Here is a 249,855-nt window from a genome sequence, read left to right on the forward strand (position 1 = left end):
AAATGACTCCCAGTCTAATGGCCAAGCTCCCCCAGGACACTGAAAGACTGCACCTCAATCAACACAGTCTTTGAAGTGAAAAAGGAGGAGTTAGAGTATTTGATTTTCGATAATTTTTTTCTTTTTCCAAACTATGGGAGAACACCTAGACAGCTGAAAACTACCTTAAAGACCTGATTTTGGGAGTGCTATCATAGCTCATATATTCAACAAATGACTGGACGCAATGCCATGGAGACGATAGGAGGCAAAGTGAGATGAAAGTCATTCAATGTGGATCTGGTACCCCTTTTGTGAAGCAGCAGCTGAAGAGACTCCAACACGTGCCACCACTGACAAAAAGGCCAAGGAGGAAGTCAAGACTGGGAATGATGATGATATCAATTTGAAGGTGGTGGGGCAGGCTGTTATTGTGGTGCAGTTTAAGAGTAAGAGGCAATTTTATACCACATAGTAAACTAACGGAAGCCTGTTATGACAGGGTTTGTCAGTGAGGCAGATAAGATTCTGATTTGATTGGCAGTCAATCAATGAAACAGACACCTGCACAGGTGGAAACAGAGGATGATGATACAATTGTTGTGTTCCAGCACTGTCTACTAAAAGGGGAATGTGCTATTTTAGAACTCTTAGATACTAAGTGTACATTCTCAATTAGAAAACCACATTTTATATCCAATACATCCTGACTCTTATAGTTTCTCTATTCTTTCATTCTCCCCTTTCCTTTGTTGTACATAAATAACTGATGTGTGTGCACGAACATGGTGCATTTTTAAAAAACTAAATAACCAATGGTATATTTAGATTGACTTCAAGTGGAGAGGGGTTATTGGCTCTGTGAAATACTCTTTCTCCGCTAGTGGCATGCTCATTTGGCTCTTACTTTTTATATTCCAGAAGTTATTTTGCTCTATTTAACAAAAGAAAAACATAAAAAATCCTTGCATACCTTGTTTGATTGGAATTATAGTGTTTTTCATTTATCATGTAAAACCAGGGACAATTTCATAATGTTTTTGTATGTAGCTGTTACATGTAGAACTTTAAATAGGAATAAATTACTTGAAAAGAAATGAATGCTAGATAGTTTTCTATTCGAGTCAAACGTCTTATTTAACTAAACTTGTTTATTTTTAAAATTAAGTTTATTGGGGTAACATTGGTTAATAGAATTATATAATTTTTAGATGTACATTATAACATCTGTATATTCTATTGTGTGTTTACTACCCAAATTCCAGTTTCCTTCAGCTACCATATGTTTGATTCCCTTTACCCACTTCACCCTCCCCCTACCTCCCTATATTTGACCCCCCTTTACCTCCTACCTACCTCTCCTCCCCCACCCTGCCTCTGGTAACCATTAGTCTGTAGTCTGTGTCCATGAGTCTCTGTCCTGTTCTTTTGCTTTTAGGTTTATATCCCATATAAAGTAATATCATGTAATTTTCAATTTTCCTGTCTGGCTAAATAAACTTGTTTAAAATGGAAAAAAAAAAAGAAGATGAAACCAGAATAAAACTCCCAGGTGTCTAGATGTCTCAACAATTAAAGAATTAAAGAACCAAACCTACCTGAAATGTTAGAGGAAGAGGGCAGGGCCGGAACGCAGGCATCCCTCCCACTTTCACCCAAACATCAAATGCTTTCCGCTCAACGCAAGGCCTTGAGACCTAAGTGTGATGCATTAGTCACAGCCTTGGGTTTTGGAGTCAGTTGGACCTGGGTTCAAATCCTGAATCTAATAATTATCAGCTCTGTGGCTCTGGGCAGATATTTTATGCTCTCTGTGCCTTTTTAAAAAACTAAATAGCTGTCCTGTTTACAGAGTGAGGATGCTGGTACTTACTTTCCTCACAGGTGGTTGTGAGACTAAATAAGATAGTACACATAAGTGCTTAGTGAGCAATGAGAACTCAGTAAGCCTACATTAACATATTTTGTGGTGTTCTAGGTCTGTGAAAGCTGAGAGCCATTTGTTCTCTTCAAGAGTCAGCGACACAAGGATTTTTTTCTCCCCAACATTATAAAAAATTCCAAGCATACAGAAAAGTTGAAAATTGGACAGTGAACACCCATGTACCTATTACCTAGATTCTACGATTAGCATTTTGCTATATGTTGTATCACATATCTATTTATCTCTTATACACCCATCAATCTGTTTTTTAAAATTCATTTAAAGTAAATCACAGATATTAGGACACTGAATATCATTAGTTTTTTTAAAGGTAAAATTTACCTTTGACGAATTACACAAACCTTAAGTATACCATGAATGCATCCATCTTGGCTCCTTAGCTCTGTGTCTTGCCACCCCTATTGCCACAGAGACTGCTTTGCGATAGGTTAGGCTCTTCCAGGAAAAGGGTAGGAGGTGGCGGGTGGTATGGGAACACACAGGAGGGGAGGGGCCATCCATTCATTCTTTGAGGCCCAGCACAGCTCCTGCTCCTCTGGGAGGTCCAGACTGAGTTTATGCTTCGGTCACTGTGCCGCTATTTCATAGGTCCACTCCAGTCGCTATTTCATAGCTCTAAGACAGTCTTAGAGATCATTTCATTTATTCAATGTAGGAAATCCTTTTGCAGCATCCCTAACAGATGATTATCCAATCTTCATTTGCATGCCTCGAGCAACCTCACTAGGTTGGCTTTCCCAACTTAGAAGTCCTTTTTATTGTAGATCTGAAATTCTTCTTCCTTTAACTTCCAAGTTTTTCCTTCTGGATACCAATTCAATATGCCTGTAAAAATAGGAAGGCTGGTCTCTCACACACCCTTCTTCTCTCGACTTCTCCACGTCTTTCCATCCTTTCTTGTTTGGCACTTTATCACATCCTGCCTTGAACTGTCCATCAACATTTCACACGGTGTCTCCTTAGTGAAGTTTCCAGAGGGCACAGACCACATCTAAGGCTTCCACATGCCAGCCTGAAACACTGCCCTCCTTAGAGGTGCACAATGCATGTGTGCAATTGACTTTGGTGGTGAAAAATAAGGATATTACACGTGTGAGATACGAATGTATCTGATCTTTGAGTCCAAACAGCTTAATGAGCTTTAATCTTTTAAATATATTTTGGACCATGTATCATGAGTGGGAAAGTATGTGCATCATTCAAGTTATATTCTCTAGAGAAAGTAGCCTTAGAATATAACACCATAATGAGAGCCTTGATTAATGAAGCTATAAATAAAAACACTTCTACTAATCGTATGTTGTTAAGGTAGGGCTGCCTGAGCCACCATGGCTGTATGCTTTGGTTTATTAGCTTTGGTTTATTAGCATAATTTTAGAGAAGAAAACTTTGCTATTTCCAAGAACCTGCTCTTAAATATCAGCCCAGTCTTCACGTCACCTCCAAGACTGAAGTTAAGGGTAACTGTACTTCAATTCAGGGCACAGCAAAGGGCTTTGTGGTGTGAGGTTTCTTCCAATCCCCCAGACTCATCTACCAAACCAAACTTTCCTGCTTTCCATAAAGGGCCCTGGTTTCTAGCAGACACTATAATTGGAGGAAGTCCAGTTTCAACCAGTTCTTATCCATTCACGTTCTTCCCAATTCATACACAGGAAACCCAAGTCGAAATGTCGCTAAGGAAACTTGCTTTGATATCATAAACGCCTCCATTTGGGGCAGGCGAAGACTGCCAGCTCAGCTGGGGTACATTTTTTCAGGTTGTGTTTACAGAAAGGAAAAACTCATTTTTATCAAGGCTTCTCTTCTCTGCCTCCCATGAGACCAAGAGTTAACCAGAAGCCAAATAATCACTCTGACAACATAACTGTGTCCTTACTCTTCCTGTTTTTCTTTTATCCCCAAATTAAGAAAAAAACAAAACTCCAAATCTACAGTCATGTATGGTCTTCATGAAAGGATGGAGCTGTTGACATCCAGATGGGGCCCAGGACATACTGTTTCTGCCCTGGGGCTGGGAAGGGGCTTCCAGCAAGAGGAGAGAATTGGAGTAGGAGCTTCTGATAGATTTGTGATGACTCGTGTCCATTGGGAGCTTAGAAAATGTAAAATGAGCCTATGTAAGTTTTTACTGTAAAAGTCAAGCACAAAGGGACATCTCCAGCAGCACCGCAGCACACAGAAGGGCTTCTTTGGGGAGACATCATCTTAAAAAAAGAGCAACTTTGGATCTCAGTGATTTTGGAGAAATGTGTTTTGTTCACTCCCTGCCACATCCCTCCTATGGTCCGCCTAGGAGTTAGAGACTATTAATTACTGGTTGTTCTCCAGAGAGGCTGGGCCTCATCTGGAGAGCGGAAGTGCTAAGAACTGTTTCCTGCAATAGCCAAGAGCAAGGAGGCCAGAGGAAGTGCATCCATCATGCCTGGGGAAGCTCAATTCGGTGTCCAGTGCACTTAACATGGAGCCTGGAACAAGTGCAAAGGACCCTCTGCGTTGGCTGCCGATGGATGGAAAACGAAAGGATGGATAGGAGATGAGGCCAGGATCATTTCCTGGACTAATTGTCCTGGGTAATCGGGACTGTTTTCCTGAGAAGAAATAGTGTCCCAGTTTGTATTTTATTGCTTGCCCAGTGCATGGTGAGTCTGTTTGGTTTATGTTAAAGCACAATACCCAGAAGAACAGCTGCCTTCAAAACAAAGTAATTTTGCTTGGTGGAGCTGCCTTATCAGCATTAGCAGTTTCACCTTCACTCTGGGGTCAAAAAGATCCGCCTCTTAAATGTACACCTCAAACCTAAACTCTGTCGAATTCTTTAAACCTATGACCTTTAAGCACATTGTCGCTTCATAATGCCAAAAGCCATGATATTCTTCTGGACTAGAAAGTTTAAAGGTACTTAGCACAAAGTCGGATCCTGGATCCACATTTGAAAGAAGGACCTTTCCATCTTAGCTAGAAGAGCTTCATCTTGAAAGACTGCATAAGCTAAGACCATCAAATATGAACCTTTTAAACACACTTGAATGTATAACCCAAGCAAATGTTGGTCTTGAAAGCAATATTTTAGTCACATACCATTATTGCTCAGAGCATTTTCAAAATTCCTCTCAGAGTAGCCATCAAAGTAGACTTGCACACAAACAGAAAGATGTCACCTGACTTGATAGTCATCGGTTTGCTTCCTTGATCCAGTGCAATTTTCTGCCTTTCACACTTTTGCGACGTTAGCCCTGCCCGCTTTTCCCTCTTTCACATCACGAACTAATCAGCAAGGGATTCTAAGAGATGTGTTGTAATGGTGCTACTTGAGAACAGAAAGGTCCTGCAGAAAGACAATGGGGCCAGTCACTGCTGGAACTGGAGAGACCTACGGAGCTTGGCCACCGCCCTGATTTCTTTGGATACTGAGTGACTATAAAAAAATGTAAGTGGATAACTGGCCAAGTGTCATCAACCCAAATCATCTCAAGGTGAACCCAAGAGGTGTCACCACGCATCTAACACAGATCTGGATTTGGTCAACGTCCTTTGTTGTGACAGGCCAGAACGTGAACACTGGCCAGCCATGCTGGAGCTGGTTGCCACTGCATGGCAAGGAAGCTTGAGGCACAGCAATAAGGTAAAAAAGAGCCCATCAATGGTAACAGCTGTAAAAGGGAACCATAAGAATTGGCTTGGGCCAATGTATGGGAAAAATTAATTTGCAAGAGTTCTATATAGAGCTACAGGAAGGGAAAGCACCAGCCCAGATTAGCCAAGAGTAATAGAGAACCTGGGTTGTGTACCCAGGTTTGGAATCAAAGATCTGTTAGGCTTGGTTTTGAGAATTAAATATTTATGCAAATATTTTGAAACTATAAAATGCTTTTGTTGTTACTCACCACCCATATTATCCATCAGGAAAGCAAACAAATGCCAACATTTTTGTCCTCCAGTTATCACTTATCTACATCACCTCCGCCTCCTTTGCTCTCTGCTCTCTCAGTGACTGTTCCTGTTTTTATTCAAAGCTAATTCCTACACCTGTGCAACACCTGTGCTCTTCTAGATCCATCCCTTCCCGCTTCCTGAGTTCTTGTTCCATTTAGTTATGCCTTATTCATTCATTCCTTCAACCTTCCCGTCCCGCTTCCCTACATTATTCAAATATACTCTAAGATCTGACATAAAAAAAGAGAGAAACCCTTTTTCATGACATTATGTCCCCGTAGGGATTCCTTGTTTCTTACACTATTGCCTTTTCCATAGTCAGCCTTCTGGAAAGGGCAAGCTCTACTCCCTACCTCCAGTTGCTCACATCCCATTCATGCCCAAGTGCACTGCAGTCTGGGGCCTGGGTCCATCACTGCGCTGGAACTGGTTTTGTCAATATGACCAGTGACCACCCCTCCACCACCATCACTCAATCCAATGGGCATATTTTGTTTTTCCATTAACCAACTTTCTAAACTTTCTTCCCTCAGTTCCTATGGGGATGCACTCTGTTGTTTCTCCCCCTTTTCTAACTGCTCTGTCCATTTTTCCTCTTCTTTCCATTCCTTGAACATTGGGAAGCTCTCTTGGCCTCCAGAGACATTGATGGTTCTTCAACTCTTAGAAATTTCATGGCATGTAGTTCACAGTCAAAGGGTTTGGAGTTGGTGCTTTCTTCCCCTTGGACCCTCCTGTGGAGTCATCTTCCCAGATGTTTGGTGAGTCGGCCTGTGACCATTTGTGGCTGGGAAAGCACATGTCCTACAGGTGTGGTTTCCATCAGATATGCTCCGTGCATCACAGGCCCTTGTATCCTTACCCTTTTTTACCACGCCTTTTCTAGGGTTCACTCTGCCTCTCCTTAAAAGGGATAAGATGGAGTGGAAACTTGCATCTGGGCTTATGAAGACAGGTGCCACTCAATCTGTTGGATTTAAGTCTTAGATCTGTCTACCACAGGCTAGAAAGTCTGTGGGGCTCCATTAATGAAACCCTGTACACTAAAGCTAGGGCTCTCCCTGAGGGCAGGGGCTAAAGCTCTAAGACATCCGGTCCTTGGGGGTTTCCTCTGCCTGGCTACATTCCTTATGAACTTATCTGCCCCAGGGTCCTAGAATAGGATTTAGGTGTTGAGGTACTGGAAACAGGCACTCTCAAATGCATTCTGATCTGACCAACTTGAATCCACAGCCTCTGTCTTTTCTGTATGCACTTGTCCCGAGAGGTCTGATCCACCTACGCGGCTTTAAAGGCTGCGCGTGGGTGATGGTGACAAATTACCATCTCAAGCACACAGACAGGGCTCCTGCCTGTGGGCCTGTATCTACTTCATGGGATCAATATCTCTAAAAGTCAATTCATCAGCACTTTCCAATTCCTTCCTTTCTTTGCCCCCTCTCCCTTCTGTCTTTACCCTACTTCCCACCTCCCTTTTTGTCTGCTCAGTTTACTTTTCCATAAAAATGTAGCCAAGATGTCACCTCATTGGAAGCCTTCCCTGGCCCCCAAGATCAGGTTGGTGGCCCTCCTTTCCGTTCATATAGAGCCCGGTGCTTTCCCAACATGACACAGTATTTTAATCACTTGCTCCTTTTCCAGTTTTCTCTCCAGAGTGCTTATTCTTCCAGAGCAGGAGCTCTGTCTTAGGGGTGAAACTCCAAGAGTATGTGTACATGTGAATTGGAAAACTTTCCCGTTGCAAATTGGAATATCATTCTTCCTCAAACACATGTCACCAGTTTATTGAGCAAGCTTAACTTGGTAGAATTCAATTTAGCTTTTTTCTCCTACCATTGTCTTCAAAGGAGTTCTGGCTGACTCCTTTCTTGATCTTTGGTGATTTCTTCAGACAGATCTTAAGACCTTGATCACTTCCAGATACCAGAACAGTACCGTTTGGGGATAATAAAAGCTCAAATTTAAACCCAGGCTTGAATCTCACAGCCGCTTTAAAGTTTCTTCCCTCTATCCAGCTCAGGTCCAACATGGGGCTGAGACAGTGGGGACGGGGCATGGTTTGTTCTTTCGTTCTTCTTGACTTGCCTTCTCCACTTCCCGACCTCTCCAGCCTTCTTCAGGATCCTCTAGGGCTGAGCAGATGAGGAAAAGAAGAGCAAAGGGGCAGAGGCCATTCTGTTCAACACGTGCAGTTTGTGGCTTTTGCCTGAGGGTCTGGAGTCCTCTGTATCCTAGGTCCGGCTCTTCTGTAGGGCTTGTTAATGGGACTTTTGAGATCCCCTTCCTGACTCCCACTGCAGGGACTTCCGGCACTGCACCAGAGTGATGCACTCTCCAGCTGACCTGGTCTCTCTCGGCTGAGACCCCCTGCCCCAGAAGGTAGCTCTCTCTGGCTATCACTTGGCCCATGGGAATCTACTAACCTCCCTGCCTTTCAAATGGCAGAAACTCATCTTGCTATCTTAGTTGCCCTCTCCCCACTCACCCTGCTTCAGCTGATCTCCTGCTTTCAGAACTCCCCTGAGAGCCAGGTGCCAGTCTTTACGCCCCTAAACTCCAGGAGACACATAGCAAGCTCTTCCAAGACCCACGGCATTCTGCTGCATTTTGCAGGCCGAAAGGTGTTCACCACCCAGCAAGTTTCTATCTACAAAATGAGGGGCTAGTTTGTTGAGAGGCCAGTTTGTCTCCCCTTCTTGCAAGACAACCCTAACCCTGAGGTTCTCTTGGCCCCTCTTTACTTTGAATGACTGGATCCCCTTTTCCAAGAGAGTAAAGGAAAAAGCAAAACTCGCTTTTCTTACAAATTCTCTTCAAAGAACTCTCTCAGAATCCTCTCTAGCAAGTCCTGTGAGATTTCTCCAGCACTTTTCTTTAGAATGTGAGGGTCCTTATCACACACTGACTTCAGCCAACACCTGAGACAACAGGAAAAGTTCCATCACGCATCCCGTTAGCTGTTGCTTCTACTTAAAATATTTCTCCTTTCTTAAACCTGCCTTCAGCCTCATTTCACTGCCCCCACCAACCTTATCTAAAATGTCACGGTAAATAGTGAGGAAAAAAGGGGTTGATTGGAACTTTACCTTCAATCAAAACTAAAAATCATAACATATATTTTACCTATTTTATAAAATGGATGGATGTTATATGATTGGGCACTAATTCTTAAACTAACAATGATTTTTTTTTTTTTTTTTTTTTTTTTTTTTGCGTTAGATACTTGACACAATTATATGACAGCACAGAATGTCTTGCTGCATTTTACATCAAGGACAGGAAGATAAAGAGGAATATTTTTGCAAAAATATTCAAGAGGCTCATCAGCTTCCTGAGGGCCTCTCTTCCACCTTTGATATTCAAATCACCTTCCTTTGAAAAGCCTGTTGTGTCAGTGCCCTTGTCAATTTCCTCTCCTTCTATCTTCACTGCTCTGGTCCTGCCAGATCCTTCTTTGTTAGAGGGTTTACCCATGAAGGAATAGTTCTCCAACTTCACTGCCCACTTAATGAAAGTGCATTCTATTTGCATCTTATTTCTGCACATGTTCAACTTTGAAGAATCAGCTGGAGTGTGGCCGACAAGGAGGATGAGGTGGCTGACTAGGAAAGAGGCTGGCCGAATGAGACTGAGTGGTGGGTAAGTTCATCAGTAACCATTGTGTTACACCAACGTTTGCACCCCCCATGCACCTTATAACTTTGGGACTTAGACACTGAAACCTCGGATAAGCAGGGGCCTCGGCTGGCCGGGAGGAAGGAGTTGTACCTTAAGTGCTTCTCAGATAAGATGGAGGCAAGGACTGGCTGGAGCCCGCAGAGTTCACAGGAGACAAGGATGACCTGGGGCTGAGGGTGCTTATGCTGAGTTGCAGGGCTGGGAAGGGACCGGGAGGGTCTTGTAGGGGCTCAGAACAAGTCACCCCCAAGATATGCCTCTGTGGTATGTGGACTGTTTTGAGGTGAAGGCAACCAAGACCCTGTGGGCTCAAGAGAAATGTCTAACCCCCACCCTGCCAACTACCTAGAAGAATTTGAATTAGGGGCCTTGTCCATAATAAGAGATTATCAGAGAGAACTTTTTACGACCTATCTACAGGGCAGGGCAAACTTCTAATTACTGAACATCTGCTGCTCTTATCCTCCTGCAATGACCTTCCTCCCCTCTGAAGCCCCAAGGTGATCTTTAGCTCAGAATGTACTTGAACCTCTCATGTATTTGGTGTCTCTGATTCTCACATATGCAGAGTTCCCATATATATATGTAAACAATTTGGTCATTTTCTCTTGCTAATCTGCTTCATGTTTGATTATTAGACCAGCCTAAGGAATCTCGAGGGTAAAGGAAAATTTCTTCCTTCCCCACAGTCCAAAAGGGAAGGTGGGGGAGGTACCAAGATCATTTTGGACTCTGTAACCATATAGGCAGGCTAATCCCTAAGATGGCACAGAAACTGTCCTCTTCTGCAAGACAGCTATTTGGCTCTGCACTTCAGCGGGACAATAAGCATCTTTATAAGATGATAGACTGTGTAGCATCAAGGGGTAGACCAGGGTTCAAGTCATATTTTACAAAATGGATCTCCTCTAGGCACACACTTCCAGAAATGACCTTTCTACACCTACCACCTCTGACCCAGGACTTGGTCTCTTTAGATGGAGGCCATGCCAGCATCACCAAGTCCTTCTGGTCCCATACCTCTATGAGAAGAACATCCAACCAAATGTCCTGTTACGACTTAAGGCCATTCCCCACTCTCAGTGACACAGAGGAAAGAAGGAAGAAACCACCAGTCCTTTTCATAAGCACATCCTGAACTGGGAAGGAAGAAATGAGATGGGGAAGAAAATGGCACCAAGTAGAGCGGACAGTGGGCAGCCTCTAAGGTGGCCCCCAGCAATCCTTTGAGTGATCCCTTTCCTTTGAGTATGGGTGGATTTAGTAACTGGCTTTGAACAAATAGAATATTTGTAATGAATGTCATTTCAGAGAGATTAGGTTATAAATAACTGCAGCTTCCATCATGGGTGATCATGCTCTCTTAAGCCCTTCCCATCCCCCACCAAGTCAAGCTTCAGTTGAGATGGCCACCCACGATGGCCCCTAGCCAGAGCCACCTAGCTAAGCTGCACCATCAGATTGATGACCGTAAGAAACTGAGGGAGATAAATACTTTGTGTCTAGATGTAATTTTGCAGGTAATTTGTTACGAAGCAACTAAATAATGCACAGGGCAGGGGGTATTGTTTGTGGCTTGTTTCCTTGATTTTTGAGTTCATCTGAGAGAAAAATATCACCATCTTCCATGACCATGAAAGCCATCTGTGATCTTGGGCCCCAGATGTTTAAGGTGTGTGTGTGTGTGTGTGTGTGTTTTAATGGCTTTCTAGGTCTCATTGCAACAGTCAGCACGAGCAGTGCCCAGATCAGGGGACAACTATGCAACTCAAATGATTATGTTCTCCCTGTCTCTGACTCCCACCCTCCCACCTGTACATGGCACTCACCATTCCTTACTGTCATTGTCCTAACAGACTGTGAGCTCCTTGAGGGTAAGGACCACAAATATAAATATGTGGTCTTAAACATGTTTGTGCCTTACGCTTTTCACCAAGATTCATGCTATCCTAGTCTGCGCCTATATGATTAAGTTTGTATCTCTAGTCACCCCAACCCTTGCTTTAAAAACTTTTCCAATTCCACTTTCCTTAAAGAAAGCACTAGTTCATCTCCATTGTATCTCGCCAGAAAAACTACAAACGCACACTTCCATTCTGTGGAGGGAGAAAAGCCTCAGTAAAATATGGATCCATAACTAAAGAGCAAGCATCAAGAAACATGTCACCTGCCCTTTGCAGCTTGTCCTTGGCATTTGCAAGACATATGTCAGCACTAGAAGTAAGCCACGAAGCCGGTTTTCTGCAGGGGAAGTGGCACATGGAAAACCATTTGTAACAAAGCTTGAACAAATGAAGGGTGGGAGAATCTCAGGGAAGGACTGGAAAATGAAAGGGTTTTGAAAAAATCTGCATCTGTCCAAATCTGAGACCATAGAGAGTGTTTGAAGCCATCAGCGGTATCTTGGAGGAGATCCCAGGGTAAACAGAACCTGCCTGAGGAGTCTGGAGAGTGTAATGTTCACCCTGATTTGACAGAGGTGCTGAAATTTTTCGAGCTGATACAGATGAAGCCCTTTGAAGATAGCCAATGCTCCAGACACACGTTTCCCCAGATCTGGGTGGAGCTGCCATGGAGGCTGAGTCAATCTGCTCTGCAGGTAGGATGGAAGGGTTGGAAACGAGGGCCCGACTTTGAAATCAGGGACTCAAAAGGCATCTTGAAATCAGAGAGTGATTGGGTTCTTTGAATTCAACAAATCGAATGTTCACCCAATAAGTATAGTTTAAGTGCCAAGCCCTGCTCCATGAGACAAAGATATCCATTAAACAAATCAGAAATGAGACTTGCACCTGGTGGGAGATGGACATTTGCACATGAACAATAACACAGTGGGATATCCACTCTCACAGGAGTTGTGCAAGTCAGGACCCGCATTCCAATTCAGCAGGTGAGGAAAGCTTTCCCAGGGGAAGGGACCTTTCAGGTTAGACCTGAAGGATGAGCTAGTCATGCAAAGAAGAAAGAGAAGAAGAAATTATGCAAAGGGACTAGCCTGTGTTAACGCTTAGAATCCCGAGCGCGTTGGCAGATTGGCTGAAAGGAGTGTGCAGGATGTCAGACGAAAGGCATTGGGATTATTCACACGGGAAAAGGAAAAGCTCAAAGTTAAGTAAAAGTTTTTAGTTATAATAAGTTGTTTATACAGAAGGCAATGACCTCCTTACTTAAGGCGGCTTGAGAAGAAAGAGGCGGCAGGGGTCTGTAGAGGCCAGCCAGTGTATAAGGACCCAAAGCATAAAAGCACTGTCACCAGGAAGAGGCAGCTGTGGCCATCATAACTGCTTTCCTGTGTAAGGATGGGTCCTTCAGGATGAGATCACCCCAAGCGCTCTGCTTGGTAAGAAATAAGTGGTTGTTAAACTGCTTCTAAGAAGGGTGAGTCACTTACCTGCAGGGCTTTTGTTTTGCCAAGTGGGGTGTGCCCCAGTGCCAGCTGGGACCAGACTTGCTGAGTTTGGGATCACAGGGGAATGACTGGGAGGCTGCCTTCTCTTTCCAGCTGTCTCCTACCCCTCCCCCAGTACTCTCAGATTAATATTCCAATATGAAAAAAAACCATCGCTTTGAAGGAGCACCAAATTATGAGCCTACCCAGAGGGCTCACATGTCTCAGTTTGGCCCTGTCCGTAAGAAAGGGGAAGGACCTTGCCTATTCCTTCTCCGCCTCTTTACTTTTCCCTGCCTCCTGCCACAGTTCCAAAGGCTGAATTAAAGCAGAGGCAATTAACCCCTCAAAAAGCCCCACCTGGAAGAGGGCCTGGCAGCCCCAGCTGAGATGATGGTTCAGGTCCAAACAAAGGCTGGGCTTCTTCCTGCACTACTCTCTCAGCTGGGGCTCCTGTCCTCCCCCGTCCCATGCTCTCTAGATTGCAGAGGGAGGATAGGGCTGATCGGGCCACTCAAAAAAGAGCCATGGGGACAATAAATATAGGGAAAATCCAATCTCCAGGCACGGAAATACAAAACAATGTAGCATTTTAAAGCCTGTCAAACCAGCACAATTTTAAAAGTTGTATAATTTAAGTACTGATAAAAAGTAAGGTCAAGTTCTATTCACGGATGGTATTATGTGTAAAACCTTAGTGAAAGCACAGCGGAGGCACCAACTAACGGCACCAATTTCTCACTTCTCCATTCTGCCATCCCGGTCCCCAAGACCAGCTCTCTCCCTGCTGGGGATGGATTAGCTAGGCCTTGGCTTCGCTCTGCTTGGCAACCAGGTGGGTTTGCACAAGGATAATCACTGGCATGACCGAGTCTGAAAACCGCAGCAGCACAGCCCTCCTGTAGCACCAGCCTGGATCTGGCCTTAGGGAGCAGACCCCCACCGCACCGCAACCCCCCAGGCTGTTTTGAAAGAAGCAGAGAATTCTCTCACTGACATTTTCCCTTGCCAATCAGAAAGATGAGTTGTAGGCATAATTCCTATGGCTCAGCCACTTAACTTTATATTTAAGGCAACTAAGTTTAACCAACTATAGAAATCAAAGCATCTCTCTAACCAGGTCCTGCTGACCAATACAAAGCTCTACAATTTACATAACATTTTAAATGAAAACGTACTATCTGAACCTATACATAGTCATTTTTTGTTCCGCTTTTCAAGGAGAGACCCTCACAAAGCAACATTCCTTATAAAGTCCACAGATACAGGCTAATTTCTGCATTATCTTATTTCATCCTAATCTTCAGAGATAAATCATTACAAATAGAACTTTAAGAGATAGTCTATGGATCTGAAGCGTTTGTTACTCTTCATCTCAGAGCCTTAAACACAGAAGATGAATGATGTTCTACTGATTTTGTATAAAAAAGTGTAGTCAGGGTGGCTGGTAGGAACCACCACCTCCTCCAGAATTTAGCAAGATGGTAACTGATTGTAACTAACGATTAAAGACTAGTTGATGCCAACTGCTTATTCAAGAACACAACAATAAATTTTGAAGCCAGCACCATCATCAAAAGCTGCAGTGAGCTTTAAGAACCCACCTGAAAATCTTGCCTCTCCTTCATATCAGTTATTGTGCTGTCGGTTTTGTGTCTGCATTCACTGGGACAAAGGTATAGATGGCCACTAGCCTCCGAGACCTGTGTGTGGAAAGGCGATCTTAATAAAGTCTCTTCCGGGCTGAGTAATTCCAACTCCTTTCAAATTATTTTAAAATTTATAAGCCTCCCATTAGCTTTTTATCCTCCTACTTGCATACCTCTTTAGTTGGCATTTCTTGTTGGCTAAACTGTTGCACTCGCCTCCTCACTGGCTTCCCCGGCCCCCACTCAGCCCAGGCCCTCTGCCAGGTTGATGTTCACTCCGGAGGCTCCCTGGGTCCTATTTGTAAAAACTGGACTTCCAACAAACTATCCTCTGCCCTTAAAGGCACAGGACAAAAGGAAGGAAGCCCAGGACTGCACGTCGCAGAAGAGAACAGTAGAGAGCGGGGCTTTTTAAGAGCAATCTGGATTCCATTTCCAACTCTCCTGGCTGTGACTTCATGCAAGATAATTTTTAAAATGGTAAAACCATTTATCCAATGATTAAATATTACTGTGAGTTTAGCAGCCGTTGTAAAAGTCAAATGGTGTTTGGCGTACAGTATGTCCTCAGTGAAGGTTAATTCCTTGCCTTGCCCCTATAATTAGCAAGATACGGCATACCTGATGAGCTAAATTACAATATCCAAAGAGGTTGTGGTGGATTTGGGCCAGATGAGGTCCACGTGGGCACCTAGGGGGAATGAGCTGGCTGGTGAGGCAAAAGAGTAGGAGCAGTTTCTAAGCACTGGTGACACTGAGTCTCTGGGAGGGCGGCTTTACGATCTCTGAGACCATAGATTATAATCCTGGAATTTAAGGCTCAGGGAATTTCTTAACCCAAGAAACGCCCATGTTGTCTCTTTTTTCCTCCTCTCAGTGTTTATTTCTTCCAAACAGTTTTTCTCTGTGTGTTGCATCTCCACCAACTTGTTTATTGACTTTCCTGGCTTCTTCCTTTGGTTGAATCCTCTGTGATTTTTCTACTGTATTGCAGAGGATGTGTATATTGGTTTCTTCTTATGTTTACACATTTAACTCATTTTGAATGTGTCTCTAGCCTCAGGGTCCGCAGGCACACGAGCAAAACAAACTGTTAGGAAAAGAGCAGCTGTGATTCGGGCAATGGAGGGGACAAAAGCTCATCATCTAGATCACCTAGTAAAGTCACCAGTCACCATGGAGTGCCACCTGGCACTGTCACGGTGGGGCCTGGGCACACATTGAAGATGGGTGTGCCTGCCCTGAAGGAGTTTCCTTATCTTCACATCGGGGTGTCCCGGAGTCACAGCCCTGGCACTGGTGATAACGAATCATTTAGTGAAAAAGTTATTCATTCTTTTTTTTTTCTTTCCTCCCAGCTCAAGAACAGTTCCTAGCTCAAGTTTAAGAGCAATTTTAAATTCGTTGTGGGTATTTTCATGATTACCAATGATACTAGTTTCCCCTTTGCCATGATGATAAAACATCATTCCTTAAAATTACTTATTTTAGTAAAGAATGTAAATTTAAGGAAAAGCACCATGTTAAGACTTCCAGTAGCGAAAGGGCCTACGTGAGCCACAGAGGTCTGGGTTGGGCCCTGCGGAGCTATGGGATGCTGGGGTATCCTCCTGGCCCCTGCTGCCTGGGGAGCTCGACCCACTTTTTTGGGGGGTAAGTGGGGATCTGTGGACCTCAGTGACAGAACACATGCAGGCCCCACTAAGAGGGGCCCTTCTCCTTGGCTTGGCGTCTTGGATGCGGGACACACACACTTCCATTACCTTCAAGCCTTAAACTCAAGACACTCGCATTCAAGCACTGGCTGCTGTGAAGCCACAAGTTAACGTTTTCATACCAAACAGCTGCTTCCCTAACAGGATCCTCTAATCAAAGGTTTTAACTTTAAAAATAGCTTATACGGAAAGAACTCACTGGTTTCATGGTATACCAAAGTAAAAAGCAAAACTTAATGTAAATGAATTCCTTTGCAGGGCACGAGGCTCCATTTCCTCTGACTCAGGAGCCCCTTCACCTCCCCTCTGCCCTGTCTCGGGACCTCCTGTCTGCTGGGCTCCCTGACGTGAGCTCATAAGAGCGAGGCCTGATCCGATGTACCCATGTACCCTCACTTGCTGCTGTCAGCTGCCTCGTCCTTGCCCCCAGTGCATAGTGTGAACTTGAATGATCCTGGCTACAAAACACTGGCATAGAGGGCAAATCCCGGCTTTGATTCACTTTATTGCAAATAAAAGCACAATAAGTCCCGTTTACCTGAGGAGGGGAGGAGCGTGTGTTTATCTCCTTTACTCTGCAAGACTCTGCTGTGGACAAGAGGCAAGTGCCTACTTACTGGTGTGATTGCTTGCAAGCTGGCTCCTCAGTGCCCATGCCCCTCTTAAGGCCCATGGAGAAGGAGTAAGAGGGGGTGGGAAGAGGAAGAGGAAGAGGAAGAGGAAGAGAAAGAGAGAGAAACCATGCCCCTCCCTTTGAAGTAAAAATCCTGCAAACATCTATACTTCATTAATGGGATTAAAATGAAAATTTCCAGAAAAGGTGCCATTTTATTTATCTACCATCCTCAGTCTCCAATGAGGGCTCGACTGGGCAAAATGGGATTTGAAAACCAATTTGGGAAGTGGGCCACTTAATTATTCTCTTTAACGGGTATGAAAGGAGGTTAATGGTGGCTATCCCTGGGTGGGTGGTTTATGAATTGTTTAATTTTCTTTTATAGTTTTCTGTATTTTCTAAAATTGTTACAGAGACATCTCTATTATCAGAAAAATAAAAAAATTATTAAATACATTAAAAGCTCAGTGATTGATTACTTGGGCAAATCAGTTTGAGAATGAAACTCCCTCTCCCGTTTCCCGATGGTCCCAAAATTCTGAACCAAGCCACCACTCGCCTCTGCTTTGTGCCCTCTGGGGGTGGCTTCCATGGCAACGGAGCAAAGGTCAAAGAGGTGTGGTGGGTACCTCCATGCCATTTAAACATACCTGCTCTCAGCAACTGGTAAGAGTGATCGCCAGGTGAGCAGGTGAGCAGGGGAGCAGGCTGGCCTGAAAATGAACCAGTCTACATAAGCAATGGTTATTCTCTTGTACAAAAAGTAGAATCAGTGGTGACTAGGAAACATAATAAAAATGGGACAACACATTTTTTAAATTGTGGTAAAAACTACATAACTTAAAATTTCTCATTTTAACCATTTTAAAGTGTACAGTTCAGAGGCATTAAGTTCATTCATATTATTGTGCAATCATCACCACAATCTAGTTCCAGAAATTTTTCATCACCCAAATGGAAACCCCACACTGAGGACACATTCTGAAAGATAAATTTAATTTTTTTTGTCCCTTAAATGTAAAACAATTGTCAAGTAACAAAGAAAAAACAATAAACAAAGACCTTCTTTAACGGTACATTTAGAAAGAAATAACATTAATATCTCTCATAACAACATATGAATCTGTTCGCATTCTGGTACAGAAAAAAGAAAATCTAATGAGATACATTCTATTGTGAATAAAATAAAATTTCAAAAGTTTTATAAAAATTAGTCTTTAAAATTCCTTTAAAAGCTATTGAATGCCGAATATCTACACTGTACACAGCAATCAAGGAATTAGAATTGGGGACAGCTACCGTGAGTACAGCAGGGATTGCAAAGAGGTGTCACATAGTGACGGCCCCTAATCTGACAGTATTAATAGCTACCTACAGTCCTGGGATTAAAAAGATCCAGAAGAAACATCTGTTCTCAGTAAGTTCATAATATCTACCACAGGCTTGGGAGTGAGAGGTAATAGCATTTTGGCCAGGTGTTTGCCAACCCAAGAGCGGGGTACAGGTTGGTAACCGGTGTCATTAGTTCTAGCACCATTTCCTTCCAAACATCATTTTTTAATACACTATATGTTAGTAGTGACCAGATAATACTGATAATGAATTGAAGGATGGCTATGCCAGGACCTATATCATATTATTTGGTGGTCTTATGAAAAATAGAACTGAGGATTATTGTCAAAGTGTGCCTATAGCAGGCATATCCGCACCAGAGGACATTACACTTTACTACGGCATGTGCTATGACCACCCGGATAAGCAGACGATGCTTCTCCCTTAGGAGGGCAGCTTGAGGGGAAAAAAGCAATGGTTGGAAGAGATTTATATTACCCTGCATATTCAGCTAATTGGACTAGCACTTTTCATGGTGCGAAATTTTCTCATTTGCTTATTTGTCCCTTTATTCATTTTTTTTTTTTTAAGTTTACTGAGTGCTTTCTATGTACCAGGCACTGATCCAGGCATTGGTGATAAGCAGTGAATGAAACAGTGAAGCTAATGCAAAAAAAAAGTGTATAGTTTTTGCATACATTACTCTTTGGAGCCAATCTGGGCTGATCTACGTTAGTAGGACATAAGTGGGACTGAGAAAGGGCGGGCACACGACAAACTGTGCTAGGTCCTCTGTGCCCTGCCCCAGAACCTCAAACAAGCAGGAAAACTGAGAGAATAAGAGAAATGTAGATGTGCCCGCCTGGCTTCCCCGAGGCCCAGTGTCCCAGATGCTGGCCATTTCCTTTTTCAAGTTCCCCACTTTCATCGTCTCAGAACAGATTTATTCGTTTCTGGGGATGTTTCCTCACTGCTGGGGTAGAGCAGTGCAACTCCTAATGTAATACGAGACAAAGCCACACTCATTATGATACACTCCCTGCAATTAGAAAAATCCTCACCAAACAGATGACACAGACCCTCACCTCACTCGTCCAGGCTTTGGCCACTGTCTCTGGGCAGGGCTCTTGCTCCAGTATAGGGGCAAGAGGCAGGCGGGGCTCAGCAGTGTTTCCAAACCAGTGGTGCTCAGAGGGGAGAAGCAAAGCAGCCTTCGCAAGCGCAGGATGCCTGAGGTAAAAGGAAGAGCAGGAAGAGAACCCCGAGGAGCTGGGAATAGCAGGAACTCTAGACAATGAACGATGGCGGAGGGGGAAACTTGGGGATAAAAACACAGTTCTTTATTGTAAAAATCAGAACCATGGAGTAGGCATATCGCCAATACTGGCCTTAACAATGAAATGCTGCATGATGGGGGAGTGACGAGGTGAGTGAGCGAGGGGTGAACCAAGGCAGGTTATTCACACAGAATGCCTGAACACTATGTCTCACAGACAGGGAGAACCCCTGGCCAGCAGAACCATTAACAATTGTCTGCTCCCTTCATTTGTTACAAGAAATGTGAGTCACTCTAATAAAACCGGCTATTGGCAGAGGGAAATCTAACATCTGACTTGTGAGGCAAAAGGAGCCAGCTGCTCCAGCCTCCAGGACTCAATAACTTCCTATTCCAGATCAAGTTCCCAGCTGTCCCACAGCTCAGGAAAAACGGGATGGACCCAGCTACTCTCTCCTTTAGTCACACACCCCAGCCAACAACCGGAGTGTTCTAGATTTTATCAGCTCTTAAATACACGAGGGATTGAAATTAGACACTTCAGTGTGGTTTAGTGGCCTGGTGAACCCGGTGAACCCAGGTTGAGAGAACGGATGAGACAAGAGTCACACTAGTAAAGGCCTAAAGTCCAACTTGCAACAGAAAGGTCTTCTAGCCCCCGCCCCCACCGCAGGCTGCCTGAAATCCTACATCCAAGGGCCCCAAGCCCCAGTGCTCTTGGGATCACAGCGGGGGTCCTGCGCTGGGAAGTACACGGGCACTGAGTGTTTGTGGTAGAACTGAAGCCGGGAGAGGAGCTGCTTGACGATGTGGGGATATTCTCTTGACAGGTCATGTCGTTCTTCTGGGTCCTTATCAATATCAAAGAGCCAGAGGGTCTTGTTCGGTGGGTCCGATGAGGGTATCACAGAAACATTGTATTGAGATGGTGGAGGGAACCAGGAACCACAGCCTGGCAACGAAATACAACGGTTTATTGGGAGAGGCATGGTAGGCAGGTTCTAATTTTGAGGAGGGAGTTTGGGAGACAAAGCTGAGCTGGGTTGTGGGCATGAGCACACAAGGAAGACGGGGTCCCTGATGCTGTGCCTAGATCTGTCTCATACTCTGACTTCTGGTACTTCAACTAGACATGTCCCGTGCTTCACAACCAGGGGCGCCCAGGAATGTGTGTGTGTGCATGTGTGTGTGTGTGTGTGTGTGTGTGTGTGTGTGTGTGTGTGTGTGTGTGGAGGTGGGAGTTTAGTTATCACAATAACTGCCGGAGGGGTGCCACTGGCATTTAGCAGTCAGGGATGCTAAAATGTCTTGCAATACATGGGGCAGTCCCAAACAATGAAGAATTGTCTTGCTGCAAATGCCAAGAACATCCTCATTATAAACAGTGCTTAATTGCATCACAGCATTAACCACCGGGCCACATATTTAAAAAGTATTTAACAGATGTCACTTTTAGAGAATGTACTCAGGGGAAGCAGCCTCCTCCCATCCCACCAGCTACACCATCGGTTTAGGATGTAGCTTTCAGAGTCTCTTGGGAGCCACACATATTCGAAATCCTTATTTTCCATGATACATTAGAGTAACATCTCTTCCTTTTACTCCTCCTACAGTTAATTCTTCTTTTTTATTTTGGTGAGGGGGAAAAGGTCAGGATTAGTAGCTCACTCTACTCCCCCCTCCTCCTTGTTCAGTGCCTTGTTCAGCAGCCCCCGAGTTACGCTGCCACGTTTTGGGAAATGTTGAGCATTCTACCTGGGAAGCCTGTGAGGAGTTTCCAGCTCCCGTGTCTAATTGCAGCATGGACAGACGTGTTGAACGTTGAATATTCTAGAAGAGAAGAATCATCCTTTGCTGGGGCCGTGCTGTTCCCAGGACCTGGGAAGAAATAGTTTGGGAGAATTAGATCACCGTTATTGGAATGTGTCATTGTAAATCAACATTTTATGTCCATCTTATAGAATAGTAGCTTTTATTCAACAGTAGAGTGTAAATGCGTACCCTGCCACAGACATGAATTTTCTATTAAATATAAACAGAGCTGTAGTTCCATTAAACATCAGTCGTAAACCACCACAAATATAAAAGAAATCCCAAAGAGATTAGAATACTAATTCATCCTTAAAATCACTATGTTCTGCCAAGGTACAGCTGGCCATATGTAGAAAAGTATTCTGTTATAGCATGGTGGGTTGTTTTTGTGCATGTGTGTTTTTACTGTTAAATGACAAAGTTTAACAAATACATTTGCTGCATATACTTATACCTATGTAGACAATATAATACACTATAAAATGTTCACTTTAACGGAGTCTATCTCAAGCTATGAGAGTTCAAGCATGCCATGATAAATTGCACATATAATTTTTTAACCACAGGTATGAAATCTAAGCAGCACTCTCAGCCAACTATTTAGACAGGATGATTATGGTTGCAAGAATGAATCTGGTCCATAAATTATTGGCTGGTATTACGGATCACATTCACTAATCCTCTTGAGGTCTTATATTAATTGATCAAACAGGTTTTTGAGGGGAACAATTAATATTATCTCCCTTCCCCTGCTGAGTTTGGAACTAACTGAGAGGTAGAGGCCAAACAAAAGCCAAACTCGTTGCTTTTGTTACAGATAAAGTTGGGTGGAGAGGGCATAGTTTCAGATCTGTGGCAGAGGCCTTGCTAATAACTGACCCTTGACTTCGAAAGACTAAAACATCCATCCCTCATCTTGCTGGACGCCCATCGGGCTCCCTCAGAGTGCACGGCTCAGAGCAAACCAGAGTGCTTCCACCTACCCTGGGGACACGCTGGTTCCAAAACGAGAGACAAAAGGGTCTGAATTGAGCATGTTAGATGCTTCTCTGGGGTAACTCCCTCTGTCCCCCGCTTGTGGGGAGGAGTGAGTAACGTGCATTCTACTCTAGTTGAAGATCCTTGTGGATCCCTGAGGGCAAGTAAGGAGGTCCCCCACCTCACTCCTACCTGTCTATATTTAAAAGCCTCATCTTAGGGCCTAACTGTATAATTTTTAGTCTGTTTTAAGTCTACATTTATCTGTTGAGTTTTCAAATATGGTCACGGCAATCACTTTGGGTGTAATTCCAAAGGCAGCGAGACCACCCACCCAAGGACTACTAGCCGTGGTGTGTGTGATATGTCTGTAAAAGTGCACTCCCCATCATAGTGGTCAGTCCAGCTGTCCACCATCCTGTTATAATAGATTTTGAAAGCACGCTCCTTCCTGCCAGAGTTGGGCTTCTGTGCTGCTCGGGGTTTAATGCAGGAAGCACCGTCAGTGGTGGAAAAGGCAGGGTCCCCGTCTTTTGTCAGTTTTGTGGAAATGACCTTGGAAGAGACATACTGGAGACTGAGCCAATAAACACTGGTGGTTTCAGATCTTCAGTCTTAACAATCATATACCAACAAATCATTAGCACCAAAGAGGAAATCTTTTTGACTTCTTGTTTCTCTATTTGCTTGTGGCTATTTTGGCTCCAATAAAAACGGATGCTTCCAGTGATCAAGACTTATGAGCAGTCTGTCACAGGAAGTACATTCTTAATATACAGACTGTGGTAGAAATGGGAGCCCTCATGATTTACTCCTTACAAATTTGTATAAAGGCCACATTTTGATACCAAAGAATGTTAAATAAAACAACCCTGCTTTGTGCACATAAACAAACAAAAAAAGGAAATTCAGCTATCTCGGCCATATTTATATTTATATACATTTTTCTTAAACGGGAACATAAAATAACTAAATAATAAGTAAGACTAAATGATGAAAGATGCTGTTATCTCAACGATATGTTTTCATTTTCAGAAATTCAACAAAAGTGAAAATTACAAGGAGCAACATAACTAACACCCTGTGAGCTGTCACCCAGAATGAACAGATGTTATCATTTTGTCACATTTGCTTAAAAAAAAAACAAGATAATGAAGATGAAGCGACAGCCTCCTTTGTCCCCATCCTCAATCCTCGTCCCTTTATCCCCTCCCCCAGAGGTTGCTGCTGTCACAACTAAAGTGTAGTGTTCCCTTCCGCCATTTAAAAATACAGTAACATATATGTGTCAAAGAATAATACATATAGTACTGTTGTATATTTTAAAAAATGTATGCATGTGTTATGTTATAAATATTCTGTACTTGTTTTTCATCCACTATTATATTTTTAGAACTCTGTATTTATAAATGTATATATTTAACTGTTTAAGATTTTGCTATATAAAAAACCCACATTTTTTTATATAGCACATCCTGTTGATGGGCATTTAGGTTGCTTTAATTTTTTTTCCTACTGTAAGCTGTCCTGCAAGGAACATAGTTGCCCGCATCTCCTTGCACACAAGTGCAAAAGTTTCCCTAAGTATGTTTCTGGAAGTGGAACTGTCCATTTGTTAGGAGCACACGTTTCCAACTTAACAACACGTACTAATTGGCCCTCCTTCCGGTGATAGCCCCATTTCTCGCATCCTATACCTGATACTTTTGGAATTAAGATTTTTTGCCTATCTAAAATTTTGGAGAGAATCTTCACCTTTTTAAAAATCACTCGATCAGCAAGAACGTCTTTCTTCTTTTGTGTCGATCCAAACATACGTTAATAATACTTGTAGAGAAAAGTGCGCAAATCATGCTTGATGAAGAGTGCACTGTCCCCTGTAAACACCAGCCCACGCGAGAAAGAGAACATTCCTGACACTCCAGAAACCCATGCTGGCACGGCTATTATCCTCCTCTCCCCACGGTAGCTGCTATCCGAACTTCAATTGGTGTTTTCATTATTAAATCAACAGTATATTGGATAGATTATCGAGAAGAGAGACAGAAGGAAGAGATTTCTTAGAATGTTAACAAACTTTTGGAATTTCTCTGACAGAGCTGGAGTAGATCCAGATTTGAGAAGTATTTATTGATTAACAAGTATGTGGTAAGAAGGCATTGTTTTGCATGAAGTAATAAGCAAAGACACACGAAGAGGAGTTCTGAATGTAAAATCTAACATATTTAGGGACTAAAGGTTATAAAAAATAAAATTCCAAGTTTTCAAGTTTGGCCATTGGGAAAATAGTGTTGCCAATAGCAGAACAGAGATGCTGGAGCAGGAATTAGTGGTGATAATGTGATTCTGGAGCTAAGCATACTGAATGAGGTCAAGGTAGAAATAGCCACACACATTGGAGCTAAAGCACCGGGCCCTGTATGAGAGACCGAAGCACACGCCAATTCAAGTACCATCTACAGTGCAGTGATCATTGAACCCTGGAAATGGATTAGTTGTCTGGAGAATGAAACAAGAGAAAAGCAGTAGCTCAGAGAAAGAGCACTGAATGCCAAAGGAAACTGTCAGCAAACAAGGCAGAGAAGAAGAAAACGATATGAGGGGGAAAACCAGTTGACCAGGACATGACAGAAGTCAAGAGAGGAGAGAGTTTCAGACCGTAAATCGGAACTACCAAATATTCCACTCATCAACTTGACGGATGACAGAAGGGCACTGGATTTGTTAACCTCTGGGCAGAAACTAGGGAGTTTAGAGAGAAGCATCAACAAACAAATCTTTCTCTTTTCTGAGCTGAAAGCCTCCTCTAAGATAATAAGGATTTCTGGCCAGACATAACTATTCAGTTATAAGTTGGATTAGTCATGTGTATTGATTTTGGATGTGAAAAAGGAGATCAGAAGAAAATTTTAGGGCAAATGAAGGAAATCATTATGTTACATAACACGTAGTAAACTTATAGAGCTCCTTATCTGAGCAACCTCGGGAAATATGAAGTCCAAATGTGTAGAGTCAAGTGGACCAATGGTTCCAGTGGAGAACTGTTCTCTAGAGCCAGAAGCGGTTCCAGAAGCTCCTTGAGAGTTGTCTTTTGATGGGCTGGTGAGTTAGTTGACAGGGCCCAGGTTCCCCATCTCCATCTCAACTGGTTTAACCCTTAAGGGAGAATCTGTAGTATTTGCTAAATATATCGTACTTCTCTTTTTTGTTGGAAGAAAGGATGTGTAGCTAAAATATAATTTGAAAGACAGTAATTAGTGATAGGTGATAGATTTACCAAACGGGGAAGGAACTGGAGGATGCCTGAGGATACATCTGACCTTCTGGTGTTCAGGTGAAGGCAACCATGTTCTCTTGGCTGTACGATGCATCCTCCTGACTCGCTGGAAACTGCTGTCTAACATAGTCTATAATTGTATTTTATGAAATATATTATTTTTTATGACTATATATTTTATATGTTTATTTTATATACATATTGGAAAACACAAAAAGGTATGAACAAAAAAATTAAAATTACCAGTAAATTTATTAGCTGCTGTTAATAAATTTTGGTGTATAATCCTTGAGAATTTTAACTACACAAAGCTTAGACAAAATAAACACATTAGTTGACTTGTAAATAAGAAGAGGTAAGTTCATAGAAAACAAACTTCTCATGCCAAGAGAAAATTGGGCAGAGTAGTGAGGCGTCCCAAGCATCAGTGCAGGGGTGAACAAACCGTCTGGGTCTCTTCCTCTCTGGAATGTTGTTCAAGCAGAATGAGTTGGGCATGGCTGGAGAATGGGGCTTAGGAAGAGTTAATGTTGTGACCAGGGAGGAAAGCACTGCTAGGGAGGATGACGAGGACATGGCTGTGGCACTGAAGTGAGGCCTCCTCTCCCCCCACCCCCAGAAGGCCACGGTGCACAGCAGTATACAGAACATGCACTTTGGGAGCCAGGCTGCTGGGGTTGGAATCTCAGCTCTGTCACTCACAGGCTGTGTGGCCTTAGGCATTAGCTGATCTCCCTAGGCCTGGGTTTTCTCATCTGTAAAATGAGGATATTATCTACATCACAGGATTATTTTCTGGCCTAAATGTGATGACACATTGAAAATGTTTATTAATACTATGTCCAGCATATAGTAAGTGTGCAATAAATGCTATTATTAACAGTTGTGCAATCTTGGCAACTTTCTTAAATTCCCATACCTCAGTTTACTATCTATAAAATTAGTATAACAATAGCAAGTGAGATAAGGCACATACAGTACTTAGCATAGTATCTGGTATATTTTAAGACTACTGTCAACATTAAAGATAATAACAGCTAATACTTATAAGCATTTACTATATGCTTACAAAGATAAAACACTGTGTTAAGTGTTTTAAGTATATTAACTCATTTAATTCTTTCAACAGCTCTATGAAAGAGGTAATAATGTCTGGCAATAACTGTTACTGAATGTTAGCTACTACCAGTAAAATATGTTTTTTTCTTTTATATCCTCTTTTACTCAAGACCTTACAAAGAGAAGAAAAGTAGGTAGAAGTCATTATCATACCAGGAAAAAAAATCGCTTCTGTGGTCTGGGTTTGGAGAGGACCTACATTTGCTCCCGCATTCATGTTCTAGGGTTAGAGAGGAAAAGTGTCAATGGTGAAAGTTTTAATTTGCCACTTTTAGAGCTTAGTCTCTTATCTGCCCTGCTGAGTGGCCTGCCGTTCATTTCCACTGAGCTCTTTTTATTTCTGATTACTTCTATAATTTACAAAGATTAAAGTTTTATTCTACCTCTAATGATCCATTTATTGCTCCTGCTAGTGTGATTCCATCTTTATACTTTAATGGCACATGCATATTTATTTATAGCAAAATTTACCCACTTGGGCTAAGTGGGGAAAATCTCCCCGCTTTTCCAGGTATTTGATTGTCAAGGTGTTTCCTAACATGGAATAATACTGTCAGGGATTTTTTTTAACAAACAAGTAAGACTTAGGTTTAATTAGCACAACTACCTTCAATTTTTGTGCTTAAAAGTTCTTGAAAGCAGCTTGTTTGTTAGTTTATCATGTGATTCAATATATCTCTTAGAGTTTATTTACATTAAACATTTGATTGGCTGATCATTTCTTATGGCTCAATCCAAGAAAAGTTCAAAGAATTCCATGTTCAAAGTGACGTTCAAGTTGCTAGGCTCCTTATTGTGCCAGTTAGTCTGAGCCTTACTTTCCACAGCCTGTTTGTCCCCCCAGAACATAGTGCATTTGGGCTCTGACTGGACAGATGTGCTTGGTGCACATGTGGATCAAATCTCTAATGGGCTCAGGCCATGGCCGTTTCTCATCTCTCTGTGTGGTAAAGACTTACATACCCAGATGTGAATGTGTTCATTGCTGTCTTGATTCTTGCTTTGAAAAATCATTCTGGATCTAAACATAGAAGTTTTTCTCTAAAAATAGTACCCCCCGCTGCAAACACTGGCTAGAACCCCCGCACTCTGAGCTGATGCTTCACTGACCCTCTTTGCTTAATTTTAGAGATGGAAAAAAAAAAAAAGCCCCCAACAGCCATAGCCCTCCCAGCTTAAAAGCTGGATTTACAGAACTGTTAGGAATTAGCAACAGAATTCACTATATTAGGACACAAGTTCTGCAAAAGAACTGAGAGAAACCACTGTGCATTTTAGTAGCTTTTAGAATAATCTCTTTCTATTATCTTATTAAGTGATTTAACCACTCCGAATTCCTGTTTCCTTATATAAAAAACGAGAATAAAAATAATGCCTACCTCACAGGATGACTGTAAGGATGACATGACAGCTATGTGTGGTGAATGCGCTGTGCACTGGAAGTATAAAAATCCCAGTTACAGGTCTCTTAAATTCCCACAGAAGTTGCCAGAGGACAGGGTACAGTGACAAAACAGACTGACCAACTGAAAGAAATCATTTCAATTTTAGGTGAACCTATGGCCTTTGATTGATAGCCATCAAAATCAAGGTGTGATCGACTGCCCAACTCTGAAACGACTGTGAGATCCGAACCAGCGGCCAAGGGAACAAGGTATTATAAGAAAATCATGGTTGAGAGGGGATGGGGAAACGAGGAAGTATTAGTCAAAGGGCACAAAATTTCGGTTATACAAGATGAGTAAGTCCTAGAGATCACCTGTATGGCACAGTGCTCATAGTGAACACTGTATTGTGTACTTAAAAATTGGTTAAGTGTTCTTATCACACATACACACACAAAATAATAATAAAGGGGGCAGAGGAAACTTTTGAAGATGGATGTTTATGGCATAGATTGTGGTGATGGTTTCATACATGTATATTTATCTCAAAAATCATCAATTTGTATGCATTAAATATATATAGCTTTGTATGACAATCATACCTCAATAAAGTGGTTTGAAAACGAATGAAAAAAAAAAGTAACGTGAAAAAATGTGACAATACTACCTAAATTCTACATACTACACCAAAGAGCTGGCCAAACTTGTTAAAAACAAGTTTGAAATAGAACAGAGTGAAATAGAACAGGAATTCCCAGTTAAGGTTGTACTCTGGGATCGCCTGATCTGCACAGTCACCCAGTATTTAACTCTGTGCCCAGCACAGCTCAGCTCTGGCCTCTTGCCTGGCCCAGCCTGGCCATCATGGGCTGCCTGGCCTTCTGTCATCTTTAGCAGCATCCTCTATTATGCTTGCAATGGTCTTGACATAGTTCCTCCCTCCAAACTCTATGCAGCTGTCCATCATACAAAACAGCTAAAGGCAGAGTCGTCCAATTTCCACAATGGTTCACTAGCGGCAGTCTCCAGTGGACTCCTCAAGCTCCATGGGCCCCAGAGTGACAGCCAGTGGCCAGAGAACTCTGCTGCATGCACCCATGTGGGCACAGGTGTGGAGCGGGAGGAGGCCTGTGGGCCTGGGGAGCATGTTGGCTTTGGGGGATGGTGGTACTGGTTTGTGGGTCTGGGTAACAGTGGGCCACATGCCCTTTGCCCTTCAGGGCCACCTCCGCCCCTCAGAACCTGTGCAACTCTGCTGGAGGAGAAAATAGGGAGGCCTGAACACCATTAAAAATTTCCCCCAAACTCATCCTGCCCCTTGGTTCTAGTCTTAAACCTGATTGCTCCAAGTTTTCTGTTATACCCACACTACTTATTTAGAATCCTGTCTCTCCTTGGTGAAATCCTTACAACATGAAACAGGAGTGTCGGGGAAAATATGCCAGACATAAGGCTAATCAGAAAAAGGTGAGGAGGAATATTACAGATGTTATTTATTACCTACAAGGGAAAAATCAAAATGCTCATAATTTTTATATATGCACTCCACATGACATATTTCAAATGAATCTAGGTTTATGATTTTCAGTTTACAAAGTCAGTCTCTCTGACACCTACTCATTCAGTCCATATTTGATACTTTAAAAGTCCTAGTGAAAAAGGAGCTTTGATGTGGCTTGCTCAGCCTAGACAGAGTTCAAATGTTAGTCATTATTGAATCGTGCATAATAAGTATTCAGAGAATGTTCCTGTATTACAGGGAACTTCAACAGTTGGTTAGAGTCTGACATTAGCCAGGAGTGTCACTTGAGTAGCATAAACCAAAACAACAGAGAAAACAACCATTCGGTGAATCCTAAACTCAGGACTATCCTTGTGAATTAGTGCATTTTTATCTCCTAAAACTTTAGTTCAAATTGAGTCTTGAATAAATATTCTATTTTATATTACTCATTCATTTGCCTATTAAACAAATATTTATTTTGTTGATCATTTTATGAGCTAGATATTAAATCTTCGAAGTGAATAAACTGGAATACGGCAGGTGATAATAAAATAATTTCATTAAAACACCATAAATTCTAAAATAGTGAAATGCCCATCTGTTGGCTGAGTGAATACAATGCACAAAGTACTAGGAGATTCCCAAGGAAAGAGCAACTGCCTGGGAGAGGATCCCGGAAGGTAATGCTCACTGGTCTGGGCCCTAAAGGACTAGATGAACGTGACAGGTAAAGAAAGCGTGACAAAGATGATCCAGGGAGGAGGAGTGTCTCTCTTTTGGAATATGTCGTCTCCTTATGGAACTTTCCTACCCCTCACAGTTTATGGACTTTCTCTGGCTTCACCACCTTTCTGCTGCCCCCGTGAGCCAGCCTGTCTTCCTTCAGCCCCGTGCCCGGAGTGAAGAGTAGGGGGCAGCGGCAGAGCAATCCTGTCTACCTGACGGCCCACCGGACAGCTTCGGCAGCTCCTTTCTGATGTACCACACGCACTCCCGAGCCCTGCGCCCCAAGCCGGGAGCCTCATCTCCACAGCTTCCTGTTGTGGTTAAAGTGGTAGAAACACACAGACCGAGAAGAGAAAGGGGCAGAGGATGGAACCCTGGAGAAAACCAACATCTGAAAGGCAAAGCAGAGGGGAAGGAGCCTCCAGCAGATTGAGGAGGAGCTAGACTAGAAGAATGTTTCAGAAACCATGGGAAGTATTCCATGGAGAAAATGGTAACTGTTGAAGAGAGGGAAAGTATGAGAAAGCAGGGAGGGGAGCACTGGATTTGGCAAATAGGATGTCATTGATGACTGTGGAAACAGCAATTTCACTGGGCTGGAAACATAATGCCCATAACAAAGAGCTTGCAATAACAAAGACAGATAGAGGACTGGGTATTTTTTCTAATCATCTTCCAATTAAAGTGAAAACAGATGATCGTGTCCAGTTATGACATCATTGTTCGTGTGCCAACCACCATCTCCATTCTGATCCTGCCCACAACAGGCTAATCTAATGCAGAACTACAGCTATCCTTTGAATTCACATTTTTAGTTTGTCTCTCTCTAAATACAAGTTTTTCAAGTAATTGGTAGAGTCCGTCAGCAAATGGCTATAAATAGATACTGTGTATATAAAAAAAAAAGGGAAACTAACCAAAAATATTCATCTTCAGCCTGTGATTAAGATGATGAGCATGAACCAGGCTGAGTCGTCTGTTCTCTGGCTAGAGATAAAAGAAGAAAGACTCCCCCGTCCCACAACATGGCATTTAGTGAAATCCCAAATTCTACAAAGGCCCACGGTCCAAAACGTCCTGCTGAAGGCCACATTCTTCTGTGTTGTATTCCGTTCATATTCCGGTACACAGGAAAGACATGTCTAGGCTCCGAGCACATTTTTGGATAAAGATGACATAGTGCTAATTTAATGCGTAATTTGGAAAGGGGGCCCTGCCCATGGAATCAGCCCACGATGGCTGACAGGTGGGCCTGGCCTCTCTTGGCAGCTTGGTGGTGCCGCTCTTCCCGACCCTGGGAGCTCACACTGGCGCAGCAGTGGCAACAATTACAGTGCAGAAAACTGAAGCTGGCTGGCACTCTTCCAAGGACAGCCTTCCACAGCATCGCTATTCCACGGCCCACACCCCGGCATGTTATACAAACCCTATAATCACTGAAATGAGGACCACTAGGTGCTGCTTGCCAAAGGTAAAAAAGCAAAAATTTCAGACAACTCCTTCTAGCCTACCCTAGTTTTTGGCAGCAGCCCAATTGAAATTATGGTTGTTTTATATTTTGAGCCTATCAGGGTCTCACATAACCCAGGACTGAGAACACAAGCTCTTTCCAAGGAAAACTGGAAACACATCTGAGACAGTAAGCAAAGATGGTGTCTTTGCCCTAAAATGATTTAGAGAATGCAGAGTTAAAGAAGTGCCAGCAACTCTTCAGATCGACTTGAAAAGTTCGATTCCAGAAGGTACCTGCGTTAAGTGTTCATGAGTTTATAGACGCTGATCTGAATTTCGCAGTTTGATTATCGAGTCCAATAGGCAGACAATCTGAGGTTCCTGAAGGCTTAGTCCTCTCTCTAAAAACCCTGTGTTAAGTGTCACGTCCATAATCCCCGATGTGCCTCCTGAGGAATGCTAGCTGCTAGGCACTTCATACACATTCATGAAATGGCTCACAGAAGGGACAGAATCTGGATCTGTGCTGGCCAGCCCACTCTGGAGAGACACTCTCCCTGACAGTCATGTTGCCATGTTTTTGAAGCCCAAAGCAGGTGGAGGGACTCAACTCTACTCAGCTCTACATATCTACCCACTACTCTTTCCCCTGACAGTAGTATTATCTTTCATATTAGGGGATGATGTGACAGATAAACACCACTTCCGAGACCTGCATATGGAAAACCAATTAAGATGAAAAAGAAAAAAAAAAAAAGGAACTGAATTTTCCATCTGACTCAAACAAGAATGTTGAGAATCTTTAGGCAGATTAGAAAACGAAATGGAGAGGCCTACTATCATATCAGGGGTTCATTTACTAGAGGGTGGTAATCTACAAAGGTTTAAGTAATCAAATTCCCACAGAGCCAGGGTAAATTTTGAAAATACAGTCATTTGCTTTGATGCTCTTTCCTGGCTCTAGTACAGTTTGTCACATGAAAAATCTTGACAACATGGAAAATTTAAAAGAAGACCACCCCAGAGCAACCCCCCTACCCTTTGTAACATCTTTCTTGGGGAAAAGAGCATTGTAAATAGGAAAGTGGTACTAAACACTCCATGGCAAACCCAAAGTTGGCCTCCTGAATGAGCAGAAGCAAAGTAGGACGCTGCCTACAGAGGACTAGAGAGTAAAGGGCAATCTCTACTCCCCACCGAGTATTTTGCCCAAAGGTCTTCCTTTGGGGCTTGAATTCCCAGCCAAAGCATTCCCCCTTAACTAAGGCTTTAATTTTAGAAGGAATCATATATTAAAACAGCAGTAATATGTCAAAAAGAATGTTTTGAACATCTGCTTTGTTGAAGGAACTGTGCAAGGTATCACAGGAATTATAGAAAAGCATAACTAATTAATTAAATTTTTTTTTTTGTAGATGTGCCAGGTTTTAGATGTGGGAAAAGTATCCCTACTCAAGAACTTTAGAATAAATTGGAAGGATAAATGTCAATAAAAGGCAACACAAGACAAATGCCAAAGGAATCGTAAGACATAATTCAAATAATTTAAGCATTAATTGAGCACCTAGATTTGTAAGCCACTGTGCAAAAACACTTGGGGGAGTAAGTATTACAAAACTCCAGAGACAGAAAGCTTATTTCTGATTGGTGGAGTAAGGGCAGGATTTCCAGAGAAGGCAAGACTTGGGGATGACACGAAAGGACTGGCATTGAAGGATCTGTAGGATCCAGAGGGGTGATGAGTAGAAATAGCATGTCCTAGGCAGAGGGGAATAGTTTAAGGTGAGGACTGACCAAGTCTGTTTTTAACTCTGGAGGATACCTGAGCATCCTGGCTGGCTGGAGGGAGACAGAGTACGGGCGGTGTAGAAAGTACTGGTTGAATAGGTTTCTCCAAACTACAGGAGTCAGACCTTTTTTCAGTAGGTCATTAAAATCCGGTAACTTTGGGAGGGGGGGCCAGGGATGAGAGCCTTGTTTTAGAAAGATTTATCTCCATGCTCACTGCGCTGTGATTATTAAGCTTACCAGATGACATGATACTGTGAAAACATCACAGCCAGAGATAACTGTCACTGGGAAAGAATATTCTACATTGCAAATGTGTAAATTAGCATTCTGTATCAGAGCAGAAAGAAACCAATCAAAGACCATCGTTGGGCGAGTATTCCTAAGGTATGTAGAAGGAGAATCTAGATGACCAATAGAGCAGAAAAAAAAATGACTGTGAGGTCTGGAGTGACATCACTGAAAGAAAACACTGAGCGGAGATGCTGCTTTTTGAGGGGGTTGATGAATTAGTTTAGACATGTTGTGTGACATGAGCAATCGATCACGTAGGGTTAGATGTGGTGATGGATTGACCGCAGGTGCATTCCCGCTTCACTTTCCTCAGTGCATTGGGAATAAAGCCTAAACTCTGCAGCATGGCCCACAGGGCCTGCATCATCTGCTCCATCTCCTTCCTGTGATCACAGTCCTACCACGTTTCGTGGTCACCCTTATAGTTAAGTACGAGCCCACGGAAAGTGAATAAAGTGGAAGCACAACTCCCAGACAGATCTGGGCCTGGAAAAACCTCTCACGTGCAACCTTCCATGCAGACAAACATGCCGGCCTTGGCAGCTCATTAAAAATGGCAGAGCCGCAAGATGGAAGAAGCTGTAATCCCCAAAACGTGGCTTGGACAAGAGCTGTTCATTGCTCAGGAATACCCATTTTGTATATTCTATGAATAAAAAATGTCTGTGGTTCGGATGGTTACACAGTTTTGGTTTGTTCCAGCAGCCAGTGTTATTTTCACAGATGCGTCCCTCCTCCATCTCATCTCATGACGCTCCCCTCACCTCGCATGTCCGATCACACAGTTTACTTTCAGCCCTCAGACACTCTAAGCTCTGCTTGTTGCTATGGCCTTTCCCTGCTGCAGGGCTCTTGGTATTTGCTTTTCCCTCTACTGAGAGCACTTTTGGCAGCTCCTCGCCTAACTCATTTTCCAGGTCTCAGAGTTTCCTCAGAGCAGCCTTTTTTTGTCCTCCCAAATGAAATTAGGCCAACCCCTGCTAATCTTTTGTCACCCATATTACAATCTGCACTTGTATATTTCTTTGTTTATTTAATTTTTCCCTATAAAGGTATAAGATCCCCAAAAGGCAGGATCGTGACTATTTCGTTCACCGGTATATAGTATACTCAGTGCTTAGCACTGTGTAGATGTCTGATCAATATTGCTGAATAAGTCAACGAACTGAGGCTCCAAGACGATCGGTAGATTTTAGAGTGACCTAAATAAGGACAAACGGAGAGAGATGAGCAGCGGTCTGAGACACAACCGTGAGAAATACACACTTCTTAATGTCACCCCCCAAACAGGATCACCATAGAAGGTTTAGAGAAAAGACAACAGAAAAATTAAAGAGATAATTATTATAGAATGAAGAATGTGAGAGCTCCCCAGGAGCCCTAGACATCATGTAACCTGACCCTTTGTAGGGAAGTTAAGTTCCCTGACCCAGCCGGAAGGGGTCCAAGGTGGGAGGTGCTGGTCAGGTATCCAGCCCTATATTAGGCCATACTAAAAAAAAGTTTGGATTCTTTTGTTTGCATTGATAGCTAAAAGGAAATATAATTTTAAATTTGTGGCCAGGATAAATCTGTGGTCCCACAACTAGTTCTAAGGGGCATCTCTGATGTTCATGTGGATTTAAATGAACTGATACCTCCTAAAATCTTAACTCCAGATCTTAACTTCTCTGAACAGTCAGAGAGAAGTGGGACTATTTGCAAGCATGAGTAAGGGATATCTAGGTCCTTATTTGGTTGTGTTTGCTCTCCCAAGAGAGTGACACACTTATCTGCAGGAGATAAAGAACTTTCCTCAGAGGAATGAAGAGCAGGCATCCTGGCACCTGGAGAGAAGCATTTTTCCTCCCCTTGTGTGACTCATCTGCCCTCATAGAGAACGTTTTCACTCACGCATTGGAGATGGAGCTTCAGCCCTGAAACTGACAATTCACCATGATACACGTCCCTCTGTACTGGGGAAACTTCTTGTATTAACACAATTAAACTAGCCTGTCAGTCCTCTGGTATCTTTTGAACACTTGAGAGAAAGTCGGCAGCTTACTGAGGCTTTTCCAATAGAACTATTTGCTACTGAAAAGTGACTTCTATACACATCCCTGCCTCCCTTGATCAGCAGATAATTACTGGGCTGTTAAAGTCCCTGAAGCTGGGGCCTGGCACACAAACTGTGTGCTGCTGTAAGATTGCCAAAGTGAGCAGAGAAAGCCCTGGATTTGGACTATCCCACTTGACTCTTGCAAGCTTTCATGAGGTCAGAGCATCCATGTTCCCACAGAAACGTGCTGGTCTCCTCAGCTGGAGGGCTTGGATCAGCCATCTGCCTCCCTGCTTATGGCTGCTTTCCTATTTTATCCAGCCTAAACGCCTTCCAGAGGTTCAAGTGAAACAAGCTCTATGAAGACTGGAATTCTTCCCCATGGAATACAGTAATTTATTTTTTATTTCAACAAATATTTATTGAGCATTTACTCTGTACCTTGTGCCATACCAGGAACTGGTTGTGTTCCATTCGATGAGTATTTATTGAGTACTTACTAAGTACTGGGAACTGTGCTCAGTGTTTTCCTCTGCAGTCAAGGAGGTCTCGGTCTAGTGAAGGTCCTGTTCATTATTTCGGTGCCCTTATTCCCCCACCTGAGGACACCAGGCAGAACTAGACAGGGTCACTGGCAGTCCTGGTGAGTCAAGGATATAAGCAGCGTGTCTGAATGGCTCTAAGTCTTTTGCCATTAATGTTTTGAGAGGAAAAAAAAGTCTTTTAGTTTCAAGGACCTCACATAAGATGCATGTAGATTTAGACTCCTGCAACAAGAAAGAGAAATATTAGGGGAGAGATTATCTCTTAGGATTAATAATTACTCATATAGATGTAACTGAAATGTGGAATGAAAAGAAAAAGAGTGTTTTACTCCAGGTCAGAGTGAATATTTTAACAAAATTAGTTCATTCCTCTCCTTACATTGCCACCCTGTTTAAATCCACCTATCACCGAGGTAGAGGACTTGGTCAATGTAATCACATAAACCTTTCTTAAGGAAGAAGGTAGATGGTAAGTTAGAGAGAAGAGGAAGGTTGAGAACTGCCTAATTTTCATGGGATACAGAAGAACCGTGGAACTATTCTCACTTATGGAACTATTCTGACTTATCAAGCAAGGATCAAACAACCAATGGGAGGAAAAGGGTGAGACCTCGGAGGGATCAGAGGAAATCTCTCGACACAGCAGATAATTAATACACTAAAACTAACAACCAAAGGCCAAAATGGAAGCTGTAATTACCCAAATGCTTTCAAAGAGTGAATCCTGGAAAAGAGACAAAAGTAGGCTGTTCCTACGTTTACGGATGCTGATGGCCCGCTAGAGACTGGCCCTTCCCTTCCCCAGGGGGGTAGGCTGGAGCTATCTGTCTGTCTCCCACCTTCCAGCTTGTTCACAAGTCCCCCTGTTTTTTAGACAGCAGCCCTGACGCCTGTGTACTCTTCAGGAATTGGGACAATAGTGCTTATGTGTCCTCACAGGTCTGTGTCAAGTATTCCATAAAATCAAGGCCATTTGAAGGCAAGAACTATACCTTTCAGTTCCTTTTAAATTACTTAGTACTTAGGTCAGTAGGAACCCCATAAATATTTGTTAAGTGACTGATTTTTCTCTGCAACATTTTCTCTGCTGACCAGACACCATTGGTGGAGTCTCAGCACTGGCTTCCATGATTTTGTGAGAACGACACAGTTTCTTAGAAACAGGAAGTTCCTCACAGGTTTACTCAAAGGAATGCACACTGGAGAGTGAGAGACCCCGAAGAAATTATAAATCACATTGCAGAGAGGCAGTTAAAAATACCAAAGCCTTTCTTTAATAATTGCTGAATCACATAACAAGCATCAAGTTTAATCCTATAATCGTATCAAGTTTAGCTGTCTAAGTGACTTTCTGCATTTGCCACTTATATGCAGCATTAATCTGACATATTAGTGACATGTCAGAGCAGAATCAAGCCAGCAAAGCCCATAGGCAACTAGTATTACACTATTAGAACTTACATTTTCATCAGTGATTTTATACAGGTATGTGATGAAGACTTAATAAGATTAGAAAAAGGACAAAGTGAGGTTATTAGGAAGAAAAATATCTTTTTGTTTCTATTCATTAATTTTATTTCCATCTCCCACCATGGAAGTGAAGAGGCTAATGCAAATATTTCCTCTGCTTTCCATGGCAGTAAGAACTACTTCTGAGAAAGCAAAACTCACTCTTTTTAGCAGATTTTTCTGGTTCTCTCTGACCTTGACTAGAAAAGCAAGCAGAAAAGAGAAGGAATGGCAATACATAAGGAAAAATATATGGTTTGTACCTCCGATTTGGAAAATGGCTGGCTGATCTGGAATGTCCATTGGAAGCAAATTAAAAATTTTTGGTTATTACTGATGGTGCACTGACCAGCTCTGTGAGCTCTGATGCACGTTCATGGCCAGACTTGATGTCTGGGTACTTGCCACAGCACCGAACCCCACATGGAGCACTTCGAGAGAACAGTTCTTTACTGCTGTGAAAAGGACAGCACTGGGTAGGCATTAAGAGCCTGATCCTGGACATAAAGGAAGCTGGAACCCCAGCTCTGCTACTTTCTAGCTGTGCAGCCTTGGGCAGTTTACTTAAGACTTACTTTATTTCTCTGTAAAACAGGAATAATACTACCACCTATCTTTCTGGGGTTTCTGTGAGGATTAAATGGGCCAATGCAAAATGCTGAGCCAGTGTCTGGCACAAAATAGAGGGCGAATATAGTGGTCTTTATTGTAATTGTTATTATGATGATAAAATCTCCTCTGGCTTTATTCTCCTCTCTCCCACCCTACTGTGCAACTTAGGAACTGAAAGGATACAACAACAACAAAAGTAACTGGTACCCAAAAGAAATAAAAAACAAGAGTCACAGTGTCCCCTTGACATGCAGAACAATTTCACATCTGGAGCATGTCATGAGGCTCTTAATAAGCGAGATCTTTACCGATCGTCTTCTGCATGCAACACACAGGATTAGGCACCTTCAGAGAGGTAAGAATACCTTTCCTAATAGCAGCTAACATTTATTGAGATGACCTCCTTCACAGGCTTGCAGGAAACCAAACGTGGTTTCTGGCTATGTTACAGTACTGAAGCTTTCAACTTCTTTTATCTATGCAACTGGATTTTCAAAAATTTGTTCGTAGGTCCGTGCAGCCACATCTTACCTTTGCCTCATATTAAGTTCCCAGTCAGCCATTCTTCCTTACCCTGCTCTTTGCGATGGCCCCAAGCACAGCACTCTACATTTACCCTAACCGCATTCCAACCTGTTAGATTTGCCTCATTATTCTCTGACTGTCAGCAGCCCCGGGATCCTGACTTAGTCATCCACTGTATTCACTCTTACCCACAGCTCTTATGGCATCTGGAATGTGGTAACTATGGCTTTGGTAGCTTCCTCTAAGTCACACTACTAGAAAATGGAACATGCACAGGAAGCTCGACAAGATGTTAACTTGTAGGAAAACTCTTAAAGTCTTAAATTGTTCCATTTAAGACTTCACCAGTTGGCACGTACTTGCCATGCTTACTCCTCCACTCCCTGTCACCCCCAATTAGCTATTCTTTCTCAACTCTCTTGCAACCCTGTCTGTGGTCTGCACAGCCAGAAAGATGGGCCATGAAGATGAAAAGTGCCGAGGACAATAAAGAGAGCACAGAGCATTCCATGGCGAGGTACGGTGCGGGTGAGGGTGCTTTGGAAACAAGAGGGTGGTGGAAATGAGGCCAATGAATATCTACTCTGGAAAATGTTCAGCTAACAGACTTCACAGCATCCAGTCTGTGTGGTAGATTAAACAGAAACATTTGAGAGATGAGATAATTCAGAGTGGAGCCTAACCTCGACAGTGTGTGTGCCTAACTGGCTCGCAGTCCCCAGGCGCTATCATAACACATCTTCATCAGTCGCCTTCCAGGAAGAGTTAACCGCATGAAAGTGTCCTTCCTTTTAAAATGTGCCCATGGCAGCTTACCTGGGATATAGGCACAGTGAAAATGGCACATTTGTCTTCTATAATCTGTTATCAAGGAGGCAGTGACTCCTCACTGGAAGAGGCGAGTGCTTTGTCCCAGAAGGAACCTAAGCCAGAGTTTGGAGTGCAGCTCTGCTTTGCCAGGACTTCAGGCTGTCCCCACCCTACCTGAATCAATAAGAGGAGGCACATCTTATTTCAAAGCCCTTTAAACATATTTGAGGAACCTGAAGAGATGGTCTTTTAAGAAGTTGCTGAAGGGGTGCTAATAATTTGGACATTCTTCCCTAAGTAGGAGATCCTTAGAGGTGACCTTGTGTGAGGCAAAGAGACAATAAAGTGAATTCAAGAATAAAGAGGATGAGAATAAAATAACCTTATTTCCACCTTCTTTCCCACATACTTAAAAATCATCTTGTTATGAAAAATTTTAAGTACGCACAAAAGTAGACTGACTGAATAGCATAATAAACACAAAGGTACTCAACACTCAACTTTAACAATTATCCACTTGTGGCTAATCTTTTTGTATCTTTCCTTGCCTTTCCCTCCTCCTCACTTTGTTTCAAAGTAAATCCCAGCCATCTAACATTTCATCTGTAAATATTTAAGTACATATCTCTAAAAGACAAGGATTCCTCAAAGAAAAACCATAATCACCATACCATTATCACATTAATAGTGATTTAATGAGCAAAAATAAGCAATGTTTCCCAGAACATTAGCAGTAATTCCCTAATAGTGTCACAGCATCACATATCCAGCACTATGGTCTAAATATTTAAGTCCACCCACCCCAGCTCATATGTTGAAATCCTAACCCACAAAGACGATGGTGCTAGGAGGCCTCTGGGTGGTGCTTCGATCGTGAGGGTAGAGCCTTCATGAATGGGATTAGTGCCTTTATAAAAGAGGCTCCAGGCGAGGCCTTGGCTATGAATTAGGAAGTGGGCCCTTACCAGGCTGTGACCATGTTAGTACCTTGAACTTGGACTTCCATCCTCCAGAACTGTGAGAAATAAATTTCTTTTGTTTATAAGCTACACAGACTGGTATTTTGTCCGGCAGCCTGAATGGACTAAGACATCCAGTTAGCGTTCAAATGTCTGCCTGCATATGGTTTTTAAGACACGATTCTGATTACTCTGTGAGTGGCTGAGAGGACATGATCCTAGGGCACATAGCTGGCTCAGGGCAGCCCAGCATGCTAGCAGAACACATCCTGGACTGGGTGGAGTGAGATTCATTTCATGTTGCATTTACGCTTCCCAGCACAGAGAAGTATTCCTATTAAAGCATTTCCCTGATTTCCGGAGCCACAGGCAGCTTCAAAAGCCAAATACCTGCGAAAGCCGCAAGGGACAAATCATACACCCGCATTCAGGATGGCTCAGTACTCAGCATCAGCTGATGCTTCTGCCCTATTTGTAGTGTCACAAGAGGGAACCAGGATGGCCCCCTCAAGCCCTCCTGCTTTCTATATCCTGGCTAACCTCCAACTATATCCTGGCTAACATTCTGTAGGATGTGGAGTGAGGTGGGATAGCACACAAAGAGGCATCCATAGATGTTAGATATTCCCCTTGCCCTGCTTTTTGACTTTCTCAACTAGTCAGAGCTAACCTGTTATTGAGTGCTAAAGGCTTCCATTTAAGGTGCCAGATTTGCAGTACAGACATATATAAATTAAAGACTATGTTCCAGGCACTTGCTGGGAAGAGATACAAAGATGAATAGATATATACCCAAGTCCCTGCGTTTTAGAGGTTTGGAATCTAACAATAAGCCTGCCATAAAATGCTGAGTGGTCACTGAGGGAGAAGCAGTGATTACAAATTAAATTCTGCCTACAAAGGTGGGAAGGCCTTATATTTGAACTGGATCTCAGAGGATTAGCCAGGGTTTACCAAGCAGAGGAAGGCAAGAAAGGCAAAAAAGAATAGCATGAGGAAAAGCACAGAGGCAAGAAAGCATGTGGCATATTTAGGGGATAAGAAGAAAATGGCATTGCTGAGCATGAGAGCCAGCTCAGGGGTGAAGCGGGGAGGGTCAGGAAGTGGGGATGGACCACTTGGCTAGGCCTGGCCTGGGCAGGGCCTCTACAGGGCCTCCAGTTCTATCCTGAGCAGGCACTGGGCACTCATTTAGGCAGTCTAAGCAGGCAGTGACGCTTATGGAGAGGATTTCAGGCCCACTTCTAGCAAGTGGGAAAAGCATCTCATGACAGACCCTTCGGCACATATCATGAGTGACTTCTCCTATGTCTACACCAAAAGCTAGTCCCATGGAGGAGCTGGGAGGAGTGAGGAACAAACGAGAAGAAAGATTATTCTGGAGCATGTTCAGGGAAGAAGGTAGGGACTGTCAGGTCTGGCTCAGCTCCCAGAGTAGGCAGCACTTCTTGCCATTCAGCTGGAGCTGGGAGATCCATGTTATAGTCAGGCTGAAATCCAGATCCCCAGGACCAGGCCTGACACCAGGCAGGAGCAACTCTGCAGCTGTCTGGTACATGACATCTGGCCACATTTGCTGCCTGTGCTCCTGCTCTGATAACCACATCCTGGCAACCTGGCCATTAGACCTGGGCCAGGCCTGCTTGTTCTTCCCACAGCAGGCCTACAGGCCTGGCCCTGAACCTTATCCCACTGACGTACTGCTTAAGCTACATGCCTGCTTGCCTGGCCCTGATTCTGGCTGACCCTGGGACCCCAAGTCTCCGAGTGGAATCAGTGGCAGCTGAATGTTGGCAGGAAGTATAGACTGTATAAGCAGGGCCCATCTCTGGGCCCTGTCAAACCTTGGTCTGGTGGCTCAATGTGGTGAGCCCTTCACTGGACCCCTTGATCTAGGAGCGTGGCCCATCTGTTGTCCCAGAAGAAAAAGCACTGCTCCCCAGCTTATTCTTAGCAAACTTAGCTTTCCTAATCTCTACTTACTTCTCAAACTTCCTGTCACCCCTCAGATCTCCCTACCAAGGCAGAATGTTAATCTGTCTTTTCTTCAGGTGTTTAGAATAAGACAGTCATTTCTCTTTGGGGACAGACACAGACAGAGAGAGCCTGTAATGTAAGGAGTCAGAAAAAGAGGGGAAATATAATGGAAGTGATTAAATTTATATTCAAAATCAGCATTCAGATCCCATGAATTTCCACTACTATTGGTACAAGTATTACAGGAAGAAATCAGTAGCAAAAAGACAGGGAGAAGCAACATGGTGAAAATGTTTTGCTTTGAATGGAAAAATGAAGTTGGTGCCTATGAGTTATTTGTTTCTCATTTGCTTTGGAAAGAGGCTATGGAGAGAATTTGGAAACCCACATTCCATTTCAGAAAGTAGACCAGATTTCTGCTGACATCAGCTTGGCAGTGGGATAGATTTTGTCTATTTTTGCCACGTGAACTCATTTCTGGGGGACACACTACAGTTCTAATTCTAGACACCAACAGAGCTACACCTTCAGTCACAACCTGTAATTAATATCGACTGACTTCTGAGTTTTTATTTAGGACCCGTTTTCAGAAAATACAAGGCCTTCCTTCTGCAAATCGTGAGTGTCACTGGGGACCACGTTAGTTAAACATCTTCAACCAGGAACTGTACTTGGCCTTCCTACGCTTTGAGCGTTTCAGGAACTTCCAACCACTGACTCTCAAGTTCAGCTGTCTCAGAAAATAATGACATTGTGGTTAGATTTCTCTCGACTCAAAGGCCTAGAAACTTTGGCCTAGCGTTGTTAATATAGTTAAACTTCTTTATTATACAGAAGGCTTTCTATAACATAACCTAGAAATATAAGGTAGGTAAATTTCTGTGGAAGATTCAGCTCCTAAAGCATTGGATTAAATGCAAAATTTGAAAAAAAGTACCTGGAGCTGTGGGTGTGATAAACTGAGGGCTCTCCCTACTTGTAGGGCAGCAAGAGCATAGTGCAGAGCACGGTTTGACACTTAACACACTGCCATCCTATTGTTATTTTAGGTCCCATCTGTCCAATTGGACTGCCCATTTTTTGAGGTTAGCATCCATATATTATCCTTGCCTTGCCCACATTTCTTAGCAGGGTGAAACAATGAGTGCCCACTAACATCGGCTGATTAAATAGTTGAGGGCACACACTGGTAGGCTAGAACTTTTGGGCGGGTTCTGTTCTTTTGGTTAGTGGGCTTCTGCTCTGGGTAGTGAAACTGCTTCCCTCATTCCCTCTCTGAGAACCAAAGTTCTATCAAGAAGACACAATCAAATTAGCAATATAAACTACAGGACCCAGAAATTCCTCCTAGGAGCCCACTAAAGAGTTAAGTCAGTTCTGATATGAGAATTATGAGGCAAGGCTATAAGAATTACACACAATGGATTTATAACACAATAATTTTTTTTTATAAAAGAAAAATGGACAAAAGTAGTGACCAGGGACATTTCAGATGAAGAAATAACCGTGTTAACCTCACTGCTTTTTAAACATTTGCATCTGTGAACTGCAGAGGTTCAACATAAAGCAGATTGCCTATATCCACTGAAAGCCATTCTGGCATGAGAAGTTTCTCTTATATAAAGCAAAACAGATGTGTGAGAGAAAAAAGCAAACTCTCTTTTGGGTGTATCAACATTTGGAATTATATAGTAATTTTAGGAACTATATATTGTGTGAAGCAGTAAATATAGAATCTTGACTACACTATGTCCCTAAAAACTTGATATAAAAAGCAGAGACTTAATATCTGGAAAATACTAATTATTAATGCATATGGAAAACAATAGTATATTCACATTTTACTCGTATTTTTTTTTTAAGCTGAAAGGCTATCTGCCAACTGAACTAACCCTGCACCAGAGATTAAATATCGAGAATTTTTGGCTAAGTGCCACATGGAAGATATGAATTCAGATCCACTTGACTGTTCAAGCTGTTAGAAGAAGTGTCACATCCTTGTAATCAGGAAAGGGTACACCAGGGTCATATGTACATGTGTCTGCATATTGGGAACCACCAGCAAATCAGTTTAGAAATAGAAAAGTGCACAAAGCTGCCCCTCTGGAGGTGTGGCTCAGTATTTACAGAGCAGTGGGCAAGTGCTCAGCTGTCTGCTAGGTCCTGGGAACCGCATGAGAGAAGCACAAACAAGAACACAGGCACTGAGTCAGGAAGGAAGGCGCAGCGTCCTGGAGGCACCCACCTCGCCCAAGAGAAGAGCATTTACAGTAGGGAGGAGAGGAGAGGGTGCAGCCGAACTCCTCTATGAGCAACCAGTCTAAATCCAGGCTGGGAAAGTTGTTCAAGGAACCTTCAGATTTGATCCACATGTAAAATATGTATGTAATAGATTGGGAATGGCAACGACAGTCAAGATCAATTCAGTAGAAATGAATGCTGGTATGATTAAAATAACCTCAAATATTGGATATGGTCACATTATGGAAACAAAGTCACAAGAACTTTCTGTTCAAATACACACACACACACACACACACACACACACACACACACACACACACAATGTAGCCTTAGATGAAGCTTAGAGGACTCAGAATTGTCCTGGGCACACATGAGCATAATAATAATTGACGATGATTAAAAACTTATAAATTATGAGTGTAGATAGAGGAATAGGTAAATATATTTTCACTGACAGTTTTTCCACTATGCACTTATACAAATTAAATTTACAGTCTCTCCCTGAAGTCACACAGCATTTATTTATCGCTTAAAAAAACCCCACAGCAGTGGTTTGTACTCTATAAATCAGTAGTCCCCAAACTTTTTGGCACCAGGGACTGGTGCTCCTATGAGAATCTAATGCCTGGTGATCTGAGGTGGAGCTGAGGCCGTGATGCTAGCGCTGGGGAGCGGCTGCAAATACAAAAGAAGCTTTGCTCACTCCCTCTCCACTTACCTCCTGCTGTGCGGCCCGGTTCCTAACAGGCCATGGGGTCTGTGGCTTGGGGGTTGGGGACCCCTGTTCTAAATCATAGAATCACGCAGTACTATACAAATTGGTACTTTTATCATTTTGTATTTATTATGAGTATCAGTAAAAGGGAGCAATGTCCTCATTTTCTACTGATTTTACTAAATATGTTTTCTGAAACTGTATTCTGATATTCGAAATTGCTTGAGTGAGAAAAAGAATTATAAAAGAGAAGTATCAAACATTCTCCAATAAAAACACATAGGTAGCAACCCATTTAAAAAGAACAAGCTCCAAATACGGGTTATATGAATAAACAATGGCTCTACATTGCAAAAGGTGGCTAGAGTGTTTTCACAATTAATTTCATGACCACTTCTTCTATTTCACTGATTGGCAGTATAGATCGAGATGTCTGTAGGCTTCTCACTTCAGAAGGAAAATATATAGAGCAAGAATGTTTATTGTTCATGAAAGGCTCTGGCATCTGAATTTAATAATCAGATGCCTCTAGGAGTCTATACAGTTTTCAACAGTATAGCTGCTTAAACAAATCAGGCTGAAATTATATATAACTCTGCATGTAATTTGACCGTGATTAATCTCTCTTTACATGTACGTGTGCAATCTCTTATGAAATAGTCTTAAAAGCAACCTAAAAAGGAAGAAGGAGGTTGTGGTTCAAGAGGGATCATCAATGAAGCAACGAGGAGATACAATTCAGTGTCCCCCTAGGTGGCTTTGAGCTGTGTGCCACCACATAAGACCACAATGCCTTTATTAATATATATTCCCCACCTGAAGTGTCTTCTTCCTTTTTTAAAGTCCCAGTTAAAATCCAATCTCTCTTCTGAAATCTTCTCAGAACTCTATTTAGGCATATTCTTCCTCTCTCTATTTAATATCTCACCTATTTTTCTGTTACTCATTTAGCTCTTCACCATCCACTGTCGTATATTAGTTATTTTGAAATATGTCTACATTTTATTTCACTGACTCATTTATATGCTCTTCGAGGACAAGGAATGCTGGGTTATACTCTTTCCATCTCTATAACGACCTTCCTCAAAGTGTAGTCCTTGTATCTTAAGAACTGCCTGGGTATTTGATGGAAAGAGCATTTCAGAGATCCTGAAGCTATACGGAGGAAGAGCCTAGGGAGCTGCATTTTTAAGATGCTGCCCAGGTGATTTTTATGAGATTGAGGTCCACCATATACAAAGAACTAGGGGACTATTGTGAACAAAAGTACCAAGAAGTATTTATGGAATATATAAAAGAACACAAAAATCCCTAAACCAAACAAAAATAATAAGAACAAAAACAAATCAACCAGACAAAAACCTGTGTATAAAATTAAACATGTTAGGTTTAATCTTAGATCTGTAAATTGAATCACTACCAAATAATCTTCTCATGAAATTGACTATATACAAAGTGTTATTTTAAAGAGAATGCTTATTCTTTAGTCTCATGGTTGCTGAATAGGGCAGGCCATCTCCCTAAAACTCCTAATCAGGAGGTCATTTGGCTACCTCCTTTCCAAAAGAACGCTTCCCTTGGCCCTTCCTCCCTGTCACTATTACTCCTTCCCTGCCTTTTATCTAAGAGATTGATTGCTTTTCATATATCTCACTATGACTCACAGGGTCAAGATAAGAAGAGAGTAGGCCATAAAGAGCAGGGCCCCACAAGTTTGCAGAGTGCCTTATTCAAATTAGAACAAGACACCCTTTCTGTGCCAAGAAGCATGACTTGGTAAATAAAGAACAGGCTGTGCCCTGCACAGTTGGCAACCTGTGAAACTATGCATGGCAGCCTGTCCAAAAAGGTGGAAGAAAGCATCTGAGCCTATTATTCTTGCTCCCACATTTTTCTGAAGATGGCTTTTCCAGATCTCTGTTTTTTCAGATTTTACTCTTTTTTTCCCTCAGGTCCAGATGCTATTAGGTAATAAGGGAAGATCCAAACATTAGTCATTTGAAAGCTTATGAGAAAGCTTCATGTGACTTCTTATTGTGAGATGATTGTGAAGGACTTGTTCTCCACAAAAGAATGAACAAAAAAAATAATTTACATTTTGGGAAAAGGTAAAATTAAGAAATATGGGCTATGAGGGAGGCCGAGGGAATTTCATTTCTGGAGAGGTTCTGAAATACAATGAGGAATGATCCATCTGGTAGTTTATGGTTGATCTGAGCAAGGTGGCCTCCTGGAGGCCCCTTCTTTCTCCGTGAAGGCACTTTTCCTACAATGCTGGACTCCTGGTACCTGCCTTTGCTGACATTTCTGCTGGAGACCTCTGAGGCCTTGAGACCCCCTTTCAGAACCACGACCTTGGCTCTAAAGTCCTTGCTTCTATAGCCTGAGTTATCTTCTTTAGTAGAAAGTTGATGGCAGTTACAATAGCAGGAGGCACTCAGGCCAGTCTACAAAATACGTAAAATGATTTTTCTGAAGATATGTAGATTTCACAGGGTACTAATTTGATCAGGACAGCATTACCAGTCTAGGAGGTATCTTATTATCTCACTAGACTGTGAACTCCTAAAGAGCAGGCACTCCATGTTTTCCATTATTCTAACGCTCATGAGGTTGAGCAAAGAAGCTTCTCAACAAAATGCTTTTTGAAAAAAAAAGCTTCATTCCTCAGCTCAGTCACCTGACTCTGCCCCCCCCAAAGTCCTTCTCTGTTTGGCTCCTGAAGAACTTTGCCTTTCCTTGTGTCAACTTTCTATCTCCACCCCCCTCCACCCCGCCCCCCGCAAATGCCCCCCACCCCCACCTCACTCACAGTTTTCTTTGCAGAGACCCCTGCATCTCCAGGTGTCATTTAAAGGTCAGATGGAACCATACCTTGGGCAGCTGTTGTTTACTGAACTCTAAGCCCCATGGCATTCACCCCTGGTCTGCTCCCATGACTATGTGACTTACTGCAAAAGGAACTGTGCAGATGTGATGCAGATCTAATCAGTGACCTCAAGACAGGGAAATTATCTGGGTGGCCAAACTTAATCATGAGCATTTCAAAAACAGAGAGTTTTCTTTGGCTCATAACAAAGTCAGAGAGATTCTGGATGTGATAGGAACTGGGCAAGAGAAGATTCTTGCTGATTCCAAGATGAAGGAGATCATGGGGCAAAGACCTGGGAACAGCTTCTAGAAGCTGGGAGCAGTCCCTGCGGAGAAAACAGGGATCTCAGTCCTATAACCACAAGCAACTGAATTCTGCCAACAACCTGGAAGAACCTGGAAGCAGATGCTTCCCCAGAGCCTCCAGGTGAGAGCCCAGCATAACTGACTCCGTGACTGCAGCCTTGTGGGACCCTAAGCAGAGCACCCAGTAGAGCCTGCTGAGAATTTCAACCTCAAGAACAGTGAGATAATAAATGAGTGTTGTTTTAAGCTGCAAAGTTTGTGGCAATTTGTTATATAGCAGCAGGAAATGAATATAGCCCTCTGGGAATGCCGGTAGCAATACTCTACCTGCCTCCCAACTCAAGTTCAACCAGTTCTCTACTTGAGAAGACAAAAAATAAGCATTAGTAGACTAAAAATAAGTAATAGCTACAGTTATTATTGTTGTCCCTGCTCACTGACCCATTCAACCAACTGCTTCATTTTCTCCGCTATTTGCACTGCCTTCTTCCATCCCACACATTTGTCAAATCTTCCTTTCTGTTCTCTATCGGGGCTTGTAGTTTATGGGAAAAGCCTCTACGCTTGAGCTAGATCCTTTATGCTCCCAGGTCCTCAGCCAGCTTTAACATAGGCAATTAAAAATATATAGACCCTGCGGAACATCTATACACAGATCTGGGGCAATCAGTGGGTGTGCCTTTAAGAATTAGATAACTGTCTTGCGTAAAATGGACTTGAACAGAAATGAGTCAAACTAAGATCCTTGACACAAAACCAAGGGCTGCTCAGACTTGAGCAGTTGGGACTGAGACAGCCATACTCCTGGATGCCTTTATTGAGACCCAAGATCAATATCCAAGATAAAAACTCCTGTCTAAGGTCCAGGGCCTTACTTTAGAACTGTGCTCTAGAATCCAGCTCTTTTGATACTTCATTCTTCCTTTCAGAAATCCTCCCTTCTTTGTGTTTAAATCAAAAGAATCCATCAAACATAGCTGCTCTTACTTCCCAGAGGGTAAATGATTTCCAAGTGCCTTGCTTGATCCCCTATCATAGCTATTCCCCCCCTTCTCCTAAAGCAACTTTGTTCAGTTTTCTTTATAGGGCTAGGTTTATTCTGTTTTATAATCTACGTGGCTATTTACATGAGTCCCCACTCCGCAGCTCCATCCAGCTTCTTGGGGGCAGGGCCATGTCCCATTTATCTTTGTATCTCCCCAGGACCTGCCTGGTGAGCATGCAGTACATGTTTAAGGAGTTGGATTTACAGTTGAGACTTTCTTCACTGTCTGGTTTCAGGTAGGGCTTAAGGTCCCTTGATCTTAAGGGAAACAAGGGCCAGGCAGCAGCTGCAGCTGAGTCCACTCCTGGGATCCCCCATGGAGGTGATGGTCCCACAATCCCAAGAGGTTGAGAAGAAGAGGGAGGGGAAGGAAGTTCCAGATGGAGAGGAGGAAGTGCCAACCTCGCTTCCCACCTCTCCACCAGCAGCAAGTAGGGCTGCTTCTCTAATCTGATCTTTTCTCTGCCTTGGCCAAGGCTGAGTGCATTCCCTATAGAGCAAAAGTAAAACAATGCTGTTGCTGTTTCAAAGCAGAAAAAAAGAAGGTGGTGGGAAAACGTGAGGAAAGCATTCTTCTTGATTTATGTTTTTAAATGTATGTTGTGAGAGAAGTAGTCAAGAAGATAAAATATGCAGTAAATTCTGAGCCATGAAGGAAAAACATTTCCTATTGTCCTTTAAAATCCTTGATACTATATCTAATCATTTATTCAATCACTCAGCAAACCACATGCACTCAGCTTGAGGCATACTTCACTTTGCGCAACTCATGAATGTGCTTGTCTTCTAAACCAGAGGGTCTCCAGGGCAAGAACCTTCCCACAGTTCATCTTCATGTCCCCAGCACAGTGCCTGGAAGACAGCAAAAGCTCAGGATATGGTGGTTGGCCAGTCACAGGGACTGAAATGGGACTGATATTGTAGGTGGATAATTCTTTGTCTTGGGCCATCCTGTGCACTGTGGGGTGTTTGGCCTCTACCTACAAAATGCAGCAGCACTACAACTCAGAGTGTGACCACCAAAATGTCTCCAGAAATTGCCAAAAGACAAATTATTAGCAGTGGTCATCTTTGGAAACAGGACTAGGGCTGGGAGTCATAGTGAATTTTGGCTTTACTTATACTGTTCGTTTTTTAAAAAATAAAAGTGAAAATATACTTGGTGTTAAAGCCTGTAAATGAGTGGAAGTTGAAGAGATGGACAAAGCACATGTAAAATATTCCCTGACAAAGTTTGGAGATGAAGAAAGGTGGCCAGAATGAGGCAGAATTAAAGAAAGGAATTTTTAGAATGTGGGAAAATTGTGTTAAATTCAGTCAAGTTACAATTTTGTATAAAGCATTATGAGGAAAGGGGTGAAGAACTTCTAGAATGCTTCCACTTATTAGCTCAAGATTTCAGTAATGCTCTGCCAGCAATGACTTTCCCATTACAGTTAAATATGCATAAAATGATAGAATTTCTCGTTCTGTTTTTCCACTGCATGCTTCTTTAATTTGTATTTCTTTGGAGTGTGTACAGTTTTCTGTAACTAAAGTGCTGATGCCATTATGGAAACTGTCACTCTTAGAGTTAGAAAGACCTGAGAATAAAAGCTCACTCTGCCTTGTGTTTGGTCTGGCATGGTTGGGTATCCTGCAAGAGTGTATTTGTTTTTCATTAATTTGTTTGTCATTTTTCTCCATGATCTATGGAACGTTTATTTCCCCTGAAGTAAAAGGATCTGAAATGTCAGAGGTTTCTCTTGGTTCAGCTGGGGTAATGAATTGTTGAGAAAAAGAAAATTTTCTTATATGCTGTTTGACTGTGAAAGGAGACATTTTGTGAGCTTTTGCTATTTTGCAGTGATAATGAATTTCCTGACAAATGTGGAAACTTTAGCCTTCTTTATTAAAATAATAAGGTTTGAGAAATAACTTTGACCTGGACCTTTGTAGAATTAATCAAATACAGATTTTGGAAAAATTGATGAGTTTGGTCTTTACCAAGACACTCTAATTTATTTCTGTCGCTGAGGCAGTACACAGATCTACACCACATGAAAACATCAAACAATTAACTACAGACCCAATTCCCTGAGCAGAGATTTAGACACATTTGGTGGAAGAAGGTAAAGACTCAGGGACTTTTAGTCTGATCACAGTGTTGCTTTGTTTCCTTTTTGGTTTTTGTTCTATTTTTTTTTTTTTTAATGTAAAAGTAATATAGCCTAGTAGAAAATTTGGCCTATACTGAACAGAATGAAAAAGATAATATAAAGCACCCATAGCCTCATTCTTCGAAGCTAATGAACCATCATAACATTTTGGTTTATTCTTTTTAATCCTATTTTGATGTCTATATCATTTATGCAATTGAGATGATACTGAATATAAAATTTTATATGGTGGTTTTTTTTCCATTTAAATATTACATATAATATTTTGTTTCTTATATTTAAAGGATACCTGTACTGAGTCCTCTTAGGATGTTCTGAATACAGGCACTAATTCATGGGGAAAAAAGAAGGAATAGGTTTTCTTCACAATATTATAGGAAAATCAAATTCTACCATTTTCCCTCTGAATGTGGTGATTAGATCAATTTTTCATATTCTCTGAAATTGTAGCTATGTTTATGTCTTCATTTTTGAAAGGGGACTGAGTGCACGATACAAGATGAGCTCACATAATGACACTGGGTCAGGATGCTTGGTGTCCCTCAAAGACAGAGTGACTGACAACAGGTGTCCCAGCTACTGTTTTGACCAGCCAAATGGATGCATGGAAGTCAACCCACACCAGAATAACCTCTCAGCCATTTCAGAGGCATGAGCATGGGGAATTTCCTCTTTTCTACCATGAAGTAATGCTCTTAGTTCCCTAGATTCTCCACTTATTCTCTCTGGGGGCTTGTTGGAGTTTGGAGATACCCAATACTCTGCACGAAAGAAGTCAGAACTCACAACCCAGGTAGGGTCTCAGAGAATTTGCATAGAAGGAGAAGTGGGCTCCCGCATTCTTGACTGGGATGGTAGATGTTCAGTTCATGACCCTTTTTTGGAAGCGTGGGTTTTCTTTTTGAATGTTGACAGAAAGAGAACATCAGAAACAAAAAGAAAAAGAAGCCAAGCTTCTGAGGCAAGCTCTAACATCCTCATGCCTTGCTGACTTGAATACATGCTGATTTTTTTTTCATCAAACACCAGATTACCTTAGGATCAGAAAATACTTTGGCATTTGGATAATGAGAAAGATAATGTAAATTACCATCCAAGTAGCCTAAGTGGGAACTTGAGGTGGGGCTGGTGAGGTTATAAACACTTATAAAACAGTTCTGAAATTAAAGGTCTTGTACCTCTTTCTTTAATTGCATATCTCGCAAAAATAATTAGTCTTAAATATTCAAATAAGTGTACTGAATAATTTAATTTGTAATCTAAAAGATGGGATCTGCATTTAAAATTTTAAATCTTGAACTTCAAATTGGGTGAAAGTCTTTTCTAGACTAGCGACTGACTGCTCGAAGTGTGCAGAGAACCAGAAGCACTGGCACCGTCTGGGAGCTTGTGAGAAATGCTGAATTCAAGTCCCAGCCAGGCCTACTGAATTAGGTTGTCCATATGCTCATTCAAGTTTGAGAAGCACTGGTTTACAGTAGGGTGACAGACTAGACCTTTAAAATGCAAGGGTTTCACCTGGTGGCCACTGGTGACTTCCTGGGAGATGCAGGAAAGTTGTTAGTACTGTTCACAGACTGTTTTTTTCTTCCATTAATAGCCTAACTTCTAGTATTATCTTTTCGTCGTCACCTCACTGGTGATCAGAATCTGCCTCTGACTGCTGAGAGAGTCTACAGTTCAGGTAACTGACTGAGATTTTCTGTAGTAGTAAAACAATGCCAAGATGATCATCCTCTTGATTTGGGGTCAGGTCAAGGTAGAGAAAAGGGGATGATTGAGCTGAGAGTATCTGAACAGCTGGAATACTGCACTGATAATACAGTGCATTTTGACACATGTGAGTAGCAACTCTAAAGAGCGCTTTTTTTTTTTTTTAAATCTTATTTGTTTTCTCATTTGCTCACCTCTGTTTCTAGAAATAAAGCAGCCTATGGACAATATAAATTTCAGGAGTGCTCGAAAGCATGCCTAAGGTCAAGAATGTGTTTGGTTTAGCAGTTAGGAAAGTTTACACTAAAACCCAGTTGGTTTTTAATGCAATTCGATCACCAAAACTTGATGAAGCACCGTCAAGTTATCTAAAAGAAAGCAGATACTGCACAATGGAAGGGTTGATGTCATCTTTGGAGCTGCCAAACCATCAACAATTTGGAAAGTGATTTCTTAAAAGGGAAAATGTAAAATTATGAAAAACATGCCGTTCTTAGATTTGCTTACATGCTCTTCCAAGTGTCTGGTGATTTATGGTACATCTCTCTCCATTCTTTTCTAACTTGGTTTCCACTGTCGATATTTTCTTTTTAAAAGGATGTATATTCATTTGAGCTCAGTGTAGGATAAATGCTGCTCTTTATAATTCATGGAAAGATTAAGAAAAAATAAACTCATATAAATTTGAAAATATGGTTGAAATTAGAAAAAGGGAAAGGTTTAGATTTTTTCAGACTCTAACATTAAAAATTTTAAACATTAGTTGCTAAGAGTTAGAAATCAGGTACTATATTCTAACTTTTTCAAGAAATAATCTAAATCCAACCCTCAACGTTGTTGGAATGAAATATATCTATTACAAATAATTCTTATATCTCAGGCAAAAGATTATAAGGGAGGGTGGAACTTGAGGTGAACTTCTCCTTCTTTTATTCTTATTTTCTCTTTAGAGAAAGGAGCTGAGAGAGATTTAGCAAATTATTTTCTAGATGGAGTTTTTAATCTAGTGATATAAAAAAGGCTCTGAAATGAACTTTTGTAAGTAGTCAAAATAACCGTGACTTCCTTTTTAAGTCACTCTAAGTTATATTAGTGTCAAACTTAAGTCTCAAACTTGCCAAATCTGTTTTCTGCCTTCCTTTATGAACAAACATTAGCCATCGCAAATCAAGTACCTATGAGATCTATTGAATCTCTTTTTTAAACATCTGTTAAAGAGGGACTCGAGGGTGCACATGGTGTGAGCACTTAGTTTTCATGTCCCTGCTGCCCCCGTTCCTCCCAGACCCACACTTATTTCTTTTCTTTCACTTTGGTGTGACCATGTTTGTTCCCTATGGAGAGTCGGTCCCGACCTCGCAAGTGTCACCCTCCTGATGCCAGCAGTATTCGTTGGAAATGTTGGCCAGCTTGCAATAGATCTGATTATTTCTACACTGACTATGTGTAAGATTGGTTACTTCTATACTGATTGTCCTGTGCCGATGGTTGGAAACAATCCATGTGCAACGTCAGGAGAAAATTCAGCAGAACTCAGTGTAAATGCTGAAGTGTATTCATTACCTTCAAAGAAGCTAGTGGCTCCATTTTTATTAAGTATAAATCAAAGCCATTCTGTGAAAAACTGATTTTCTGGGTAAAAAGTAGTAACTGTGTCAAAGTTATTGTTCTTTCAAGCAATCATTCCATAGCTTCGCAGTACTCCTTGCAGGTACCTTCTTATACCTTCCATGCAAAAAAAGTCTCCAAAATAAAATAAAGAGCCTTCACTGGGAAGAGATGGAAAAAAGCCAATGCCTTCCTGAAACCCTGAAACACACAGTTCTGAGTTTTGTATGCGTATTCCTGGAGGAGGTATCACAAAAACACTCTATGATGAAGGCTGTTCTAAAGAAATCCCAATGGCGGTTCTGCTGAAATTTGTTTGGGAAGGAGACACTATCCCAGAAGCATTAGGCCTTGTTGAGTATCTTAATGAATGGCTTCAGATAATCAAACCACAGTTACAGTGTGACGACCCCATGGCATCTGCCTTGCCGTGGAAAATACCAAGTTCTTGGAGATGACTCTTTGGCAGTGGTCTTTCCCCTGTGCTTCTTTGATGTGTTTTCAGTTTTATACCCAATGTCCCAAGACACTTATTGCCAACACAGCTGTTAAACAACTACATAAAAAGTTGTATTATCTAATATACTAGAACTTAAATCTTTAGTTTCATAGAATATCTCAAGGAAAAATGGATTAGCAAGAGGTTGTTTCTGCCATGTTTCATTATAGGCAACAAATGTAAATTTTGTACAATAAAATATTTCCTAAATAAAAAAAAATCTGTTTAAGTCTTTCTCCAGTGTTTCCTTTTTTTTCCTGTTTTTCTTTAAATAAAGAAGGACATTTGTTCTACAACTGCTTTTTGCTGTGCCACTGTTTTAGATGCTTGGGTATAGCAACAAATACAAAAGACAAAAGTCTGCCTTCATGAAGTTTATATTTTAATGGGAGAGGAAGATAATAAACAACTAAATATTTAAAATATAATCATGCCAGATGATTATATTTTTAAAAAAAGTAATGCTGGTATAAGGGGCAGGGCAGTGGTCAAACTGTGCCTAGAACACAGTGCATTGTCAGCATTTCTTTTCTTGATTTCTCTCCATGTGATTTCTCTCAACTCCCTTATTTAATCTTGTGTGTATGCTGTTCAAAACTGCTTATGCAGAAACATTTCAGAAAGAGGGCAACTAGCACAGGTACCTAACATAACTCATATGTTAAAAGGAGGAGCTAAAGCTGAGTGAAAGCTCCTTTCCTGAGGAAATCAGTATGGTGCCCTAGGAGATAAGTAAGAAACACACTAGCAGACTTTCACAAACATCCCTAATTTGGAAATCATGGCAGGTCACAGGACAGAAAGGAGTCTCTATGTGAGAACCTCTGATTACTCTGGGTCAATAATATTAGGAATCACCTATGCCAGGAAGCCTGAGAGCATCTCCAGCACACTAGACAGAAAGACTGCATGCAGGGGGTCCATTTTAACATGAGGGTACAGTAGCACCAGGAAAGGAACTGGGCACAGTCACTTGCAAGTCTAGAACAGAGTCCAGGCTGATGAGAGGGGACCATCAAACTGGTTCCATGTCAATAGCTCCATCAAATACAGAGAGACCATCTAGAGATTATTTTCCCTTATTAGGATGGCCCTCTGCACCAGACATTTCTGCTCATCCACAGGCTACTCACCACTGAACTAGTTCTATATATCTTATGTAAACTAGCCTTCCTGCTTTTATATTTGAGATTATTCTCACAGCATGCAAAGATGGGACCTACAGATAATCTATCTATGATATTTTTAGCAAAAACCAGCTAATTTACTAAGTAACAAAATAATGCCAGTATGGAAATACTAAAATATACAGAAATATAAAAATATTTCACAACATAAAAGAAGGAGGTAAGCATATAACTGTAGAGGTAGATAGAGGTGTAGCATACCTGAGCACTATTTCCTGAAGAAAAAAAACTGTCAAGATCAACTTTGTGTATTTAATACAATCAAGCAAAAAGAGGCAAACAAAAGAGGTAAAAGATACAATAATAAAATTAATATTAAAAAAAATAAAAACAACTGGAAAGGTACCCATACTAGAAAAGTAGTGAGAAAAGGGATCTGCCACACTACATTTTGAAATGGCACTGGAAGCACTAAACAGAAACAAAATAAGATCTGTAGAAAAAATAAAATCAACAAAGTGGAAAAGGGCAAAGAGATAAAAAATGAGAAGTGAAGGAACAGATATATGAAGGACAAAGGATACCCAACATACATGTAAGTGGTGTTACTATCCAAAAGACCAGAGCACATTTAACAGAGATAAAATCCAAAGATATATCCGATTAAAATTTTCCTTGGAAGAAAAACTTTGAATTGTGCAGTGCTCACTGTGCACCAGGAAAAATGATGAAATAAATTCAAAATACACTGAATGTATGTATATATATACATATACACTATTAGTACCAAAGACAGAATACTACAATTATCTAGGCAGGAAGAAAAAACTGGATACCGCCAAAGCAAGGATATCAGGCTATACTGAGTTTACTTTTCTGCAACAATAGATGCCAGAGACCATGAGCAATATCTACAGAATTTTGTAGGAAAAAAAATGTGACCTTGGGATTATTTACCCAACAAAAGTTGTCGTTACGTGTATAACAGAAAGACATACAGTAATCTCAAATATACAAGGCCTCCGAAGGCACACTGTAGAGGTAGAGGCGTAGCATACCTGAGGAAATTTTCATGGAAAGAAGATAATTCAAAGATATACCCAAACAAACAAACAAACAAACAAACAAACAAAAAAATCAAAAGAATATTTCTATCTCCAGATAAAATTACAATGAAAGAACCTAAGCACAGAAATCTATAAGTAATTTGTATAAAATTAAATCTGTTCTTTACTCCGGCACTCAAGTAAACTGACTATGTGCAAGTCTTTGTTTCATGTTCTACTTTTTGTGAACTAAGACAAAGGCAGTGAACAATAATAAATAGATCAGTACAAGACACTGAAAGTATTCGCTAAACAAAAAACTTTAATTCTTTAACCGATACTACATATTAAACTGAACTCACAGTAACGGGGAGTAGACTGATGACTGCCAGGAGCTGAAGGATAGGGAAAATGGGAGATGGTAATCAAAAGGTACTAACTTTCAATTACAAGATGAAAAAGTACAGCATGATGAATATAGTGGGATTAGAGCGATTTTTATCTTTGTCTCTAAGCTTTTCTGTGTTTTTCAAAATTTCTACACAAAAACCCTCCTGTGTATTACTTATATGTGTAAAAAACAAACAGGGAGCTCCCCATTGCATACAAGTTCAAGTCTAATCTCCTTAGTCTGACATACTATCCTTATTTATCTTTCCCATTTATCTTTTCCATCTTTCTCATTTATCTTTCCTGCCTTCCCTTTGCCCATGAAACAGGCTTACACACAGGCCCTTTTACTGACACTCTTCTATGCCCCAAGATGGCCTTCTCCATCTCAGGAACTCTTACTTACAGGTTCAGAGCAACCTTCATGAACTAGCCGGTGTGATTCAGCCCTCCTTCATCCTCACACCAGCTCCCTGTCAGACTCTATGAAAATGATCTGGCAACTAATCAAGTATAACTTGTAATGTCTCTACCACCAATGTCTTGAACTGTTATTTGATTTTCTTTCAACTATTTGTGTGTTTTTGTTCTTCCCTCCAAATATGCTATTCTTGGTGTTTTTCATAAAGTCTAGTGCAACAGAGTAGATATCTGAGGTAAACAGAAAAATGGCCCCCAATAATGTCCATGTTCTGATCCCAAGAACCTGTGCATATGTTAGGCTACAATTAAGTTTGCAGATGGGATTAATGTTGCTGAACAGCTGACCTTAAAATAGGGGGATTATCCTGGGTTACCCATGTGGGCCCAATATAATCACAACAGTCCTGAAAATGCGGAGGGCGTCAGAGGAGATGTGATGATGGAAGCAACGTTGGAATGTGCTGTGAAAAAGACTCAGCCCCTCATTGCTGGCTTTGAGGATAGAAGGAAGCCACGGGCCAAGCAGGGTGGGCAGCTTCTCCAGGTGGGAAAAGGCAATGAAATGAATTCTCCTCTAGAGCCTCCAGAAGAGAATGCGGCCCTGCTGACAGCCTGGATTTTTGTCCCGTGAGACCCATATCCGACTGTTAACCTACAGAATTGTAAGATAAATCTGTATTGTTTTAAGACATTAAGCTTATGGTAATTTGTTCCAGCAATGGTAGAAAATTAATAGTGTTAAATATTATTTTCTTTCATTCACATTAAAATCAAGAAAAGATAAAACCGATGTAGAGATAATAGACAAATGTAAAACTATACTTTTTGAGGAAGTCTATCCTAACCCCCAAATACCTCTCATTATTTCTGCATTTCTCCTTAGTGCTTATGTATTCAATTATCATTTGTTGCTATTTTATTTTCTAACTATGTTATTACAACTGTGTATTTTATAACTGTGTTAATATCATTTCCTGGGCATATATTTTTTTTCCTCACTGATTCAGAAGGCTCTTAAGAGGCAGGGGGCACGTATTTGCTGCCAGAGGTAACAGACTTCAGTCTACAAATGCCTGTTCCTAACATCTTACCTTATGGGTTACTTAAGGCAGTCCATGCACTTAGAATTGTTTTTAGTTTTATTTCTGCTTTACACATAAGCACTCTAAAGCTCCTAAGAAATCTGATCAGATTAATAAATATTTAGAAAGTAAACTTGCTATACTTTAATTCTATTAGATATGTCCCATAAAATTTAGTGAGGTTTTTATGTGTTTCCAGAATTTTATAGTTGACTATTTCAAGAAAGGTGTATATATTTATCCTTATGGATTATCGGATTGGGGAACTGCAGTAGGATGATGACTAGTCTAGACTGGGAGAGAAAGGGAGGAGTCTGGACATCCCCGAATCTTGAACAGACCTGGGTATGAAGTAGCTCCAGTGTGGAGGGAGGAGGGGCACAGCTGCTGGGTCTGAAAGGGACAATTTGGAGGAAAATCAACTTTTGCATTGCGTGTCAGGTCAGCATAGGCCTTAACCAACTAGAATTACCAGGCTACTCTTGGAAGCCATGGCTAAAATTTCTAGGCTCTACCGGAATTAATGAAAAGGAAATAAATAAGTAGTGAGTTGGAAATGGCAGAACTTGGAATTATCGTAACATTGGGGGAAAAATATAAAAGCTGATGTGTAAATGGGGTTCCGGGCAAGTAACCGCATTGTACTGTGCAGAAAAGAATTTAGCGAGGCAGCTGGCCCTGGCCAGATGCCCTTCTCCCAGGCAGGTCCAGCCTAAGCCCTTCAAGTTAGCATCTGTTATCTGGCCCTGAGAAGCCTTAAAAAAGTTGCTTACCCTGATTTCTCCAAACATAAAGTTGGGGCAGTGGGATTTGTCATTTCTGTGTAGCCTAGGCCTGTGGTGAGGATTAATTAGTGTTTTTAAAGTGCTGTGGGTTTGGTTTGGTTTATTTATTTTCTCAGGATGAAAGCCAGTATGCCAGCACCAAGTGTTAACAGCGAAGGTTTGATGTATGTTACTTGAGATGCACTGCGTGAAGTGGGGTGGATGGGCTATGAGGCTTGTGGGACTGCCTTTGGCATCAAAAAAGCCATAGTCCAAAACACACTTTAGTACTCCCCAAAGTGAAGGAGGCAGAATAAAAGCCTTTGTAAATTAAAAAGGAGCAGAGTTATCTGTGTGCAGGCTCTGAAAATGAGGACATGCACCAACCCACACCAAGGAAAACTTGACGAGCCACTAAAGACAAATATTGGCAGCTAGAGAAGACACAAAATTCTGCTCACTTTGTGACAAGCTGTAAAATGAGCCACCGATAAAGAGAAAGAATTGCAATGCAGACAGTCAGGGTTTCGGGGCTGACAGCTGAGGAGAAATGCTGTCACACACGAGCTTCTCTGACCCAGGACAGGTGGGCACAGGGAGCAGGAACTTCAGTATGGCCCCAACTTTCACTTGCTAAGAACCCAGCATCTTAACAGATATTGCAATCTCACAAGAACCCCCTGAGATAGTTGTTCAAAATAAATAATTTTGGCTGTACTCTTGATTATGGAAGTTATATGTGCTCATTACTAAAAATTAAAACTGCAGAAATACAAAAAGTAAAGAGTACAGATACCCCTTCCAATCCTGACAGCCAGAATATAATTGCTGTTAACTGTTGTTTGGATTTATTTATAGGAGATAGCTATAACTGTCCTCAGTTTATAGGTGATGAAACAGGTAATTCATAGAACTCATCCACATGTTCACAGGAAATATATTAAAGCTAGGATTCAAACCCAGGTCTTTCTGAAATCCCAGCATTCTAAATGTTCCATTAGGTACACTGTTCTGTTCCTATACCTGCTTCCTCATCCCATCATCCTCGAATGTAATTACTACAAAGCACCGACAGGGTTTCCACAACTAGCTTTACAAAGAGAAGCTGCTAGGTCACGGGGATGTTATAAACAGCACAGGGAATACACTCAATAACATCGACATAATTATGTACAGTGACAGATGGTTACTAAACTTATCATGGCGATCGTTTTGTAAGGTATATAAATGTTGAATCACTAATGTTGTACACCTGAAATTAACATAATGCTGTATGTCACTTATAATTAAAAATAAATTATTTTTTTTAAAAAGCTTTAAAAAACCCCAGAAGCTGCTGTCATCCATATAGTCAGATTACATGTGAAACTGCAAGGCTAGTCTGTCACTACTAGACCCCTTTTCCCACCTCATTTAAGTGTATAATGCTCCATCAACACACTGTTATCTGAGTGAGACGATTGTAATAAGATCTGGGTGCCCTTTCCCCACAAAACCAGTGTAGAACAGAAAGCAAAGAGACCACTGAAATCAGCAGGGTGTGACTTCTATGTGAGGCCTGGACCTGGAGAGCCCTGAGTTCTCACTGTTATTTATTAGCTGTGTGTGACCAATGCCTCAGTTTCTTTTTCAGGATTATAAAGGTGATGGACGAACTGAATGCAAGGTGCCTTCTACCCTCTGGTATCTTATGCAATCTTACCATTGAGAGTTGGGCCTCATGCATCTCACCTAACTTTTTGAATTCTGCTCAATATCTAATATCAGGCTGAAAGGTAGAAAGTTGCCTCTGTATTGCTACTTTTCAAATATGCCCAGAAAAAAATGAAAGTGCTTTGAAAATAATGTATATTATTATTACTCTGGCTAGATTTACTCGAATTCAATGAGTTGATGATAACCAACTTAAATGACTGTTTTATTAGCATACATTCTTTCAGTATGTATAAATCTCTGATATATAAGGCATCGAGAGAGCTATAAGGGTGAAATCTTGCCCTCCTTGGAACATATGGCTCTGGATGGGAAAAACAAATGAATATAAATAACTGCAATATGAGGTAGCAAGAGCTCAGTGTCCCAGGATGCTTCAGAGAAAACTCAAGAGACTCAAGTTTGGAGGGATCAAGGAGAGCTTCATGGAGGAGGAGGGATGTGAACTGAGCCCTAAACCAGGATCAGAGAAGCAAAGGAAGATGACAGTGCCTGAAGGAGGGCATTGCGACGGTGCTGAGGGGGTGTTTCAGCTGAATGACAGAGGTTGTAGGAAGCAGGCTAAGGAGTCTGTACGTGACTATGAGCAGTTGGGACCCTCCAACAGCTGTCGAACAGGGATATGAGAGGTTATGTCCATGCCCTTTTCCAGACCAGTTTCTAACAAAAAACCTAACTGATCTCCAGTATTTACAAGAGTACCTAGCATGTCGTGGGGAGTCAGTATCTACTGAATAAATAATCTTGGAAATGGCAACCTCGTGTCAGGAAACAGATTTGAACGTTGCTCTAAAGAGGAAACAAGGAGTCGCTCCAAGCACGCAAACCTGCAGACTCTTGGATCTTGAGTATAGATTTGGCAATTTTACCACGGAAAATGCATGTGTGAGAGAGGAGGGAGAGGGAAGATCGTTCTTTCACCCTGTAATCATGAGCAGAAATAACGTCTCATTATAACCTTTAAAGAGAGGAGGCCCTTTAAATGAAATAGTAACAAAGCTGTGCAGAATCACTTTGAAGACTTGGCCTTCGGTGGTATGGAAAATGCTAACATCTGTCAATGCCCTTCATCTTTAATCAAGCTCTATCAGCAGAATCTGAGTGCTTTATATGTGTGCATGTGTATCGGGTATATATGTGTATGTTACGCAATTGGATGTAGGTGAGAATTCTAATGCTGCACAGAATGCCATATCTGACTGCCAAGGTGAGTTGTGCTCGAGGACAGAGTAGGCCCATTGCCGCAAAATGCCCCAGATCTGGCCTGCGGCCTGCAGGTTGGTCTAATGCCTTTGAAATTATTTTTCCTCCTAGTCTGAGGCATGCTGGCTAGAACCTAGGGGAGGCATGGAATTTGGAGCTGGAGCTCTTTAGAACCACATAGGGCTTAACTCGCACCTGCAAGATTTCAGGGCCTCACTTGGGATCATGGCTACTCTCCACCACTGTGGATGTTTCCAGGCTTCCCCATAAATCAGCTTAAATGGTATCATCCCATTTCCTTGGGCTCCCTCACAGGATTCCTCCACAGCCCAACTTGTGCTGTTGGAGAAAGACACCGAGTCTAGATCAGCCTGCTAGAAAGAAACAGAGGAGTTACTGATTCTCAGGCTCTCTTCTTAGGAAGGAGGAAAGAGAAAAGAGTACTATCTGAACAGAGCCCAAAATATGTCTATCCAAGGTTACCTCAAAACAAAGCCTCTGAAGATGAGTAAAAGTTTCCTCAAAGTACCCAGGAAAGCAGTTGCAGCCCACAGGTGTGACACTAGCCATGGAAGCTGGGGGTAGAGGAGATGAAAGTAGAGTCGGATTTGAGGCACTGAGAAGACTAATGACCAATGAAACAATGGAAGGGAACTTGCCAGGAAGGCAGGAGCTCAGAGAGAACGGCACGAAGAGGGGCGGCGCCCAGCACTCAGCGGCTGGGCTGAACCCACAGGCCGGGCCTTTATAAATATATATTTTTCTATCAAGCAGGTCTAGGGAGACCCAATTATTGCTTACATTACTTGGGGTTTGTTTTGTTCGTGGTTTTTAGCCAGTTGGTCTATGTGACCATTAACATAAAATATGAACAAATTGGCTATAGATATATTAAAATAAGATAGAACAATATTCTGAAAGATCAAGATATAGTCTACAAAAAATGTAATTTTAATGTCCCTTAAATGCCTTAATACTATATTCTTTTCTTTTTAGTGAATATGTACATTTTATTGCTTTCGCTGGAGGAGAAAAAGGACAGATGGTACTCTAGCCACAACCTACCGAGGGTATGTGGCCATGAAAAAACCCTAACTCCACCAGTAAGAAGAGCCTCTGGGTGCCTTATAGTCTTAGAATAAGAGCGAGGTGGTGTAGCTGCTAAAGCCCAAGAGGCAAGCCCTTGAGAAGACCTGGGCCTCTCTAGGAAACCTCTAATGTCTATTACTATAATTCATGATAGGAGGAGACACTAGACCACCAAACCGAAGAAGACCCACGAAAGGAGAGAGAGAAGATGGGAAAGTTGACTGATTCAGTGATGTTTTAGAACAGGGATCAGAAAGGTGGGCAGGATATAATAATAACAAAATCACACATTAATTCAAATTACTCTAGCACTTTCGATGTTTCTAACATTTTCACCTGTATTCATCTATTTACGACCATGCCTCTGGCTACATCACTGCTTATTAACGAGTGCACCCTTTCCAGCAGGGTGAAAAAGGAGAGAAACTGAGTAAACAGCTTTGCTCCTTTCAGGACCTATTTATATAGAGACCCACAGAATGTTAAAGCTGGAAGGAACTTTATAGATCATTTAACTCATTCTTTATTTCACAGATGAGGAAACTGATGAAGTGGCTTTAGGGAAGGTGGAGATGGAACACCATCCTCTTCTGCTATAAACAGGTACCTATAACCTGGAAAGTGCTGGAGTTAGAAAGCAAAGAAATGTTTCAGAGATAACACAAACTCAATTGTCAATCCTTAATTTACACTCTAGATTGGCTGCTTTCTCATTTTATTCCACGAAAGCCTCTGGAACATATTCATAAAACAGATTCTATGAATATGATTTGCAGACTTGCCTGTCCTATAAATACATATATTCCTACAGCTGAATTTATTTTTTTCCCTATGAATTAATTGCACAGGAAGAAAAAGGGTTTGTTTCATCATCCTATAAAAAAGCAGGTCCCCAAAGATAGTTCTCCTTTTTTCAAATGCAGCACAGTAGATTGAAATGAATATAAAAACCAGGAGAAAAGGCCCACAGTGTTGCCTGTATATGAGAAAGAGGTGGCCCTTTGCTACCTGCAGGCACAGACAGTAGAGGATGCTATTTTTATGGACCAACAGTGAAAGTGGGTCTATGTTAATGTCAAGACCTCACATTGTCCCTCATTACACTCAGGAGTCACATCAAAAGTCCCAAGCTAGCAGGGAAGGCCAGTAGGAAGGCCTGGAGTGAGCTTCAAGGAGGAGGAAGGTAGAGCAGAAGGCCAAAAGTGTCCCTGAATTTGTGACTGCAATAAACGGTCTTAGTGAGCCCATCATTGAATATGAGGAAACTGACACCAAGAAAAGTGAAGGCACTTGCTCAAGACCTTACGGTTTAAAATGGCAAAAGTAAGATGATTCTCTATTCTTATTTTCATGCTAAGGACATCTTAGGAGAAACAGCAAAAATCGCCGTAGGTTATACCAAGAACCCCGCATCAAGTAGCATTATGGCCAGCTTAAGTAGGAGTAGAATTCATAAGCTCCCATTTGTGATGCCAAAATAAAATGCATCTTAGTGAGTAAGGGGAGCTTAAGGCTTTTCATTTGTAGATAGAACTTAACAGGTTAGGAGAGTTTATAACCAGGATATCGTGGGAGCATATTCAGCGCATCCGTGGATGTTATTACTGGGTTTATGCAGTACATTAAATTATTCGGAAGTTTTAAAAACCATCCCTGCCTTCCCTCTATTCCCTTCTGGCCACCCTGAGAGATTCTGGTATGGCTGGCCCTTGGTTAAGAATCACCGCTCTAGTGGCCAGTTACGAACTGGAACATTTCATATCACTTAGGTGTGCTGGGGTAGAGAAAAATTTAGAACCACTGATGTAGTAGCCTCACAGTAACTATCATGGTCTATGATCCTCTTACATAGCTGATCAAATCATTTCCTGGCATCTTCTAGAATAATCCTTCTATACCAATAGAAATACACAGGTAATTAAAAATTTTCTATTAGCCATATTAAAAAAGGAAAACAGGAGAAAGTAATATTAATATTACATTTAACTCAATTTATCCACAATATGCTATTTCAACAAGTAGTAAATATATATTATGATATATTTTACTTTTTTATACTAAGTCTCCAAAATCTGATATGTATTTTACACTTCCAGCACATCTCAATCCACAATTAGCCACATTTCAAGTGTTCAATAACCACATATGGCTGGCTGGTGGCTACCATATTGAACATTAAACTACCCTTGCCTCTCTCACTGACATGTTTACTCCAATAGAAATAGAAACTTCTCCAAACTATAGCCATTCCTGCCTGTCCAAGGGCTCTTTCCTTTTCAAGTCTAATACTTCCACTTTGGTCTTTATTCCATCTCAACTCTCCTTCATTCAGTCGTCAAATAGTCATTACTGAGTGCCTACCAAGTACTGGGTATTTGTGTTAACTTATGAGAATGAAAAGATAAATAAGACATAGACCTTGACTTCCAGGAGCTCTCTGCTTAGTGGAAAATGAAGGCACATACAAGAGAATTTGATGAATGGTATACAAAGATACATACAAAGGAGTGCACAAGGAAGGAATGACTGCTTCTTCTGGGGCTTCTGGAAAGCATTCACAGAGATAGGACATTTGGGCTGGGTTTTAAGGGATGAGGAAAAATGGTACAGAGGCAGGGGAAGGTGTTTCAGGCACAGGGAAAAGCATATTCAAGATATAAGTATGCTGATCTGCATCCTTAGACATGGGAAACGTCTAGTAGGGCGAGATGGCAAGAGGTGCCTGGAGTGAGACTGGAGAGGTGAACTGGGCCTCAAATGCCTGATGATACATTCAGAATTACCATGAAGTCATTCTCTGAATAGGAAAATCTTGTGGTAGGTTATAGCACAGAGGAGAAGACAAAATAGAGCCTGAACAAAGGGTGGTAGCACTGTTTAGAAAGGAGGGGATGTGAGCACCCAAGTGAATGAAGGGAATGTAAGAGCACTATTTTCTGAAGACAGTCTTAAGATAAGGCATTATGATGGAACCTGAGCAAAGGCAGTAATAGGTAATGCTTTCCAGGCCCAAGCTCACTACGCTAGGAGCCTTAGGGCCACTAGCTTGGTATTTATATAGGACCATTAAAACCTGCTGTGATCTGACAGCACTAAATGGCCTCTTTCCCTGAAGAATTAATAGGGCTCCTGATGGGTTGATTTAGGCAGTAGAGAGAATCAAACTAAATTACTTCCAGGATGTCTGGGTAAGTCCCACCTATGAGACGCAGTAGGTACTCGGCAGCACCTGGCAGCTCAATTAGATAATGTAGCTTATTCATTCCAGAAAACCTTGAGTGTTCTAGAAGCCTGGAGCTCTCAAATAACAGAACAACAACAGGACATTTACAGTGAGAAGGAGCTTCTGAGATCTCATGGGTTCTTCTTTTAAAGATGGGAAAGCCGAAGCATGGAGAGTGAAAAGGCTTAAAGGTCTCACAGCTAGTAAGCAGCAGAGTCAAGACTAAAATTCACCCTCCGTGGCACCAAAGCCACAGTGAGATTAGGACCACAGTTGCCATGGAGAACTGTTTACCTCTATAGCAAAGTCAAGTGAAAAAAGAGAAAGCTTGGCTAGAGACACATTAGGTGAGAAAACTACCTTTGGGAGCCAAGCAGATCCAGTTTAACAGCAGTGAACAAGGTACTCACATGGAGAAGCGTCCACAAAGTTTGGGTCAATGTTGTGTAGCAGCTCCGTTCTGGGGGATGGGCTTCCTTCACTAGAAAAGAATTTTTCAAGGAAGCATTAATTTCCTCTCTCAAATGGGTATGAATGATTTTAATACTTCCTATCTTGTACTTGTAGGCAATAACAAACCTGCTAGTTAACACGAATTCAGGTCTCCAGAATCTGGTTGGCACATATATCTTCAAGCAGTCATCATCTGTCTACATTATAGCAATGACTGAACATTTACATAAGAACTTCAGTGTCAAGAAAATAACAATTTAAAAAAATGAGTCTTATGACTTTTTGTAATAAACAATGTGGCTATATTTAAACATGACCACTCTTCACAGCAGTAAAATGGGAACTCAAGTCATCTTGTGTAAACTGCATACTGAATCCTCGCAGAGAAATGAAGAGCATCTGCCAAGATGGCAGCATCCATATTACAGATGCAACATGCCTTTTAAATACTAGACTAAATGAGAAAAATTAATGTCTTCCATATCCAGATCTATAACATGGAACTTATATTTAATACAAAGACATGTTAATTAGCTATATCTCTTCAGCATTAAAAAAAAATGTACATGCAAATACAATCACAACTTATATTAGTGCTGAAAAAATATTTAGAGATCACTTAGTTCAAACCCCTCATGTTACAGATAACATAGTAAGGTATTGGCCAAATAATGGGTTGTGTGACTCTCAAAATAGTGTTCTTAAAAAATTGGGAGCACAAACAGCATCAGATGTACGTGGGGTATGCATGAAGTACCCAGTTCATTTTGCTAGTATACACTCAGCCTTATAGAACATCTTAGATACAATCTCAATCATTGGGAGAGTACTGTGGCCAACTTGACAGTCCAGGAGAAGGTTGCCAAGTACTGCTAATACCCTGAGATTTGTACACATCTGAATAACCAGTTAAGGCCCCTGATATAACCAAGAGGCCATGTTTTCAGGTGGCCAGGTGGCCAAATACCCACACCACAAACTCTACAGCAGTAGGTTTGGAATTTTAAGGACCATAAAATTTCAAAAAATCTGGGTTGTGACTAGCAACATTGTATTTGCCAAGTAAGGACATGTTAAAATAAAATTAATTAAAAACAAAACAAAAAAAACTCCAACTGCCATTACTATTATTTTATATATTCTGGATGCAAGTCCCTTATCACATGCATTTGTTAATATTTTCTCCAATTCTGTGGGTTGTCTTTATGCCTTCTTGAGAGCATCATTTGCAAAACAAAAGTGTTAGCATATAATACAATTTTCGTCCTCAAAGGTATGTGTATCTACGTGGGTTGGAGGAAAAAAATGTGTTTTGTATGTTCAAAAAATAGTTTTCAGCAATATCAACGGTGTGATCACTTGTAGAATAAATTGTGACCTTATCAACCTCATAAAATGATTATGTGATTGATTATTGCTATATTTCAACATGTATTAGTGTCTATATTTTATATCTATGTATTTTAGATAATGACACAAATATTGCAGTATTTCATTATTCTTTTGTACATTATACTGTTCCTAAGTTTCATTTCCGTACAACAAAAGAGGACAATGCCAATTGCTTCAATAGTCTACGGTCTTACTTCTGACCAGTTCCAAAGGCCTCACTCTCTCATGTTCAGAACAGCATCGTCTTGAAGGGCATAGCCTTTTGGGGTTTATATCTCAACTGCACAGATTACTGGCCATATAAACTTGAGACTTATTTTTCTCACTACCGAATTATAGATTAAAGTACCCACTTACAGAGTTGTTATGAGAATTAAATGAGACAACATACGTAAAGCACTTGACACAGTGCCTAGGATAAGTTAAATGAGGAATAGCTGGTCTCTTAAAAATAACAACTTCCACTGCAAAATGTGGATCCTGACTCAGCAGACATGGAAAAAATATAACCACAGATACAAGACTAAAACCCAAGACACAGATACAAGAATAATAATGTAAACACAATGGAACATTAATAATTCTATCCATTCTTCTTGCTGGCAAGAGTTCCCCTTACGAAATACACTGATATAGCTATAACTTTAATTTCTAAAACATATTATTATACTTTCTCCCATGTAAGAGTCTCTTTTTAGAAAAGTATCAGTGTCAAATATAGCTAAGTCACACAATCTACTATGAGCTGCATATAAAAACGGTACATTACAATCTGTTATGTAGGAATTTTTCTTATTTTTTGGATTAGGCAGATGGCATTGTTTAGCTGTACATGCAACACTATCTTCACTAGACTGTTGATTCTATTTGTGAAATGAAAATCTCTGAATAACGACTGATGATAATCACACGAGTTCTTTGTTTTAAGGTGAATCAAGGTAAGGAGTGTTTTTATTATGGCAAATGTTTGGGCTGCAGGCTGATAGAAACAAAGGAAAGCTCTCTAATTAGTTCCTTTAAGGTGGGCACATATGAGACTGTTCGAGGATCCTTACTACAGTGTTCACCGCCTGCCCCAGCATACATTAATGGCTACGAGTAGTCAGTAGACAAAGAATTAAGTAAAGAGAAAGAACTGAACAATGACCACTTAACAGAGACCTACTTCTAAACCAGTGAAATGGGCATGTTTCATGCATGTCTATGACAACCAAACTGGAGATATTTGGGGGCTTGGCTAGGCTAGTTAGAATAATAGTGGCTAGCATTTACAGAGCATTTATTATGTGCCACATTTTAAATGTTTTACGTGTATTATCTCATTTAACTCTTGACATTATGATATAGACACAACTTTGGCATGCTGCAGTTAAGTAAGTTACAAGATTATAAGTGATTAAGCAGGTGATAGAATTGAGTTTGAAACTCAGGCAGAATGACTCCCAAATTCCCTACTCCTAACCACTATGCTAAACTGTCTCCTTAGTGAAATGTAGACATGGCCTGTCTTCTTGAATGTGTTATATTTCCACTCATTTAGCTTATTTTTAAGGTGGCATTAACAAATAGCTCTATTCACTTCAAATACCTCTATTAATAAGAGTTAATCATTTTTCTCCATCTTCTTAATGACTGATATGAAATAGTACACAGTTAATTTCTCTGATGATACTTAAGTATTAAATTTTAATTTACCTCAAATTTCCTATTTTCTGCATTAGTTTTTTTAAAAAAATAGGGAAAGGAGAAACTGATCAGTGACTAGTTTCCAATATGCTATGAATATTTTCTAAAAGTCTATAGTTTCAGACACTGAGATCACAGCACTGTCCATTTATAAATAGAGTTTCCAGTTTTTGACTTTAATTTTCCAACTAGTTGAAGGGTGGGGCAGTAAAACATTTCCCATAAATAAATGAAATGCTATTACATTCCATACTTCTTTTACCACTAGCTGCTGACCATCTGTCATAAGACACACCCTGGAAGGCAGTATCAAATTTTTAGAAATAGAAATAGTCATGGTAATATTTTCTGAGATAAAATTTTAACAAAAAAGTCACTAATTAAAAAATTCAAGAAATACCCACAGAGTAACATGCATCCTGTTAACTCTTTGTAAGCATCTTCATCGTCATTTTCATCTTCACTTCAAGCTACAGAGCTGTTATTATGTTCTGGACACTGTGCTAAGTGTTTTACACATATTCTTTCACTAAATCCTCACATAAGTGCCTATGAGGCAGGTACCACTAATAGTGCATTTTTACATACGAGGAAATTGATGCTTAGAGATGTTAAGCAACTTTCCCAAGATCACACAAATAATAAATGAAAGAGACGGGATTTGAACCAGATCTAACCACAGAGTTCACATTTTTAACTGTTATATTAGTGAAATTAATCCCTTAGAGTACTTATTTTCTTTGTTACTTGGGTGTGGGTGATATGGGGTTTGCATAAATCCCATGCCCCTTGAAAAACGATTTTAACATGAAAACATTTACCACAAATAAGGAGTTTAGGAATAGAAATGACAAAATGTTGATGAAATTTGATGAGGAAATATGTAACTTAAATTCATTTTATATAGTTATACATGAGGAGATAATTTTTCATGTACATTTTTATTAAGGAATCAGTAAAAATTTAAATTAGGCTACTTAAGAAATCAGGAATATAAAAAATAATGGAATCATACCCTTCATATGATCTTTTCCTACTCATTACTGTAAAATAACTGCTAAGACTGCTGGGTTAGTATCTGGGTGGACCAGCAGGGCCTAATATGCTTTTCTTCTAATTTCCATTATAAAACCCATAAAGAATTACAAAGAGATGAAAATTGGCAACAGTGTTGGAAACTAAAGAGAAGACCAGATGCCAAAGTCCCAAGGGGATTCTCACTAATGCCAATGCTGAATAGATTAACAACACATTCTTGGATTCTACTATAAGCATCAAAACCTGATCTCAAAGAAAATAGGAAAAGATGTCTCACTGTATCTACCTTTAGCTAGAGGACTCAGAGGCCGCACGAAACAAAAAATGGGCAATGATCTCTCATTAACTGTCTTCAGAGCTAGCCCATCATGCCTTTCCTTCCTCACCCCCAGCAGCATCTCTCCCTATGTCCACCCAAGCAGCAAACACCAGACATTATGGAAGGAAACAGAAGAGACTAGCATGATATGTAGTTTTTTAGAATGTAGCACCTAACTACGAAACTATCTGAAACAACCTGCAGAACGCTACATACTACGGACATAGGGTAGAAGCTCTTCTGTCAAAAAAGGTAAAGTAGGGAATCAAAAAATAACACATCATTCCTTAAATATTTTGCTTTAACATATGTATGTATTCACTTGGCAGTCTCCGAATGCAGAGCCACTAGTTAGAGTTCCCTATCATCTTTATTTCATAAACCATATTTATAATGTTTCATCTACAGTTTCCAGTGCTGTTTTTCTTAAACTGGAGCAAGAGCCTAAGAACATGTGAGTTTGAAATTCCCATGGAATACTGGTGGCCATCTAAATTTGAACCTCTTCAAACATTCTTTTGAAAAACATATTAAAAAGGAAAGAAAGTAAATCCACCCAATACCCGAGCCTACGACATAAGCAGGGGACAGAACATATTTAAACCCTGGATGGATGTGAGAAAATAACCACTTGAGACCTGAAGGACGGGTGCTAGTGCTCATTCAGGACAGAGTCAGGCTGAGATTATGCAAAAGACAGGAGGGGATCATGTTTGGTAAAATAAACCCCAGAAAGCTGAATAACAAAATGCTGGAGGGTCAGAGGGCTGGCTACTGGGAAGTCAAAAGGAAGTGGCTTGGAAAGTGTGCAGGATCAGCATGGCAAAATCGGGCAGGCACCAATTCCGACAGGAGTAGTCAGAGTGTCTTTTGGAAGGTTGATGGTAAAGGGAAAGGAGGAAGAGGCAACAGATCAGGGTCCTGATCAACATAGAATCATAAGAAGACAGACCAGAAAGGAATAGCACTTGTTAAAGAAACTACTTCATCGCAGTCATAGAAGAAGGTGCTCTTGAACTAAAAATTAAACTTCCAAATTCTACCCATAAAGACCACCTGCTATTGTGGGTCTAGGAAAAGCTAACATACATGAATATAAACAACAACAACAGAAAACACAAGGATCTAAACAAAGCTGTCATATGAGTTTAAAAAAATTGCAAATGAGAATTCAAAACTTTTGACAAATGAAAATGTTCCCTTGCTATGGGGGGTGGAAAAAGCCACAAAGCAGAAGAAAACTGTTACATATTATTTTGCAATGAATTAAATATAATTGAACCAGTTACTGCTAATATAAAAAAAAATATGGTGAATCAAAAATTTAAAAGCTCTGACACCAAACTAAGGGAAGCGACTCAAAGACAAACTTTCAGAAACGAAGGGATATTATATATTACTGAAAGTATATGAAAGCATGTGAATAAAAATGAAAAGAGATATAATAATCAAAATAACAAAATAAAGTAAAAAGGATCAGAGAGAAACTGATAGAAACAAAAGATATATAAATAAGATTCAATATTATCTGTAATTAGAGTCCCTGAAGAAGAAACACAAAACAATGGAACATAATATTTAAAACTACAATTAAAAAATCTCTGAATAAAAGACCTGAATGTACAGATTGAAAGATCTTACTGTGTATCTGGGAATAGTGACCCCGCATAGTCGACTACCTTTGAGATATATCTGGTAAAAGTCTTAGGCTTTAAATAATAATAATAGTGATAATAAAAATCTGGGCCATCAGGCAAAAAGACCAATTCACTTGCAAAGGAAATAAAATCAGGTTGACATTAAACTTATTAACAGCAACATACAAAACAAGTAGAGTGGGGTGACATTTTCAAGAAATTCAAGGAAAGACAGTATGACACAAGGACTTTATATCAGTTAAACTGTTTTTCAATTCTCAAGGTTGTAGAAAATGTTTTAATAGACATAAAAGAATTCCAAGAATCCTGAGAAACCTAATAAAGAATGAATTCCTCCAACTAAGAGATAATTTAGAACACTTTAGAAATGGACAAGAGGTTAGCATGTAATATTTTATAGATCTAAGACAAAAACAAAACTGTGGATAAGGATAGAAGAACAGTATTATAATATATTATATGCTCTGACAAAGTAGAAATAATACAACTAAAAATAAAACTGGAAGAGAAAAGCAAGAAAGAGTAAAGTGGAATAAGCTAGTTGATTTTCTTATAGGTTAAATGGTAGTCAAAGATGCCATTTAAAGCTGACAAACCACATAGTAGAACCTAAATTAAAAAAATAAACTAAGAAAATTATGTAGATATTAGTATAATAGTGAACACTAGAATATAAATCATTCTAAATATAAAAGAACTAACAAACAAAAGATAAAAGTAAATATAACATAAAACAATAAGACAAAGCTAAAAATAAAAATACCAGTCATAGCAATATATAGAAACTCGTCTCCTAAAATAAAATATTTTCTGACTGGATCACAAAAAGAAATCTAACACTATACCTAACAGCTACAGAGTACACATTCTTTTCAAGTCCACATAGCATAGATACCAAGAAAGACTGTATGTGGGGCCAAGTGTCAAATTTAAAAGGACTGAAAAAATAAAAAGTATGCTCTCTGGCCAAAACAGAATTAAATTAGAAATCAATATAAGCAGAGAAAACCTGTAATATTTGGAAATTAAACAATATCATTCTAAATACATGGGTCAAAAAATAAATCACCATTTGTACCATTCCTACCATTATACTCTCCAATAATTTTGACATGAACTCTACCTTGTCAGATGCCAAGATTGCAATCTCGGCTTTCTTTTTTTACGGCTTTAAATTTTTTTCTGGTTTTACTCAGAAATAACTGACATATATCACTGTACAAGTTTAAGGCATACAGCATGATGATTTGATTTATATATTGTAAAATTACTACACAATAGGTTCAGCTAACATCTGTCTTCTAATATAGATAAAATAAAAAGAAAGAAATACATAAAGAAAAAAATTATCCTTTTTATTTTTGGGTAAAACTGGTATACTTTGCTGTAATAGTATTTACCAGAAGACAATACAGCAATGTCTATAGAACGTTGAGGAGAAAAGATTTGACAAGAATTCTTTGTCAAATTATCATTTATGTTTTAAGGTAATAGATATTTTTTCACATACAAAGATTAAAAAAAACCCTTACGATTTACATACCTCTACTGAAAATTACTTTAAAGTAGTAACCACCCAATTAAAAGATTAAAATTAGGAACTGAAGAATAGGAAAGATATGTAATAAAAAGTGTTGGTAATATTAAAGGTAATAAAACATAGATCTATACCTTTCTTCCTCTCTCTCTCTCTCTCTCTCTCTCTCTCTCTCTCTCTCTCTATCTTGAGTCTTATCATTGCCCTAGCTTGATACAGTTGCTAAGCCCTGGTACAGAAAGGAGAACTGAGGAACTGAGGCATAGCCCAGTGGACTCCCTGAGTTGAAGACAGAGCTGAGAGTCCAGTGAGACCAGGGCAGTTAAAGTTCATACAACAGAGTAACAAAGTACCAGAGAGGAGAAGGCTACACAGAAAGAGATTTGCAAAGGGTCCCCTTAGAATACTCAGCTGAGCACTGATCAGCTGTATGTGAAGCTAAATTTTGTAAAGGAAATATAATGGAGAGAGGTGGATAGCTACTTCTACCAGGTATTTAAATATACTCTAAAAAGACAATGATTACCAACCATCGGAGAGGTGCTAGCTAGCATGAGAATGGCTAAGTCAGTAGACTAAAACAATGGCACCAAGGCAGATCACAGTACTAGTAAGAACTGAAAACATAATTAAAGTGATACCACAAAATTTTCACTAAATAGGAAATATTATTCGATAATAACAAAATTATTATTCAGTAATAATTATTCAATAATCAGTCTGCATCATTTTGGTAATATTTGGAATAAAGTATCCTTTTAGTTCAGAGGTTCTTAACTTTTGACTCATTGACTATTATGCTTCATTGGGCTTCATGATTCTATGAAAGTGGGGTGAATAGTGAGTACTTTTCCTTCAACTTTCTTCTTGGAACTTAATCCATGGGGGGAAAGTTTTTATAATGTCATATTGTTTTTAAGATATTTTACATCATCAGATAATATTTCATATTGTAACATATAGAAGAGTTCCCCATTGATGAGAAAGAAAAAAAAAAACATTCCATCATTATGATCAGGGGCTCTGCTTTTGTTTATATTAAGTTTAAAGATAAAATAAGTTTAAAAAACATTATAAAGTCTGAATCCCTTGAAATTTCTTCAAATAACCTTTACGCTGCTTATTGAGATGAAAAGCAGAAAAAACATACAGAATTGGAAAGAGCTTGGAGGAGTTATGTCTCCTAGAAATTACAAACATGGTCTTTGGCTTGAAACAGGAAAAACTTAAGGAGCTGAAGGAGTTTCTGTTGAAAATAATGTCATCACTCCAGAATTGTTATTTCTTCTAGCATTTTAAAATTCTGAAGCAGGTCTAGGAAGATTGATAACTATGCAACTAGTGAAACCTCTGATGCCCTCAGCACGGCCAATTCTTTTTCATCCATCACTGGTATTCCTATTTCATGAGGCCCTCTTGAAATTTTCAAAAACTACCATCACCCTGAAAATGGAATTTCCAAGTAAATATCTGACTGAAAACAGTTATGGAACTCTGGGTACAGATCAAGTGTCTCTGGCATTTGGCTATCCATTTGTTTTTACTGCTTTGGAAAAAAGCTCCAGATGTCAATCTGACTGATCGCTTTCTATGTCAGCGGGCATGGGCACCAAATGTTCTGCCACTGATTCTGAATGAAGATTGCCTAATCCTGTGAGAAGCATCAACTTCATCAGGGCCAGAGGGATGAATCATTTTTCAGGATCTTTTAACAAGAAATGGGTTCAAAATGAGAGCGGTTCTTCGCTTACTGAAGATTTGCTAGATTCCCACAAGAAAGTCTTAAGTACTTGATTAAACTTTGGGCAGAATTTTTATTTTTTAAAAAATAGAAAGGGAACATCTACTCTTTCATGGTTTAGCATATTTGGACAATATTTTTGGCCATATCTTTTGGTTAAAGCCCTGCAGTCAACATTATGTATGCGGCTTAAGAGAGAGGCCCTGTTCTGTAAGAGATCGGTCACTAGGAGCTCAGCGTTCTTCTAACACTGAGAAAAGACCTTCTGCAATCTGGAGTTAAGGGGACCAAACCGTTTGCAATTTTTCTGCAGGCAGAAGCAAACATGTGCCAAACTCTTAAAGGTTACTTCTGATCAAGATAATCTTAGATTGAAAAATGGACTTATAACCCATCATTCGGTGATATGGATGAACATCAATCACTTGGACTTTGCCAAAGGTAATAACCTCACTGAACTGGGGGCGGAGGAAATGATTTAAAATGAATTTAACTGTTTCTCAGCTCAAGCCTACCTTCGTTTGGCAAATGGTACTACAGAGCTTTGATTCCTTTTGCTTGTATGCCTTTCCAAGCTAGGGTTTACAACACATTTGCCACCAAAACACAACAAAACACAAATAAAAACTGATTGCACGATACATATGTTGTCATATCAAATCCACTTAAAACTTTTTCCTACTTCTTTAAGTCAAATTTCAAGAGCTTTCACATTGAAAGCTGGTGATTAGCTGAACTGAAGTTCAAGTTTTGCATTGCTTGGAAATTTTTGTTTTATTTCCTTTTTATCATAAAGTAGGTATTACTTTTTAGATTAAAAATGAGTGAGAGGCATAGGTTTGTAAAGACTGTTTGTTTTTTTTTTTCATATTTTTCTATGTGAAATCAAGAGAAGGCTGAGACTCACAAGGGCAGCAATGGAAGGATTAGGAAAGAGCATCAAGAGCAGAGATGTGTCATTAGAGACCAAAGCTAAGAAATCGACACTGTTGTAGTCCCAGTTACTACATACGGATGTGAAAGCTGGACAGTGAAGAAAGCTGACAGGAAAAAAAATTGATTCGTTTGAAACATGGTGTTGAAAGAGAGCTCTACAGATACCCTGGACCTCCAGAAAGACGAACAAGTGGGTCCTAGAGCAAATTAAGCCTGAGATGTTGCTGGAGGCAAAGATGGCAAAACCGAAGCTGTCCTACTTTGGGCACATCAAGAGAAGGCAGAGGTCTCTGGAAAAGACAATAATGCTGGGGTAAATAGGAGGCAGCAGGAAAAGAGGAAGATTAAATAGGGAATGGATTGACTCCATAAAAGAAGCCATAGGCTGTTGAGGACAGGACATTTTGGACATTACTCATAGGGTCACCAGGAGTCAGAGCTGACTCAACAGTACGTTACATACACGATCACATAGAAAAGAAAGTGTAATCAAGGTCTAATATCATAAAAATAAATTCTACCTAAATTTTTTTGCATATGTTCAGGTACTTTTTTTTCCTTTAAATTCACATCTTTCAGTCTCAAAGAAGTCTAAATTCAAAGACCTGAAAAAGAAGCCTACTCCTCTGATTTAGATATCCACCTTGCATAACACAATCATCTCGCAACAAACAATTCAAGAATTACATGGAAGAAAATCAAACTATGACACTTAGAAGAAATCCAGATAAACAACATTTCAGGCTGAGATAAAGCTTTCTGAACAAAAAAGCAAGAGAAAATTAAAAAAATAAAATAAAACGGTCCTTTTCTAGCTTCATAGCTTAATTTCAAAATCATTTATATCTAAGGGAAAAATCCAAAATGTAGACAGATTTTATGAAGAAATTGTTCATTACAGTGTTATTGATTTAAAAAATAAAAATCAATCTAAGTTAAAGGAACATTTAAGTATATCAAGGTACATACATATGGTAGAATTTGCATAAATGAGTGACGTGAGCTTGCACTGGGAGTTGAGAGCAATAGGGCCTGGTGATTTGAAGGGTGAATGCTTCATCTAAGGAAGATGGTAACTGATTGATTCTTGTCAGTTGTTGGCTTTGTGGTCATGTAGGCCCTGTGCTGCCAGACTTTCCTATTTTCAAAAACATTTTAATTGGAAATAATTTCTAATTTATGGAAAGTTGCGAAAAGAAAAAATAGTAAAAGAACACTGAAGCCCTTTACTGAGATTATTTTATTGTTAATATTTGACTCCATTTGTATTATTTCTGTGCACACACACTTATGGTGTGTTTGTATTAAAAATGTATATATACAAATGTAAATATGAATATATGCACATACACACATAACTTTTTTCTGAGCCATTTGAAGGTATGTTGCATATACCTTTACACCTAAATACATCATTGTGTATTTCCTAAGAACAGAAACTCCTATCTTTGAGGTGAGGCATCTGGAGCGGAATGAAGAAGGGAAAACCTGAGGAGGTCGTCTCCCTTGGCCACTAAGAGACCAGTCGGTCAGCCATTACCCCTTGCTGTAACACCAAACAGTGGTTGAAAACGATTGGACTAGACAATTGTCATTCCATCAGTAAAAGCAATATCTCCAATATATGTACATTCATTTATAAATTGGACATATGTACTAATCTACTAATATATTATATACCTTATAAAAAACATATACTTTAAAAAAGATGACATAAAATTAAATATAAACACAAGTTTTAAAGTTTTCTTCCTGCACCCTCTAAGGTGTGTTCCTCCCCACTTTGGGGTCATTGTTCGATACTGCGGTGGCTAAAGAGGAAAAGGTTCCCACTATTTTCAAACCTGAGTCTGGGTTCTGCTCCCCAGACTGCATGTCCTTTGCATCTACCAGCTCTATCACCACACACTGTTTTATTGCCTTCATAGTGCTTATCGCTACCAGAAGTTATTTTGCTTATTCATGTGTTTACTTATATATTCTTCCCCACCCCTAACTAGAGTATAAGCTCCATGAGAACCAGGATCTTGCCTGTCTTATTCATCCCTAATTCTTCCACATCTAGAACAGTGCTTGGCACATAGTAGGTGCTCACTAGATACTTATTGGGCACAGCTACTCCCTGGCTCACATTCCAGCTCTTGCTCCACTGCATGGTCCTCCATTCTCCCAGCAGGCAATGGGGCAGATCCGCTGACTCCCTGCAGGAAGAAAACAATACACTACCCTACTTCTTAGAGAAACATCTCTGCTTAAAGACCTCCTGTAGAGGGTGAGCTGCTGAAGACAGTCTTCCCCTTCATGTAAAACACAGGCCCATGATCTCAAATCTAGATATTTGAAATATATATATAATTATAATATTTCTAAAGGCATTTCTATTTTTTAAAAATCACTTATTTGTAAGCTATCATTTCCACACAGAGAAGCTATCATTCTCAACTCAATTGAGTCAAACTGTTCTAGGATTACTGTTCTGGGAGGAAAAAGAGAAAGATGAGCAGTACCTGATGGTTTTCCACACGTCGAAACCATCCAGAGGCTTGGTACCATTCGTGCTTCCTCCAGCCAGGTTCACGAGAGTGGGCAGCCAGTCAGAAATGTGGATGAGCTCCCGGTTCTTCACCCCCTTCTGTTTCAGCAAGGGGCTTGTCACAAAGCCCACCCCTCGAATGCCTCCTTCCCACAGGCTCCATTTTCTTCCTCGAAGGGGCCAGTTATTGCCCCCCGCCAAAGTCTGCCCTCCATTATCTGAAACACAATTAGGTGTTGGCATGAAGACATCGTTAACTCTTAGATAAATTTTAGAACAGAAGGCTTCTACGTATGTTGTTACAAAATGGTACTTAAAAACTAAAAAAAGATCCTTACCCTCTCCTGGACCAACTACCCTTCTCTCACTCGAAACTACCCTCCATCACAAAAACATAACCAGAGCACAGTGTGGCATAAATCTGACATGAGATCATTAAATCCTCAGTGGACAGGTCCACTGAAAAACAAGGAAGTCTCCTGAGGGTAACTGCTTGGGATGGAGCCCTGTGCTAATCAACGCACTAGGTTTCAAATGCATGTGTGCAGCTTGGCGTAACATAGGAGAATGAATCCAGGTAGGCCGAATGTACCCTCCTGGTACACGAAAACCTTTGAGTAAGTTTCACTTAGTGACTTAAAGTTCCTGATAGGTGGGACAGTAGACCATTTTATTTTACTCATGGAAAAATTTTCTAACATTTAAACTGGTAACTAAACCAACATTCTACTCTCTGGTGATGTGAATTCTTTCTTAAGTGTGAAAGTTGAAGGTTTCTCCAGTGGGTTAAAAGTCTCTGTAAACAGAGCAGTCGGGTGGAAAAGAATAATTGCAAGAAAAATTACTCCCTTCTTAACAGGATGGCAAGACAAAGCTTCATCGTGTGCTATGCCAGGGAAGAGAAGGGATTTTTGTTTTTGTTTTTGTTTTTGTTTTTCCCCAAGAAAACTGAAGGAATGGAGGACACTGGTGAAGCCAGAGGAGAAGTTACAAGAGTGACTGAAACTAAGTATCTTACCAGCTGGTTAGGGCTCAGATGTAGGAATTCAGCTGGATCATAGAAAGTAAAAAGTAGTATTTCTTGTATAGTGAGGTTGTAGAATTATATATCTCCAAAAGTATCCATACACTTAGGAGACTAGATATACATTTTAAATAATGCTTATTTGCATGTATATTATAGTTCGCTTACACATTTTTTAGAAACCATTGTTTTCCAAATGAACCACATGAGGGCAGTATGACAAACCTGCTCTATAGAATGTTACATCTAAAAATCTAACACAGAAACCAAGATCTGTCAAAGCCACAAGATACACATGGAAGGAAAGAGAACTAACATGTGGTAAGCACCTACTATGCAAGAGGCACCACTTTAATTTCACTTTCCTTCTCACAGAATCTGGAGTCTGACAGACCTGGAATAAAAGCCTGACGCCACTTATTAGCTCTGAGACGTGGAGCAATAGGCTGCCTCAGTTTCTTTATCTTTAACGTGGAGATAACTACTACCTCATATATTATGGTGAGAATTAAATGACACCATTTATAATAATTGCTTGGCTGGGCACCTGTTACAACCTGACCACTCAATAAATGCTAATATTTAGCATAATGAAATAGCTAATATTTAACCCAAAGAGTCTAGTATTATAACCATTTTGTTGCTTAAGAAAAATGAGGTGTGAAAAAGCCAAATCGATAAGTGGCAAGGGGAGGATTCAAACAAGGTCCGTATAACTCCCCAGGTGCCTTCTGCTCCCAGAGTGCCATGCTCCTGATGTCCTTGATATATTGGGTTTTATATCTATAGGTCACATAAAGCTTCACTTCCCTATGAAAATCATAAGCATAGTCAATCTCAGCAAACAGTGTACACTCTTCCTATAATACAGCAGAAGGAGAGCTGTTTCAAAGTGATGATAATTCCCTTTATAGGAGAACCACCTTTGTTGCTGGAGGATAAGAAATTTAAGGCTCTACTGCCACAGAGGCTTTTCATTAAGCTCTCAACACACCCAGGTTCTCTGTTCTACTCTGTGAAGGGGAGAAAAATCTTGAACTAGACTAGATAAAGGTAACAATCCTTTAACACAATTAGGTATTGACATGGGTGGGTGGGTGACAATCCTCACTTACTGTCACAGACTTACGAGAACCTCTCCTTAAACCCCACATCATTTCTTGACAAAAATCTAAGGCCCAGTCACCCAAACCAGTGTATTAAATACACATCTATTTCACATGAGCAGGTCTGTATATTCAAAACAAGGGGCATCATCTTTAAACAGAGGGGATTCCTTCACACTCCTTGTACTTCACAGAGTATCAGTTACCCATAGCCAACATGTCGAAATTTAAAAGAAGATGCTAATCATGTAATACAAAAATACACTGGAAAGAAATGTTTACACTCTACCCGTGAGAACAAGAATGGCTGAGACAGCACTATTATTTCATTCTGTTGTCTGGATTGTTATAAATGATACTGGCTTAATGCTTTCAGAATATGCCTGTTGTCTCCATTTTAAATAGATACACTTCTGCAATATTATATAATGTCTCTTTCAGTTCCACATTTTTGTTAGTACTCAATCCAAAAATGTTGAATAATGATGGTGGTGGAAATTAGAGTGGAGATGATGGGGCTAGCGTGGCTGGGTCTGGGATCTGATTCTAGGAGCAGCCCTTTGGGTATGACTTAGAAAGGAAAATACTCTGGGCTATAAAGAGAATTTGGCCACTCTTACTACTGTAGGAACTGGAAGGTGTTTCCACATATCATTAGGGGAGGGCGCTGGTGCAGTCAGTGTGACTGCTTTTGCCATTAGCTCACTGTGATGCTTTTGCCATTCGCAATGATAAGCCATTCTGTCATCTGTTATCAATGTTACCTCCTCCTTCCATTTTTCAAGAGTACTCCAGAGAGAAATCACTGATAATTGACATACCTGCAGCTTGTTCTCTTGGGTTCCCCAGTCACAGAGCCAGCTTTAGACTTGGCTGCATGAAGAGGGCAATTCAGCATGTGGGGGCTGGGAGGGGGATGTGTTTGAAGCGGGGGTTGTATCTTCACAGGCAGCACCAGGCTGATGGTTGCCGCATATAAGCAAAGGGGCAGAATCCACTATGGACTTAGGCCTTTGAGAAATAGGGTACCATCCATCAGTTCTAGCACAGTCTCCCCAGTATTTCAAAGAGCTGGACATAAAATTGATCAAAGTAACAGCAAGAATCAAACAAGTTCATTTGAAGTGAGGTAGAAAGGGGGTTTCCTATATTGCTCATTTAACTCTAACAAATTAAAAGGGGTCAATTGTATGGTGAAAGACAGTAACTAGTTTTTGGTGCTGATTATTTTGTAGTACATACAGATGTTGAACTATAATGAAATATAATGTTATATACCAATTTTATACTATATATGTATACATCAACATATATTATTATATACTAATTTTACCTCAATAAAAAATTTTTAAAAATGGTGGAACCACCACCATTTCAAACATATTTCTTTTCATTTCCCTCCTAATTTTCTTGGGGCAAAAGTTAATTTTCGTTCTTGTTAAGAATTAATTTTCAAGAGAAATTTTTCTTGTTTCATTTCCTGACTGACTTACGAAAAAATTTCCAAATCGAAATAAGATGACGCCAACTAGTAAAGGGAGCTATGAAACATTTTTTTTTTTCAGGGAAATCATTTTCCAGCAATGTTTTTGGCAGAGGGAAAAGCTAATTATAAAACCTTTGCTGTCCAGAAAAGAAATGTCAAAATAAAACAAATGCTGTCATATACAGATGGTAAATCTCAATTTATTATTCATTACTGAGCAAAAATAACTCAAAAAAGTCATGGAAAAACATCAGTTAGCCAAATATCTGAGTAAAAGCATTAAGTAAATGACAATGAAGCCTCATCCATACCCAGCTGATAAAAATTAAGAGGGACCAGTGACAGCAACATTAGTTTTTAGGACCACTCCCCAGACAACGTAATGTAGTAGGTTGGCTGCGGCAGGCTGCCCTGCACCACCAGCGTACACCTCTATCTCACTGCCCTCTGGATCTATTGACCCGTGCTTCCCAAGACACCCTTCTCACGCTGACCTGGGAGTAATGAAAGGAAAAGCAGGGAAGGCTCCCGCAGCCTTGCACTGGGACCTGGGCTCCCCTCAGAACAGGGCCACCACAGTGAGTGTGACAGATGAGGAGACAACATGATTTCAAATACCAAGAAGTCTCTTTGTCCAAAAAATTGAACTGCTTGCTGATGGTTGCTGCTTCTTTAGACTAATTTTTTAAAAATTATTAAAATGTAAATTGGAGAGTTAACATGTGTCTTGGTAGTCATCTAAAGGATTAGGTAAATTTAATCTTCTACTAAAAGATTTCAGAGAAAATATCTACCCGGATACTCAGTTTAAAACCTGATGTTCTTCTCTCTCCCTCTTGCTCCATATTTGACCATTCCTGATTGAATGTGCATTCATTTCCAGAAAGTGCATCTCTCCAATGGGTTTCCAGTCCAGCCCTACTGCCTTGGGTCTGACACTCCTCTCACCTGGTCTCCTGAGATAACTTACAGACTATTTCACGTTGCTGTCACAGGCACCTTTGTGAAGCCCCTAACCCATCAGGACACATCCGAGTTTAAATACCTCCAATGGTTTTCCAACAAAGAAAAAGTTCAAACTTCTGCCCCACAAATAGAATCCTTCACATCTGGACCAACCTACTTTTAGAGCATCAACTCCTGCTTTCCCCGTAAAAAGTACTCTGTGCTTCAGTCACATGGAACTAACTTCCCCCTGTTGTCAGAACAGATTCATGCCAACTTCGCCCTTGCACATGTTGGTTTCTTTGCCTAAAATACTCTTCCCCTTCTTTCTGGCCTGACTTAAATTTTTAAGACCCAGGTTAAATGTCACATCTTCTATGGACTTTGAACTGACTCCTCCAGATAGTCTTTATTTCTCCTCTGTACTTCCGCTGCATTTTATAGACATCTTTCTATCATGCTTATCTCAGTATCTTATATACATTTATTGTACTTATCTCTGTATATTAATCAGTTGTTCGTGGGTTTGTCTTCCCCTCTAACTCTACCTCTCAAGAGCAAGAACAATGTCTCATTTATCTTTGCATTCCCAGGACCTGGCACAAAATGCCAAAGAGAGAGCTCAAGATCTGAGAGTGGTGGGAGAATAAATAATCATGGAGAAAAGGCCTCCAAAAACAGAGATTGAAGACACTAAAAATGAACTGTGATTACTGCACAGGTTTTTCTGAGCCTTCATCCTGCCACTCTATGACCTTGATTTTTAGCAAGCTGTTCTGTACATAGACACTCCTTCTTTTATGGGATATTGGCAAGGGGAGCTCTGGGAACCCTGTGAGGATATAAGCAAATGTCAAAATTGTTTGTCCAATCTGGCATCTGGTCATCTGCACTGAAGTCAAAGGGGTTGTTTGAGAGCATTTGAGGAAGCACTGGTCCTGGCCTGGAAGAGAATTCTCACTTGCCCCTTTGACGGATCTTTCTAGAATGACCACCGTGTACCAGGGACCACTCTAGTTTAGGGGAAATGGTAGCAATCAAGACAGACAAGGTCTTCTTTTTCATGAAGTGAGTAGAATAAAGAGATCTCTCCATTCCTGGTAGGTGATAACAGGGCCTCTCTGAGGAGCTGAACCCAGAATGACACAACAGAGCCAACCACCATCAGAGTCAGGAGCCCAGTCACAGGAAGGGGGCAGCTCTAATTATACATTAGATAGTGGGGTGTTCTGCATCAAGGTTTTTGTTTTGTTTTGTTTTGAGCCACATAAGAGATATAATTTATTTAGGAGCATGAAAGAGAGAGCAGCAGGGAGGGAAGTTCAAGAAAGGCTCCAGGTAAGAGGTAACATTTAAGTGGGCCTTAGACGCTGAGTTGGATTTCCCCAGAAGAAAATTTTGGAAAGAGGGACGAAGACTTAGTAAGTATATGAATTGAATTGTGCCTCTATCAAAAAAAAAAAAAAAAAAAAAAGTATGTGAAGCCTAAAGAACCTCAGAATGTGACCTAATTTGGAAATAGGGTCATTGCAGATGTAATTAGTTAAGATGAGGGCATACTGGAGTAGGGTGGGCCCTGACCCAATATGACTCATGCCCTTATAAGAAGACAACTGTGCGAAGACAGAGACACACAGGGAGAACGCCATGCGACAACAGTCAGAGATTGAAGGGCGGCAGCTATAAACCACGGAACACCAAGAAGTGCTGACAACCACCAGAGGCTGGGAAGAGGTGGAAAGAGTCTCGCCTAGCGGTTGTGGAGAGAGCATGGCCCTGTCCACACCTCCAGAACTGAGATGATCAATTTGTTTTTTTTAAGCCACCCAGTGCATGGTACTTTGTAATGGCAGCCCTAAAAAATTAATATAGTAAGGGAAGGTTTCTTCTCAATTAAAGACTAAATTAACTATGCCCTCAAGAACATTGCTTCCAAAACTTAAGGAAAATCTGAGCTGAATGATGACTACATATAAACAAAATGTCTTGCTATTTCATGACTGTCGTCATTTTTCTCTATCATCCCTACTACTATATTTCAAATTTCACTGAAATGTATTCAAGGGATAGGAGTTAAATGCTGTGGTTTTGGGAAAGTCATCTATGAACCTAAGTTTCTTCATTTGAAAAACTGGGATAACGACAATATCCACCCTAATATAGTGTCTGGTACAGAAGTAGTGCTCAACAAATATTAGCTATTTATTAATGAAAATTACTACCAGCAGTAGCAACAAAGTATGTGGGGCAGAACACACTCATATCTGAGTATTTATCAAACATATACTAGATGTAGGTATTACAGACACACTCTAAAATGCTACATTTCATAAGAAGAAAGTATTCTACGCATAGAGCCCTTGTAGGTTGCATTCTCTTCTCTGTAGGTAATTTGAGAGCCAAAAAGCGAATTGTGAGGGGCTTTGTTGTTATTACTGAGGCAGAGCCAGAGTGACTCCTTTCTGTTTCCATGAGTAGATCAGTTATCAAAGAAAGAGGTGCAATAGCCATAGCCTGCGATTCAAATTAAAAGTTAGGAACTTTTATTCAGAAACTCATATGAATATTTGAAGGGGTTTTAAATGATGTGCAACATTCAGAGTAGGTAAATGTTCTGACCCCTACTCCCAGTTAGACCCTAATCAGACTTTACACCTCGATTAAAGGCACTAGCACAGGGAGCATTCTTGCTGCACTGGCATTAGAAAGATGCTGGTGGAATGGAATTGGCAGTCAGGCCCAAAATAACTGACATAGCCACCAAAAGAGCTGAAGAAAAAGGAAGATCAATGCAAGGAAAGGGCAAAATCAGGAATGAATGGGGATTAAAAAGAAAAAGATTACACAAAGTTATAGTAAAAGGTTCCCTCATTTTAATGAGACTAAAGTCATTCCTTACAATGATGAAATACCAGTGGGATTTTATCTCTCTTTTACATTTATTAAGGATGAAAAGACTCAAAAGTCTTGAGAGATAGAAAACATTTGGTCTCCAAAAGTTAAAATGGAACTAGGAACTAGAAAAGTGTCTTGATTTATTACATATTGGTAGGCAAACAACTGAACTTCTTTTTACAATTTAAAGCATACCCACTCTTGAAAGTTATAAGCACAAAATGTTGTGTCACTCTCACTTAGGAAGCATGGGTAAATGCTAGATATGATCTGCACATTCTAGATCCCCTAACAAGTAGCACAGAAGCCCTGTGTTTGGAGTATTTAGAGCCAGCAAAAGTACCACCTGTTTATCTTTTCATTTTTTACAACTAAAACTCTCCTTGTTTTCCCTGAAGTTTGGTCTTAAAAGAATGCTTTTTTTTTTTTTAACTAATGAAGTTATGAATTTCATGGTAAACTAAAATTATTTGGCACCTTGAGAGAGTTTCATAATTTACTCACAAAATATTTGGCTCCCCTTCCAGACCCGAAACATCTTTAAGGTGGCCAGTTAATTTTTTACCAGACAGCTGTTTATCTGTCAGGAATGACAATCAAGAAGTAATAGATCAAAAAAGTATCAGAGAAGTGCTTTAGAGTCTGGCAGGTTCAAGGATAGCAATAAAGAGGGGAAAATACCATCAAGAGATAGAAGAAAGTAGAATTGTAGATTCGAAATAACAAATGTACTAACTACTTGCGTGGTGAGAAAGACGGGAATTGAGGTCAATGATTTTTCAGAGAATTCAATTAGAGAATGCTCACATATTCTATTTGGGTAAGCATCAAGTACTTTGTCTTCATGTCCAAATATATAAGTTAAATGTTCCAAACTTACCTTTGAAGCAGAAACATTTTATTGAATTCCTACTTTAAGGGTGGCAAGATAACCTTTTAGGGTTACTCGGAAAAATCAATAAACCAAAATGAGTGGATAGGCAGTTTTGTTTCCTCAGGGCCCTTCTCAAAGTTTGCTAAATGCTAAAGGGTCTCACTGGTGTATGTGTGTCTAATTATGGTGGGAGAGACCAAAAAAAAAAAAAAATCATGAAAACACTGATCAGCACAACTCTCTTTGAAGAACAACAGAAGAGGGAAACATTTAATGGCAGAAACAAAAAGAACTCAATGCAACTAAATATTAAGAAGTTTGTTAAAAGAATTGTAAACACTGAATGCATGCTTAATAAAGATATAAGAAAAAGATTCACTTTGGCTCTGCAGATGACATTCACTCCAAAGTCAAGTATTTGTAATCTCTGCTAGAAGAGTCCTTGAGCTCTGGGTCCTCCTGACCACATGGGGCAGCAGTCCCCCTTCTGATCAAGGTTTGTACCGTGAGAGTGAGAAGAAACCATGTGACACTAGGCATCCCAACAGGAAAAGAGAGTGTCAACTGAAGGACAGGTGAACATGTGAGAAGCAACTTGGGTCTGTGCACCTAATGAAAGGCTAGAAGGTAAACAGGCATTTTAGCAGGAAACAAAGGGATGTTGAGAGAAAGATCCAGTATCTGGGAAAATCTGTATCTCCTGAACGGCCAGGAAACAAGAAAAAAAAAACAAGACCAAACAACCAAACAAATCCAAACAAATGCCCCGAGTAAGCACAATAGGCATCAGTAAGCACAACATGCATCACTAACTCCCTGCAATTAGATGCTAATGCAGGGCCCATTTAGTCACAGACAAGGTCTAATGATATGTATGGTGGCTGGCTTCCTAGTTTCATAGCTGGAATCTGCATATTAGGAAGGCAGACTGCTGGATATGGTCTCTATAGAGATCATCCTAAGAGTAAAGGAAGAAGAATATGAATTTAAAAAGTAGACCACAAACTAAAAATGTATTTATCTTTTTTTCCAATGTTAAGAATCCACATTGATGTATATTAAAGACACCACTGTATGAAGCATAATACAACTAAAAAATTTAAATGATGACCCTACATTATCAAGACAGTTAAGAAGCTCATGGTATAGTTAAGGATAACTTAGACCTAGGAAAATGTTTATATTCCATATTCATGACACTGATCCTATCTACATCAATATAATGTGACCACCTTCGCCTGTCATCTTCTAGCAGAGGTTACAAATACAAGCACACAAAAACTATCCTGACATAAAGTTAATTCTATACAGGATATAAGGGAGAAAATGATTACAGGTCAAACGGGGTGCCTCATATGCCTTATAACTCTACTAATTATAGAAAATGCTAATAACCATCATGTAATAATGTTTTCAAATAGTAAGTCAGGGCTTCCCTCATTCCTAGTAATTGCTGTATGTTACTTTCTCACCACCCAAAAAATAGGGCGATGGCTGTATGGCCTCAGGGAAGGGACAGTCAGCAGACCAATGAGCTAATAGGTTTGGCTTAAACAAACATTCAGAGCCAGTTAAGGGGAGAGAGAGGGCTGGAAGCAGAGGGAGAGGGCATGGCCCTAAGGCACCTAGGCCCTGTCCTCAGGACTGCATTCCAGGCTAGAGAGAATGATAGATATGGGGACCCAAGAGTGGAAATAAACTGCTTTATCCCCCAGTGGAGCCTGGGGACAAAGGGAGAGGATAGCAAGGCTCCCTGCATTTCCCTGTGCCCAGCGTGGTATGGCAGCAAGAGACGGCGATGGTTGCAGGCTCAGAGGCCATCATACCACAGTGTGGAAGAGGTTGCCGTCCCACAGATGAATGGTTTTTGTTTACCGTTGAGAAGAGGTCAGATGTGGCAAGAGGTGGTTTAAATCTCTGCAGGCAAAGTTGCAGCAAGACCTAGATGGATGACATCAAGAGGTCAGACAGAAACAGGAACATTTGTGCAGAATGAGTAGGAATGGTAACTACCTACTTATGTGCTTCCCTTAGCTCCGATGCTTTGGGATGATAATCTGAATTGGCTGAAACCAGGTTTCTTTCACCCAGAAGAACTGGGACCCCAGCAGAACCAAGTTCAGTTACAAACAGGGAAAGCATCAAGAAAAAGAAGCAAGTTACACTTCTTGCACATCTAAGTTTGTGGACTAAAGTCTGTGATTGCTATGCATCTGTGAGAGTATTATGGTTGGATGCCCTATGTTTGATGGATATAACTGTGCTACTTTTTTTGCAGGTGAAACATAAGGTGAATCTGTTTTTATTGTTGTGATTGTTTTGTTTTTATTGTTCATGTGGTAATATGTGATCCACTTGTGGATACATGCACAGACTTTACTCTTTTATATAATAGCAGCTACAGGCATATCTCATTGCATGTTCAGTTCTAAACCACCGCAATAAAGCAAATATTGCAAATAAATCAAGTCACTAGAATTTTTTAGATCCTCAGTACACATAAAAGTTATGTTTACACTACATTGTAGTCTGTTAAGTGTGCAATAACATTGTCTAAAAAATCAATGTATATATTTTAATTTAAAATACTTTGTTGCTAAAAAAGAAAATGCTAATAACCATCATGAAGTAGTAATCCTTTTGCTGGTGGAGGGTCCTGCAGTGATGTTGATGGCTGCTGACTGATCAGGGTGGTGGTTGCTGAAGGCTGGGGTAGCTGTGGCAATTTCTTAAAATAGACAATAATGAAGTTCACTGCATCAACTGACTGTTCCTTTCATGAATGATTTCTCAGTACCACATGATGCGGTTTCATAGCACTTTACCCACAGTAGAACTTCCAAACTGGAGTCAGTCCTCTCAAACCCTGCCACTGCTTTATCAACTACGTTTTTATAATACTCTAAATCCTCTGTATTCATTTCGGCAGTCTTCACAGCATCTTTGCCAGGAGTAGATTCCATTTCAAGAAATCACTTTCTTTGCTCACCCATAAGAAGCAATTCCGCATTTGTTAAAGTTTTATCATGAGATTGCAGCAATTCAGTCACTTCTCCAGGCTCCACTTCTAGTTCTCTTGTTTTTCTACCACATCTGCAGTTATTTCCTCCACTGAAGTCTTGAACCTCTCAGTCATCCATGAGGGTTGAAATCAGCTTCTTCCAAACTCCTGTTAATGTTGATATTTTGATCTCTTCCCATGAATCACAAATGTTCTTAATGGCACCTACAATGGTGAATCCTTTCCAGAGGTTTTCAATTCTCTTTGCCCAGATCCATCGGAGGAATCAACATCTATGGCAGCGATGGCTTTGTAAAATGTATTTCTTAAATAATGACTTAAAAACTGAAATTACTCCTTGATCCATGGGCTGCATAAGGGATGTTGTGTTAACGGGCATGAAAACAACATTCATCTCATTGTACATCTCCATCAGAGCTCTTGGGTGACCAGGTGTATGTATTGTTAATGAACAGTAATATTTTGAAAGGAATCTTTTTTTTCTGAGCAGTAGGTCTCAACAGTGAGCTTAAAATATTCAGTAAACAAATATGCTGTCATCCAGGCTTTGTTGTTCCATTTACAGAGCACAGGCAGAGTAAATTCAGCATAATTCTTAAGGGCTGCAGGTTTTTCAAAATGATATATGAGTGCTGACTTCAACTTGAAGTCACCAGCTGCATTAGCTTCTAACAAGAGGGTCAGCCTGTCCTTTGAAACTCTGAAGCCAGGCATTGGGTTCTCCTCCTTATTTATGAAAAGTCCTAAATGGCATCTGCTTCCAATAGATGGTTGTTTCATCTACACTGAAAACTATTTCCTGCAGCCATTCATTATCTTAGGCAAATCTTCTGGATAGCTCGCTGCAGCTTCCACATCCGCACTTGCTGCTTCGTCTTGCGCTTTTATGTTAAGGAGATGGCTTCTTTCCTCAAACATGAACCGATCTCTGCTAGCTGCAAACTTTTCTTCTGCAGCTTCCTCACCTCTTTCAATCTTCATAGAATTGAAGAGAGTTAGGGCCTTGCTCTGGATTAGGCTTTGGCTTAAGCAAATGTTCTGGCTGGTTCAATCTTCTATCCAGACCACTAAAACTTTCTCCATATCAGCAATAAGGCTGTTTAGCTCTTATCATTCGTGCATTCAGTGGAAGAGCACTTTTAATTTCCTTCAAGAATCTTTCCTTTGCATTCGCAATTCGGCTAATTGTTTGGTGCAACAGGCCTAGCTTTAGGCCTGTCTCAGCTTTCGACATGCCTTCCTCACTAAACTTAATCATTTCTAGCTTTTCATTTAAAGTGAGAGATGTACAACTCTTTCTTTCCCTTGAACACTTAGAGGCCATTTTAGGGTTATTAACTGGCCTAATTTCAATAGTGTCGTGTCTCAGGGAATAGGGAGGCCAAGAAGAGGGAGAGAGAAGGGGGAACAGCTAGTTGGTAGAGCAGTCAGAACACACACAACATTGATTTATCAAGGTCACTATCTCATATGTATGCTGCCCCAGAACAATTACAACAACAACATCAAAGATTACGGATCATTGTAGCAAAATAGATAACAAATATTCACAAGTCAGGGCTTTAGGATATGAATAGCTTTGGGGGAAGAGAGGGAACATTACTCTGCCTACTACAATCATGATGATCAAGTGAAGTTTATCCTAGAATTGCAAGCAATTTCTTAATAGAACAACAAAGTTGAAAGAACTATATTACCCAACTAAAGCTCTACTATAAAGCTATAGCAATGAAGACAACATGGTGCTGGAATAGGGAGCCTCGCAAGAAAATCCTTAAATGATCATTTGATATTCAGCAAAGAAGAAAAAAGTCTGCAACAAATGATTCTAGAGTAGTTGCATAGCTAAAGGGGAAGGGAAAGAACCTTGAGCAACCCCTACTTAACAGCATACATAAAAAATTAATTGATGATGGATCACATTACAACACAATAGTAGAAAGAAAAAACTATTAAAATATAGGCAAAGGATTTGAATAGATATTTTTCTGAAGAAGATACACAAATGGCCAATAAGTACATGAAAAAGTATTCAATATCATTAGTTATCAAGGGAATGCAAATCAGAACCACAAGGAGGTACCACTTTATACTCAGGAAGGCTATAATAAAAAAGACAGACGATGACAAGTATTGGAGAAGATACGGAGAAACTGGAACCCTCAAACACTGCTGATGGGAATGTGACATGGTGTAGCTGCTTTGGAAACAATCTGGCAGTTCTTTAAAAAGTTAAATGTAGAGTTACTATATAACCCAGAAATACCACTCCCAGGTATATGCCCTAGATAAACATACGTCTACACAAAAACTTGTGCTCACTGCAGCATTATTCATAATAGCCTCCAGAAGTGGAAACACACAATTGTCCATTAATTAGTAAATGGTTAAAGAAAATGTGATATATTTTCAGCAATATACAACAAGAGATACTGTTTCACAATAAAAAGGAATGAAGTCTTGATACATGCTACAACATGGATGAACCTCAAAAACATGATGGTAAATGAAAGAGGCCAGTCACAAAAGGCCACATACTGTATTATTCCATTTATATGAAATGTCCAGGATAGGCAAATCTACAGAGAAAGTAGGTTAGTGGTTGCTTGGGGCTGAGTAGTAGGGGAGAATGCTAATGGATACAGGATTTTGAGGGAAAGTGATGAAAATTAGATAATGGTGATGATTGTACAACTTTGTGAATATACTAAAAACCACTGAATTGTACACTTTAGAAGAGTGGATTTTATGGTAATGTGAACTATATTTTAACAAAACAAAACTGAGAAAAAGAACAATAAATCAAAGATCTAAATGTAAAAGCTAAAACCATAAAACTTATAGAAAATGTAAGAGGATATTTGTGACTTGAGGATAGGCAAAGGTTGCTTAAAACCAACTTTTGATATACGTTTGTGTATAAAAATTGATAAGATCCATAATGGTGTAAGAGGAAGTAGAGTGATGACGGAACTTCAAAAGCAGAATAAGTAGTGGGAAGTGCAGCTCTGGTCAGCTGGAGGGATCTCACTGCAATTAAGCATCGATCCCGCATTTTTTGTCCTTTGGATGAGAAGTAGGTTAAAGAAGGAATTCTACATTCAGGGAAACTCTTCTTGGTGTCAAAGGAATGTACACCATCTGCTTCAGGGAAATAATCCAAGCTAGCCCACTCCACGTACATTTAGAACACAGGCAAGGATATACCTCAGTACATCAGATGTGATTCTTCTAGACAGGGCATTCTAAATCCTACCCTGATTCTCAAAACCCAGAGCCTCCAGGACATGTCAGGTTCTTTGTTCTTGTTTTCACCAGTCCATCAAATTGACGTAGTTTCTTTTAACAGCAGTAGATCCTTTCTGGAATCAATGTGTCTCTTTTGTACAGATCTCTACTTTTATACTTCAATTTTTCATCGGGCCCTTTTGTTGTAAGTTTACCCTCCAAAACATCTGCTTGGCATGTGAGACACAAAATTCATTTTGGAAAGTTTTTTGTATGTACACAAAAAGACTGCTTCATTGTTTATTCCATTTCTGGCTTCCTGCAAGTTTAAATACAGAATCGAGTGGAAAATGACTTCGAAATAGTTAAAAGAGATTATATAAATCTTTTCTGTATTTCATATAGACATGAAGATGTATTAATCGTATTACATATGAAATGGTGTGTGTTTTTTTATTTTTTATTTTCTAATTTACATACAGTAAAATTCACTTGTCTTGGGATGCAATTTCATGACTTCTGACAAAAAGTTTCATGTAACCAGAGCAGAAAAACTCCATCACCCCAGAGTCAGTCCCTTTTTCTTCCTTTTTGTAGTCAAATCCTCCATCCTACCCTTAATCCCTGGCAACCACTGATGTTTTTTCCATCTTTAAAATTTTGTCTTTTCCTGAATGTCATTGTGTAACCTTTTGAGTCTGGCTTCTTTCACTCAGCATGACACATTTGACATTCATGCATGTTAATGTGGTATCGACCAGTGGTTCATTATATTGCTGAGTAGTTGTGCACTGTTGAGATGTTCCACATTTCATTTATCCATTCATTAGTTGAAGGACATTTGAGTTTTTCCCAATTTTTAGCAATTACCAACAAAGCTGCTATCGACATGTGGGTATAGTTTTTTATATAACATGTTTTTATTTCTCTTGGATAAATCTCCAAGATTGGAATTGCTGCTTTCGAGATGTTTTTTTCTTCATCTTTGGTTTTCAGCAGTTTGATTACAATGTGAGTGTAGTTATCTTTAGATTCATCCTGATAGGATTTTCTTGGGCTTCTTGAATCTACACACGTATCTTTCATCAAATTTGTGAAGTTTTCAGACATTATTCTTCACACACACACATATATATATATTTTTCACCAATATTTCTTCTCTCCTTCTGGGACTCCAAGGACGTAAATGTTAGACCTTTTGATATTGTTCTATAAGTCCCTCCCTGCAACTCAGTTCAATTTTTTTGTTTTTTTTCCCTCTCTCTTTTTTAGATTGTGAAATGTCTACTGACTTATTTTGAAGTTCAACGACCTTTTCCTCTATCAGCTTCACTCTGATATTGGGCCCATAGAGTGAATTTTTAATTTCGAATACTGTATTTTTCAGTTCTAAAATTTCAACTTGGTCCCTTTGTTTTTCTTTCTATTTCTCTGCTGAGAACTTCTATTTGTCCACTCATTTCAAGAGTGTTCAACTTCTTCTCCTGGAGAATGGTTATTATCAACCCATTCAGACTACAAGTTTTGTCTTACCTTCTGCGGACAGTGGTGCTAATGCCAGTTTAATTTTTAAAGCCTTTGCCATGCTGTTTGGGTTTGTTCAGTGGGTATACCACTCAAGGGTTAGTTTGGGGCTTGGGCAGTGGTTTATATCACAGTTGAGTTCTTGAAGGCTTTGCTTTGTTTCGTTGTGTCTGTGTGGTACAGCTTGGGGGTGAGACTGGGATTTAAGTCAGTTCACACTGAAAGAGAATCAGGGGATCCTCTTCTCCAGCTTTCACCCCTCTTTCCAGTCCTTGGGTTCCTTTTCTTGCTTCTCCTGGACATAAAGACAGGTTTCTCTCAGGTTTTAGCCTCCTGTTCTATCATTAACTTCCACACAACTGAGGCTGCCTTTGAGAGAAAAGCAGCAAAAATGAAGACAGAGATCAAATTGTGATTCTCCCACAGTCTTTGGACAAAAGAGACTCCTTTTCCCTGATCCTTTGGTCAGAGAGAATCTTCTTTTGGCATTTTAGGTGCCCAAACCCCCACCCCAAAAGCAACACAGATCTTCAGTTGGGACGGGCCTTGGGGCAGGGTTGAGAGATAAAAGAGAGAAGAAGTAACAGATAAAATGCAAAGTCCCCTATATTCTCCAGCAAAGGACCCCTTTCTCAAACCTCTGGTTCGAAATAGGGGGTTTCACCTGGATACTTTGCTACCAAGGCCTGCTACATAGTTCTGTAATTCCATCAGCTCTTGGGTCAAAGCTGAGAGACAGAGGAGAGAAAACAAACCTTACAAACTCACCCCTGGTACAAGGATTGATAAAGCTTTGACTTCATTCCCATTCGCCATCTGGCTGCTTTTGTTTACCTTCCAGGTGCCCCAGGTAGTTGTTTTCTGTATTGTCCAGGGTTTGTAGCTGGAATCCATGAGAAATATAGGCTTTAGGTGGCTTACTCCATCCTACCCAGCACCAGAATTGCATGTTCATGATTTTAATGAGAATGAGCCAATGCCTGCTCTCGGGTTTTTTGTTTGCTTGTTTATTTTTTTGGTTGTTGTTTTTTACTTTTGCCTGAATTAATACAGAAGCAGAATGATTGACACCTCATGTCAGGTAAGAATAAAAAAGAAAACAATTATGCTAAATGCCTTAATTAAGCACCTGCTAGGTACCCACAACTGTTGTGAGCACGGTGGGAAAAGACAACAGAGGTACAATACACAATCCCTGCTCTCAAGGGACATGTCATCCACAGAAAGCCTGGCCCAGGGAAAAAATATAAGATTCTCCACAATTAGAACTAAAAAGGATACAGAGAAGGGAGAGAGAGAGAAGGAAACAGGGGAATCAGAGAATGTGACATGGAAGCCATTCGACTGTGTGCTAGACCTTAATGGAGAGGAAAAGGTACATTTCACAAGAGGGAAAGGAAGTTCAATGGGGTAATGATTCTTCCAAAGTTGGTTTTGTACCCTTTTTATTACACGTTTGAGTTTGTTTTCCCCAAAGGAAACTAAGAGGCAGTTTCTAAGGGCATTTTGTTACTCCTGAACCTGTTCTTCTACCCACTCCCCTTCTCTCAGCTTGATAGAAAGGGTTTCCAGAACCTTGATTCAGAGTGAGGACTGGAGGCCCTGTCTGGCTGGAGTGAGTCATGGGATCTTTCCCGGGGAGTCTTGAATTACCCCAGACAAAATTCTCAATAATTGTTGTAACTCAGCTGGTTGTTGGCATTGTTTTCATGCTTCAGCTGAGTTAAAACATTCGGAAGTTTATTTTTCATATTTTATTTGGGTTGATTCCTACAATCACAAAGGCAGTATCCTCAATTCTAGAACAGTATCTATTCTATTTGAACATATTTTTTTTGTTCAGTATTCAGAGAGGCTTTGCATGGAGAGCCCCTGTGAGCAGACAACCACAAAGGATGAAAGGCCACGGGTAGAGCAGCTGCACAGATGGCCTGCATAAGCAAATAGGAGCCAAGTCCATTGTGAATTTTCACTTGCAGCTGGGTGGAAAATACCTATGCTCATGACTCAATGTCTTTGGATTTCTAGCTTTGAATGACAGCAGGGAGGAGATCATTTTCAAATGCTAAGCATATAGGGATACTGGTGAACTCCAGCCAGTTTTGAGCCCATCAGCTACCATGCATTGTAATATGGAAGGACAATTAAAAAAAAAAAAACTTAAAAGGGATTCCGGTCTCAATCAGGTAATCAAACACGGTACCTGGAAAGCTGACAAAGCAACCAACTGACACAGATACTGTATCTATTTCCAATAATGGAAATTCAGCTTCCTCCTAGTGTGACTTCATGCTGGAATTCTTTTCTGGAATGAAATGTGTTCAGATCCAAAGTTACTGCTTAGCCAGCCCACTGAGTCGCATGTAAATGCGGGACTAGTGATTGCATCACATTTGTGCCTTTTCATGGTTTTGTCTGGGAATTCTATTTTTTATAAAAGACCTAGCTCGTGTTCCCTGATTCCCCATCCCCCACTTCCACCCTCCTCCCAGTTTGCTGCTAGGACTGTATTTTGTCGCTTATCTAACACAAAATAAACAGAACAATCTGGAGCTAATTTAAGTGGTTTACCATATCAGGATACAGCTGGGAAAGATTTTAAGAAAAAGGCTCAACAGGAACAATAGTGCTGTGAAGTTGAGTAGCGGCAGAGCGCACAGGAAGGCAGTTTCAGACAGCCTGGCAGACAGCTGTCAGCCACTCCAATAACAGTCCCCGCAGCCAATGAAAACGGGCAGGGTCTGTGCGGGCAGCTCAGCCGGAACAGTAACAACGAAAACAAGGGATTCGAGGGTGTTCTGAGTTAGTGGCTCAAGTGTCAGGGCCACTAGTCTCCTGGGCGCCCGCCCGCAGTGCTCCCAGGCAGCAAGGACTGAAGATGACAGACAACACTTCATTTCTCCAGAACACTGGCCAAGACTTTTTTTTGTTTTACTTTTTGACATGCATCACACAGGCTGGCTTTATCCTAACTTACAAACCCAGCAAGGCCCTCAGAGGAACATCTGTTTTTGACATCAGTTTCTTCTACTCTGCAGGCTGGTTGTCTTTTTAACTCTTCGAAGGCCTCCGGCTAGACCTGCAATTTCCTGGTGCAACTTGACGGAGGTGAGGGGGCTTGAGAGAGTTAAATAAAGCTATGTGCTACCCTTGAAAGAACTTGCAAATGCTTTATATATTAAAACAAACAAACAAAGAAAAACCTTAGTTGGATCAAGCTCTTGATGAAAATCCAACCAATTAGGTAAACTGTATAGTTCTAAAGGCAGTGGTGTTTTGTGCAGAGAATACGGAATTAGAAGCATGGAGCCTTGGACTCTGAAGTCTACTTTTGCCACTTTTTGGATCAAAGTTTCCTCACTTTGGACCAGATGCCCTTAATCTTCGTCTTCATCTCTTAATTCATGATAATAGCTTTTGCTCACACCTTCTTCCAGGGAGCACTGAATTTAGTAAAAATTTCCTTCTGACAAGAGCAATCTTTGGGTCTATTACAGAACAAATCCATTTGTTGGATAACTTTAAAAAATAATCCTTTTCTACGTTCTAAAAAAAATGCCATCTGGAAGGTTTAATAAAAATAAACAAGTAGAAATTAATGTTTCATTAGTCATTGTTCCATCTACTGTTATAGCATATGTCACAATAGATCACTTAAATAGCATTTATCAAAGTTTCCATGATAATAGAACTAATTTAAGACTAAAATTTCAGTGTGCAAATAGAGTTTGGGTTGGTTTTCAAAGAGCAGAAAAGGATATGAAAACGTCTAAAGGATAAAAAGATAGGAAGGCAGGGAAATGTCCCCTTAGAAATGTAATATCCCTCTTATTTTCAGAGCATGTAAGTTTGGAAAATGGTTACTTCAAAAATATCTGACCACACTTAAAAAAATGATCCAAGTATCTGAAAACATAAAATCTCTCTAAAATAGTCTCAAATAGTGGGTATCAGAACCACCTAGAAAGCCTGTTAATCCACAGATTGCTGGGTCCCACCTCCAGCATTTCTTGTACAGAGGGCCTGAGAATTTGCATTTCTAACAGGTAGTGGTCATTATGTTGCTTCTGAGACCGTACTTTAAAAACCGATGCTCCAGAGAGAGAGAGAAAGAGAGGAAGAGAGAGAGAGGAAGAATAGCTGATAACATTAAAGTCAACTGGTTTTACTCTTTTTTGTTGTTTTTAAGAGTCACTGGTCAAGTGTGGTCGAATAATGATAGTGGAAAAATAAGCAAGAATACAAATGGGCACTGAATCAATGCAAAATATTCATAAAAGTCACACAAAGGGAAAATGGCTGGACCTTAACTTCTGTGAGAATTAAATTATAAAAGAATTACATAAGTCATTATTTTCTGTAGGGTAAATTGTCCTTGACTTAAGGATGAAAAAAAATGTGGCACAGGAGAAATTTTTATAATAATGAGTCCCTGGGCCTAGACTCTATGCCAGTGGTTCTTATCCTGGTAGAATCAGTTGGGGAATCAGAATCTTTGAAAGGGGCTTCAATAGGACTTGGAAATACAAAGATTGTGAACCTGCTTAGAAGGTGCTTTGCCCTGTAGAAAAAAAAGTGTCCGAATTTCCATGATGGGATCAGAGAATCTCAAATGGTATCTTAGAGATCAATATGAAAATGATGACAGATTAAATGGCATGAGAGAAGCTGCACAGCTAGTTAGAAGCAAAGCCACAATTAAATCTCTTTTCCTGAAGCTCATCCATATCTCTTCTAACCTATTATTTGACTGCAGTGGCAATAATAATTAAAAAGAGAGAGAAGGGAGGTAACTGGGAGAATCTAAAATAGAGACCTCAGTACACGACAGTAAGGTCAACTATCATCTTGGAGATTCCAGTGGTTTCATTCAAAGTATTCATTTTAAGAAACTGAGGAATCAATGCAGACTCTCATCAATTCTGAAACTACACTTCTAATGAAAGGTTGTGTAACCGGGCCTTCACTGTCTACAACATACATGGCTGCTGCGAGTTGGTTAATAGCATTATTGTAGTACATGAAGACCATGTGAATCTGAAAAATAAGGAAAGAGAGAGAAGACGGACTATAGTGACGCTATCTGATAGCCTTGACAGCTCATAGGCGAACTCCTCTCAAGCAAGCTATCTCAGATACTCCAGCGATTTCATTAAATTGCACTGACAGAGGTTTGCTAGAGGGAAAGTGAGGTCATGGAGTGATTCGGTGAGATCCACAGCTTGTCTGTGACTCAGCCTACTTTATGGAACTCAAAATGAATTAAAACTACATTTTAATAGCTATATCTTCCACCTGGTTCCCATCATTGTTTTTAGCTAGCAGAAAAAGGACCTGTCAGTTTTTATCTGCAGGAGTTAAAAAAGAGGCAGCACATTTCAGGAAAAAGCAAATAAACATATTTGCCATGATGGTTTCAGGTTTACGAACACAGTAGGTGGGGCAGGAAGCACTGCATCGATGCAAATAATTGCAACAGCAACATTTCAATCATCCAGATAATCTGATGTCACATGACCAAGAAGGAGGTATGTTCTGAGCTCGAAATATGGAGCAGAGTTCAGACTGGAGCTTCTCCAACGATCTGATTAAGGCACCTACATTATATAGGAACTTTTTCTCTTGGGATCAATTCACAATTCTATTATCCATTCCCATTTCTTGATTAAAAAAAAACACACATATGATCAGAAATTATTTTTAAAGCAGCTGTGCCGAAAAAACATTCAAGGCATTAGAATGAAGACTCAATGTATCATTTTTATCACTTAACAGCTTTTTCATGGTTAATAAAAACATGCTGAGAGTTAGGGGACAGGACTCAGTGAATTAGTGGGGGTCTTCCAAGAATGATTCCTGGTCAGCCAGAGCAGTACCTCTCTCACCAGTCCTTTTCCTGCCAGCCAAAAAGATGATGGAGACCACACTTTTAAAATGTAGTTTTAATTTACTTGAGTATCATAAAGTAGGCTGAGTCACAGACAAAAAGTTGGGAAAACTGGACAGATACATGCGAAAAAAAAGGAAAGAAAAGAAAAGAAACAGGACCACTTTCCTACATCATATATTAAAATAAGCTCAAAATGGATTAAAGACTTAAAAGTAAGACCTAAAACCATAAAATTCCTAGAAGAAAACATAGGGAGTAAACATTTTGACATCGCTCTTAGCAATTTTTTCTTTTTTTGGATATGTCTCTTTAGTCAAGGGAAACAAAAGAAAAACTAAAAAATGGAACTACGTCAAACTAAGTTTTTGCACAGCAAAGGAAACCATCAACAAAACGAAAAGACAACCTACTGAATAGATATTTGCCAATGATCCATCTGATAAGGGGTTAATGTCCAAAATATATAAGGAACACATACAGCTTAACACACACACACACACACACACACACACACACACACACTCTAATTAAAAGATGGACAGAGGACCTGAATAGACATTTCTTATAACAGAACATACAGATGGCCAATAGACATAAAAAAAGGTGCTCAACATCATTAATTATCAGGGAAATGCAAGTTAAAACCAAAATGAGATATCACCTCATACCTGTCAGAATGGCTATCATTAATAAATCAACAAACAAGTGTTCATGAGAATGTGGAGAGATGAGGATCCTTGTGCACTGTTGGTGAGATTGCAAATTGGTGCAGCCACTATGAAAAACAATTTGGAAGTTCCTTAAAACATTAAAAATAGAACTACCTTATGACCTGGCAATTCCACTCCTGGGTATTTATCTAAAGAAATCGAAAATGCTAATTTGAAAAGACATATGTATCCCCATATTTATTGCAGTATTATTTACAATAGCCAAGACAGGGAAGCAACCTAAGTGTCCATTGACAGACGAAGGATAAAGAAGCGGTGGTACAAATATACAATGGAATATTACTCAGCCATAAAAAAGAATGAAATCTTACTATTTGTGATAACGTGGATGGACCCAAGGTGTATTATGCTAAGAGAAGTAAGTCAGACAGAGAAAGACAAATATGATTTCATTTACATGTGGAATCTAAATAAATAAATAAATAAACAAAACAGAAACAAACTCATAGATACGGAGAACAAAAGGGAAGGGAGTTGAGGGGATGGGTGAAAAAGGTGAATGGGATTAAGAAGTAGAAATTGCCAGTTATAAAAACAGTCACGGGGATGTAAAGTACAGTACAGGAAATATAGTCAATAATAATGTAATAACTGTGTATGGTGTCAGATGGGTACTAGATTTATCAGAGTGATCACTTCATAAATTATATGTCTAATCACTATGTTGAAACAAATATAATTTTGTATGTCCACTGTAATTAAAAAATAAATTAAAAAAAATAAGTTTGGGGTTTACTTAGTATTTTTTCTGTTCTGTTGTATGGGGAAACCTATTTATTTCATTTGATTCTCAAGTTTCTCATAGCATGATCAAATATAAACATAGTGGTTCCTATCAGTTTATTTTACAAAAATGAGTTAGAGCCTCTTTATCCATATTTCAACATAGGTTCAGTGTTGCATATTTGTGTTTGGGAACTAAAATTTACAGACTTGTCATTTTAAATACATTACAATTATTCTCTGTCACAATGTGTTGATGCCAGAATATCAAATTAAGGTACCCAAAATTTTAGGGAAAAAAAAATCTCTTTTCAAGCTGTAGTCACCCAATTTGTTAAAATGACTATTATTAAAAATCATGTTTTAAAACAATTTTAACATTAGAGAAATTTTCACCATAGGAAGTATTTACCTTGGGTGGTGGATAATGAATAATTTACATTTTCCTCTTTTTACCTTTCAGTAGTTTTCTTGTTTCCTACCATGATCATGATTCATTTTTTATCATTAGTATGTGATTAAAGAAATTTTAAATAAATTAATGAAGATATCAGGGATTTCTTTCAAATACTGATATTAAATCCAAAATAAGCACAGCTTATTGTTTAATAAAATCTACTCTGGTAATTCAAAATTTAGAAAGTCTTAATTTTATGTTAGTTTACAAAGAAGAAAACAATGAACTAGGAAGTATCTTTTTTAGAGAGAAAAGTAACATTTTAGAGCCACACTATAAAATGAAACAGGCCCTCAATGTCCCCACTAACCCTTCTCAATGCCACACCTTGCTGGAACAGTGTGACCCACACATTGGCATGGAGTGGCCCACAAGTACTAAGAGCCACATGACGGCACCAACGTACTCTATATTCATTACATTTCATGAATGTCTTCATAAGACTATTAAACATTCCAGTAAATTGTCCAGGTAACTTGCCAACCAGTAGGCTACTTTCTTCGGTGCTTGAGTTCACTCTTCATTCCTGACTTGTTTGTGTACTTTTGACTAGAAGAGGCATAGCTCAGTTTAGCAGAAATATTCCCTTTTGTCAAGTAAATCTGGTCTTCACCATCAAAGTGCAATTAGTTTGGTTTCTGTTTCTCAGTCATTTCCTGAATACCTTCCTGCGTTATCTGATAATTACTTGACCAATTAAACTACTACTGACATTTTAATTAAAATGGACACAATTTATCGAGATGACATATCTACGCCCTTGGCTTCTTTTTCTGAGCTTCATCAGTTATGGCATGAAGGATTTTCTAAACTGTACTGATAGTGTAACTAAAAGGAAACCAGTGATCCCAGGAAAAGGCCTTCTACATTGAGGATCATAATTAGTAAAATACGTCGTTCAAGTCAGTCTGAGGCGAGCGAATTCTATATACTAAGAGAAAAGATGCCCTACAGCCAGTAATGGAGATGGTCAAACAGGCTTTCAATTAAGCATGAAGATGACATTAAATCGGGGGAAAAAGAAAAGGAGGAAGAGAACGTGAAATAGAAGGGAAAACAGAAGCTGACGCCTATGGGGATGCTAACTTGCTTACTGCAGCCCTTATGTAATCGTAATCCGTGACTTCATTTACACTCTGAGATTAGCATTCTCTACAAATATCCTCTAATAAGAATGATTCATTACAATATTGCTGAAGTTTTGAGTTAGGATAACACGTGGCAAATGAGGCACGACTTCCATAATATTCAAAATATCCCAGATGTGTATATATCTCACGTGTAAACAGGTGGTGATAACTACGCGCTCTAGCCTACATTTCCTTTAAGGTTCTCAACAAGTCTGTGAAGGCTTCCCATGCAAGTTCTAAGGCAGATGAGAGGCCAAGATACATCAGGTGCCCTGACTATTGAGAGAAAAATAAAGATTCTCCCTGGCCTGTTCTACTCCAGAGCAAAGATAACTGGGCCTGGACCCATGGATGAGCTTTCTTCGGTCTAAAGCCAAGAATGAACTTGATCAAATTTCTGGGTTAATATGGTAAAACACTAAATGTGCCTGTCCTCTGGGAATATTCAGGTAAAACAAGAGGTCACTGAGACAATGAACCCAGGGTCACCTGTGTTTGTTTCCTATCCCCAAAGTCATCCTTCTCTTAGTGACAAAAAAACAAAAGATATGAAGGGAGCTAAAATAGCAATTTGTTCCACAGATAAAACATTACCCTAATGCCAAGTTTTCTCCTTGGGATTTATCATTTTCCTATTAAATTATACCATTTATCATGCCCTAAAAGCAATATAAATATCTAAGCAAATCATAAATGGAGTAAGGAATGAGAAGAGGATTTAGTAACTGGAGGTCGTTATTAATTCATAGGGGGATCTTTCTGGCCTGCTTTCTACCAGGAATTTTAAATGAATATATGCCTGTACATATGTGTCACAATGTCAGATGTTAAAGTATCAGCCTACTATGTGCCCGTGTTCTAAGAACAGGAGATACAGAGATAAATAAGACAGAGAAGGTCCCACTTGGAATTTAATTCTGGTAAGGGAAACAGGTGATAAACAAGAAGCAAAAAACAGCAGACAAGATAATTCCCATTGTGATAAGTGCTATGAAGAAAGCCAAATGTTGCGACGTGATAGACAATGAAGGGGTAGAAAAGGGCAATATCTGTTGAAGAGTTGACCTATGAGCTGAGACTTAAAATGACAAGGCATTAGCCCCGTGAAGGTCAAAAAGAAAAGAATTCTAGATGGGGGAACTCAAGTTCAAAGGCTCTAATACAATACTAGGATAGCTGGATATAGTATATTGTGCCAGTTTCTTTTAAATCAAATACTATATTAACGATATTTCTGATAATTTTCTGTTGTCAAAAAACAAAACAAAAAAACCATGAGCTAAATGATACCTAGCATTCAACCACAAAGTAACGTCAAATTCTGTGATTATCACATTACTTTCTTCCATTATTTGTACCACCCAACTACTTAATTTCATTGACCTTTATTTATATGATAGGATAAATGTCTATTTGAAACCCTTTTTTTGACTGCAATTGTGTTTAAAGGTGGCAAATTAAACCACAGGTTTAAGGGGAATCAAGGAAAACTGAATATTCTTCAATCAAATTTGGCCAGAAATCAATTAATTTCTTAGAAACTTATAATGGAACAAATCAAAAGAAAGGCACAACTCGAACCGTCACCGCACTTCCTCATGTTGGCTCATCAGCACCGTGATCCACCCTTTCAACACGAAGTACAATTAAGTAATAGTTTTTAACTGTAAGTGTCACTCAGATATAGATTTATTCACAAACAGTAGATTTATCGTTCCTCTTACAAAAGGCATTTCCTGTACAACTAAATATTCTACATGTAACATCACAGCTAATATCTTTGCATATCAGGGATTTCTGATGGCACTGTTAGGTACTAAAACTACCATTTCGAATGCTTCCTAATGCTTCCATTAGATGTAGTCAGAAGCCTTAGGAAGGCAACATATTGTCAAATTTTTTATGAAGTTTTATTTTTTTAAGTGGAATTTTACTTTACGGAAACTATTAAGGAATGTTCCCATTCAGTTTATTGTAGAATTATCTAATTTGATTTTAAGGGCCTTATATGTATTTTAACCTTTTACTTAGAATGGTTTTAAATGTAGGAAAAAGTTGCACAGATAGTACAGGAAGTTCCCATATACCCCACACCCAGTTTACCCTACTGTTAAGATATTACAGTACTTGGTCCTATACATTGTGGGTGACAAAAAACTCAATTTCATGTGCACGTGTACCCACACACTTTAAGATCTTTCAACCAAATGTAGTATTTGTTGTACGGTTTAGTATGAAAATTATAATCTTTCAAGACCCTTTCTCAATGTCTGATTTTTAAATGTTAGAATAGCAATGTATTAAGTAATTCTCCTCTAGACATTTTAATTTTTTTGTTTCTATTTTTTTATTTTTGTCTATTACAGTTGACATTCAATACGATTCTATATTAGTTTCAGGTGTACAGCATAGTGGTTAGACATTTATAATAATTTATGAAGTGATCCCCTCTATGTAAGTCTAGTATCCACATGGTACCATACACAGTTATTACAATATTATGACTATATTCCCTATGCTGTACTTTATATCCCTGTAACTATTTTATAACTAACAATTTGTACTTCTTAATCCCTTCACCTTTTTCACCCAGCCCCCCAATCCCCCAATCCCCCTCATATCTAGCAATCACTAGTTTGTTCTCTGTATCTATGAGTCTGATTAAATTTTGTTTGTTCATTTATTTTTTCCTTAGATTCCACATGTAAGTGAAATCATATGGTATTTTTTGTGTGTGTGATTTACTTCACTTAGCATAATACCTTCTAGGTCCATCTATGTTGTAGCAAATTGTAGGATTTCATTCTTTTTTATGGCTGAGTAATATTTCATTATATGTATGTACCACCTCTTCTTTATCCATTCATCTGTCTATGGACACTTAGGTTGCTTCCCTATCTTGGCTATTGTAAATAATGCTGCAATAAATATGGGGATACACATGTCTTTTCAAATTAGCATTTTGGATTTCTTTAGATAAATACCCAAAAGTGAGATTGCCAGGTCATAAGGTAGTTCTATTTTTAATTTTTTGAGGAACTTCTTAACTGTTTTCCATAGCGGCTGCACCAACTTGCAATCCCAGCAACAGTGCATGAGGGTTCCCTTTTCTCCACAATCTCATCAACACTTGTTGTTTGTTGATTTATTGATGATAGCCATTCTGATAGGTATGAGATGATATCTCATTTTGGTTTTAACTTGCATTTCTCTGATGATTAGTGATGTTGAGCCTAACATTCTCTAGTGACCATCAATCACCTTGCCAGCTCATTTCCTGCAGAACTGAGCTGTTCAAAACAGTAACCATTAGAAAACTGGATATTTGCATGCAAAAGAATGGAACTGGACCCTCATTTTACACCGCTCACAAAAATTAACTTATAATGGATTAAAGACTTAAATGGAACACATGAAACCATAAAACTCATAGAAGAAAACATAGAGAAAAAGTACTTTGACATGAGTCTTGGCAATGATTTTTTGGATATGATACCAAAAGCATAAGCAATAAACAAAAAAAATAAATAAGTAGGACTACATTAAACCAAAAAACAAATTAAAAAAACTACATCAAACAAAATAACAAAAACAAATATAAATCCTACATCGAACAAACAAACAAACAAAATAGCAAAGCTTCTGTATAGCAAATGAAACCATCAAAAAATGAAAAGGTAGTCTACAGAATGGGAGAAAATATCTGTAAACCATACATATGATAAAGGGTTAATATTCACAATATATAAGGAGCTCATTCAATTCAATAGCAAAGCAAATGAACAACAAACAAATCAAAAAATCTAATTAAAAATAGGTAAAGGATCTGAATAGACATTTTTCTGAGACAGATATTCAACCAAACAACAGGTACAAGAATGAAAAGGTGCTCAATATCACCAATCATCAGGGTAAGGTAAATCAAAACCACAATGAGATATCACCTCACATCTGTTAGAATTTCTATTACCAAAGAGAAAACAGATAAGTGCAGGCAAGGAGGTAGAGAAAAGGGAACCCTTATGCACTGTTGGTGGGAATGTAAATAGGTACAGCTACTATGGAAAACAGTATGGAGGTTGCTCAAAAAATTAACAATTGAGCTACTACATGACCTAGCAGTTCCACTTTTGTGTATTTATCCAAAGGAAATGAAATCACTATCTCAAAGAGATACCTGTACCCCTAAGGTCACTGCAGCATTATTTATAATAGCCAAGGCATAGAAACAAAGTGTCAATTGATAGATAAATAGACATAAGACATACACACAATGAAATATTATTCAATCAAAAAAAAGGAAATCCTGCTATTTGTAATAACACGGATAAATCTTGAGGGCATTATGCTAAGTGAGATAAGTCAGACAGAGAAAGACAAATACGATATGATCTCACTGAATTATCTATAAAAAATAGCTCATAGTAAGTAACGGAGAGTAGATTGGTGGCTGCCAGGGGCTGAGGAATGGGGGAAATGGGTGATGGTGATCAAAGGATTCAAACTTCCAGTTATAAGATGAATAAGTTCTGGGGACCTAATGTGAAGCATGGTGATAACAGTTAACAATACAGTATTGAATTCACAAAAATTGCTAAGAGTAAATCTTAAATATTCTCACTATAATAAAAAGGTAAGTATATGAGGTAATCATTTCAGAATATATACTTATATCAGATCATCATGTTGTACACCTTAAATTTATACAGTGTTACATGTTCATTACAGCTCATTAGAGCTAGAAAAAAGAGACAGTAGCCACTAGGCACGTGTGGCTGTTAAGCACAGGAACTGTGGCTAGTCTGAACTGAGATGTGCTGCAAGAATAAAATGTACACTGGACTTATTATGACTGTAAAATATCTCACTGATAACTTTTTATATTGATTACTTGTTGAAATGATAATATTTTGGATATGTTGGGTTGAATGAAATTTATTACTAAAATTAATTTCACCTGTTTCTAGTTTTTTTAAAACATGGCTATTTAAAGTTATGTATGTGGCTCATGTTTGTCATTAGCATTACAATTCTATTGGACAGCATTGGTCTAGAACCCCACTTTAATAATTCTTCAGCCACCCTCAGGATATACAATTCTTCCATCACACCACCTTTTTACCATATTTTAACAACCCTCTAACAAGTTCTAATTTCCCTCCTTAGCCATCTTACACTCCATGGCCCATCATGATAATCTGTTCTTTATACCAACTTACCCTTCTCTCTTTTCATTGTACTCACCTGGGCAAACTCGACTTCATAAATTTAACTTGCTAAGGTCCCTCAGGTATCCAGAAACCAAGTGTCATCAGTAATTTTTATCATCACTAATTCTCTTCCTATTGGAAGTCCAAGTGGCTTGAGAGCCAGCACATAATCAGTAAGGAACAGAATGAGTGGCAGTTTTAAAGGACTTACTAGTAGCTAAAAAACATGAATGGAGTCCTACTCTCAAATCTGCCTCGGCCTTGCTGTGTGAATGTAGAAAGTAACTTCACCTCTTTAGAGCTCCATGTCCTCACGTATAATATGAGGCTCTTAGTATTTGTAACTTCAATGTGCCGTGATTTGGGGAAGACATTGGGAGTCAGTATTAACATGGGGCAATGAGTAAATGCTTTTGACATTGTCTTTGCCTGGGCCAAAAGCAGCAGTTTGCATGCAGGTAGTTCATTTTGGAAGTGATCCCAGCGAACAAGAGTGAGAGGCTGGGGTTGTTGAACAGGGAAAGAGGAAAAAGCCACACATGGGTGTGTTATCAAACTGCCCATTGCCACAGGCGATGCATGCTCAACCTCACTGGTAGTACCCTTTAAGAATCCTGATGACATTCATCTCAGAACTGTCACTCTGTGAGACATATGGAGGAAACATTTATCCACTGGCTCTCAATGAGTTAGGGTGGCCCTACAGACATCAATTGCCAGCACATCTGGATTACACACATGTGAGTTCCCTGGTGTCAGAGAACATGTGGGCTCAGGGCAAGGCACTGTGTTTGCCCTGTGAGAAGATGACCAAAGCCTGTTCTGAACTGGTCACTAGAACAGCAATTGGAGCAAGATGTGGGGCTATGAGCATTTGCTGTGATGTACAGAGGTGCTGATGGCAGAGACTGTCTTAATAAGTGTGGTTTCTAAATGAAAGCCTAGAGCCAAAGAATGCAATTGTGGCTTTGTTTTAAACTGCAGATCACTGTCCCTTCAGCCCATCTCTTCAACTGAAAGATGGAGAACAGCACACCTATCTCACGTTCTGGAGAAGGCTTAAAACCATAGTGTTGTCATTCAATGGTTTTAAGACCATCAGTAATATTTAAAGACAGAAAATGACTATTAGGTCATTGGCTTCTGCCTGCCCCAATCTGTCCATTTGCAGATTCTGAGGCCCTTCAATGTATAAGTTCAACTCTGCACAAGCCCTTGATTTTGAGAGCTCCATACTGGAGTCTAGAGCTTTTCCTGTAACCCTCATTCCTAACCACTTCCAAATGCAGTGTTATGTGTAGGCCTCTGCCTGGTTTCCAAATGCTCATTACAGTTCACCGAAAACAAGGTCCTAACAGCCTGCTCAGCCCTTACGAACCCTCTCTTCTGGAGATGCTGGGCTGTCCATGAAGCACAGCTGAATGAGGTCCTGTTTCAACCTGGACCTTTGGAACCTAAACATAGATACAATATTTGTAAAACAACATATTGCCCAGAAATTACTGCTGCAGTGTCCTCACCAACCAGTGCAAGACGGCAAACGCCCATATAGTAGTGATAATAATAATGACAGCTGTAATTATTTAATTCCTACCTTATACCAGGCGTAGTATCAAGTACATTACATGAATTATTAAATTCTCACAAGAGTCTTGTGAGTAAGCTTTATCCTCATTTTGCAAATAAGAATACTGATGCTCAGAAAAGTGACCCAAAGTCACGTGGTTAGTAAGTGGTAGAATGAGGATGTGAACTCAGGTTTGTTTGATTAACCGACCTCTGCTCTGTCTTAATCATTTGCTGCACAGTCCTTCCAAGATGGCTCTCAAACTTGCCATGTCATCTGAGCCATTACACATCATAGTCTTTATCAACCTCTGGAGCCAGTACTATAGCCAGCTCAGCCCCCTATTCTTAGCTTAGCTCAGACCTGGCTTCCTAACCTTTCCCTATTCCCAGCATGCCAAGTAGTTGATTTTCCAGGAAATTCTATATTGACTGAAGCTGGATGAATCTTTTTTAGCATATTAAATTGCTTTATCAGGCATCTGACTTGGGCAGTCATTGAAGTTAAAATGTAATATCAACTTCTGGTGTGTTCTTTGAGTTAGGATGAAATCTAGGTCCATTACTAAGTTCCTGTGATGAGTGATGTATGTCCGAGGCCAAGAAAAGCAAAAAGAGAGCACAGTGGGTGTAGAATATGCTTCAGGGAATAGACTGAATTGGAGTTGAGATAACAGCATACAACTTTAAAAGCAAAGCATTGTCCTGAAATACCAACACGTAAAATCATTTCTTCTTTTCCAAAATGTGTTTCTTCCTTCTTTCTCTTCACGTCCTGTATACATATGTAACAGGGAGAAAGATCTACTGCCCATTATTTTTGAACCTGCAAACATACACTCTCCAGGTTCTACATATTTTTCAAGTCCTGAATGCTTAAGGAAACATTCAGCTGACTGGCTGGGTGTCTCCAAGGAAGAGGCTGTTTACATCTGCTCCTCTCTGAACCTCAGACTTGGAGCATCTTATTACCGTGACCCATCATTTCCTTTTCATTTACAATTCTCGGTAGGATCCCTGGTTGATGGTGACACAGACAGTGCACTAGTTCACAGGACTATAGTTTCTGCATTCAGTGTAACAAGAGATCTTGATGAAGCTCTCTAACTCATTAGTGCTTCAAGACTTGAGAAAATATCAACAAAGGGACAACCATGTCAGAAAAAAAAAGTAAATAAAAACTCCTACAGAGAAAAATAAGTGCCATTGGTTTTTAGTCATACACAGCAATAAGATTGGTTAAATTCCTCAAGAATATGAGCTGACAAAGCAGTGGGAATGGGATAATGCAGGTCTCATAGATTCACAGCAACTTTGTCTCCAAGAAGCAGGCGAGTATGCTAAAATCCCTTTTATTACTTTTGGAAGGAAAGGAAAAGTACTAAGATTGAGAATTCAACTTACTCCTCTTAACTTTCTAAACATCTTGTAAATAACTATATTATTAAACAAAGCATAGTGTAGAAGTTAATAAGAAGTGCAGGTAAAAATGAAACACACCTCCTTGCTTTCAGAACAGCATTGTTCTAAGGTAAACAAAAGACATTTTAGTACTCACATAGTTGTGTTTAGTACTCACATAGATACTATGGAATGGAAAGTAAAAGATGTAATGATTTCCAATCATTTCTGTTACTGATCACCTATGTTTTTCAACAAATAACCTCTCTGGGATTATCTCCCTATTTACAAAATGGTGATAATTATTTCTCATCTACCTCAGAGAGTTAGAAGACAATGTTAGCTCTACAATGAAGGGTATTTTTTAAAGATTTTAAAAAACGACAGCCTTCTGGTGGGGATTTTGATAACGGGGGAGGCTACGCAAATGTTGGGGCAGGATGGATATGGGAAATCGCTGTACCTTCCTCAATTCTGTTGTGAATCTCAAACTACTCTTAAAAAAATAAAATCTTTTTAAAAAAGCTTTCTTTTTTGGAAAAGATCATTTTTATTTCATGGAGAAATACTTTGCTAATAGTAAACTTGTCTAATAAAAGACTTTATAATCTTTAAAAAAAATTGCGATAAATGGATACAGTAGCCTCAAAATATCTTCGACATATATATGTACTAATAGTAAAAATTTCAAAGAAAATATGTTATACAACATAGGCATTTAATAAGTTGATCCAGGATCCCATAATCCTATGTTATATGTTGTAACAGTATTTCTTCTGGTACCGAAAAGGAAGTGCTATCACATCATAGCAAACAACTTAAATATTTGGGTTCTCTTTAGAGCAGTTGGAAAAGGCTTCCTTTCTCTCTGCCTCCATCATGTTGCATTCTGCATTTATAAAATAACAATACATATGGCCGTGGTTCTTGCCCAAGTGGGTTTCTACATGCTAACCCATTGGAGATGTGGACTTTAAGTAATGAGACTGTTTCCTTTCCTTTTTTTTTTTTTTTAACATTTAAATCTTAGACTTAAGCAACCAAATGAATTATATCTTTCAATGAAATCACTGAATTCCCTTATTTCAGTGATACTGCCAATGCCCAAAACTGTTTTTGGGATTGTCTTCCGAGCTAGTTTATGAACCTCCTACGCAAATAACCTCATCACTTTTGCCTCCAAAGTATGACAAACAAACAGTTCTTGCCTTGTGAAACCTTACAGTCTACTATGTGTTATTTCCATCTTACCCTGATGATTAAGAGAGAAAATCTTCAATAAACAATTCCCAGGAAACTTGTAAGAGGTATGAATTATTGCATTATGAAGCTACAATCTAGAGAAGCACTGTCCAATAGAAATACAACCTAAGCCACATATGTAATGTAAAATTTTCTAGTGGTTGCATTTTAAAAAGATAAAAAGGAACAGTTAAAATTAATCTCAAAAATATATTTTATTCAATCCAATATATCAAAAATATTATCATTTCAACATGCAATCAATATAAAAATTGTTGCTATTGTTTTATAATCTTCTTTCATACCAAGTCTTTGAAATTCAGTATTTTATACATAAAGCTCATCTCAATCAAATTAGCCACATTTCAAATGCTCAATAGCCATCTGTGGTTAGTGGCCCCCTATTGGACAGCACAGATCTAGATCTTTTACTTCCCAGAATAATGAAGGTCAGTGCAGTATTTAGTATTGGATTAACTGAGTTTTTCTTGACATTTTCTTATTTCCTTTAACTGGTGAGTAGATGACCATGCTACAAGAAAGTTATTTATAACACTGGGCAGTTGGGTATTATAACAAAGTCAATCAGACACATGTCAGAAAACATGAAAATTAAAACAGTATGGTAAAGAAAAGTCTAGAGGCTCTTTCATCCACCAGCAATTCAACCTCTCGTTGGCCTCTGATGGCACTCTAGCTCGGAGAGTCTGCATATGGTCTTTTCTCAAAGCTGGAAAAAGCCAGAGAGAGACAGCTTTGAAGGGCAGTGGTTTGTCTTTGTCTAGAAAGAACAGAACCTGTGATCTAAGTTACATAATGATTCACAGCCCAAACATGCTGAAGACAAAGGAACAGCATGGAGCAGGGACATGGGTAGAGAAGGAAGCCAGAGAGGCTGGAGAACCTGAGATAGGAATTTAGGGCATACGACCAGCCCAGGGAGAAAGGAAAGGAAATTAAGGACTCAGGAAGTATCTCTGAAGATCCTTCATTCCATTATCCTGGGAGACCAAGGCTGACCAAAACCACCAGCCCTCCCTGCATTCCCAGCAAAAGTGCAGACTCCACAGCCCAGACCTGAGCTCAGAGGTCCTTCATGTCTGTTGTGTGGGATGGAGGCACATCCTTTAGGCGGAGTAACACTAACTGCCATCAAGATTTGCCATCTAGGGCATGCACAGTGTCAATGAGCCTGAGTCTCCAACCGGGGTTCTCTAACAGCCAAGAGAAATCCTTGGCCATGTGGCCAAGTGCTGGACTCCTTGCTCCACCTCCCACAGGTACTTCGGAGGAAACACAGCTCTCTTTTAAATTCTCTTTTAAAGAATTTAAAATTCTTCCATGAAAAGATCAAAAGAATGAAAACCTGAGATTTTGAACTTAAAAAAAAAAATCCATAAAATCAACTGTACTCTGTTCCATAATTTGCCCTCGTTTATTACAAAAAAAATGTTCTAAATTATTAACCAGTTAAATCGCTTAATTTTCCTTTTATTCAAGCAAAAATAACTAACATTCCAGGAGGATGGACCCCGCTTATATTGTGGTTTTTGTGCCCCTTTGAACACATGGTGACTAAGGCGGATGGCCTAGTCACCATGCCCAGAACAAACCTTTGCTTCTTTCTTCCTGCCTATCTGCTCATGTCACTTTCCATGTCCAAAATGTCCTGCCCTGTCTTTTCATTCACCTTCTGATAACTTATCAATCACTCAAGCATAGTTTAATTTCTGTCCCATCTGCTCTAGGAAGCCTCCCCTGATGGCCCCTAGCCAGAGGCTCTCTCCTCAAAAATTCATCTTTCTGTTCCACCCACTCGACTTCTAATTATGGCCCATGTAGGTATGTTGTTATACCTAGAATGCATGCATGCTCCCCCACCTGCAACATTTCTTGAATTCTATGCTGGACACTGTGCTGGACTAGTGGTTCTCTGTAGTTTTTGTCCTCCTGTCCATCAGTAGCTGTACTTCTTACACTAAATAGTTTTCAGCCTACAGATCAGGGAATAAACCCTGATCTATCAGAGGATAGGTCACAGCTCCAGACATGGGAAAGGACTTTTCCACACTGCACACTGCCCGGCTCCCTCCTCGCCACTCCGAGGAATCTGCCACTGAGGCTTCACACTGATTAACGATCAGGATCACGACACGGGGTGTTCTTTAAGACCATATCCTATTTAGCTCTGGGTCTCTTCAGGACCAGTACATTGTCTTAAATAACACATAGAGTCACCGTGCGTATTGACTAATTCTTGTTACCAAGAAGGAAAATGGTGATCTCACCTGGTCAGGTGACCTCACCTGGTGAGAACCTGATGACCCAAACCCTCGATGGATACCAATCACGCCACTTTTTTCAGGGACTCACAGATGTGAGCTGTATATACTGCACACAATGCACTTTGAGGGGACTGGATTTCCAATGGATCCCACCATTCAGCCTGCTCTATTACTTTTGGACTTGAGAAAGACCTTCTAACATCTAATGTGACACCGAAGTGGGATTTTAAAGTGGCACCATAAAGCCAGCATTTTCAGTCCAAACACAGCACTCACTCCCTTCTCTCCCTACCCCCTCTTCTTTTACCCTTTTGACTATTTGTGTGTGTGTGCGCACCAGTGTATGTCGGAATATGTCACCAGATGACAGGCTGTTCTGAGGACAGAGACCGGGGTTTTTGGTAGTCTCCACAGCAATAGATGTCATTTTTAATTTTAATTTTTTAAAAACAATCCTTACTTTTAAAACAGGGATGGAAATGATAGAAAAAAAATATCACTGTACTTAGAACAGTCATCCTAGAAGAGGCTAATTAGATGTGGCCCATACTGTGAGAGAAAAATATAAAAGAGATCATAGAGATTACAGTTGGTTAAGAACGAAAACCCCTGGAAAGGAAGAAACCTGTGGTGCCAATAATCTCAAATATTTTCTCATTAAGAAAACATGAGAAAAGAGCCCCACAAGGTTAAGAACTGTTTCATAAGAAGGGAACAAGCCTGGAAGGCAGAATTTCTGTATACAACATTTTGTTGATGCTTTGTACCTAAGTGCCAAAGTCAGCAAGAGAAGCGATGGGGATTTTTTCAAATACATTTTTACTATTGTTTTTAGGCCTGGTTGGGGTGGCTCTCGTGCTTCTGAAAGCAAAGGAGAGCAGCCTGTTTGAGGCCAAGCACAGCGGGGCTATCTCCCGCAAAGAGCTTTGGCACTGGTTCCCAGGCCCTCCATGGAAGAGCAACTCTCCACAGACTCCTGGGAAGGGACGAGCCGGCAGTCTTCCCTTGGCTGACTAAGCAAGGGCCTCGGATCAAGTCAGACAACCACAGCAAGCATTGACAAACCCATAGTGAAGAGGAATCCGGGACAGAACACCAGCAAGAGCTAGCCCTGGAACTCTCTAATTATTGAGCAAATGCCTTGTTTCAAACATATTCCAGCAGTTACAGCTGCCTCCAGAACTCCACAAGTGTATGGAGTGTAAAATGGGGAAGAATTAGACTGCTTGGTTTCTTTAGTAGCTAAAATTTAGCCACACTTTTTTTCCCTTAAAAAAATATTAGAGTAAATCCTTATTTTTATACTCTTGAAGATATGAGTAGAAACAATACAGAGCTTTTGTTTTTCAACTAATAACACTAGTGCTTCTTTTGAAAATTAAATTTTTATCTTCCATGTATTAAAATTGATTTTTAAAATTTCATACCAAAAACACCTGAAATACAATCTACTTTTGCTGATTCACAAACTAATAATTCCTAGGCCGTATAGTTTCCTCTTTCATCCTCCAGCTACCTACTGTTATTTGCACCTACAAATGGCAACCCAACTTTATTTCAGCCCCTTCTTCTTGCTGTGACCAGGCTCCCATGCGATTATTTCCACATAGAATCTATTTCATCTTCCTTCATTCTCCAGAGCAGCCTGTCCAACTTAACATTCCTCTCATCTTCACAGGGAATGCAGGCTCCAATGAGTTCTGAGAGGAATATACAATATAAGAAATGCATCCATCTTAAAAGTGACCTTTAAAATGAAATGCAAAACAAGAGGAAAAAAGTAAACCTAAACAAATTGGAAAGCTTCTTGCAATTTAGTCTATAAATATGTTCGGTTCAATATGTATCTTCCATTAATTATAAACTCAGGGAAAGGCCATTTCTCATAGAAATGCAAAAATAAAGATTACTTCATGCTTCTCAAACCAAAAATGTCATAATATCAAAAATGCAGTATTATAGCATACAAGTAATAAGCAATATAATAAAACATTGAAGATCTTGATAAACACAGAGATTGAGAGGTATCTTTGCCTTACACTCTGGAATTACGGAATCAATGGTTTGTCACAGACTGCAAGACCGTTCTGGGGATCTTGAAAATGCATTGGTTATTATTTTCTTTCAATAAAAGAATAAAGAATCAACAAATCTATGCATTACTACCTATTACTAATAAAATTTTAAAGTGATCCAATATGCTTTCAGCATGGACATTAATATAGAAAGATTAAACAGGTGAAATGGACTGACTTCTGATTAGGAAAAAAAATAATTTCATAGTTTTGAGTCATGTGTTGTTATTTCCCTCTATGGTAGATGTGTTAAATAAAGGGATAATTAAATTGCAAAGAGAAAGACAGTGTAGACACACTGTATGATTTATTCACTTAACAAGTTCTCCTTAGCTTTGTCAGGAATTCATTTAAGTTTATGAAGAAGCTAGTGACATTGGTTTGCTTGCAGTCAGATTACTTTGTTCCTGGCACAGAATTTCTATAATATTTTAATGTCTACCAATTGCATAAGTACATTTAAAACCATGAAGGAGTTTTCCATTTGCCAGTACTAGTGTTTAAAGGAATTCTATATGTAAGGGAGAAAAGGACATTAGATTTAGAAAAATTACTTAAGATGTTTTATTGCTCTAAGATATTAAATTACACATAATTTTGTGAAAACTCAGATAATGTTAAAAATTTAGACTCTGTTATAAATGATTATATTGGTTTCATAAACGTGCTACTGAACAGGACCCAGTCCGTGTTCCCAGGTGGGGATGCGACTGACCCTCTGGGGCAGGACGTGTCTCCAGTGGTGCAGGGCTGGCCTGAGCACTGCAGGTGGCTGTCTTTCAAATTACTTCACCCTCCAGTCACTGTGACAACCAAAAACATTTTTGCACATTTCTAAATACTGTTGTGGACCTGCCCAGTGACAAATGGACCAAATGGATCTACCACTATGCAGGTGACATGGGCACTCCGGCCATGCACTACATTCTCTCCAGCTCTCTGCAAATGCATTCCATTGCCAACAGAAGGGATGGCTCCATCAAAGGCTACCACCAGCACTGATAGAAGTTCTGAAAACACAGAATTACAGCACCATCAACTTTCTTAGTCCACACATAAGAACTCTTAGAGACCAACTGGTCCAAGCTCTCCTACATATTTCTTAAATCTGTCTTTTCATCTCCATCAGTTTTCTCTCTGCCTTTATTCAGGCCCTCCTGATCCTCCTACTCCTCCTACTGCCAACGCCTCCTAACAAGTCGGCCTGCCTCCAATTATCCTCTATACCAACCCTAAAATGAAAACGTAATCCTGCTTAAAACCTTTCAATGCTTCCCCACTGCCCTCAGAATACCTTTTAACTTCTTCCATTCTGAGCCAGCTGTGTCACACCCTGGGGTCCAGTCCTGCTGAATCTTCTACACGACTGTTCTTTCCACTCTGGCCTTGTTCACATTCCCCTCTCACAGCTGAGGATGCTGCCCAATCTCCCTCGCACCTGCACACTGTTTATGTGACCACCACGTCTCAGCCTTTAACTCTCAGAAAGCCTCCCCAGACCCCTGCACTTGGACAGGCACTCCTTCTACATGCGCTCAGTACCCTGGGCTGCACCGTTAACACCCTTCCCTGCATCATAATAATGCATTTGCTTGTCTGCCTCACTAGTCTGCAAGTTTCCTAAGGGCTGGAACTATATCTTATTTATCTTTCCCTCTGCAATGAGAGACTGAGTGAATAAATGAAAGATTGGCCAGTCTACATTTAATAGATAATGAAACTGAGGCTTGAGTCTACATAACTAATTGGGAGGAAAGCTGGGATCTGAACTCTGATCATATCCTATCAGAGAGGAATTAGAAGGGTCACTTTTGTATAAAAAGAACAGATTATGTATGGAAGGAGACAAGCAATATTTGTTAACAGCAGTAATAATCACGCATTTCCCTAACTGAAAGGAGGCAGGGAAACATTACTCTATTGAGGTTGTAATTTATATGCAGTAAAGGCATGGACAACAGAATGAACTGAAAATTTTCTTATTAGTTTTTTTGAAGAGTCTGTTTCTAGAAATGGGTGAATTTCCCAAAATGAAAACTACCTAGAAGAGACTGAACTTCAAACCAAATTGTTTTCTGGGGTGGTGGTGGTGGTGGTGGTGGTGGGGTGGTGGTGGTGTGTGTATGTGTCTCTAGTGTATATATATGAATAGCTTGTAATATATATATATATACACACTAAACTATTTAAAAAAAAAATATATATATATATATATATATTCCTCATTAGGTAAATTTCCAAGGTTTAAATAAGTTACCTTAGATCATAGATTCTCAAATTTCTGTGTACAAAAGAATCACCTGAATCATGGTTAAAGATATAAATCCTAGACCCTGACCCCCGCCTTTCTGATTCAGTATTTCTGTGAAACTGCAATTTTTAAAAATTGAGGTGAAATTCACATAACATAAAATTAACGATTTTAAAGTGTCCGATTTAGTGACATTTAGCATATTCACAATGTTGTGTAGCCGTCACCTCTGAAAGGGCATTTTTAACAAACACTCCACTGCGACGGGTGGTCCCCAGGTGGCATACTGAGAATAACCACCTTAAGTGCTCAGACGATGATGACAAGAAATGAGAAGCCTCATGGAATTCTCATTATAAAAGGAGATTTACCAAAAAAAGCCAGCCTCCTCAAACATGAAACCTAAACAAAAAATACGCCTTTGCCTCTTTCTTCCACTAAATGTAAGTGTTTTAGCAAGAAGCTGTGTCTCGGGGTTTTCTATACTAATGGAATCAGCATTTATTTCTCTGGGTTCACCCAGTATTTATATGCTTATAAAGAAGAGCAGTGCTAAGTGAAGGGAAGTGAGAAAACTGGAAAAAATGAATCACTGATCTATGATCAGCCAGATCCACGTCCTGTTTCCTTGGGTTTAAAAACATTATTATAGCACAGTATTAAATTCTACTTCAGGCAATGAAACTGTCAATAAACACAGAAAAAGTCTCCAGAGAAAGAACTGCAAATTGGGTTTCTCCTTATGGTCAAACCCTCATCTAAATGTAAGGAAACTGGTTATTCTGATAAGAGTTAATATAAATACACACAGGCATACCTTGGAGACATTACAGATTAGGTTCTAGACCACTGCAAAAAAAAGTGAGTATTACAATAAAGTGAGCTGTAATGTTTTTTGCTGGTGGAGAGTTTTGCTTTCAGTTTGTAAAAGACACAACACGTGTGAAGCACAATAAAGCAGAGCACAATAAAATGAGGTATGCCTGTAACAGCTACGTAAAGATGTTGAGAATTGCTGTTTTCTCTTCAAGGTTTCAGAATCAGTGTTCCCGGTTTTAATTCATGGTCTCCTTGCTCCAGCGTTGGCTCTAATTTTAGCTCATTTCACTCAGGCTCAGAGTTCTTCTGTGAGGATTCCTAAAAGTAAGTGACTATAAAGGTCAGCCGCAGTGATAGGAACCCAGGTTAAAATGGCATCTTCGTAATAGTCCTTAGTGCTGCTTCTCTTAACTAACACCTTGCTAAAATAACAAAGATACAGAATTCGATGAAAACTCACGAGGTGAGAAACCAAGACTGACAACATACAATGCCAGAATCTTGGAGAAAATTCTATGAGCTGTAAAACTGAAGAAGCTGGGCTGAGGAAACAAAAGGCTGGCCTACCCCACTGCCTCAGGACAGAGTCAACTCACCAACCTGAAAAGAGGCAGAGAGGCAGCCTGGGAGGGGACAGTATGAATTTTTGACATGAGCAAAGTATTGCCTCCTCAACTTTCTATGTGCAGCTAGCGATCAAAATTCCCAGAAAAAAAATGAGCAGATGAAGAAAAAATTCTATCAGAGGGGCGCAACGTATCTTGAGAAGTGACCCCAAAGGTAAAGCCCTAAAGGTATGGAAATAGGTAAAGTCTGGTAACTGCGCATACCGAAGTCATTTCACCATGTCAAAGAACCAGGCAGTCAAAAGAGAGAGAAAAAAAAAAAGTCATTCAAGTTTAGTAGAGTATAGGACACTCAATGCCTTCAGGCTACTGGGAACTGAGTGAGTGGTGTGCATCAACCTGACCTCAAGTTATAGATGTGAGAAGAGATTAACCGAGGGAACAGTAACCAGAGGCCAAGAGATGACCACACACTGTGTGTAGACAAATCCTTCACTGCTAAACTCAGAGGAAGATTATATAGCTGGTAATGATTTACTCTGGAAATGAAGATTTTAGAAAAGTTCTATTCAGGCAAAGCATGGGTGCTAAGAACAGACGTGTAGAAAGCCAAAAGTAGAGATAAAAGACAATGGGATGAGGTAAAAGGAAAAGGAGATGCATAAGCACAATCGATTAGGGTAAACAGATGTTGACCTCAAGATCTTGGTTTGAATTCTGGCTCTTCCATTTGTTAGATGAGTGCTTCTCTTGGTCCATTCAGGCTGCTATATAACAAAATACCACGGTCTAGGTAGCTTATAAACAACAGAAATTTAGTTCTCACAGTTCTAGAGATTCAGAAGTCCAAGATCAAGGCACCAGCATAGTGGCCTTTTGGTGAGGACCCTCTTCCAGGTTCATAGCCATCGCCGTCTCACTGTGCCCTCGCACAGAGGAAGTGGGGTTAGGAGTCTCTCTGAAGTCTCTTTTATAAAAGCACTAATCTCATTCAGGAGGGCTCCGCCCTCACGGCCTAAGTATCTCCCAAAAGCTCCACTTTCCAATGCCATTGCACTGGACGTTGGGATTCCAACATGTGAATTTAAGTGAACACAAACATTCAGACCATAGCGGTGACCTTGGACAAATCATTTCACCTCTTTGTTTTGATACAATTTATAAAATGGAGATAAAGAAACCTAGTTCACAAGGTTATATTGAGCTTTAATACTTATGACATGACCAATAGTGAGAAAGTATAGGAAGAGCACTAGAACTGGACTTGGGCATGCAGTAAATGTAGCCATTATTATTACTAACGAGCTTTTAAGAAAAGGGAACTGATTAAGGCAAACAAAAATTGCAAAGAAACTAAAAACACAATAATAATCTCCATGGGAATATTAAAGAGCAGAATTAAAATTGCAGAAATATCTAACTGGTAACACAGAGGAGCTCCAGAAGAACGAGAAAAAGGACAGAAAACTGAAAATGAGAGAAAAGCGGAGTCAGTGATTCAATCTACTAATTAAAGATATTTTTGAGAAATAAATCAAGCAAGGCAAAAGCAATAAGCTAAAATATGAAAAAGGATAACTTCTTGGAATGAAAAAATAATCTCAGCATGCAGATCAAAGGGCTCACTTTATTTCAGGCAAAATTAATTTAAAAATATTTTGAAGACCCACACCTAGATATAATTCAGCAAAAAATTTAAACTATGGAGATAACTTTTTTTTTTAAGCCTCCAAAAAAGTTCCAGGCAGGGACCAGCTTAACCAGAGAGATCTTTCAAATGATCTGTAAACTGTTCCAGAGCACAGAAAAAAACTGAAAAACCATCCAAACTATTTCATGAAGTGAGCATAACCAAGACAACAAAACCTGACAGAGAGAAAAGAAGCCACCAATCCCACTTATACTTCTGAATCGATGGAAAAATCTTAAATAAAATATGAGCAAATTGAATTCAGCAGTATAATAAAAATGCATATACACAATCAAGTTGGATTTAGCCCAACAAAGCAAAGATGGTCCTAGATTAATATATCTTTTAATATATCATAGTGTCAGAATATGACAACCTTCTTATAAGGTAATCCCCATTTTCTTGGTGAAAAGCACCAAAAATTATTTCTGCCAACCTGAACACATACAACGTAGATATTTATGAAATAGTCAACTATCTATTTACTATAGTTATGAATACACATTTGAAACCATATAATAAAAGATTTTAAAATATTGCCTTTTTCCCACTCTCACATTTCATGAAAAGATTTTATTCCACCTCCTCCCACACATAATTGACATTAATATCTGCTGTCACAGGAGCCACTGTGAGATATTTAAGGGTTTTCCAGAGCTGCCATCTTCACTTCTGTCTCAACACTTTTCAGTTTATACATGACGCTTTAATCCATACATACTTTTGTTTCAGGAAATCATTTATCCTTAAGTTGTATAACTGTGACCTCTATAACAGAGGTTTGCTTTTTAAACTTAAAACTTCCAATTCTTGCAGTTGTGAGGTCATTTCCCAGGAATAATTACTAAATCAGTATTAAATGTCTTGGCTTCCTTTTATATTGATTCTTTCTAGTGATTCAATATCAACATTAACCAAAGTGCTTTATCAGGCTGTTCAAAATAAAGTCAACTGATAAAGGCTCTCAGAATATGAGAGATCTTGTCAGGACTTGTGTATAAGATATCTCCTTTTCTGAAGAGTAAATTTTGGGGGGAAAACAGATGTTATCTTATAGCAACCCTTTCCATAGCAGGACATACTTAGAATATTATAGTATTTGTATAGCACTAAAGCAAATGAATAGGCTGCTCAGGGTGGCCGCTACCACTGGCCCTGTTCAGGCTCCTCGATAAATCAATATTGGAGCACACCATGGGAAAATCTCTGCTATGTTATGAGGGCTAATAAGAATATCAGATCATTATCAGCACCATCTCAGAGGCAGGAGACTGCAGTGGAGCCAGAAAGGTTGATGCTTGGTGTTGCCTGGCTGTGTGACCCTTATGCAAGTTACCTAGCCTCTCTGTGCTTCAGTTCTCACATCTGCAAGAAGGGATAATAACAGTCCCCAGAGAATCACTGTGAGGATTAACTGAACTAATTAATGTAAAGCATTTAGAAATATGTCCTGCACGTTGTAAGCACACAATATGTGCTAGGTTCAATAACCAGGCCTGATGAAAAGCAAAACAAAACAATTCTAAAAAACCCCCCAGAACAAACAAACTATAAGTACAATAACCAGATTAATTCTGCAATATGTCACTTCATACCCTTTACACAGTCATTTTAAAATTCATCAGACGACAAGCCCTGACCTCACTCTTGGAGTCGAATTTTTAAGTTTTAGCCAATGATCACTAGAAATTTTGAGTCTCCTTCATGAAAGACAATCCAAAACAAAGATACAAATGACCTTAGAAGGTCATTGGGTATATACAACATTGGGAATATAAGTAAACTTAAAAATATATGTATATGCAGAGACACACCTACATACATGCTCACACATATATAAAATTAATGGTTAAGGGCACAAGATTTGGAGAAATAATATTACATTCATAAAGTAAAACCAGAACTTCACAAAAAGGGAAGAGTTCTTGATATTTAAAAAATATGGTGGTTGCAATGAATTCAATCGAACAGTTACAAAATAATAAGAAAATATCCCCATAGAAGAAAAATAAAGAAAATAAGACAGTAAAAAAAAATAAGAAAATTAGAGTATTAATCCAATATCTAAATAACAGGAGTTCTGTAAAGGCAGAATAGGAAAAAGGTAGGATGGAGGGTCAAACAATTCTGAAATAAATAATACCAGAAAATTTCCCCAAACAAAAGGATCTGCATCTTCAGATAGAAAGTGCTGAGTACACAGCATGATGAATAAACCAACATCTACACCCAAAGCACATCACAGGAAAATGTTAGAAAACTGTCTAACAAGAGGGGGGGAAATCACACATATAACAGATTAAAAGTCAAAATGACATTGCCATAATGAAAATGATTTTCAAAAAATTTCCTTCATCCTTCTTTTCTGTTTTTTCTATAATCAACATGTATGACTTTTATTGTCAGAAAATTTTAACATAAAAGTATCTATACTTGGAGACTCTCGCCTAGATTTAAATGGCTCCATTTCTTATTTGTCTTCACAAAGTACCAATCTGTCTCAGCATTGATACAGAGACCCATATAGTCAGCATAAGACCTATTTTCAGAGCCTGGATGGTAGAGATTGCTGAAAAGAAGCCACTTCAGGGAGTCGCTGCCTAGCTGCCCTGCGTATAAGTGATGTCCATTCATATTTACTCAGTGAATGCTTTTCTCAAGCAGAATCCCAGAATATTTTGAAATTTGAAGAAAAGGGGGAAAGCCCATAATTCTTTTTCCTTAGACATATCTTTCTATCCATTATGATCATGTCTCCACTCTTGCAGTTAGCATTTATTTTAATAAGGAACTTCTAAATGCTCCAATTTGTCTTCATTCCATTTATCGAGTACCATGTCTTAAGCTTTGCTAAGAGATGATTTTCCTATTGACAGGCTTACCTGTGGAGAAGATGAACACCGTGTTGTTCCAGAGCCCATGGCTTTTTAAAGCTGCAGTGACATTTCCCACTGCTTCATCCATAAGGGACACCATTCCTGCATAATAATGCCTGTTCTTATCTTGGATAAAGTCATATGGCTTCAGGTATTCCTCAGGTACCTGAAGGGGCTCGTGGACAGACTGGAGAGCAAGGTAGAGAAATAGAGGCTGAAAAGAGAGTTTATGCAAATCAGTTAAGAGGGTACGGAAGCATTAAATCTATATATAGAGAAGTCCAGATTTACCAGTTAATAAAAATAATGTCAAGGCAACCCACAGAATGAGTTGAAAATATTTGTAAATTATATATCTGATAAGGGACCTATACCTAGAATATATAAAGAACTCTTATAACTCAATAATAAAACAATTAACCCAAATACAAAATAGGCAAAGAATTTGAAGATATTTCTCCAAAGAAGATATACAAGTAGCCAATAAGCACATGAAAAGATGCTCAACATCATTATTTATTAAGAAATTGGTTCCATAAAGTAGTGGTTAGCAAGTCTGCTTCACACATAGAAGGTCCTGGGTTCGAGCCCCAGCTGAGCCACAGCCCATACCCCAGGTGCGCCAGGCCCTAGGAGGTACCAGGCCCTGGGTGTGTGCCGCGAACGTGTGAGAGGAGACGGCCCGCCTTCAGAGATCCAGTTTTTAAGAGGAGACGGCAACATCCATAGGTCAGGGGTGGAAGTGGGTGTGTGTGGAGTGGGGCGGGGAATGGGGTTATAAAAATAATAAAAATTAATTAATTAATTAAAAAATGGTTTAAAAAATTTTAAAAAAGAAATTCAAATCAAAACCACTCTTATGATCATTTCACATCCACTAGGATGGTTATAGTACAAAAATCAGAAAATAACAAGCGTTGGTGAGAATGTAGATAAACTGAAACCTTTATTCATTGCTGGTGGGAATATAAAATGGTACAGCCAGTTGAATAACAATTTGGTAGTCCCTATAATTGTTAAACATAGTTACCATATAACCCAGTATTTCCATTCCCAGAGAAATGAAAGCGTATATCCACACAAAAACTTGTATAGGGATGTTCACAACAGCATATTCATACCAATCTAAAACTGGAAACAACCCAAATATCCACCAATGGATAAACAAAATTTGGTATATTTTCAGCAATATACAGCAATAGAAGGAATTTTTTCCAGCCATAAAAAGGAATGAAGTACTGACACATGCTACAACAGAAATGAACCTTAAAAACATTATGCTAAGTGAAAGAAGCCATCATGAAAGAACACATTTTGTATGATTCCATTTACATGAAATGTCCAGAAGACGCAAATCATTGATACAGAATGTAGATTAGTGAAGTTGTAGGAAGCCATGGCGGGAGAGATGTGGAGCGAGTGACTGCAAATAGGTACAAGTTTCTTTCTGGAGTGATGGAAATATTTTAAATTTAGATTGTGGTGAAGACTGCACAAGTCTGAATTTTCTATTGAATTGTATACTTTCAATGGGTGAATTTTATGGTATGTGAATTATGTCTCAATAAAGATGTTAAAAAATGTAACAAAAGGCAAGATTTAAAAAATTAAAAATAAAAGCTTGAATTCTAGAATGGTCTAGAAGGCTCTGATCCAAACAAATAATATCAATCATAACTATACATTAAATGTTTCTGTGCTAGATACTAAAAGGATTTACATATTCTATCTCATTTAATCCTCAAAACCACTCTATGTTACATCTATTTTACAGATAAGTTAACTGAGGCTTGGAAAGGTTATACTAATCGCAGAGGAGTTTCCTATTGAAAATCCCACTATCAAAGTGTGGGTATGTATCATTAGATGCTTTAACTTTTTGCTTTAGCTGAAAAATAACTTCACACCTTTTAGGAGAAGGTTAGGGATTTGGGGTATGTTTATGAGAATCCAAGAATACCATGCCTTGTCAGTCTTTGATCTAAGACCAAACATAAGACCAATTTAATTTCTGGAAACTAAGAAGTCTGATACTACTGATTCTATTTTACATCTTACACCAATTTACAGTACTTAATATTAGTGGCATTTCAACCTCTCCTTTTTAATGAGCCTCTCTTCATTGTACTCCTACAGAATTTTGTAATGAGTTGAAAAACTCTCAAAAAGATAACTGGTTCAACCCAAAACTAAATACATAATTCTCTTAAAGTACTTGAGGCATTTAAATCTCATAAATGAATGGAAAAAGTTAGAAAGCTGACTGAGGGTGGGGGACTCCTATTTCATTCTTCATTGTTGATACGTTTTAAATTGTATATCATATATCCCTATGACAGAGTGAGGAGTATACATATATAGAGCCCAAGTAGATGCCCAAATATTACTTATAGTTCAGATCTCTGGCACTTAGAAACACCTTTCCCCAAAACCAAAACATTAAAAATAGCTGTTAAATATCAGTCATCATTTTAAAACCTATTTAACTAAGGAAGTAAGTGCTGGAACAAAAACCATGATAATGTAGAACCTGTGCTTCATTTGTAACATTATTTCCATGGGAAAACATTACCAATTCCGACTCCAAAAGTCAGTACGAAAAGCTTTACCACTACGTTAGCTCTGCCTCTGCTCCCTGTCGACACACACTTCCTTCTCTAGCCACACAAGTCACACTGAAACTTGTGTTCCTCCAGACTCTGGTAGAGGAAATACTAGTAGATGCTCTGCTAGGTGGCAAGGAAGGGACGTGGGCTTGACTGAGGGTTAGAGGACCTGTTCATGCTGACTGTTGGCAGGAGGCCTCATTTCTCGACCGTGCAGACCTCTCGATAGGATTGCTTGAGTGCAACGTGGTGGCTGTCTTCTCTCAGGGCCAGTGATCCAAGAAAGAGCAAGGCAGAAGCCATAATATCTGATAAGACCCAGTCTAGGACCGCTACGCGATCACCTCTGCAGTAGCCTAATGATCACACAGGAAAGCCATGATTAAAAACTATGTAAAGAATGAATACCAAAAAGCAAGCATCACTGGGGGGCCACTGTAGAGGCTGACTATCACTCCATCCGGTAACAAATAGCTGGAGTAGGAGAAACAAAGATCCCACTCCCAAAGCTCTCCAGTTTTCTAGGGTCTCCTCACTGTTCCATCTGAGCGGCTTCACTTATTTAAGTTAGCAGCCTGATCCTTGTAAACATGAGATTGTGACCCTGGTCTGGATTTTCTACAGTGGGCAGAGGTGGAGGAACGAGAAAGGAACCTCACTGCTTATGAAGACGTGCTCATCGGTTGTAATCAGCAATGTGGCACCCCACATGGTGAAGGAGAGAAAGGGGAAGCAGGGCAGGTTATTCTCAGCCAGCAAGTGATTCCTAAAGGCAACAGCCAGGGAGGGTCGAGGGGGAGAGTTGTTATAATCATGTCAAGAAAAACGATGATTCTGGGACCATCATTAGAGGACCTTATATGTATTCGGCATAGAAATCACTCTACTCACTTTGTTAAATATAGCCAAAAATTACCTGAAAAGCTTTCCGATAATTATCCCTTAGTGGCTAAAGGCATGACCAACTACAGCAATTTCCCATTTTCCTAGTGGTCAGGCTTCTGTTCAAATAGAAAGGGCATAACTGAGAAGAGGAAGTGAAAACAATCTCTGAGGGATGAGGCTCAGCCTGTCCTGTGACTGCTGACCAGATCCTAATAACTTAAAAGTATAGCTAAAGGTATTCCTTGAACAAAACGACTTATCTTTCTTCCTGTTTCATCAGCAGTAACCTAGGGCTATTTAATGTACAGGCAAATAGCCTTACACACATAGATATGGCCCTGGGTCTCCAAGAGGAGGCAGAATGGTATATAGCGCAGCCCATTTAATGAGGTGAGGACCAAGCCAACACATTTTAGAGTATTTTTATCCAATATTGTAAAAATAGTTTCGACACTCATAAATAAGGTGAACTTTGTTCATGAAAACAACTCATTCCCTAACAGTGCTAGATATGAAGCATTGCTATACTATTTTTAAATTGAAAAAAAAAAATTAATAGATTACTGTTCTGAGTACTACATGGTGGCCCACTGGAAAGAAAAATTAACTAGAGCTCTAAGGTTCTCCAACCACAATCAGGACTCCAGCTACAGTCACTTGCCCTAAGGCTCTCCCAGTAAACAGCTGTAGCCAATTTCCCCACACCTGCTGGCCAGGGCCTCAGCTCACTGTTAGCCTAAATCAACAGGCCAGCATCCTGGGGATGGGCTCATTATTACTATGCTGTCTACTGACTTGAGTTCCAATACAATCACGCATTGGCCTTTGCAAACTTTCAGGCCTATTCTAGCCTTACTGAAATCCTGATTCAAACACTGGAGTCCTGGACTCGAGTTGATCCTCATTGATCTCTGGGTTTATGCTGGATCCTGATCTCTTTCTTGTTCTTTCTTAGATCCAAATCCCTGCTCTGACCAACCCAGGTACAGCTACCACCCTCACACCAACTTTAACTGTACCTTTTGGGTTTCTTAGGACTAGAAAATGGAATCCTAGATGTGAATCATGACCAAATGTATAAGTATTACATAAAAGTATAACATTATCACCTAAAGTTATTAGCATATTAATAAGATGCTAAGAGTTTATTTCCTTTTCTTATTATGTCTACTATTATACTCTAAATATTCTCACCATGCTAAGAAACCTAATTTCAGTGAGGAATAAAGTCATATTTCTTATTTCTTTAGTACATTTTCCTAATTCAAAAAATAAATTTAAAAGATCATATATTTTTAAATTGTTATTCTATCTTTGACTTCCAAATTAAGATATTCTTTTCCAAACTGTGTCAGGGAAAAATATGAATCTATCATAAGAAACTTGCATTTACTTTAAGAAGCTTCTACTAATTAAATATGCGAGGAAACATTTATTTTTAAAACATCTTTTGGTTAAAATAACCCCCCTTGGCACCTCGCAGTGCTGAGGGGGGTTATTTTAACCAAAAGATATTTTATGAATATGTTATGTTCACATTGTAGTTTTAGTACTAAGGAAATTATTCTATAGAAAAAGAGGACATTCCTTCCCAACACATGTGCGGTGGTTATTAGCAGCATCTCCCTGAGTTAAGGACCAACAGTATTTCTGTTGCAAAGTAACTCCATATGCTTTCCCATATCTCAAGTGTTCTTTAAAATAGGCACATTTTTAACTGAGCCTGTGGATTTGTGTTTATTTCTTTAATGACTTCCATCTTAGAAGTTGCCTATGTTACAGTCTATATACAGCACTTGAGAAATTAGCACAGAATAAGATTTGACATTGGCATAAAGTAGTAAGTGCAGCTCCTGGAATAGGGGTGAAAAATCATTTTACTGAAAACCGAACAGGTAAACATCTGCATTTGCTATTTTATATGAACTTTCTAGGGCTACCACTTGGCTACTATTTCATTCATTTCTGTCTATGCTTGAACCTTTACTTTGAGGTTGGGAATGCTGGATACTGCTTTAGAGTATTTCAGACGCTGTAGGAAAATGACCACCCTCTCATCTGGCAATGTCCATAAGGTTCTCTCTGAGCAGCACCATATTAATAACACTAGTTTGGATGGCTTGTGAGCTCTTGAGACTCACAATTTTTCTCAGTTCCTGTGCTTTCCGCACTATACCAGTTAAGGCAGCCCACCCACGAAGAACTATTTCACCCCAGCTGCTCCCTTTTATCCATTTAATGTTATGGGCACTGTGAGAGAATACTCTATTGTTCCTTAATGGGAACTAATTTTTATTGTAGGCATAGTTACATGATTAAATTGTGAACCTGTAAAAGGCAGTTGGCTTTCACTTGCCCCTCTGTGTTTGAGGGGGGTCAATAGTGGCTGCACATCGGAATCACTGGTGGGAGGAGGGAGTGGAGGGTCCCACTCCAGACCAATAAATCACAATATCTGAAATTGGTATTTCTCATGAGCTTTCCAGATAATCATGTCAGGACTGGAACCATCAAGCTGAATCATACATACACTGGGCCTCATAATCTCTGGCCTTGGATATTAACTGTGAACAGGGAGGGCACTGAGCTCTGGAGTTAAACAGCATGGGTTTAAAATCGTATTCTAACTCTCAACAGCTCTGTGACTTTGAACAAGTTACTTAACTTCTCTAAGCCAGTTTGTTTATCTGTAAAATGGTGCCTACCTATTGATAAAATGCCAAGCATACAGAAGAAAATGGAGAACGTAAGTCTATTTCATAGCAGTTATCTTTCCAACTATCTGAATATTAGTATAGATTTAAAATCTACATGTGTCTACATATTTCAGAGAACGTTCCAATTCCTTCTATATTCCACAGTGAGCATGGCCACTCCAAGACGTCAGCATGTAAAAGTGGTAAGAAGCTGAAAGTGGAGCAAAGACTCCTAGTACTGAGTTAGAGGCGGCAAAGACAGAGCCACAAAGAAACCGTCAAAAAGACAGTCAGCGGCCAAGTACCAAGTCTAACAGGTACATAAACTGAAATCCAAATTGTGATTTGCACTGAGGACTCTCAGTAATTGTCAAAGAGGCAAAGTGCAAGAAATGGGAAGAACCTGGTAACACTGCACATTCTGTAATGTGCTATGTCAGGATGGACTAATTTTGTGGATGTGCTAATGCAGTTCTTAATGAAGCCATATTTTGACCCAATATCTGACAATACAAATATTTGATCCAATTTTAAAGGCATTTATAAGCTAAATTCAGAGGATTTAGTTTAAGCTTTAGCTAACTCTAGGTTAACAAAAAAATGTTGAAGGCTATTCAAACCCTTTTCTATTTTTACATCTAGATAATTCAAAAGATGTCAGCACATGACATACACAATGGCTTCAGGAAGATAAATGTAAAAAACATGCTCATCAGTATGCCACATTTATGGATTAGAAAACTCAATATTCTTATGACATCCATTCTCCCCAAGTTGGTCTATAGATTCAATAAAATCGAAATATAAGCAGGCACTTTATTTTTTGGTAGAAACTGACCAGCTGATTCTAGAATTAACATGGGGAAAAATATCTACACTAGCTAAAATGACCTTGAGGGGCAAAATACAAAGTTAGAGGACTTGCTCTGAACCAAAAATTGGTTGATCTCTTAACAGAAAGTTTGCCATAACAAATCTCATTTTGTACATAAGACTATCATTTAAAAAAAAAAAGTCAATTTACTAATTACTTACAGCACATGCATATAATACACCAAAATAATAAAACTATATTTCTTCTAAACACTATAGACTCAGTGTTTCTCAAGTGTGATCTAGGGACCACTTGCATCAGAGTCAGCCTTGAGGAATTTCTTTAAAATGCTGACATATGGATTTCTCACAGACCTAAGAAATCAGACTCTTAAGAGGTAGGCTCCAGGAATTTCTATTTTTAACAAGCTTCCTAGGCTCATATTAATGTACTCTAAAACTTGAAAACTACTCTCCTAAAATTTAGATTTTCCCCTAAACAATGGTGGCCTTTTCCTGTAGTCGTCTGAAGAGATGGTATCTTAACATAATCTAAGTATCAATAAAGAAGCAAGACTTACCTTCTCGGGTGGATGGTTAGTTATGAGGGCTGTAGCTCTTTGGGTAAATATGTTTGTTGAATACATATTTTCATATCCTGTCGCAACTTCTTCACCATCTCGAAAATCAAGAGCACATCGTGTGACATTCAGAGCGTTGATTAACGTACAGCGCTCATGGGAATAGTAATCTTCACTACCTAGAAGATAGCCTACAGCAAGAATGGGAGATGAAAGTAGTCAGCGGAGCATAAAACTTGTTAAACAAACTAATGTTTCAGTATTTAATTGCCTAAGGCAATTGATTACTCATGACAAGGCTAGTCAAGTGACAAGGCTAATCAGAGGGCCATTTCTTAACATCTCTATATTTGTCAGCAGAAGGCATTAAAATGTTACTGTAAAAAAATTCAATTCCACTCCTCAATCTAGTCTAGAAGACAAGCTCTGTGATGTAACACTCAACTTGGATGATTCCAAGTAAATACATTTTTAAAAATCTGGGTTCAAATTCAGGTAAGTAATAACATCTTAATCTTTTAAAGCTATCTAATGGCTAAAATAGCAAAAAGTTAATGTGATTTGTTACAAGTTTTTATTTTGAAATGATCACATAAATGAATGCAGGAATCAACGTTGCTATTGACCTTAGGAGACTGGCTTCAAGATTATTTATAGATGCTGCTATAGGAGGAATCATCTTTAGTCAGATGCTGACACCTGCTGGTGGAAGGCACAAACCTTTCCAAACAGAGGATTTCTAGATTTAACAGAGCCAAAAAATCAAATTAACATGAGGTACTGAGATTAGATTTTTCTACCCATGGTGATCTCAATTTTAGTACCCCAAATTTAAATGGCATTAACTGTTCCAAAATTTGGACCTAAACATGGAAGGAAATGGGTTTTCTCAACAAACAGTTGTTTCTGCAAATGTTCCATATTTTCCTAAAATATTAAAATAAGTTGTGTTGCATATTATATGATTCAATTTACACGAATAACCAGAATGGATAAATCTATAGAGACAAAAAGAAGGTTAGTGGTCGCCCAGAGCTGGCGGGGTTGGGGGAAAGTAGGGAGTGAGCACTAATGGGAATGGGGTTTCTTTTGGGGGGTGGTGGTGATGAAAATGTTCTACAATTGGATTGTGAGGACAGTGGTACAATCCTGTGAATTTATTAAAAATCATTGCATTCTAACCCTCTAATTGGGTGAATTGTATGGTATGTGAATTACCCCTTGATAAAGCTATTAAAAAAAGAAATAAGTTGTATGGGACTCTGAGCTATCTCCTGACAAATATTGCTTATTATCCTTAAAATGAGGATAATAAAATTGGCCTGGCCCTTTCCCCAGTCCTGAATGGTCCCTATAATTAAAAATAATTTCAGCCCTTATATGAGTGATTAGAGGGGACAAGACATGGGGGTTCTATTTGGGGTTCTTAATAATCACTGGGTGTTAAACTTGAGGAAATCACTTCAGATTCGTTATCTGTAAATGTAAACTGTTTTTATCATTTGGGAGAATCTATGCATAGGATATACTTGACTAAAAGATGTATAAACTATAAATACTAAAAAGATATTAAAATAGGAAGATTCCAGAAACAGAACTATTTATTCACATACTTCACCAAACTGAAACCAAATATCCATGTGACAATCACATAGTAGTTTTCTCATAGCAGTGATCACAAATTTGAACATACATGCTGAGCCTAAAGAGGCTGGCAACCTATGCCTTTTGAGAAAAAGTGAGATGAAACTTTCTGAACAACTAAATCTCTGCATTATTGAACAGATATAATTCACATACAAGTCACCCATTTGAAGTGTACAATTCAGTGGTTTGTACTGTATTCAGAGAGTTGTGTGTCCAGCCCCACACCATCTGACTGCTCTTCAACAGAGCATCAAATTTCGAAGAGTGATGACAGCTACATGGTCATTATGCCCTCCTTCCTTGTCTGCAAGTCTCCATTCCAAATAAACATGGGCTGTCTTGTCTGTTTATTTAAGGCTTCCTAATTCTCATGAAAAATATATCATTTCTATCTTTGGTCCAATCGAATTTTTAAATATATAACTTGGCTTAAAAATTTTTTTTAAATGTCCACAGTTTTTCCTCTTGCCAGAGTATAGGTGTCAATCCATATTTTAGCAAAGATCTGACTGAAAAATTTCAAAGGATGTACAGGCTGTTTTTTCCTCTAGAACTTCCAAAATGACAATGAGGTCTTACATCCAAATCCAATTGTTAACAAATATTTAAGGATACTCAGGATATACCCAGGTTCAAAAGAAAATGTCATGATTGATTAGTGATATCTGCTACAGAACTCGGATGGGAGCAAGGCACACAAGGTCTCATGTCTGATGTCCTTGAATCTCAACTTTAACCCTGGATCCAACAAGTACTACAGAGATATGTGTTTCAACTCAATTGTTTGGGTTCCATATAATCATTTTTTCTGAAACGTACTTTGGTGCTCTGGCCCTAGCTTAAATAAAAGGGAATGCCTCAAAAAACATCTATAAGAAAACCACCACTTTATTACTAAAATGTTTTTGAGGATGCTGTCCACCTTACCTTTTCCCAAAGGAGAAATTTCTCTCAAGTCTAAGAACCAGAAAATGCTTTCCTCTTCCTGAACATCTGGTTTCTATTTATCTTATAAATAATGTGACTATTATAGACTTCTCCCCCTTTTTTTTTGTTTTGGACATAAGAAATCTCAAATCTCAGAGTTAAATGTAAAGTCCACCTATATAGCCATGCAGTTTTTTTTGTAATTTGGTGCCACGCAATTAACTATTCCATCTTTGTCTACTCACCCTAGTTTTTATTCTATTATTAAACTTTTTATGTTGAATATGTGTTTCTTTTTGGATATGGCCAAGTTGAAAATAAATGAAGAGACAAAAAGGAGGTAGGTAGGTAGTGAAATAGCTAGACAGAAAGCTCAATATGAAAAGAACTTGACAGAAAGATACATAGCCACTGTCAAAATAAATAGGTTGTTAATTAAGATGGTTCATAACAGGTTTAAAGAAAGCACATTTTAAAACAAACTTTAGGTTTCACTTTCATTTTTATAGGGCTGTCAAGACCATAAATTACTTGTAATTTCTTATTACCCTTTCTATTACCATTTGCATTTACTATTCTATTACCATTTTATTTTTTTGATCTATCTTCCCCAATCTAGTGATCTGAAAAACAGATCTCAGAGAAGGGAGAAGGTTGCCAATGGAAAAGAGTCTTCTCCACCATCTTCTCACACACACGTGCACATACACACACGTGCGCATGCATACACACGCACACACCCCCAAAAAACAAAAACAAAAAACCTTTGAACACAGTCTATGGAGAGAAAAAAATATTCTGAACCTTTGTGAAAGAAATATTGGGTATTGAGTTTTGCCTGGGATTTAAAAATAATCATTCTGTATCCCCTTTTGTAATAAGGTTCTCTAAAAGTACCATGGTCTCAGATGTAGAGGTAGCACGTTTTCCGAATGCCCCAGTGTGTCACTTAGCACCTGGCAAAGGTAACTGCCTCCCTGTGGGCTCATGTCCCCCAAGAGCTGAACACAGAGCCGTGTTTATAAAGGTGGTGTTGGACAGACTGGCTTCACAGCGGTGCTGACTGATTCACTGTGTTCAAGTTTCCCGTGAAAGTATTACATTTGATTACACTTGGTTGTGTTTTATGAGATGGCTGCAGTCAGTCTGAGTTGTTAAAGAAACATGTGCATTTCCATTACCAAAGTAGGTATCAAATCCTCGGCGGGTAGGAAGGCATTCTTTCCGGTACATTCCCAGGTGCCATTTTCCGACCATATGTGTAGTGTAGCCTGCTTCTTTCAGAAGCTGGGGCAGGAGTTTTTCATCCAGAGGAACGCAGCTGGGCTGACAGGGCCAGATTATTTGGTGCTGTAAACCCGTGTGGATCTTAAAGAGATGAACATAAAGTTATGAATTAATCATGTTAAAACATCTGAACTAGCAGATAAAGTGGCTGCCTAATTTATTGGACATATCTGTAGTACAGGAATGTTTAACTCTATTCCCGTACTGACTTAAGGCTATTTCTGAAAGGCACTTTACTTACTTATTCAAATAAGTTGATAGATATAAATGAGATTTGAAAAAAAATGAATAAAAGTACTCTAACAAATGTTAGATATTATCAGTAAATATTTATCAAGGCACTATGTTAAGAACCATGAACTTAAGTTTTCACTTCCTACTTCAAAAAGAGCAGCCATCATAAGAAGTGTGGATCTATTAATGAAAAAGTCTTACAATTTCTGTACATATAAGTAGTGTTTGATTTGAAGGAGCTTCTATAATCTTTCAAGATTTGGTGATGTTTTTAAGGGTTATTCAACAGTATAATGAAAGTGATTATTTGCATTTCTTATTCCACTTTATATAAACTATAATTGTACAAGACAGTGACCAAGTTTTCCTTAAAAAAGAAAGCAGCCATCTGACCCACCGGTTGGGAGTTGCTCACACGAGTTTGCCCAGAGTGCAAGGACCACACAACTAGCTATTAAGAAATGACCACTTGTTGAGTCTTAGTAAAATATTAAAATAAAATAGCCACAATTATACAACTTTTGCCCAAATAATATACGGCAACAGATCGAATACAGAAGCAGATGTTAAAAATCTAGCTATCTTCTATTAACAGAAGACATAAACAAAAATATAAAAATTTGTCACTCTTCTCATGTAGTTCTCTTGTTTTAGAAAATAAAGTTATCTTTCATAAGTTATTTATGTTAACATGTAATGGGATTATTATTGCTGTTTTAAAATGAATAAAAATATTTTAAAATTTCTATTTTAATTTCTGATACGGTAAATTTTGAAAGATATAACTCTCATAAACATAAGCTCTTTGAGGTCCTCAATAAGTTTTAAGCATGTACAGAGGTCCTAAGACCAAAAAGTCTGAGAACGGATGTTACGATGTCTGATAGTGATCATTGCTAAGAGGATAATAAAGTGGGAGAGAGGGAGGGACAGAGATGATTCTTCAAATGGGGTGGCAAAAGAAAGCTTCTCTGAGGAGGATATATTTGAGCAGTAATCTGAAGAGAGCATTGCAAAAAATCTGGGGCGAGAGCCACGTCGGCATCAGGAATAAAAAATGCAAAGGCCCTGAGATCTGAACTTGTTAGGTAAGTTTGAAGGCCAGAGTACAGGCCAGTGTGGCCTATCACATCTCCTGTGCTGGTGATGGCTGCCACTGTACCCCCTGCAGGGGCATAAGTTTAGGGTAAAGGGGGAATGGTCCCTAGGGGCTTCCCTCCTTGACTGTACAACTCCTCCATTCCCCAAAAGTTTACACCTCCTCCCCATGTACTGGCTTAGTCAGGGAGATGCTCTTCTTTGTATGAAGCAGCGCTGGGGTCTCACATTCAACTCTGCACTGGACACTCGCCTTCCCTAGCACTGGGTGCTCCTTATTCCCCTAGAATAAACAGGGCTCTGAGGATACCGAAGGTTGACAGTGCCAGTTCTTGACCCAAGTCCTAACTCCCTGGTGCCTCCATCAGCTGTCAGGTGGGTAGCAAACAATTACTAATAAATGGTAAAAAATGTGTTTGCGAATGATTTACTTGCTTTTATTAAAGCAGAATAGCATAAACCCAGAGAATTAAAACTCATCCTGGCTCTATCACCAAGCAAATAATAAAAACTCAACAATTGCCATAGTAATAACTGTAGGCATTGTTACCAATAAGATATCATACCCTCTCACCTACATCTGAACATGTTTTTTTGAGGAGTTGGGGTGGCATTAGAAGAACATGCACCCAAGCCTGGGACAGCCCGCAGGAGTGTGAAGTGTTACATATGAACATCATGTAACCTGTATACTGGAACCACAGATCTCTCGTGCTGGCACTGCTAAATACTGACATGACTGATTTTCTCAGATTCAAATACTGACTACTCATTCAGGAAAGACTCGTGATTTTTTCTCGTTTTAAATACGTGGCAATAAATAAATATAACGTAGAACCAACACTGCCTCCCCCCCCCAAAAAAAAACTTTCAAACTCACAATCTTTCTTTTCCTAATTTATTTTAAGCTACTTATTATTAAATAGTTTTCGTGTAAGTTTTGACATGGTCATGCATTTCATTTTTTGTGTGTGTCTTTCACTTTTGGAATAGCATCTGCTATTGCTTAACTTTGTGATACCTTCCCAAGATCCTCTTAAAAGAACCTGTGGGATATTTTAAGTGTTAAATTAAAGTGGGTTTATTTTGAAGGTGAGGGATATGTTTGCTATCTTGGTTGTGGTAATGGCATCATGGGTATGTACATATCTAAACTTTTACTGTACACTTTAATTATGTGTAGTTTATTGTATGTCAATCATACCTGAATAAAGCTGTTTAAAAATAAAAGTGAGTTTAAGTTTTCTTTTGAGATTTTTGTATGCCTCTCCTAGAAATAATTGGACACTTACTGTGGGATATACCTTCCATTTGACCTCCAAATCCATACTCAGCCTTCTGTCTTGCTTTCCACCTGGGATGCTTACCTATGGGGACCAAATCAAAAGATTCCCTTGCCTCCTGGCTTCTGACTGGGAAGCCCTGACAGAATGGAGAGAGGGAAGAGATGAGTGGCATTGGGCTACCAGGCTGTCTCTGTTGCAGGCCAGTCTAAAAGCAGCCTTCTCTATAGACTCTCTCCTCCTAGGTTCTGGTAAGTCTCCTTTCCTTTCCTTCCTTCTGGTCTCGGGGCAGTAACAGCTCCACTGGGTTATACACTATCCTTTATGTTCCCTCACATATTCACATCTTTTAAAATAGTTCCTCTGTAAATAAACCCTTCCGAAATTATTTTAATTTGAATGTGATAGCTGGGATCATGAATGATAAAGATGTTACAACAGCCAGGTTGGAAAAAGGAAACATATCTCTCAACACACATACATACACGCACACTTCACATCCTCCAGATCATAGAAGGATTCTGTCTATGGTTAACATTAGAAGTTTATCAATAGAAAATTAATCCTGGGTTCAAAAACTTCAAATATATACTAATTGGCAACAGAGCAGGATAAGATAATATTTTTTTCAATTCAAAAGACCCAGTGGAGATAAATGCTATGTGCAAATTTCCTAAATAGAAAGCTCATCTATCACGTGCAGAAAATTAACTCTGACAGCTATAAAGCACTGCCAAGGGATGCTGTGCAATTCGGTTTTCCTAAGCCATGGGCACCAAGCCAGGTGGTCAGCTGAAGCCTGCTTCTATTATCTTCAATCATATGGAGCAGGGAATTTGTTCTTTTCAGTTCCTGAGGATTTATTTGACAGAGTATTTTTATGGCATTGCTAGGGAGTGGAAACCAAATTCTGGATGACAGCCAAAAACATGTTTTTGGTCTGTTCAAACACTATTTGAAGTAAGGAAGCTGCACTGTGTAGAGAAGCAGTAAACAGACAAATGCTGAGCTGGTTCCAACCCAGCACATTAGCACAGAATTGCAGAGCTACATCATGTTTCATGGGGCAGGATGATAACAGGGCACTAACAGAATCAAAAGAAAAAATAAGCATCCCCTTGTAAATGCTACAGCATCTAAAACAATTCCATTTTAACACCCATCTTCAATGAGAGTATGTGTGAATACAGAGAGTCCTATAGATAATATATGAAAGTCCAAAGGGGTGACTCTCTCTCTAGCAATGGGTAGCTGTCTCTTCTTCATTAAACCAATTCCTCTCTCAAAAACCAAATCCTCATCAAGGATTCCCACTGCAAAGGCAAAGGGTCTGCAAATTCTGTGAAGGACCTGGCTTGTTTCTGGGTTTTTTTTCTGTAAGATAACTGATGAGAAGTCCTTGTTTACATGTCTGTTGCATGTAAAAACATATTTGATCTTGCGAGTTATTCTGTCCTCTGTAGACCTAGAAGATACTAGAAGTGTATGTAGCATCACGAGCTTAAAGGAGAGAAAAACCAATCTCCTGAACAGGGAGGAGAGGGGAGAAGGGTTGTTCCCACATCGGAACCTCTTACAGTTCCTCTTGCAGAGGTCCCGGCAGTCTACTGATTAATTATCTACTTGGAAGCTCAGAGCACAATATTTCAGCTACAATTACAATAAACTCTCCCAGGCACTAAGTGAACCATTGCTACAAACATTGCAATGAATGCTATTTCTCTTATCTCAATAGTGTTGAGATAACATCCAGTTCAACAGACGAAGGTTCTGTCCTGTCGGTCTAACCTGTGGAAGATGAACTCATACCCTCATTGCACTCGCCTGCTACACTACTTGAAAATTAAGAAAAAAGGGCAGCTCTACCCCTCCATTTTACACACCAGAGAGCCTAGAGGGAAGCTTCTGAGCGGAACACAATCAAAGAACATGCTGGGAGACAGCCAGGAGTTCAGAATATCCAGCTTGTGCCTTGGCCAGTACACTATAGGTTATAACCACAGTCAAGTACCACTCATGCCACCTTAGGGTTTATTCCTGGAGATGCCCCACAAAACAAATGGATAGTGGAGAATCTGCTCCCTCCCCCCACCCCAAGCCTTCTAAAAAGCAGTCAGCTGCCCATGCTGCTGAAGCCAAGAGCTACAGAACACACTTTGTATGTGCTAGGGGCCTGGCTTTGCCATCTGGCCTGGTCCTTCAGAACTCAGGCTGCAGAACTGGCTGGTGTCACTGACAGTTTTAAGGGTCTATTTATTTTGGTGTTGATTAGCAAAGTGTAAATCTCTGACTAAACCTACAAAAGGATATTGTTTGTAAAAAGAATAAACAAGGCAAAAATTCTTTCAGTGCCTTCCTCTATTTAAATCATAAATCCAGCCTAAAGCCCATAATGAAAAAGGAGGAAAAAGAACTTTTAGTAAAGTGATATAATTAAGGAAACAAAAACGAAGAGAGTTACCAAACAGCAACAGCTTATGCTCAAAGGGATTCTTGAAATAACAAACCTCAAAAATCAATCAACAAAAAACTGTCATATGTCAATGGATCATATTCTATTCAGCCCCAAACTTATTTTCTCATTTCCTTATTCCCAATTACTTGGAAAGTAAAATATGTAAAATAAGGAGTTGTTTCTTAAAATATCTTCGATACCCGCAGAATAAGGTCTCCAGATGCCCCCTGCTTTCTGATAAAATGCTTCTTGGCTCTGGCTAGGCTCAGGAAGCACACCTGGCTTCAAGGAAAACAAAAGACCCATCAGAGCAAGTCACCCCCCTGGTTCCCTGCTTTGGAACTCTGATGTGTTTCAGTAGGTGGCCATCTTGCTTGTAACTATGGAGCTAATGCATCTTTTTTTCCTCACCTAACTAGTGCTTTCTAACAAGTGCTTTCTCTTAGGCAGCACCTATGGCCTCGAGACTATATCTTCCTCTTGTTTCTCACTCCTTGGATACCTTTGCCAGGGGGTCCCATGAACACTCCCAATTTGTGGCATATAGCTTTCCTCAAGCTCCCAGCCCCACGTCTAATCTTAGAGTTCAGAGAATCCCCTAAGAGGCAAGCATGTAGTAATAAGGAATGGGCAAGCAGGGCCCTGAGGACAAGAAGCAGGGAGGTGAGGGCATCCTCAGACAGTACTCTTCCTTTCCATGCCACAGTATGCAATGCTCTATTTTGCTTGCAGCCATGGGTCTCACGTTTTCACATTCTTAAAGCAAACTTGAAGCAAAAGTCAAAAATTACCCACAATATTGCTACATAGATTCCATCTTGTATTTCCCGGCCAAGGTTCTGCTTCAGGAGTAAGTGAAAAGCTATGAAAGTGTCTTGTCCATTCATCAATGTAATTAAGAGAAATGTGGCTTGGGTCCCTTAAGAATGAAACCTTGGAGTCATCTTTCATTGCTTCTATTTCTGCCAAGGTTCAGAGAGTTCTGGTGGAGTGGTCTCCTCAGTCTCCAAGGTAAGAATGTTCCCAGGTGAGGAGGACCAGTTATTTTACTTTTTTTCCAAAAGGAAGTGTTTCCATTAAAACCTACCACTTTTGTTACCCTTTAATCTTTTTAATTTCTTTAAAAGGAAGCACAGGCATCAGAAATGATGTGTCAACCTTAAGAGTTAAGATAGCGAGCTCCATCAGGAAATGCTCCAGGGTTAAAGTGCATCCATTCATTCGTTGCTTTGACACTGGAAATTTAGTGTTTTCAAGTCTTCTACTTGAACTAAAAACAGTATACAAATTCTATTAGAAAAGCTGAAGGATTTTTATTATTTATCTTATCACTTTTATAAACATCATTTATCTTATCACTTTTATAAACATCTTTATTATGTGTACTATTGTTTTATTGAAATATATTTGACATATTTGTCATATAACATTGTGTACATTTAAGATGTACCACATGTTAATTTGATACATTTAAACATTGTGATATGATTGCCATTGTAGCGATAATTAACAATTCTACTGCATTACGAAATTATCCTTTCTTTTTAGTGGTTAGAATCATTAAGTTCTAGTCTCTTAGCAAGTTTGATGATTATAATACAATATCGTTGTCTAGATTCACTGTACTGTGCATTAGATCTCTAGGTCTTATTTACTACTCGTTGCAAGTTTATATCCTTAAACAACATCCGTCCTATCACCCCTGAAGGATTTTTAAATTAATATTTTTAATCGTGACATTTAAAACAAGGAGAAAATGAATATAAAATCTATTTCATTATATACATAACAGGCTTCTAAAGGATATTTAAAACTAATAAACAGGAGCTACCTATTGGAAGGAGGGCCAGGAGACAGGATGAAAAGATCTTTTTTTGAAACATGTATCTCTTTTTAAATCTTTCATATTTGAAACTTTCAAATTTATTTCCTAAAGACAATTTAAAAAAAAAAGGAAATATAAAATTTAATTCTAACTGGAATTACATGTACACAAAAAAATGCCACGTGGCACTTTATTGTGGTTCTTAAAATCTATTTATTTAGAACACTGTTAGATTAGAAACATTCTTTAGTATATATTAGCCTTCGATGTAACATTAATAGGAAAACAGAAACAAGTGAAGTTGAGTAGTTTATCATGAGTTCGGCAGTTAGGTACAGGGAGACCCCGCCTTCCTCTCTGTACTCAGCACGCTTTCCATATCCTCTTTCATTCAGTTCCAGCCACAATGGGCCCTTTCTCCATTCTTAGAACAGCGCATTCTAGGCTCAGAGTCTTTACTTTGGTTGTCCCTTCCACTGTGTTAAACTCTCTTTCCCAGCATCTTTGTATGGCTGACTCCTCTTCATGCAGGCTTCCGCTCAGGCCTTCTTGTAGATACCTTCCTGAGTCACTATCATTTGACCTACTTCATTTTCTTCCTCACATTTATTTATGGCCACACCATTTAAATTCACCTTTCCTACTCGTTTGTTTATGTGTTATTTCACTCCCCACCTTGATCACTCTTTCCCATAGCCTCACACCCCTACCAGTCTAAAAGCACCAGGAGATCCCCAGAGTATATAGCACAATGTCTGGCATAAATAGTTGCTCAATAAATACTTGTTGAATAAAAGAATTAATGACTGCATTATGTTTAATGATGATAGATTGTATGATCAGGAGTAAGAAAAAGATGTCCATTCTTGCCACTTCTATCCGACACTGTACTGGAGGTTCTAGTCAGGGCAATTAGGAAAGGAAATTAAATGAAAGACAGCTGAAATGGAAAGGAAGAAGTGAAACTATTTCTATTTGCAGATGACAAAATCTTGTATATTGAAAATCATAAAGATCATACAGACACACAGAAACAGAGACAATTAGGACTAATAAGTTCAGCAAGGTTGCAGAATACAGATCAATATACAAATGTCAGTTGCATTTCTATACATTAACGATGAATAATCAAAAATGAAATCAAGAAAGCAATTCCATTTACAACAGTATCAAAAAGAATAAAAATTTAGAAATAAATATAACCAAAGAAGTACAAGACTTGTGTGCTGAAAACTATACAACATTGTTAAAAGAAATTAAAAAACTTAAATAAGGAGAAAGACATCTCTATACTCATAGACTGGAAGACTTTGATTGATAAGGTAGTAACACTCCCTAAATGGATTTATAGATCAGGGTAACCCCTATCAAAATTCCAACTGCCTTTTTCTTTTTTAAAGAAATGGACAAGTTGATCTCAAAATTCATATGGAAATGCAAAAGGCCCATAGATAGCCAAAACAATCTCGAAAAAGAACAAAATTGGAGGACTCGCTTTCTGATTCTGAAACCTACTACAAAATGACGATAATCAAGACAGTGTGGTACTGACAGAAAAATAAACATATAGATCAATGGAATAAAATTGTGAGTTCAGAAATAAAGCCATATATCGATGGTCAATTGACTTTTGACAAGGGTGCAAAGACCATTAAATGCGGAAAAGAACAGTCTTTTCAACAAATGGTCCTCAAACAACTGGACATCCACATGTATCCATGGACCTCAAAAATATACAAAAATTAACTAAAAATGGATCAAAGACCCAAATATAAGAGCTAAAACTTAATATTCTTATAAGAAAACACAGAGGTAAATCTTCATAACCTTGGATTACATAACCTTGTTTACCTTTGTAACCCTGATTTCTTAGATGTGACACCAAAGCACAATCAAAGAAAAGTAAATAAATTGGAATACAATGAAATTTAAAACTTTTGTATATAAAATGACATCATCAAGACAGAACAGGAGAAAATATTTGCAAATTATATAACTGGAAAGGGTTTGGTGTCCAGAACATATAGAGAACTCTTTATAACTTAACAATAAAAGGGCAAATAACCCAGTTAAAAAGTGTGCAAAAGATGTGAGTAGAGATTTCTCCAAATAAATATACAAATGACCAATAAGATATAAAAAGATGCTCAATATCATTAGACATTAGGGAAATGAAAAATCACTTCATACCCACTAGGCTGGTTATAACGAGCAGGTTATAATAAAAAAGACATAAATACAAGTATTGACAAAGCTGTGGAGAAATATGAATCCACATACATTGCTGGGTTCCAATATAAAATAGTGTAGGTCAGAAGCATGGCAGAGGGAGAGATGTTCCTAGATCTCTCCCCTTGAAATAAGCTGAACATCTAAAACCCAACAAAAAACACCCAACCTGCACACAAGCACATCTGAGTGAGGGATCTGTGAATAAGAGCTACCACAGGTCAGAACCCTAGGAGTCGAGTGGTAGACTGGGAGAGACAAAAAAGCTGCCTCTTGCAGCCAGAGCTCCCCGCAGGAGGAAGGAGAGGGGAGAAGGTGCGGTGGGTTCCCTGAACAAGCTCTCCACGGATGGCCGATGGAAGTGCCCAGTCATCAGGGCAGAAAGCAGAGTAGTGGGGATGGCAGAGCAGCAGGGGATGGAAGAGAAACAACAGTTGATTATTACCAGCCACGGCTGCAAAACGCAAGGCTGAGCTGCAGCCCCCTTTCCTCAATCCAGAGGGCCCTCCTCCCATATCCTCCAAGATCGAACACTGCGGAGCCCCAGCAGAGTCTGAGCAAATGCTACCAAAAAGGTCGCTAACACTAACAGGTACTGATACTGAGAGTAACGAGCATGACTGAATATAAGAAAAAAACAAGTCATTATTAAGACTTTATATAAAGCAGTGATCCAAGAGACTTAGACATCACCTACTGGAAATCAAAAAAAAAAAAAATGCCTTCTTTGCAAGAGGTTAAAGAGAGTTCTTTATATAATTAATCTTCTTTCTAGAAAAAAGGCAGAAAACATTTCCACTATTGCCCAGGCAGAGAAATAGTCCATTAAACACCATGAACAACCAAAGTGACAAGGCAGCTCAGAAAGAAAGAGAAAATTCTCCAGAAAATAAGCATAAAGACATAGAAATATGGAACTTAAATTACAGAGAATTCGGGATGGTATTTCTGAAAAAAACTCGATGAGATCCAAAATAATTCATATCAACAATTTCGGGAACTGAAAAAACAACTAGATCAGTAGAATGAGTTTTTTAACAAGGAGAATGAAACTCTTAAAAAGAACCAAATAGAAGATGAAGTACACACTGAAAGAGATGAAAAATGAAATAGCGAGCTTGGGAAATAGAGTCAACCAAATGGAAGAAAGGATCAGTGATATCAAAGATAGAAATCTAGAAATAAATCAGAAGGAAAACAACGGAAACCAAAGAATGAAAAATAATGAAAGAGAAATACAAGAACTAGCTGATACCATCAGGAGAGGAAACATAAGAATAATGGGCATTCTCGAAGGGGAGGAAAAGGAACGGAGATAAGAAAGCATTTTCAGACAAATAGTTGACAAGAATTTCCCAAATTTAAGGAATGAGCTGGAGCTTGGAATTCGAGAAGTCAACAAAACGCCCAATTATCTCAACCCAAAAAGGCCTTCTCCAAGACATTGTATTAAAATTATCAAAAATCAATAACGAAGAATTCTCAGGGCAGCCAGGGAAAAGAAGACGGTAACCTATAGAGGAAAACCCATGAGACTATCATCAGACTTCTCAGCACAAACCTTACAAGCCAGAAAGGAGTGGAATCAAATATTAAACTATTAAATGAAAGGAACTACCAGCCAAGGATAATGTATCCAGCAAAGCTCTCCTTTAGATATGAAGAAGAAATAAAGACCTTTCTAGACATACAAAAATTGAGGGAATTCTCCATTACAAGGCCTGCATTACAGGAAATACTGAAATGCATCAGCTCACCTAAAATAAAATGACAAAAAAATACATAACTATGAGTAAAGCAACCAGCAGGCAGATAAAAGCAGAGGAATGCAACCCTTACTAAGAACAGGGCATTATAAGCTTAAACAATAAGAAGAGATTAGTTAGAGCAAGATAGTAATGAACATTCAGCATACACAGGGACAAATTGAGACAACAATGACTGAAAAGGGGAGGATTCAAAGATCCAAATTCTCAAAGGGGAAAGGAGATAAGGCACACACAGAAGAAAATGGACTACAATATATATATAAAGCTATCTATCCTCTACATATTCACAATGGTAACCATATGCCAAAGATTCAGAACTGAAGTATATACCATAAAACATGAAGGACCAGAGGGAAAATCCACAAAACGCAACCAAAAAAAGAAAGAAAGAAACACAAGGACAAGGAAGCAATGGAAACACCGAGCTACCAGAAAGCAAAAGATAAAATGGCTATAGAAAAACTTCATATTTCAATAATCACCTTAAACGTAAATAGACTGAACTCACCAATAAAAAGGCATAGAGTTGCAGATTGCATAAAAAACAAAACTCAACCATATGCTGCCTCCAGGAGACACATCTCAGTTCCAAAGACAAATATAGACTAAAAGTAAAAGGGTGGAAAATTATATTTCAAGTGCATAGAATTCAAAGAAAAACGGGAGTAGCAGTACTAAATAGACTAAATAGTATCAGACTAAATAGACTTCAAAATAAAAAAGGTAAAGAAAGATACTGAGGGACACTTTATAATGATAAAGGGAATCATGCACCAAGAAGACATAAGGTTTACTAATATCTATGCTCCCAATCAAGAAGCCCCGACATATGTAAAGCAATTACTAACAGAACTAAAGGGAGAAACAGACCAAAACACTATCATAGAAGGGGACCAAAATACCCCACTGTCAGATATGGACAGATCACCAAAACAGAAAATCAATAAGGATAACATCTTTAAATGACACATTAGACCAACTGGACACAATTGACATTTACAGAGCCTTTCATCCCTAAACAGCTGCTCATACATTCTTCTCTAGTGCACATGGAACATTTTCAAGGACTAACCACATACTGAGACACATAGATAGCCTCAACAAATATAAGAGGATTGATATCATACCAACCATATTCTCTTTGAAACTGGAGATCAACTGTAAAAGGAAAAAAGGAAGAACAATACATGGATATTAAACAATATGCTACTGCAGAATGACTGGGTCAGAGAAAAAATAAAAAAGATCAAGAGATACATAGAAATGTATGATAATGACAGTACAACATATCAAAACTTTTGGGACATGGCAAAAGCAGTCATAAAAGGAAACTTCCTAGCATTACAGGCCTATCTCCAAAAACAAGAACGAGCCCAAATAAGCAACCTATTGCTTCATCCTAAAAAATTAGAAAAAGAAGAACAAATGAAGCCTAAAATCACCAGAAAGAAAGAATCAAAATTAGACCAGAAATAAATGAAATTAAAAGCAAAAAATAAAAAAATAAAAAAAATAAATGCAATGAAGAGCTGGTTCTTTGAGAAGGTTAATAAAATCGACAACCCCCTAGCTAGACTCACTAAAAAAAAAAAAAAAGACACAAATAAACAAAATCAGGGATGAAAGAGGAGAAATTATGACAGACACCGCAGAAATACAAAGGATCATACAAGAATATTATGAAAAAGTATGTAACACCAAATTTAACCACCTAGAAGAAATGGACAAGTACTTAGAAAGATACAACCTCCTGAGACTGAATCAAAAAGAATGGAAAATATAAATAGACTGATCAGCAGTATGGTGATGGAAACAATCACTAAAACCTACCAAAAAGTAAAAGTCCAGGACCAGATGGCTTCACCAGTGAATTCTACCAAACATTCAAAGAAGATTTAATACCTATTCTCCTCAAACTCTTCCAAAAAATCGAAGAGGAGGCAATACTTCCCAAATCATTTTATGAGGCCTATATTACCCTGATACCAACACCTAGTAAAGATAATATCAAAAAAGAAAACTACAGACCAATATCTCTCATGAACACAGATGCAAAAATCCTAAATACAATACTAGTGAACCGAATACAGCAACATATTGAGAAGATTATACACCACAATCAAGTGGGCTTCATTCCAGGGGCACAGGGATGGTTCAATATATGCAAATTGATTAATGTGATACATCAAATAAACAAATTAAAAAATAAGAATCATATGATCCTATCAATAGATGCAGAAAAAGCCTTTAACAAGATACAGCATCCATTTATGATCAAAACACTTAACAAAATTGGTATAGAAGAAAAGTCTCTTAACATAAAAATGATCATATATGACAAACCTTCAGACAATATTATACTTAATGGTGAAAAATTAAAAACTTTCCCTCTAAGATCAGGAACAAGGCAAGGCTGTCCACTATCGCCACTGTTATTCAATTTAACATTGATAGGGAGTGCAATCAGACAAGAGAAAGATATAAAAGGCATCCAAATAGGAAATGAAGAAGTCAAACTGTCACTATTTGCAGATGACATGATTCTTTACATAGAACACCCTGAAGACTCCACAAGAACACTACTAGAAACAATAAGCAAATACAGTAAACTTTCTGGATACAAAATCAACATTAAAAATCCATAGCATTCCCACTCTAATAATAAAATGTCAAAAAAAGAAGTGGAAAAAATAATTCCTTTTGCAATTGCAACAAAACAATAAAATACCTAGGAATAAACCTAATTTTTGACAAAAAAGCCAAAAACATACAGTGGCGAAGGGAAAGCCTCCTCAATAAATGATGCTGGGAAAACTGGAAAGCCACCTGCAAAAGAATGAAACTAGACTGTTGTCTATCACCACACACCAAAATTAACTCCAAATAGATTAAGGGCTTGAATATAAGACTTGAAACGATAAATTGCATAGAAGAAAACATAGGAACTAAACTCAGGACCTTGGACTTAAAGAGGATTTTATGAATTTGACCTCAAAGGCTAGGGGAGTAAAAGCAAAAATAAATGAATGGGACTACATCAAACTAAAAAGCTTCTGCACAGCAAAAGAAACCATCAAAAAGGTAAAGAGACAACCATCCAAATGGGAAAATATATCTGCAAGCAACGCAATATCCAAAATATACAAAGAACTCGTACAACTCAATAACAACAAAAAAACAAACAATCCAATTAAAAAATGGGCAGAAGACCTAAACATACATTTATCCCAAGAAGACATACAAATGGCCAACAAACATATGAAAAGATGCTCGTCATTGCTAGCTATTAGAGAAATGCAAATCAAAACCACGATGAGGTACCATCTCACACCTGTTAGAATAGCTATAATCAACAGGACAAGTAATAACAAATGTTGGAGAGGGTGCAGAGAAAAAGGAACCCTCATACACTGCTGGTGGGACTGCAATTGGTACAGCCACTATGGAAAACAGTATGGAGGTTCCTCAAAAAACTAAGAATCAATCTACCATATGATCCAGCAATCCCTCTACTGGGTATTTACCCCAAAGACTTGAAAATTCATATCCAAAAAGATATTTGCACACTGATGTTCATAGCAACATTATTCACGGTGGCCAGGACATGGAAGCAACTGAAGTGTCCTACAATAAATGACTGGCTAAAGAAGCTGTAGTACATATATACAATGGAATATTACTCAGCCATAGGAAGAGATGAAACATTGCCATTTGTAACAACATAGATGGACCTCGAGATAATCATGCTAAGCAAAATAAGCCAGACAGAAAAAGTTAAAAACCACATGATATCACTTATATGTGCGATATAAACCTAAAAGCAACAAACAGGACAAACAGAGACTTATGGACATGGACAATAGATTAGTAGTTACCAGAGGATGGGGGGAAGAGGGGGAGGAGGGAGGTAGATGGGTAAAAGGGGTCAAATACATGGTGACAGAAAGAAATCCAACTATGAGAGGTGAAATTTTTTTAAAAAAATTAAGAAAAAAAGTATTAAACATACAGCTGCTAAATTAAGAAAAAAAGTATTAAACATACAGCTGCTATATGATCTAGCATTCCACTCCTAGATATATACTTGAGAGTACTAAAAAAAAGTTCATATAAAATTTGTACCTGGATGTTCACAGCAGCCTCATTCATAATTACCTAGAAGTAGAATGATCCAATGTCTACCAACTGATGAATGGGAAAATAACATGTTTGTATATCCATTCTATGGAATATTACTTGGCCATAAAAAGGAATGACACAGGCCACAATATGGATAAAAGGACATCTTTTGTATGATTCCATTTATATGAAATATCCAGAATAGACAAATCCAAAAAGAGAGAAAGTATAATAGCGGTTGTCAGGGGCTGTGGAGTGACTGCTAATGGCTATGGGGTTTGTTTTTGGGGTGCTGGAAATGTTCTGGAATTAGATAGTGGTGATGGTTGCACAACCTTGTGGCTACATGAAAAACCAATGGATTAAACACTTAAAATGGTGACTTCTATGGTATGTGAAATATAACTTTTAAAAAGAATATTGAAAAATAAGCAAATATTATATGTTGTTGGTAGGAATGTAGACTGATACAAACTACTGAACTGCAGTTTTGCAATACTTATCAAAATTACAAATGTATTAAAACCAGAAAATTCCTTTTTAAAAGATTTATCCTATTAGATACATTCAAACATGTCAAAATGACATATTTACAAGGTATTGACATCAGCATCCTTTGATATATCAAAAGGCTGGAAAAACCTGCATGTACACCATTATGTAACTGGTTAAATAAATTATGATATACCCATTTGACAAAATATTATATAGACATAAAAATTGAGGATGCTCTTTACGTAACAATATGGAATTATTTCAAACGTTAAGTAAAAAAAATCAAGGTGCAAAGCAGTGTGAAGAGTATGCTACCATTCATATAAAGAGAAGAGGAATATCTACATATGTATTTTCTTGTACATGCATAAAATGCTTTTGGAAGGATATATGTATTTCAGACAGCATTGTTTGCCTGCAAAGATGGGGAACTGGATATCTAAGGAAGAAAATGTGTATGTGTATGTGTCTGTATGAAAAGATTTTCACTGTAAACCCTTTCGTGACTTTTGAGGTTTTAAATCATGTGAATGTATTTTCTATTCCAAAAATATATATATATAATATAGATTTAAAATATTTTTAAAATAATGAATGAACGAGTCATGTAAGGCTATGGGAAGAACACTATCTAAGTGTACGGAGACCCGAATTCTAAATTTACCAGTAACATCTTACCTTATTTGCTGATCAGTCTCCCTTCTCCCTCTTTCCTAAACTCGTGCGCTTTTTCAGCAAAGCATGCAGGTTTAAAAAGGCTCATCTGTGAGGATTCTGAACAATTAAATGTCTCAACAGAAAAGGATGAATTCATGTTCTTGTTTGAACAAGTGTCTAGCAGCAAAACGAGAAGCTAGTGCACCCGTAAGGCACATAGTGCTGGGCAATGTTAATTTTTCTGCCAGTAGATGGGGTTAGTGATAGACTGCATTCACCAAGCCAGATATTTGCTCTAATGAACCGGAGTCTTAGCGTCAAAGAAATTTAGAGCTATAGAGCCTTATAGCTCTAATTACCATATTTTCCAGATATGGAAAATAATGTCCAGCAAGGTCAGAGTCTGAAGACTGACACAGCAAAGACTAAAACCCACATCTCATAATTTCTAACTGGTCCTCTTCACTAAATGCTTTAACAAGCTAAAAAAATTAAAACTCAGAACTTCTTAGGAATACAAAGTTCAATAAGTCAGTCTAGGCTTACTTATCATTTTATACTTCTCTAATCTCTAATGTAAAGTTAGATGATTATGGGAAGGAAGGGCTCAAAATATTAAAGAATTCACAGATATGGTTATTAAGTAGTTCTTTCAAGTACCTAATTTTAAAATAAATTTCCTCATCTTATTGTCTAAAATTATGTACAACACATGACTTGTTTCAGAAATAAAACCTCTCTCCCTATCTTCATTTTATATTTAACATAGCCAGTTCCTAACCTGAAATGTGATGGGTTGTTTTAATTGTGATATTTAGGAACGACCTAAATGTCCATAGAGATCATTCAGTAAATCTGAAGCTGTTCTTGCGATGATATTTTTAATAATTTTTAGTAGACAATGCAGTGTAGTGGTTATGTACCACACTGCTTGTTTCAAATTCTAGTCCACCACTACTGGCCCTGTGACCTTGAGCAAGTTTCTTAACCTCTTCGGCCTTGGCTTCCTTATTATCAAATAGGGATGATAACGGTAATATCCACTTCATCAGGTTGCTGTGAGAATGTAAAGTGCTCATAATGGTACCAGTATATAGAATCTGAGGGCAATGAGACTTCTTAACCCTTTGAGAAATATTTTCTTTAAAAGAGAATGCTTGCTAACTCAAGGTAATTTCAAATTGGGTATGATGAACTCTAACAGAATAAAAGAGTGGAGAAAAGTCAAACAAAATGTTTGGGGAGGCTGGCTTGTTATGTTGAGCGGTCTCTAAACTGTGTTTGGAATCTCCAGCTTCTACCCTTCCTTCACTTCTTAACCTCCATAATCAAGGTATGTTTGTTTGGTTGTTTGTTTTTCCCAGGACGGAATGCTGGTGACTGGTCAGAGAAGATATTAGGGAATAAAATCAACCAATTATATGAACAAGTTTTTGAAGTGTGCTGTTTGCTTTCCTGTTCAAGTCTGTTGGAAGGGAGGAAGTTAGAGAAATGAATGGCCCTCCCATTCTTCTGCAATTAGAGTTCAATTCTCTTGCTTAAGAGCAAATGCAGAAACACTTTGAGCAGAACTTCTCTTCCTTCCTTTCTCTCCTTTACTCGAATGCCCCTTTATATGTACAAAGCATCCAGGGTAAGATCTGCATCAGAGTAGATATTCCTGATCATACTTAGCAGCCGAAGTTAGAACTGTGGAAAGTACTTAGAGCTAATGGTGAAGGGAACCACCCTTCATCGCCATTGCAAACCTTGGCTACGGCTATTTCTCAGAGTATCCTTTTTGTTTCTAACTCTATCTTTTATGTTTTTAAAGGTCTTCAGACTACTGTGGAAATCTTTATTGCAATGAATCCTCCATTCAGGACAACACGAGGCTAGAGTTGATCTGAAAGGATACATGAACACAGATTTGAGAGAGCAAAGTTCAAGCATATTCCCCACGACTCGCACAGTCAGGGCCCAAAATAGCTTGTTGAACAGACAGTGCATATATACGGTGGAATGCATTTGTTCTCACACAGTACTTGTTTATTGTATTTACTACGGTCATAATCACACCATGATCTCACAAAAATGTCGATCTTATTCAAATAGCTAGTAGTTGCAGAAAAGGCACGCTTTCTAGCTGTGTAATTCTTAATATGTCAACAAATTTCTACAGGTTTGTTTCCTCGTTTGTAAAAGGGGATTAAAAATAACTGCTACCTCACGGGTTGTTTCAAGATTTAACTTTAAAAACAGTAAAGCATTGTACAAATGTTCTTGATACTGTCAGTTATCTAACATATACACACTCTCTACAAGTATACTTTATTAACTACAGCGAAGTTTTTAGAGAGACCCTTTGAGAGAGATAATAAGATGCTCAGAGGTGTTGAATATAGGTTAAATCTGAAGGGAATGTCAGCAGCCCAAGAAGAATCAACCGGGGCTGCTGAAAGGTAGAAAAATTAATTTTTCGTCAGACAGTCCTAACCCATCCACGATTGCTGGGTGCACAGGGGACCAGAGTCGCCCTAACTGCGAGCACTCTTGCATTTCAACTCTCCCCCCAGCTTTCCCAGCTTCCCACCCCTCACTGCTCTACTAGGCAGGTACCCGACCAGCTCCTTCTCTATCCTCCCACTTCAGGACCGCTCCGCAGAGTCCGTTTCGACCCTTTGGCCTATCTGCTCGCAAGGCCCAGAACCTAGCAGTTCCCAGAAACCCTTTCACCCCGACCTTCAGAAAATGAAAGAAAAAAAAGCCACCCTGAGAGGTGGGGCGTTGGGGGATGCGGGTCGCCCTCGAGCCGGGCATGCGCAGAGGCTGCGGCGGGCTGTAGGCCGGGGAGGTGCGGACACTGCCAGGACCAGAAGACGCCTCGCTCCACCCGGTTCGGGGAGCTGACCCCAGCCTGCCTCGGCCTCCTGGCCCGCTTCCAAAGGGCTCTCAGGACTGGTCGGGCCGGACGCGAGCGGTGCGGCGGGAGAGAGAGGGCGGCCCGAGGCGGGGGCGGAGCCAGACGCGGGTCGCCGGGGGCGCGGGCCGCCGGGGGCGCTGCGTACCTGGAAGCGGCCGGTGAGCAGCTGGCTCCGCGATGGCGTGCACAGGGGCTGCGTGTAGTAGTTGTCTAGGAGCACCCCGCTGGCCGCCAGCGCGTCCAGGTGCGGCGTGCGGATGTTGGAGCCGTGGAAGCCCACGTCGTTCCAACCGAGGTCGTCCGCCAGCACGAAGACGAGGTGCGGCGGCCGGCGGGTCCCGGCGCCCGAGCTCAGGGGCGGCGGCAGCAGCAGCAGCAGCAGCAGCAGCAGCGGCGGCGGCGGGAGGACGGTGGAGAGGAGCGGCCGCCGTGGGCTGGGGCTGCGAGGCAGGCTCGTCGCGCGGCGTGGGCCCATCCTTCGCTCTCCGCGGTCCCCGCGCCTGTGGCGCCACCAGCCCCCGGCACCGATTATAGAATCAGGAACTGGGCGGCCAGGGCCTGCCCCGCCCCGGCACGAGACTTCACTCAGAGGCCTACGGACTGGAGATGCCGGCGCGGGAGCCCCCGCGGCGTCTGACCCGGGCCCGGCCGGTGAGGCGGAGGAGGAGTCAGCGGAGAGAGCTCGTGGGGCTCCTGCCGCCCGGCTCCGTGGAAACCCCGTTGATGCTTGATAGGGACTAAAATTTCTAACCTTTGCAGCGGCAAACTTTGCATCGTGGCATCCTAAAAGTGGAGGGGTTTTTTTTTGTTTTTGTTTTTGTTTTAAATAACTCGTTACAGTTTATAAAGCATTTTCACAACCCTCTTTAAATCTCGTAACCACCCTGGCAGCTGGGAATTATAATTATTGCCCCCTTTCCCCACTCAGAATAAACAAGCTTGTAGTTGGTAGAGCCTAACCCAAACCCAGTTCTGACTGCAGATCCTGAGCTATCAGTCGTTTAAAGATAGTGGGAGAATCATTTCTAGCAAGAGTCCAGCCTCCTGCCGGTGAGAGGACAATGAAGAGGCAAAGCCTAGATGGTGTTTCAGACTCATTTACGAATAGTGTACACCTGTGAAGCCACTTCCTACCAGCAAAAAGGGGGCCAAATACACACTCCAACTGCGCGGTGCCCTTTTGAAAGTGCAGGTTTACTTAGGCTGCTTGGGAGTTTGGAATGCTGTGTGGCCACTGAGTAGCTCATTAGCTTGTCCTTCAGAGCTGGCTCCCCAACAATCAAGTGAACCAAAGAAGTATAGTATCTAATTTGCCTGGAATCGTCTGTGGATGGAAGGAAAAACTCCCTTAACCACATGCTCATTGAATTGGGAAGTTAGCTTTATGACCAGTAATTCCCACTGCCAACAGAGACCTGCCTACTATCTGTCTGGAGATAGATAAAAACTTAACAGTTGTAGGGGAAAGATTATGCACCACATCTTCTCAAGTGTTCTGAGTCTGATTGCATGGGAGTTATTTTATAACTTTATAATATAACTTGTAGATAACTGAGAGCAACGGAAACTAATTCCTGTTTATACCTATGCTGAGCGACCCACTACCATTCCCTACCAAAAAAAAAAAATTGCTTCCACTTGCACATTTACTTTAATATTCCTGATCTGTTCTTTGGACTATCCTTTGAACTGGTTTTAACACCGGACCAGTTTCTTCAATAATGAGTTAAATAAAATCTTTAACATATATTCATTTTTATATCTGTATGAGGGTCATGATTTTATTCTTTTGAAAACTATCCTTTCAGACATGTAATAGTTCTCTCTTACGTATAATTTTTTTTCTTTTCAGAAGTAGATTATGTTACAATCACTTTTCCTCTCTAGTAAAATCAGTGAAATTTAGCAGGAAAAAATTTTAAATGTAGCTTTACATTAAAAAGAATTTTGAAGAGCTGTTTGATTCTCGTGTTGAGGCTTGAAATTTTCATTTAAAGATCCTGTAAGGAACCTTGAAGAACTGAGAATTTTCAACTATGGCCCTTGCATGTCCTTTTCTCCCATAACTGTTCGTCTCTACTCTTCCTGATAAAAATCAAATTGCCCCCAAAATGGCCACTAATCTGCTGGAACAATTAGAACTTGACCAGAGCTGCTCCTAAAACTAGCTAAATTTGCACTGAGCCTTCTCATGTCTCGCATTTTCAAATAAAAGTTTATGCTAATAGTGCTCTAGAAATGTGCAAATGAGTTAATTAAAAGGAATAAATTCTATTTTTCATCTATGTACTGAACACCTATAATGTGCAATATAGGCTAGTTATTGTAAAATCTCTCAATTGGAGTTTGTCTGATGTTTCCTAATGATTAGATTCAAGTTATTAGTTTGTGCAGAAATATTACAAAAGTGATGTATCCTTGGTGCTACATATTAAGAGGTACGTGATGTTGATTTGCTCTATTATTTGAACACTTTGCTAAGGTGACCATTTTTCCACTGTAAAGTTACTATTTCCCCCTCGTCATTAGTATTTTATGGGGAGGTACTTTGAGAATATGTGTATATTCTGTAATTCCTAAAACTTTTGCCTATTAGTTTTAGCACCCACTGATGCTTCTTGTTTCAATAAATTATTGAGATGATTGTCAAATGGTGATTTTCTTTTTAAAACACTTTTTTTAAATTTAAGTATAGTTGGTATATAATATTGGTTATATTAGTTGCAGGTGTATAATATAGTGATTCGACATTTTTATACCTACGATGTAATCACCCTACTAATTCTAGTAATCATCTGTAACCACGCAAACTTCTCACAATAGTATTGACTGTACCCCTTCCCCTTTTTACCCATCCCCTCACGCCCTCCCTTCTGATAACTGTCCTTTTGGTCTCTATTTCTATGATTCTGTTTTTGTTTTGTTTGTTTGTTGTTTTAGATTCCACATATAAGTGAAACCATGCAGTATTTGTCTTTCTCTGCTTGACTTATTTCATTTAGCATAATACCTTCTAGATCCTTGCACGTTGTCACAAATAGCAAGATTCATTCTTTTTTATAGCTGTGTAATATTCCATTATATGTGTGTATTTGTGTGTGTATAACATATTTATCCACTCATCTATTAGTGGACACCTAGGTTGCTTCCATATATTGGCTATTACAAATAATGCTGCAATGAACACAGGGGTACATATATCTTTTCAATTAGTTTTCTCATTTTCTTCAGATAAATGCCCAAAAGTGGAATTGCTGGATCATATGGTATATATATTTTTAGTTTTTTGAGTAATCTCTGAATGGTAATTTTCTAATTTCATTACCCTTCTAAATTTATTAGTTGCCTTTCTACTGTAAAGAAGAGCTTTCCCTTCTCCCTCATTTATTTATGTCACTGTGAACTCATGGATTTTTGTTTTAATCAATACACTATAATACTTTGCTATAATTATTTCAGTGCTCAAATTTCCTCTGATTTGGGCAATGAGAGCCTCTTCAGTCTGGCTCTTGTATCCTTTTAGCATGTCCTCTTTAATCTTTGAACATTTCCTTACTTTTTGGTACAACAAGATATTCTAGGTTTACTTGTACTTTTCCTTCCCCAATTCTAGAGTCAGCCATTTCTCTAAGGAACTGATTCCTTTTAATGGAGGATGGCATCTAGAAACCTAGATTTGTGCGATATGTGTGCTCATTGCTATTGCTACTGGGCTGTCATTGCTTCTAGGATCTCTCACCAGACAAAGGTAGAAACTAGATGTATGTGTACACATACACACATACATAAATACACACACACACATATACACACATTTTAATGTATGATAGGGATAGTGACTTCTTATAGTTTTTAATTCTTAATGTTTTCTTAGATATTTCTCCATGTTCATTTTTTCATGTGAACTTTAATATCAATGTGTCCAGTTCCATTAAAAATTTATTGATATTTTTATGGGAATTGCATTAAACTAATAAATTAATTTAGGGACAACTGAAATCTTTATGATATTAAGTTGTTGTCCTATCTAAAAATGAAGGTTAACTTTCACTTATTACAGTCTACTTTTATGTCTTTCAGAAGTGTTTTAAAATTTGCCTCCTATCAGTTTTGCACCTTTCTTCTTAAATTTATTCCTAAGTATTTTATCTTTTCTGTTGTTATTGAAATGGGGGCCTTCTCTACCATTCTGTCTTTCAACAGGTTATTTGTGGACATGAAGGCTACTGATTTCTGTATGGTAATTTATATTCTGCCAAATACTGAATTATTTTGTTTGAGTTGTTTAATCACTGATTTTTTAAGGGTTTTTCCAATATGTAATCATATCAGTAAAAACAATCTCAATCAATTAAAACAGGGGTCTCCAACCCCTGGGGTGCTGGTACGTGGCCTGTTAGGAACAAGGCCACATAGCAGGAGTTGAGTGGTGGGTGGGCGAGTGAAGCTTCATCTGTGTTTGCATCTGCTCCCCAGCGCTATCATCATCGCCTCAGCTCCATCTCAGATCATCAGGCATTAGATTCTCATAGGAGCATCAGTCCCTGGTACCCAAAAGGTTGGGGACTGCTGAGTTAGAAGATGCAAAAATTAGGACTGAAATAAAGGCAGTTTCCAATTCACAAATGGATATAAAAGTTAATTGTTTGGTAGAAGGGGTGCTTGGACTTGGAATATATATTTCTTACATAGAAAAGATATATTTTTCATAGTTGGCTCTTCCTATCAAGATGGCAGAGTAGGTAGATGCTGTGCTTGCCTCCTCTTGTGACCACATCAAAATTACACTTAAACTACAGAACAACCATCTTTGAGAATCACCTTAAGTCTAGCTGAACAGAAATTCTCTAACCAAAGATATACAGAAGAAGCCACCTCGAGATTGGTAGGAGGTGCAGAGACTCAGAACAGGCTGGTCCCACACCCACATGTGGTGGTTAAAAATCAGGAGGGATATCTTGGCTGTGGAGGTACCCCAAGGAGCAAAGAGTCCAAGCCTCACCCTAGGTTCCCCAGTCCCAAATTCTAGTGCTAGGAAGAGAGGTTCCTATAATTTCTGGCTGTGAAAATCAGTGGAAATTGTGGCTAAATGAGATGGAGAGCAGTGAGAGTCTCTGGCATTCCTCTTAAAGGGCCCGCACATAAACTTACTTGCTGATGGACTCACTTACTCTGAGCTCCAGAGCTAGGGCAGCAGCTTGAAAGGTGCCAGGGACATATAGGGAGGAACCAAATTGTCTGACTTCCAGGCAGGAGCTGGAGGGGCAGCTTTCTCTCAGAGAGAGGTAGGTACTAGCAGAAGCCATCATTCTTTTGATGAGCCCTCTTCAACTCAGCACATAGATGCAGGCACCATATCTGAGTCTCTGTCAAAATGGCTAACACTGTTTGCCCCATCCCAGTGATTCCCTGAGACCCCGACCCACTCACCTTGCAGGCCTACCCAAACTGCTTCCAGTAGCTTTTCCATACAAACAGACTTGTCTTGTCTCATGCTGTGGACTTTCCGAAAAGCTCTCAAAGGTTCACAAACCCCAAACAATCAACATCTGGCCTCGACATGCCCCGTACCTCTTGGTAGGCAGCCCCAAACCAAGCAGTTGCAGCAGCTAGCCTCAATTTGCAGCTTAGCCTCTCCCAGGTGCCTCCAAGCCCAAGACAAGTGGCAACTATCTACAGATCACTTTGTAGCTCATACAAAGTGGCCCTGGGCAAGGCACAGGCTGCAGCTGAACTTGGCCTGCAGTGGGGCCTCTACCAGGAGGCCCCTGGGCCGGCATACCTGGTGACCAACTTCAGACCAAGCCAGAGCACTACCTGGGGTCAAATCAAAGGACAACAGACCCTCCACTGAAGTCACTGGCCAGTCCTCACAATCAATCGGCCTGAGGGTCAATCTCTCCCATTGACATGCAAACAGCAACCAAGGCTCAACTACAACAGGAGGGCACATACAACTCATATAAGGGACATACCTGGAACACCCGGCTCAGGTGAAAAGGGAGATTGTGCCACTGGGCCCCACAGGACACCTGCTACATAAGGCTATTCAACTAAGACCAAGAAATATAGCAGCCTTCATAATACATAGAAATAAACACAGGGAGGAAGCCCAAATGGGGAGACAAAGAAACATGACTCAAATGAAAGAACAGAACAAAGCTCCAGCAAAAAAAAAAAAAACTAAACAAAATGGAGACAAGCAATCTTCTAGATGCAGATTAGTTATAAGAATGATTAATTATCTCAGTGACGACTTTAACGAAGAGATAGAAAATATAAAGTGAAGAATACAATAAATGAAATGAAGAATATATTAGAGGGAATCAACAGTAGATTAAATGAAGCAGAGGATTGAATCAGCAATTTGCAAGATAAGGTAGTAGAAAATACCAAATCAGAACAGCAATGAGAAAAAAGAATCCAAAAAAAAAAAAAAAAAAAAAGTTTAAGGGACCTCTGGGACAACATCAAGCATATCAACATTAGCACTCTAGGGGTACCAGAAGGAGAAGAGAGAGAGGAAGAAATTGAAAACCTATTTGAAGAAACGATGACAGAAAACTTCCCTAACCTGGTGAAGAAAAGACATATAAGCCCAGGAAGTCCAAAAATCCCAAATAAGATGAACCCAAAGAGGCCCACACCAAGACGCATCATAATTAAAAAGCCAAAGGTTAAAGACAAAAAGATAATCTTAAAAGCAGCAAGAGAAAAGCAGTTAGTTACCTACAAGGGAGCTCCCATAAGACTGTCAGCTGATTCCTCAACAGAAACTTTGCAAGCCGGAAGGGATCAGCATGAAATATTCAAAGTGATGAAAAGCAAGGATCTACAACCAAGATTACTCTACCCACCAACACTGTCACTTAGAATCGAAGGACTGGTAAAGAGCTTCCCAGACAAGAAAAAGCAAAAGAAGTTCATCATCACCAAACCAGATTACAAGAAATGTTAAAGGGATTCCTTTAAGAAGAAGGAGAAGAAGATAAAAAATATGAATAAAATGGCAATAGTTACATATCTATCAACAATTACTTTAAATGTAAATGGATTAAATAGTCTAATCAAAAGACATAGGGTGGCTGAGTGGATAAGTAAAAAAGCCCCTTACATATGTTGCCTGCAAGAGACTCACTTCAGATTAAAAGACACACAGAGACTGAAAGTAAAAGGATGGAAAAAGATATTTCATGAAAATAGAAACAAACAAACAAAAAGCTGGGGTAGCAATACTTATACCAGACAAAATAGACTTTGAAACAAAGGCTATAACAAGCTACAAAGAAAGACCTAGTAATCACACTTCTGGGTGTTTATCTGAAAAAATCCAAAACACTGCTTCGAAGGGACATGTGAATCAATATGTTCATTGCAGTATTATTTACAATAGCCAAGATATGGAGGCAACCTGGATGTCCATCAATGGATGAATGGATAAAGAGAGGTAGTGCATATATGCAATGGAATATTACTCAGCCATAAAAAGAATGAAATCTTGCCATTATCAACAACATGGATGAATCCAAAGGATATTGTGTTGAGTGGAATAAGTCAGAGAAATACAAATGCCGTATGATTTCACTTATATGTGGAATCTAAAGAACAAAATAAAGTAGAAACAAACTCATAGATAGAAAATTTTGATGGTTGCAAGATGGGAGGGTGAAAAAGGGGAAAGTATTAAGAAGTACAATTGGCAGTTACAAAATAGTCATGGGGATGCAAAGTATAGCATTTGAGGAATATAGACAATATTGTAATAACTTTATATGGAGTCAGATGCATACTAGATTTATAGGGGTGATCACTTGATAGTTTATAAAGGTATTTAATCACTATGTTGTTCACCTGAAACTAACATAAATTATATGTCAACTGTAATTGAAAAACAAAAAAATATTAAAAGAAAAAAGAAGTTATAATCAACTGGTTTGTATTCTAACCTACACAAAATCAGTTTAACCTATAGTTAAAAATTTCTTAACTCCTGAAGTCTGTAAGAAAAAGACCAATAATCCAATTTTTACATGGGAAAAATATAGGAACATAATAGTTTACAGAAAAGAAATATAAATGGTCATTAAATATATGAATAGATATTCAATCTCACACAAAAGGAAAAAGAACAAATTGAAACTTCAATAATATACCACGAACACTGGTGATAACTCACTGCTTTGGATAGGGTGTGAAAAAATAAGCCCTCTCATGTGTTAGTTGCAGAAGTAAAATTTGACACAACCTCTAAGGGGAACAATTTTGCATATCTGTCAAAAATGTACATATGCTTTAACCCTGCAATTCCAGTTGTAGGAATTTATCCTTCAGATATACTCACTGTGAGAAATAACATATACATGAAGATGTTGAGTTTAGCCTTATTTTTACTAGAAAATGGCAAATAGTAGGGCTTGGTCAAATTAAGTACAGGATACTAAGCAATCATTTAAAAGGGTGCTATAGAATAATCTCCAAGATACACTATTAATTTTTAAATGTTAGGCAAAGAACATTATGCTTGGTATGCTTTCATTTGCTTAAAAATATGTGTATATGTGTGCAAATATATATATCTATTCATATGTTTAGAGAGATGATTACATAGAATATCTTAAGAAGGATACAGAAGAAATGACAACATTGGTTGTCTCTGGGTAGACTTAGGAGAGGTATAGGAGAGAGACTAACTTTTCACCATCTATACTTTATGTCTTCTAAATTTTAGGTCGTTGCATATATTATCTATTTCTAATAGTATTTTATTAATAATAATAGTAATTACATAATTTACATTTAAAAAAATAAAATGCACTATAAGCGAGAATGGAGTGCCAAGAATAAGAATCCCTCAATGAATATTTTTTTAAAACCTGAAGGCCATGCGCTAAGATCCCATAGATGCTTTTGCCTCTTGGTTTCTCCAGTTTGCAGAGCTCCTAGTTCTTGGCATGATGCTAATTGGCTATAAGCTATGCTCAGAAGTCAGGATACCTGTGTTTCAATGCTTGTCGTAACTGGTTTTTGTTTTAGTGCTTTCGATAATAAGTATTGCATATAAAGGCCAAGCAATTTTAAACATTTTATTTCTAAATGTTTAACCGTTAGGGTAGAGATAAGAATGGCAAGACGTCTTTCTTAGAAAACCTGAAGTTCACTAACTAAATGTGGTAAATTGTGGTTGGTGTTACTCATTGCCCTATTACTTCCCTGAATAGTCCAGAAGAAGATAGAATTGAACATGAGAAAGAATATCCAAACTTTGTTACTTTAGATGTCAGCTATTAAATTATTTTCACAATACATTTAGTTTTGGAAACTGATCTGGAATGGATTTGTTTCTACCATGTCTAAGTAAAGGAGGGGGAGACGGTCTTCTTAAAGACCTGTAAGGTCATATATCAGACTTACAGATGAGTATTTTTAAGGTTCTTTAACCCTTCTTCTAGTTGCCAGTAGTTACATGCATAAGTTATATGCATTAACTACTATCAGTGCTAACTACTATCACTGCATTAAAAATCATCAAGGTTCCAAGCATACAAGAAGGTAATTCTCTATAAAAAGCATCTTTAGTCTAGTGTTGGTTTTGTTTTGTATGTTAGTGTATGTCTGTGTAGTAAGAGGAAAAGGTCAGATAAAAAAAAAAAAAGATGAAAGATTTCTCTTAGCTCTAAAATTCTTCAACTTTCTGAAATTGATCATCTGGATAAGAACAGCTTTGGCCAACTCAAAATGAAACTCCTTTGTTCCCCCACCCCCACCCTGCATCCTACCCATTGCTTATCGCTGCCTATCTTCTTAAAAACAACTATATATGAATAGAGAGTGGAAATAGTACCATTCATGTAAAAACAACAACAGAAAAGACTTTGGCATAGCATTTTTTGTGTCTAGGGTACACAAAGGTATACATTGGTCAATGAATTCTTATAAAGTGAACATACACATGTAATCACCAGGTCAACAGGTCAACAGGTCAAGAAACAGATGATGGTATTGTATCTTGTCTCATTTCTTCTTTCCTTTTCTTTACCTTTCACAAAGCCTAAGCCTTAGTGTCTACACAATATTATATACAACTGAATTACATTCACTTTTTCTGTACTGAACATTTTACATTGTACGCCAATTTCTTAAGCAGTTCTAAGCCATCTCTTTTCAACCATGCTTAAATATCTCAAAACAATGTGAACACTGGATTAAAAAATAAAACGAGTCATATTGTATGACCAAAAAAGAACCTACTCTTACTAGACAAGAAAGGTATATATATGAAATTTTGACATATATATAATATCTTTTAAAAAGTGAAACATGCACATAGTTTTTTTTAAATTTAAGTTAAAAAGTCATACACTGAAAAGTAAGTCTCAACTCCTCCCCCGGAACATTAGTGTTACTCTTCCAGAGATAGTCTATACATATAAATAAATTTTAAATATTTAAAAATTTCCTCTTTGAACCTAAACAATAAGATATTGCATATTATAATATACTATGTTTTTAAAAAATAATAAGTAGCCCTTTTAAATGTTTTAGCCAATCCCATGATCTCCCTTAATTCTAATAGCCATATTTGCATCTCTTGACCTGACTGACCCCTTTAGTCAGGGCTGAACGGATTACTTTGGTGTTATATGACAGTCATTATCTATTATTATGCATTCCATTTCATGATCTTCCTCTGCTCTGCTCTGTATCTTGGTGGGGAGTGAGGGTAAACCCTACAAACTACATATCCCAGGTTCCTTTACCTACTTGGCTACAGTTAGGTTCAGCCAACGGGAGGCACTGGTGAGAGACTGGAAGGTGAGAGGAAGGGAGAAGTCAGGGTGTTTCTTCCCTTCTCTCTGCTTTGGGTAGCATGTTCAGCAGCATGGCTATATCTCTTCTATGGTTCCAGCTCCCACTGCCAGCCCCTGCCAGTATGGTCCAAGTACCACCTTGGAGGCTGCCTTGCTGGTTCTCCCTGTTAAATTCCCTCCTTTGACCTACCTGGAAGTTAGTCACAGGAAGCAGCAATGTGGAGAGTGATGCCCTGCCAGCCCCAGCTGTCATAGTCATCCTTGGTGAGGTGCCAGACATGGGAGTGAAGAAGGCATCTTGAATGACCAGCCAGTGAGATGACCAGATTAAGTGAAAATCATTTTTTAAAAGCCCTACCTCTTTTACATGACACAATTATTTTTTAGTAATAATCATAAAATAAAATGAATAACCAGAAGAGAAATGTAAAAAGTGAAAGTATTCTCCTACTAAACTGAGTATTATAATCATTCCAGTAAAAAAACAAATAAGAAAAATATAAATAAAATAAATTCTACAGTATAAAAAAGCAAGAGGTTAATTTTTAAAATTATATTAGTGGTTTTTTTTAAAGGAAACATTTATATCTACATATTGGTTTATTGGGATAAATTGGTCTATTGTCTACAAATAATGAAGTCAAATTTTCTGTTTTTAAGCCTTAAGCTTTGCAGTGACTTCACTGAAATTAATCCACTTTATATATTAATGTTTACTAGACAGTATAGTCAGAGTTGTTCAGTTATCTTTGCAGATAGTTGATTAGAGAACATTTTTTAAGCTTTTAATTTCTAAAGCTTCTTTTACATGACCAACAGATATACAAGTAATTAGAAAAAGACTATCACAATGATAAGTTAGCAGAGATTTACAAAAATGTCCTTTAAAAACAAACTCCAAAAACTGTAGTACTGTCTACGTCTTTGTTTCTTTAGAAACAATTATAGTAGCTTTCAAATACCTCTTTGTTGAAAATTTTCCACTAAAATATCTTCAGAAAATTCATCATACATTTGTATTATATATGGTAAAAACTTCAGAAGTTTTTCTTCATCTGCTAAAATCAGAGAAAATGGCTTAATGATAACAAATATTGACCTTATTTGATCTATTGCTTTAGAACACGTGCCCAATTATTGATGAAAAAGATCAAGGCATTCAATTACTGCTCTCCTGATTTCTTCTTGCAATGTAAGACTAGCATCTTTTGTTGCTTCTCCTGGCATTCTTTGAAATTTGATTACTTTTTCTGAATAAATGACCATCTCCTGAGATTTTATTTTTTCTTAGTTAATTGCCTTTTCCACAATTTCTGCATACTGTTTCTTTGATTAGAGTCTGAAACAATATTTTATGTAAATAATTTGCCTAGTAACTAATAAGTTACAACTTAAGTAACTATTAAATTGTATCAATGATGTAGTATTATATTTTCTTAGTTCTTTCTTTAGTTTTAACACAATTCACAATTTAAAAAGAATTTGAATTTTAAAGGTACTATTCAAAATCAGTAAATATTTCACATACGAATTAAAATTTGTACTTACTGAACATATACCTCACAATTTGCCATTTCATAATGTAAATAACAAACGTAAATAGAAATTCTAAATGATCACAGAACCAAGGGGATAAATCAAGGGGATAGAAAGACAGAATTTAAGAAACTCAACATCTGCTTCTTTGTATTTACAATTACTCCATTCCTTCTCGAAATGCTCTCTCCCCTTAGTTTTCATGACACCTCAGTTTGTAAGAAAATATACTGTTCGTTGTTGTAGTTAAATGCTTGACCTCTCTAGTCTATAAACTCCATAAAGGCGGGAACCATGCCTGTTTGTTGCTTTTCCATTGCCTGGCCTGTAGTAAATATTCAACAAACGTGTGTAGACTAATGAATACTTTACTAAGGAAAGCAATTACTCATAGAACTTTAAATATAAGAAAGAATTTGGTAGATGATGTGTAGTCTGTGCTTGGTTGCCAGCAGAGCTGGGAAAAGCAAGTCTTCTGGCTTTTGGTCTAGTAGCCTTTATACCAGTCTGTCACCTCTATGCTTCATGACAAGGTAATACTTCCAAAATCTATACCTGGAGAAATTATAATTAAGTAATGTGTTTCTTTTTTATAGTTCATATGTAGCTTCTCTAAACTATCGAACTATTCTAAAGATTCAATAATGGCAGAGAAATAAAGGCATGATGATCATTTGTATTTTTATTTGAGGATTCATCAGAAGAAAATACGATTAACTTCATTTTTGGTTCTTTGCTTTTTTGAGATTTTGGCTAACGGATGCTATTTGTGTAGCTAAAACTTCTTCCTTTCATAGCTGCTGTATGTCAATCTTCCTTTTTGTTCAATTTAAGTATGCACAAAATCCTCTTACTAAAATTCCGGAATCTAATCTGTCTGCTATTTAATGTCCCACACAGCACACTTTAAAATGTTTTTTTTTTTTTTCTGTCGCTTTTCCTATCAGCAGAAGAGAATAAAGACATAGATTAGTTAGGATGTGAACCTCAGTAACATAACATCCATAAACATTTCATAATGTGTTGACCAGAAAGTGCTTTTGCAGTTCCAAGAAAGTTTCCAAGCTCAAGAGAAGAACAAGAGAAGAACTATAACTTACCATCACATTCTTGAGAACATTTTTTTCTAAGCTGTAAACATGACTCCTGCACGTCACTAGGATACTTTCAGGCATGCTGGTTGTTTGCTGTCCATAGCTGATACTAATCATAGGACCATTCCTTGGAGGCCTCTCTGAGTATATGGTCCACTTTCCAGAAGCTAGTGGTTTTAACAGGCTCTTTTTAGTCAAGGTTCTCACCTAAGATAGGCCAGTAGGAGCTGAGAGCTTCAAGAAATGGTCTTTCACACTCTCTGTCTCTCTTTCAGGGCCTCTCTCCTTGTTAGAAACTCTCCTCACCACAAAGCTTCTAGGCCTCTCTTTCTATGCATCTTTTCAGCTTTAGCTTTTAGTACTAATCAGGTTATTCTCTGATGGTTCCTAGTTCAAATTTCCATGAGAGGAAATCTGGTTAACTTGACTTATCTTTCCATAGCCAGGTTGTGTTGTAGGTCATTGGTCAGCCTCTGGATTGGCTGATGCCAAACCTGGTACCTGGGTAGAAGTGGGGTACTGGAGTGACCTACAAAACCGAATAGCACCTGACATACAACAAAAGAAGGAATGAGGGCAACTTCTAAAGGAAACTAGTATGTAAATTTCTTTTATATACTATAGGTAGGATTTCTTTAAAAGTATAATCTTCATCTTAATGTTCTATTCTTTTGTTGATCTGTTTTAGTTCTATATTGACTGTATGGCATGAATTTGATGCTGTACTTTCATGATAGCTTGTGATTATAGCATCAAAAAAACTGGAAAAGCCTATTTTGCAGAAGAGAGATCCAGTGATAATAAATAGATACTCTAAGGATATAGGACTACAGAAAGACAGAAAATGGGAATTGGGATCTCTTGATTCCCATCCAAAGGCTTTAATGAGTACCTAATAACAGAACTAAGATATATGGTCTGGATAATTCTTGATAATTAGGAAATGTTCATTACCAAAGGGATTTCCTCCTTTTCTTATTTAAGAGGACATGTCAAACAGGCATGAATGGCATGTTGAAGAGTTCTAATATATGATTACTTTTATGAAACATTTAAAATATTGCTAAAAACATTTCAAAACTTGCTAAAAATATGAAACATTTCAAACTTGCTAAAAATTATTTGAAAATCTATTCTAATTACAGAATCTTATTATGCTTCACATTCAGCTTTATTTAATACCATGGAAATGTTCAATAAATGTATACCGAGTGTATAACAAATTATAAATGATAAACTACCTTTAATAAAAATTTTTATTTACTCAACTAAATCCAAATAATTTCCAGAACTATACCAAAGAATTATTTCTAATTGGATTTTTTTCTCACTGTTTACAGTGTTAAGGGCAATGCTGTCAGCTTTTAAGCTCTTGTTTGACCTGTTTTGTCAAATGCTTTGTGAAATGATATTCAGAATGGCACAATGTGATGTCAACTTGCATTAATTCTTTACCAAAGAGAGGTGTTCAGTATTCAAACAGTGTTTGTACTGGCACAATCTATGTTTCAGCTTCATTTCAGGTTTCCAAGTATCACTTCCTTTGGAAGACTGTTCGTTTTTGCAAATTCTCTTCTAAAACAACCTTTGAAAGGACAATAATAACATCCCATAAAGCTGCTTTCAGGGAAGTCATTAAGAAAATAAATATTTCAGAGAATTAAAGAAAATGTTATATATCAATATTAAATTTTACTATTTCCATCATAAATATATTATGAAAAATTAAAACTATTCCTAAAAATTAAAACTAAGAAAATATTTTCAATACAGTGAATCCATTAACAGTATTGCATTTGTTTTTATGTAAAATGTAATTTATTAATTTTTTTCAGCTAATAAGAACCATATGCATATATTCCTAAAATTATATAATATCTTCTAATTCAGTTTTAATAATAATTGTTTAACATCTAAATGTTTTATCGATTGAATTTCATAAACAACAATATAGGAGAAAAAAACATTCATTTTGAATTTCTTCATTTGAAATAACAATATAAATCATTAATTCATTATGCTATCTTGCTTGGAAAACAGGAGAAAGGTTTTAGTAAATTTCTTAATCTAGATTTTGGTGATTTTGAAATGAATTCTTGATTTCCCCTATTCCCTCACAAGTCAATTATAATTTTGAGTATAGTCATATAACAACCATAATTCCGTTGATTGCTGAAGGTCTTTTTCAAATTTTTTCCTTTCCACCTTTTTTCTGAAGCCGGTTTCTGGTTGGTTCCGTCAATACCAAAGGTTCTTGTATGATGATCGCTGGGTAATGTTTGCCTAATAGTTCAACTTCCACTTGTTGTCCTACCTTACTTAGCTCTACAGGAACGTACGCGAAAGCCAGACTCTTCTGGATGCTGTAACTGTAGCTTCCAGACGTCGTATTGCCAACCACCTGAAACACAAGACCTGAACCTCTCCAGCATCTCGGTCACATCTCTGTGCTCCTCCTCTCCAGCTAAAAACACTTAAAATATAAGTTCAACTTACAAGCTGAAAGTTTTATGATATGCTGTATGTGTGTATAACGCCAGGAAAAAAACTTCACTTTTTTGGGAAAATTAATTAAAATTATGAAAGTAATTCTCAAAGTATTTATACTACTTTGATATTTTCCATTTTTAAATTATAATAACACCTAGTTTCTTAATACTTGGCAGTATTTTGCTCAGTTTCATGCCAAGAGATCTAATAAGAGGAAGAATGGATTATTTTCATATTAAACTTAAAAAAATTCTCTTCTATTATCGAACTAGCATGGCAATAGTAAAAACAAGGAAGAAAATCTAAAAACTCAAATGCAAACTTAGTCAACTGTCTCTGTTGGGGTTCAGAAAATGATCTGCTAAAACTGTGCTAAATTAAACTTTTTATTAATTTATAGTCAATGTGAACATTCTCGAGTATTTAATAATTCCTGGCAATTGCAAGACATTTAAGTAAATGTCACTTTAACCCTCTTTAGCTCTACCATGTACAAAACATTTTGCTAGATAGTCTAGAGAATTAGTAGAGGCCTGATTTCTACTGTCAATAAGCTTCTAGCCTCTTTGAGGAATTAACACAGAGATACAAGAAAATGTAACCAGAAAGTCAAGGCCATCAACATAATTAAGCCAGGATTTGTCCTACACTTTGAAGATGGGTGAAATTTGGTAGGTAGCGGTGGGAGATGAAACCTTCCAGGATGAGTGGAGATGTGAGTTAGGTGTGAACAATCCAAATTGAGGATGCAATAGGATAACTTGGGATGGCAAACCAAAGAAAAATATTGAACAAGGTATCAAAACTTGGGAGATGAAAATAAAAGCTTTATGCTACAAAACAAAACAAAACAAAACAAAACTATATAACAAGCCTGATTTAGAAGATAAGAAGATTAGTAGAAACCAGATCTAAAGTAAAGGATGAAAGAGAAGGAAAAGTAGATTAAAATGCAAGAAAAAATAAGATACAGACATGCCAAGTTAAAACACCACATTTAAAAATGTAAAAGGAAGACAACAAAAGCAAACATGATTTATAGCCCAACTCAACATGGCTTCTTCTGGCTACACAACATTACACTAATCCTTACAGTCTTGCACAGTGGGCTGTTCATAGCTGGTGCCCAGAAACATTCATGCGCATGAATCAGCCTGGTGATCTTTCAGCTGCTTCAGCAAAGAATCTACTAGAGTCAACAGTCTTATTATAGCATATCTAGTCTTTTAGATGCTAATACATTTGTGCCATTAAATACAGACTCCTATCTCTGTAGCTCCAGTTTTTAATTATCTCATTGAAATCGCAAATCCAAAGCTCTCCACATCATTTCTGAACTAATGGTGAGAACTGATTGATTAAAAAAAAAAAAAAACCAAAACTCTATCATGAAGGCATTCATTAATAAAAGCTTCTCTCTTGCAAATTATTAACTGCCAAAATATTGTTGAGATACACATGTTTTAAAATTGCTTTTCTCCTTTAGATCATAGTTAAATGATATAAGACAGTGATTCGGGTCAGGGAAGTCAGAGTTTTGATCATTGCTTCATGAAAAACTGTCTTGGTAACTTGGGTTTCACTTCCCAGTCTGTAGATCAGAGATTTGTGTTTGGAGCTCTGGGAAACTTAACTTGATTTGCTTGGGCATCTTAAGAAAACAGGAAAAGGCCTGAGCAAGTCTCAGCCAAATCCCCTAACTCACTGGATCAAAATCCCACAGTGGCTCTTTGAAGACCGTGTACACCATTTCTTCAGGCCTCCCCATCTCTTAAAATCCCAGCAGTGATTGTCTTGCAGTTATTTCTGCATTATTAAGTTAAAGAAATAGTATATTTATTTTGTGAATACTATTTTTTTAAATAAATTTATTTATTTAAGTTAGTTTCAAGTATACAGTACATTGGTTAGACATCTATAATGTTCATAAAACGATCCCCCCAATAGCTCCCTCCCTCCCATGGCCCTCCACTTAACCGTCATATTAATGCTAACTGCATTCCTTCTGCCATGCTCCCCGTGCCCAACAATCAACTACTAATTTGTATTTTTTTAACCCTTCACCCCATTCTCTCAGCCTCCCAACTCCTCCCCTCTGTCTACCACCAAATTGTCCACTGTATTTGTGAGTCTGTTTTTGATTAATTTGTTCTTTTTGTTCCTTAGATACCGCATATAAGTGAAATCATATGGTATTTTTCTTTGTCTGACTTATTTCATTCAATATAATAACCTCTAGGTCCATCTATGTCATTGCAAATGGTAGCATTTCATTTTTTTAATGGCTGAATAATATTCTATTGTATATATGAACAATAACTTCTTTACCCAATTGTCTATTGATGGGCATTTAGGTTGCTTCCATATCTTGGCTATTGTAAATTGTGCTGCCATGAATATTGGAGTGCATAGATCTTTATGAATTATTGTTTTGGTTTTCTTTGGATAAATACCCAGAAGTGCAATTGCTGGGTCAAGTGAATGCTATTTTAAAATATTTATTGAATGCTTTGCTTTTGTTAGATTACTTTCACTTCTCCATTAATTTCTCTCTATTCTCAGAGTTAGTAGCCCAGAGGGTTTTTTAGAAGTCTGGCCTTTCCTCGTATCCTATTACTAAATCTCCAGGGAAAGGTTTTTCCTAGCATAAATGTTATATTTTTCTACCTTAAAAATCTTCCAGATTCAATGAAATCCATTGCTTCTTTTTGCTCAGTGAATCACAAAAACACCTTCCCTCACCTTCTGCCTAGTAGATTCTCATTCTCATACTCTTTGTGAAATCAAACAGTGGCCTTCTTACCAATATAAACGAGCCTCATTTATTTTTAGCCTTTTCTCATTCTTCTCTTATGAGACATAAAGACTCCTCTAACAGACTTAGAGAAGATTATATAGTAAAAGGCCTTTGAAGGAGGTAACGAAATTTAAATTGAATGATATATTGCATTTCTTTGGCAGTCTCTGTGTGTTTTAGTTTGTAATAATGAAAGAGACTTTCTAAATTCTCCAAACTTCCTTCCTCAAAAAACTGTTCTTCAAAACTTACTTCCCAGCAAAGCTGCTTTTATAACTAAAGAAAGCCCTTTCCATTCTCACCTTTATGTCTTGATTTTTTAAAATTAAATTTCATTACCCACTCTAACATTATCCCTCTAACATTATCCACCTCCCAAATTGACTTTATTTTTCTCCAGGGGACAAATCACTCTCTGACATGCCATTTATTTATTATGCTCATTGCCTATCTCTCCCTGCCCTGGAATCTAATCTCCATGGGGGAGGAGATTCTTGCCTATTTTGCTCACTGTAGCATCCCTAGTACATAGAATATTGCTAGCACATAGTAAACACTCAATAAAACCTTGCTGAATATATAAATACTTTTGTAACCTATCTCTAGCACTGGAAGAATGGAAGCCAAATCCTAAAGGCAGTACAAGGTCCAGACAAAGTCAGGAAATAAAAAAGCAAACTATTTGATATCATTCTGGAGTATAAAAAGGATCAAAAGGGTCATCCGCATGATAAAATGATCACCGTACTAAGCACCAAAGAGCAAACAAGTTGTTATCAGGAATTTAACAGATATATTATTAATAAAGGACTGTACGATTGGATTAACATCTCTGTAGGCAGATGGTATATAACATCTCTGTAGGCAGATGGCATATAGTTTACATGCTGTATGGTTCATCTTTGAACCATACAGCATGTAAACTCGGTGCACAGAGATAGCAAAGAAAATAAAATTCAAAAATGGAACTTGGTTTTCCAGTGTTTTTTTCCCCCAGCTTTGAGATATAATGACATATAACATTATATAAGTTTAAGGTACAGGTTTCCAGTTTTTTAAACTTTAACTTGGGTATCATGATAGTTAAGATGGCTAAAAATCTGTCAGTCATCGTAGTTGATGTGAGGTCGCACACAGAATATTGTAGCCTCACCTCTCTACCATTCCATGGCCATGTGAAACAGTTGGTGGAGGATGGGCATTGAATGTATTAAGAAGACTGAGAAAGCTAGATGAGAATAGAGTGAAAATGTAAAACAAAAGAAAGATGAGGAGGGGGAAATGTAATGACTAGGGGAAAATTAATTATAGATAGAGAGAATTTTAGACATTATTTCTTCCAATGGCTTCATTTACAGATGAGAAAACTGAAGCTCAGAGAGGCTAAGATCAGGTCGAGCAGTTAACTCATGGCAGAGGTGGTTATCAGTGGAAATTGTAGACAGATTTGAAATTGGAGGAAATGCCTAGGAAGATAAGAGGGCTAACCCAGAGACTTAGAACAGAAAGAAGAAGGGAGACAGTGAGATAAGAGTAGAGACGGTTCAAACAGAAGAACAAACTCAGCACCATGAAAGGTGAGGCGTTTGAAAGAGCTTAAGATCTGAGAAAAGTTTGTTGGCTTCATAATGTCTGATAACATCCACTTACAACTCAGATGTGCAAGAAATGTGGGTATATAATTAAGTGCTGGAGAGACTACAGTGGGACATCAGCAGAGACAGAGAAGAGAGCAAACTGCAGTATTCAACATGGCTTAGAAGAAAGGATAAGCAATTCAAAGTTCAACTATACCTGGATCAGAAATCAGCTCCTTCAATCATGAGCTGTGTAACCTCAAGCAAGTTATTTCACCTTTCTGAGCCCTAAAGCCTCATCAAAACAATCAGCCTTCTTAAAATGAAGACGATCATACCTATCTGGGAATGGTGTGGTAAAATTAGATGAGAGAGTACACGAAAAACATCCAGCACACAGTAGGAATTCTATAGACATTAGTTCTATGTCAAAGTGACTCATGTCTCAGCCTAAGTGGCCATTTCTTTAGTAATCCAAAGGCTGATTTGATGCCATTGGCTTTCCCCACCTTCAGGTTCTTTTTTCACTGAAGAGTTTGGGGAAATGGAAACAAATATCAAGCAGGCTGCAATGTGTGAGAAAAAATCCAGGCATGGAATCTCTTTGAGGCTTTGGGTGTTAACCAGGCAGACTCTGTTCGACATGTTGTTGTTTAGATGAAGGCCCTGTGCTCATCTCATGATCTAAGCTGAGTTCCCACCTGCCTGATAACACCAGCCAAAACACAACAAAATCTTGAACTAAATTGGGGTTTACAAATAGCTGTAAAGAGTGGAGACAATGAAGTCTTATGGGTGAGTTATCTGGTTTTACGGAATACCAATAGAGAAATGAAACATTCCAAAGTGAGAAGGTAATTTTACTCTTCCTGAAGAATCAAGTGGTTTCTACATTTCATTTTACTTTTTAAGGTTTCACTTTCCAGATGTTTTCAATTGGAAATATTTTTCTGCTAAGTGCTAAGGTTAGAATTGCCTACTTCTGAAAGAAGTTAAATGTGAACACCAAATTCTTTATAAAACCGATCTCTTGCATTCACAGATATGGATGTGGTGAGCAAGTAGATGATTTTATCCATTAAATCATACGTTACTCATTGTCCCATGTATTTCACGTCCTTGGGTTTATTTTCTTTAATCATAGCATATAGAATTTTACGTTTTCAAGAATGAATAGCATTTCATTTTCTTTTAAGTTAATTAATTTCTGTTTCTTGAATGTCAGCTCAGAAATCAAAAGTGTGTCATCCCACCAATAGATAAATAGCAAAAACTCTAAAAGGAAACAGAAACAAGGAGAGTTTCTGTTGCAGAAAAACAGCAGAGGCCCGGGTCACAAACTCCTTAGTACTCACCTTGCCATCATACCAGACGCTTTCATTTCCCTCTGGATCAGCATCGTCCGTTGCCAAGGTGAGGCAGACCAGTCTCCGTTTCAGCCCCTTGGCTTTAATCTGTTTCAGTGCTTGCTTTCCTATGAAGTCCGCTGGCTGTAGAAATCCAAGATAATGATGATGAATGAATGCTCAGATGCTGTGACAAGGTTAGAGATGCAAGCATTTAAATTTGTCTTTGCTATTTTCTCGCCAATTACACATTCAATAAAAATACAGATTGGATCAAATGTCTAGACAAATATTTCTTAGTCCTCAAATGACAATATCAGCCACCTATTCCTTCAGAATAGGTTAGATTTAAGGGTGATAACTTGTGATAACAATTTCACCAGAACCACCTATGCAGAAAAACCGAGAGCATGATATTGCAATGGTGGATTATGAAAGTGACCCTTGTATCTAATGGTTCTGGACAGTGGTAATGGCTGACGGTGAGCAAAGCACTACTCAGTTTCCACCTATAGTAAGCCTTTTACAAAAAAGATATTTGCTTTTTTTGAAATGTGATGCAAAACAACCCCAAAATGCCACATATTATTTTTCTTCTTCAGAATATTGGTCTGGAAAATGTGTTAACCTATTGGGTTGCACTCATTAGTTCATTCAGGAAATGTACCGAGCCCTTACTGCGTGTGAGGCATCATGAGAGGCCCTGTGTGGGTTACAAAATTAGTCAGACATTTTGATCAAAGAGTTTATTCTCTAATATTGCACTATTCAAACTTTTGTTTTCTCCTTCCATGCTACACAAGACAGATGACATTCCTATTCCTGATACATTCCCCTGGGCAATTCAGGGTTATTCCCAATGCAATGCAAGTGAGTGAGAGTGACACTGTCACAGGGATAACCTTGAATCAATCCATTCTTATGTGTTAAAAAAGTAGGAATCATGTAAACTTCAGGACTTTCACATTTATTAATAACACCTTACAACAAACAGGTGAGCAATGAGTCCTCAGTGGAGACACTTGGCAAACAAAGGAGAAACAGCTTTATCCAAACAGAATGCCAGGGACATTAGTGAGCGTGAGAAACCAGCCAGAGGCTAAGAGCAGCTGGAACGCCAAGGAGGGAGCACTGGGGTAAGGCTTCCACATAAGTGTACCCAAACGAGCATCTCTTATCTTACAGGGAAAAAAGGAATTTGTGATATAAAAATCACATCTCTGTGAATGAGATTTAATTAGAGATTACGATGTGGAAATAAAATTCTCAAAACAGTTCTCATATACAGACTAACTACTCCCTTAAAGAAAAGAAACAACTTTAATTTCTTCATTGGCCAAAGAAGAAAGGAAACAATATTTCAAGGTCAAAATTTCCTCTGCCACCACCATCATTTAGGCTTTATACAGCTCTTTCTGCACATTAAACATTTAGAATTGAGTACAATAAGTTTCCTGACTTCTCAGTGAAGTAGCAGGAGGAGGAGTCCTCACATTCTCTGCCTGAGATCCCCAGTTCACTCCTTTACTAACTCAGACCTTCTATGACAGGCCTGCAGTGAAGTACGATTTCTATGGATATCGCAACTTTAAATTGCTAACCCACACAGAAAGCTAAAGAAAGTTTCCATTGACCAAGGTTAAAATAATTGCAAAATGAAAGTCCCTTTTCCCATTGCGATCCAGATGGTGAGAACCAACTGCAAAGCTTTATTATGAAGCCAGATAAAAACTCAAAGACTGGACCCTATGTTATTTAAGACAGGACTACTAGAGGAAAAAAAAAACCCACAGGAAGAGCTGGATTCATTTGAATTCATACGTAGGATAAATTCATGATAACAAAAGTCATAACAAACCAAAGTACATTATAGTTAAAACATGTATAACTAAATAAAGAACTCTTATAACAACAAATTTTTTTTGCTATCTTTTTAAAAGAAGACTTGCTATCATGGATAAATGATGACAAGGGGTGCTTTTTAGAATCCTTGTCTAGTCTCACATTTTTTGTGTGTGGAAAAGCACTTAGAACAATACTGAGTGGCCAATGCACTGTATATAGTGTGATTTGTTATCTCCTGTTATGGAATCTGAATATTTACTATTAGAAATTCATTTAGATTTTGAAGGTTTTGAGTCTTCCAGAGTCCCTATTAAAGAATTTTCTTTAAATTATTTACTCAGCCATTATTATCCCTCTGCTGTGTATCAGATACTGTGTTAGACACCAGGTATTCAGAGCTATATAGAACATGGTCTTACAGCTTCTGGGAGGCCCCTGAGGAGATGTGACCCCTTACTCTCCACATCACAATGTGCCCAGTCCTGCAATTATTATATCTCCTCAACATTTCAACATAGCAAAGGAAAAGAGAAAAATGTGAGGTTACTGGAAAGATGGTAGAACATTACACATGGTAGCATACAAATCAGCTATACCAATTTGAAACTTGAATCAATGTTGGTTCTGTTTGTTCTATGAAAGTGTAAAAATCACATTTTGTAAGTTTAAAACAAAGAATGCCTAATGTGTGGAGGCAGAAATGCAAAAGAACAGATGCTATGACAGGGGTCTGTACAGTGGGGCCTCAAGAAAGAGGAAGATTAATTCTACCTTCCTGGGAGAGCAGGGCTGGGGCAGCATTCTGTCAATGACAATTCTGTTGGGGAAGTTGCTTGAACTGAGTTGTTAAAGGTGAAATTTCATAGTAACTATTGTCTGCATACCCTTTCCAAAAGTCCTTATACTTACATTATAATTTAATCTTTACAAGAACCCACAGACTGTGGATTTGGGAGTCTAAAAAAGTGAATTAGCCAAAGAAATGAACAAACTGGTTAAGAATCAAGATCTCAGGAGTCCCAGCTCTGTTATTTTCATCTGCTTAAAGATGACTTCACTGAGCCGCTTAAGCCAATGTCTGCTACACTTTTGGAGGGGCTGTAGTGAAAGCGGCTATAACCGAAGCTTTCAGAAATGGGTCCTTGTGGGGGTGCTGGACCAGTGCTATTGGCACAGGTGCCGGAAGTTTTGGGGGCAACAAGATATGCTGGAAGGGGAGCCTAACTTATCTTTGGCAAATTCACAATTTTACCAAAGTCTAAGCAGGAACATAATGTATCAGCTAATCACAAGAAACAGAGAAAAGGGGGAGAACTCCATAATACTTCCTTTAGAAGAGAAAAATAAAAGTAATAAATTTTGTAAAAAATAAATACTATTAATAAATAATATTTACAATTTATTAAACCCTTGCTATATGCCAGACACTGCTGAGCGCTTTACATTCATGAGCTCTTTTAATCCTCATAAGATACTTTTATCCCCAGTTTATGAAAGAGAAAGGTCCTGCAAAGTTAGGGCTCAGTTATATGGTTATATAACTCGGCACCTTTAGATTTTACCTATACATTTTTTTTAAATAATTGTACCTGGGGACTATCATTGGAAGACATGGCTGATGTAAATACTCTAAAAAATATTTCTTTTAAATTGTTTATAGGTAGCTTGAGCCTGTTTTGAAATAATTCACTACACAATAATATTTATGTACTACATGAAAGGATATGAAAATACCCTGAAGGTTAATATTAATGATATTTGACATCTATATCTGTATATCTCTGAATTAGGAAGTGATCTTGTCTACAATACCATCCCCACACATGAATGAAAACAATACTCTAACAAATGACAAACAAAAACCTAATTAAATATAAGGAACACATTCTTAAAACACAAATAAGAAGTGACACCTGCCCCTTGAGACAATTCTCCCTTTCCAAGCTAACTCTGTGTCTGATGTGGGAAGATTTAAAGTGGGGCAATGGCTTTTCATTCTCGTTTTACTTGGCTTTCCTCCCAAGATTGTAGATTTTACTCTATAATTTAGTTATTAATTATAAATGACAGGAAGTGTGTCTGAAGGTAAGTGCTGTGATTAAAACTAGTGATTTCAGGATGACCTGAGAATAGAAATATATTTCTTTAATGAGTCACTGCCAAATTAACTATATAAATAGCTATTAATGTCTCTGAGAAACATAAATTTCTGGGGCACTGAAACTATAGCTTAAAAATAGTCTTGGCTTATATTTTTTAATTTATTCATTTTAAAAAGCAATAAGAGTTATTAAAATAGCCACCCGTAATACATACTAAATATAACATCCATATAGATGAAAATATTAAGTAGATTTTAAGTAAAATGTAATTACTCATCTCTTATTAGCTCTTTAAAAGTACACATATTAGCTAAAAATACACGGAAATGAAATAAATTAAGCTAGCACATTTTTGGTCATGACTCTCAGGACAATGGAGAGTTCTCAGATGTAGTTAAAGTCAAATTTAATAGCAGCAGGAGAAGGAAGGTTCTGATACAGAGTCAGGATAGTGAGCTCTCATTGACCAGGAGAAAAATTATAAAAACCTAGTTTGAGATCCTTTCTGTTTCATATAATGAGTCAATACCCCTCAGAAAATTCAAGGAAGTCATCAGTTAGGCCAAAATTCCTTTAACCTAAATGTCAAAAGTTTCCAAAGGCATAAGACAATCAGCATAACATCCTGGGCCCCAAGAAAGCCCCACTTAGAAACCAGGCACAGCACTGACTGTGAAATTTTGCTCCTGCACTTACAGCTGGGGAGAGAGTTGCAGAGAGACCCACTGGTCACCAGTTACTATAAGTGGCAGAACAGAGATGAAAATCCAGGTGACAGACTTCTGCCACTGACCCTTAATACTTTCCGAAAAACTTTCTCATTTAAAATGGGGCTCAGGGATCATGATTTTAAAACAATCGTGATGGGAACCCCTTGGTAAAGCATGTGGCCATTACTAACCTAAGGTCTATGTAAATCTGCGCTTGTCTCACAGTCAAACTGATAAAGTTGTATACTGGATTCCATCACTTGGGTGCATGCATCAACTGACTCACCATTCTATCAAAACAAATTATACCATCATTCATTTTATATTCACATAACTAGAATCATCGAAGTTCTTAAGCAGACAGAAAACAGTCCAATCTCATTTTTCATATGAGAAAATTAAGGCCCAAAGTTAAGTGTCTTGCCTGAGGTGACGAAGTGAGTCAGCATCAAATATTGAACCTGGGCTTCTTAACTCTTTTTTTTTCCCCCACTAAGCAGAGCTTCACAATATTCCACATAAGTTTATAATAATCACAATGTCAATATCTCTTTATTAGCAAAATGTTAAATTATTAGTTTAGCAACTCAAGTACATTATTATCAGCTGGAAATGAATACTCCCACATACACATAGTTTTCATTCTCTGCTCTTGGCAATTAAAAAGAAATAGCTCATCTAGCACTGTTCTAACCAAAATTACTAATCATTTAAGTATTCCTTCTCAAAAAAAATCTTTAATACATTAGAAAAGGAACTCTATTAACTACAAGGTGGGGATAAAAAGAAACCTGGAGAAAATATTTAAAATATTATTCCTAAGCCAGGCTAATAATTAGGTTAATTAGCACTCAAAACAAACTATATTTTTTAAAACTAAAGTCTCCCCCATTACATGTGTTTTATGACTTTTACTAGATTCAATATCGAAGATGATATTTACTTTTCAGTTTTTGACTCTAATGATTCAAAGTAAAACTGGGGAATAGATCTGTGGCTTTGTCAGATGTTCTTTTATGTTTAACTGCATTAGCAATGATTATAACAGAGTTTTCATAATAGTTTTCTCTCTCTAAAGAACAACTGCCCTTTTGGTGTTTTAAATATAGCAAACATGCATAGTTATTATTATTAAAGGAAATGAGGAAAACATGAAGAAATGAGACCTCACTAGGGACCCAAGATTTTTCTTGCTGGAATCTTCAAAACCTGAAAAGATTTTATCTATAGCTCTTTTTTCCCTAAAAGATTTTAGATTCAATTCAATTATGGAAGGGAACTAACACTTATGGAGGTGCTGAATTTTCTTGATCTCATCTATACTTAAACTTATGAGCTGGATATTTTGTTCATTTTACAGATGAGAAAACTGAAGTACTTATAAGTTAAGCAACTTATTTAGTTTTAGAACCAGTAAGTGTCAGAGCCATTATTCAAACTCTTCAACAAATACTTACTAAGCCCCAATGAATTATCAGACACAGTGCTAGCCCTAAAGATCTTTGGCCTCTGTCCTCAGGAAGCTCACAGTCTAGCTGAGAAAGCAGCCAGTATTATGTGATACAGTGTGGCAAGTACCTCAGTAAGGTAATTAAAGGGTGCTATAGAAGAGGGGTTCCCAACATGCCCCTGGCTTTAATTACCACCTATTATATGAATTATCCAAATCCATAATTTCTGGAGCAGAGGTCTCCAAACCCATGTGCTCAGCTGCTGTTTGATTTCTCTACTGGGCTGTCCCATAGCCCCAGAACACCACAAGTCCTTCCAATCTCCCAATCAAACTCCTCCTGTGTTTACTAGTTCATTAATGGTATCCTAGATCCTTCTCTACACTCCCTTCACGTGAAGTCCCTTGTGTGGTCTCCATTCTACCTTCTTAATATCACTCACACCTCTTTCTTCTCCATCTTATGACCACTGCCTTAATTGAAGCCCTTGACATCCCTCCACTGGATTTCCTCAATAATTGGGAAAGTGATTTCCCAGTCGCCAGGCTAATTCCCTTTTAATCTGTTTTTTTAATCACTAGAGTGTCGCTCCTTACTCAAAATTCTTCAGTGTCTTCCCAGTGTCTCCAGGATACACCCAAATTCCTTAGCCTCATGGATGAGACCCTTGATGATGAGGTCCCAGTACTTCTCCAGCATCCTTTCTTGACGCTGCTTTCAACAACAAAATATTTGCTGTTACATGCCAGCCCTGAACTAGGTGTTGGAGATAAAATGGTAGAGAAAACACATTTTATATTGCTAGAAACTATACTTAAGAAGTTTATGTTCCATTTGAAAGAAAAATAAACAAAATAATTGCAAGCTGTAACACATCCTATAAGGAGGATGTAGGTGCAAATTTTCTTTTTAAAATTATCAAGTAAAATCCAACAATATCAAAAACATAATATATTACTAAGTGGGCTTTATTTCAAAAAGGAAAAGTTGGGTTAACATTTGAAAATTAATAAATGCAATTCACCATATAACAAAAGAAAAAAGAAAAAAACATATGATTATATTAGTATATGCAGAAAAAGCATTTGCCAAAATCTAATATTCCCGATTAAAGAAAAAAACTTTTAGCACTACGAATAGAAATTAATGTCCTCAATGTGATAAAGAGTATCTTTGAAAAACCTATAGCTATCATCATATTTATAATGAAAGACTGAATGCCTTCCACTTAAGATCAGGAACAAGATAACGATATCTGCTTTCACCAATTCTATTTAACTTAGTTGAAGGAGGCTTTAGCCTGTATAACAATGCAAGAAAAAGAAATAAAAAGCATACAGATTTAAAAAGATTAAGAAAAACTTATTTATAAAACACTTATTTTTATAAAACATGATTATCCATGTAGAAAATCCAATGGAATCTACAAAAAAAAAGAACTATAAAAAAGTACTAGAACTATTGAGTTTAGCAAAGCTACAGAATACAAGATCAATATACAAAAAACAGTTGTTTTCTGTAGTAGCAATAAACTGAAAATTGAATTAAAAATACCACTTATACCTTGCTTTTGAGTTGGAAGACTTGAATTGACCTATGGATACAATGCATTTCCAATCAAAATCCCAGCAGGACTTTTTTGTATAAATTGACAAATTGATTCTAAAGTTTATGGACATTCAAAGGATGTATAATAGCTAAAATAACTTTGAAATCTAAAAACAAAGTTTCAGGGCTATCACAACCTGATTTAAGCTACAGTAATCAAGCCAGTGTGGTAGTGGTATCAAGACAGACAATATACTGATGCTCCTTGACTTATGATGGGGTTATGTCCTGATAAACCCATAAGTTGAAAATCTAAGTCGAAAATGTATTTAATACACTTAGTCTACCAAATATGATAGCTTAGCCTAGCCTACCTTAAACATGCTCAGAATCCTTACATCAGCCTACAGTTGGGCAAAATCATCTTGCTGCCGCTGCCCAGTACCACAAGAGAGAATCGCTAGCCTGGGAAAAGATCAAAATTCAAAGTACACTTTCTATTGAATGAGTATTGCTTTTGTACCATAGTAAGTTGAAAAATAGTTAAGCAAACATTTAGTTGAAAAATAGTTAAGCAAACATTTGTAAATTGAGGGCCACCTGTAGATCGATAGGACACAATAAAGTCCCTACCTAAACATATATGGACAACTTATTTTTAACAACAGTGTAAAGGCAATGCAATTCAGAATGTATACTCTTTTCAACAAATGGTTCTGGAAATAATTGGATGTTTGTATGCTAAAAAATAAACTTCATATCTTGCACCAGATACAAAAATTAAGTAAGAATGACTCAAAGACCTAAATGTAAAAAGATAATAAAACTTCTAGGGAAAACAGCAGAAAATCTTTGTGATTTGGGGACAGGCAAAGATTTCTTAGATACGACACCAAAAGCATGATCCATTAAAAAATAAATCGATAAGGACTTTAAAAATTCAAAAATTAAAACTTTCTGTTCTTTGAAAGACATTATTAAACAAATGAAAAGACAAACACAAACTAGGAAAAAATATTTGCAAAGCATGTATCTGATAAAGGACTTGTGCCTTGTATACATAAAGCACTTTCGAAACTAAAATAAATAAATAAATAAATAAATAAATAAATAAATAAATAAAGAATGAGTAAAAGAGTTGACCAGACACTTCACATTAAAAGAGATAGGAATGGTAAACCAGTACATAAAAAATGTTCAACATCAAGTCATTAAGGAGAGAAATTAAAACTGTGATGAGATAACACTACCTCTCTCTCAGAATAACTAAAGTTAAAAGGACACAGCTAGAATGAGGGGAAGGATGTAGAGGAACTGGAACTGGTGGGAATATAAAATATAAAATGGTACACTACTTTATAAAATAGTTTCTTAAAAAGTTAACAGATATCTGCCACTTTATCTAGCCATTCCACTCAGGTATTTACCCAAGGGCAAAAAAAGCTTGTGTCCATACAAATACTTGTACATGAATACTCATAACCATTTTATTTGTAATAGCCCTAAGCTGGAAACAAATTGTGGAATATACATACAATGGAATGCTACTTAGTATATAAACTATCTATTGATACACATAGATAGTATATAAACTATCTATTGATACTCATAGATGAGTCTCAAAATAATTATGCTAAGTAAAACAATTCAGACAAAGAGTATACACAGCATAATTCCAATTATATAAAACTCCAGAAAATGCAAAGTAGTCTATAGAGACAAAATGTTCCTTGGAGGCATGTGGGGGTGTAGGGCTGCTTGGTAGGTACAGCTGCAAAAGGCAACCCTAGTTCTGGGGAATGGTCACCATTTTCATTGTAATACTGGCTTTTTGAGTATTAAAACTTTTAATATGTTGATTTATTGCATGTTTAGTTAAGCTGTTAAAAATAATAAAAATAAAACAAAAGCAATCTAGAGAATTACTTCAATTCATTCCTAGATGAGTTTCCATGAACTTCCAAATTATAAAGCAGACAACTAACCAGCGCACTCAAGTTTGTAGAGTGGAAATAGAGTATATTTCATAACAGAAATTAGATATATACAAAGCTAATGATTCAATGGCTTTTAGTTTAATACACTCTGACACATTGTTCAGGAATTATAAACTTTATCTCAGCCTAATATAGAAAAGAAGCATGAGAACTACACGAATTGACTAAATATTAAACCAGTTTTATTCAGAGCCTGCTACATGCTGCTAGACACAGGAAACTGGCTGATCAGCCATATAGCCAGACCACAGGGAACCTACAGGAAGATTTCAGCTAAGATTACAAACAACTATTTCTCTATGCCTATAATATTGCATAGCCAATACCATGAAAGGAAAACAGATATAAATCCAATTTCTCAAACACTGGAGTTCTCATTCTCTGACTCTGAGAGAAGACCACGTCTCTGTCTGTGAAGCATTATTCTTTCTCTAATAAACTTTCCTTTGTCTCTAACCCTGGCCCACTCTTGAATTCTTTCTTGTGCAGAGCCAAGAACCCTCTCTTGGAGGGCATAAGGCTTGAGCCCTGTCCTGCATTAAGCCTAGGTTTACTCCCGTTTTTTCTTTCTTTTTTCTTTTCTTTTCTTTCCTTTTATTTATTAATTTTTTTTATTTTTTATCATTCAGTGATGGAAATGGGTAAGAGAATAAGAATGGCATAATTAAAATAACACAATTATGGCTCACATAGATAACACAGCAGAATGTCGTCAACCACTCTGCTAGCTGGTATTTCATAGAATTTTAGACATGCAAGGGAGCCCTTATTTTACAGATTAACAATCCCAGGCACAAAATGAAGTTAAACCACTTTTCCAAGGTCACACAGCTAGAATTTGGTGCTTTTCTTTTCTTTTCTTTTCTTTTCTTTTTTCTTTTCTTTTCTTTTCTTTTCTAATTCACTGCTGCCCAGTTGCAACAACAACAACAAAAAAAAGGTGTGTGTGAGGAAGGTAGAATGTATTAAGGGGCAGCCTAGTCAAAAGTGGTCATGCATCTACTGACTTACTTCCAATTCACTACAGATTCTATAGCACCATCCTCTGACCAGTCCACCTGTTTTTCTGCTTTACTGTTTATTCATAAGAGCACAGCAGGCATGAGATTAAAATAAATAAGACAGTGGTTCTCAATCTTCATTGCATAATAAAACCAAGAATCCCAGAACCTACTCCCATGCCCCAGGCTGATCCAATCGATTGGGTAGGTCAGCGTCCTCAAACTTGAATGTGCATTAGAATCAAACAGAGAGCTTGTTAAAACAGACCTTGGGGCCCCACCCCCAGCGTTTCTGATTTTTGAGGTCTGGGATGGTATTCAACTTGCATTTTTAACACATCTCAAGATAATAGTGATGCTGCTGTTCTGTGAACCACACACAGAACCATTGGGAGTAAGGCATCAGGTAGTCTTTTTAAAGTTTTCCAAGATAATTGAAAATCAAAGGTTTAAAACAATCATTCTCAATCTTTTCTGGAATCGCCTGGGAAATTAAAAAAGAAAATACTGATGCCTGAGTCTCTACCCCAGAGATTCTTTTTAAATTGATCTGAGATGTAGCCTGAGCCTCAGGAATTTTTAAGGCATCACATGATTTAAAAGAATCATACCCCAAATGATTCTAATGTGCAGTCAAGACTGAGAGTCACTGAAAATTTTCTGCCTCCCCGGTTCCTATTACCGCTTATGGAGTTGGGTACTTTCACCATTAGAAATTCTTCTTTAATTTGTCTGTCAACAAAGATTTATTGCCACTTTGATGTACTAATAATGCTAATATTTATTGAATACTTAGGATGTAGTAAATCTGGTGATAAGCTCTTTGCCATTGTATTGGGTTTTTTTGTTTGTTTTAATTACTGAATAGTTATACTTTCAATAATTTTTCTTCAGAGACCCCGTATTTTCTAGGATCGCCATTTTCTTCTAACTTGTGTTTAATATATATGTTACATTTCATTCCAGTTTTACTAGTTAAAAGCCCAAGACAGGAAAACAGAGAGAGAGAAAGGGGTGGAGGATCTTACAGAAAAAAAATATTCTTCTGATCTGTTTAAACACATTACACTTAGTATTCGATTAGCTCTGAATCTTGGCTGGGGTTCTCTGGAAATGGACAAAGATTCAGTAATTCCAAGAGGAAAATTCCAAGAATACTTATGACTCTATCTTAAAGCAGCTGATTTTCCTTTTGTTCTTGATTAAGGTCTTCCATTTCCAACTAAAAAAAAAAATACCGCTATTTTTTCCCCAAAAAGTAACTTCCTTTGGAAAAAATTCTGACACCATTAAGAACAATGACGTGAGTTGTTTCAGATAAAGGGGTTTTAGTTGAGGAGATTTAAAAGTATACACTACACAAGTATTCAATTATTTTTACCTGTATCACAGTTCTGATGAATGCCTCCTCTGCTTACTCTCCACAAGATGGCACTATTGTGTACTACTAGACAACCCTCCTCATGCAGACCGATATTTTCAGAATTAATGTGAAGAATGGTTCCTACAGTTTTAGTGACTGCAGTACCATTTGTTTCAAGCTTCACGAGATCTGAGAACCATCAGGAATCATGTCTTTAACTTGTAGCCCCGTGGCCTAGCAAGGTGTTTAACAAATAATCCATAATGAATGTTGACTAGACGAATGAATGTGTGCACATACATGTATCTATTTCACTTAGGTCAATGCCTTGGGGGAACTGAGGCTCAAACAATTTTAAGAAGTAAGGAAGGCAACTGCCATCAACCATCTTCCTTTGCTAGCTAAGATTTCTTCAATACTCCATTTTTCTATTCCATAATTTTGTATCAGTTTTGACAAGAACACAGTTCATCCTAATGAAACCCAGTGGTCTCTCTCCTCACCCACTTTTTTCTTTCTTAAAATGGGCAAAGCAACTATTCTTATCCTACTACAAAGCACAAAATTAGTCCCTCTGATTAATAAAGAGCTTGTGAAATGAAAAAAAAACCCCACAAAATTAGTTATAACAAAAACATGACTGTCCTGGTATAAATTAATAAAATGTAGTCCATGTAAATTCTATGATACACATTCCTAGAAAAAGAAATTCCTGGGCAGTTATTCAAGGCTGATAAGCTCTTTATGGGAACAGATCTTGCTGGGAAAAGAGGTGGGTGAGAAAGCACAATAATGAGGTCAGAGTTCAACCTGTGCTAACCTAATGACTACACCTCGGTAACTTTACCTCACTGTGCTTCAGTTTCCTCGGCCTCAAATGAGATGGTGGTACTGAGTGATCTGCAGGCTCCCCTCCCCCGCCCCCTCAGCTCTGACACAGCCTGCGTCTCTATGTTATAAGATTATGGTTTATACAACCATTATGTAAATGTTTGAGGGCCAAGCAGGGAATTCTACATATAGACATATCTGATTTTATTGCTCAAGGCTCTCCACCAGCAGAAAGATTACAACTTGCTTTATTGCAATACACAAGTATTGAGGCCTTCCTTGCCCTCAATTTGTAAAAAAACGTAACATCTGTGAAGCACAATAAAGTGAAGAACAATAAAACCAGGTATGTCTGTAGGATCTAAAGTTGATCCAACCTATTCACTTGTTTAGGAAATTAGCAAACATCACCATGCCTAGGTTGATACTCATTAAACACCTGAATCAACATAATTGAAAAAGACCGGCTCACTCAGGTCCGGGTCCTGTGCTATATGGACCTTCACCCAATGAAAACATTAAAAATTAACTTCGTAACACCAGAATGAGAACCAACAATTCAGAAATCATAAAAGCATACCATAAATCAAAATCATCATCTGTTAAAAAACTAACTTAGCTCTGAACAGAGCTTTGGTTATGAAATAATTTAAAAGAACTAATAAACATGCAATTCACACCTCATCTTCATAAGGGAAGTTTTAAAATCCATTTTCACCACAGAGATCATTTATCTACGCCTTATTTCCAAACAATAATACCCAAACACTGAAGTGAAAGAGTCAATTATCTATTTACCTATTGGTGACCAACCACAGAACTTTAGTGCTTTCAAGAGCCAGGCCATTTTTAGCCTTATTTTAAATGGCTAAACTAAGACTTCTGTTATCAGAAGAAGCAAACTGCTGCCAAGCTCTGCTCAGATTCCAGGCACCTGCTTTCCCTGGTCTGGAGGCAGATGGTATATCATAAAAATAAAAGTCATGGGGACTATGTACAGAAAGCTATTCCCTTTAAGACTCTTTAGGAGATTCTTTTTCCTAAAATCTAATACTCTAAATATACATGCTTATGTTAATATCTTAGTTCAGAATTTGGGAACTGATGCAGGGGCATTAAAGAAATTTCCTTAGCCTGATTCGTGTGCCTGTATTCACATATTTCCATAAGATGGGAAAACTTGAGCTTATTAGTACCTAAGGCAGGATAGTTTGTTTTTGGAACTCTAACAAGCGTCCTGAACAGCAGCAGCTGCCATTCCAGCCTACGATACTACCATAAACTGCATTTCTGTCAAGGCCTTTTATAACGACTAAGACACAGTTCAGTGGGTGTCCGAGTCAGCTTGGGCTGCTATAACAAAACACCACAGCCTGGGTGGCTTAAACAACAAGAATTTATTTCTCCCAGTTCTGGAGGCTGGAAAGTCCGAGATCAAAGTGCCAGCCAATCTGGTTCTCCTGTGAGTGTCCTCTTCCTGCCTTGCAGATAGATGGCCAGTAGTGAGTTCTGGTCTCTCTTCCTTTCTCATAACACTAATCCCAGCATGGGGGCCCCACCTCATGACCTCATCTAAACCTGATCACCTCCCAAAGGTCCCGCCTCCAAATACCATTACATGGGGGTTAGAGTTTCAGCACATGAATTTTGGAGGGACACAACATTCAGTCCATAACAATGAGATAACCTCATATACATTTATAGGGCTTGTATAGATAAGCTAAGCTGTAATAAATTGGCCTCATAATATGCTTCTCCACAATAATTATGTAGGCTGGTGCTTCTCAAACTTGAGGTGCATCAGAATCCCCTGCAGCTTGCTAAACAGATTTCTTGGCCTGACCCCCAGAGATTCCAATTTAATAGGTCTGAGATAACCCTGAGAATTTGTATTTTTAGCAATTTCCCAGATGATGCTAATATGGTCTGAGAACCACACTTTGAGAACAACTGATGTAAAGGATCATTTTAGAATGTTAATATCAATTATGATTCTTTGAGCCTATATTGACTTCTCAGAAAATGCCCATTTTATGCTGAACACATTTGAAATGTGTCATTTGCATATACTCAGATGTTGCAGTTACATACAAAGATTCTTAATAAGCAGATGGATAGATCTACTGAGATGAGGGAGGCTGCTTCATGCTGTGAGCACCCAGGGAGAGTCAACTAATGCAGAATGTTCGATTAGCTGATGTGTGGCTTTACGGTCGCCAGGATTTATAAGAATGTCTGCTGATATCTTATCCTTACTAACTTTTATCTTAGCATTTAGACTTAATCTTTCAAGTTGCTAGATTCAGCTATCTTACATCTCTACAAACACACCGTAATAGCAAGAACTGATATCAAATTTTGGCAAAGCTTAATATGAAGTACCTGAGCAATGCTTAGCTTTTATGTTTAATTCATTTGTCCTATTATTACACTTCGTTAGATTTTAAAGCATGGCTCTGTCATGAAACAGCATAATTTTAGATATACTTCAAGTACACGTTGGAATATAAACATACCTTATTTAGCTTTACAAAATATTCCAGTCCAGCTTCCAAGGGATTTGTATCGCAGTTCATCTAAAAGGAAAGCACACATTTTAAATATTAGATGAGTGCAAATCGTTTCAGTAACATCACTTTCATGTTATTTTTTTAGGAAAGAGAATACTTTTTTATATTGAATATAGATTCTGAAAAAGAAAAATTATTAACTGGTCTCTAAAGCAATTTTTTAAAACCTAAAATTCAAATGTTGCCTTTCAGCAAATACTGTCATTTGAACAGCAAACTAGGAACTAAAATTCACAGTTTGTTTCCATGGATTTTTTATTATAATAAATATCTGAGGAAAACTACAACATAATATTTCTTCCATAATTTTACATAATTAGATGTTGAACAATTATGATATAATTTACTTATCCTACAATTAGCCAGGAATCAGGATAAATAGAGGAGAAAGCAGATGGTAGGGAAATGGCTTCTACAGAGTTCAAGAAAAGGGAAAAAGAGGTTGAATCTCAATCTTTTCAGATACAGCTGAATTATTACAATATACTTCAAGTCGGAGCTAAAGCTACTACTTGAGACTAGACTTGAAGTTAATGGCTTTGTTTATTAGTTTCTTTTGCTTCAAGAGAACCGGTCTAAACCCCATAAAAAGGCCAACTTTTTAAAAAAGACAACACAGCACTCGTATAAACCAGACGAATAATATAAACTTGTTGTACGTGATATAAAATTTGGTCTTGATTTCCTAAGCAATTTAAGCAACTCTAAAATTACTTTATTATCTGCTCAAAATTTCAGAATATCTCCAGAAAAAAAAAAAAATTAAAACAAAGCACAAAAGATTGATTGCTGTAATAACACTAGGGGGCGCACTGGCACTGCTGGGAAATCGGAGGAGCCTGAGATGGGAAAAGCTCTTAAGGGGGCTCCCGGAGAGGAGGCAAGAGAAAATGAAAAGCAGGAGAGCAGAGGAATGCCTAACTCTAAAGGCTGCTTCTGCTGCTCCATTCCTTGGGGAGTGTGGGGACAGAGCTGTTTCTCTCCCTGCTGCAACCTCATCTAAGGCCCTTGTTATAGGCTGAGAATCCCTTAATAGAGCACCGCTCCTATAAAATGACAACTTGCCCCAGGGCCCTTGTTCTTGAGGTGGCTCCAGGTGGCTTCCCTCTCCACCTCAATGCTCACTTGCTTCTGCCCATAGTCTAAATGCTTGAAGGTCCCTGCTTGCCCTTTCAAACCCTCTTTGCTCTCCAGTTAAATTCATTCTATTACGTGCTAGGCACCTTATAGACTATCTAATATATATGATAACTATAGGATAAAAATTCTCTCTATTTTATAGAAAAGTACACAGAGGGTCTAGAGGATTAAGTCTACATAGTTAGTATGTGGTGCAGGATAAATTCAAACCCAAGAGACCCCACTCTGAAGTACATCCCTTACCACAATCCTTTATCTCACCTCTCAGGCCTAAAACCTCACTGTCTTCTAAGGAAACAGACAGTGGAGCTGAAAAAATTAAGGGGTCCTGAGATAGCCTGCCATATTAGAGATAAAATAGGAGAATACAGTTTGAACCATAATTTGGTCACTTCCATGTAATCCAGAGCAAGGTTTTACTGTTTCTGTGATTACATGTAGAGTAGGGACAATTTAAATACCTCGACTCTCAACCCCGTGTCCAAGATCACCAATAATACCTTCTTCAGGAGAGTAAAGAAGGTAAATGAAATCACGTATATGAAAATGATGTGTAACTCTACAAATAGAAATCCTTAGGTCTCATCATTAATGACAAGAGTAGGCTAGAGCAACACATCCTAGACCATCAACTCTGCTCCTCAGAAAGACACCTTTGTCATTATTTCCCCAAAAGGAACATGATAAGAAGAAAATGAGAATTGGCAACATGACAGAGGAGGAGGAAGAATTTGAAAGGTGGTCCTAAAATTTTGTGGGGTAGGCTGGCTTCCTTGGAGCAGCCAAGCCCCATACATAGTCAAAGACAGATGATCAGGGCTGTCTGCCAAGGAAGAGGAATCAGGCAGAATAAACGGTAAGTCATAATTCCACTGAACTTTAAACTGGAAAATCGAAATGAAAAATCTTTTCCCCTAATTAAGTAAAGTTATCTAATAATATATAATTTCTCTTATAGCCAGAGCCAATGTTAAAGCAGTTAAAACTAGCCCTTGTATAAACATCAGAAACAATAAACGAAATTTTAATGAAGATGCTGGCATTTCAAACCTCTGACCCCCAGGCTCTGAAAGCCTTCTCCAGTCTTAATGCATTCATGGCATATGTTCCAAAATTGTCAATTCCCTCCTCCTGGCCTGCATTCATGATAACGTTATAAAGTGCCGCCGAATCTTCTCGTCTGTGGTACAGCTCCCAACCCAGCTCACCTGAAATAAACCCACAGATGCCACACCAGAGTAAGAATAATGATCCCAAGGTCTAACAGGCATTAGCTAAAACACATAAATTTATGCAACATTATCATTGTTGAGTTTTAAAAGACAGTTCACAAAAAGTTGCAATAAAACCCCACTTCAAAGGAGCCCGCCCTATCACAGACGCATTAGTTCCTAATCCTGTCTCTCAGACAGAGGGTGGTATCTAGGACACCTCTTCTTGTGAGTAGAAAGACTATAATGTAGGAGTTAACCTTGACCCTTGACCTCAGCTTTATAATGATGAGTACTTAGCATGGCATAGTTTATCAAGATAAGGGGTTCAGGTTTAAACAATTCAACCTCTAACTTATTGACCCAAAATCATGAGGCTTAAAAATAGAGACAACTGACATTAATTCATATGGTCTCCACTGTGGGATAGCCATAGTCTCTGATGCTCCCTAGTCCCCTCTTCTTCCTCATTTGGCCACTCTATGGGAGACAATCTAGGGGAGACCATCTTGAATGTTCCTAGATAGAGTCAGCTGGCCTAAATATTCCGGCAACCTTTCCAACTATTCCAGCAGCCATCATCTTCCCATTTTCTTCTCTACTCTTCCAAATGGTAGGCAGATGTAGGACTGGAACAACAATTGGAAATCTGTAGAATGACTCTCTCCCAGACAAAACAGAAAGAATTGTCATACAAGTTTGGCGGGAGAAATCTTCCTCCAAACTATACTAACAAAAGTGAGTGAGTGAGTGAGTGAGTGTGTGTGTGTGTGTGTGTGTGTGTGTGTGTGTGTGTACACATGCACATTTTTGGTAGCTTCTTTTAAATTTTAGAGACTAACTCTAGGTTATTTTCCAATTCTTACCAGTGTAAGATATCCTAATGGCAGTGACAGGAATATGGGAAATCTTTAAAGTCTTGGTTTGAAGAAACTTGAAAACATCATGACTAAGATCTTCAGAGGTCAGTTTCTGAAGGACCTTTCTTGCATGTGGCCCTGCAACTCCGAGGACTCCAAGCTCATCAGTTATGTTTTTTATTTCAACATTATATCCACCTTTGGCTGCCTCTTCTTCAATCCATCTGCATTTGAGTCATAAATATTAAATTAAATATTGCTTGAATAATGTATGTTGGTAACATATATTTCTCTGGAGAAATGCTCTGTGTCTAGAATTACCAGAAAGTCCCCAGAGTGTCATTTCTTAAAATCACCTAATTGTTAAAGTTGAAGAAACTGAGTCCCAGAGATGTTAAGTGATTCTCTATAAATTTGGGGGTAATTTTACCCACTTATAAATTTGGGAGTAATTTTTCACAGTACAGAGGATCCTTCATTTAAATGAGTGCTGCCACAGAATTATTTTAAATAGTGACAGCTCTATTACATTTAAACTAATTACTCAATCTTCAAAAATTAATTTAAACCCAAATTCTCTCTAATACCTGTACACAGGATGGATGCTTGTGCTGCTAAAAGTTAATAATGTGCCTGCCACCAGACACAGAATTGCTTTGACAATTACAAAGAAAAGATAAAAACTCTAAAGACTGGTTTCTAGATCTTGATGAGTTATTGAAACTCATGAGTTACTGATTTCTAGATCTTGATGAGTTATTGAAACCCTGTTATGGAGGTATATATATGTATATGTATATATACATACATATACATATATATACATACATATATATATATATCTATATATATATATATAGAGAGAGAGAGAGAGAGAGAGGTCCCTAGAGCTACCAAAATCTATAATAAAATGATCATCTGGATTTACACAAAGCTAAGCTAAGATGGCCCCTAATATATCTTGGATTGGATGATATAATTTGCAGCATTTTATAACTACAGTGAGAATCTGTCAGAGTAAGACATTTATTAAAAATAATATTCCAAATATTTCTGGGATACTAGACTAAAGACTACAGATTTTATAGTAGACTAAATATTCATGTGAAAGATTGACTTGGCAGGCCAACGCCAGCTGTGGACCAGAGAGCATAAAGCATGAAAAAGGGAGAAGATAACCCAGAGGGGCAGCTTACTGAAGTGGACTGAATATGGGCATCAGAATCAGAAAGACTGACTTGAGCAAGTTCCTTTAACTCAAACTTCAGTTTCCTCATCTGAAAATGGGAACAATATATACTGTGAAGATATATCTACTAAGAGAATTAATTGAGATAATATGTAAGAAGAGTTCTGACACATTGCTGGTGCCTAATGAATAAGAGTTAATACTATTAAAATCAGTAAACCCTACAGATGGATTATCTTTTGGAGAAGAGTGGGGACAGGGTTCCTTACTTTAAATAATTTCCTGTAAAGACATGAGTTTATTCTAAACAATAAGATTTAAGAATTAAAGTGGTACTTTCAACTATTGGTAAAAGAAAAAACTCAATTTAAGATTGAGTCAATATATAATCCATATAAAATTTTCTTACTAGGTATACTTACCTAAGATCATGAAGTTCTGATCCAGAACCAGTTATTAACAGAAACTCCCCAGGAAACTGATGAGAAACAGTCAACTCAGCATACACTCGACCTTTTGGTGTTAACATGTGACTTATATTTGTAAAACCCACCTACACGAAAGAACTTAAAATCATCTCAAGATGAAATAAAATTCTTATTAATCCTCTTAATACAACATGGAAATAAAAATGTCAACAATAAAAAAAGTATGAATCTTATTATTTATACCAATGGTGTGAACTCTATGCTCAAGGTTAATTTTGAAGTTCTCAGTTTAAATAATCATTATAATTATTTGTCATAGAAACTACACTTCAGTCAATTTTGCAGTTCCTATTGGCACAATTAAGCAAAGTTATAAGGTCCTTGGGTGACAATTCATTAAACAAAAACATAAATTGAAAAATTAGCTAGAATCGTCGTGGTCAGTTGAAGAGTTCTAGGGTTCATACAGAAATCTTTCTGTGAACTAAAGCAACCTATTGTTTTTGTTTTTTTAAAAAAAAACGAGAGAGTAGAGAGTTAAGCAGGCCAGAATCTTGAACCTTGTACCCTTAAAAGGTTATTTACCTTTGGAATGACATTTGCAAAGAGATGGTCCAACAATCTAATAGAGTCTTGACCTTTGATGTTAAACTTCCCAAATGGTGACAGGTCAATCACCCCTACTCTTTGCATAACCTGTTTATACTCAGAGCCCACAGGCTCAAACCAGTTTGTGCGGCGAAAACTTGGCCTGAAACACAATGTTTGTCAAAAAACAATTGTCATTAGTGTTCAGAAAATTACAGAATAAGTATATTTTAACAAGCCCTATTAATCTAGCAAATCCCATTTGGAAAAAAAAAAATGCAACCTAAAATTCTGTTCTGCAAATCATATGTATACATTGGAATCTGACTTTTTAAGTTACTCATCTATCCCTATAACACATTTTATAATGAATGAAGTATTAATTAACTAAAAAATAAGGTAGGGTACGTGGGCTCTCAGATCTGGAAGAAAGCTTAGAAGTCAACCCGTCCTGTGATTTTCAATCTTGGTTGTATATTAGAGTCACCTAGAGAGCATTTAAAAAATACTAACTTTTTAACCTAATTGGATCAGACTATATGAGGGTTGAGCTATCTTGTCCAGTGATTCTCAAACATCAATGCAAATACAAATCACTTGCACTTGTTAAAATGCAGAATCTGATGCAGCAGGTCTGGGGTGGGGGCCTCTATTCTGCATTCTAGCAGGCTCCCAGGTAATGCTCATGCTATTAGTCCATGTCTGGACTAAGCATGGATCTGATCCAACATCTTCATTTTTAGAGAAAAAGCACAAAGTGACTTCCAAAGCCTTTGCATTATTTAATGACAGAGCCTGGAAAGAAGGTCCCCTGATTCATTATGCAGGGTCCATTCTACTTTATGAAATGGACTTCTAATGTGATATTTTCACTTCAGAGCAGAATGCTAAGTCTGCAAAATGAGTTTTCAGTAGCTTAATTATTAAAATAGTAGAAGAAACAGGACAGATCCAAACAGCATAAGGTGAAGAATAAATCTGGCATTTATCTGAATCTCTTAGGAAAAACAAAACCAGTGTTTTGCCCCCAGCTATCTAGACTGGCTTTCTACAGAGCCCAAATTCATTATTCAACAACTGGCCCTCTACTATGCCTTGCACCATTTAGGTCTGGTCATAAAATAGACACCAAAACCTATTCTAAATAAGCAAAATGACAGGTTAAAAAAATGGTAACTTAATTTCTTGATTTGCTATTTGTTTTCTCTTGGTTTATGGATTCTCATGAGAAAAAAATATAATCACTATTACTCCCAAATACAACAATGGCATGTAATCCAAGTAAAACAATGGCAAGACTTTAGAGGAATTCAGAGAATCATTTTAGTGACATACTTTGTTTTAGCTTAACCTAAAATACCAAGTAAATTCTCTTTTCCCAATTGAAAAATTAAAAAAATTTTTTTTAGATTATCTTTCCCCTAATTTATCAATAGTGCATATAATTTTCATGACCCAGTGACACAAAATAGTTGCCTTGAGCTATTCCTTGATAAATAGAAAATCCATATTTCCATACTAAGTGATTCGACCAGGCATCTTAAACCAGGACAAACCTTTAGGAGCCACCTGAAGGCATATGGAAATTTGGAGGTGTTGGGAAGTTTCCTCTGAGCTCTTGGAAAATGCTAAAGTGAGGCTTCACCTGGTCTGGCTGTTGGACTTTCGAGGTCACATGGGTTCTAGATAGGAACCAATGTCATGTGGAATAGACCAATGCCTCCACTGCCAGAAAATAATTTTTGTAGGAAAGGGCTTAATGCTTTTTCGAATGGGTAGAGGGATGAGGTGGGAGGGGAAATGGCTCTTCTCTGATGTCCCTCTATTCCACCTCCAAAGTTTCATTCTGTAGTCAGAACCACAGGCAGATTGTCATTCACTTACCTGTAGCGAGTGTCCTGGCCCGGTTTGTAGAACCAGTGTGGCTGCTCCCAGCCCGCATGGAACCCCATGGAACATTTAGACTCTAGGGTTTTATAAAGCCCACTGACTCGCTGAGTTGGCCTCCCGGCAAACCGTTCTTCTTTAGGATAACCAACTGAAATAGGAAAACCAGCACTCTAAATAGCATATAACCAAAATTATAAAATAGTTTGAAGTGATTCAGAAAGTGGAAAGTACAGCACTTAAAATCCAAAAGCATATATGAGTGTTAGATTTATGTAAAACACTCAAGATGTCATTTATATTGATCATCAAAGGGTAAAGATACGAATAGATTTAAAACAAAATCACTGATGTACTTCACAGATTAAATATATATATTAATACAGATTCCTTGTTGTGTCTTAAAGGCACATGCTTTTTAGATTCTCTAACCACTCCCACCACAATATAGAATAAAAAGCATCTAAAGTCAGAGGCACTGCAAGTCAATTCTGTATATACTCTGTACACAACAGCAAATTTGCACTTTACCAATATTGTTGAATCCGTATGACTCTCTTGCTTTCGCCTCAGTGTACTGAGTTGTTGTCCATTTGCCATAGCGATTGGGATCCAATTCTATCAGATCAAAAGGAGGTTCTCCATGCAGGATCCAGTCACTGAGATATTTCCCTACCCCACCAGCGTGGATGATGCCATATCTTTCAAATACAGAGATAAATACCCTATTACTTACATATGCTATTTACAAACAATGAAACATGTCCAAATATTTTATAGGGCCTCAAAGTTGGGGCGTTTTGTGCAATTCAGAACACACAATCAACATAATCTTTATGCTATGATTTTTGTTCCTCAAAAAAATGTACACATTTAGGCATCTATATTAAATGTGCCTGACTTGATAGCTAGTTTGTTTCCATGGTTTCAAGAGATATATAATACCTGCAGAATGGCCTACAACTCTTGGCTAGTAAGAATGCTCGCTTTAGGAAAATGGAGAAAGGAAGCAACGGGCAGATATGGTTGATACTTTATCAACCCTCTTGAGCTGTGATTATTCTGACAGATAGGAACCTTGTAGGAGAAACATGTACACTGTAGAGTGGCATGCCCATCTCTTCTCAGATGAAATTTAGTTCAGGCACCCTCGGGCAATGATTTCTGTGCAAGGATCTTGGGCCATTATTTTAGAAGTATTCAGGGACTCACTCAGGGACTTGTGGGGAGGACGCAGAAAAGAACACTGCCCACTGTATTTTGTAACTAATGAGTCACTTGGTGGAAAAGGTGGGTTTGTTTTCTATTTCTACATGAAGATGCTTTAAAACCAAGAACATGATTGTGGTAAAGAATTTGATATAGATGGAGGGATCACAATTTAACTTTGGCCATGTGCTGTTCTACTCACTCTTGTCTAATGAAGGACTTTACTGTGGGTTTATCTATGGTTTAAGTTAAGAGACGCTTCAGAGGAATTGGATGAGTAGGAAATCATGAAAAGATGACCAAGAAAAGGAGCTACATGAGCAGACCTCAAAATGCAAGAAATTCCAGTACCCGAAATGAGAGCAACTTAACAGCAAGAATCATGGGTTCTAAGTGCTTGGGAGGACCTTAGCAAAGACTGGAAATGTTAACTAGTTTTGCTATTTTATAAAAATAAATGCCTAATTTGTTATAAGGCTATTTCTTGAGCAGAATAAAAAGGCAACAATTGACACTTCTCTGGATAGTTTTTTAAAAAAGAGACATGGATCATCCAAATTACCCACCATCTCGCTATGTTTCAAGAAAGCAAGAAAATTATTACACATATGCTTAAAATAATTATGAAATATATGCTTTAAATGTTTATTCACTTAGCCATGCCCAGTGTATGATATACAATAGTTGCCATTTTTGAGAGCTAGGGATGCTCATTTCCAAGACTTGAAACTGTATAAAGTTTTACTACTATTTATTGAGAGTGCTTACCATTTACAAGGCATTGTTTCCATCTAACATGTACCAGTTTCATTCTTTAGCATCTCCATTTTACCAATGAGAAAATCAACTGGCACACAGGGGTTAAATAAGGCCATACAGCAATAAAGAGCAGATTCGAGATAAAAAGCTCAGTCATCTGACCCCAGTGTACACTCCTTTATTGGACTTCTTTAATGTTCTAAATCTCTTTTTTCGGCTAAGACACACATGACATAATTCACATCCTCAGCAGACATTTTGTGCTTAGCCAGGGTTGTGCTTTGGTTCCCTGTCACCTCACTGCTACACCATGTCCTTTCCCTCTCAACAATGCACATAAGCAAACAAAAGGGGCAGAGTGCTGTTATTTGAGAACAATCCTGAATAAATCTAATTTATTTTTAAAAAGTAAATCTTCTACAAACTTCAACTCTCTAACCATTAACAAGTTATATGTAAAAAGCCACACAACTGAGTGTTATGAAACTTCTATTGAGAGCCCCTAGTTTAGTAGTTAAAAATAAAAAATAGTAGAATAAGGAGATCTGGGTATGATTTTTGTTCTGCGACTATTAGTTGTGTGACCTTGGGAAAGCTGTGTGACCATCTTGAGCTTAGTCTTCTCCTGCGCACACTTTCTTCGTGGTGCTGGTGGAGGATTAATTGACATGGAATTTAAAAGCACATAGTAGGGAAGCAATACATGGTGGCTATTGGGCCCTTGTATAACTGACAACAGAGTGTGCCTATGCTCAATTGATAAGATCTTCGTAAAGAAGTAATATGTGAAGTAGAACTGGAAGTAAATTTGATGAGTAGAGGAGAGTTAGATTCTTCCTGTAGCTTTAGCATTAAGAACCTGTTTCTTTTAAATGGCTCACGTTTTTTGAGTGTTTGTGTCTGCTTTTTATACTCTGTTATACTGTTAGATGTTACAACTTAAAGCACTCTCCCCTATTTAAATTTGCTGCTTATAATCTGTTCTAAGACAAAAAAAAAAAACTGGATTCAATTCAATGCAATTCATTAAACATTTTGGGGGCATCATGTTAGAAGCAGAAGATCTCGTTAGAATTGTGACAAAACAAAAGTAAAACAGCTTTGTCTGAGATAATCTGTGAGTAAAGTAAATTAGCACTGGCATATACATAGACAGTTTGGGAGGGGCAGCCAATGTGGGCATTCATCACACTACCAATTAAAAATATCTTAGCTATTGTGAATAATGCTTCAATAAACATAGGGGTACATATATCTTTATGAATAAGTACTTTCAAATTTTTCAGTTAGATACCCTGAAGAAAGATTCCTGGGTTGTATGATAGCTCTATTCTTAATTTTTGGAGGAAGCTCCAGATAAGAATTATATGATTTCATTCATATATGGGATATAAAACAAAAGGCAACAAACAAACAAACAAACAAAATTATAGATACAGACAACAGAATGTTGGTTGCCAAAGGGGAAGGGAATGGGAGGATGAAGAGCGTGAAAGAGGGCAAATACATGATAACAAATGGAAACTAGACTTTGGGTGGTGCGCACACTGTACAGTACATGAATGTCATATTATAAAGTTGCACATCTAAAATTTATATAAGGTTATTAACCAATGTTACCCCCAATAAATTTAATTTTAAAAAAGGATAATAAACATTCCAGACTTCTTCACAATTAGAAACTTTGTGATTCAGTGGACACTATTAAGAAAGTGAAAAAACTCACAGAATGGGAGAAAAATTTTGCAAATCGTGTATCTGATGAGAGTCTTGTATCTAGAATATATAAATACCTCCTAAAACTTAACAATAAAAAGATGAATAATCCAATTTTTTAAATGGGCAAAAGATACAAACAGACATTTCTCCAAAGATATACAAGTGATGTGCTAGAGAATCACTCCCATACACGCATGCTTACATATGGACTCTACAGTGATTACCTAAGCCCTCAGTTACATTATACCAGCCAGTCCCCTATCTCCATCTGGTTTTCTCCCTTTGGATGTCCCACAGATCTAAACTTAACACTTCAAATCCAACCTGTCAAAAATAGTACTCATTTTTCAGGTTTTTTCTCCCCAGGGTTCCAGCATCCAACCAAGGGGCAACTTAAAAAGGTTGCCATCATTTGCTATTTTTTTCTCTCCCTCAAGATGTAATGCAATTGATTAGCAAATTTAATAATTTTATCTCCTGTCATAAAATTTAATAATTTTATCTCTTAGTCTTCACTGCTATTTTCCTAGTTCAGACCCCAGCCTCTCTACTTTTGGCAGAACAGCACCCCAATAAGCCTTGTGCCTCTGGTCAGATTTCACCACCTTGTTCTCAGCTGTAGCCCAGTGCCTAGCTATAGACCTGGCACAGAGATAGCAATCATTAAATATTGATTAAATAAATAGCTAGATAAAATGGGGAAGAAAAGTAGAATATTAGAAGTTATAATATGACAGTAAATGGAGCATGATATTAATAATCACCAAATAAATGGCAAAAATAGAGATGAAACATCAAATGAGTGATGAAATCATAAATAGTAAGCAACTTGAGGAATTATAAAGAAATAAATCATGTTAGACAAACATGAATTATGGCAAGAACTGTATCAGATATGTTATATATTTGATATTTTAAATTATCTGTGTTATGGAAACATTGGGGCAAATTGACTTAAATGAATATACACAGAATGAAAAGAAGCATAAATAATAGAAATGGCAGGAAATATACAAAGAGAAAATTCCAGCAAATTATTGCCCTTCCATGTGCAAGTCTTTTAAATCTATACAAGTGATTAAACCATTATATAGTCAGGGTCTTAAGGCTGAAACTTTTTATTCTTCCCATTTCATTGATCATGAAAGGGAGGAAACTCTCTGCACCTCCCCCATTTTTCATTTTTGGCCTGAGATTATGAGACAAGGCTTATCTAAAATACATGATTCAATGATAAATGTTGAATTATATGGAGATACTCACCCAAAGCCTATAGCCACCCAGTAGTTTCTGACCCCCTGATGGGGCCCCACCATAGGCAGTATGTCAGGAGAATAGGTAATAGGACCATTGACAACATTGATGATGTCAGCCTTTTTCAAGACTGGAACCATTTCCATGGCAGCTTCGACATGTTCCATGATTCGGTCTAGATCAGACTCAAAGAGTTCCTTTCCAAAATCTGAAAGGTCATGCCACTGTGATCAGGATGCCACATTTGCACTGACAAGTACTCTAAAGTGATTTAAATCTCTGAATCAGCTTACATGTAAAGATGGCCTGTTAATAAGCTACTTCTTTTCTTCTTTAAGTCACTATATTACTAAGAACAATAATGTTATTTCTTGAAACAATAAAATCATGAAAGTTAACCTTTTTAATTAATAGAAATTTTTAACTTATACATATTAACAGTTTCCAGTTACAAAAACAAACAACAATTATTCCGTTTATCAAGAGATGTGGGTCCCAGGCCTGGCTGTGATCCAGGCTCTTAGCTTGGAATAGGACCCCGGATTTAGAATGTTACATTAGTGTAGTAGGGTGTCTGTGCCTAAAATATGTAAACATACTTCAGCTTATTGTATCACGCATGTGAGGCTGAAAGCCACTATTGTACTCTGCTATGTGTGGAGCCATGCGGTCCCCTGGAGAACAGGAGAGCATAAAAAGGGGAGCGGAAGAAGTGCGTGCAATATCGCACTCCCTGCCAACAGAAGTGTGCTCCACACAATACCGTTGGTGCCTGCTGTTTCATTCTCATGTCTGCCTCTTGTGCATTCTTCCAACTGGGCATCACCATCAAACCTTCCTTTCTCGATCAGCTCGGTGCTGGCAAGAGAGATCTTTTATCCTTTAAATAACCACAAATCTGCTTTGGCCTCCCAGGTGAGAGCAAATGGGAATTTACAAAGTCATGTCAAGACACTGGGGATAAGTGGAAACTATGCTAGGCTCTGGGAGATGGCTTTCAATCCCTTTTAACTCTCAGCAGGGAAGGAATGGCACAGAGGCCTCCTTCTCCAAGCTTGCTCCCACACACATTCAGAGGGCTAGAATTCTGTGGAAAGAGCCAGGGCCCTGGAGTGCAATCATCCTCTCAGTCCCAAAAGGCACTGTGATTGAAGGCAGGGCCACAGATGAGCTTCTAAAAGACTGCGTCCACCAATACTAGTGATTTTCCCACACGGCAGCCTGTTAGTTTCTTGTTGTCCCTCCCATGGACTGCAGGTTGGGTCAGTGGTGTGGAGGCCTGCAGATCGTCAGGACTGGATGCAGACATGTGGTTGCTCAGGGCCAGCCAATAATCTGGCTCTCCCTCTGAATGAAATTATTAAAATATTTGTTCAACATTTACTTGGAGGAAAGGCTGCCGGCATGGAGGAAGAGCGAAGAGGGAGGCTGCCAGGGGACAAGTCAGCCCTCCTATGATTAGGAGCTATTCTTCTGCTCAGGCCCAAATGCACAGAGCCTACTCAGCAAAACTAAAGTCTTCAGCTAACTGGCTCAATTTCTATGGAAGGTGCTTTAGTAATCATTTGTGGAGACATGGGTATGTGCATTCTATGAGGAATGGGAGGGAGGGATTCATTCCCTAGCCCCAATTGCTCATCAAAGTATCATTCCGGAAAGTACAGTCGCCTCCATTTGTTTGCATTCTCTATAACAGTTCAGTGTCCCAATGACATTTTAGCTCCATTTAGAGATTAAAACCTGAGGTATCTCCTTAAGTGACCCAGTCTTTAATCTGGCTCTGTAGAAATGTTTCATCAAAAACACAGGTCCTTCTCCCTTACGGAACTTGAAAGAGAAACTGTAGTACCTCCTGCTTTAGCATAGAGGCTTGAACCTTTTCCACATCCACTTATGTAGTAGGGGAGGGCTTCAGTATGCAGTTGCAACCTATCTTGCTCTAGGATAGACTCTGAGGCTTTCATTCTTAGAAGGCTAGATAACTTGTCACTGATATCTGTCATGTTTCCAACTGTCCAAACACAATAGCAGCTACATCCAAATTAGACCCAGCAGGCAGGGGAGGAAGGAAAGAGCAGGGAGGCAGGGGGTTGGTGTGAGCAGGTAAAAATCACCTGGAGCCTTCCACAGCAATAGAGAGCATATTTCTTTAGCTTCTCCACCATCGACTGCCTCCTCTCTTTCTTTACTCCCTGCTGTGATTGTTCAATGGCATAAAAGAACAGAGCTTACCTCAAACCCCTCACCACCAATGTTCCAGGGATCTGATAGGCTAGTACTATGGTGTCATCTTACTCTACAGCCAGCCTCTCACCACAGGGAGGATAAAATATACATGTCTGACCTGCACACACTTCCATTTGCTGAACCCACCTGGAGGGACTCCACTGGTGACCCATGAGTCTTGAACTTTCATTTTCTCCTGACTTTCATAGGGACCAAACAAAAGCCCATCCCTTTCTTGTCGGAGGTAATAAGATCCTTCCAGGTCACGGAGCACAGGCAGTTCTCGTTTCAAAGCTTTTACTTCGGGGATAGTAGATGTAACAACATATTGATGTTGAACCGGAATGAGAGGATGTTCTAGTCCAATCATCTTACCTACTTCACGAGCCCAAAATCCTTAAATAAAAAAAAAAAAAAAATCACTTGAAAACGTCACCACACATATAAACATACCACATCTGACATTGATAATAGCATTTATATTAAAATAAAATAGAAGACTTCAATACCAATGGCAAAGTCTAAAGTATGTCATAACAACTTTAAATTTTTTGTCATTACAAAATTGACTGGGGGAAGAGAAGATGAGACAAAATTTTACATTGCCCCAGAGTTTTGAAGATAATTCTGTAATTTAATAGAACTCCATTCCTGAAAAAGTATTTTGCCCACAAACAAAGATAGGCAGGAAAAAATATTTGAAGGACAAAATAAATAACCCAAATATGTCAAATGTACCAATGTGGATAAGAAAGAGAGTAATGAACTAACCCTATCTGTAGAACATGAATGATCAGGCAAGGGAAGAGACCCCCATTTTGATGTGATCAATGTAACACATTATAATCATGACCAAAGCCCTGTAGGTCAGTCCCTGACCCCCAGGCTTTCCTCTCCCCACATTGCTGATGCCTAAAACTCCATAAGCATAAAATTGTTCTGCTAACTTATAATTTGAAAATGCATATACTTTGAGAGAGAGAGCACATTCAGTTTTCTCTGTTATTTTAAAAATTTAGTTTGAATATGTTAGTAAGGTCCTTTCTTACAAAGGACACAAAGGCACCAGGGTCCAGAGCAGGAGGTGCCACAGCCAACGGGAGAGGGCTCATAAGTAGTGGGGGTTCTCACAACTGAGGTTTCTTACTGCACAGTGTACATGGGGACTGTCTTATTGGTAGGAACAAATGTTATTTTTTCCTTTGCAAAAGATAGAACTAGATAATTTGTGGCTGAAAGGACCCTTGATTCTCCCCCAGGATATTCTTCAGTATACAGATATGGAGCTGAAGTCCAGAGGAAAAAAGAGCCCTGCCCAAGGTCACACGGGGAGACTCTGGAATCAGCACATTTTATTGGTTTTCTTGCTACAGAAAGACTTTATTTTAAAAATCCAAGACTCTTTCACTGTATAAAGTTACTTTAGAATCTGAAATGATAAGTAATTGTTAGGGATGTCATGTCATCTGACCCACCAATGGATTGTTTGAGGGGGAAGGGTTCTATGTGCTTGTTTATTTCATAATAATTTTGAGTAATCATTCGAATAATTAGGGAATCTTTTTTAAGTTATTTCTTTAGGAGTTTCACTCTAAATTTTTAATCATTTCTTTTTCTCCTTTTTTCATAATCTAGTAAGTTCTGAATTTCCTGTCATTATGAAGTTCAGAGCTAGACACAGAATTATCAATTATGAGTCAGTCTGGGAACCCAGATTATGTGCTCTTATGTGCTGAAGTTTATTTTTATTTAACCATCTAAATATCACTCTTGTGTTTAGTTGTTACATTTTGGTGTAACAGCTAAATTGGCCACACTTACATAATAGCACCCCAAATGGGTGTCTGTTTGCAAACCAAAAATCTTGCCTATGGGCATTAGAGCTGTTTGTTGGTCTTTTAATAATTTAGAGACTTAATTTATTTGTGCTAGTAGGAAGATGTGAATTAACAATGTCAGAACTTTGTAGGAAAATACAGTAAAGCCACAAATTCTAGTTATATGAACTAGAGAAGCTTTAAAATATAAAAAGTCAAAATATTTAGCTTAGCAATTCAAAGTATTTATCCTCGATATATTTGTTTCAATTAAAACATAAATTGAAGAATAAATTCTGTCCTATGCAAACATATTTATACATTTCTGAGTATAACTGCTCACTTATTAATGTACTTCATGATTAAAATAAAGTGGAAACATATGCTTAAGTATCATATAACTATATTATTTCAATGAGCTCCATGGAAAGCTCTCTGCTATTTTACCCTATGGTGGTGGTGTTTGTTGGCATTCTCTCCTCTATATGTCAATCAAGTTAACCTAAATCTAGCTGGGATTATACTTCAACCCCTGCTAGATCACCTACCTACCAAGTTCAAAAGGAAGAGAGACAGATGTGGAGGGATCATCTAAAATCTACCATTACCACCTAGAAAACACTGAAGAGAAGAGTCAATAAAAACGATCGTTTGGAAATGGGTTCCATTTTTTAAAAAATGCAGTGATTAATAGAAATGGAGTTAAAATGAAGGGTGCAGTTTCGTAGACAAGTTTCCTTGTACTAGTGATTTATACAGTGGTAATGATGGTTTATATAGTGACATTCTCTGATGCAGAGTATCAGGTAAAATTAAGCAATTCTTTTTGGCTGAACACTGGACTTCAGGTTGGCACCATCCAATCACATTTCTGATTTACCGTATTAGGAAAATTCTCGAGTAAAGTTTACAAAGCTATCTCAGGCTTACAGGCTTACAGAGTCAATTGGAAATGAAAACAAGAGAAACATTCATCACCATGCAAAGGAAAAGCCTGCATCATAATAAATAGCTCCTGTCCTATGCCCCTGAGCTGCCTCTGAGGGGAGAGGTAGAATGCAGGTAGAATTAAAAACAGTTTTTTAAGCAATACTAAAGGCAAATTAGCCTATTGTACACCAAGAGGTCAGGAGTGTCAGAAACTGTTCCTCTGCTCTGCTTGCTCAAGAATAAAGTTACTTCAGTCTCCCTCTCAGACCAGGGCATAGAATTTTAAGGAAATAATTAATCATAATAATGATTATGATTATCATACTTAATTTTTTAGTGTTTTCCATATGGTAAACCCTTTCTGGATACTTTACATTACTAGCTCATTTACTAACCATAATAACTTTTTGGAGATGTTATCTCCATTTTACAAATAAGTCATTTGCCCAGGTTGCATGGTAACAATACACACATCAGCAAATGGACATAGTTTTTACTTGTAGACTTTCCTTTTCATGGATATCCTAAAGACTCAACAGCTTCCTGTTACGACTCCACGTAAAGAAACTTCTAGCAGGTGATAGTACAATTGAGTAGATAATAGTGGCCTTTATATTTTCAACATTTTGCTTATATTTCCAAGTCATTATCCTAGTTCCTTTCATTAAATTTCAGAGCTGGCCTGAAGGCCTCACCTGAATTGGTGAGGCATCCTGGTGTCACTGAGTAACTCTGGGAAACATTCCATCAGACACGCATTTTCAAATCCTATTAGCATGATGCCTTCTGTAAAGATTGCTTTTATTCATAAAATGGATCTTTGTTAGTTTTGATTATAAAAGGAAGCATGTTGATGCCTTGGCCCCCAATTACTGAGGCTTACCATTTGGGGAGCTTCTATACTTTAAATAAGGTTTTTTCAAAACAGATTTACAATTAATTAAACACACACTGCTCCACACCTTCCATGGACTACTAATATGTAATCAGTCAGAGTTTTTCCAGTAACTTTTGCCCAATGGAAGAGAAGAGATGGAGGAAAAATAAACAAATAAAAAAGATATGGACCAGAGATATGATCTGAATGACATAAAGAATTGATGCAATATACAGATGATATATTATAAAATCGTACACCTGAAACGCATATGTTATTAACTAATGTCACCCCAATACATTTAATTTAAAAGGAAAGAATTGAGAATTGAGACAGCATAGTTCTTCATACAACTCTCAGCAAGGAGCTGCCTGGAGTTACCAAGAACTGAGGACAAGAAAGGCAGCGATGTGACCGAGATGCTTCAAGAACAAAGACAGCAGAAGGACATCCTGGGGAACAGCTTCCTGGTGTTGATCCAGAAAAACAATCCCAGAAATTAGGTTGAAGGTGTGGCCCCGTGTTTACCACCCCACACAGGGCCACACTGTCAATCTAATTCTAAGGATTTGTTTTCCCAGGACAGCACCAGAAGTGTTTTCTAGCACCTCCTGCCATTGCCCTCCCTCGCCCTGATTGCCCCAAAAGATTTCACAGCTGCATAAAATATGTCAGATCTCTTTGGAAAGAATTCTTTCTCTTTAGTGATTCTTTATTCCTCACAGTTTGTTATTTAGAGGAAAAAATTATTACAATGGTAATGGATGATGCAAAAATTTTTTATCCATTTTAGGGAAACAATAAATAACTGTGCTAAATTAAGGTCTTCTACATGCTTCCTCAAAATATCAGTTGGGAGTGTACGGCTGCCTGAAGCACTGTGTTGAGAAAAATGATGGGGTTTGTCCAAGCTCATCTGTGATCAATTAGCAATGTCTGCCATGGGTGCTGATATGGAAGTCAAAGTATGTTTGTTCAGTATTTGCTATCACTATGAAAACAGTAAAAGGTTCTAGGGGCTGAATTCGTAAGCTCATAAAGAAAGATGTACAATTACAAAGAATCTTTGCTACCTGGTAAATAAGGTGTCAGTGATTTCATGGTCTTAGATATTCTAGCAGAATTTAGATCAGTGATACCCAATGACAGCAAGGGGTAGGGATATCAGATGGGGATTGTGGGGGTATGAGTGGGGGGTAGAGGAAGGATCAAAAAAGAAAGTTCAGAAAGAAAGCAATATTTATTCTTTTGCTCTTTTTTTTCCCAGCAAGTCATTTTCTATTACTGTATTTTGAATTTCAAATGATGTCAAAGAAGTCATGAGAGTTTTACACTTTTCAAATGGGGGAATAGGTTAGAAAGATTCAGAAATACTAATTTAAACTCTTAAATATTGAAAATATAACTTCTTCTAGAACCACTAAAAGTGTTTTGTTTAAAATAAATAACATCAATTGTAGTTACAATTTAGAGGAAAGAATCTTAAGGGTCCATGTTTCTAGCATGTCCTCATGGCATAGCATTTGATCTGAAAATAATATAGATTGTTTTTATTGTATAATTTAAGCACTGACTCAAAGAGTAGACAACAAGAAAATCAGTTACTGCCTCATGCTTATTTTAGGTTTTAAATTAACCATTATGAATAATAGGTAAATATAAAGTATTAGCCCAGTTTAGACTGCATAAGTATTTTCATTTGCACAAGAATTTATTTTTGTGTGTATGATGATTGAAAATGACTTCACAAGCAAATGACCTATTAACTCAAGAATCAAAAGACGCAAGTCCAAGTCCTGGCTCTGACATAATTGTGTTACTTTGCCGAGTAGCATGACCTTTCTGGACCTTGATTTTCATAAATGGAAAATGAATAAGTTGTTAGATTATCTCAAATATCCCTTTTGGCTTCACGGTTCTGAGTCTAAATTGTAATAGAGTAACCTGAGAAAAGATTATGAAGTATGTTTAATAATGCTGTGAAAGGAAAGGATTGAAAGTTTTTTGACTAGAGTCAAGTAATCAGAAATAGATGACGGAGAACACAAATGATTAAATCTGCCCTAAAAGAGCAAACTGAGAACAAAGATGCTCATGAATTGGAACACTAGAATTTAATTACTAGTGTAGGGAACGAGTGAACATAGGAAAGAAAAGGAAGCATAATTTGGCAAAACATGATCTGAGCTGAATAAAACGGAGCACAGAGAAGAATGCCAACTTTCTATAGATAAACCAAGGACATAGTGGTACCTCACACACTAAGAGCAAAGGGATGGAAAGAGGGCTTTGTAGCTTAGAAACAGACATGATGTTCGCCTTGGGAGCGTGACAGTGTTTCATAACAATATTCATAATATAAAACATTACTTTATGGTGTGATATCTTCTTTCTTTGCCACTTGAAAAACCCCACTAATTAAAAAAAAAAAAAGAAAAAGATATGACACTTACCTGCAGCATTCACAATTCTATTTGCTTTCATAGATCCCTGTGGTGTTTCAACATCCCATGTTCCATCTGACCTGGGTTTCAGAGAAGTCACCGGGGCAGGATATTTTAAAAGGGCACCATATTTTCTAGCCCCGGCAGCCAGGGCCATAGTTAGAGAGTAAGGATCAATGTGACCATCTCCAGGATTATACAGTCCAGCTAAAATCTAAATCGATGGTAAAAGAGCCAATATGCAAACAAATATGCACGTATTACTCACTGTAACCATATCTTACCAGCAAATGTTTAATAAAACTGTACTTTAAAAGTGCATTGGGGAATCAGATTGTCTGCACTTCTTTTTCCTGTATCAAAGCTCAGACTTAGGCAAGACTCACACTGAGAGTTAAGTAGACAGGCTATTTAATAGAGCCTTGCAATTGTCTCCAATATCCATTCTCCCTGCCCCCATAGCAATGGAAACTGAATGTTTATTTAGACACATGGCCACTAAGAACAAAGAGTTTCCAATTGTTGTCAGCTATCAGTCCCAACTGATAGATAAAACTGTTACAAAGCTCTGGTCAGTAAAATGCAAATGAAAGTGTCACATGGCAGCTTGACAAACCATTATGAAAAGACTACTGGCTTATTATGCTCTTCGTCCCTTCTTCTTTGTCTCTTCCTCCATCCTGCTGTCAGGAATGCAGACATGATAGCTGGAGCTCTAGTTGCCATCTTAGAATGAGAACATAAGAGTCACACTCTAGGAAGACAGAACAATGACTTGGAAGGTGACTGAGTTCCTGAAGTCTCTACTGAAAGAGTTACCATTCAAGTCCGGACTGTCTAAATGAAAGAGAAGTAAACTTGTATCTTGTTTAAGCATTATTTTGGTTTCTGACATTTGTAGTCAAATCTAGTACTAACTGATCAGTTGTTTATATTTAATTATTTATAGTGCTAATAAATTCACATGTTAATTCACATATCTGGTGTCAGGAAAATGTGTACTTGATTCAGTCATTCAACAACTAATTCTTGAATACCTATTGTGTGCTAGGGCTTGTAGTGGAAACAAAGAAGAACGAAACGCAGATGAAACAATGAATGAACATGTGAAGTAGTATCATTAGGTCTTAGCCATTCAACGAAAATGTATTGAGTACCAAGAATGAGCAGGGAGCTTTCGTCAACTTTTTTTCTGCATCTATTGAGATGATCAGCTGTTTTTGTTTTTTATTCTATTCATGTGGTGTATTATACTGATTGATTTTCAGAGGTTAAACCAATATTCCTGGGATAAATTCCATTTGGTCATGGTGCAAATCCTTTTATACATTGATGAATCCAGTTTGCTAGTATTTTGCTGGGGATTTTTGCATCAATATTCATAAGGGATATCGATCTTTCTTTTATTGTGATGTCTCTGTCTGATTTTGATATCACAGCAATACTGGCCTCACAGGTGAGTTGAGAAGAGTTCACTTCTCTTCTATTTCTTGGAAGAGATTGTGAAGGATTAGTATTAATTCTTCTTTAAAATTCTGGCAGAGTTCACCAGTGTAACCATCTGGGCCTGGGCTTTTTCTTTGTGAGAAGTTTTTGTTTACTAATCCAATTTCTTATTTTAGGTTTAGTGCAAGGGACTTTCAGTTTTAATGGAATTCATATTACTATAGCCTTCCAAATGTCACTTTGATGTTTTATAATGAACATAGCGTCGTTACAGTGATCCTATATCTATTTGATTTGACATCCTGCCCCAGAGCCAAAGAATACTCTTCTCACGTGTTTCCATTGCCTAATGCCCTGGAGAAAAGTCTATGATGGTGAGAACTTCCAGGAAAGCGTTCCAAGACTGACACAGAAACAGAATATAAGCATATCCTCACTACAACAACAGAGTTTCAGTGCAAACAATGTAATGTGACACCCATCTGCCATCATACTGGCGTAACATAAAACTATAGACAAGGGAGTACCAGCAGCCTGTAAAGACTCACAAGGGCAAATAAACCAGGCTCCTAGATCAATGATAGAAACCCTCAGAGATCAGAGACACTGCAGTAGTTACCAGGGAGAAACATAAACCTGTTTTCCTGAACAGACCTACCTGGTACCCTTAGGAAGTACATGTAAAGGAGTCAGAGAGCCTGGGTTCAAATCTCTGCTCCAGTTCTCTCTAGCTGGATCAGCTTGGGCCCATTATGTAAACTCTCCAAGCTGCAGTTTCCTGTTTATATAATATATACTTTATATGTTTTTTTTGTGATTACATGAGATTATGCATATAAAGGGCTTAGCATAGCACCTGGTACATAAATATGTGCTGTAGTGTTATGCAGTATAATGTTAGTCATTGTTAGTATTATGCATATTGAATTATCACCCAGCAAAAAGAGACACTAAGTTCCCAAGTGGATTCTCTCAGCCAAATTTGGTTAAAATTAGATCAATACCTGGTATACAGCCTGTCAGGAAAATACAGCTATAAGCTAGGTGATATTTGTGTAGCAATATAGTATAGTATTTCTACATTTAATTTTGTAAAAAATTTTAATAATAGTCTTTTATGTACATATTTATCATACCAGATTATTTTCTTTGTAGTTCTCAAATAGGTTTATTTATTAAAAAAAAAAATCTCTAGATCTGGGAGACACAGTAATAGAAAGGTATTCAAAATGTTTCCTCAGTTGTCATACGTCAAAAAATAAAAAGATTTTTTTATCATTTCATATTTCATTTAGCATACATAATAGCCCTCCTTGCAATTTACCCAAATTCCAGCATTAATCAAATGATTTTGCTATTCAAAATGTGTACACAAAGTTTTGTTTAATCAACATTTTAAAATAACGTTTTCACCAACAAATGGTGAAAATGCCCTTAAAGTAAGTACCTTATTCATGTTGAGTAAAGGGAACATCTCTTGAATTTTTTCAGGTTCAATAATATACTGCTCTGTTGCATGCCAGCCAGTCCGAGTCATTTGATATTTAAATTCATCTACCCTTATCGAAGTTGTAGCAATTCTGATGCTTCCTGGCTGATGGAATCCAACCACCTGTGACAAGAATGCCAATTAAAACACATAGATAAATCATTATTTGGTGCTTGAACACGGTTCTTCTCCAGCACAATGACAATATGGGTACATAAGAAAAGAGATTTACTATGCAGTGAAAAAGATAACTATAAAAACATATTTACAGCTTACAGAAAGACATTCATTCAGCAGCCATTTACTAAGTGCCTGTTCTGTGCCAGGTTCTAAGCTTCAGAGATGCTGTTGTGAACAAGAGAGGTGAAGACCTGGCTTGGATGCAGCTTACAGCGTCGACAGGTGAAGGCAGACAGCTAAATGCATAATTATAACATGGGATAGTGTTAATATACAGAGTGCAAGAAAATTATGTGAAAAAGAGAAAAATAAAGGATTTGAGGAAGGAATCTGAAGAATCAGAATGTTGCAGTGATGAGATTAAGTGTAAATTGAAATAAACATTCATTTGACATGTATTGAAGTTCTTCAGTTAGCCAGGCATTTGGCTAAGCCCTGGGTTACAGAAATAAAAGAGGTCATTCACAATCTGGAGGGAAGACCAACCAATAAAGCAACAACCACCATAGAGAGAGACTCATGTTGTAAGAGGAGTGTGCACAAAGGTTCTTAGGACCAAGAGATGTGCCCTCAGCTTGGTCTGACTGATGAGTGGGCAAAGTCAAGGCCAGCTTGTCAAAGGGAATGACCCCCAGGAAAGGTGGGAGTGAATGCTGAAATGGGGACCAGAGGGAATGTTGTTTCAGAGAGAGAGGACAGCACATTCCAGAACGATAAGTAATTAAGAATAGCTGAAGAATGTGAGTGTAGCAAAGAGTGGCAAGTGAAAATGTTGGAAAGGCAGGCAGGGCTCAGCTGATGAAGGTCCTCCTTGTCTCGCTTTTGTCCTGTAGACTGTGAGAAGCCATGTGATGGTTTTAAGCAAAGGAAATGGCAAGAACAATTTAAGCTGACTTTAGTCTTAGCCTATGGATAGTCTTTTTCCCCCACCTCTTTAATTCTCTCCCCCTCCTCCTCCCCCCATCCCCTCTCCCCTAACTTCCACCTCTGACCCTGTGGATGTTGCCGTTTCCCTTTAAGGACTGGATTTCTGAAGGTGGGGCGTCTTTTCCCCCCATCCCCCGCCAGGCACTCCCTGGGGCCAGGGAGCCCAGGTGCCCCCCGGGGGTATGGTCAGTGGCTCCACCTAGAGTGCAAACCCAGGACCTTCTGTGTGTAAGGCAGACATGCTAACCACTATACTATGAAGCCACCTCCTATGGATATTCTTTACCTGCTAATTTATTTTGAGAGTACTAATAAGTATGAGAATAGATAAAAATAAAAGTGAGAGGCTTTTAGTGAAGTACTTTTCAAAATCGTGTGACAATCTGGTACACATAGTTGTCAGATCCTTTGTGATTTCTTAGTTTCTAGATATGATAACTGCCTAAAGATATTTTTGAAAACTGTTGCTTTTTATTCCTCCTTCATTTAAAAAAAAATTTTAAAAGAGCAGATAATTACATGGGTAACACACTTCAAGAAATTAAATTGATCCTAGAGTAAACTTTAGAGGTTCTCATCTTAAACTCTCATCGGATTTCTCTACCACATTAAACGTGCCATTGATGTCACTATACACAGCTATACACAATGATATCAAATCCTTCAGAGATCTTATATACAGAAACTGACCTAAAAGACAATTTCAAGTTAAATGCATTTACCTGTCCAGTTTCTTCTTCCAGTTTCTCATAAAGTTTGATGCTATCATAATGTATTTTCTTCAAGTTTATTCCAGGATGAAAGTAAGTTGTTAAACCTGCCTTAAAAGTGGAGAGGAAAGGAAATACTGAAAAAAAAATTAACACTTTAAAAATGTTGCTAGCTTATCTATTAAGCAGGAATTTACTACAGGCAAGAAACTGAAAAGATCTAGCCAAGATGGTCCTTTGGGATGAGAACATATCAGCACCAATATGAGCACACCAGAGCATAAGGTTCGTGGCAAAGTTATAAGAATCATTTGAACCATATAAGTAATGTGAGAGCCAGCCAACACACATATATATATATGAATAATACATATATATGAATAATATATGGATATACATGCATACATACATACATACATACATACATACATACTCACTCTTTGAAAGTTATTAGGGAAAGTGTCGTTTTCAGATTCAGAAACGGGATGCTTTAGATGGGAAGTTTAGGAATGTATGCTATTAGGAAGAATATAGGGGATGGCATAAAACGTGGACTCAAACCAGCAAGTTACATGTGTTCCCTTAAGGAGAAAGACTATGGACTAGCAAAGAGTTTTCCTTGACACAATCCCCACCAGTCCCTTGAATGGAGCAGCCTTCCTGTTCCATTTCCTGAAATTTCTGAAATTAAAGAATTAGAAAATTCCTGGGAATTGAGCCTGGTGAATTGATGAACTGACCTTTGCCATAGCTTAACCTCTTTTAGGAGCACATAGGTTGTACCCCACAAATATTTGCTGAATAAATACTGAATAATTACTCTCAGGAAAAAGTATCTAAATGTTACTATACCAAAACTCTTTTGATCAACTCTGGCAGATGCAATGTAGTATCCAGATAAAGAATTCTAAACAATTCTATGAAGCAAGTTCTCTGGGCCCCGTTTTGCAGCTAATTTAGCTGGGAAAGTTCATCAGAACACAATCTAGTCAAAAAACTGTTTAGGAGTATTTATAAGGTTCTTCTATGGTAGTGGTGGGCATTTGGTTCTCCTGATCTCAAAAGCACCCCATTTAAAGTTCATTAATCATCCTTTATGGACCAAAATCCTCAGGTTTCTATCAAGAATTTGTTCAAGCATTTGGACTTATGCACACCTACCTTTTTTTTGAGAAAAGTCCCAGTCCAGCTTATAGGTCCTCTCATAGTACAGCCTCATTACAATGGAACTACAAGTCAGTCCCCTTAACCTTCAGTCGAACACTACATTCTTTATAAGCTTGGTATCTAGTGTGCATATGAACTTTTCTAGCTCAATAATAGAGAACCCCTGGCTTTCAGGTATCTGAGAACTCAATTTTGTCTTCCATATATCCCCTGACAGTTAAGAAGATTGATATTCATGAGCACTAGCCTAGGGTGCTGTTCACCATTCACGCCTCAAGATCCTCTAATCTTAAACTAGGTTAAGCCTGACCACCAGAAAGTTATATACTATCTATACTGCATCGATCTTCTTCTTCCTCACTCCAGAAAACTATATTCATAGAATGAGTTAATGATCTTTCATCTGAGTCACATGGATTACAGTTCTTGCAAAACTGTTATTCAAAACCTTTAGCCCAGTGTCCTTTGTTTAGGAAACAAGTTTTTCTAGGAATTCCTGGTCAAGGAAAGTTAGTCTCCCACACTGAAATAGTATACTTATTTCCACTGAACAATTCATACTGTTGGGGCTTAATTTTTTGCCAGCTATAAAATTGTATTATTTATTTTTTGTATCTTATGTATTTTTTAGCCACTGACTATTGTCTTTTAATTTGTGTTGAAAATTTGGGTTCAACCATATATGTGCTTTTATTGTAAGTTATTTGAATATAATACCTTACATGTTTTTTTAATTAATTAATTTATTTATTTTTATGGTGACATTGGTTAATGAAATCCTGTAAGTTTCAGCTATACATTTATCAGTAAAGCATATACATATTTACACTGAGTATTCACCTCCCATAGTTAGATTTCTTTCTATCACCACATATTTGACCTGCTTTACTCTGCCTACCTCCCCCATCTCCCCTACCCCCTACCCTCTGGAGACTACTAGTCTATAGTCCATGTCCATGAGTTTGTTTGTTTGTCCTGTTCATTTGTTGCTTTTAGGTTTATATCCCACATATAAGTGATATCATATGATTTTCAACTTTTTCTGCCTGGCCTATTTTGCTTAGCATGATTATCTCGAGATCCATCCACGTTGTCACAAATGGCAGTATTTCATCTCTTCTTATGGCTGAGTAATATTCCATTGTATATATGTACCACAGCTTCTTTAGCCAATCATCTTTCGTAGGACATTTTGGTTGCTTCCATGTCCTGGCCACTGTGAATAATGCTACTATGAACATCGGTGTGCAAATATCTTTTTGGATACAAGTTTTCAATTCTTTGGGGTAAATATCCAGTAGAGGGATTGCTGGATCATAGGGTAGATTGATTCTTAGTTTTTTGAGGAACCTCCATACTGTTTTCCATAGTGGCTGTACCAATTGCAGTCCCACCAGCAGTGTATGAGGGTTCTTTTTTCTACGCATCCTCTCCAACATTTGTTATTACTTGTCCTGTTGATTATAGCTATTCTAACAGGTGTGAAGTGGTATCTCATTGTGGTTTTGATTTGCATTTCCTTAATAGCTAATGATGTTGACCATTTTTTCAAGTATTTGTTGGCCATTTTCTTACATGGTTTTTATTGTTAATTTATGAGCCAGTCTTATAGCATGTGTTGTAAGAAGGGTACAGTGTTTTTCTGTTCTGGGCTTCATCAAGACTATATTGAATGGCTAGTTTGAAGAAGGAGAAAACATTATTCTTATCCTTCAAGATTTTATGGTCTGATTGAGGTCATGAAACTTTAATACATGAAACAATGAAATCAAGAGCATATGATTAAGTGCCAGAGCATATAAAGACATAAGAACAAAAAGAAGAGAAGATGCTACAAGGGTCACAGACATCTTCAAGGGGGACAAGGAGGGGCTTACCTTTGATTTGAAGAAAAAATAATTAAAGTTGAGAGAGAAGATAAAAGAGGAAAGATGAAACAGAGACATAAATAATCACCAGGAATTACAGCCCTTTGAATAAAATAAAAATTTATGAATCCTTATTGATATAAATAAAAGAAGGGAAAGCTTTTCCTTATAGTAGACTGACAATTAATAATAAATTAATGAGTTAATGACAGGAATGATGGAGTTAGAAAAATCATCAATTGAGCTGTGATCCTCTCCTTAACTCTTTAATAATCCTTTTCCTTCATTCATGAGCCTCTACAGCCTCAAAAAGCCCAGTGACTGACCTCAAGCCATCCTATATCCCAGTGGCTCCAAATCTTTTATCCATCTACTCACATCCAATTAAAAAGTTTGAGCATATCCACTAAAGTAGGTGTATTTCCTTATTTTTACATGATATAGATGTGTATTTCTATATTAACAGAAGTCATAAAACACACAAAACAATTTGAAATGAATTAAATATTTTAAATAATTTTTATTTTGTTTATTGTGTAGAAAAGCTTTGGAATATTAAGCTTCTTAATATTTTAGCAAGGGCTGTGTGATTAACATACTTTATTACTAAAACATATGTATTGGATTAATTGTGGTAAAACAGCCATTTGAAGGCCTAATTCTAGGTTTGTATTATTTTGAGACTGGTTCAAATGGCTGTGATAACTGAACAAGCCACCTATCTTTTATACAAAGACCTAAGGAAAAGAAGCGCACTCTCTTGGCTGTACTCTCTGATTCTTGACACGACTTCCTCCATCCCAATCACCACCTATACAACGGTTTTCGTCGAAATCTGACTATTAATGTTTCATGTTCTCTTGTTTATCATTTATTGTTACGTGCTAATTAGAAGGTATTGCATTTTTATTTTAAATAAATGGGTACAAATCCAACTGAAAATCCTCATTTGGAAAAATTTTTGATGGGTTAAAAAATTTACCTTTTGAGGTCAAATATGTGGTGACAGAAAGAAATCTAACTATGGGAGGTGAACACACAGTGTAAATAAATATATGCCTTACTGTTAAAATGTACAGCTGAAACTTATTGGACTTTGTTAACCAACGTCACTATGAAATAAATAAATACATACATACATACATACATACATACATACATACATACATAAATAAATAGAAATTTTTAAGTTACCTTTTGCATATATGACAGCTTTTCTAGGCGACATATGTCATTTTGGCCAGAAAAATCTAATAATAATGCCAACATTTCCAAACATCCTTTTTCAAAATGCTCTTTTCCGAACAGGACCATTTTGCAAAAAAGTAGTTATTTCTCACTTATGGTAACATTACTTTTACTTTGAAAGGATAGACTGCATATATATATATATATTTTTTAATAAGTATCTGCTATGTAGAAATGACTGGCAACTATTTCCATTACCACAAAGGTCACCAAATTTGGGACAGTTTGTAAAAGAAAAACTTTAAGTTTCACAACTCTTTTAATTATTGTCATGAGCTAGTCAACAAACCTCTGTGTAGTACAGCATTCTCAAGGTTATTCTCTCTTTCTTTTATCACAAATTATATTATTTAAAGCCTTGTTTCTATAAAATTAGTCACAACGATGATATCCTACGGCATGTGATCTGCAAAGTCATGATAGACTGAAGATAGTCACCTGTATCAAAAGTGAGGGCTGTTTATAAAGACTAGTAAGGCTTAATTTTTTCCTTATATTTTTAGACAAATATAAATAGAAAGTTCTGATATTGTCTTCCTATACTTTAAATGGGTCATCTTGCCTCTTTAGTTCCTCCACCCTCCAAAACATCCACTTTCTTATCTTTTCCAGGGGCAGCCTCTTGTGGAGGTTGCTCCAAAACTGCTTCTCACTCAGTCTTTCCCTCTTCCCTCCATCCCACAAGAAAAGCTCCATATTAGTAGTAATATCAGGTGCTGACAAAGCAGGTTCCTTAAAATATAGGAAACCCTCAAGATTTTTGGATTTATCACTCCATTTTCAATATTCATGATGCAAACTGTGCCTTCCTCCCTAAACATCGATTCCGGCCCTCTCCAGGCACATTGAACCTTGAGCACATGTCATACTTCAGTGAGAATGCCTTAATTTTTTTAGCTGCCTTCCCAATCTTCCACATTCTCATATCTGCTCCACACATTTCTGAGTTAAAAATTCCTGATACATGAGAGTTTTTCATGTTGCTCTTCAGACAGAGGCCCCCTTGACTTACAAAATGTCCTAGAATCAGGTTCTTAGAGCCCCTTTTCTCTGTTTTCTTTATTCCTTGGGGGCCAAATAACCTGGCTTCTGATGTCTGACTCCATCTTGAGCTCACACGGCATGAATCTCATTTTGTAAACCACAGGTTGCATAATACTTTGTTCACAAACCAGGATAATGTCTTTTCCACTCACTCTGGTATCTCTTTGCTTAAGGGAAAATTGTTTTGCACAGTTAACATTTAACAAGATTATATGTTAAAATATTTTTAAAACTTTGCTCACTTTTTTTAAAAGAATAGGTCAAGGGTATGTTGCTTTTTTTTTTTTTAATTCTTCGGATGTCTAAAAAGTAAAAATGCAGGGAATCCAGTACTCTATTCTAAAATGCAGGCCCCATCGAACCAATCAAGTATAAATGAGAAAATAAGTAATTAAAATATTAAAGAGAACATCCTCCTTAACAACACAAAAGTGTAAAAAGGATGTAAGCCCTCCCTCTTAGGATATTTTCACTTGCCTAAATTTCCCTCTGACTACATGCTCTTTGAATGGGCCTCCTGACTCCTCCGCCTCCATCATTCCTCATCCTTTTACCCCCGATTTCCTCTTCTTCATGGCACTGATTACTCTCAAACACTACTTGTGTGCTTTCTGTCTGCCCTACCAGAATATGGCTCCATGAGGGCAGAGACTTTGTTTTGTTCACTGCTGTGTCCTTATCTCCTAGAACAGTGCTGGCTTGACACAATATAGGCTTTTAGTAAATATTTGTTGAAAGAGTGCCTGAATATCAAGAAGAAGATATAGGAGAGCTCTAAGAGAAATGCAGGCTTTCTTTTACATGATAGCAAAAAGCCTACATAGAAAGTCTAGTTCAGGGTAGGGAGAAGAGTCAGGAGTGTTGATGGCTTCCTGAACCCCTCTCTCCAGGCAGGAAGAAACAAGATGAGGGGGAACTGGTAAAACAAAATACAAGTGTCCCTGTGAAGGTTCCCCCCAAATTTGCACTCAGGGAGGATCAGCTGCTTTGGCCTCTCTCACAAGTTCTCAGTCCTTATAGTTACGTTTTCATACAGCCGAGTTGTCTTACAGCACAAAATTAAAATGATAAATAAACAAATAAATGTAAAGGACCACAAAAGCTAAATTTACTAAACAGCTATCATGTGTTTAATAACTTTACACATATTAACTCAATCTTCATCACAATCCTAGCAGGTCGGTACTATTAATACTCCCACTTTACACGTCAGGAAATGGAAACTTAAGCAATTAACCATAAGTCATGTGGATAGAAAACAACAGAGCCAGGATCTGAATCCAGAAGCTGTATGTTCAAGATAAAGACATCATAAATGTTGACCACTACCTGGAAGTACACCAACCACAGTGGAACTGTACTTTTTAACACTGTTGAAAGAGAGCTCACTCTAAAGAGCTTACAATGGGGAACTGAGAATGGGAGGGAAACTGATTCCACTAGTGCACAACTCGTGCATATGAGAGTTTTGGAGTGCTTTCCTTACTGCGTGCCAGGTAGATCCAGCAGTGAGCTCTGATTTCTCCAGGAGGACCACATCTTTCATGCCCGCTTTGGCTAGGTGATAAGCCAGACTCACACCAATGCAGCCGCCTCCAATTATCACTGTTTCTGCCTGGTCTTTCCATCTTGTTTCTGCAGATAAAGGTGGGTTGTTCTCTCTGGAAGACAATTTGTTTTTAATGGTACCTTTACTAGGCTATGGTAGCTATAGTTTTGTTGTTGTTTCTTTGTTTTTTTTAAGGCATCTATAGCCTGACTTAGACAACCTGGTTGGGGGAGGGGGTGGAGGCATTTGAACCCCATTCCATATTATTCTGGTTCATCAGAGATAACTAATTTAGCTAAAGAATTAAACAGATGAGGTCTTTTTCTTTTCAAAGAATGTAGAGAATAATTTTTCTCAGTCTACTTAAAGAACACACTTATAATCATTTTATATTCCACAAAAAACATAATTGTCATGAAGTTTAATATCCATAAATCTTGGATCACCTCATCTCTCTACTGTTATCCAGAATGAAGAGAGCCAGATAGGGTAAAATATTCTTAACTTTCTTTCACTTAACTTTCTTTCACTTAACTTTCTCTTGCTGTTTACATGTTTCTTTAATTATATTGTTTAGTGGTAATGTATTTATGTGCATGACTGTCACCTTAGCTGGATCGTGAGCTTCTTCAAGACATTGTGAAAATCGATGTGTAAATAAGCCAAAGTAGAATATATATATATACACTTGTGTTTGCCGACACATAGACCATCTCTGAACAGATACAGAAGTTACTATACAGTTGACTGGGGAAGGGGATTGGAGTAGGAGAGACTTTGCACCAGGAACCCTTTGATACTGTTTCACTTTGTACGGTTGCATATGGAAAAGAAAACAGATAAATCAAGAAGAAATCCAAATGCCCATTTTTTAGAGGCCGAAGAGCCGCCAACCCCAAAGTCTGCCTTAACCCGCCCGCCCCACACTCCTTGGGGCCTCCAGGACTCAGGCCTCTGGTCAGGCCGGGCCCCCACTCACCCTTCGCGGCCACAGACGGAGCGTGGACAGCCGGGGAAGCTGGGCAGTGGAAAGCCCCGCAGTCGCTGCGCGCCCCGGCGGAGCATGGCGAGGCGGAGGCTGAGGGCGCGGGCACCGGCTCTCAGGCCAGCGGACATCCTGGGACCGCGGGGCGGCGGGGAGGCAGGGCGGCAGGGACGCGGGGCGGCAGGGGATCCTCCCCCAGTTGAAGGGCGGGCTCCTGGACAGACGCGCTCCCAGCGACCCGACCCGGCGCCCGCAAAGCTGCAGCATCATGGTACCAGCTGGAGGCCCCGGGGCCAAGAAGGTGAGTTTCCCGGAGCCTTCTAGGTTCTCAGTCAGCCCTCCCGGCTGCGGAGCTCCCAGAGCCGGGAGTTCAAATCCCACCTTATCCCCTAGCCCAGATCTGCGGCCTTGGCAAGGCACCTGTGCGGCTCTGAGCCTCAGTTTACCCGATCGCGAAGCGGGGGATGACAGTACTGCCTTGGTGTAATGAACAATCCTAGGTACCATTTACTGCCTGGAGTGCGTTTTGCAATTATCTCCTCATCTTCACAATTGTCCCCATTTTACAGGTGAGGAAACTGAGGCCCACAGAGTCAGCCTGCTTGCTTGGGGTTAAGCGGGGATTTGAAGTCTAGCCTTGGACTCAGAAGCCACACACACGCACCCCGCTCCCCCCACCCCGCTTTCCTGATCTGGTTGCCAGCTATAATGGCTTTGTCTCCCCATTTCTACCCTTGGGCATGTGCGTGGTAGGAAGAAGGGTGACAAAACAAAATTAGGAAGGGCATGAACTTGGACGCAGGACATGTGCAGGACCCCTCAAAGCAACCAATCGGTGCCCCAAAATTCAGAAAAGAGGGTCAGGATAGATGGGGCACTATAGACATGAAATGTGCACCACTAACTTATTTATACTAAAAAGTTAGGAATGGCCAAAATGCCCTACAATAGTGGGCTCCCTAAATTAATTAAGGTTCATCTACTTAAAAAGTTGTTAGGCAGCCAATTAAAAAGCTAAGTTTGGAAACGGGCAAAGTGCTTTGGCAATTTTAAGTATAAAAGGAGATATATCACAGACTGATTCCAACTATGCATGTAAAAATATTTATATATACGCTGTAAAGAAAGACACAATAATGGTGGTAGTAACATAAGATGAAGAATATGGGTTTAAAAAAACTTAAAACCATATTTTGGATATGTTTTACTGATCATAAAAGTAAAATAAGGGCATTGGAGAAAATGAGCATAATAGAAAGATAAAGAAGCAAAGAAAAGTGCTGATTTCTTTCTCTAAACTTTCTGTAATACTATGTTCACTTTTACAGTTCATTTTTTTTAAGTTTTAAAAATATGCTATCTGTTTAATTTTTTCTTAGCCTCTACTCTTGCAACACCAGGCTATGATACACTAATCCATGTTAATGTGTACCTGGGAGTTAAAATGTTAGCGGGAAGGAGCTGACCTCACCTCTCTTCTCAGCTAACAGGTGCATTTTAAGAAGTACATTTAGGTCTTCTGCTCATTTTTAAATTGGATTGTTTGTTTTTTTGGTGTAAAGTTGTATGAGTGCTTCATAAATTTTGGATTTTAACCCCTTATCAGATGTATTATTGGCAAATATCTTCTGCCATTCATTAGGTTGTCTTTTCATTTCGTTGGTTTCCTTTGCTGTGCAAAAACATTTTAGTTTGATATAGTCTCATTTGTTCATTTTTTCTTTTGTTGCCCTTGCCTGAGGAGGTATATCAGAAAAAATATTACTAAGAACAATGTCAGAGAGTTATTGCCTATGTTTTCTTCTAGGAGTTTTATGGTTTCAAATCTTACATTTAAGTCTTGAATCCATTTTGAGTTTATTCATGTATAAGGTGTAAGAAGGTGGTCCAGTTTCATCTTTTTGCATTTATCTGTCCAGTTTTCCAACACCATTTATTGAATAGACAATCTTTACCCAATTGTATCTTCTTGTCTCCTATGTCATAGATTAATTGACCATACTGAATTTCAGTATCATTTATCATCAGAGAAATGCAAACTAAAACCACGATGAGATGTCACTTCACACGAGTCAGAATGGCTATCATCATTAAATCAGCAAATAACAAATGTTGGTTAGGAGGTGGAGAAAAGGGAACCCTCGTGCACTGTTGATAAGATTGCAAATTGGTGTAGCCACTATGGAAAACAGTATGGAAATTCCTCAAAAAATTAAAAATAGAACTACCTTATGAGCCAGCAATTCCACTTCTGGGTATTTATCTAAAGAAATTCAAAACACTAATTTGAAAAGATATATGTATCCCTATGTTCATTGCAATAGTCAAGATATGGAAGCTATGTAAGTGCCCATCAATAGAATGTTGGATAAGGAAGACGTGGTACCTTCCTTATATGTACAATTTACTATTACTTGGCCTTAAAAAAGAATGAAATCTTACTTTTGGCAACAACATCGATGAACCTGGAGGGTATTACACTAAGTGAAATAACTTAGAGAAAGGCAAATACTATATGATCTCACTTATATGTAAAATCTAAAGAACAAAATAAATGAATAAACAAAACAGAAACAGACTCATAAATACAAAAAACAAATTGATAGTTGCCAAATAGGAGTGGGGCTAGGGGGCTGGGTGAAAAAGGTGAAGGGATTTAGAAGTACAAATTGGTAATTACAAAATAGTCACAGGAATGAAAAGTACAGCATAGGGAATATAGTCAATAATATTGTAATAACTATGTATAGTGCTAGGTGGGTACTAGACTATTGGGGGTGGGGGGAGAAATACTTTATAAATTATATAAATGTCTAAGATTTCACTGAATTGCCACAGATGACACCTCCAATTGCTTCTGTAATCCAAAAGAGCAGTCTTAGTATCAATTCAGGCAGCTGGGGAGATATTTTAGGTAGATTAGATTTCTGGCTGCCTCCTGCCACAGGTTGCAGTTGGTGGATTCCTCTGTGTGTGACTAGAGGTGCCCTGAAGCCAGATCTCAAATCCAGAGGTCTAGAGACTGATAATATGCAAAAAGGGGGCATAACTATCTCCCAGAGTTCACTATCAGATCCCAGGCAGATTCGCTGCCAAAAGGGAGGATGGAATGAAAATATCAATGTACTGCAAATTAGTTTACAGTGTTTTTTATTTTACACAGTCCTCTGTCGTTCTAGAGTTGTCTTTAGATCATACTGGTATAGAAATTAATTGAAGTGGTAAGTATAGCAGTGAAGGAGGGGCTAAAAGATGCTCTAAATTCAAATTTTAACAACTTAGTTACTTTGCTAATGGCTGTTTAGAAAACTGGCAAAATTTAAAATGTTAGACAAACGTCTACGTAACAGATGAAAATGTCCTACCTTTGCTTGGTATCATGAAAACACAGCCAAAATTATAATTTTCTGAAAACCCTAGCTAATTTTCTGTTAAAGAATGTCACTTTTTTTTCTCCTTAAGACCAAACTTGTAGCATATGTGAAACATATGACATTTTCAAAATAGTCTTGTCTGTCTGCTAACTCCGCATAGTTTATTAAGGGCTTATTCTTTGTTAGGTGCTGTAGGAGGTGGTAGAGAAAGAGACGAGATGTGTCACCTTAGCCACAAACAACTTACAATCAAACAAGAGACAAGTAAGTAAGCAGACATTGCAGTGTCCTGATGGATGCAGGAATGGAGGATGTTTGGACTTAAGTAGCACACAAAGAAGAAGGTAATCACAAATAAGAGTAGTTCAGGCAATGAAAGATAGAATAGAATGGGCTGGAGTGAACTAAAGACCATTTCAATAATCCACAGGTAGTGAGGATGGGAGTATATGTATAAGAAGTGTTGAATAGATATACTTGATATAACGCTGTGACAGATTAGACATGGGAGGTGAGATACTAACTTATACCACCTAAATTATATACCAATGTTTTCTCTCTCTGTAATTATTTGACATGAACTGTTAAATTTGATTCCTAACATGTTTAACTGAGGTATGTTAGATTTTCAAGGTGAGATTTCATACAGGTCTATATGTCTCATTCTCTCGTCTATATTCCTCTGCAGCGTTCATTATTACATTGTGTTTGTAATGTAATAATAATTTGTTGACTCATTGGCCTTCCTCAGGGTGGCCAGACTTTGAGCTTCTCGAAGGCAGGGACCTTGTCTTATTCCAATGTCTATCCCTCTTGCCTAGAGCTGTAACTGGCATGTGAAGAGGTCTCGATGAAAGTTTAAAGTTTATGTCTTTTTTTTATGTTTCAAAAGTACAAAACAAAGATGAATTGCATTTTATAAAGGGATGGGTGAGAATCATGGTAAATATTAAAATTTCTTCTACGTTCAGCTAAAATTCATCTTTAGATATGAAATATGGAAAAATAACCAGAGTCAGAAGGTCTCTCTGTCAAGACAATGTTTATGTTTAACACAGCTGACAGAGCTGGGCTCCATTCTACTTCCCTCCATAGGGCAATGGAGGTGGTACGGGTATGGTAGACTGGTACTTAGCCTCCAGTGTAACCCTTTTTAATGTACTTCTCTGGACTGCACATATGACTGGTTAGAGGAGGCAACTGGAGGCTTTTCTCTCCAATTTTTGCATTGCTCTGTATCCAGCTATAGGCAGGACTGAAATGAACTGACCTGGTATTTTCACTAAAAGGTTTTATCTTCACCTAATGCAGTCTATCCACGAGGGATAGGGATCACCATGGGGGTGTTTGCAGTGTGTCATAAGGTGGTCAGGGAAGGTATCTCTAGAAAGATGACACTTGACCAAAGACCTGAAGGAACCGAGAGAGTGAGCCATGCAGAGGGAGGCATGCTTTAGACAGTGGAAACCCTAACTCTTGAATAACTGCTCAGGATACAACCTTTTATTCAAGTTATGTGTGGGCTGAATAGAAAGGTGGTAAAAGAGAAAAAGACTAGATTAGGAATTTAGAAGATCTGAGGTCTGCTTTGTTACTTACTTAGTTCTGTGATCTTGGACAAGTCACTTAGCCTCTCTGAACCTCAGTTTCCTCACTTGTAAAATGCCCTGCCTTGCTCACAGAGTTGTTGGGAGTACCAAATGATAACGTGTGTATGGACATCCTGGAAAATGTAGGGCATAATTATGAAATACTGTGTCCATTAGGATTATGTTGGATGGTTTACACACACAAAAAAAGGTTTATTTTTCTCACCTAACAAGAGGTCTAGCAGTCCAAAGATAACAGGCTACGGTTGTCATTCTAGTCCACTAGCCTTAGCATGTGGCTTTCAGTGACATGGCTGCAAGATGACTGCTATTCCCCCTGTGCTCATGTCGACACTCAAGTCAGGAAGAAAAAAAGTGTCAATATGGAAGGGAGTGGGCATCTATATCAGGAAAGCAAAACTTTTGCAGAAATCTTCAGTGGATTTCCACCTTTGTCATATTGGCCAGCACTGTATCCTATGGCTACCCTCAGCAGCAATGTAGCCTGAGATTTATTTTTTAAGTTGGGAACATTGCCCAAACAAAATACATCAGCAAAGAAAAGGAGATAAAATGAAAATTAGCTATGCAACTAGCAATGTCTGCCACAACATGTTGGAAAACTAAACTATGGAATCGCTGCTTTCACTATATTTTGACTCAGATAAAATGTTAAGAGAAAAAATAGTCACAGCACTCTGCACAAAACAAGTACCCGGGTTGTCGAAGAAATATAATATACTCAACCTTTCTGAACTATTATTAGACATTGACGATTTTAACAGAATTGAAGCTATAAGAACATAGTACTGCCTTTCCTAGAATTAGAAACTGCTTTTAGGACAAAAGAAAAGAGGGGTCTTAGGTGATTTTTCTTTCTTTTCTCAGGGTATTTTGGAACGTCTGAATAGTGGGGAGGTTGTGTTGGAGATGGCAGCTTTCTTATAACTCTGGAGAAGAGGGGCTACGTAAAGGCCGGGCTCTGGACTCCAGAAGCCGTAGTAGAACATCCAAATGCAGGTCAGTGCCAGCATGCCCAAGAGTATCTGGGTGACATTTTGCTTACAACTGACCTAAAGAATATTTTTAAAAAATAAACAGCGTGTGTTTTCCAATGACTGTTTCACTTGTTAAAATTGCCAAGATGTGGAGACAGTGACAGTACATGGGCTGATCAAACAGAAGAAAATGTCCCTCACTGCCTCTTCTCCTACCATACACACACATTTTCATCTGCATATATAGGTAGTGCTAAAATATACATCTTAATATTCATTTCATAAATATTTACCTTGTGGATTTTCAAGAGCTTCCTTACCATAGTAAAACTATTATTGCTTCAGATTCATTCTTCTGGCTAATTTGCATATTATATTATAACAATGTGCTTGATAAGGATGATTAACCATAACCACCAGCTTGGCAGAGCATAGACAGCCAGGTTCTGTTGGGGGAGGGGGAGGGAGTGAAGAAATAAACACAGTTGTCCTCATTCTACTTTGAGGGGTCCCCAGTGCTGACTGTAAGTAGACGTCCTTCACAACACTGGCAAATGAATAAATTCTCTCTAGATCAAAAGACCAAGGGACAATTGGCCAACCAAGTCTTAATTTCTCCATGAGACTTCACCAGGCCTTGAAACCCATCAGCAGGACAATATAGGCTATTCTAAACAGCCTTGATTTGGTATAGACTCTGCCATGTCTTGTCCTTGAATTCTGCTGACTTTAGTCTGCAATTTTTAAACAAGTACTAGGTTTGAAATTGTGTATGACTGGAAGAGAGGTGAGTGGGTGAATTGCTGCTGCTGGTGAAAATGATAGCAACTGTGATTTTTAATTTTTAATTTCAATTTAAAAAACAACTACTTTGTAGTTCATCAGCTTCACATGGAATTCTTGAGAGCAGGATCAAATGTCATGCAGACTTTCACCTTTTCTGCCAATGAAGAAAACATGGAAAGCAAGGTAAACTGGATTGCCAGTCAGTTGAAGGTCAAAGTGGGGGCAGGGGAAGCAGGGATCATCTATAAAAAAATAACCTCTCGATGGGAAACTATGGAATTGACCTGATGTGTTACTATACTATATTACAAACTCCACATAAAATATCTATTAAGTAATTAATTATTTATGTATATACTAAATAAATTAGCTTCTTCTGTCTTTTTCTCTAGGGGAGGGGTAGAGATAGGACTGGTAAAGAATTGGCCATTGGAAGGGCATGGCCATTTTCCTATGCTATTTTTTATAGAGAATTGACACTTTATAGACGCTCTTTTTACCTTCTCATTTCACATTCTTCTTTTCTGACCTGTCCATCTGGAGACAGGGTGGTCTCCAGCACTGGCTTAGGCATGAGCAGAATTGGGTTGGATGCTCAACTTTGCTACCTATTTGTTGTGTGACTTTGTGCAAGACACTTAACTGCATGGGGCATTGGTTTTCTCTGCAAGTGGAAATAAGTTATGGTTAACTGCATAGGGTTGTTGAGAAAGGTGGATACGGTGAAGGGTGTGGAAGCGTTATGAGATATTCTGTAAATGTAATTTATAATACTTATAAATGTTAATGCTCATTTACTCATTCAACCAACAGACGTGTACTGTGTGCTTGTTACAGTGCATTCTCTATGCGAGATACAAAGATAATACAAAGGCATAGAGTTGATTCTGGGGTGGCTCACAGTCAAGTTTGGGAGGCAAACAAATATGCTAAAATCCAGTGTGGTAAGTACAATAATGGAAATAAAAGCCCACTGCTAATAGAGGAGATGGTGCCCAATTCTGCTGGTCTTCTCGAATTGCAGTTTAAACCAGAGACTTGTACTCATCTTACTTACTCATTGCCCCCTTTGCTATTGATTATATTTTACATTTAAAATATCGTCTTAACTCTTGCTATCTAACCTCAGTGGGAAGATGTAAATGCCACTGCCTGTGACCTCGCCAGAGAAGTGGCTAGCAAAGGTGACGCTTTGGTAGCAGGAGGAATCTGCCAGACATCAATATATAAACACCGCAAGGATGAAGCTAGAGTAAAAAAACTTTTTCGACTACAGCTAGAAGTTTTCGCCAGGAAAAATGTGGACTTCTTGATTGCAGAGGTAAGCCTAGCGTTATAGGGAAAGGGTTAAATCTATTTTGACAAGTATGAATGCATAGCCTTTAACTTTCACAAGGGTATTGGACTGCCTATGCCCTCATTTCCTCTGTGTAGATGGTCAGAGGTTTATTTAAATGCACTGTAGTCAAGGCCAACACCCTCTCACTTGTATGGTAGCAAGAATTTTTCAGACAAGGTGTCCTGTGCATGATCCACAAAGAAACTCAGTAGCTATCCCTTCCCACTCTGTGCTTCAATGTTCTCATCTGGCGAAATAATCATATTTCCCTTTCTACTTTACGGAACACTTATCAATATCTAATTAGAAGTGAATATGAAAATACTTTGAAGTAGTAAAAAGCCTGACCAACTAGTCATTATTTTTCAGCATTACTCCAGTTCCATAAAAGATAAATCCAAAATTTATCAGTAAAATATTTATTCCTTTAAAATTCTGATTTTAAATACTCAGTTACTTTAAAAACCTTTGTGTTTCTCAGATTATATCTGAATGAAAATCTATATATTGTTAAAAGTATTAAAACATTTCCTAAAAAAAGATATTCTTTAGTCAGTCTGATAGACACATATTCCTTAGCAAGTTTTATCACATATTACATACTGGATAATTTTTATAACTTTTGCAACATTTGCATTCTACCACTCAAAATCTGATTTATATTTGAACCAATAGAAAAAAAATGAAATTTCTTTTAGTATTTTGAGCATGCTGAAGAAGCTGTGTGGGCTGTGGAAGTCTTAAAAGAATCGGGTAAACCTGTGGCAGCTACTATGTGCATAGGCCCTGAAGGAGACGAGTGTAATCTAACACCTGGAGAATGTGCTGTTAAACTGGTGAAAGCAGGTAATTTAGACTCATAATGTGATAAACAGTTCAGTTGTTGTTTATGAAATTTAGCAAAGTTTGCTTAATATTGTGAGAGCAGTTTAGAAATAAAAGAACACTAACTGGAATCAGCTTCCTTATCTGTAAAACGCAAGAGTTGGAGGAGGATGGCTAATCTCTAAGGCACCTTCCAACTATTAAAATATAAAATAAACAAGTAAAAAAATAAAATGTAAAAATTCTTCATTTCTTTACGTAGGAGCTTCGATCATTGGCGTGAACTGCCGATTTGGGCCCACGACCAGCTTGAAGACCATAAAGCTCATGAAGGAAGGCCTCCAGGCTGCAGGGCTGAAAGCACACCTGATGGTACAGTCCCTGGGTTTTCACACACCTGATTGTGGCAAAGGAGGGTTTTTGGATCTCCCAGAATATCCCTTTGGTAAGCTCAGGTGCATAGTAGAGGTCTTTGTGATTTCTTGTGACAAAATGAAACAGCTATGATGAACAACTGTGGTACAATCTTATAATAAAAGACTGCATAAGACAAGAAAACATTCAGTGTTAACCCAAAATGAGCTATCTTAAGAATGTATAATCTAAAGTTTACAGTTTTTTAATTAATTAAAAAAAAAAACCCATCAGAGCATCTATCATTTGAAAATAGAGATGGTAACAGAGATGTTGTAATTACTGTATTACAGGACTGGAGCCCAGAGTTGCAACCAGATGGGACATTCAAAAATATGCCAGAGAGGCCTACAACCTGGGGGTCAGGTACATTGGTGGATGCTGCGGATTTGAGCCCTACCACATCAGGGCAATTGCAGAGGAGCTGGCCCCAGAAAGGGGCTTTTGGCCTCCAGCTTCTGACAAACATGGTAGTTGGGGAAGTGGCCTAAACATGCACACCAAACCCTGGATTAGAGCGAGGTAGGAATTTTTAAATTAGCATTACTAATTTCCTCAAATCTCATTTTATTTATTATTTTAAACACTATGTATTCATATGGTAAGAAAACATTCAGAAAATATAGAATTTAAAAAAAATAAAGTTGCTCCCTTCCTGACATCAGCCCCAGTCCCAGAGGTAACATGTTTGCCATTTATGTTTTGAAGTCTTGTAACTCTATTTTTTGTTTTATTAATATTATGTAGTAATTACCCTTTATGAAATCATATAATTGTGATTCGGCTACCTACTTTGAAACTTCTGCAGAGTATCTATCTTGCTTTGACACTTGATATCTATCCTCTTGATGCCACAAATAAAATATCCGATCTAATATTCTGGTACCCCAGTAATGATATTCTAAACATTATTCACTACAGAACCAAGTGGTAAGCATGGACTAAGGAGAAAGAATCCTATTTTATAAAACTTGAGCCACTTGTAGGAGAATGTTCTAAGATCAAGGTCAAGTTGACACTCCTCTTATCTATTCAGTGCTGGTATATATGTAATCCATTTTGTACTTCTTTATCCATTTCATTAGAATTAGAACAATCTTCATTTTTGAACTAGAATGACTTTCTAATATAAATTTATTTAGATTGTAAAAGTAGGCAAGAAACCATTTAGCCAAACATTTCTTCTGGGAGGTATGGATATTTAATAGAGAAGGTGGAGTTTATAGGGCTCATACTTAGAAAAAGTACTAAATATAAATATAATTAAAAGGAGAGGAAAGGATACTTTGGTGATGATTAAAATACTTCAAATAAGTGAGAAATGGCTTATTTTAATTATCATTGTTTAGGGATCCTTAAAATGCATTAGCCACTAAAGATAAAACATTATTCTGTAGAATAAAACCATACATTCCTTACCCTGAACTCCCCAACATACTGAAGTTTGCAGACATTTGTGATTACACAGAAACCTGTATACTCCCCACATTTCTAATATTTTCTCATCCCAAAATATCGATTTGTTCACTGTTTCATAGGTAAAGAGGAAAAAACTGTAAAAATATATTTAACACAAAGGTCTTTGACCCGGAATCTTTGTGCTCTTCTTTCTTTGTCTAAAAACAAGGAACAAATACAGACAAAACAATCTGTATTCTGTTTTTAATTACTTTTTAAAGAATTATATTTTGTCTCATTACATTAAAAAACTATCTTCATATACTTGTCATTACATTAAAATACTGAGTAGAGCTAGAAGGACTCTCTAGAAATTTCAGAATGAATATAATTCACAAAAACATGTAAAGTCAAACACATTGTCATTTCTGAACAGTTGTATGAAATCTAATGATTGTTATGAGAACAGACATGTGAGAAAGATCCCTGACATTAATGGATATGGACATAGTTTTCTGTATGTTGAAACTGAAGTTCTACTTTAAACCAGTGATCTATATAACTTATGTGTATTTGAAAAAATGTATATATAATGTATAGAACTTATGAAATAGGTATTAATCTTTTAATTAATTAACTACATATTTTTTAAAACACAGGGCTACAAGGGAGTATTGGGAGAATCTGCTGCCAGCTTCAGGCAGACCTTTTTGTCCTTCGATGTCAAAGCCAGACATCTAAGAAGTAGTGAAAGAGAACACTGAAATAATAGAACAGAAAGAAATGCCCCTCAAGTCCCGTCTGGACTCCTTCCTCACCTGAATCCTCAGCTCACCCTTACATTTCCATCCACAGAACAGCTAATGTGCTGTTGCCCCTTCAGTCAACTCAACATAACATGTATTACACTCATGGGGTGGTTAAGTACAGAGCTGGATGCTGTGGGAGTTGGAGAGATGATGAGAAAGGCCCCTTGTTCTCGGTATTAACTATCCAGTAATACTGCATGCAGTACATTGTTCTGAAGGTCATCAAGAAGAGCAAAACTTGTCTTTTAGGGTGAATTTGAGATTTTTAAAATAACCAGAAATCACTAAGCACTGAACCTAGTGATTAATTCAGGTAACTAAGCTAGGTGCTTGAGAAAGATGGAGCAGCGTTCTAAACTAAAGCAATGAGTCTGCTTTTCTTAAATGATTTGTTAATGACTCCAAAGGCAATCCCAAGGGAAAAGATGCAAAAAATGTTTTGAGCAATGGCAGGATTATCAAAATAAGTGTTTAACCTTTCAAAGTGATTACTTTAAAAGATGATTTTACTTAAAGTTGTTAGGTCCTAGAATTTTTAAATGTGTTTTTATAATCACAAATAGCTAGATTATAAACTATGTGGGGATAAGGACCATGTGATATGCTTCTTATAGGTTTCCTTATAGTATTTTAGGATTGTGCTAGACATAAAAATAGATGCTCAATGAAATACTTATTGTTTAAAATAAAACACAGTTTTAGAAGACCTTTTTAAAAGTCAAAGTTCAAATCTATCTTGGTCTCATGTTTTTTGATTTATGTTTGTGTTATTTGCTATGTGCTGACTTCTTTGATCTTCAAAACAATGTATCAATTTGTGACAATTAATAAAATTAAAAATAATTTACCTTTTATAGTGTTTGCATATTTAAAATTTTATGAACATTTTTTGAAATAATAACAAACAGTTATTACTTATGTTCCAGGCTCTTGCTTTTCTTTCAAGAGAGAGTGAGAGCAAAAGAGCAAGAGAGAAAAAGAGAGAGAAAGAAACTCATTTAATCCTCACAGGGATTTTAAAAAATGAGATAGTGCTTTTAACACAGTAGTTTAGATATGAGGAAACTGAGGTATAACAAGGCTAGGCAACTTGCCTGAGGTCACACAATTAGTAAATGATAGAATGGGATTTGAATCCAAATGGTCTGACCCAGGAATCCATGTTCACAACCACTATACTGCACTCCCTCTGCAACTGCTGCTTTTATCAGAGTCTATTCAAATTTTTCTGTTGTAGAGTTTAAGACATTTTTTTCAAATTTGCTTAATATGAATCAACCTTTCAATTCTGAAATGCTTGTTTCTGTAATGTAGACACCTGGAATTCATTAAATGTTGCCACCGTACCCGTAATATAAAAAATGAAAGTGAATCATTTACCTTCATCTCAAGGCCCTAAGGGTCTTTGAGGATGCCTAATCCAAAGCACTAAGTAAGTGCCTGAACATCATTGCCAGCATCTCCAAAAAGGGCCATCCAGTCTCTTCACTATTCTAGTAGTAGCTCACTACCTCTCAAAATCACTTATTCTTTTTTAAAGATACATTTCATTCTTTGAAAGTTATTTCATATATTAATCAGAAATCTACTTATCACTAACTTTCACTTCTTGGTCCAAATATTACACTCTGAACACCTATAGAAATATTTATTGTTTCTTCCACGTGCTAGCTCTTCAAAGATTCAAAGATAAGTGTTACGGCTTCCCTATACTTACTCTTCATTTCCTCCAACTGAAGGCATAAGCTTTTAAGAAATTTTGCTAAAACTAGCTGTGTGACATTGGACAGTTAAGTTTCATGTTTTAATTTCTTCATCTTTAAAATGAGAATAACAATAGAATCATCCCCATTGGGGTGCTAGAGGATTAAATGAGATAAAAAGACACTTAAGATCGGTTCCTGGCAGATAGTAAGCACTCAATGCATGTTAAGTAGTGTAGTATAATTATGTGACTTGATTTCCAAACCCCTCATCCTCGTGGTGACTCTTCTGGTCACACTCCAGCCATCAAAGCTTCTGTTTAAGTTTAGTACCTGGTCCTGAACAAAACACTGTGAGAGTGGATGCTCACGCAAAACAGCCTGCTTAGTAAATAAAGATTATGTGAAAAGGCAAAGAGCAAGGGCTAAGAGGCTACATAGGGAGGGGAAGCCATCTTCACGCTGAATCCCTTCCTTGAGTTTGCAGAAGTACAAACTAAAACCTTCATTCAGTTTCATATTATACAGTTAGAAGTGGTGCAACAAATAAACATAAATTATATATGGTAGGTGGTAAAGAACTGTTTTTCAATCTAGGTTCTTTGGCCACAAAAAAAAAAAAAGAAAATCACTTGAGGCCCATTTTAGCTAAGAGCAGCTCATTTAAAGTTTTAGAAAGTGTCAAGTCATTCATCACCTTTCAGATTAACAATTGTGATATACATCAAATAATAATTAAAATATATTCTCTAGAGCTTGTTAGTCACAGGAATGTCATGGATTGAAAGATGTGAATAAAGAAATTAATAAGGAAAAATGAATTTGAAGAAGATATGCAGGCTGAGAATAATAAGAGAGGATGAGACATGGCATAAAGATCAGCCTGAGCAATAATGTAGGTTATATCCACTTGATGAAACAGTGTGCAGTCACTGAAAATTGTGTTCAAGAAGAGAATTTAATAACTTCATTGCAGATGCTGCTTTGCTTTGATAACTTGTCTGAGCATTATTGCTAAGACAAAAGTCATCCTAGATTTGTAAAACATACTGGTTTCATTTTGGGTTTAGTGAGTGCAGTGCCTGGGATAGAATGTTGATGACATGGAAGTTGATAAAACTTCCAAAGGACAAGCAGGTAACCAATAAAGGAAGGTCTTTAAGAGGAAGATTTCTCACACTGAAAGATTCCACATTTATATAGTGATTGGATCACACTTTAGATAATAATAAAAAAAAATTGGGAGAAAATATTTCAAATCGTGTAGTTCTAACTCTAACTTTTTAAAATGCATACTAAAATGTTAAATTCTTATTTTAATTTACTTTAAATAATTTAGTGTATTAAAATGAGGGTTATTTTTAAAGGCAAGATTTTCACAGGCTTTGATTTGGTAGAAAGAATTTAAGAAAAAGGAAATTGTCTATAAAAAGTTCTCAGTGAAACTAAGAAAAACTGGCTTAAACTAACTTTTTCCAGTTCCACAGAAGATATTTACTGTACTAGAGAGTTATCAGGAAGAGTAAATGACCCTCTGATAAACCCTGCTGTTCTGTGTGTAGAATCAGCAACGCAGACGAGCAAATAGCTGGCATGAAAACCACCATAAGGGATGGAAGAGACATGCTGAAACCAAAGAGCAAAGTTCAATGGGAAAAACAATTCCTGCTTGAAATGATCACAGCCATGATTTGATACCCTGATGCAAAATCCTAAGCAAAGTTCAGTAACCTATTTTGGCTGTACAGTCAGTTGCCTTGAAGATGAGCACATACGTTATTTAACCAGTAATGAAAATGCTGAAAATAGCATCAGAAGGGTGCAGTTTTGCCTGAAATCAGTTATTTTATTAGTCTTGGGCCAAGTTGGTGGAGCATGCTGACTGGCATTGACGGCACTCTGGTAGTCACATTTCATTTCATTCAAAATAGTGAAACTGGAGAATCATCCTTCCATTTGATGGTGACTACTTACCTTGAGGGTTCTATTCTCTCATACCAATTATATTCACTCATTCATTCATGTATTCACTCACTCATCCATTCATTATTCAAATAACTTTTAGTGATTGACCTATGAATGTCACTGCACTCCCCTTATGTGTTTCCGTAGAACCCTAGATTTATTATGAATAAGTACTATGTCGTTTTAATACTTCCTTGATCATTCCTATTTACTTTCCTGTCTTCTACTTAAGGGAGCAGAGAAAATATCTTTTTAATTGTTGTATTCCCAGTACCTGGCACATGAAAAATTTTAAAAAATATATATGGAGAGGATGTGGAGAAAAGGGAACCCTCACACACTGTTGGTGGGAATGTGTACTGGTGTAGCCACTATGGAAAATAGTATGGAGATGCCTCAAAAATTTAAAAATAGAGCTATCAGACGATCTAATGATTTGATTTCTAAATATTTATCTGAAGAATACAAAAAGAGTAATTCAAAAAGATATATGAACCCCTATGTTCATTGCAGCATTATTCACAATAGAAAAGATATGGAAACAACCTAAGTGTCCACTGATGAATGAATAGATAAAGAAATTGTGGCATATATCTATTCAGCCATAAAAGAATAAAACCTTGATTTGTGGACCTTGAGGTTATTCTGCTAAGTGAAATAAGTCAGAAAGAAAAAAACATATACCATATGATTTCACTCACATGTGAAATCTAAACAAACAAACAATTGAAGAAACAAAACAAAAAAATCATAGATACAGAAAACAGATTAGTGGTTACCAGAGGGGAGGGAGTAGGGGGGGTAAATGGATGAGGGGGGTCAATCGTATGGTGAAAGATGGTAACTAGACTTTTCGTGGTGATCACTTTTAGTACATACAGATATTGAATTACAATGTTGTATACCTGAAATTTATATAATATTTTTACACCAATTTTACATCCAGAAAGGAAAAAAAAAAGATGTGTTAAATAAATGAATGAGTGAATCAGTGAATGTTCAAATCATGCTAGGGTCAAAGGATGCAAAGATGAATAAGCCACTGTCTTATGCTGCCTTGTTGAATTCTTACCAAAAATATTTTGAAGAACAAGCGTGTGTTGTATGACAGACCAGCATCCGATTGTGCTAGTTCAAAAAAGCTAAAGTTGGGGAGACTGGTGGGCATTGGGATGTAGAATGGCAGTCTGTACAAGCAGAGTGGCTCAGGGAGAGGACCTCAGGAAGCTTTACTAAAAAAAGTTATATTCAAGAAAAGACTTGGAGTAGATAAGGACAATAGCCACATGGATATCTTGGAAAAGAGCAGCCAAGAAAGTCTAAATCCTGAGGCAGGTAGTTTGTCCCATGTGTTCAAGGAACAGCCAAGAAGCCAGGGTTGATGGGAACACAGTGAAAGAGGAAAAAGTCATAGGAGATGAGATCTCAGAAATTAGAGAAGTCAGATTATGTGAGAACCTACCTATAAGTGTTAACAAGCATTTTGGTTTTTACTCTGAGTGGTATGAGAGGACATGGAGATTTTGAACAGGGAAAAGACAGAATCACTTTGGCAATTGTGTTAAGAATAAGCCACAAAGAAGGAAAACAGGGACAGGGAGGCATAACATTTAAATAGTGTTTTTGAAAGTTCTAGTCCCTCTCAGCTGTACCCAAGGAAACTGAGGAAAAGATTATGGTCCATTCTGGGGGGATCAGTTTTATCTTCAAAGAAAGTTTTATCTTCAAAAGAAGAGTCTTTTCTCTTGCCTGGTTCTATAGTGACTGTTGATTCTCAATTTTATGAGAGGGAAGCAGTTTCAAACATGAAGAATATAAATGGTGTTATCTAAATTGAAATGCAGAGACTTGACCATACCACCACAGAGAGGTGTTAAGGATGTGGGTCTGGGGCCAGACCACCTGACTTTGAATCTCAGCTCTGCTGCTTACTAGCTATGTGGCCTTGAGCAAATGACTTAGCTTGGGGAGGCTCCTTGCTTTCCTCATCTGTAGGAATAATAGCTGTACCTATTCTTCTAGTCATTGGGATGGTTCAGTGAGTTAACACATGTACCTGGAGCAAGGTAAGTACTCAGTACTCACTAATGTTAAACGTTATTATAATTATTAAGTCATCCAAGAATAGATGCTCAGCTTTAAAACAGATGTGGGCTTTTAGAGACAGGGCTTGTATCTTACAAATTACCATATCTTTTCAGCTCTGGGCACATTTGTTGAATGAATAAATGATTGTTACTAAAGCATCAGTCATATTATTTTATGAACTAAACAACTGAGTTTAAGAACATAACTCAAAGCTTATTTTTTACCTTAGAAAGTAACTACTTTGATCCCAGATACTTAGAGATTATCTGGGAAATGAACTCTATCAGTCAATGTTCTTGTTTACCAGCAACAGGGCCCACTCTATCAAGTTAAGCGGGAAAATGATTTAGTGAAGGTTATTTGGAAGTTCACAAAACCTCCAGGAGGGCCAATGTCAGGCTAATCTGAAAGAATTAGTTCATGGGTGACCCCACTGTTGACTACCTACATCATGAGGATCCCCTTACATCAGTGCTGACTTAGCCACAACCCATGCCATAAAAGGGATGGTTAAAATGGCAAATTTTGAGTTATGTGTATCTTATCCCCCTCTCCTCTCCCCCCTGCCTCCAAACACACACACACACACACACACACAAGTCAGGAGAATAATATCTGCCTGGAGTATCTAACAGAGTTGTTATGCTATCAAATTTGGGGCCTTGTATAAATAAGTTAATAGTACTAAGCACCCAGAACTAGTTTCCCTATTTGACACTGTTGGGAGCTCCAGACCAGAATTTCAATCCACAGCAGTGCCTGCCATTTTGTATATTCAGTTCATCAAATAACTAGAGCAGACGGCTCCAGTGCCCCATGTCCCATTCCATCTACACCTCTGACTGAAATTCACCTGCAGCGGCAGGGGCCAGCTCCCTGTGGCTCAGACTCACCTGGCACTGACAGCACCTTCCTCTAGTGCTACCTGAGTCATCCTTCTTGCTGGCTCAGGGCCTTCTCCTGTGCAGCTGCAGACCTCTCTTCCCACAGGCAAACAACCAAAAGTGTGAGTGGGTTTACATCCTCCAGGCGACCCTCAATCAATAGAGAACGGATCCAGTGGGTTAATGTTCCAGCATTCTGTCCTTCCAAGAAGACAATTCCAATAGACACTCTGGATGATTCTCAGGCGGTCTCACAGCAAAGGCAATGCAACCCCATTGCTTATAGCTAGCAACAGCCCTAGGGTACCATACAAGGACTTTACTCCCTCCTCATTCTTACTCTTCCAATTCTCCACTTTGGTTTCCTGGCTAACTACTTAAAACAAAATCCATATCTCAAGAAACCCAGTTAGAAACATTATGATCTTTAATTTTATGTTAATTTCTTCAATATTTTATAGCTTATTTTTTAGGTATAAGCAGTTCGTGGTTGTGTTCTAACATATATACAAATTTTAAATATTTTGAGACTTGAAACACATTTTCCTAATCTGAAGGGGGATCACGTCCCCAAGCCCACATAAAGTTCCTATTCTGGGATGAAATTGGGAAGGGGTGGCCAGGGAAGGGCTTACCAGGGAAAACTTTGACCTGAATCTTAAAGAATAACCAAGAGCACAAGGACAAGAAGCACATTGCAGGTGGAAGAACTACAGAACAAAATACAGCTTTAGCTTCTCACCCCAACTACATAGGGCTGAATATGAGCACGAGGTTCTTTATAACTTGACTATGGGGATTTATAAAAGCAGGCTGGCTGGGATAAAAAGAGAAACTCTTCTGCCACGCCCAGAGGTATGAAGGGCAGATTCTTGGACACTCAAAGCAGAAAAGCAAGATAAGTAAGATTCATTTTATTTCAGAAAGAAATAAGGCTGGATGGGTGAAGCTGTTTGAAGATTTAAATTCTCGTCTAGGGCTTTTTGCTTTCTTTGGCATAACTAACTCCAAAATAAGCTGACTCAGCATGGAGTAAAGATGAGGTGAAGGGATAGTCCTAGAAAGCAGCTTTTGGAAGGAGAAAGAGAAGGAAGATGGGAAATTCCAAGTGATGGCCAGGAGAGGAATGGAACAGAAGTTCTTCTGACTCCACCAGGGTCATTGGGCAGGAGTGACTATTCCTTTGTCAATCGCTCACTGCCTAATTTCTTCTGTCTAATTCAACAAGTATTAATTGAGAGCCAGACACTGTTTTCATCTAACAACTATAATTTAATTGCATCTAGAAATGAATATTAGACTCAATAATTGTTAAAGAGTAAATGAAAAATAATAAGTATAAAATTAACCCACGTATTTAAAACTTTTATAGACCTGCATTTCATATAAATTATCTAACTTGATGAGTAAACCAAACTTCCCCTTCTCCCATCTACAGCCAAAACCTTCCTCAGGTAACATGCCAAGAGAACAAAACAAAACTCCAAGCCCAGCTGCAAGGGGCAAGAATGAAGTGATGTCAGATGGTCTGTGCTGCATCCATATTTATCCTCACACCCCTAAAGAACTGGCTCAGGGCTCTCAGCCCAGAAGTTTGGAATGGAAGCCAGGCATTTCTCATTGCCTCCTCTGTGGCTCTACAGTCTCCATCACCTCTACCCGGCATATTGCTTTCACCCTTGTCCTACTACAATCTGGTCTCAATCCAGAAGCCAGAGTAGGGCTTTTAAAATGAAAGTCAGTTGACTGTGAGCTGGACTTAGTAACTGGCTTCCAAAGAATAGAGGGTAGAAAGGGAAAATTATTAACTTTATAGTAGAGAAATCTGGCAGACCTACCTTAACCAAATGATCAGGTTAACATCACCTTGTCAGGTGGCTGTCATGTGGCCCTGATATGATGTAACTAGGACACTCTTGTAGTATTCTTTCCAAAAATCCATTAGCTTACCCTAATCATAAGGAAAACATCAGACAAATCTCGACTGAGGGACATTCTACAAAATATCTGATCAGTCCTCTTCAGAACTGTCAATGTCATGAAAAACAAAGAAATACTGAGAAACTGTCATAGCCTAGAGGAGACAGAGGAGACATAAGAACTAAATACCATGTGACATCCTGGATTGGATCTGGAACAGAAAAAGAACATTAATGGAAAAACTGATGAAAATTTTTTAAAGTCTGGCGTTTAGTTAATAGGAGTATACCGATGTTGGTTTCTTAGTTTGGGGAAAAGTACCACAGTAATGTAAGTTGATGACATCAGGGAAACAAACTGGGTGGGGTGGTCTGCTTTTACAAATCCTCACAGTTAAGTTTTAAAGAGCTGTATTCTCATACGGGGACCTATATAGTTGGGATGAGAAGCTGAATTATCTGTGCTACCTTTGCAACTTTTCTACAAACTTAAAACTATTTCGAAATAAAAACATTATTTAATAAAAGAAAAAGAAAAAAAATGTGATGGTAGGGAAAATCCACCAATAGCCCCCAGCTCATGCAGGACAAATGCCAAGTCCTTAACAGGGATCTGCCAGCCCTATTTAAAGTTGCAACATTCTCCTGGAATTGCCTGTCCCTATTTCTGCTTTGTTTTTCTCCAG

At 38.4% G+C, this 249,855-nt stretch overlaps 3 protein-coding genes and 1 pseudogene across 3 annotated transcripts; 2 read left to right on the plus strand and 2 right to left on the minus strand.

Moving 5' to 3' along the window:
* Window positions 1-17,793: 17,793 nt before the first annotated feature.
* On the minus strand, window positions 17,794-159,672 carry ARSB (arylsulfatase B). The gene is made up of 8 exons (XM_039874895.1): window positions 159,007-159,672; window positions 139,690-139,876; window positions 135,935-136,125; window positions 128,360-128,567; window positions 81,312-81,555; window positions 68,455-68,525; window positions 21,270-21,392; window positions 17,794-20,466 (listed from the first exon to the last, which is right to left on the minus strand). The coding sequence occupies exons 1-8, from the start codon at window positions 159,334-159,336 to the stop codon at window positions 20,201-20,203; spliced, it is 1,620 nt and encodes a 539-aa protein (XP_039730829.1). The 5' UTR covers window positions 159,337-159,672; the 3' UTR covers window positions 17,794-20,200.
* Window positions 55,201-55,979, plus strand: LOC120612452 (proteasome assembly chaperone 2-like; annotated as a pseudogene).
* A 12,425-nt stretch (window positions 159,673-172,097) lies between the features above and the next one.
* Window positions 172,098-229,250, minus strand: DMGDH (dimethylglycine dehydrogenase). The gene is made up of 16 exons (XM_039874896.1): window positions 229,073-229,250; window positions 228,031-228,205; window positions 221,230-221,328; window positions 219,359-219,523; window positions 216,475-216,679; window positions 210,545-210,793; window positions 208,181-208,379; window positions 203,762-203,931; window positions 203,228-203,381; window positions 201,341-201,506; window positions 200,750-200,880; window positions 199,145-199,362; window positions 198,118-198,275; window positions 195,874-195,933; window positions 180,519-180,653; window positions 172,098-174,700 (listed from the first exon to the last, which is right to left on the minus strand). Exons 1-16 carry the CDS (start codon window positions 229,207-229,209, stop codon window positions 174,485-174,487), a joined length of 2,637 nt encoding a protein of 878 aa, XP_039730830.1. The 5' UTR covers window positions 229,210-229,250; the 3' UTR covers window positions 172,098-174,484.
* Window positions 229,251-229,331: 81 nt separating this feature from the next.
* On the plus strand, window positions 229,332-241,434 carry BHMT2 (betaine--homocysteine S-methyltransferase 2). Its single transcript, XM_039874898.1, is given in 9 exon segments — window positions 229,332-229,379; window positions 234,930-234,963; window positions 234,966-235,061; window positions 235,917-236,008; window positions 236,955-237,146; window positions 237,863-238,010; window positions 238,252-238,434; window positions 238,697-238,925; window positions 240,461-241,434. Coding segments are annotated over 9 exon segments (1,089 nt in total). The 5' UTR covers window positions 229,332-229,346; the 3' UTR covers window positions 240,543-241,434.
* Window positions 241,435-249,855: the final 8,421 nt, after the last annotated feature.

Source organism: Pteropus medius, unplaced genomic scaffold (genome assembly GCF_902729225.1).
Source record: "Pteropus medius unplaced genomic scaffold, Ma_sr-lr_union100, whole genome shotgun sequence".
Classification (NCBI taxonomy): domain Eukaryota; kingdom Metazoa; phylum Chordata; class Mammalia; order Chiroptera; family Pteropodidae; genus Pteropus; species Pteropus medius.

Excerpts from the sequence above, each read along its gene's own strand:
- ARSB (XM_039874895.1), bottom strand. The coding sequence starts at position 159,336 with ATGGGCCCACGCCGCGCGACGAGCCTGCCTCGCAGCCCCAGCCCACGG. Across the intron at positions 136,126-139,689 it reads AGGATTTGATACCTACTTTG|GCTATCTTCTAGGTAGTGAA; the intron begins GTAATGGAAATG and ends TTCTTGCTGTAG. Across the intron at positions 21,393-68,454 it reads CTTTGTGGACGCTTCTCCAT|GTCCTGGGAACAGCACGGCC; the intron begins GTGAGTACCTTG and ends ATTTCTTCCCAG.
- DMGDH (XM_039874896.1), bottom strand. The coding sequence starts at position 229,209 with ATGTCCGCTGGCCTGAGAGCCGGTGCCCGCGCCCTCAGCCTCCGCCTC. Across the intron at positions 203,382-203,761 it reads ATACGGATTCAACAATATTG|TTGGTTATCCTAAAGAAGAA; the intron begins GTAAAGTGCAAA and ends TTCCTATTTCAG. Across the intron at positions 174,701-180,518 it reads GCGTCTGGTATGATGGCAAG|GTGGTTGGCAATACGACGTC; the intron begins GTGAGTACTAAG and ends CTTGTGTTTCAG.